Raw genomic sequence first — 285,403 nt, forward strand, 5'->3', positions numbered from 1 at the left:
GTAAGCACAAGTTGAATGAAACGGCAGAGCACAAATTTTCCCTGCACTCTTGTGTACGTAAATCTGGCCTGGTGTTCTACTGTGGTACCTACAGTAGAGAAAGAGATTAGTTATTTTTCTTGCTTTCCTGTGGATTGGTCTGTGGCATGAATAGTGTATCCTCAGTTTTACAGCATCAAAAGTAAATCCACTTCATTGAAAGTGATGTTTCCTCATCTTTGGAAGTTTTTTTCCTTTCCGTCCTGCTGCTCTTATGCTCTTTTCTTTTCTCCTTTTCTTACAAGTAAATGGCTCCTTTATTTTTCCATGCAGCTGTGACAATGTACAAGCAAACTACAACCTGATTGTCTGCAGCTTGATTGGCTGAATAATAAAAATTGCACACAGGGAACCATATTAATTAGAAACGTTTGATTAATTAGAACTTCCTTAATCAAGGAAATGTTGTCAGGACGTAGTTTTCACATTATTTTGTTGCTCGGCTCTATTTATATCCATTATATTTTTGTGGACTCACTGGTGACACACAAATACACACACACACACACACACACACACACACACACACACACACACACACACACACACACACACACACACTGCTTTAGCCTCCTAAGATTTGGCCAATACCTCAAGTTAGGAAGCCCGGGAAGAGTCAGATATTTTACCCAGAGTGTGGTTCAGCCTCTCCAAGTGTTGGTTTTGCCCAGAGGTCTGTGACGGATGTGGTGATGTCTGTGCCCCAAATCTCCAGGACTCTGTCCCCTTTGATATTTCTTGACTCCGGGGCTCGTTTAAGCACATTGACAGAGAAGTCAAGGTCACTCCCACTCTGTCGCTGGAGCCTCATGAATATTATGATTAATCAGAGTCTTTTGGCCCGAATTAATAACAAACCCAGCATTGTTGTGCTGAGATTCAAGGCTAGCTTTTGAGGAGCTGGGAATGTTCCCCTCCCCAACACCTCCCCTTCCTATTTTAACCACATGCCCACCCAACACTCCCTGATGACACAAAAAACAACCTGTAAATGTAGCACTGCCTTTTAGCTATCTAATGTTAAATGCGACACAACAAGTAGTAAGATGCATCAGGTCCTTAGTCCATCAAAAAGCAAATGGTGAAAATACAGTCTGTACTTGAAATAAACAATCTATTACCTCCTCGCTCCTCATTCTAATATTCTAATTGTTGTAATTTTCAAAATGCCAGAAAGATAGTGCAGAGTTTTAGGTTGTATGAAATTCAGCAGCATCTTTAATATCATATGTGGCACATAAACACAAATTGGATATATCCACTAGTTTAGAAACATTGTACTGTCTTTGGTGGTTGTAAATAAATAATAATAATAATAATAATAATAATAATAAATGCCATGGCCTCTTCCACATCTGAAATGTGCAAATAGTGGTATTTATTGTTTTTTAATATGCTGCGATTCAGTAGATAAACTGGCATCTGATGAAAATGTTTGTGTGATCAGTTAATATCAATTTTTAATTAGAGTACTAAATACAGGCTAATTTCACATACAGTCCCAGTTGAAATTATTGGCAACCTTGAATTTTGACTACAGAATTTAGAATATTTTCAGGAGTAAATCCAAATGAACCAATTTTGTACAATCAGAATATTTTAATAAAATATCGAAGGTTACAGAACAAAAGAAAATTTAAAAAAGACAAAATTTGCACTTGTACCCGAGAGACGTCACTAATATTTGGTTGCAGAACCTTTGGAAACAATGACAGCCTCTAAATGTTTCTTGTAGCCATCTAGAAGCTTCTTGCACCTGTCTACTGGTAGTTTCTGCGACTCATCCTATGTGTTCAAGTTTTTTTAAGTTAGCAAGAGTCCTTTTTGCAATGGCAGATTTCAGCTCTCTCCAAAGGTTTTCAATGGGATTTAGGACAAGACTCATTGCTGACTAGTTGAAAACAGTCCATCTTTTCCTTTTCAACCATTCTATTGTGCTGCTGGATGTGTGCTTTGGGTCGTTGTCATGCTGAAAGACCCGAGACCTTTGCATGAAACCTAATTTCCTGACACTGGGTAACACATTTTGCTCTAAAATGCCTACTTGGTTTTCGGCGTATGGAGCGGGCTGAAACCACCACTCCAGATTGCTCCAGGCCAGCCTGAAGCTCTTTAGATGTCTTGCATGGAGTTTATGCCACAGTCCCCATCAACCTTCGCAGACTTCTCTCATTGAGTTTCTTCTTAGCACCACGTCCTGGAAGCATCTTAACAGTTTTATATGACTGTGAAACTTCTTGATAACATTATGAACTGTTGAAACAGGGATTTCAAGACCTTTGTCAATTGCCCCGTAGCCTTTGGAATTGTTATGTTTTTTGATAATAGCATTTCTGATGCTCTCAGACAGCTCTCCTGTCTTCAACATTGTGAGACCATTTTTATGCAGTAAAACCATCATTCATTGGTTAATTCAGTTCATGTGAACCCTGAAAATGAAGCACAGGTGAGTCCTTTTTTTTAATTCTTTTTGAGGAACTCTTAAATTCATCAAAATGGTGCCAATAATTGTGTCAAATGTACATTTTATATCTGTATTTTTTATTTCACTACATGAATTTTTTTTTTTGTTCTGTAACTTTGGACATTTAATTAAATATTATAATTATACAAAACTGGTTAATTTACATTTATGTTTGAAGATATTCTAAATTCTGTACTTAAAATCCACTGGTGCCAATAATTTCAAACAGGAGTGTAATGACTAGTGGCTCACCCATGGCACAGTTTAAACAAAGGCTACAACTGACGCAGTGAGGTGTTGATGTACCAAATGCTGAGATCATCTAGTAAGTAATTACATGTAAACCTTGGAAATGGAAGATATGACAGCTTGCTTTAATTCAGGCTTGATTTGTTTTACTTACTGTAAACCGAGTTGTCAGGGTCATTTAAGATGAAAAAACAGTGCAATGTTCTGTTGCAAGTTGGGAACCACTGTTGCTGCTAATTATAGCAGCTACACATATCACCGTCCCTGTACTGATGTTGCCTGTTGAGAAAGTCCTGTTCTCCAGTGGGAGGCCACCCCTCTTTATCTGTCACCGTGTTACTGGCGTGGAAACACGTGTCTCATTTGATGTTCTCCAGGCCTTCACTGACTTTTTATCTATTTATTTATTTATTTATTGCTTCAATTCTGCACATGGTCCTCTCAAATTGAGTTGTTCCTCCCACCAGTGCTCTCTGCTGAGGGTCTGACAGCTCCTGAGATGTCGAGGGAAAAGCTTGATGGGCAGCAGACAGACACACAAACAGTAGACAGCATTAAGCTACTCAGAAGGTCACCATCACAAATTGTTCAAATAGTTCACATGTAGGCTATTGCCGTAGATAGGAAAGTTGGAAAACTGTGGACAAATATTGACTTCATGTGTGGCTCAAGACTTTGTTTTAAGAAGGTTTAAATGTGTAGGGAGATTGGTGCATTGTTATCCTTAGCCTCATCATCCATTAGTATTAGTTTTCTCTGTTCTGTAGACTGTTTTAGGTATTAAACTTTGATGATATATAGTTAATCTAAAAATAAAAAGCTTCTGTTGCACACCTACTATACATGTCTCGGGTTCTGCGGAAATGCAGACCTTTACCTCTAATCTTAGATTGTTTCCAGTACTGTCCCTCAGTGCGGGAAAAGAAAATGGAATACTTAAAAAAAAACAGCTTTATCGCAAATGCTGACCTTTAATTACAAAACCTTTGCAACGGGAGACCTTAGCTTTTACTTAAGTTGACATTTATAAATAGCGAAATGTCCCCGTGAATTGCTTTTTGTTGAAGTGTGTATTGTTGAGCGAGATAGCATCAGTCCATTTGTCAAATATTGTTACTGTTGGCTCAGGGGGTTGGCAGGGTGTGTACAGAGGACAATGTATAGCTGGTCTGAACTGTCCATGTATGTAGAGGACAGACTTGTTAGCAAAGGGCCTCTCCTATCAGTCACAGTAGCGATGGAAAGTCGAGATAAAGATGGTACTCCACCCTGCTACTATGTTTGTGTGCCCAAGACAAGAAATCGATACAGCTGGGTTTCAAAGACTGTTTTACAGTCAGGGCAGCTCTCAGCTTAAATGTTTGTCTGTTTTATTCAATGACATTTATCTGCAAACTATTACCCGCAGGGAGCAGAGAAAAAACATGAAACAAATAAACTAGTCGTCGACCCATCCTGGCATTGTTTGCACTTACAAATGTAAAGCGGTGGAAATTTTTCTTTATACAGTGTCCAAGCAAATTCTGCCACAGCTAAGATCCAAGCCGTTATATTACAGCCTCGGATGAAATATTATTGCTCTAGCTGGATTGTTTTATTTCTGATCTTTCTGTCCACCCATCATCACAGGGATATGGACGCATCTGAGGGGACATGTGCCTTCCATTGCCTCTCCCCTGATGAAAGAGGATTTCCCATCTGATATGCAGTAAAGGTTATCTGGATTGCAGTCATGTTTCTGTATAACATGCACTGCCAAGCAAAAACAGGAAAACATTTCTCCGCCAGAACTCATTTCGGCTTTGCTTTTCATTATTACCACCGTGAACATACTGCATTTATGTGACTATAATTCTCTTTTCAGTGAGCACAACACTACTCTGATGCCTTTTGGTATGAAAGGAAAACAAAATCTCTTGGTGATTCCAAGAAAACCTTAAGGGTACTCTTTTAGCTTCCCCCTATGTAGCAAGTACTGTATAGAGGAACATTAGCCAGAGAGAAATGCTAATAATCAGAAACCTGCACAAACCTTCAGATTATTTCCTTTTCACAACAGAATACTTCCACAGATTTACAAAGTGAGAGCAGAAAGAATATACTGTATAAAAATTTGAATAGGATAATGTTTCCTCCTATAAGCTAGTCTTATATTTTGCAAGACATCATGTGCTTTTGCCCTTATGCAGATTATTTTTGGATATTATTTGCTTCAATTTCTCAAGCAAAAGCTTTTGCTTCTGAAAGTAGGCCTCATTTGACGATTCAGTTTTCAAAAAAAGAAAAAAGAAAGGAGAAAATGGTGCCTGAGGCTGAGTAGAGCAGACAAACAACAGCTTCACATCACTCACCTGGATTCAAAAAGGACAGAAATAGCACAAAAGCACCCACTCTCACTTTGTAACTGCTCCGTTGTTTCCCTGTCTTTTGTTAAAGGCTACCTTAATGGCAGCCCATACAACCTGTGTCTCTTTTTCCAAAAGGCCCATTACAGCCAGAGGTCATTTTAAAATGTGAGACAGTCAGACAAAATTTGTTAAAAAAAAAAAATCAACTGACAGTTGCACGCTGACAGTTGTACAAATCTATCAAATATCACTGAAAAGTCTTAAATCCTCTGAGAGAAACTTGAGTGTGATTTTGGGCTATTCATTTAAATGACTTGACTGTTCAGGTGAAGGTATTCGAGGGATTCCATCATTAGAATAATTGGCACCCCAAATTTCTGTGTAAAGCTCTCTGTTCCGTTGTGTTGGTGGAGTTTCCTTCAAAAATTTTTTTACCCGAGAGTAAAAAGAAGAATTTCAAACTGTGGAGTTTCAGGTACTGTTGTTGGAAATCAGCTAACAAAAACACAACAAAATTCATCATTATCAGTAGTCATATTTAGGATCCCACAACACAAATATAATGCTGTGTGTCATCAGAGCATCACTCTTGTGGGACAGAGATTAAGCGGGAAGGGTTTAACCTGAAAAGAAAAAAAATCTTACAAAGGGAAGTTGTCAATGAGTTAGATTGGAGGCAAGAAGGGGATGTGACAGTCATTGAGAAGGGCAACAGAGTATCATACAGGAGACAATGTCACACTGTTGCGTGTTATAATGGAGGATGTTTAACTGGACTGCCAGAATTAATCATAAAATCCAGAACAACAGTTAGAAGCAAACCACGAGGATGATGGTATGGTGAAGAGAAACAGAATGTGAATTTAGCTTTAAGGTTTTTTTGGTCATTTATTTGTATTTTAGTTGATTTCAGCATTTTATTTCAACTCCATTCATTCCGATTAGGGCATTACAATTCTTAAACGCACAATATATAATTTTCTGCTGCAGTGGAGTATGAAAAAATTTGGGGAATGCGACAAGTGCTCTTAAATCACTCTTATGTACCACTTAAGAATCTGTTCATACCAGTGGTTCTTGCATGTGGCCAATTGTCGTAAGGAACTGTGGCCAGCAAAGCTTTACACTCATGGTGCAGATGCTGGCTGAATGTCCTGAACACTTTAAATTTGTGAATGGAACTGCCGTTCGTATTTCATGTTGTATTTTTTGGAACAAAATAGGTTCGTAAATCTGCAATATTTAAATCGGGATTTACATTGATTTTGTATGTATATGTTTAGATTATGTGTAGATTATAAATTAAAATTTCTTAAAGGATTTGATTTGTCTTAAAATAAGAAAAAAAATCTTAATTTCTTTGACAAATAATTTTGGATGAAAACCAGATTTGGCTCATGGACAACTATTCTCCAACCCCTAAGCTACTTTATAGCTATTTAAGAATTTATGGTGTTACTTGTTGCTTATGCATGTTCTGTCCATCTTTCTTTTTGCCATTCATTTGTACATTGAAATACATTAATTGTCTGTAAATACTTTAGCACCTCCTTCTTGACCAATCTTCTCTTTATATTATTTATATTATATTTGTGATTTCAACCAGACAGAACACATCAAAAAGGTTTGGTAGACAGGAGTATGTTTAATGTTATGGGCCATACCAGTCTTTTAGCAGATAAACCTTATAACCTGCCATCATATCTGGTATTAGCAAGATGGACTGTCAAAAGGATTTCAAGTTTTCAGACTGCAGTCTGTTGAATATCTTGAAAGCTGGTAGAAAAATCTATTGACTCACTGCTATTAGAGAGATTAATATACTGTCAGTAGGTAAAATATCCAAGCTTAAAAAGGCTGGGTTGAATGCACACTGACAGGGATGATTCTGTAATTAGCAACACTGCAACACCATGCAAAGTTAATCGAAGTTAAAATGTCAGTAAAACTGAATACAATTTTCCCTGTAAAAGATTGTCAATTTCAACCCAGTTTCAAGTTTCCCTCAGTTGATTTGTATACCATACTGCATGCTTTTTGATTTAATGAGCTTATATGCTAAAGTCTTTTAACACAAGTGAATTGTTTAATCAAATATATGGTTATAATATCTGTTCCATTCAACTCCATATCTGTGTCTGCAGAGACAGTTTATTCAGGTAAGGGCGATTATGAGCTGCTGAGAGCTTGAGATTCTGCTACTATTGCAGCTAAGGTAATCACTTGTTGTGACAGGGGCAAGGAAGCTACCTTTCCCTACAGGGGGCTGATTGATTGGGCAGTCAGGAACAGGGAAATGTCCTTCACAATGAGTAGGGAAGGAAAGCACGCCCAGGATACCCTAGAACTACAGCTTACGTGAGAATGAACTCTACTGGAAATGCTTCTGTCAAACGAGATGGGTGCAAGTGGTTCAGATCATAAAGTACTGTTTCCTGCTTGGACGGCGTTTTTTTTCATAGTCATCCAAAACTGCCAAATACGAGGCATTAGTATCAGAGTGTGTTTCTGCAAATTCAAACAGAGAGGAAGCTGCAGAGCAAATATTGGATGCACACTGATGTCAGTCCATATATTTTATCCATTTTATAATTTGTCACTCCTTGATTTAGCAAAATGAATTGCTTTATAGATTTCAACAATTACCTTAATTTCCATGACATAGAGAAGACAGTCATTGAGCAGCTTGAAGAAAAAGAAAATGAAATAATAAAATAATAAAAGCAAAGTACTATAGTACTATATCAGGTGACCTGTGATAATTTGCACTTGACCCTTTACTTTTCAAATGACATGGCAGATTGGCATGGAATAAAATTTATCAAGGATTTTCATAATTATTCAAACTACTACACACCCCCAGACTGTATTAGTTAAAAGTATGTTTGAAGTAGGGGCTACGCGTCTCTCCTCGTTGCAGTTGTTATTTGTGAAACATTAAAAAAATTCTATCTAATATAACCAACACAAACAGAAGAAATTCCCACACCAGCTCTCATAGAATCTTAACTTGCACTGATTGATCATTAAACCTTTTAGCATTTGACCTTTTTATTCTGTAGTTTTTCAGATATTTCAGTCCTTTTTCATTTTACAGTGCTAAAATGCTACAATTAAAACTCCCCTATACAGTGCTACTATTAAAAATCCGTGTCTTAATAGTAATTCGCCACTCTAAGCCTAAGTCTGTTATTTCTCTAAGCCTATCAATGAGCTTATCAATGGTCATACAGCATTGTATGACCATTAATTATTTTGTTAATTTTTTTTCACCAACAAGGAAAATGCAGACGCAGTATCCCTCTCGCACATGAAATTCTATCACCTCCTTGTACATTCATCCATTTCAGTGAGGACCCTGTTAAATATTTGTGCTGTGCCAAGTCATACAGAGCCATGGCACCATAGCCATTACCAATGAGGTAGGCCCCGCTTTTAAATGTTAATTGCAGTTCCTCACACTTTGTAATTACACACATTCTAAATGATGTGCTGTGAGCTCCACCGAAAGTGTTTCCATTTATTCTCAAAATGGTTTTAATGATCCACACAGTTACAATCCATACAGACATGTCATGGTCATATGCATGGATGTTTAATGTCACCTATACAACTTTAACCATTATTCAGTAATATTGGTAAGCTTACCACATTCGCTGATATTAGCTTGTTTTACATGTTTGCTTTTGTGGTCAGCATCTGAGTTCATTCATTAAGAGGTTATATAGTATGTATCAACATTTCCTGTGTGAGTGTTATGATATGGTTGTACAATGAAATAAGTACATTTTAGTCTGATAAAAGCTCTACTCAAGCAATGATAAGAAATTATCATTATTTTACAGTCAAAAGGAAACACTGGGTATTTTAAAAATCTTTAGATTGGTTGGTTGGTGAAGCTGCACACAATTCAGTGTAACAATGATACTGCAAGTTCGATACGAATCAGGCCCAGGGCTTTTGTCACATCATCTTACTATGTCTCTACCATCTGTCTCAACATCAAACTGTCCAACAGGGCAAATATGCCAAAAACAGAAAAGACCGCTCCACCTGGAAGAGCTTCATCGAAAATGTAGCATAGAATTGATCCAAATTTCTGATCCTATTTGGCTCATTGTTGATGAGCAATGTTGTTGAAATGGACATTAAAAGTGTTCTGATTGCAAAGCTAACACATTGAGACCCCAAGTCATTAAATGCTCTTAAAACTGAAAAAAACTCATTCTGTAGCTTTCTGGGTTATTTGTAATTTGCAGTTATTTTTTGTTATTTGTCAGGTATTCAGTATGTGATTGTATACTACCAGTCACCTTCTATCCTTTGCTGCGGAGCTGGTGCTACAGAATGACCTGTCTTGGCTCTGTCAGTGTTTTCATTAATGATAGGTACCCTCACCATTTCCTCCAACTCACAGTTACATTTAAAAAAAAAAAAAGCAGTGCAGTAAATCCCTATTTCACATCTGCAGTCTCATGCACGACATCTGAACATGTAAACAAATACAGTCCAAAGCCATTCATTTGTATTAAAACTAGGGTGGGATTTAGATAAACTGTAATGGAATTTATGATGGATCACAATGAAAAACAGAAAAAACTTATGTTTTGATTAGGTGTGGACTATGACAACATTTGTTTAGACTGAAAATGTAATTGTAATAGTCTGTTCACTATTGGAGGGCAAAGAATTATGTAGTGAGGATGCAACCACGGCTTAGTCTGCTTCATGCTGCATTCCCACTCATCAATTAAACTGCATCTACCTTATGAATAAGAATTATTGAAATGTTTAAAATGGCTGTTATTTCTCCTATCACGATACCGAAGTGCATGTTAGAACTGAAAACGTATCTGTGTGCAAATTCATCAGGGGTTTCCTTTCTGTCAGTGTTTTTACAGAGAAGAAGATTACTGTGCCAGTCAGCAGGGACTATGGCAGGGCACCTTTGTCATTCAACATGGCTGTAACTCCATGTACTTTAACATGAACTGGCAGAAAGGTCACACCAACCTGATCTTCAATTTAAGATGCCGTTCACAGTAATGCTTTGGCTCTCTCTGTTTTACTTGATGGGTACAGACAGCATCGCAGTTTGTTTATACTAGTTCCTGGAATTCATGTTTGACAAAGACTTACAAAAAGAAGTTGAAGCTTTTGAATAATAGGAGCAGGAGTAAAGGAGGAATTTTCAGCAGGGTGGGATGCTAAGGAGGGGTTGTGTGCTTGTCTGCCATTTAGCTGAGCAGTTTGCAACATCTCCAAACATCATACATCAGCTCTGAATGAGCTAGCTGAAGATCCCTTGCCTGAGGGAGATCACCACAGCATCACCAAAGTCAGCACTACAGAAACTGTCATACACTGACACCTTCTGTGATCTTTCCGATATTTCATGGAGACAGCTTTGATTGGACATGCTGCCTACCAGGTAGTACAGTCAAATATTCACTGCATGTATATTTATAGGGTGCACCCTCACTTGCTTTGTATCAGAGTGTGGAGTGCAAGGTAAGAATAATGAGGTTCATTACAGGATTCCACCCTCTTATCACTACATGTCCTTACCATGTCAGTGTGCTCTTCTTAAATCTTTAATAAGTAATTAACCTGGCTGAAATGTTAAAGTTGAAATGGCCTGAAATAGTAAACTCACAGCATCTTGCTTGATGCCTTGTTGCCTTGGAAACACTGGAGTGGAAGCTCAAAGCACTGGAAAGATAATGTTGGACAGCGCATCAGCTCAATGAGGGGAGAAAAAAATTAATTGGTTTTGAGATTCAACCATAACTGACCAACAGCAGCTTTTGTAAACATAAGATGGAAACTGAAATATTGAAAAAAGTTTTATAATCTGAACCCAACGGAAGTAAGCCTTCATGCCATGGACAGGAATATGCTGCCTTAGCCTGTGAAGGCTATTTGGAGCAGGAGCTTAAGCTTGACACAATGTGCCTATACAATGGGTGGATCTGAGGTCTTGGGGATCTGCGGAGGGAAACGCAGTCATAACAGAAATCCCCACTACAAAGAGAAGAGGTGAAAAGGCAGTTATTTAACCAGATGCCCCACTCAGCAGAGAGAGGATTAAAATGCACTACTGCTTATCTGGCATAAAGACTTTGACTTTAAAACTGCAGGTTCCTTCAAAAACATAGTGTGAAGGTCAGCCTTTTATTAGATGCCTTTTGTGTGCTAATGAGAATGCAGAAGGATTTATGTGTCATTCCTTTGTTCTTCTACTCACTTCAAGCTTTAATGTAGAAAATAAAGAGTTACAAGGCTATGGACAAGTGCTTTTTTGTTTTCCACTATTTTGTGTAAAAGTATATATCTTTTATAAAGTGGGTTCTGATTGCAAAGCAAACACGTTGAGAGCCCAAGTAACTGCCCAATGTTCAACTGAGCAATTCAGAGGATGGTATATCAATGTTGTGTTCAAGACTTCAGTTTACATGTTATATACAGTAAAAAAAAAATGAATAAAAACAAAGACATTGTTTTTCTGGGAAACTGTTTGTCTTTGTTTGATCATTTTTTGTGATTGTAGAAAAACTGACTGATTTTAGGGCACAGGTCCAGTGCAGCTTGGCATTTTACCCAGAACAGTGGCTTGGCTCATAACTGTTGTTATTCTGCCAGTACATCAGTTGATCTGTGCTGTAACACAGATTTTACATGTTTAAACACAGCTAGTGCATGTGTGTCCCACTGTATTTGTAAAAAGTACAATTAATAATGCTACAATTTCCTCATAAAGAATATATGCACAGTTCTCCATCACAGTGAATCTGAAGATTTCAATCAGCTGCTGTGTATGGTCAGGTGGGCAGTGTTGAAGAAAAGAACTCAAGGTCCTTTTCCAAAGTTTGCTTAGTGGGGTGTATTGGTATGAGTGATCTTACAGACAAAAAGAGTGGGTCTGGGAAGGTAAATTACCCAACATATTGGCAGGATGTAACATTTTATAAAGAAGATCAAAGGGTAGGAAGAGAACAGCATATCAAGCAAATCTAGTGATGAGTAATTTACAAAAACATTTGAGACAGGTGATCACAAAACTAATAACAATCACAATACTTAAACCAAACAAGACACATTCAAATTTATGTAAATCAAGGCTCCTAATACGCCGCTGGAATGACTTAGGGACCATTGTGAGTGTAAGAGGGTTAGGAGCGTTCTTACAGGAATAATAGTTGGTGTCAAGTTGGTCATAGCATAATTGTTCAGTTTGTAGTGCACTGGGACAGATACAGTGTTCGTGAGTGGAGTTGAAGAAGTGCATTAAATGGCATGTGTCACGACGAGTTACAGGCAAAGCCAACAGTGGAAGTCCTACCTTTTTACCATGTTGGATGAAGCCACACATTGCAGTTTTTAGGGGTTAGGCTATAAACAGCTAGTTTTTTTTTTTTTTCTATTTGGAGGTATGTGGTACCTTTAACTCCTTCTGTGGGGTATGTGTAATCCACTCTGTACTTTAGCCACATGTGGGTTTGCCACAGCTTCTTCTGGAACTTGAGTATCCATGTTGCTCTTCTGTTGTGGGTGTCCTGGAGCTTCTTCTATGACTCTAGTGCTTGCGTTGCTCCTCTGCAAATGAGGATGCATCCAACATTCTATAGTTGCAGAGGTGATGAGGAAGAGGACCCATGTGGTGAAGAGGCCTCTGGTGAATGGTGGAGGATGCGACTTCTAGCAGTGGAATGTGTGGATCCACATGGGATGACATTCAAACTTGACTGCTGTGTTGGTGGAGAGCAGGACATGGTGTTGTTTGCAGCAGCAGGGTTTCACAGCATTTCTTTTTACGGAACTCTTCGATGCAGACCTATTTTCCTGGTTGTATGTCGTGACACAGTTTGTCATTAAAAGACTGGACAGCCCTCCCTGACTGTGGATTAGTTTAACAGCAGAGGTTAGAGCAGAACAAAATGATAGCATTGACTCATCCATGGCATGGAGGTCCATACATAGATTGGAGGTTTCGTGCATAGAATGGAGGTTTCATGCATAGTATGGAATTATTTGGTTTAGTCATTGGTCTACCGGGTTGCTTCAAAGGTCGACGTGGAGGGGCATGTGTCAACATCATTGTTGGTAGAGTTTTTTTCCAGGATTATGTTTTTGACATATTAGGCATGTTCACAGTACTTTGTATGTAGGATGTAATTCCTAGAACGTACCAGTCTTTCAGTACTATCTGATACATCCCTCCTTTGCTTACATGTGAGGGGCCATGTGATGTGTGCCAGCTGTGGATACAAAGAGGTTGGAGCCACAATGCGGCCGTTGTTGTGGACCTACAGATTATTTACACATTTACATCCATGAGAATGGCACAACCTGTGCTCTTCCACATCAGCGCACTGTTGAATGATTGAATGACATCATTAGAGGAGCAAGATCGTTGACAGGTAAAAAGGGACAGAGCTTTACTTGGACAGGTCTGCCAATTTTGCGGCTGCTTTTGTTGCATTGTCATCTGAAGCATTTCCTCTGGAGACAGGATCATCTGATTTGGTGTGAAATGACATGCATCTAACAGTTCACCAATCAATTTGCTATGTTTAACAGGTGTTCCTTGTGGTAATGAACCTTCAGTTTGCCCATATCATACAGAAGTAATGCAAGCACCAAAAAGCACACCTACAGTCTGTGTAGATGGTGAAAGTTTTACCTTCTGCTATTCAACAGGCTCTCATCAGTACATATAGCCCAGCTAGTTGGGCAGAGCTGGAGGGTGGCAGGGTGGCACTTATAACACAATAATTGAAAAGGTATCACAAATCGCATACCCTGAGTGTGGCACTCCATTTTCTTTATAAATCCATCAGTGTAGAAAATAAGATCATAATTAGTACGAGGAGTTTCTGAAAGGTCAGGACGTTGTCTAGATAAACATGCAATAAAATCCATATAATAATGGGGATCACCATCATCTTCTGTAGGATTAATGATAGAACATCTTTTAAGTCTTATGTGTAGAGCAGCAAATCTACATTACACATTTTGCCTCTCTAGTCCCTGTCACATATTGGTGTGCCTCCCTGGTAATCAAGGTGGGTGCATCATATGGCACTCTAATTATGAGTGGAGACCCTAAGAATATATCAGCGGTTGTACTGACTGCAAGCACAGCTGCAGCTACAGCCTTTAGGCATGGTGGAAATTATTTTCCTATAAGATCTAGTTTAGAGGAAAAATAAGCAACTGGTTTGTAAGAAGAGTTATGTTGTTGAGTGAGTGCAGATTGCACAAATCCACATTTGTCATTCACAAAGAGTGTGCATGAATCGTTATAATCTGGGAGACATCGCTTGAATGGTTCCAATGGCTCACCAACTACCCCACTGAGCCCCCTAGCGGATTGCAAGGCACCAAAAAGCGTAAGATGTAGCAGTCCTACTTCATGTCCCTCTCTGACTCCTCAGGTCAATGGCGCAATACTTCCATCATTCACCCCTCTCAGTGAGAGCAAGGCATAAAAACTACTGTCTGGTAGCCATCGTACTACATGTGCACTGGACCTAATTCCCACCAACTTCCTCCAAGCCATATCTCACACCATTCTGCCTGCTATCACACTTGTTAAATGCTTCACTGGCTTCGGGAACATTAACATCCACAATCAAACAGGCTTGTGTAACACCTCTGCTCAAAAAGCCCTCACTCAACCCTACTCAACTATCAAGAACAATCGACTGGTTTTGTTACTTCCATTCTTATCTAAGGCTATCGAAAGGGCAGTTTTCAAACAGGTCTCACAATCAATCAGGCTTTATGAGCGGCCACTCCACTGAAACAGCTCTGTTATCTGTGCCTTAAGGTTACCCCTAAATTCATACTTGTTGTGGCCCAGATTTTCAGTAGTGCACACACCTTTGCTATGAGCTAGGGTCACTGGTTAGGGCACACAGTGATGGTCTTGGTGACAGTGACATTCTCCACATCCTCGTGGCTTTGTAAGCCATTTGGATGTTAGTGCAGACCAGCTCTGTACTGTTCTAATCTCTAATTGGGAATTCCACATGTCGGTAAAATTTAAGCAAAACAGTTGTCAGGTTCGCCTTGTTTAAGTTTCCTGGAATGAAAAAAGTTCATCTGGGATGTCCATTTGTGCATTGTTCACAATGCTGTAGAGCTCCTTGGTATTTACACCAAGAGGGATGTAGACTGCTATGACTACAACAATAGCCAACCCCCTCGGTAGGTAACGTGGCTGGCACTTCATGCTTAGCATTTCCAGCACTGCCGAAAAGTGGCTTGACACTGCGAATGTATTTAAAAACCATTCCTCATTAAAATACATACACAGTCCCCATACCACAGGTCTTACTGCAGGATGAGGTATCTCTGTCAGCCCAGAGGCTAGTCAGCCCTCCAGCTGTATGGACTTCTTAGGAATGAGTTTGAGGAGCCGTGTCTCAGTGAAAATGAAAATGAACCAGTCCTTGATCTTCCACTATGTCATTCCTAGGTTTTTTAGGTGGTCCAGTTTATTCTTCAGTTTGCGGATGTTGCAGGCCGGCCTGCAGCGCTTGTAGCTTTGCATCTTGTCCATGGGGACACCCTGTTGGTTGGTATTGATGATACAGGAGCTGTACTGCATAGCAAGCAAAGGCTCATTAGCTTTCCTCGCAACACTGCATCTAGTAGTAGTTTGTGGGTCAAACCAATGTTCAAGAGAGTCTGAAAATCCCAAATGGGCCCATAGTGCACACCAGTCCTGTTTAGACCAATAAATAGCATACAATAGCAGACTGAGTGAATGTATGGCAACATGATTCAGGAACAGAGTAAATATATGTCTGTTATTTTTTAACTGGCTAAATATATATTTTCTATTGTGCATTCCAAAAATCCTAAACATCCAGCAGCATCTGTTTTTCACCTGTCCCCTTTTGATATGACTTGGTATAGCCATTATTGAACCTGGTGACACTGGGAACAATGCAATATGAAACCTGTAGCATCCTTCTAACATAACCCCTCGCTCTCATGTCACTGAGGGTAGCAAGCTCTTTATGCTTCAGTTCCATGTGACAGTCAACAGTTACACTCATCACCTGCATTAGACGCCTGTATGATCCTATTATTTTCTACCCATAGCACAGAGTCAGGAGTGGCTAAGTTAATCGCCCTTAAATCAGTAAATCCTGCATTTCTATTAACAGCTGATTTTGCCTTTTGTCAAAACTATCATGTCTAACAGTACTCATCAAGTACCAGCAAAAACTAATTCTACTAATAATATTTTAATTAAATTTTCTCAACAAAACTGTAAGTGCTTGTAATACTAGATAATACAGTATTAACCCACAGTGATACAGTGTAATAACTTGTCAAAAAGCCATAAAACATGTTCCTATAAATGCTGGATGTAATCACCTTGTTAAGCCGATTTATTGCAGGATTGTGTATTAGAAAGTCATATTATTAAATGTTGATTACTGTTTTGTAAGTATGATCATTTTAAAAGTTTATTTATGTTTAACATTTGAATCAATTATAAAATTGACGATTAATGTAATAAATCCAGATATTACAGGAAGGAATGACTTATATTAAAAACTATATCATAATATGTTAATAAAAAAGAAATCTAACCTTCCTAAAATAAAGGATGACTGAGTTTAGATTAAGGTCATAGAATGAAGTGGAAACTATGAACTTTAAAGTTTTGAGTCACTTTTTCAGAGTAACTCTAAATGGGTTTTTCATGTTTTAAGGTTTATGTTGTTGCCTTGATTTTAAAAACATCTTTAAAAATTGTGATGTTTCAACAAGCAGCCAGCTATGAATGTAGAATACATGGAAAATAATATTTAGTTGCATTTTGGAGATACAAAAAAGATTTTTTTTTTTTTTTTAAACAATATTTTATATTTCAGAAACTGTGTCTGTGGTCTGTTTCAGTCTTAAATGAATCCTTTGGCACTTTTCTCAGTTTCTTAGCACACTTCAAAGCCACCAGGTTTTCGGGTAACATAAGTATTCTGCTCACATGCACAATGGCCTGTAAGTGATGGACATTGAATTAGGGGAGAGGTTTATGCTGAAGGTATAGCCACAGAACACATTAATCTTTTATTTCCTGTCGATAAGGTGGCACAACTAATGATGAGGGAAAGATTAAGCAACGGTAAACACAGCATTTTGTACAGTATATGGACGGCACAAGGTTGACAAGGCCACAAAACTGTTGGTGGAATTATTTGTTGGTGCAGGTTACTGTTATTTATAGACAATTGAAAAACATTATTGGAGCACACCTTGTATTCTGTTACTGGGCCAAAGAAATCTAGATTCAAGGTTCAAATAATATATATAATTAAAGTCTTTACTTACATTCTGTGTTTAAATTCAACAGTGCTCACAAGTCATTACACCCGGTGTTCCTGTATCAGTGGATCTTTCACAACACTATCAAATACGCGTGGTCACACATTTTCAATCTGTGGTATGCACAGACTCCTTAAGGGGCCAGGGTGAAAAAAACCACAAAACAAGGTCAAAACTTAGTATATGGCTGCACCGTGTCAGGTCAGTGTCTGAAACTGAGGACATAGTTGAAAACTGTTGTGGAACTGCTGTACACAACTATTTTAAATGGAAAGTAGCTAAAAAAGAGTCACTTAATTTTGCTATATGATGTAATACGCTAATTAGCATATGCATGATGCCATCACGTCGTTTTTGCATTCTGTCTAGTGTCAGCTGGTTTCTGCCCTATATCTGTTTGCTTCTCTTCTACTCTGTGTTCACATATATAGTAATTTTATCCAGCTGAATTCCCAATAAAGTGGTTCTCATTTGCATTTTTTTCTGTTTCTGTTGTCAGACAATGGGACAAGTATTAAATAGTGACTAAAATGTGGCCCATTAAGACTAAATGTCAACCAGCAGTCACTTCCAAACCATTTCCAAACTGCTGTTCTGCAATCCTAAAATCCTGATTTTATAACCGTGACGTCATCTGACAAAATCACCACACACATAAGTTAAAGACAACGGCTGTGCTGTGGTTTTGGCTATATTTATTTGTAAAAAGATCACTCAAAGAGAAACTTAGAAGCTCATTCACATCTGTGTCAGCTGCTTTGCAGTCAATTAATGAGACAAGAGACAGGTTTGCCTGTGGAGCAAAAGCCCAACCTCGCTCTCACGGGGCAATACTGGCAACTTTCGTCTACAGAAAGAAGCTAAGGTTTGTCGCTATGTGCTTCTGTGAAAAAAGTTGCTAAAATGGTGCGAAAAGTCAGTAAATCTAGTAACAAGGACGCTAAGGTACCAACACTGCCTATAGATGCCACCCTGATGACATAATGGAAATTGTTCTTGCCAATTAATTTTGAAAGAGAACAGCCAATGGGGAAACTCCATGGCCGGGCGACCTTTGGTGTAACTTCAGCACTCAGTCACGTGGCATTCGGCTGACTAATGGTTCAGTCCAGCCAAAAAAGCTGTGGAAGGGTTAGGTTAGGGTCATTTGGCCCACATGACTTCCCTTCTGCTGTGATGTTAGGGTAAAAATTAAGCATCCCATCAGGGCACAGGCATATGCTAGCTGAATGAAGGTTTTAAAAGGTCTCTCTGGTACACAGAACACCAAGAGCAGGAGCAATCGCAGTCATGCCAGTAATGCCATAATGCTTTTGAATGAAAATCAACATAGTCTTGGCACAAGACACCCTTTTGTTAAAGCACAAGTGTAAGCCCTTGAGCATAATCAGAGTTCAGTAGAACATTTCTTGCAGAGGACTGTGTTGAGTGGAAATCCACTCAATGTGTTCTTGTTTGCTACTAAATAGCAGATTAACCCCAGAGGCTTAAACTAGCCTGCAGCTGGTGTGGAGTGGTGGAATAAGGTGTCTGCAGGGACCCTACTTTCTGTCTTTATTTATTTCTTTTTGTTCCAATCTGAATTAACACAAAGAGGGATTTTACACAAAAGGTCAGTTATGCTCATGTTATCGGGGGAAAAACAGACAAAGGTGGATGAGGCTTAAGGAAAGAGACAGTTTTATATCACAACAAGGTTAATTTTATCAGCCCAGGTTGATTTTGACAAGTTCATACTGCTGATTAAGAGATACTTAAGTGTTTAATGTGAAGTCAGAAACACTTTTATATTCCTAAAGGAATAGTTTAACAATTTGGGAAATACAATATTTCACTTTCTTGCAGAGAGTTGCATGAGAAGATTGATACCACTTTAATATCTGTTTGGTAAATATGAAGCTACAGAGAACATTCGGTTAGCTTAGCTTAGAACAAAGACCGGAAACGGGGAAACTTGGTTCTTTACAAAGATAACAAGCACCTTTAAAGCTCAATCATTAACTTGTTATCTTTTCTTTATTTAATCCAAACACAAACAAAGTATTAACATGATATGGTACGGTATTATGTGGATTATATGTTGCAGTATTACTTCACTGGGAGCCCATAACATAGGTTTTAGTACACTATGCAGCTGTTTCCCCATTTTGAGACATTGTGCTAAATGAAACTGCCCAGCAGCTGGCTGTAAGATTGATATTAACCGTACTAATAAATGAGTGGTATCGATCTTCTCATCTAACTCTCCGCAAGAAAACGCATTTCCCACAATGGGGGGGGGGTTATGCCCAAAGCCAGACCTCTCAGAGTCGAGCATGTAGTTAGGAGCACTCTTGTGAAAAATGCATATTGCAAATGTACATAGCAGTTTGTTGCTATTGAGGGACCTCCTTCAATCTGAAACCACTGTCGATCCATATGAGAGTCTGAAGGGAAAGATTGCAGTCTAGTGGTGCTTCTACAGCTGTCAAAAGTCCAACCATTGTACCAAAATTGAAAAATAATAAGTATGGGGTTAGCAAAAAATAGCGTAAACTCCTTTGAATGATGAGTCTCGATTAGAATATATTTGAAAATGAATGTGGCTTCATAGACACAGTTGACTCTATGTCAGCATTGGCTTTGAAGGTTCGAGATGATTTCAAACAGTAGTTGGCGTGTTGAGCCATTTTCAACCCATGAAATGCCAATTTCTATAACTTTGGAAAGAAGTGTCAACATCAACACCAGCATTGACGTGTTTTATCACAGTACCGTCAAAAAACATGTTTAAGTGTCCAGTACCTCCTTTATGATGGTTAAAGTACTCTTCTTGATTACACAGTGATGTCTTTGAAACGGTCAAAACCAGCCTCACGTTGCCCTAAAAATCTAACTGAGATTCATTAGGATCGGTACACTGACTGCTGTCAATGTCAGCCTCAGGGCAAGTCACTTATTTATAAACATGTTTACAATAGGTTAAGTGTAAGAGTCAGTGTGTGAGTACATACAGTATACTTTTTTTATAGAGATCAATGTTGAATGCCCTTAGGTTACTGTAAAGTTTACCTCACGGCTTTGGGAGGCTCTCTGTAAACATTGTGGGATAATTGCCTGAATATGACATGGCTCATTGCAACATCTGAAACAGGTTTTTCAACATCAATTTATTCTTTGTCATAAAGCCAGAGCTCTTTTTTCTTTTTAACAAAATCATTTTTCATTTGTTATTCTTCTGATAGGTCTTCCTTCATATAGTCCTTTTTGCTAGAAATGTGCTGCCTAAAATGAGAGCTCCAGAGTCCTGCAATGTGTCTTAGTAGAGTACAAAGCATATGGGGGAGTATTAAAGGCCTTCTGAGGTTGGGGAGAAAATTGGCCATTTGTCTGGCACATTCAGCCCATTCTCCCATTACCTGTACAGACCCCTTACAAGCTACAAGTGCAATAACTCCTCATGATCTATGACTGATGTGGCAACCAGTGAGGCATGTGAGTCCCGTGCAGGAATGTTAGGTTTATGCTTATGTATACATTTCCAATGTGGGTTTTAAAGCTTAGTTTATTTTCTCTCTTAAAGTTCAGTTTGTAGAAGGTATTCCTGCCTGATCCCCAAATGACTTAAATTTTTAATGTGAGTGTTTTTCACTGTACTGTGGTCTTACCTCATGAGATTATAAAGCCAATGACATATTCAAAACCCCAGAACTCATTCCTTCTGCTCAACAGTTTCCATCCCCTTTCAAGTCTTTGACACAGAAGGGGAGCTCATGCAGAAAGGATTTGTCCCATCCAAGTATTGTACCTGCTGTAAATGATAGATTTAGAGAGAGGCATAAAAACTGCAAAATAATAATCTCTTTGACGTAAGACATGACAAGTGAATAGACATAAAAAAAGAAACCAAGCACACAGAAAATTGGATTTTCAAGAGTGCCTTGTCTCGCAAAAAATGACCGGTCAGTGGGTGTTAGTGAGGCAGACTGGCTTTCATTAGCGTGGTCATTTGGCATCAGTGAACCATGAAGATGGTTAAGTGATATTATGTTAACCTCCTGTTTTACATCTAGAGTCGAGATTAAATGTAATTAGGTGGCTTTTGTACTTCCCACATATTCTTCTGGATAATTGATGACTGACTGAAGTCTTTCACTCACTGTCTGCACTATTGTTCTGATCTCAGCCCCTTGCTATCTGCCATTTTCCCAGTGATTGACCAAGCCCACAGACATCAGCTGGTTTGCTAAGGCTTTGACTTTCACTGTGGCCAATTTAAAAGGGGAAATAGTATGTTCCGTTTAGCAATTTATGATATCTCTGTCCTATTTTTAGCCCAGGTGTGGCTGAAAAAAATGTGATGAATGCTGAATGTAGCTATGCTGGTGAAAATCATCAAAAACATACAGAAAAAAATGAGCCAAACATTGAAGCACTATACCCCATGTACAGGTATGTTTGACCTTTAGAATATAATTAATGGATCTGATTCTGAATATGGTGGCCTTTTTAGTAGAAACATTTACTGTGGCATCAAGAAGTAGTTTTACTAGAAAGTATGTATTATAGTGGATGTGCACTGCGGTGGTGGTCCAAATCTCAAAAATCTTCACATGATACTGTAATGGACATATTTGAACAATTGCTTCTTCTGGGAGGTTAATGGCTAAATACTCACTAGGCTGTAACAGTCAGAGTTTCAGTAACATGTTAGTTGAGTCATCTGAAGAGGTTGTTGAGTTTTTAATCCCAGAGAGGCAGACATTTGAAGATTATGTGAAAACTACAAATCATGCAGCATCATTCATTATAATACTCCAAGAGGTTTATCATCTTGACCGTAAATTTACACACACAAACACACACACACACACACAAACTTGTATTTCTATCTTTGTGAGGACATGCTTTGATATAATGCATTCCCTACCTCCTTACCCTAACCTTAACCATCACAACTAAATACCTAACCCTAACCCTAACCTATACCTGATTCTAACCTGAACCCTAAGTCCAGGACTTAACCCTCAACGACTGGCCAAAATGTCCTCACTTTCCCAAAATGTCCTTTCTCCATAATATATATAACTCAAACTGGTCCCCACAAAGACAGAAGTAAAGGTATATACACTCACACACACACACACACACAGTGCAAAGAGAGCTACAGAACTTAGTCATGTTTCATTGTGAGACAAGTAAAATAAAAGTTGTAAATTGCGCAATTCCCAAATTAAATCTTAATGCTCTAAAGCTGTAATTCACAGAAGAGACTTATAATCACATTAACACAATATAACCAGAGGTGTTTGTGGCCCATTTAAACTATAAAGGTGTCAGACTGGGGCCAGTTGTTCTTTTCAAAGGGCCAGTTAAATTAACCCTGGAACCAGAAGCGTTCAGTTTAGCTGCAGTGTGGCATGAGAAACATTGGTGAGAAAATCAGGTCATGTAAACTGGGACATTGTAGCTTGCTGATATCAAGTTAACCTTTTCAACTTTGAGGAACATGGTGGTGAAAAATAAACCATATTTAATTATAGTGAACCACTGGATGATATTTAGACAACAGATTTACCTACTTATGTGCTACTCACATTATAAATAAACAATACACATATCATACAGACACATGGCTTGCACACATCTCTCACAGTATCTACTTCCCTAATGTCCAGTAGTAAATGCAATATTGCAAAGCTTCTTATAAAATATTAAGATTATACTGCATTTTGGATAACTAATTCCTGGCTCCCATGAGAAAACAGCACTGCATTTTAGGGACTTCGGAAGGGATCAGGACTTAAAGGAGCAGAACCACTACTGAATATAACACCAAAAATACTATAACATTATAAGGGAAAAGCTTAGAACTATTACAATTTAGTAAATTTAAGTCAAGGACCCTCTGTTCACCAGGCACTGCAGTTGTCTGACCAGTGTGTCTTTTTGTGTCCACACACATTTTTAAGATGCGATTGGCTCGTGCTCAAGTATCTTTCTGGTTTATTAGTTTAAATTGTGTTTCATTGTAGTCTCAAATTATTGTAAGAAAAGTTGCAAAAGTTGTCTGGTTTTCAGGTGTGTCAGGCAGCTGCCTGCTTTTATAATAGCAGCTAATTCCACGCTGCCCATTGTCCAAACTCCAACAAGGCATCAATTTAGCTTTTTAGGTCCTGTCCAATTGGTTGTTTGAGTTTCCACTGTAACACACGGTAAACTAAGTGTGATCCAGAAGGCATGAAGAGATCAGTCTGTCAGTGATTTAAGTTATGTTGATAAAATAAGTCTGAGATTGTCATCTAATCCAGGAAGGAGTTATATTTTGTCAGTGGTATGGGTTTAGGCAAAATGTGTTTGTTAATTGTGTTTGAATTTTGCAGTGGAGGAAGTCATTAGGTAACCAGTGGAGGTAATGTTAGCTGAACTGAAGTTGTGTTTGTTAAATTCTGATAAGATGAAGTCCTTAACAGCCACCTTTGTCTACTGCTGTATTTAAGTCAAGCTGAATCATAATTACAAACTTCCAGCCGAGAAAATCTGCTAGTTTCCTGTTACAATTACTGTTCAAGTGGGTTACGAGTGCATTTTCCAATATCCCTACCCTAGACCATATTCTGAGCTCTTTATTATTTTGACCATAGTCATGCAGGTTGATTGTAGTTCCTGTAACATTTCCTTTCAAATCTTGGCTTTATCCTCTGGAAATGTTCTATTCTGCTTTTTCCATTAATGTATGATGCCTTTGCTTCTCTTTCTTCTCATCCTGAAGCACAGATGCATTTTTAAAACCTGTTTAGTTGGTTCAGGTTCTTGAACGTGACCTCAGTGTCGACACAGTTTTAAGGAACAGAGTACAAACAGCATTTCGGCAGCTACTGGCTAATCTTTCCCCCAACATTTCAGCCCTGCTGGATCATGATGATGATGATGATGGTGATGATGAGAGTAGCTTTTGGGCTAGAGAGGCAGATGGGCCCTCATCCTCCCTCCTGCCCGCTGCTGGTCTGACCTTCACATCCCCTTGAAAGCATGATACCTGTGAATACCCTGAATATGGCCCCGCCAGACTGCACTGGCCCACGACCCCTCACTGTGCAGGTGAGTGTTGAGGCAGTAGAGTGGACATGATTGACTCTCACTGCAAACCCTGTCAGAGAGCTGCGTTCCAACAGAGGAAGACAGAGTGATAGAGCGAATGGGAGATGAGAGAAAAAAGAAAGAGCCCGCCCTGCATTCTCTGGCTAATTAAGTGTTATTATCCGGCACAACAGGAGGTACCTGAGAAATAATTGGCCACAGCGACAGCTAAATGTTCCAATCTGGAGGTGAAGGCAAAAGCATTGTAAAAGGTCACATGCCATTATGCATAATGCTGATCTTATTAGTGCTGCAGTTTGTCAAAAGACCTACCATTAATTCACAGGCAAAATACTTTCCAGATTAAAAATATTCCACTTTCCTTTGATTTAAGACCATTCTTGTTTAGGTGAGAAAATTCGATTTTTATTCTGTGATTTCTGACCTGTTAATAAAAGAGACATTCCCTTCAATTCTGGCTTTTATATCCACTTATCTGGTAAGGATTTTTTCTCTTTTGTAGTGCTAATACCAAAGTAAAAAGAAAAAATATATTAACTAAAGCATATAGAGATCAGCCATCAAATTATAAAACGTATATCCCCACTAATGCATTCAATTTTATTAATTTCCTCTTTCTAACACACCTGATCTACTGAAGCAGCGATAACCAACAGTGTGCCACTGTCTGCCGAGAGTCTATGTTCTATTCTAACAATATTACTGTGTCAGCTGTGTTTCACTGATTAACACCTATAACAAGAGGGGAGGCACTAATCAGTTTCAGTAATATTAAGGTTAGCTTTGGATTGCTTGATTTAAATTTTTTTTACCTTTAGGCTTTGAAAAAAAAGGTTAGAGCTATAGGTTATCTTGATTAACAGCAATATAGTACTAGTTTAAAAAGCTTCTTGATGGAATATATATAGCTCAAGTTAAAAGCCTGCAGCTGTTTATTTCGTTTAGTTTTCATGCTAGAATGGCTGCCTACAGCTGTCCAGCTGTGTGGTAAAATTTTGTTGCAATAAATGTCAACAAAGCAGAACACATAAATGTCAGACCAGCCAACTGAACAAAATCCTACAATCCTATTTTGACCCACATCAGCAATGAATAAATATGTAGAAACCATTAAGAATTGATTAATATTAATATTTTTATTATTTTATAAAAATTACCATTGAATCCATTTAATTTAATGAATATTAAAAAAATCACAGTAAAAGAAAGAAAACTCACTATTTCAGATTGTGAAGCAGCTTCCAGAGGGAAAAAAAAAACGCTGCTTATTTTTCATTGTTGAAACTGCTTAAAATGTCCAATGTTTACATTCTGCGTGAGCGTGGTGTTCTGGGCTGGCTGTGTGGCAGCTCAGCCCCTGACTCATCTCAGAACTTAGCAGGAACTCCAGTTCTTTCTGCTATTCTTCTAGAGTTCTATCCTTTTCTTTGTGTTTGTATATTCAGGAATAGTGCCATTTTTCTGCTCACGTTTAAACATTTTCAACCCCCACTGACTTGACTTTTGCCCCAGCTCACACCACCTGGGGCAAATTTGGGTCAACTCACTTTTCTGTATTGACTTAATATGTAATCACACTGCCTCTAAAAGTCACTTTGCCTTCTGTCAGAGGACACATTTTTAGTTCAGTGAAAAGTCAGTGTGGAGAGTGTGGAGGTCAGGAAGACAAAGGGAACAAAGACTTCAATAATGAAAATACAGCTCTGATAAGGCTGTATGAGAGGGAGCAGTAAACTGTGTGGAGGATAATGAGATAAAACTCCACCTGCTTACATGGAGCATTGTTTCCAATGAATCCCTCCTGTGTGTGAAGGGAATCTGAATCCAGCACAGGAATGGTGGACTACATAGAGGGTTAAATACTGAATGTAAATACACGTAATGCCTATTGCCATTGTAAAAAAAAAAAAAAAAGGATTGTTACTTTAAGCATGTTAAGGGAACACATCATGAAAACGCACACGTATGAGCCCCTATGAATCCTGTGTTTTTTTAAATTCCAGTTTAGCTGGAAACACTGTAGTTTACTCTATTTTTAATTGTATAATGGACCTCAAAATGTCACTTCTGTAGCCACAAAATAAGGAGTGGACATGATCAGTAGATATTGTGGAGGTACATTTGTCTCTCTGTTATAATGAAGGGTCTGGAGTGTTGTTGAAGGTTCTTACTATTGACGCATCAAAGCAGGGTATGTGCAGGCCTCACATTCTCCTTACCGCATACTGTTTGCGATTGCCTTTATTGAAAATCAAACATTTAACCTTAGAAACTAGCCCACCCTTGTAAATAGCGTAGTCCACATTCACTTCTTCACTGAGCTACACAGACATATTTTCATATCAAAAACATAGGTCTAAACTGGATATTTAAGAGAAATAACCCGAGCATGAGAGCTATGAGGCAATCTCTTTGATGCTGAAGCTCGATAAATGTAACGTTGGTCAGTGGTCTGCCATGGTTTGTAGACATTTGTATACCCTTACTGTCACTGGGGAGCTTTAAGCAATACCAGAGCAGTATTTTTATTATTTTAACCAAACTCTGATCAGAGTAAACAATACTATATAACAAGTAGGGACTGTATTATATGGATTATGGAAACATTTATCCCAGAGTTATTATTATTTATTTTTTGTGTACCTTATTCCATAGCCCCGGGTGTAAAGCTTGCTCATCCATCCCTATAATCCTTTATCCACAGCAGTTTGGCAGTGGCCAGCCATGATCCACCTTCGAACCCGACTAGTGCCTGCATTCAAAATCTACTGGCTCACAGTCCACAAAGAAATGTTCTTACTATGTCTGACTGAAGACCTACAACTGTCATTAACCAGTACTTTCTCTAAGTTGTCATACAAAAGTCATAGACCTTTTCAGTGCAGGCATTTAGACTTGAGTGCTTCGTCATAGTACGAAAATTTACTAATAACATTAACAATGACTCAGTTCTATTCAAGTGTCCTAGTAAGTCATGACAGAGTGACAGCGAGGCAGCATGCACAATACCAGGACCCTGAAACTGAAGTAGCTAAATGGAATTCAGCCATCATTAGTTTTATTATTTAAACATCTGACTTTCCTGTTGTGACATGTCTAAATGTCTTTTGTGAAAAACACTGGAAACAATGGAAACATCTGTTTTGTAAACAGCTAATTTACACAAGTGATGACCAATGTGCTGACATAACAACAAATATGGATTAGTTAATTGGGTAATTAGGTTCTAATAACCAAACAATTAGCAATGATTTGCCAAAGAATATTTTGAGAAAAACAAACACCCAGTACGTCATCACCACAAAATGATAATGCATCCAACGTGACTAAAATATACAGTTTGTGCATAGTAAAAATAAAATTGCATCCAGTAAAGTTAAAATGTTCCCTAATGAGGAAAAATAGGAAAGAAGTCCCCGTGAGACTGCAGTGTGAGATGCTTGTTCCTGCTGTGAGCAAGTGTAACATGAATTCATCAGCAACTAGTGGCACAGTATGCTGTTATTTCACAGTGCTTTGATGAACTGAAGGAGCCATGGCAATACTTTTAATACAAAGGATTATTGCTTTCTTTATCTTTGCTCCACAGAACAAAACAAGAATCGATGTGCATTCATAAACTGACTGAACAATATGAGGTGTTGTCAGATAACTGAACATCATGCTGTGAATAGCTAGATTTCTGTTATGAACAACTGACCTAGAGTAGGGTGTTGTTCGAAGAAATAATAAACAGTACCCATCTCCAGAGTTTGCACAGAGCAGATGGCTGATGCGAAAGCTTATCTAATAGTGTAAATTTGATCTGTCTCTATTTGCAATCGTAAGAATTCCATTATCGGGTGACTATTTTGCAATATTTATGCTTCTCACCCCTCGTTGCCCTTGCTATAATTGCCCCTCTCTGGCCCCACCAAGCTTCTTTGTCAGCCAATCATTCACATGATGCAAATGACCAGGTGCCACGTCCTCTGTCCCTGAGATATCATGCCTGAAGACTGATGTATTGATTGGGCAAGATTGATCTGGGCAGAGATGATACAGCAACATTACATGATTTATTCAGGTTCTAACATCTTGCGTCAGGACTACCCTCTGGGATTTGACTGTCCAGGCCCAGCACACTTTCATCATCCATCCAAGTATCACACCCTGCTTACACACTACGGCTTCAGTTTCTCCGGATGCAAGAGGCAGTGAAAGTCCTCACTTAGTAGTGAGACTGACTGTTCAAATAAATCCCTACACAGTTTGAAAAGTGGTGCTTTTTATATTTATTAGGTTGAGGATAGAGGACTTTTTTCCTTTCTGCTTCCCACTTTACTAAACAGCAACATGATTTGTATTCTATGAATGGAAAAATTTAAAGCAATCAAACGAGCAGTTTTCCATCTCTCAAAAACAAAAGTTAAGTTATTCATATGTTAGTTGAAAAAAATATTTCTTAATGCATCAGACATAGTCTCCACATGCACATGCTGTACTTTGAATACTTATGCCATTTGTTTACAAAATCTCACAAACCTAATGAACATAAAATCATGGTCAAACTGTCTCCCAGTGGTAAGCAGAGAATCTGCTCAGCCATCAGCGGGGCAGTGGAGCAGGCTGTTCTGCACAGCCGACAGTAAATAGTTTGAGGTTCACACTCAAAAAAACACAAAAAAGAAAAAAGAAAAAGACAGCTATATGACACCAAAGGCTCTTTAGTCAACTTTGTGAGCAGCTGACACAAGTGTAAACATTTTAGGCTATGATCTTCAACAGTGTACAAGGATACGGCTTTTATGTCCCGCCTCTTAATCTGCTCCTAGTTACCCTGCACAAAACAGCAAACACATTTTTAATCCACATGTTAAATTTACATCGACACTACACATATATTAATGGTTGAAATAAAAACAGGCTCCTTCCAAAACATAAAAGCCACTCCAGTTGTTACACATTCAGTTTACTTATCATGAGCAGTACTTGTCAGCCCCCTACAAAGTTTTCCAAACTTTCGAGTCGCATAATGGGCTGTTGTGTTTTTGGAGCTTTCCCCGTGCTGGAGAATAAAAGTCAGGTTATCTGCATCATTTACTTCAATTTTGACCATTCTTTTTAAAATCTGTTTTGTCAGTCCCCTAACTTCACGGGAGTATAATACTAAAATGCTTTATCCCTTGAACTTCATGTACAAGGGACCTGTCCCTGAGCTCACAAACCCCGCAGCATGTTCCATGACTTTGCTTTGCAAAATGATATGAAGATTACAATAAAGAAACAAAATTAAGCTCCAGAATTAATGAATTAATGTACAATATAGAGAGTACATTGACTCTAAAATTATATCAAAGGTCAAATTTTGAGAAAGAATACAACATGAACAAGGTAGGTATCATTTTAGGACCTTCCTGAATTCACCTCATAGCCCAGCAGGGACCTTAAATACATAACTAGCCTACAATTGTATATGTTTACTCCACTGGAGAAGTGAAATATGTAAGATTATTTTAAAAAAGAAACAACAACCTTTTTCTAACAGTGTATACACAGTTTATCTCATTTATAAATCAGTGTCTCAAGTTTAAGCAATGATTTTTCAATATTATTCTTTTTATTTTATCAGTTTATTTCACAGGGATAATGCTCACAGAAAAAAGAACTGTAAATTAGAAAACTGTAAACTTGTTTTCTCTGGCTAGATGTTAAAAAGGCATCCTAAAAGGAGAATTATCTTATCTTAACTAGCTTGCAAAGTTAGGATGTTGTCTATTTCCAACAATGATATCAGTACCTAAATCTATGATTGCTACTAGTATGCACTCAAAGACCTTATTTCTCTTGCAGTCTTCTGGTTATTTTTTCCCAACCACAGTTATTTATGTCATCGTTTATAAAATTTCACAGGCGTAATGAACGAGAAGTCTCCCAGTGGTGAGTGTAGAATTTGTTCAGGCTTCAGTGGGCCAGTGGCGCAGGCTGTTTAAAACAGTTAGCAGGGGATCTAGCCCTGTTGTTCGGGGAGGCTGGAGGGCAGGTGAGCTTCCATCAGAGTCAAAGATGGGCCGGGCCTATGATGCGTGTGGCATGTTGTTGGTGCAGCTGATGGGGAGGGGAGGGGGGTCAGCGGTACCTCCCAGGCTTCCCATTCCATCCCCCCATCCCATCTGTCCTGTGCTGACTGACTGTGAACAGAATAACAAGTCAGCATCTGTCCGGTAATGAGATCCAACACTTGGCATCAAGATATCAAATGCTAACAGTTAGATCATGATAACATTATAGCCTCGTCGGTTCAGAAAAAGAGTTACATGGCGAAGCTAATATATTTTTGAAAAACATGCAGCCAGCAAAGATCTATACAATCCTTTTTCCCATTGCATTCTGGCATACAGTGTCATTATCTTTAGACGGTCACAAGTGCTCTGGGGAGAAAGCTTAGCTTTTTTTTCTGATGAGAAGATTGTTACCACTCTTATGTCTGTGCATAAAGTACAAAGAGAGACGAGAGGATATGCAATTAGCTTAGCGTAGCGCAAAGACTGTAACTGAGGGGAAACACCTAGCCTAGCTGCTGCTATGTCTAACAACAACTCTAAAGCTCATTAATCAACAGGTTGTATCCTATTTTTTTAATTTAAACAAACAGAAATGTAAAAACAACAATTTGTGGTTTGGGGTGAGGGTGGTGGGGGGTTCCTCAAGCATTTCATGATGAGCAGCAGTTTATCCATCTGCTAGTGTCTTTGACCACAGCACAGGTTGCAAGGGAAAACAAATTTCACAGCCTCATGTCTGACTACAAGACAAAAACAAATCTGTGTATGTTGTCAAAGTCAGTTCATCTCTGTGTGGTATGATTCTATAGGTTTCTAATAGTCTTCAGGTTTGTACCCAGCTTCAGCTGACTCAGTCTAAAATAGTTAAAGCAGTTGTTTTCCCTCATCCTCCTGCAGCCTGCTCAGAAAACCTGACACCATGAACTCTGAAAAGAGGACTGAGTGTGTTTTTGTTTGTGCTTTTTTTTTTTATTTGTCAAGAGGCTGTTAGAAAGTAAGCTCATTTATTATTTACTATAAACTACATATATTGTAGATGTTTCGCATGAATGGTTTCTTGGTCAGAAAAGATTCAGCTGGTGACATTTAGCTTTTGTTTCACTAGCTTATGGAAAAGAAAAGTTTTCTTTCATTTTTCATGCGGGGGTCAGTTCAGAGAACCAAAAAATGCACTTAAGAAGGAGGAAGCAAAGGCTCACCTCAGTTACCTGCTTTTGCTACGGTGACCTTCAGCTATAGAGGCAGATCCCTACTACTTTGCAAGCTGATTATGGGGTGCCTTTTGTCTACAGCTAACTTTAACTGTTTCAGCATTACGATGAATATTTTTACGTTTATCCCCATTTCTTTTGTTGTCATGAGAGTAGTCAGTCATTCAGGAGAAATCATTTACATTCATCTGGTGACAGAAAAAAAGTCACGTTAATGCCAAATTCAGTGGCCTCTTCCTGTTCTGACACCAAAGACTTATGGCATATGTGCAATTCTTTCACCTCCAGTCAATGACACAATTGTTTAACTTGTTTCTCTGTTTCACATATAAATATTGAGGGTGTGTGTCTAATATGTTGCTTTGCTTCATAGCGTAGCGTGCTGAATGTGGACTTGAATCCTCAAGGCTATAAAAAAATCACTGAACCCTGCTCTTTGCACTCATGTGCAAACCATGGCAATTCCTCAGTCCACTGCACAAGCATCCCATATTTTTTCTCTTCCCTTTGGGCAGTGTGTTCTTACATATACAGTAAAATGAGTACCCATATGGTCCTTCAGAAGATAGTACAACCTTAATGATGAGCGCTCTCATTAGGCAGTGGAACGTCAGACTTTCATCTGCTATTACAACTAAGTAGCAGAATTTGTGCTCGCAAAGGCTGAACTAAGCTACTGAACCACACCATGTCCAATCTCAGCATTAATTCAAGCTGATATGTTACCTAGCAAGCTACACCAGTCATTTCAGCGTTTTCATACAGATGAAAGCTGCAGTAAAACTCTAGTGTTCTGAATTTTCAGTAAAGTGGTGAGTGAATGCCTCCAAATTCCCCCTTGCAGTTTCACAGTAGAATAACCTTAATCCAAAATCACAAATGAACAGACATTTATACTGTGTGGGTTCATATGAGAACAGCTTTGCTTTACTTTGATCATTCTTTCTCACGGTGTAAGTAGACATGCAATTTCAGCAGACCTTATCATTTGATATAAACAAAATTTCAAGCTTAAATAATTAGTTAAATTTTGAGATACAATGCATACACACTATACATACTAACACAATGTACACACCAATAGTACACAATGCAACAGACAGTACAGTACCTTGAAATAGGTAGTTGAGAGATGTTAGTTACAGACATTGATTGTATAAAGGACAGTGCTATGTGGTGCATGTGAAGAAGAGGGGACAAAGCTTTTTCTGAAGCAAGCCCTCTGCTGCCCGATTGTCCAGTTATTTTCTGCTGGAGGGGAGGAGAATAAAGCAGCAGTAGAGCAGGTGGTCAGAGTCTGTTACAACTGTGAATGCTGTCAGTGGTGGGGCACAGGAGGTAAGTTTAAAAGATTAGGAGCAGGGAGACTGAACATTTTGGCAGCTGTATGTGAAATTTTGGGGACCATGTTCAGTTTGTGATGACAAATCGGAACAAGCATGGTGAAAAAGGAAATAGTTCCATATGAGAGGACCAAAACAGTAGTTACATATACCGTGACTTGCTTGAACTGTCTGTGATATGACCGTGACATGATATAGAGTCCTTTGAAATGCGACCTTGCAGTTTTACATTGAGAGGGGCTTTCACCATCAGTGAAAGTCAGATCTTTGTGGGATTTTGTATGGACAAGTCATGACCATCAAACAGACCAGTGTGGGGTACAGGATGGTGTTAGGAAAGTGGTGTGGTGCTACCATGTCATTTGTGCAGATCACAGCAGCCTGATAATATAAATGGGCTTTAGGGGGCATGGATGTCATCCTCTGTGAATTCACTTTTCTGCTCACATGGAGATTAAGATAGCTTTTTGCTTGTGCAATTGCTCTCTATCATTTCTTGTTTATGCCACATCATGGTGTGGATATTTTTTTTTTTGTGAACAAGAGAAAAACTGTTTGCTTGTAGCTCAAGGCAGCAAGGCTCGGAAACTGCAGAAATTTCCATCACAACATAATTATACTGAATAGACCTCAGTGTACAAAGCTCTGGCCATGAAATAGACTGAGCAGGTAAATCCAAGCAAAAGCTATGATGATGATTTTAATGAAAATATTACATCAATTTTAGTGATGAAAGGAGGTGCATATAGTATAGAGGATACAGTTTAAACGGAGGTTTATAAACCCAATAGTAAATCCTATGACTGGCAAAAGTGGACACAACTAGATATGACATGGGGCTACAGAAAAAATACTACAACGAGAGGTTTTATGAAAACAGGCATTAGTAACTTGATTGATACAAGTACCCTTCAGTACACTTCCTCATTAAATTGTAACAGTTCAACCAAAATTGTCCTCTCATTGAACTGAGATTTCTCATCTTTGCTCAGGGTAAAAAAAGAGCAAATATCAGCCCGCTGTCTTCAGCCTCTACAATTTCACACCTTCAAATATGAAACATTGAGAAAAACAAGAAATACAATATTTTGTGGCTTTTATGCAAATTTGACATTTCCCCTGCCAGCTCCACAGAGCCAGGTTCTCTGTTGACCACAGGTTCCTGCCTGTGTTATTGCTGAGGTAGCTGCAGCTCTTTTGCATTGAGCCTTCATTATTTGTTATCAACAAATTAATACCTGTCAAATACAAGTTACACACATGCAAGCCTTAAAGTTGAGCTGCTTTGTGTACCACATCTATCGGAAGTGTATGTCAATCACTGGTTCCTGTAGTGGAATCTATCTATCACTGTATAGGCATATCTTGTAGCTGCATCATTATTTTTTTCACTCAGCTCTATTATAAAAGGTTTGAGGCAAAGATACAGCATAGTAATAAAATACAAAATACCAATTTCACTGTGTCTTAAGAGCACAAGTTTATATGACTTTAAATGCATGACTGGCATCAGAGCATTAGCAAAAAATAAATACAAACCAATCGATAAAAAAAACCTTAATTAATTGATATTAGACTGCTGCCAGTTTTAATTTTATTTGTCATTTATATTCAGAGTATGAACGTCAGTGTTCAGCCATCTGATAATTTACAATATCCTTGCCAGCAACTCTTTAATGGCATTTGACCATAGTCTAAATTCCATCCTGTCCACATATTTCCCAGCAATTTATCATAACCTTGTGTCCAAGGTGAAGGATGCAGTTTACTGTTAAACTAATTTAGGTTCATTAAATTGCCTTCTACCACAAAATCATGTCTTCATGGACAGAGCTAGACCCTTTTAAACCCATCAGTTTACTTTGGTATAACATATCAAGAGGCCATTCTATGTCCGAGTCTGGGAAAAAAATCTAAATTTAAAACTCAGTGAAGGCAAGAAAAACGTCCAAGAAAAACCTATTAGGAAAACAATCCAACAGAAGAAATCCAGATGAAGTCGATTCTTAGAAGCCATGACAATAAAAATCAGCAGCATCTAGTCAAAGACCAGTGTCTTAGAAACTTTATTCATGGACTATTATTGCTTTCAATTTGCTCTCGTGCCCAAGAACAATTGTTTGTTTGTTTCAATGTAAACATTTGTACAAAAGACACATTCGTGTGATGACATAAGTACATTTGATTTTGGGACTCCTTCGTGGGTTTAATCAACATTGTTCTCGGTTGGTGTGCTCGCTCGCAGAGTGAGAAGCTGTGTTATTTAAGACTAGTAAAAAATGGAAATTGTTTTCACTCCCACCGTTTTCACATTCACAAACATACATCAAAATGTTGCCACAAGCCTCCTTTCTCTCAAAATGTAAAAATGTAACCCACAGCAAATACAGCTTTGACCCTTAATTGATAGATGTGGAGAGTAATGTCAGACTGTTATGCATTGCCACAGAAACTGAAGGCTGAATCCATCTTCACTTTCCCTCTTGTAACTTGAAGTTTCTCCTTTAATTTAAACATTGTGAACACATTTCATATATCATCGTGTTTAGATACCTTTGCCTCCTCTCAAAGAATTTAAAAGTAATAGTTCCCAGTACAGTCGCTGTCTGAACTAATACTGTCATTTTCTGTGTTTCCCCCACAACTTTCTGACAACACAAGATTATCCAGGTCTCACAAGTTTATGATGTTTCGGCTATTTCGTCTCTTCTCTTCAGGAAATTGTAGGCTTGTGCAAAGCAGGTTTTCTGGCTGATGCTGTAGTTCAGCTGTCAGTTTTCTCTTGATGGTAAAAGGAGGGGTTCAAACCACCGTGTAGCCATAATGATTGGAGTTTAATAAAGATCATATGACCACTGCCCATTAGTAGGAAACTGGTGTCACAGTTGGAGCTGCTTAATTAGGGATTTTTAGGCTCCATGATATACACCGAAGTAGTCTCTAGACCCTCAAGTCATCTTCAGAACAATTTGCCTTTTCCATTATTATTTTTTGACTGCTATAAATTACTTTTGCTTACAAACAAGGGTAAATAAAATGCTGTATTGATTTGATCCATGTTTCAACATGTACCGTATCTCGCAGTTAGACCTGTTAAAAACACAAACCTGTTGGCAAGAGACTGGCATAATAGTCTGTTTCCACTACAGGAACCAAACACTGGTTGCTACTAATATGTTCAGGGTGAGGGGTAGACATTTCTAACAATTTTTACTGCTGTTAAAACCAAAGTTGTGTGTTGTCCGGTTTCGACTAGCCTGACAGTATGATATAGAGAGTGTGCATGAATGAGAGAAAGTGTGTGTGGGGGGGGGGGCAGAGAGAGCTTGCGAGTGAATAAGAAAAAAACGACACAACAAAAAAGAACAAAACGACTCTGTGATGTTGTTTTATTGATTGTGGAAATTGTATGTCAAACAAAGCTGTCATTTATGAATCCATTATTGACTATGGCAGTGGATACAGTAGTAACACATCGCCCTAACTTTTATGTTCCTGGTTTAGATCCTGAGGTGAATACCTGGGGCTTCTACTGTGTTACCTGGAATTGATTGGTTAAAAAGGCAACAGTTTGTCAAAAATATATAGAAAGACTATCTTATTGCCTAAATTAGGGTCAGCCTGAGTCCTCCCTTGAGGTTTTTCACTTTATCAGCTCCAGTGAAAGTAAATATAATGTAATGTAATATTCCTTTTTTAATCTCAATAGTTTTCCGTTTATTGCCAAATATCTTTAAATTTTAACCGTTGTAGTTTCCATTGTTTGTTCAGCTCTGTCCTGTGGGGTTTTTACTCAATAATTCAATTACTTAAATCTGGCTTAAAATATATTGAATTTTATATGTGAAAATATCTACAAACAAATAAAACCAATTAATGATAATTCATTCCTTTTGGTTATGATGGGCACATGTCTGCTCTAAACCAAGCCTCTTAAATTTTGGACAGTGAGCTTACAATGTCTTAAACTGTCACACTGCAGTTTACGTCAAAGCATCAACTAACCACAGAGATGTCTAATAGATGGAGCTTTTGGATGTGATGATAAAACCTTCAGCCTGTTGTCTCAGGGAGGACAATATTTGTCCACATCACTGTATCAAGCTGTTATTCATACAGTTTATGGTTGTCTTGGATGTGACCTGCTAATGTATTTAAATGCTCCTGCAAAATGAGACATTATTCACAGTATCAAAAATAACTTGAAGGTCAGCAATGTTGAATCCATTGTTTCTCATTTTTAGGGCATCAAACACAACACAGGCCCGGGGTTTGGAGTGTAATTGGCTCTGACAAACAAATATAATGCACCCCGCTCCTTGAATGGTTTTCATGTGCCAGATGTGCCTGCATGTTTTTTTATTCACATTTGGTATTTAGTCATGGCGTGGACTGTGAGATTTCATTCCCTCTGTGAGACTGTAAATAAGCCCAGGATCCTCAGGGAGTGACTACATAAAACACTCTGTGGTTAGCAGACCTCAGTGCCCACCAGAGGCTTAGCTAAACCATGGACGCTTCACTTCTATCAAGTAAAGGCAATATCCTAGATATCTCTGTTTATCTAACCTAAGAACACACCATCAAAAAACAATCCTGCTGTAAAAAAAGTATAAAAAGCAGATGTCTGAGGGACTGCCATGAAAAAAAGACATAAAGAAAAAAGGCAGAGATGGGGAATATTTGTCTTTACATTATTTTGTAACTGAAAGAGAGGGTGTTATTAAACCAGCCTCATTTAGATCTGATTATTCTTAACATTTGGTGTTCAGTTATAACAAAAATTGTCCTTTACTTACAGCAAAAATTATTAACTTTCACAAGTCATCAGCATTATCAAGAGAGATGTTAAGGAGGACAAGAAAAAGCAGATTTCTTTTGTATCTTTATTTGTTCTGCAGTTTATGAGTAATTTCGCATTTCTGAAGCTCTCTCGGATTTGTTTGGCAAATGTGTTTCGAGCAGTTGAATTCACTTTTAAATATGCCTTTTCTCTAGAGGTCCCAGCCCCTTGTGATGTGACCAGCATGACTAATTCCATTTAAAGGGGAATAACATGCATTAGGGTTCTCACTTTTCTGCCTCGCATTTGCATAATTTTGTTTGGCAACTTGGAAAAGGGCCATTAACAGCATTAAGATACACACTGTAAAGGGTAGGGACAGAGGCGGATCAATACTTTATTTCAACATCTTCAGCAGCATTGGGGTCCAGATCAGGAGGCACTCGCTAATTCAAATTCGTGCAGGAGTCTTGTGATGCTACCATTAATTCCTGATAAGAGAACACCGTTGTGCTGCCTCTTTTAATCTCTGACAGACACGTTCGCTAGATCAATAGTCTTTTACGTTTTTGTTGCAAAGACAAGATTGATTGCCAGGAGTTGCCTCGTGCTAAATTCCACTTCTCACACTCCTCATTACTGTTTCAATTAGCTGCTCTCTAGAGACGTTATTGGGGGTGGCATTAAAAAGATGTGACCCACTGCAGTTTACATCAAACACTGGATGTTTGGCAGAAAAACCTGTGACACCAACTTTATTCAGGTCAAGAAGTGAAAGCGCCGTCCAAACAAGTGGCTCCTGCAGGAGGGGGGCTGTTTGTAGGAAGCATGTGGATGACCGGGGGAAGTTGTGACTCGCGCCAGTGAGGAGGAAATAATCACAATGTTACCTCCTCATGAATTATTAAGTACCCTGTGCCTATTTTAGCCTGACTGAAAATGCTGCATTTTCATCTGTGGGTCTGAGGCAGAGTGGAAGGGTAGGTTTTTTTGACAGCTGTATTACTGCTGATAAGCGAGAATGTGTGAGCTGATCAAATAGTGAGACAAGCGTTCAGAGCAGTAGCAGCACAGCAGCAGCAGCGCTCTAGTCACTAGCAGCCGTGGCGGCAGGAGCAGCAGCAGCAGCAGCACTATCAGTCACAGCACAGGCAGCAGCAGCAGCAGCAACAAACTCTCTCCTTTCTTTTTCTCTTCTTTGTGGAGTTGTTTCCTGCTCGGAGGACAAAAGCCAAGGAAGTAGGAGGGAAGTATCCAGGGCTGATAGCTGCCATCAAAAACAAAACCAAAACGCAGACCTGGCTGCCCCCATGCCTATCGAATTTGTTTGCAAAATCAAATTTGCAGAGGAGGATGAGAAGCAGAACAGCAAGCAGGATGGGGACAAGGAGAGCCTGATCGAGGAGAGCTGCACGCCTCCGGCCAAGGACTTGGCTGGGTTTGCTAACTCCTGCTCCCTTCATGGGATTAACCACATCTTTGTCTCTGGTCGCCTGGGCATCCGGCAGACTCTCTGGGCTCTTGCCTTTTTGACATCGCTGGCGCTGTTTCTGTACCAAGCAGCTAAGTGTGCCATCTCTTACCTGGAGCACCCTCATGTCACAGCTCTGAATGAGGAGGCAACCCCTGAGATGGTTTTCCCCGCTGTGACCATCTGCAACATCAACCGCTTTCGCTTCTCTGCGCTCACTGATGCCGACATCTACCACCTGGCAAACTTGACAGGTCTGCCTCCCAAAAACAGGGATGGGCACAAACCCACTGATTTAATGTATCCTGCCCCTGACATGCAGGACATCTTCAACAGGACAGGACATCAGTTAGAAGAGATGCTCATGAGCTGCAATTTCAGTGGACAGAACTGCTCAGTTGAGGACTTCTCTGTGGTGAGTGAAAAAGTTTCTCAAAGTTCTGCCTTCACCCGACTCTTATCATATTACATTTCTTCATCATGATTTATTGGCTCCATCAAAACTTTTTTGATAAGACAAGTCTCTAAAAGTAACATTTTCACATTTTAAACATTCTGAGGAATCCTACATGCATAACTTTACAGGACCTATCTTATTTCTACAGAACTACCGATGAGCACGAGAGTAAAATGAACACTTGAAGGCGAGAGGAATTGAAATTCTCTTTCTGCTTGTACTCATCTCTAGGGGCCATTAGGTTCCCACGATTCATTTCTGCGTGCAAGATTCATGGCTTTGGCTGAGTCATTGAGCTGTATCTCTTCTCACTAAGTTCTAAGCAGCAACAGTGTTTCTCTCCAGCCGTGGTTCAGCCCATACCAGAATCTATTATGTCAAAGAACAAAGGCTGCTCCCGAAGAAGAAAAACAGAGAGCTGTCGTATGTGGTTGTATACTTTTCCAAAGCAAACCGTGCTTTAATGCTGCCTCCAACTCCAGTAGCGTAGAGTGCATGGCAACAAAATTGCCACTGAGAACAACCGAGTCTCTTTTCCATCTCTCCGTGTCGCTCCCCCTCTCTCTTTCTGACATTGCAGAGCAGCTGCCTCTCTCTCTCTCTCTCTGAGCTCTTGTACCTTTCAGGAGGGAAGGAGTAATGCCTCTTCAACGTTGTATTTCAATCTCACTGCTGTTAAGATTAAATATTTAAAGACAGACATACATGATTTTTGCATTAGCCAGATTGCCTAAAAGGAATGAAACAATTTCCATGAGAGGGAAAGTGTGTGTGTGTGTGTGTGCGTGAGAGAGAGAGAGACAGAGAGGGATCAGGTGAAAGAGGGAGAGTTTGTGCCTGTGTTCTGTGCACTATTTATTAAAGGCACTGTCCTTGCAGGAGATGGATTTCCCCATCTCTCCTGCAGGAATAGGAATATGCAATTGCTTTAGTGATGATAAAGTGCGAGTGTCAAGTCTTAATAGGGTATGTTGAACATTGATACGCTCACCTTCCTGAGACCTAAAGATTCTGTTTTATCGTAGGGATGGCACTACATTACCTCTGATGTGCCAAATTACACCAAAGAAATAATGACATTTCACTGCTTCTCGTTTGGCTTTTCTAACAGTGTACCGAGGTATTTATTTTTCTTTGTTGTCTTTTAAGGCAGCCTCTCACATGGAGAAACTACCTGTGACATTAGAATGAATCCCTCCCTAAGAAATTTTTCTTAGTTCTATCAGGCAAAAGGAAATGTCACGCTCCTAAAGGGAAACAGAAAAGTTTGGCGATATTCAGTCTGAAGCAACCAAATGGTTCTAGAAGTTTATAATGTGCTTCTAGCACGTTCGACGGCAATGTCCTCTGACACTTTGATACTAGTCCTTCCTGAATACATCAAGTAGCAGACAATTCTGATATCCAGGAAACGTTTGTCCATTGTCAGTCGCTGAAACGTCCCGTAGCGCTGTTTGGACACTGGGTGACTTCATCACAGATTAAGATTCTGTTGAAAGTTCCCTAAGATGTTGTTTTGTCTCTGTCGGCTGTGTGATCTGCATTCTCGGGGGCTGCCAGTTAGATTTGTTACGGGCTACTTGCTGCCTCCACGCACGACAAATCACCTACTCTGAGTCCTGATGGGGAACACTACTGGGAGTGCATAGGGAAGAAGGACTGGGAGTTGTGGGAACGGGCAGGAGAGCAAAATGGAAAAGTCACAGTACAACTGAAACTCAGTCGCATGGACCTCTGTTCGTGTTTGCGTAAGTGTGTGTTTTTTAACTCCAGGTTGCACATCATTTGTTACAGTAAGAAAGCCATTATTACGGGTGATGTGCTATTAATCACATTCAAGCATGTGCAAACCCACATACACACACAAACAAAGGTCTCCTGCGCTCATAGGTCATTATTCTTCCTCTCATAGGGTCATCCTTCAGGATCGGCTTCTTGTAATGTGTTTTCGATTGATCATTCTGGGAGCTCCAGATGTTTTATTTTGGTAAAAACTACGTGAATGGGGGGCTCTTGGGAAAATTGCATGATGCAATATTATTGCGATATTAGTGACACAATAGATTTTCTGTAAACAGACCAATTTCTGTGCAATAGTTTGCATTTTGCTGTATTCCCCTCTTAATTAATTGTTTATGATTTAATTAATCATCGCATTTGAATGAGAAATTTTAGTCGAAACTCAGTGTCTCATACGTGTGCTTTAAATACTTAATTCTTAAGAAATATATATTTTACTTTACTTGCATTTTAAATTACTAGTCTTCTCTTTCTCTGCATTCAATCACTGCTCAAAAGACTTACATAAATACAAGTCTCATGGCCAAAACAAAATGTCTGGCTACTCTAAATTACGGTAGGAAAATACATAACCACGTAGCAGTGAAATTTGTTTTCCTCTTTCCAGCATAGTGGACCAGCGTGATTATTTGACGTAGGCAAGAAGGCCATTTATTATAATTAAAGATTACATTATTGACTTGGATTAATCACATGAGATAAAGCTGATTCAACAAGCCATGAATAAATAGATTAATATTTTTCTCCCAGTCTAACTCTGAATAATTGTTCATCTATTGTGTGGTGCTGTTGCAGAGATGAGCAGTGAGCCCTTTGGCTTTTTTTAAACAGAGCTCTGAATTGGTTTGCTCTGACTCTCTGCTGTGTTTGCTGCTGCATTATCAGATTTTGCTCTCAGCAAGGACAGATCCCTTCTGCATATATTCATGGAGATAACTAAACAGCTATAGGGTGGCATGCGGGGTGATCTATAAAAACCTGGGTTAACAGGGACAACACTGAAGAGCTCTCCGTCTGAAATCTGTCATTATACTGGCTGAAGACAGACCTATTGTGTGTTTTATAGATAACTGAATGTTTAATAGTATAAGCCACAGATGATGTTCTGCTCCCCTTTCCTGGCTTTCATGGCGGGATGAAATCCCAAACCACATTAATTTAAATCAATACTGTAAAGAAATGGCACAAAAGAGACATTATTGTGAGTTTATTTCAATAAATATATATTGCCCTTGTGATATTCACAGGGGGGGGGGCGAGCAAAGGAAAAATATTGCAATCACACAGACATAAGTTACCAAAACTACAACATGTGTGGTACGGTTTCCAGCTTTATTTCTACTGGGAAACAAGTTTTAAATTTTGCTGGCATGTTGAAGCAGGCTCAAGGGCACAAGGTGCAAGGTCACACCATTTGTCAGTCTCTTACTCACACCTGCTGTGGTGTGTTAGATGTGGTTTTCGAGCCGATGCTTCTGTAAAAAGATACATGATTGTGGTCGTCCCTGCCATAGTCCCTGCGAAAAACTCAGATGCACGTGCTTTCACTATCAGTTTTATATGTGTGGGTGTGTGTGTGCTGTGTACATGTGCAGATGACTCTGAGAGTGACATCCACTTCCCTAGTGAGTCCAAAGCCAGCACATCCCTTAACATTGCACCTACCCACACACACACTCACACACACACACACACACACACTCACACACACGTCTCACCCAGCTACCCGCCTTCCCCTGGTGGAGAGCGAGGAGTGTGGGAGCGTGAAAGTGCCTGGCTATCTGGACTGGCGTCATCTCCAACAGCCTGTCAATTAGCCATCTACAGTTCCACTGTTGTGGGTGTCTCTGCAGCTTAGCATGCTGCCTGGTATCTGATCCACACACCCACCCCTGGAGGCCAGTGCTGAGCATTATGACCCCCCCCCAACCCTAAACAAACAAATACTCACTGTCTTTTGGACAGTGCTGCTGCTTTCACAACCCACTTCAGTCCCACTCCACTCTTTCTCCTCCTCCTCCTCCTCCAGCGTTTCAGGGGAAGATGAATTACAGTGCAATTGGTCGGCTGCTCCTCCTGATATGCATCACCACTGTCTAATCAGATGAAACCCACCTGTGACCAGCCACTGGATAACACCAATATGCATAGAGTTTATATTTGTGAGGATTTACCTTTTCTATCACTCCCTGAGCCGCTCACAGTGCCGTGGTTTGGAGCTTTGGGTTTGATGAGGAGAATCTGTGGCTACGGGGTGGCTTTTACCTCAGCGATAAAGGCTTCCGATGTCGTGGTACCGCTAAACCCCCTCCTCTAACCCCTGGGAGTCTTTTACTCACACAGACATTTGTCTCTTTGCGACAAGTCATACACCAAGCTGTTGGTAGTGTTAATGTGGCTGCGCACACACACTCACACAAACACACACGTACACACAAACATGTGTATTTAGAGTGTGTATAGTGTAGATAGAATGCTTCCCCTTACAAACACACACAGGTTTCATCACAGATTGAGAGAGCTGGCTTGCAAGATTGATCATGACTCCTGACTGGGTGCCCCTCCCTCTCAGGACGATCAATACTTCCTTCAGTCAGATTGCTTCCCTGCCCTTCCTACTCCAAGCCTGGTGTGACTAATTATCCTGTGCCTGTGTTTTGGGCCCAGTCTCAGTTGCATTTGTTAATGCCGCCAGAGTCGGTGAAGAATTTGATCTTTAGAACAAGATATCTGTTTGTTTTAGCGTATATACAGCCCAAATCAATCAATATACAGTCTACCTTTTCCCTAAAGGGCGCTGAAATTATCAAGCAATACGAGATGACTCACTGCTTAGCCTGTGTGGGGATGGGGGGGAATGAGAGTTTTGATAAAGTGAAGTGAAATTTAAAGTCGGATCCAAAAGTCAAAATAGAGTTTTTTCATATGGAGTTGATCGATGTCCCTTTAATGTTAGAATGTTATATGTTCCGCAAAACAGCTCTGTCTGAATAATGGAGATTGCATCATTAGGCCTGATTATATTATTCAGAAATTTGAAAAATTCAAAGATGAATTATTTCTTGCAAATGAAAAGCATGTGTCTACATGTTGCAGGATTGTGGGGGCAATGGCACTCGATTTCCATATTGCACATGTTAATACATTTTTGCGGCATTTTCAAGTTGGGTCTCTCCATACACCAGTTTGAAATCAGTTTCAGTTGCAGCTACTCTGCTTCAGTGACCCCCATCAAACAAATACATATACATCTAGAACCACTGCCCACAATAACAGTTTCCTTCCAAATGACTGTTTTAAAAAGGACTCATTAACCCGTGGATTTAGGAAAAGACTTTGATCTCTGTTTGGGTAAAGCTAATAAAGGATGTTTGTGGTGAGTGTGCATTTTTCTTTAAAAAAAATATAGCTGACTCAAACTTCATTTTGGTTAATGAAGTATTCCTGCACTCCTGTACCTCCAACATAATAGGTCTTTTATTTCTTACAGTTTACAGTGATGATGAAGAGCATTCACCATGCAGATAACTATGATTAGCAAAGCCTTTGGCCAAACATACTTTAAATGCACACTTTAATTCTAGCTGCCAGTGTGAGCTTTTATTTTGTCATGTTTCCCAGCCTCTGAATACATTAGTGGAAATTCCTCTGAAAAATTAACCAAGCTCGCTTTTAGGCCACTGCCACATAATGGGTTCGTGCTTCTTCATTCCTCTCGCTCGCAAGGTTTAATTGCTTTGCGGGAGATAGCACATGCAGGACGTGGACAAAGAAACAGAGACACTTTACAATGTAATTCAGTTCTACACAGTGGTGTACAGGTCAGAATAATCCAATTTGTTTATTAAAATAAAAACAACAATAAAGTATTTTCAGAATAATGATCAAAACTGAAATGCTACAGTGGTAAAATTGACTGATACAAAGAAAAGTCCTTGTGTTTTCTTCTGTTTATTATTCTTTATTGAAATACCAATGTCTGACTGCACAGAAGTGTCTCACAGAAGGAGTGTACATTTGAGATTATGGACTTGAGCCATCAAATTAGGGGTTTCAAATAAGTGAACAATGTGTGGGATCATTTTGAGAGCAAACCAGAAAGCATGAAACTTACGGAAAGTGCTTTAATGTTTCTTGCAGCCATTTGTGAATTTGAACTAAAAGGGAACACAAAAAAGAAAATCTCAAAACACACCCCAACTGTTGCAATAAGGATGTGTTTGATGGCATTTCTTATAAGGGAAGAAATGCCAAAAAGATAACTAGCAATACCAGAGTTAACACGAATGAGAGAAAAGCCGTTGGCCAACAATGTAAGGTCATGTTTCAATAAAGCTGCCATGGTCCGAGCAGTCTGCAGAATGTAAGCAAGAAAAGCAGCAGTGGTGTCTTTATATGATAAATCAGGGATGTCTACCAGATTATGTGAAACTGTCAAAGATATACTGAGACAAGCCTGACCAAAAATTCATTCAGTAATGCCCAGTGATTCGCCGGTTTATTGTTACTACAAAATTTAGGTCAAATTAAAGTAGAATATATTTCTAAATAAAAGTCAATTGAAATAAGCCAGAGAAACTCAAATAGAAATGGTAAAAAGACTTTGTCAGAGATGTGTTAAATGGCCTCTTTGGATATTTCTGAATAGTTCCATTGCAATAGCATCAAGAACACCTCACAATTTATTGTTTGTTGTACTTTTTGTGTGCAGCCCCTGTATATCTGATATTTTAAATAGATTTGAAGAGTAGAAATCATGGCCAGTGCGACTTGGTTGAAAATGTCAGTCGGCTACAATTCAGCCGATGGAAATAGCATACAGCACAAATGTCATACTGAATATTTACCCCTGGCATAGTCTGAACATGAGAGCCTCGTCTGTCCGCATGGCTGGACACTTGGCCTTTATTCTGAATTACGTCTAATGTCACACACTTGGCCATGGCCCTTACTGCTTTTTCAAGTTTGTAACCACACACATTTCACATAATGTTGTCTCAACAAACATGCTTTTCTGTCTCCTCTTCCCTCTCTGGGCACATCACTGTTGGCTACAGTTAATGCAAATAAGGTTTGGACCATAGTACATGAACACTAAGGAGTCATGACAGGTGTGATATTTTGTCTGAATCTATATGGTTTTGTGGTGTAAACCACCTGAACAGGCCTTCTTCATGATGATGTTTGGCATACCTTGTAGCTTCCTCTCGGGAGATGCATGCAATGATTTGTCAAATGGCTTCCAGGTTGGGTCAGCAGCAAATGCACCGAATGCATTTTTTTCTCCTGCGTAATGTTCATACCGACTGAAAATCCCTGACATTCTATATTATTTAATAATGTACAGCAAGCTTATGGAACAATACGCTGTGATAGAAAATGCTGAATAATTCAAGCTAATGCCTTTCTAATGTCAATAGGTCCTACTGGCCATATTCAAGGCCATTTGCTGTGGAGGGACCCTGGTTATGTCTTTATACTGTTTTGTAAAGCTTAGAGGAATCAATGGTGGATTAAAAATTTCCATCAAAATTGAATTTTGGTCGCCTTTTTACTATTGCTGTTCAAGAGCTACTACACTGCTGCAGTTAATACTTTGCATCAGTCAGAGCTACTTTAATCACAAAATGATCAACAAAATTAGAAGAATTTATCCCAACCAAGGCATCCTTGTAGTTCAGTTGGTTGCAGTTCTTTTAGGAGTGAATGGTTTGAGAAAATATGTCAATTGCAATTCAAACTGGGATTATTTTCAATAACGTAAACTACAGATCTGTATTTGTGGTCTACATAGCATTAAACAAGTTAAATTTATACCAAACACTATTACAAATGTTCCTGTTTTTCCCCATATGGATAGAATCAGATGAAACACTATAGCAACTTTTGTTGAGATCCTCACAAGCTTCTTTTTTTTAACCAGTCGTTCAGAGAATAGTCAACTTCTAAGTAAACTTTACTAATGATCTGTCAAAAAAAAAAAAGCTCAAAATGTTCAAATATACTCATAACATTCCAAAGTGGCATTATATTTATTGATAACAGCTGCATAGTTGTCCCGTATGGTAATGACAAACTGCTGGTAAGTCACATTTGACAATGTTTTGATATGGGCTGGCAAACACACTGCTCTGCACCTGCTTGAACTAACATTAGCATCACAGACTGACAGGAGAAGCTGTTTCACAGCTCTGAAGTCTGAAGGTCCTGATTCAAAGCTTTTAAGTCGATGTAACACAGATATTATGTGCTCAAAATTTTAACTGGGAGATTCCAACAACTCTTTTTGTTCTGTCTTTTACACTCGACAACTCCACTTAACTGCTAGCTACTGAACTAAAATTGATGTGAGGCCGTCACCTGCATTTTTGTATGTGTTTATGTATCTTTTTTTGAACAGCAAATAAACACAGCCCACTAATTTTTTTATCAATATTATACATTTAATTTGACAAAGGCATTTCTGGCAAATAGTAATCACTACAGACACGAGCATCCAGAGAGTGTATTAACCGGACAGCAGCCAAGATTTCTGCTTTGTGGTTTGACTAACTCTCAGAACTAACGTTAATCAGCTACAGCTGAGTAAACTTTCTAGCACCAGTTACCATGTAAACACCGGGGAAAACAATGGTCAGCAGCTTGAATTGTCACTTGTTACAACTTGTGAAGATAATTAATTACTTAAGTTATGATTACAATGCCGGTCCGAAAGTTGTTGTCTTTCAAATCTTGATTTCGATACAAAAAAAATCAACCATTCAACTCTCTATAATGTAAGTGCAACGTTGGTTCATCCCATTCTTCTCAGTTGGTCTCTCTTCTCTCTCTACTTTGTGTCTATCTTTACACTAATGAATTTGTTTTTTGCTGTATTTTTTTGAAGACTTAAATTTGCACCTTCACACTTCACAAATTGAAACAGCCCTGAAATACAGAGCGTAACATTTTCTACACACATATAGTACATATTCTAATACCTTCACTGCAGTGTAAATTCACCTTTTTCCTCAACATACACCAACCTCCCATTCGCCAGCTTTTTCCTTCCTCTCAGAAGTGTTATGGTCACGTCTTGTTTGGAAAACATGTGGACAGTAAATCTTTCACCTGATGTTGGCAGCTTTGTCACCAAGCTCTGTCCATGCTGACAAAACACTTGACCTTCAGGAGCAGCAAAATGTCATCTGATTTAGCACACCCAGTTCGACTTGCCACCACTCATTTTGTCATCCGAGCATTTAATTTTGGTTAGGAAGTGTCAGAGCAAATGCATTACAGTGTAATGAGCTTGTGTGAAGGAGAAGAATCATGCACATCAGGATTTCTGATGTCATTTGGACATGACATTTACAAAGCTGTTACTGTAAATCTGTGTCTCTGCTTCTATGTAATTGTAAAGAATATGAAAACAGATGAAAATCCATTGCATGGTATTCTTTAGCTTTGATACCAATTTGTTGGTGAAATAAAAGTGAAATGTCTAGGTCTCTTTTGCGCTGCATAACAGAGATACTACATTACAAATTTCTGAAGCGGTATTCATGCTGAAAACCATGATTTTATCCAAAATGACAGTGAGGGAAACCATGACGCACTGAGGTCTTGAAACATTAACGATGATATTGTGGATTGCTTGATCATTATACATGTACAATGCTATGTTTAATTTATCTTCAGAAAACACACAGCCATTTCCGCTCCTCTGTTTTTTTGTTAATTTATAATTCTCCTTCAGTTAGCACAGTAGCTTTTTGTCCAGTGTAACATCTGTCAAGCTGTATTTACCTACATTCCTTATGTCCCCTCCTCACGTGATCCCCAAGTCACTGTTAGGCTTGTTTGTTTAAACAAGCGTGTAACTGTAGTCATGTGCCCCAATGGTGTTGTCAAGATTAATTCCGTGTTTTCCTAATGCATGCTAATGAGAAAGTTGTGTGCATCTGATTGTCAATAATGTGAAATACGGCCCTGCTCCCTAAATGCTGGCTCCGTTCAATAACCTATTAAAGGTGAATCACAGATAACTTGGCACACATCAGGAAAGCAATCTGAAATTTGTGCTGACATTGATCCAGCAGGAAGGAGACCTATTGCTCCGATTAACACTGTTGCCCCAGGAGAGCAGTACCTTGGCCATTAATAGCCCACTGTCCTAGATTTTACTTAGAACATATAAAATGCTTTTATTTATGAGACACATAGGGGTACAGCATCATGGACACTGTAGAATGGTACCAATTTTTTTTCTATCTATATCTTTGAGCAGTGTTTGTGATCACAGAGTGTTTCAATTCCAGGTAATATTCTAGCCAATGCTATTTTGAATCTCCTAATGTAACATAGCTCACAGGGTGTACTATGTTGCAATGATTATTCTGGCACACACAGATAAATCCAAACTGTGCACTTATAATAGCAGCCGGTGTTGCACCTTAAGATGTTTGTATGTGCTGAGAAATTTGTTCTTATAGTCACAATGTCAGTTCACCTCAAAATGTAAAGCTAAAAATTGAAGTTATTACTATAAAAGTAGTGTAAAACATTACTGTAAAGTAAAGGCATTTTCTAGTCAGTGTCATGTAAGTCTGTACATTGTGGTATGCAGAGCCCCATGCAAGCACATCTTTTCATGTTTTTTTTCTTAACCACCTACCAAATAGTAAGGTGATAACTTACTCCTCTCTTTTTGAAGATACTGTGAGTGTATCCTGAGATTTTCAGCTTTTTCCATCCTTGTCACTCAACGTGTGCTAAATCACCCGCATTTTCTGAGTAATCTGTATCTAAGTATCTTGTCTCTCTTTCTTGTTGTTGATTTCTCAGCAACATTTCAAGACCTTGAAGATGTGGCGTTTGAGGTGAAGTAAGCGGGTTTGTATTGGTAGTTTCTTGCACTTTAGGGTGTCATTTTGAACCAGCTAATGGTTGTCTTGACACATTTTAAACAGTGCACAAGGACATTTAGAAAATGCTTTTGGCCCTTTCTAAGTGTGTCAATTATTTGAATACCAGATGTCTACGTGCTGCTGTAGTTTAATGCCAACTCATGGGAGGCTTCTATAATTAGACCCACTCAAACTGTGATTGTCTGATCTAACAACAAAATGAAAAGCATATAACATGCATCATGGCTGGAAAAGACAAATAGCTCATCCGTTAAACAACCCCTGAGGAACTTGTAGAGAGAAAATGACAGATCTTTTCAAAATTGTGGTCTCATCCATTTAATTATAAGGACTGTGATAAGGGCATCTCCTTAGAATAAATATGAGCAGTGATGAGGTATGGCATTGCTGTTTATCCTTGTCCTTGACATTCACTTTGAGAATAAGGAAAGGGGGTAATGGCATCCTTCTAAACAGATCTTGAAAGTCTACGTAAAGGGATAAATGTCAGTGGGCATCACTCACAAATCACTTTGTTTTTTCTTCTTCTCTGACCTTCGCTTTGTCTACTCTAAAGAGAATTAGCACGATATTTAATAAATAATTGGCATGTATACTGGGACGAAAGTGAACCCCAGAGACAGATTGAATATGTCTTCCATTAAAGCATGCCCTTAAACTGACAATTAATTAGTGCGTTTAGGTAATGATAAATAATTAATTAGTTTGACATTGAGGGACTTCTGGGACAGTGTGACAACTGGATACATCGGCAAGCTTCAACATAAGCCAGATAAGCTTGAGACTGCAGCCCATGCCACATAAATCCATTGTGTATTTGAATATCAGTGTAATCTAATTGGTGTCATCATATCTCTCTTGCCAAGAGCTTCGCCTAAGGATACCATTTGGCTGCTCCAGTGGAAGTGTACTATGAACAGATCAATAGATGTAGTGGGCATGATTATGTCACGATTATACACTGCCTTGTAAAGCCCGGAGAAAGGTGATTTGAAGAGAGCTACCACACCTCTTGGCACAATTCCTTAGGCTGAAAAAGCTCAGTGGGAAGCAGAGCGGTCAGTGAGACTGGCTGCAGCCCTGCTTTAGGACCAGCTGGCTCGAGAGCAGAATTAGAGCCTCCCACTTGTTTCCACCTGCCGTATGCTGCTCAAGTGTTCCAAATCAAGCCATTATTTGCTTCATTTCCTTGCTGTCTAACTCAGCTTGCCAATAAGTCAGCTGCTGGCCCCTTTAGCATGAAATCTCCCTGTTTAGAAAAATATCCAAAAGATATCTAACGGTGACAGGGAAGAATCACATTATTATTATTATTCAACCAGTGCATTCCAGATAATTAGTATAGAGAATGAATTTTTACCAGCTTATCAATAAGAGCAAAGTGTCAACATGAATTGTACTTGCCAAATGTCCTTTCGAATACGACCAAAACAAAGCTGGTTTTCATTCGTACGTCTCTGAATAATTGAACTTACCACTTTTAGTTCAGTTATGATGTGGAAAATAAATCAGAACTGATCCTCACAGAGCTTATGATGCTGCTCGGAAGAGGTCACCTTTAACCGTGCCTCTTTCTAATGCAGGTTATGCAAGACTGTGGCCTGATCTCATCAGACATCGCCTGTGTACAGAGTAGATGCCACTGAATAAATAAAACCCTCGCCCTTCCAAACACCAGCGTAAGATGCCAGGATTAGCATCTCATTAGACAGTTCTTGCGCTGGTGGTTCGTGGACAAAAGAGTGAGAAATGGAGCAAAAGAGGGACTGTGTTAGGTCCTTTTCCTGTGTGTGGAAGAGATTTATGTTTTTGCAGTCCCTGGAGAGTTTCTTTTATAAATGTAGAGAGTCCAGCCTTATTTTCATAAGGCTTTTTTGTGGATACTGCAAGCTTGTTATGAGGCATAATCACCTGGTCTGTTACACAAGCTGCATCATTACAGAATACTGTGGCAGAGATGTTAGTTGGAGGTACAAACAATTTCACAGAAGCAAATTCAGCCTTGTGATTCTTTAAAAGTGCAAGATAATTGCCGAAATCCTTGCACCCAGGAAGACAGTGTAATCTAGAGAATACGTGCACTGAAAAACTTGGTGACAGTTTGCTTCTGAGATAAATTGGCCTCAGCGAAAGTGTCTCCTGCTGGTGGCCAGTCTGTGTTATCTGTGCCGTGAACATGCAATTTCCCCTTGATTGTGCTCCCGGCGGATAAGTAAACACATTCAGCAGAGCAGTAAACTACAAAAGACAAGAGCCCAAATGACAGTAGTAATAATCTGCCTGAAAAGACAAATTCGAACCCTAATTAACAGACATTCTGAAGATTTTAGATATTCACATTGCCAGTTTGCAGTAAATATGTGGTCCTCTGTGGAGTATCTATTTGTTAAGATAAAACCGCAATGTCAGTTTGTTCTTCCTGCACATCTCCAAAATACAAAGCAAAAAACCTTTCATCTTTCCAAACCTTTTTATCCATGATTTCCTAGATGTCTCTGGGAGAAGTGCTATACCTGACCGATATGAATGAAATATGAAACACCTGGATTGCCTGGACAGCCCATACTATCCCACACCACCACTTCAATTTAGCCACTCAAACAGCACTATGCAGCACTGGGTGGCTAGGTTAATTTTGCAGACTTTCATGGAACAAAGTTTAAAAAGAAGGTTAATGTTGGTATCTTAATGCCATTCTCAGGTGTGCTGTATGGCAAGTTGAGCTAGAGCGTTGTCTTGCTCATATGGATTGTGAAGCATATATTTCCATATCAAAGGCAAAATAATATCCCTAGCGTATAGCTGCCCCAAATGGAGGCTGCAGACTGGATTTTGATTGAAATGGCGGTGTTGTGCTCACCTCTGGCTGTTGATACTCCCACAATCTCTTCCCAGCTCTGATCGCCGTTCCTTGTTTGTGTGCGACACTATCATAAAAATCTTGATGTCACTATGAGCAGTGTAAGAAATCATACTCTGAATTTTACTGAAGTTAAAATGTCATGCCTTGCTCTGTCATCATGACAAGTAGGCAGTGTCTGAAATTAACTTTTTTAGTTCACTGCCAAGGGCTGTAAACTTAAAAATTACCTGCCAAGAATACCACCCCTTATCAGCCAAAATAGTTTTTTTTTCATAGAAATATGTTACCCTACACATTCTCAGCCTTTTTTGATAGAATCAAGTACTGCATGTACATGAGTTTTACTCATTCATTTGTCTACTCACTTATTTTGACATAATCGTCTAATTTGGCAGACTCATAACATACAGTAACCACTGTGGAACAGGGAGATGACATTAATTTAATTTATTAACTAACCAGACAGTTGTACTTGATGGTTGACTGAACAGTTTGGCTTCCAGTTGTTTTGAAATGTCTCATGAGTTGATTTCACTGGAAGAAATATCCCTCTCCTCCTGCTGAAAGGTTAGAAAGGGTTTTGTTCAGGCACACAGCGCACAGTCTATTAAAGGATTTTGAAGCTGATGCAGATGGGCAAACATGGCATAAATGTAAGCAAAAACACAAAAAGTAACTGTAGCAGCAATGGGCTATATGCATAATTTTGTGCTGTGTCATTTAAGAATTAAAGGGCATAAATACTTTTAACAGTAATAAAATACAGAAACCTTTCGAATCATACAAATATATTTTGACATTATTTTCATGTTAATATATTGGTAGCAAAGAGAGAAATATAAGGCACAGAGCAGAGTTTTTTGAAGGCGAAAGATACAGCTAAACTGTGACCTGCTAAACTTTAATTTGTTTTTTTTTGTTTGTTTGTTTTGTTTGTCGTTTTGTTTTTCTTAACAAGAAAATAGGTTCTGAGATAATGTGAACACCACATCATCTATTCTGCCTACAGTAAAGGAGGCACCAGCTGTGACTTATCTGTTTGGTTCCTTTAGTGTGGAACAACGACAGAGAGTGATACATTGCTGTTCTTGAGTCATGTCCAGTGTCACTTTGACATATTGGACACTAAGTGAGCTAATCATAAAGTCATTCATTGGACAGTTTAGTGACTTGTCGACCACCATCCACAGCACCTGAAGGGGGAAATCAAAACAAGGTTTGTTTTGTGAGTGACAGCAAGTCTGTGCTCTATGCTTTTATTCATTTTCGGTGGTGGTCACCACTGAGCTCACAAGGAAATGGTTGGTTATAAGTGTTATTAATGGGGGCCGCAAATGGACTTCATCTGTCAGGAATAATGACAAACATACGAAGCTTGCAACTTTGACATGGAGCACTGCAGTTTGTATCCCTACCGTCAGTTATGGATAAATCCAACCAAACCTTAACAATAGCAGTGGCAGATCAGAAAGAGTCATATGAATCATTTTCTTAATTATCATTTTAAGGAATACAGATTATGTAGTTAAGTAGTCCAACCAAATACCCTGACCTAAGACTTCTGGGGGTTCTTAGCTACTTCATGTAAACATAGTGTATGTTGTGTAAGCAAAGACTACAAGGCATTCATGAGGCAAAGTCAACAAGATAACAGAAAAGCTAATTGAACCATATCACCAGTACTCTAATCCTTTCTACCATCTTTGGTCTTTTCCTCTTACAGCATTTGTCCTGTATTCTGTCTGCTGTCAAGGAGACAAATGTATATATCTTGTTTATAATGTGAATTATGTTTTTAATGAGTAGCACTAATTAACTAGTCTATCATCCTGCCAGGACTGCATTGTTATAACAGTTGAGATTAGTGTTACTATTGTAACCAGAAACAGGTTTTTGGTAAAACGGAAACTGAATTTGAGCTTCCTTAAAATTGTCTTTGTAGGAAAGGCCTGAAGAGGCAGAACCAACTACTTACAGTATTGTTGTGTATATGGTGGATAGACTCATGAATGAACAGACCCACCCATGTGTAAAACTGGATACACAGTTATAATTGCCATCTCAGATAGAAATCAAGGAACTTTCCAACTTCCTACTTGTAACTATGCCACTAAACTACTTTTACTAGCTAATATCTCAGAGATGTGGAGATGATGATGGAGTTCTTTGCTTGTTTTCGTGGTTAGCATTATTAAAGATCATTTTAGCTGGGAAATGTATTATTGTTATAATATAAAAAGAAAGGTAAAAGACATGATCATGTGATGAAAAAGTAGTGGGAGGCACTATCATTCACTCCTGAGGCCAGTCATGTAATTTCTTTTTTAGATTCACAGGCACAGAGAAAAATGATCAAACAGAGCAGAACTGAAACCGAAAAGCTATAGTGGCTCAGCGCCACCAGCTAGAGAAAAAACATAGGTTTAAATGCTACGGCTTTGTGCAGACTGAATAATGGAAACCTACTCAGAACCATTGTTTTGCTTTGATATAACTGGCGGACAGTGTGTGGAGGCCAGCAGGGAACAAGTAAGAGAACAGAGCAGAGGAATTCAAACATTACTTTCTTTATTACCAGACAGTAAAATATCCACCCGTTTTAGGCCCATTATTGTCTCTTTCTGTTACAAAAAAAAAAGGTGTAACAAAGATGTTTAAAAATGTTATTCCAAAAGAAATGTCACTGGACATGTTTTCTGTATTTGACTTTAATTAATTTGTAATTTGAAGAATTTGATGTTTTATCATAAATCAGAACTGGTACAAATAAAGACTTTACATTTAACTGATAAGCTCCATCACTGATCTAGTGACATGGAATATTTCACTAAAATTAAAAATATCGATGTCTGTATTTGCCTAAAGGACCATGAAAATATGATATCGGTCAAAATTTAAATATTTTGCATCCTAAGAAATTTTGCCATTATTTTTTTTTGGGTGGGAATTGTACCCTGAATTAATTCCTTAAAATTTTTCAACCTCATTATATTGCAGAATTCCCACTTCATCAATTCGATCATGAGAAAATGCATATGTTGTGTGTATCACTGTAAATGTAGGTACTCTGTTCGCTTTGTAAGACGTGTTTCAAGCAATCTTAACATCTTCTAGTAACTCCTCCTGTGAAATATTGATAAATGTGTCTGGGAACTACTATTCACACAGTCTCCCGATGCTGGAAAGTTAAGATCATTTGATCACCCACCTCAGAGACATCCACAGCAGTGATTTACTCCCTGTATTTTATTTTATATTTTATCCAGCCGATCATCTATCTCAGCCTGGCACATTGAGCCTGGATTTGCCCTCTGTATTCAGTCTTCCAGATTACAACAGGTTCAGCAGCCTGTCCACCACCCACCATTCAACTGAAGCCTTTTGTGGGGCCTCTGGGACGTGGCTCGGCACCGATGATCCTGAGATGTTACTGGAGGTTTAATCCCCACACTGTGAGAAATGAGGTTCTCCTGCTCTCCCTCTTACTCCTGTAACTTTGATCAACCCCTAATGTGATTAGGCACTGACCCTGACATGACTGGCCCAAGAACTTGTAAAAGAAGAAGGGGACGTATGATCTGACCAGTAAACCAGGAGAAGAAAGGAATTATTCTGAAAGTGTCTTTCCTCTGTTGCTGCTATGCCTTGTGGGTAATAAAGGTTTCATGTATTCGTTTTACCCCTGCAAAAATTGCAATCTATAATGACCTGACATTTCTCTTTTAAAACTAGCCAAAAGGCTCATGATTTGAATGTTAACCAAGGTTCTACTTGACGTTAAGGTGCAGTCTATTGGGAGGAAGCTTCTTTTGAATTCTAGGCTCCTTTCATTTAAGTCTTGGTATATTGATGTAAATCTTCCACTGCCTGTATTACAGTGCAAAATGGTTGTGTACACATTCTGTCATTGCAGTACAGCTGCGTAAATAACACTCACAACATATTCTAGTTATTCACATGAGACTGGGCCTGCACTATACCCCTCACAGATACCTGTTCAGAATCATGCGCTGAGCCTGTTTATTGTGTTGTGTACTGGACCGCTCCCATATGTGCTGCACATTATTCTTGCCTTCAACTCGCTGATGATGCGTGAGATGAAACGCAGTGCCTTAACTTCAGAGGCCAAATGTGTCAAGTCTTGATATATAAACTTTGGACTTTATCAGCCATAGTGCAGAAAGTCATGCAGATTAGAGTGAGAGGGAGTGGATATTTGATTATTTTTACCTTCTGTTCAGTTCCCCCGCACCTTGCAAGCAGTTGCTTGAGGATACTTAAAATGCCTTTTGGAATTCTGTTATATATAAATATGGCTTTATGCTTAATTTTCAGGTATCTGCATTTTGTCTGCTGATACAGAGGCTGGCCACAGCCCCGTAAACCTCACTTGTAAGGAGTTCACAGTGATTTAAGGCTATGTTTTCTCTGTATAACACCCCAAGATTTCCCAAACAGTATATGATGATTCCAAGGATATACTTTACATTTATATCATGTTTTTATTAAGTATTTCAGTCAGATACTAGCTTGAAGATCCACCTACATATTGTGTATTCCTTGCTTGCTTTGCCAACCCAAAAGGGACAATGTCAAAGAAGAGACAGAATGTGAAAGATGTCCCATACAATTGGCAGTGAGATGGAGAAAGATGCTGCACCACAAGGGATCCTTTGCCATTAGTCTAGAATGAGGGAGCTGGTGTAGAATTGAAATGGGCTGATTTACAGACATGATGTTGCTTTGGATCACGAAAAATGTGTGGAATCATTCACATTGTTGATTTCATTCAGCATTTTGACCAAATACCAAAAAAGGAAACAGAGGCTTGAGATTGTTTAGCAGATTTTTTAAATGTGGATTGGATTCTAACAAAGCCACATAAAACCAAAACATAATGGTTATAACATTTTATAAAGTTTAAGTCACAGTTAGCAAAATGTGACTCTAACATCAAGGGTATACTTAGTTCAATTTAAATCTTACAACGTTTTTTCTATGACTTATGTATACAGTATACTGACTTATAACAGCAACCAATTTAACCATTGCAATAACACAATAACCGGTATCTTGTACAACCACTGCATCCTTCCTGTCCCGTCGAGTTATAGCACCCTTAAATTGTCACAGATAACATTTTCAAAATAGGGATGTGCAAGCTTCCTATTTATAGGTTAAAAAAAAAAAAACAGCGTTACAATAAATCGCTCATTTGTATTGATCAACTACTCTGCAACCTCGGCAGATACTGTAATGGTTATTTTTGTACTAGGGCTATAGAATTCCTGTGAAATTGACTATTTAACAACAAGTTATCTTTAATATGTAAAAGAAAGCCTTAGTTTGTGGCGGTTGATTAGGAGTGAGGCTAAATAGGTTATCCGGATTTTACATTTTATTGTAAATGAAAAAAGATCAAAACATCTACACATTTATCTCCTTTGCAATTTAGTGCAAAGGAGATAAGTGTGCTTTATTCATTGCTGTTTTTTGCATCCACCACTTTCCTATTTGTTGGTAGTGTCCAGTAGTGTTGGGAATGTCATTTTTTGTGAATAAAAGAAACTGTCCTCCTGTAAAAAAAAAAAAAAACAAGCCACAAGTCTGTGGAACCAGCTTATTACGTTTTATTGTTAGGCAACCTCAGGTGGCCATTGGGACTTGTTTTAGCCCACACCACAACCGAAAAACCAAAATTAACCAAAACATGACCCTTCCACAACCTTAACCACATGTTAATTATTGTTACCATGACAATGAAGGTCCGGTACGCTTGCCGCTGGTATGCTCCAACAGGTCATATTATTGTTACAATAAAGGTCTGGTATGCCTGCTGGTGGTATGCTCCTATGGGTCATATCCGAGGGTAGGGATAAGCTATCTATAAGGTCATTTAAATTGAAAGACTTGTTGAAATAACACAGGTTTGAACTGTTGCTCAAACTAGCTCAGTTGACCTACAATCTGCAGTCAACAATTTTAGCAATTAAAAAATTACATTTTCAGACAGGATTTTAAAGGTGAGAATAGCACATCAGTGCAAAATCCATCTATCCATCCATGAGCTACACCGCTTTTCCTTTTGAGGGTTGGTGGAGAGCTGCAGCCAATCCCAGCTGACATTGGGAGAGAGGTGGGGTACACCCTGGACAGGTCACCAGTCTATTAGGGCTGACAGTTAGAGACAAACGACCAGTCATGCTCACATTCACAACTACGGGCAATTTAGAGTTGCCAATTAACCTAACCTGCGAGTTTTTGTACTGTGGGAGGAAGCCGGAGTACCCCAGTGAAACCCACCGAGGCACGGGGAGGACATGCAAACTCCACACAAAAAGGCCCCGGCAATACCAGGGTTCAAACCCAGAACCCTTTTGCTATGAGGTGACAGTGCTAACCACTGCACCACGATGCGGCCAACATCAAAACAAAATAAAGAGCACAAATTATCCTCAAAAATCAATTTCGTTCATTTTTACAAAAGCTTGGAAAGGGTCCCTTTTTACCAACAGCTCTTACCATGCTACAACAGAGTGATCGCTAGGCACTGGCAGCCCAAAGACACTGCCTGCCTCACTGCATTTGGAGTCCCTCCATATTCAACACTGTCTTTCGAGACCATGTAGGGCTAAAGAGGAACATAAACTAACACAAATGACTTTGTGGGGGGCCTTGATAGATTGGGCAATAAATATACCATTTAAGGAAGGTTCATTTATTTGCCTCGCCTATCTTGCGATTGTTTTTTGTTGTAAGGACCATGGATGGAGTCAATTATAATGAATATCAGCAGTTCAGTCTAAGTATCTCTCTTGCTAAGAGCTCATTGTGCTGTAGTGTTTTTGCAGTGCACTTCCCAGAGTTCACTTGTCAACTGTTTACTATGTGCAGAGACTATTTATTTAGCATTTTCTGTATTGCTTCCTTGATGGAAACGGTTCTACCACCATTCAATAAACAGAGAAGCTTATGGCACATTTCAAACCTTCACTTAAGCTTATGCGCACAACCTGAGGCTCATCTGCCAGGCATTAACATTTGGTGATTGAATCACTTTGAACATGAATTTTCCTCAATTTGTATATTCCATAAGATAAATATAAAAAGTACATTTAATGTATGGACCCTGGGGACTGGAGGTAAACAGCTTTGGTGTCGAACAGGACCTTTGCATAGTATTCGGGTTCTTTGTCTCAATAATATTGAAGTTAGTGATTAAGTAATACAAAGGGACTATATGAAATCCAAAAATAATTACTGGTAGTTTGTTGTAAGTCAGCTACAGTTAGGTACAAAAGTATTTTGGACAGTGACATACTTTTTGTAATTTTGCCTGTGCACATCACCACAATGGATTTAAAACAAAGCCATCAAGATGTGATTGAAGTGTAGACTTTCAGCTTTAATTCAATGGGTTTAACGAAAATATTGCATTATGGCACATTATCATTACGAATATCAGCCTTTTTTATAAATAGACCCCTCATCTTCAGGGGCTCAGAAGTATTTGGACAGCTGACAATTGATCAGTTTAATGGCCAGTTGTGGCCTGTTCACTCATTATTCCATGACAAATGAAGCAGATAAAAGGTCTGGAGTTGATTCCAAGTGTTGAATTTACATTTGGTAGCTGTTCATGGAAACTCTGAATACATGGTCCAAAGAGGTTTCGATGCAAATTTCATTAGGTTGAAAAAACAAAACACACCTATCCAGCACATAGCAGAAAAGTTATGGGCCAAATCGACAATTTGGCACATTCTTAAAAAAAAGGAATGCACTTGTGAGCTCAGCAACATCAAAAGACCTGGAAGACCACAGACAACAACTAAAGTGGATGAATGCAGAATTCTGTCCTTGGCGAAGAAAAACCCAAAAGATCTAACCCAGTCAAGAACACTGTCGAGGAGGTATGCGTATTATTATCAAAGTCTACAAGCAAGAGATGCCTTCATGAATGTAAATACAGAGGGTTTCCCACAAGGTGCAAACCACTGGTAACGCTCAAGAACAGAAAGGCCAGATTAGACCTTGCCAGCAAACCTCAAAAAAAAGCCTGCCCGGTTCTGGAACAAGATTCTTTGGACAAATGAAACTAAGATGAACTTTTACCAGAATGATGAGAAGAGAAGAGTATGGAGACCATACATTCCCATGACATTACACTGCCTCCACCATGTTTGATAGATGATTTGGTGCATGTATGGCTGCCAATGGAACTGGGCCACTGGTGTTTATTGATGATGTGACTGCTGATACAAGTAGCAGGATGAACTCTGAAGTGTATAGGGCTAAACTATCTGCTCAAATTCAGCCAAAGGCTGCAAAACTGACAATGCTTCACAGTACAGATGGATAATGACCCAAAACATACTTTGAAAGCAACCCAAGAGCTTCTCAAAGAAAAAAAATTGAATATTCTTCAATGGACAAGTCAGTCACCTGACCGTAACCCAACTGAGCATGTTTTTCACCTACTGAAGACAAAACTGAGGGCAGAAAGACCCACAAACAAGCAGCAACTGAAGGCGGCTGTAGTAAAGGCCTGGCAAAGCATCTAAAGAAAGGAAACTCAGCATTTGGTGATGTCCATAGGTCCCAGACTTCAGGCAGTCATTGACTGTAATAGTTTTCATCCAAGTATTCAAAATAATCTTTATATTTATAGTTATCTTGGTTTGTCCAGTTACTTTTGAGGATCTGAAAATGAGGGACTATGTATAAAAAAGGCTGTAATTTATAAACGGTTAATGCAATATTTTTGTAACTACTTGAATTAAGCTGAAAGTCTGCATGTCAATCATATCTTGATGGCCTCGTTTCAAATCCATTGTGGTGGTGTACAGAGGCAAAGTTACAAAAAGCGTGTCAGTGTCCAAATACTTATGTAATACTTTGTATGTTAAAATAGTTTCTGATCATAAAAGAAAGGTTATATTTTGAGTAAACGCACTCTTGTTTTGCATGAAGGATAGATCCCTGGCCTGTGTGTGAGTCAAATGTCAGTCCATCAGTCAAAGATGGAAAGGAGCAAAAAGGGCAAGTTATTTTTAAGAGATGGTAGCAAATTATTGTATTAGGTAATATCATATTTGTCTTTATTTATTATGTTAATTGAGTTGAGTGCTGGTCCAGTGTTTACATTAAGAACCAGTGATTTCTCATGCATGTCATCTGTAAATCCGGGGCCACGGATGTACAGATAACGATCACTGGATTACTTTGATATTGATGGAAACTTAAAAGTGTGATGAAGAAAGTTCAGAAGTTTTAAGGTGCATTTTTTTCCTATGATTTCTAAACCTATATAAACGCTTAATCGCAAAGGATATCGGAGAGATATGATATCCCCAGAAAGTGTAAGTGACACTGAAAATAGAAATATGAGTATCATGTCTTTGTCTTCAGATTTGACTGAGTTATGACACTCAAAGAGAATACGATTTTTGAGGAAAAGTGCGACAATCAGGTGCTAAGGGTCTCCATGGGCCTTGAGGTGTGTGTCACAGTCACTGCTGCAGCTCCAACTGCTGACTGTGTTGATATGTGAGCCAAATCAATGCACTAAACTACAATAACTAACTTCCTGTCATTTTCAGCATGCAGATGTCCCTTTCCTCCCTCTAAACATGTTCACGTCTTCACGACCCTCCACATCCCCCTAGCAACTTTCTTGTGCCCCTGTGGGGTTGCACACCTCACATTTTGAAAAACACTGCATTATAGTATTCCCATATTCAAAACAAATAGAACAAAAATTAAAAGACAGTTAGGTTGCATTAGTTTGACTAAAAAAATAGTAGCTTGTTGATTATTAACCACATGGGATCTTGAGCTTAGCTCGTATGGTGTCAGTCATCTCTTTACTCTGCACACACTTCTATCTCAACCCTCTTACTGCTTTCCTGCAATGTTTTTACTTTTCACATTGGAGCTCCAGCCTCAAAAATGAAAGCTTCCCACTCCACCCAGAATAGAAAACATGTGGTTTACATCCTACACAGAGTGGGCCAGACTTCCCACCTTCTCCTGTGTTGGCTTTTTGTTACTCCTGTTCTTCAACATTACAAACACACACATACCTGCTGTCCTTTCAGCTGCATCATGGACTAGTGTATCAACAGAGACCTCGAAGTAGATCTAAGGCAGTGTCCTCTCGAAGGGGAGTCAATCAAAGCCTCCCAGCAGTGAACCATTTCTCCAGGCCTAGTTGATCATTTTCCCTCTAATATCCCCAGTCCCAGCAGCTCAGAGGCTGATCAATGTTGTTGAAAACAGAAAACTGTCCGTTCTGTCTTGGAGTGGTGGGGGAAGTGAAGAACACACAGAGTTTATGACTTTGTAAATGGAAGCTGGGGTAGACTTTGTGACACCCATGGTTTCCCCCCTCAAACGCATTCCCCGTCATCCTCATCACAAACGAATTAGCAATTCAGAGCGTGGCCCTGGGGTCTCCGAGTGTTTATGTGGATGCCCAGTGTGATGAAGGTTCACATTTGTTTCCTGTCACTGACCTGTCACTCACTTCGCCATTACAGCTCGAGGCAACCCTGATTTTAACTTCAAATAGTTGGAAAGACGTTAGCTGTGACCAAAGAGGGAAGGACAGAATGAAAGAAAACAGAAAAGAGGAGAAATGTTTACCACCCCTTACTCTCCCTCTAATCATCCATACACACACACACACACAAACACACACACACACACACACACACACACACACACACAAACTAACTAAACAGATGTTATACCATCAAAGCTTTCAAGGAGAAATGCCCTTCACTAAAGTGGTGAGCTGGCACACTGCATCTCACAGTAATTACATGGTCAGAGATGGGCTCCCTGTTCTTTAACATTATTATATGGGATCAATATTCCTAATTTGCACTTCTAAAGGAGCCTAAAGTTATGTCAGATTTTCAGATTATATTTTCCAATGATGGGATCAATTAGCTGTTTGAAGTGTTGTCTTACTTGTGCTACAGTAATTCTCACCCTTGCAGCCTGGTAATTTCGGCCGGAGGGTATACCACAGTCTTTTAAAATGTAACTTAGAGTAACTTCTCATCGACTTTGAGCTACAAGATGTGGTTTAGCCCCAAAGCACACACCTCGCATTTTGTAATGTAGATTAGCAGCACAGCGCATTACATTTAAATGGCATTTAATGCTGTACATCACGCTGATCCAAAAACCAACAGCAGGTGTTAAATGAGATTCAGTGCGAGGAATGGTAGTGGGTTGATGAAGGGAAAAATAACGCTTTGTGTTCTGCAGAGGGGCATTTTAAATTCAGTATTCACAAAAATACCGTATGCCTTTGGTGTTACAGTATCTGCCAGATGTATGTTGCACATTAGCCAGAAGAGGGGTTTTAGCTTATATGACGGTCAAATGTTCTGTCTTAAATTTTTCATGCATTTAATGCTACAATGAATGGTAAAGCTACCCTTTGGAGTTTTTGTTTTCATCCATGTTTGCTTGCTAGCAATCTTCTATGGGTTCATTGCTATGTCTCTTGGCACATTATCACCACCACCTGTCAATCAGTGGAATAACAGGAAATCATCGCCAGGACTGTGTATCACGTCACCCAGGCGGTCCTTGTAAAAGGTGCATGAGATGCAAACTAAATATTTCTCTGTTATGCTACTGGTGGTCTAAAACTCCACTAGGTACCTCTAAACCAGCAATATTTTGGCCACTTGACTGCAACAGAAGCAGATTTAAACACAACACTGACATTTTTGCTCACGTACACATCAAGCAGATAACATTAGCATTAATCTTGAATACTAATGCCTATTATTCACTGACCTTTTCGTCCCATTTTCCTTTCTACCATCTCCAGACAGAAATATCTGGCTCTTTAACTGCTAAATGCTCCATTGTGCTAACCAGTTAACCAACTTTGTCTGTCTGCGGTTTGGTGCTGGGCAGTTAATGTACAGTCAGTTTTTAGAAAACAGCTGCCTGCTGCGCTAAAAACGACACACTGAGAGTGGGGAGAGTGAACCAAAACAGTTACAGTAAAACCAAAACAATGAGCTAAAAGGCGCTAAAGCACTCCATAGACCTGAAGAGAACTGCAGCGTCAAGAGATAATTCTCTGTGGGTATGTGAGCAACACATTTCACATACAAGTGGTTAGGTTTCTTTTTTTTAATGTTAAATTATTGATTAGAGCAGCTTTATGAATCAATCTGTCCTGATTCCTAAAAATAAACAAGCATCCTCAACAAAAACTTCTGTTAAGCAAGATCAATTCCTTGTAAGAATATAAGCTTTGTTGAACAGGTTGCTTTGCAGTTTTCCACATTTTTTGTGTCATTTACCCTGTCTTCAACAGTTGTTTTGTGGAACTGTCAATAACTCAATAAAAAGTATTCTAGGACAATGTCTAACCTACATCTTACATTTTGGTGTTCAAAGATTTTAAACTATTCTTACCAATTGTAATGAACGGTAGTAATTCTTTTGCTTGGGTTTCTTAGCAAAGTTTGTCTGATAAATGAAAAGGAACCCCACGGAGAATTTTTCTTATAATGCATACCAACTACAGTCTCTAAGGTTGTACTTATTTTAACATGGATTTGTATATGAATGGTATTCAATACATATAAAGTGTGGTAAAACATAATTATGTTTCCTGCATAAAACAGGGTAATCAACTTGTATTTCCTACCACATTTTGTTCACCAGTTCCAGCAGTAGGATGACAGCTCATTGTAGCTGAACAGTCTTATTAAATTCAATAGTGGTCATGTCAGCTCAGGTTTTATATATGTGGTGTTTGTCCATTGCTGACCCTAATTATTTAAATTTAGCATTAATCCTCAGAATCCAGGGGATTGTGATGCTGAATTAGGGTCAACCAGAGGTTAATGATGGTCAGAATTATCTAGGTGGTTCTCAACACAGTCTTTTCAAATACCTGCATTTAATATGGCTGCTCTGTGATTATAGCTTGTAGACACACTTTTGCCCATCTTCTGGATGTCCTGGTTTGTTCATGTTTGTAGATTAGGGACCAGTTTTAACCTTGACTTTATTGAAATATTGGTTGTATATTTAGGCCCAATGTCAAATGGTTCTTTTGTTTGACTTTTTGTGGTTGTCCAACGTTATCAACCATACAAGTAGCCCATCCCACAGAGCTGTTTAATAGTAACAATCCCAGCAGGTTAAGTGTCAAGGTTTGACTGCTTTTTATTTCTGTCGAAAGACTGAGTGTGTCTGGTCTTTCAGTATGCTCTAGCCTAATCAATAAGAACTTGGGTGGCCACTTACATGTTCTGCGTGAAAGCATTCACTCAGGTACAGTTCCTTGCAAACAAAGCACCAAAGAAATTGAGTGAAATGAGTAGTGAAAAAACAATTGAGCTATGTAGGTGAAAAAGTGTTGAGAATACAAATTCAATACTTCTTGAAAGCTTTTGATGAGATTTTGACGTGAATTTTTCTTCAGGCTAAACAATCTTTGCACATCAATAACTCCAAGTGTTACTGGAAGGTAAATAGGTTTGTGGAGTGCTCCTTATACAATATTATTCTAAATAATCAGAGCAGCTATGTTTCCACATTCTGTTGTCAGGGAAAGTGGCTGGTTGTCTCTTCTTCCTCAGCAGTAAACTCTCTGGTGTCAGGATGCACCTGCATGTTCGTCAAATTACCACAATGACGATGATAATGGGGAAGTTTTTCTTACTATGTTATGCATATAAATATTCCCAGGCTGCCTTAGCTTAAATGACACAACTAATTAAAGTAACCCACCATTATCTATCATTATCTTTCATGTTTGTACTTACCATCCATCTTGTTTGCACTTCTTGTTGTTTTGTTGTTTCAGCCCTGCACTCCTAGTGTTGTTGGGGGTTGATTAAAACAATCCTTAAATGGCTCAAATATTCAGACAAAAAATGGATTTTGCATCATCAAATGTTATTGTAATTTGTAAGTGAATCATTTTCTTTTCCTATCCCTAACATATTGACATTTTTGAAAAACTTTCAGTATACTAGGTCATTGCACAGACTGCACTCATCATTCTCAGAATGAGTGAAGGAGGCTGAAGCCTCACCTGTTTCTGAACCTAATGAGATCAGGCATCCTGACAGGAAGGGCTTTAACTTAATTAATAACATTTCATGGCTTAGCCGGCATACATGTAGTGTTAGATTCCCTACAGCTCTGATCAGGTCTAACATGACGGCCCTGGTAGCCCGTGACTTGGCATAAGCAGTATCTAAGGAGGAGTGCATGCGGCCCTTGGGTGCACTTGATTTGGTCATCAACATAATGAGGTAATTTCAAACAGATTGCCACTGAGACAGATAATAGGCACATCATCAGTGTGCCAGCCTGACCTTTGCTAACAAAGTATATAACTGTCTTGCATGTTTTCAGGGCAGTATTGTTTTAAATCTTTGTATCAAGTGGTGAAGTTTCCAGATTGTTTTTACTGATCTTTTCTTTTGGAAATTATGTCAACTAATATATATATTTTGATTGGTAAGTCCTTTCCAGAGATGTCATTTGATTATTACTATATTATTTTGCAGTAAATTGCAATAATAGTGCAGTATTCCATCCAATTGTTCATCCAAAAGTTAAAACCAAAGTTTTCCATTTCCAAATTGATTGACAGGTCTTTTAATAAAAGGACTAACACTACACAAGAACTAAATCTATATTCTTTCGAATTTCTCATGTACTTAACATTTTAAAATGCCTATGTTTTCAGTTATGTTTAGCTGAGAAACACACAAAATGCAATAGGGATGGAATTATTAAAATGCAGTTATTTAAGTTTTTTTTTTAAATTTAAATTCTGTAAGTAAAACCATTTAATTATATACAGAAATATGAAACTTTATTGTGACATAATTTGCTATTTAATGTTTTCAAATGGCTCTGAGAAAATCGTATCAATATGCAGGAAAGGTTCAGTATAACGGACAAATAAATAATTTTAGAACTTATTAATTAAAACTGAATTCAGCACCAAAATTAATCAAAATTTTATGGCTATCCATCGAAAATGTGTCAAGATATTTCAGTCCATAGAAAAGTGGTGGATCCACCTACCAAATTAACTTAAAAAATAAGGAATTTTTAGTGGATTTATTTCATTTTCACTGAGAATATTTTGTATTCATTTAAACTGCTTCCATGTTCAGCATAGTGATGGATGCACCTCAGACTGAAGATGCAGCACATTAAAACAGTGCAACTGGTAGTGCTGTTTTTTTTTTTACTCTGTACAAATTGACAGCCTCAAATAGAAACTCTGATCTGACTGATGTCCTCATCTTACTGTGCCGCTCAATGAGAGACGCACACTCTGTCTCTGGTCAGTGAAAAATTGTGGAGTGCTTTTGGGTAGATATGCCAACTTGTATGCAGTGTCAAGTGTCGGCAGGGCTTAGGCTGATCTATGGAGCTGGGGGCTTTCATTTTTAGGATCCTTGTGATTTTATTTATTTATTTTTGTTTGCGTTACCCCATCTGCGCTTTGTTTTGCTTTTGCTTTTTTCTTTTGCTGATGAGAACACAGGGCTTTCACAACCTGTGCTTCTGTATTAAGAGGCAAAATGTCACTCTGAGACATCCCAACAGTGTTACTAAATGGATGACTTAAGTACAGTTTTTAATTGATCTGCCAATAAAATAGCTCATTGTGGCCTATTGGCTCTGTGGTTAATCTCAGCATTGACTTCAGTCTTTTGAGAAAAACAATCAGTATCATATTATCTTGTAAAAGAATTTTAACATTGACAGTTTAACTAATAGAAACGCCTCAAGAAATCTAATAATACAGCATAATAGTCCACGTGCATCACAGGTCATTGTTATCAACGTCCCATAGTCATCATAGACAAATGCTCACTGTTGCTGGCAACAGACATTCGAGAGATGGAGAACAGCAGTGTGATGAAGAATGTATTTTCCCTACTCTTCAACCAACCAAACCTCTGAGTTTTTTGTTAGCATTCTTTGCCTAATTAAACCCTTTAGTACGTAAATTTTCAAAAGATGTAAACAGGGGATTTCCATTATGGCTTCTTTTGTATAAATATGATTTGATATGTGTTTTGCATACAAATCCTAAATGTTGTTAAACATTATGTTACTTTGGAGAGGTAATTACCTGCCGTCTTTTTTCCACAGAGGTAGTGAATTATCTCATATTTCTTATCAGTACATGGACTTGGAAAAAAATGTTTTATGATGTTTTTAAAATAAGTGTGTTTCTTAGATTAATGCCTCACCCACCTCTTGTCGACAGTACAGTAGATCACATCATGGAGAGAAGCACTGCAGATTAAAAATGTCAATTTCAAACATCACACCCGGCTCTGTGACATACAGCCCAGGGTTTGGAATGCACACAGGAATCTAAACAAGGACTCTTCACTTGAATGTCACAGAGAAAACACCTGCTAGAGCAAAATTCATGTGCACGCGCATAAACTCTGAACGTGACTGTCCTGACTCCTCGTGACATGACTATACTCTCTAATCTCCGCTAGGGTTCACACTTTGTGCTACGTGCTTCGGCCTGAATAATGTTTCCCCATCTTCTGCCTTCTAAGCCTTTCTGGCCTTTGACTTGTTTACACAGATTAAAGATGTGATGTTGAAACATGTGCTGGATCAAACAGCGGCTCTGCCGAGGTGTAACAAATGTCAGCATGATGAAGGTGAGGACTCTAATGCTGTATTATCTCTGCTACATTGTTTAGTGGATACATGAGGGGAAGCAGGTGTGATGAATGTCCAGCAGAGACAGACACACATTTCTGTCTTTCTCCACCAGTCTTTGGAGAAGGGGAAGGGGGCAATATATTTAGCCAGGGGGATTGGGGGATGGGGGTAGGGTCGAGCAATCCAATCTGAAGATGTTTGTTGGTTGACGGGGTGGAAGCAGTGAATGGACATGGCACAGTTTGGCCCTGAGAGATTTCTGTCTGACACTGTCAGGGAGGATAGACAAGAGCGGGTCGAGGACAAAATGGGAAGGTCAGCACAGGACAGGCAGGTGTCACCTGATGTTTTGTGGGTTAACAGCCTCCGAATCATGTTGCCATCAGCTCAGCCCACAACAGAAACATCTATGAAACAAGGCTGAATTCCTTCCTCTTCTCTGCATGCCTCTGATATTACACAACTTTTTCTTACAAATCGGGTCTTTTCTATATTTAGTTCATGTACATTTAATATAAAACATAATTCTATAAAATCAAGACACCAAATAATAATAACAATTTAACAATTCATCAGGTTATCATGAAGTAATGTAAGTTAGTTGACCAAAAAATGACCCAGGTATTAAATTCACAAGTTCAATACAAGTCCTCAAGTCAAGTGCTACAAACCAAACAATAAAATAAATTGTTAATCAGCCTTCCAAAAAAACACATATGAGCATTTTCTAATCTGATGCCCAAAGATCGTGGTTTATGGTTCATAAAAAGGTGAACATTAATTACAGTTAGGCTACTTGAGGGGGCGCAAGCTCTGGGCTCCTGCTTCTAAACCGAACTGGCTACTCACTCATCCACCGCCTCAGTCTCCACGGCCTCATTTTCTGCCAGGCTACATATAGGACACACTAATTCCTCCATTGGCACTGAATGTTGGCATTGGGCAATTATGAACATAATTCCTGTGGATACTAAGAATAACATCAATAAAGCCTGTGACTTTGACTCAGGAAACTGCTGTTTGTTTCCAATTTCCTACCATCATTTTCCAACTGTAACCAAGTAGTTTTTTTAACCAAAAACTATGACGTTTCTTTTGTGAGATATTTGTTTTCTTGCTTATAGTCTCAGCTGGTTGCCTAGCAACCTCACAGGGATGCATTAAAACGTCTAAAAATGATTAGACCTAATTATATATTGAGTTTTGTACTTACATTATCCTGAAAGTTTCCAGCAGTTTGGAAACCTAGAGAGAGCCATATTTTAATCACGGTCCATTTCATTTGGTTGCCTGTCAATGGCGTCATATCCCCCTTTATGTTTTTAACTATATATTTTAACCAGATGACGGAATTTAATTATTGGATGTCTGGATCTTAAGATATCAGACAAACAAGCTGAGCAAACGTTAGCTGCAGCTCTTAGCCTCTCTGGGACGATTTTTAACATGCAACTGCTTTATTCAGTTTTTTTACTGGTTTTAATCACCTCGTCCATTTGTTTTGGAGAGGAGGAAACCTCTTCAGATAATTTGGGTTCCTCAAAAAACGTCCTGAACTATTAACACTGAAGGATAACTAACCAGGAGAAGCTGACTGCGATGGCGGCAATGGTGGTGAAGACAACAACTCCCATGATCCCACACTACTTCAAGACGTCATAAAACTCTGTCTTTTGTCATGTTTTGATTGAGAAACACCTAGTGGCAGAAAATTACATATTTTGCATTGAACTTTAACCAAGGGATTATATAACACTCTCTTAATCATAGTTTATATGCCAGGTGCAGACATTGTAGAAAGAAAGAGTTTTGAAAATATTGGTACTGGACATAAAAAATGCTGTCACTGAACATATCCCAGTTTTGCAAAATCATCCAATTATCAGTGTCCTTGTCTGGCGATAGGTTTGGAGCCACTTCGAGGTTTTGTGGCTCTATAACAATGCCATGATACTTCCCCCTTTTCTCCAAACAGACAAGGGTCGTATTTCAAATACCAACTGGAGGTCCTTGTCAGGTAAAACAAACACTGGTTGTATCAGGCTTTTGAACAAATGAACTGATGACAAATGCTGGCTTTTTTTTCATGAGGACATCGTTATAAAAAAATAAATAGTAATTTCCACCAGTGAAATAATAGATTATACATTCCCTTAGTACACAGCAAATATTTTATGCCAGTAAAGAAGGGTTAAATTGCTGTTCATAATCTTCAGGTTTGGATAATGAATCACAAATATCAACAGTAAAAATCATTTTGGTGTCAGATTTCTGTGAGAAAAACAAGCTTTGGTTAAATATGTGACATAATTATAATATAGCACACTGACCTTTTCTCTGACCCTTTTTTAAAGGCTGCTCTGCTGACAGGCTCTAATTAACATTAGCCAGCTGACCGGTGTCTTCTGGGAAGCAGAGAACAATCCTGGCCAGGCTGTAGTCCTGTAAAACACAGCAAAAGGCCATCAGTTCATCTGTTCATCCCCCCCCCCACTCTTTTCTTGTCCTCTCACCACCCACCCCCTTCTCATCTCCCACTCCAGTGAAAAAGACAGCTGCAAAGATGCTAATTGATGCTTCTATTAGAGATGCTTTCTCTCTGTTTTTACATTTAATCCTTTCACTCCATGTTTTCAATACAGCTGACTGGCGGCTTTCAGTAAGCACTTAAGAACACGTAGGAAGTGGGCAAGTTCAAATAGGATCAGATGGCATAAACAACATGCTGATCATTTTTGATGATTTTAGAGCATGACAAGTAGTGGTGGCAGAAATGCAGACTTGGTATCCGCTACATGATCATTGTCAGGAATCATAATTAGAAAGTGTTTGGACAATGAATATCATACAACATTTCTTGTCAGTTTGGCAAGTAGTTATGGAGGTGTTTCTGGCACCTTTTGTTTTCTGTGTAAATCAACATACCAGCAACCATCTTGAGGCATGTCATCGTGTCACATCAAGAAACATCACTTTTTCTAAGCATCAGTGCTCCAGAAACACAATTTTATCACATTCATTCCCCAAATTTGAAAATACTGCACTGTACTGCAAGGAGGCACTGATTTTACAGCTAAGGTTCACAGTGCTCATCACGAGGATTACTAATCAGCCCATGAATACAGCAGTATAATGTCTTCTGTTGCCCTAGAGGGAGCTTCCTTAAGTCCGACAGTATGTTTCATTTCACATTCTTCTGTACAGACACTTGCTATTCTGAGTGCATAAGTGGATTCACATTGGCAATCATTCCAACATGGAGTACACTATGAATACCCGTATGGGGTACTGAAAATGGTCGCCATCCTGGCTATGTAGAGGAAGGGAAGGGACCACCAACCTGTTTTCAAATTTATGAAAATAGCCGCCGAGGAAGCTGCAGCTGCTTTGTCTTCACAAAGGGTTTTTTTTCCATAAGTATCACTATACTGTTTTGGTGCTGTATTTACTCAGGCTTCTGTTAACCCTTACTTAGGCTGTAATATCAATATCGATTCAGTGAATATTGCACTAAATATTTGCTGGTCTCTGAATTCCATCTGATGCACTGTGAGCTCTCTGGATCTTTTCACCTTAAATACATTTTCTCTTATCTCTCACACCAACAAAATTTTTGGACTTTTTCTTTCCTCTTTTTTTTTAATGGTAAGCAAGCATAAAAACTAAAAAATAAATCTAGAGCGATTTTTTTTTTTTTTTAATCTGTGATTAATTCTAATTTTTCAGTCAAGGTCAAAGCACTTCTGCAGCTCTGCATACCTTATCCCCTCACTCTGAGATAATTTCAGGTGGTGCGGGAATATCAAGTAAAAACAATTCCCCATACCCTCTTGCGATTTGTGTAGTGCCGACAAGTACTCCCTCCACACCTGCCATTTTTCACTGAAAAAATCAATCAGCTGCATCAGGGGGGCTCATTTCCATCATCACTTCATTGACTTTCTCCCGGGCCAAATTTTCTTTACAACTACCTAGTGATACAGCTGGAGGCCAGGGAGATCATTGTGCATCTTAATGAGCTAGTGTGTGCGTGCACATCTTTTTCCTTTAACCTTGTTAGCTGACATTTTGTCAAGAGGCTCACACGTTGCTGACAAAAGCATCCCTAGTAATGCTCTTGCTAGGTGAGGCGCGTACAGTACAGCTCTTTGCTTGATCTTTGCAGCTCAGAGGTGTGATCATCACACAAGCGGTCAGACGAACAAACCAGGTGGAACAGAAGCACCCTGCTGGGATTTAGTGTTGATTTAGCAATTTTATGAATTACTTTAATGGTCTTGCTCATGGCAGGATGGATAAAGCCGCAAAAGAATCTTGATTGTTTTGTATAAAATACTGCCGTGTGCAAATAAAGATTATTTTTATTATTTAGTTGGGTTGCACCAGTATCAGACCTATAATTCATAAAAGTCAGTCAGTGTTGTCAGAAATTATGGAGGTTCCTCCTGACATCAGATACAAAAACCCAGAAAAAATGACAGCGATTTTTATGCACCTATTGTATGTTCATATCCTAATATTGTCCTTTTGTAAATTAATTCAGCACGTAAAGGCCCAGTGTATCCCCTGCAGGTATATATACTTAACCTGTTCCCAGACACCCCCATTTTCGTGCACAAGTCCAAAAATCTTGTCTCGAAAATGAAAAGGTTACTGTTCTTCAACCCTTTTGAATACAGTTGTAACCCTAGTCTCCTTTGAAAGGTAAATCTTTAATTTAAACTTTAAAGTTCTATTACATTAATAATCATTACTATTACATCATCAAGTAAAGGTATTTTACCCTTTATGAAGCAGTAAGCACCAATTCATGCAATGAATTGTTAATAGCCCCAAAATATCAATATTATTTGATTTATAACCCTTGTAGACATCTTTAGTTTGATAATGTACAATAATCTGCAGAGCTTTATTGATCCAATCTTAAACCCAGTGTAGAACTGATAATACTATCCTGTTTGGCTGTAGCCATAGAGAGGATTGCTAGAGAAAGTATGTTCTATTAGTTTGTGAAAGGGATACAGTAGAAACATTTGACTATATGTCTGACAGCTTTTGTATTTGCAAGATTGTGTGGGGTAATTATGTTTGCACCTTGTTTGTTCTGGCAGTTACTGAGTCGCGGAAGCAGAGAAATACAACTGTCTGTCTATCCTGCAGCTGCAGTTGTCCAATAATCCCATCTTGACTCAGCTTCGTCCTTGTAGCCACTGAGGTATTCAATGCTTTTTGATGTTGACCTTACTCCCAGTATGTGTGATGTGATCCAACATGACATTCATGTATGTCCTGTGGACCACCGAATAGTTCTAAGTGCCGTGTGCCTTCAGAAGATGCCCAGCTCTATGGTTCTCTCCACTATCCTACAACGAATGAACCGATCGTCTCCAGTTTTCCAATTGGACCTTAGGATTTTGTACTGAGGCAGCAGGAGCACCAGTCAGGTAGGTGGACAAGTGTGAATGAATGTCACTGAAGAGAACAAACGTATGTCACAGATTTTTTTTTATTTTAACATTTACATCTGCTCAGTTGAAGAAAGGAACACTGAATAGCACCATAAGACAATGTGATCTCCAAAGGCACCGGAGTGTATTAAGCAATCTCAACATTTAAATATCCTGACCAGCGTGGCCGTAGCCTCACCCAGGGGATGTGAACTGCACCAATGGAAATCAATAAAGCCACTGGCTTTTCAAATGTGGCTTGATGAGATGTGTGAAGTTACCAAGAGAAAAGGAATACATTGACCCAAAGAATAAATTGATACAGGCTGAACAGAGAGATGTCACTCACTGGTATTGAATAATGTTTCTGGGGGGGTGGCTGTGAGCCAAACATGGGCTGAGTGACCTGTAGCGAACCATCGTCCAACCGCCGTTATGTCAAAAAGACCTGGTGCTAAATATTGCCGTAGGGGACTCCAGCCAAGAGCTCACACAGGGATGAAGCCCCAGAGGTAATCACAGACACATAACACCTGCAGGAACAAAAGACAAAGCATCAGGTCAGGAAACTGTGAAATGTTAGTATGTGATGTTACTAGCTGAGGTACAGATCTTAAATCGAAGTTATGTGGGTGTTGGATATGTTTTAGAAGGTTCCCCTTGAGAATCACAGTGAGAAATGTTCTTTGCCAAAGGAAAGGGAGAGAGAACATGTTTTCTTACTTCTTTTCTCGTAGATACACAGTTCAAATGTGAACAGCCTCCTTACCTCACCACATCATGATTTTAGCACAAATAACATTCTTGACATTCCAGAAAGATAAAAAAAATGTATTATATCCTTTCTTCATGTAAAACCAGGTATCTACATATACTGTGCAGTGCAGGGTAATCTATTTTTCAAATATATGTTTCCTAAAGACATGCTTGCATCAGATTTTGTAGTCTGAATTCCCAGTTGAAAATATTTTGAATGAAAGTAGGAGGACTAATTTGTATAATTACAATTCTTTGCTCTGATAAACCTTTTGTTATTGAAATGTAAATACACTGATGGATGATTACATTAGCAGTCACTCCTAATCATTAAAAACTGCCGTTATCAGCAGGTTGCAGGGCCTGAATCAGATAACACTTGATAAGAGCTAAAAGAGGGACTGATAGATTTCATTAGCTTATTGATAAACTAATAGCCATTGTGCTTTACTGCGTGTTATCAATATGAGCACATCAGTCGCTTCACAGTTAAGGTTCAAGAAAGAAATAATGACAGGCTTGTTGAAACAGTTTTGATAGAAAAATACAGAGGACCTTCATGAATAATGACACAAATGCTCTGTAAAGTTAAATGTATGGGTTGTTCAACTGGTTGAAGAGAATAAAGTCAAAAAGAAACTTAGAGAGTGTGTTAGCAGAACGCTGTGCATTTGGCAGACAGACAGCTGCTGTAGCAGCTCCCAGCAGCTTTCTGTAGAGTCTGCCTTTGAAAGCCAGGGATAAGTGGCCATTAAAATCTCATGATCACTTAATACACCTGTCATTAGCCATCAACAGTGCATTAACACTGCTAGCTGAGGCTTACCACAGAGGAAGAAATACAGTCTTCCCACAATTAAAAACTAAAAAAACGTCCCAAAATTCACCAATTTGTCTGGTAATTAGTACTCTTAGTTCTCTGTTCTCAGGAAAGAAAAATAAATTTGTATTGTCAGGACTTCCCACATAAAGTGAAAATCCACAATACGGTATTCTCATTCAGTCTGCTGAACATACAGTATCATCTTTACCAGTTAGCATTTGTGAATACACATCTGTCTTTATGCTCCAAAAAGGGCCGCAAAACTATTAAGCAAAACTTTTGAGCACTGATTTGTAGACACACAAAGGACGGGTGACTCGTAGTCCACAAACCTCCCCACTGCTACCAAATATATTCATTCAGACTAGACCTCTTCATACCGTATCATTAGGACTAGGTATGGAATTTTTTTAATTTTATGTTATTTATCTTTAAATTGAATAATTTATGTAATTTGTGTCATTTGTTACTGCCTTTCAGACCGAGTATCTACATTAGGACTTGTTCATGAAATGTTATCGTATGACCTTTTTGTGATCTGCCCCCTTAATCGTTAAGGTTTGGTTAAATTTATGAAAGTAGATCTACAAAGTAAACATTTGGGAAATATTGTGGTCATCGCAAAAGGTAGGGAAAGAGTATGTTTGTAAGTAGAAGATCAGACACTGCGCGGTGTTGATGCCTCATATTTGTAACACCCAGCCATCCACCTTGACAAATAAAAGACGTCTTGGATCTGTATGAAGACGGCTATGTCTGCTTTCTGATATTTTTAATCTCCCTTTCCACCTTTTCAAGTCTCCTGTCCAAAAAATCCTGATGACTCTGTTGTTGTCTTGTCAGGTGCAAAAATTGCATCTCACGCCATCATTACAGCTGAGTTTTAATCTGAGAGCAGTCTGGTTTGCCCAGTCTTCCCATTTTTGCAGAGGAAAGAGAAAAGCTAATGCACTATTTGAACATTTGGCCCCCAAATTTGTATCTGGAGCTTATAGTTCCTGGAACAGTTTGCTTCAAAATGGCTATTGATGGACACCGACAGCAGTAGAGGGGATTTTTCAAGACTGGACATATTTTCATTTAAACAAATCTCATTTTTATACCTGGCGACAGGTAATGCTTTCAGATTACCTGTCCGTCCCATTCTTGTGAATGTAATATCTCGGGAACTTTTCCATTTCTTCAAATTTGCCACAAATGTTCATTTGGACTCAAGGATGAAGTGATTAGAATTTGGTGGTCAAAGGTCAAAGGTCGAGGTCACTATGACCTCCCAACACACATTTTTGACCATAACTCAAGGATTCATACAGTTATAATGATAAAATATCCCACAAATGTCTAACAGGATAGGAAATGATGAAGTGATGACATTTTATATATAAAAGGTCAGTTTCACTGTGACATCATAATGTTCTGCAAAAACACTTTTTTGGCCATTATTCAACGCTATAAAATGAAGGGGAGATTATGCCCATAATTCACATTTTGTCGGCTGCTGAATTGGTGACACTAATCTTGGGCGCACACTTTAAAACTGTGAGGATTGTATATATCTTCTCAGCCTGGACAGACATGGATGTGAACTGTAACTTGACTGGTTGGTGGAGGAATACAACCGTGAATTGGTGATTCTAGTCATGAAAAGGCTCAGAGTCTCGGATCCTGCTAAATCTGCCTAACCAACATTTGTCTTTGTATCCAGACATTGTAGTTTGATACAAGTGGTAGGAACTTGTTTCTCCTGAGTCTGGCATTTGGATGAAGTTGTCTGTGTAAATAAATACAGTATTTACTGGGCTGTCCAAAATCTCAAACATTCTGATGCATAACTACTGTTTTTATTGCAGATTTGCTCTGTAATGACAACAAGCAGTTTCAGTCAAAACAGGGTTTTCTCACGTTTTTCTCTAAAAGAATAAACATAATGGACAATAGACCAATAGACTGGGACCTTGGCCAGTCAACGGAATGTTATCATTAATAGAGTCATTAAAAGAATAGGAAGCTGTATATGTATAAATGGATTTTCTGGTAATTGTTTTTGTAGCCTGAGGCTCAGATACGGATTTGTTTTGTTGCACTGTTTACTTCCTTCAGTATCATAGCTAAGAGTTGCCCATTTTCTGCATGAATATATTGTTTGAAAAGCATGGGTGCCAAGCCATTTTAATTAGGTCCAAAAGTCCAAAACAGGGCATCCTGCCAACATTTGTAACTCTTCCTCTTGTCGTGTCAGAAGTTGAGGTGCACAATTAGATTGTGTTAGAAAATGCCCATCCAACTGCCCACCCGACCTCTACCAAGTCTCTTAAAATTTTGCAGTGGTACAGTTGCTGTAAATACAAAATTGAAAAAAAAAAGCTTTGCATAAATTTCCAAGGGTTTCTGGCTGTGTTATTATTAAAGTTAACTTGACAAACACACCAGTTTTAATTTTGTTGCTAAATGATGTGTGTATTATGTGTGTGTGTGTGTGTGTGTGTGTGTGTGTGTGTGTGTGTGTGTGTGTGTGTGTGTGTGTGTGTGTGTGTGTGTGTGTGTGTGTGTGTGTGTGTGTGTGTGTGTGTGTATAAATATATATATAATTATTATCATTTCTATTATTATTATTATTTTTATTATTATTAATATATGTTGTGGCTGATGAGTGTAACTCACTCTAGTATATTTGCCTTTTTAAAACCACCACCACAAATTAAAATAAACCTTGATGTTGATTTTAATTTGTCTGGTCTGAAATTAGTCTGGAATTTTGGAAAATAATTCACTGGCAGCATCTGGCATTTGTGAGAATTACAATGACATATTTCTGAAAGTTAAAAAAATTTAGAATCAAGATGACGGTGAAAAAAATCTATAATAACAAAGTGGAAATAAAAAAATTAATTAAAAACCCAAAAGAACATGCACCACATAGCAGAACTTTATTTCATTTTTTACAATGACTTAATGCAGTGGGCATTTTAAGGAGATGGATATACAGGAACAGCCTGTAAGACGGAAAACCATGTGAATGAGGAAGTTACTTGTCTCCCTCTTTATGTTGATTTTTTATAATTAATGCTGTTTTGAATCAGTGAATACAGTAATACCCACTCCATTTCCAGCCATCAAGGCTTCCGTTTCTCCCATGGACTCCTCCAGGAAAGTTTGTGGGATCCTAGGCTGAACCCTCAACAGTGGTTGTAAAGTCAAGTGGAAGTCATCATCAAACGATTTGGAGATCTATGCTCTTCTTGTAGGCAGGTCAGTTGTTCTGTACTGTTAATAACAGTTGAGTTGAGGTTGCTGCAGGCCTATAGTACTAGCTGCCTTTGTGCATATTACACTGTTGCTAATTAGTGCCATGGGCATAAACTGCAGTGCGATGTGGTTTCCTGATGAATATAATATCCTAGTTTTAGTTTTTCCAAATGGACATGCCAGCTAAAATTTATGCCCATGCAGGATTTTTCTTGTTTCTTTGCAGCCTGAGGGTAGTTGACAGCTGTTTGGTTTGCTAACAGTCTTGTCAGATATTGGACCAATATGTTTGAGCATTTCTTCGCTGGTCTCTTCTCTCATCCCAGTTTCACCAAAACAAATATGGAAATGAATGCTGTCAGTACTGAGTCCCAGAGGATGTTGAACAGAATCAGCGGCATCTGAGTCTCTGTGGTCATCACAAAGCTGCATGGCAGGGTGTGCGCGAGGCACTGCGTGTGCCAGGGGTAGCATTGACACTTAATGTAGCTGCAGCTAGCTTGTCTTTCCTTTACCCCTTCATCCCCTTCACCCCCCCAACCCCAGCAACGGTACACAGCACTGACTGATGTCAGACAGTCAGGGATGCTGGATGCTGAAGGAGAGCACAACGGCAGCAGGCGGCAGAGATAAGCCCCCCCCCACACACACACACCTCCTCAGATTAAACAGCAGGATTAACCTCTCTACTCCACCACTGGCACTACGGTGTCTTTCACCCCCTTATCTATACCCACCTCCCCCTTTTCTCCTCCAACATTTGCCACCATACATTTGTACAGTTGTCATGATGTGGGAAATTGCTTTTTAACCCTATGTGGCTTTGCTCTGTCCTTGGCATTTGAAACAGAAGAAAATGGCCCAGGCCCTGCCAGGAAAAAAAAACTGAACTGTTTTCCCCAAAATGCTTTCTGGTCTTCTCCCAACTCAGACTGGAAATAGCATGTCTGCCGAAATTAAGAGAAAAGAAATCTCTGCTGAATATTTCACCAATTACAGCAATGTTGGTCATTTTGTCAGTTTTTCTACTTTCTTTCTTTGCACTTGCCAGATTTAATAACTTGAAGATTCAGTTGCAACGTTTGAGTTATTCATGTTCAAAGGAATAAGGGAAGCCAGAAGCATCAATAAATAGACCAACAGATAATGTCCTCAGCTTTGCCACCCTGAAGCAACACTACGGAAATGATTTGCAGATATTTATTTATTTAGTACTACTGTGTTCAAGGTTCCAAACATGCTTCTAACAATACATGTCCAGTTGTCAGGTTTCGTGGTTATTGGATAGCAATGAAAAGTTTATATGTTTAACGAGTCCAAGAAAATGGAATTGTATATATTTCCATAAATTGTATGATCCAACGTTGCCTCAGTCAGTAACCATTCAGAAGTGAATACATTTCGACTGTCTTTGCTCAAGTCTTATTTTGAAATTATATAAAAACTACATTTAAATACCCAACTTTTACAAAGAACGAAAAAAAAAAACAAATTTTTACAGTAGATCTGTTTTTATACTTATACATTTTCTAATCTATCAAATTTTTTTGTTTTGTTCAGGGTAGCCTCTAGGAGTAGGATTGAGTTATCTCTGTGCATTTTCCAAGCCAAATTAGATTAAATTAGAATTTTTCTGCCATTGGAGCGAACAGTTTCTAATAATAGTGCATGACTATTCACTGAAAAAATAATTCACTGTAAACGGTGAGGTGTATGTTTATATATGTAGAGCTGTGTTTATATAGAGGTCCTAGGTCAAAGGTCCTCCAAGGGTGCCTCATAGTTCTGAAAAGGAAGTTAATGCTTTGTGACTGAAACCATATGTTAGTGACAGTTTTTAGGAAAACAATTGCCTTATTTAAGAGTCGGTGGTCAAGACTGATTTTCAGAGTGGTTCATCGGCTGCACACCCTCTCACAAGCAGATCTGCAGATGCTTGACTTGACGCTGTACTTCCTTGTAATAAACCTTTATATGCAATCAAGACGGTGTCAGCGGAGTCTCCTTCATCCTCTTCATATCATCAACACCATCTAATAAACTACAACAGCACAACACGACATGTTAATTTTTTTGTGTTTGCACCTATAGCCTTGTGTTTGTCAGGAAACAACTAGAATGATTCATATCAAAGGTTTAGTTCTAGCCATCAGACGTCAGGCTAAAATGGAGGAAATGTAGATCCCGAGCTCTCCAAACCAGGTAATTAGCATAGCATCCCTCTGCCTTAGGTACCTATGATAAGGGGGCTAGTGACCAAGTGAGCTATGACATTCCATTGATCCAGAAAATTGCTGCAGAGCCAGCCTTGAAATTAGTTTAAATTGCTGAATCAAAAAATGTTATCCTGGATTCTGGCAAGGCCAGCGTAAACCTTATGCCTCTAATCCCTAGACTGATGTGAAAAGTTGTCAGGGATCGTGTTGCCCACTACCACGATTGATGGGGGAATTTGGATTCTGTGTGACAGAGAGAGACAAATGCAAGCAACTGGGATTTGACTTGGATGGCACTTATGGCTACCAGGGTCGTGACTTGGTTTCAAATCTGCAGGCTTTGGGAATTTCCAGTGCGACCTACCACTGGCTTTGTGCTTTTCAATTCAATTACACGCCAACTCTTTACTCCGTGACAATGTCGGATCTCAAGCTCTCTTAGATGTGAGTTGAGTCATAAATCTAAGCTTTGACGCACAGTTCAAGGATTGGGGGGAATAATTTACCATCAGTCAGGTGCCTCGTTTTATCCTCTTTGGATACTCTCAAAATATCTACAAATAGCAGCGTTGGAGTTGTAGATTGAAGGAAGGAGGGAGAAGGCAGGAATATGTCAACACTAAACACCCTTAATGTGGAGTAAGTTCTGGTAAGAGGATCATGGAGGCAAACACAGGGGTGCATTAATGTCAAATATATTCTGTTATAAGTATAATCACTGGTCTGTCCAGAAGCGGTGCTTGACCAAGAAAACCAGCAGTAGTGTTAGGAACTGTAGATCACTTTTTTGCTTTTTGGACAAGAAAATGAACACTGATTGCTCACAGTGACACAAATAGTAGCATGTCAAACTCAGAGGAAAGTTGTAATTTGAACTTGAAGAGCAGACCCACACATCTGATGGCACATTATACTTTTCACACGGTAATTAAACAAACAATAGGCACAGTCCTCTAAACCTGTTTGAGGTTACTGATTGGCTGCCGCATGCTACGCCTTGCCTAGGTGTGACTGCTTACTGAAAGATGATTTTAATACCAGTGCACAGCAGTCTGCCACTGGCAGAGCCGCAGATGATGTTTAAGCCAGTTCTTACAGTTATCCTCCCTCCACAAAACACCATTGCACCCCAATTCTTTACTTTTGTATTTATTTATTTGATATTTTGTTTGTTTGTACACCTGTACTGTTGTGGGTTTAGTTTCACATTCAAATTATTTCTTCCATCTTCAATACCAAAGTTGGAAAATATCAACAACCAAAGAAAACATAGGGTATTATATCTGCCAGTTTAATGGGACAGTCTTTGCATAACCCCTGTTTTCTAGGTTTGTTTATCACCTCCAACAATTTGAGCAAATGTAAAACTGGTCTTTTTTTAGTTGGTCTTTTTGCCTCATGTGGAAAAAAGTTAAACTCTAAGTGGGTGAAGCTTTAAGTATCGTACATAATCCCTCTTACTTCTGACAGGAATAAGAAACTTGCCCTGAAGACCACTCACCGGATTTTTAAGTTAGTGTGTGAAAATCCAGCAGGATAAGAGAATGCCCCACTGGATACACCAGGATTAGTAAATCTATTGATTTGTGTCATCGTGAGGAACATGCAGTATATTACAAACACATTAGAAGACAGTATCTCTCCACAGTAAAATGTGAGGCAAAGGGAACGGGCAAAGGTACTTCAAACAGCTGCTTAGTAGCTTTACTGATTTGCTGAATGGGTTTCTTCCCAACAGGTGTTAAGTGATGTGTTCTCATTAGAGCCCCAACATCAAAGCCACAGTCAAAAAAAACTCCTTGTATACTCGTAAGAAACATTATAAAGCTTCAGATCCCACAATTTGATGTAACTTCAAGAACAGCATATGGAGTGAAGAAGCTTGGCATTTCAGTGACCAGGAACTGGAGCCGTCATCGGTGCTTTGTCTGCTTAAAGTCTCTCACCAGGGAGTAAAAACCACAAGGTCTGACAGTGTGTTGACTCTGCAGTGCGTTGACACACTCCTGTATGTCACACCAGCACAGATGCTGAAGCAGAGCAAAAATAGCCCACCATGGCATGGTCAATGTCCAGCAAAGCTAAATAATTTCTATCCTGATCCCAGCATTTCCTACAGCTTGAAAGCCTTTGTAATGGGCACTATCACAGAACACACCAGCAGATTCTACTGTGAAAGTAAAAAAATTAAAAATTAAAAACAGAAGATACAGAATAATTTTTTTTATATTAACTTGTATATTTTCATAATTGTGAGAAAGACCGAAATAAAATCACGCACATAGCTATATGATGAGAGGTTGCTCTTCAGCCTGTTCATCAAAAAAATCATATCCCAGAATTAATACACAGCTTACATATCTCAGGCAGTTTCTCAGTGGCTTGTGATTGATTCGTAACACCACCGCTGCTAATCCTGAACACACACCTTGCAAGTAGACAAGCCCAAATGATAATGTTGAATAATACACAAAGTTATGATTGACATGCTGCTGCCACTCCAAGTCGAAGAAATAATATAGTATAGATTTACACACAGGAGAACACACAGTGAGATAAAAAAGAGACCAAAATCTCAACACTAACTGGCTTACATATTTTTTTTAAAAGGAAAAAAAAAAAAAAAAAGGCTAGGTCAGTTGTGTGAATCACAGACTAATTCAAAGTCTTTGTCAAAACGCTGGATCAGAGCTGCTCCTCAGCTGCTGAACCTGAACCATGTTGCTACCATAGTGGATGACCTGTAGTGGGTTGTTGATGTGATCACCAAACTGAATGAACTGAACCTATCACTACAAGGTAAAGAAATCCTATGAGGTTAATAGTTTTATAAGCAAGGTCAGACTGTGGGAGAGGAGATGTGAGGATGGAAATGTGTTACCCACGTTCGCAGACAGACAGAGCTCCCGTTGTGAAAATGGGGAAAACATGTCTCTCTCTTAGCTCAGTGCAAACTCATATTTGAGGGATATTGACAGCACATCTGTTAAACTGGACCAGGTGTGGAACCCTTTCGGTAGGACTGAGAGCAGCAGGCTGCCCACCAGACTGCAGGAACAGACGATGGATGTCTCCTCAGACTTTGGGCTAAAGATGAAACATACAGACAAGACACTGTCACAGTGTCCAGACCTCAACGAACGCTTATCCTGTGGATCTAAGTTCCTGTGTGAAGTGACTTCTTTAGCTTTGACCCACATCAAACTGAAGCAGAGGAATAGACTCTGTGTTGAGAAAAGCCTTATTAGCCTGTGGTCTGTACACTGTCAATCTTAGGTGTCTCTTTAAAGGAAGAGAAAGCCTGTTGGTGAATCTTTTTTTTTTTTTCTTCCATCGGTGTTAATTGTTTTAGTTTTGAAGTAAATTATTTTAGTAATTGCCGCTTTATTAATGTTATCAACAATGGTTCAAAGTAACTTACTGTTTTAATGTTTGGTGTTGACAAATGGAGCCTTACTGAATAGGAAATGACATCTGCAGGAGTACCAAATTGACTGAAAAGCAGGAATCTTTTTTGAACCACCTACTTTATCTGGCTTCATTAGATTTCACCCAGTGTTCCACCTTTAAAACATTTTTGAAACCTCGAAGGAAGAAAAATATTTCTATTGCAATTTTCTGATTTTATGTTGCTTTGAATAATCTATATGTTAATGGTTTGGTGGTCTGGGGTGTATGTCCCAGAAAGAAGACAAAAAACAGATGACCCCCAAGTTTGGAGTTGTAAGGTTGTGTTGGTTTTGAACCCTAGAGCTCATGTAGTAAAATGGCAGCTTGAATAGCTCAGGTGGCTGGACAGAGCCATCCAGCTACAACTCAGTGTAGGACATAATATTTATAACAATCGAGCACCTTAGTATCTTAGAGACCACTTTCGAAGGGTGAGCTAATGTGCTTGACTCATGCTTGCCAAGGTTCCTTTTGGGTTCAGTGCCACAGAGTCACCATTCTAGTTCAAATTTGTGTGTTATTTTTAGAATTTTTTTTTTTATTTCATTGGGAATGATGATTAATTGTGTTGTTATGCTGATACATTAGTCTAAATGACCAACTAACATCTTGTACGTTAGCATGATTGATGATTCTTCCCTTTCAATCTAAACTGCATTAAAACCACCAAATGAAATGTACATATCCATTTTCCATGCATGCAAATATGTAAAAGAACAAAGTAAGACCTAACGTTAAAGAAGCTGCATGTAAAACTGCTATTTTTGGAAGTTATGTGATGCTAAAGTGACTCTTTTTTTACACTGAACGTCTCCAAGCAACCACTTCACACAGTACTAATGTTAACTTGCTAAGACATTCCTTAATTTTTAAGAATGTACTAAGCCACTCTGAAACCACCTAACGGTTACAACGAACTACTTTACACATAAACCTAATTCAGGACTCCTGTGTTTTGGCTCTCTTTACATCAAGGAAAAACGATGGAAAATAAGTCTTCGACAGTTTTGTTTGATTTAATGTTCCTTTAATAATGTCAAAAAACTGAGCTAAAATCAGTTTCTTTTGATGTTTTATGTCCGTTGTGTTTTAAATTAGAAAACATACTTATCGCATAATTAAAAGGCAAAAAATGAAGTTACAGGAACGCAGTGTTTCAGAGATAAAGAAACAGATTGTAGCACATGATTTCCATTTGGTTGAAGCTGAGGCATTGTAGTTTGGTCCAGCAGCACCCCAGTGCATGTCCCAGTGGAAGGCAAATAAAAGTAAATAGTACACAGCTTTGAAGAAGCGCAAGAGAGCCATGCAAATAGGCAGAATATTTCATGTTGAAGCCAGTCATAATGACAAAAGGAAAAAAAAGCATACCTTTTAGTTTCATTCAGCAAAGCTGCTCCATCGTTAAATAGTTGCTGTGCCAGGGACCCCTGGGAAATTAAAAACATATTGTGCCACAATTTCCCTGTGACTCAGAAGATCCCTGGGGAGAGCAATTTTAAAATTTCTAATAAAGGAGACTTCAAATTACAGAGAAGGGACCTGGCATTAATTAAACTGGGGATTTCAGCAGGGTCAACTTCTCATATTTATCTGTTCAGACCCATGGTTTGGTCTTCTGTAAAGACTGTTTGGTGCATTGAGGTCACAACTCATGGGTAAAACAAACGTGTTTGCTCATAAGTATGATACAGAGATGATTTATGTGTTACAATAAACTAAAATCATAACGTGGTCAAAATGTGTTGCAGTGGGGGAAGGGGGCTCTGACAAAGTTCCATTATTTTTAGTCATGAAATTTCATCAAGGGGCTTTTAAAAAATGTGCCGTTTGCTCCTTAATTATCAGATTTTAATGTCACAATCTCATTTTTCAGATTAACCTTTTAAGAGTGTGTGCAGTGGAAGTCTGTTTGCCCTATAAATATGGCTTGCACTATATGACTCTAGCATTATTTCTGCTGTACCAGTCTACAAATGATCACTCACCAATTACCCACAGTTTCACATTAGTAAAAGCACCAGTAATTTACTGTCCTACCACTGCAGACTGCTGTGAATCTATTTTTATTTTGATACTAAACATACTTGGGCTAAATTGCAGACTGGTTTGCAGGCAGTACACAAAGGATATAGGATATAGTTTTTCTGTGTGTGTTGTATCACACTAATATTGCTGTATACCTCCTGTTTAACGGAATTCAAGTCAAGTTTTGTTTTTAAGTTTTTTTCCCACTGCTGGTAGAAACTAAAAACAAGAATGTCGTCCAGATTGCTGAAGTTTGAAGACGTACAATGAAGTGAAACCAGACAGATGAAGTTTGGTGCTGACATTTATGTTCCATGTGGATGATTTCAAGTGATTTTGGCGATGCACTTTCCTGTAGTTCCACTATTACATCAAAATTCCCCTTTACCTTCTAAAAACTTAAGGCCAGTTATTTTTTATTGAGTAATTTTCGCCTTCAAGGAATAAATCATAACACTTGTGGTGTTTCCTTCCACTGAACACTTCACTTAAAGACAATGCAAGGTCAAAGTCTCCAGTAGACTGCTAACATACACATATGTTCAGCAATTAGCTTTATCTTCGTCATTCCTCCGTTAATCTGTTTGTGTTTCCATTCAGGCTTAATGTCAAAAAGAGCATCGATAATGGACAATTCAGTTAAATTTTCAATGCTGCTTGATGTTTTTGATGTTTTTATATTAACAATGGAAATAATGACTATGTTTAACGTGGAAGGTGTCATTTCTTGTGTCAAACCCACTGAGTATTGTCACCCAGCTCTGCAGTTCCCGTCAGCTCTAGGGAGCATTTCAGCTTTTTTTGTTTTTTCATTTTGTTTTGTTGTTTTGTTTTTTTTGTTTTATGCCTTGCGACTTCACTGTTTTGGTTCATTTTCACCACTCTCATCAGCCTTGTCTCCAGGCTCAGCAGGCAGATTTTTTCAGTGAAAAAAGCTCTGATAAACTCACTATACATTACCTGCCTAGCACAAAACAACAGACCAAGTTAGCGACTAGCTGGTAAACATAGTGGAGCATTTAGCAGCTATAGAGCCAGATACTGACTGGGCAAGATAGCGCTGTTGTCACCTTGGTGTGTGTGTGTTTGTCTTGTTATTTGTCATTTCCTCTGGATGAAAAACATTTGCTCGCGGTATTTACAAAACAAGGATTTTGTCTGGGCTTTGTTTTACATCACTATTACAACTACTGATCCCAATCAGTATTTTCCTGTATTACCATGTTCCACCATAGTAACACAGTGTTGCCCCAGGTTTTATTGAGTCTGGTTTTATAGATTTCCTGATGAAGTATGTACCATGAATTTTGAAATCTAAAAACCTCATGCATCATTCATTTGGCTGACTAAATAATTGATAAAGAGTGAATCAAAACATTGGGTTTCCATGTATTTGAATGTTTGGAGATATTAGGTTGTAAATGCTGAGTAAAAACAGATATGTATTCCCAGATTTACCAGGCTGTCAGTTTTAAACCATAAGTGTCTTCTTGTGGAAACAAAACAATTTATAATTTGCGTCACTGCACTCAAAAGAATAACCAGAAAAGATGGACATGGCTACACACGCCTCAGTTATGGTTAAAGTTATGGATACAACCCATGGTTGTATGACTTTAATTACATTGTCCGTTTGGCAGAGCAGTAGCACATCAATCTTATCTGCAACAGTCCCAAACCTCAACAAAAACCTCTCAGCTGACACATGACCCACAGAAGAGCGGAAGATATTACGCTCTCTGTTTTGCCGTTACAAAGCGAAAACTTTTTTTATTTAATCATTTTTGAATCTCACCTTCACTTTCAGTCTTGTATTAATTCATCAGAGATCTGTAATATTAGACAATGATGAGAATCAAACTGTTTTTCACATCAAATTTTAGATCATAGATTTACATTATTTACATTTATAGATTAAGATTTACATAAGCAAATGAGCAAGATGAAACTTCACCCATCCACGTATGGAGCTTGACTGATTGCAGCAGTAAAATTACAGCAAATAAAAGTGATATGGATGTGACCGGTTTCACAGCCATAATATTCTTAAGTACACTTAAGATACAGTTGTATCACTATTATACCCGTCTTTGCAGAAAAAAAAAAGTTGCAATTTTCTATCACTAATTTGACAATAAAAAATATCTCGTATCCAGGCTCGCCTGTTTGTTTGTTTTGTTTAGCTTTACAGATTGGGCCTTAACAATGTTTGATCAAACTTAATTGAAGATAAAGCCAACTTTATCTCTAGTTCAACAAACAGCAGGGTAGAGCCAAGTAGGAGTGATGGATGGTCCCTCCTAGCTTCTCCTGTTGTTTGTTTCATCCCTCGCTGTGTTTAAAAATGACCCTTCAAAATGGTACCAAGGGTGGAAACTAGTATTCTCAGCTGTGCTGAAGGAGGACATGCTTGCTTGGGTAATCCTTTACCATGGCTTTTACAAGGGGCTTTCTTGGCACCAACCCTTCAAACATCAATATCGGGTGTATGCTACCCCCTTTGGGTAGGTTGAGTTGATGGCTTTCCATCCCTGTACGCGGGGCTTGCTGGCAGAGATGGAAGCGCCATGGGAATGCGCTGACATTGATTTCTTCATCCCAATGCACACGCTGATGTATTGACTGCCATGCCGATCAGTTAGAGACATTCTGTTTGCTACTGTTTGGTGGAGCTGAAAAACAGTGAACAGAATTTTATCAGACTGAGCCACTGAGTCCAAGACCATATTCATTTCATTTCACTGCAGCACTGTCTTCTTCTTTTTCTGTTTCTTTCAGGAAAAAATTCTACTTATGACTGTTTTTGTCTGTGAAATGTTGCCGGAGTCAGTTTAGAAAAGAAGTCTTGACTTACTGTTCAAGCCATGATGACAACCAATGTGATTATGCTGAGGGGTGTCTGAGCGCAAACAGTAAGGCCTGCTCTTCTCTGTTGCCCTTACTGTCATTCACTTGTAGTCAGCTGCTCATCTTTAAAATGTCTAGGAAGGGTAAAGATATGCATTGAGTGCTTTGTTTACAGTCGTTTGGGTCTTTCCTCATCCATCAGATTGAAAAGTCTCTAATGCATGGGACTTTGAAATCATAATTAAGTCATCTCAATGGTGTCATTGCTCACTAATGACAAGTCATGCACAGCACAGAATTCAGAGGCTGCAGGATGTTAAGACATCTGATGTCTTCAGCGGCATATTTTGCAGCTTGTTGTCACAGCGTGGCTAAAATAAACATGTTCTGTTTCTGACATCTGTCAAAATGAATTATAGATCTTGAGAAGAGTTGCAGAAGTTACAATTCTTCTTCTTGGTATACAGCTTTGTTTTTTGTTATAATAAATTGTGCGTTTTTTAGTACATGGTTGGAACTGGATTCGTGCAACATGTGCTCTAGAGGCAGAATAACAGAGGAAAACACACTGCAGCTGCTTCCCCACCTTCAGGTAATGGAGCTGATTGTGTGTGTGAGTGTGTGTATGTGTGTTGGTGGTGGTTGAGGGTGGGGGGTGGGGAGGTGCAAATGACCTTGTAGCAAGTAAAATAATCATGCATACTTGATGATCTAATATCAAAGTGCAATAGATAAATTAATTGTATGTCTTCACTCACGATCCTAAATCTATTAAAGCCTTGAAATTCAAATAGTTTGTGTACCACCTGAAATGCAGTGATTCCTAGAGGTGACAGATATGTAAATTATTGGCATTCTATTGGTAGCATCCAGGTGGGCTTTGTGTCTCTTAAATGCAATGAAATTGCTCTGAATTGTGTTAATGAAACCCAGCCACAATCTGAGCAGAGCGGGACAAGGTCATAGTCGAGGCTACCAGCTTTGAAATTGATATGACGCAGATTCATCCACTTTGAGTAAATGTGTTTAAAAAAAAAAAGTCTTTTGATATTTTTGTATTACAGATGTTGAAGCCGAAGTTACCAGTGACACGGGGGAAAAATAAATATATTCATCTCCTTACTTATAGAAGAAATACAGTGTAAATACCTTCATCTGCATAACAGATGACAAATAAAATTGTTTATCTGTTTATATTGACAAAAAAGGATTTATCTGTTGTTTTAGGGATTAAAAAATTGGTCATGCAATTGGGGGTGACTGTGTCTGAGAGCCGCAAGGCAGCCCCTTTCTCATTGGGTTACATGTTCTTTATTCATTAATATATATCAATTAGCTAAGGATCGTAGTAAATGCTAAATCTGCCACATTCATTGTAAAAACAAGACTACTGACTACTGAGATTTTAGGATAAAGTATAATATCTAGGGTTGGGTGTGCAAAGATGTGACGCGGAAAGATGTAAGAAATACAACCTTTGTGTTTTCTGAGTGTTTAGACGTAACGTTTATAATATGTAGTTGTAGTTGTAGCAGTTGAATCATCATCAGTGTTTCAATCAGTGTTAACCACTGTTACCATCGGGTGTAACTTGTTTTCATGTTAATATTTGCCAATTAGCACAAAGCACCGATGAGGCTAACGGGAATATTAATTTTGAAGGTATTTGGTCATCGGCAAAAGTACAGTAGGATCACCAACGTCATTAAGATTCATCCTCTGGGGATGTTGAATGTCTGTATAAAATTTCCTTGCAATCCATCCAGAAGTTCTTGAGATATTTCTGTGTGGACGAAAGCGGTGAACCAACAGACTAAATCCACTGACACAGTGTACCTAGGTTTCATGATTTCTTGTATTAAATATGCAGATATTTACATGCATTTAACTTCTGTGTGTGATTTGGACTATGGTGTCATATTGTCACATGAAAGTTAAGGTCACAGGACAGTCAGGTGAGAATATGGCCCTGTGACCACCCTGTGTGTCATTGAATGTAGCATTTCTGCTGGTCTTTGTCTCTGACAGTGAGTAAGGTGTTTCAGTAATGAGGCACACAATGGTGACAACCAATCTTGTCCTTCACCACACTTTAGTCGAGTGTACAGTGGCACAGACTCACTCTGAGGCTTTGGCTGTAAATAACAACAAAAAACATCAGTGTGAGTAAATTCCAAGGAGATCAAATGCACTTTGACAGTCAGGGCTGTAACCACAGGAAGCCTTCCAATATTTTGAGGCCCTATCACAAGCAAGTTCTTTAACTGACAATCAGAGCCCAGGCGACAGGCCTGGGATTGTCACGACTCTGGGATATACAGAGTCCAACATCAACGCTTTTTAAACCACACTGAGCTCTGTGGCCTCTGATGCAGGATATCAAAAATGCCTGTTATTTTCATATAAAATTCATAATTAGAAGTAAGGCAGCTATGTCGTCAACTACTAAAGGTTTCTAATGCGGGTGCAATAACCTTTCTAGCAAGGTATGAAATTTTTTGAAAACTGTTTTATAAAACCTTTCAATGGACCTTGAACAGCATACATATGTGGCAAATATAAAGGAATTGACAGATTATTGTAGAAAATGTGGAACATTAAAAAAATAAAGAAATTGACCGTAGGCTTGTCCTTGAAGTTTGGGAGCTTCAGATGCTTCCTGGAATGCATCCTGTGGTCTCATGATCCCCAGTTGGCAGAACTGGAGTCCACATGCCAAACATCTGGGCAGGTGGCATTCAGCCACTAGGCTAATAGCAGGCCCGATATCTGGCCTGTCTTTGATGTGCAGACAGGGATTACTGAGGTCCTCTGCTCTCACTCTTAACAACCTGGTATTAAGGGGGCATCAAATCATCTATAATCTTTATCGACCTCCATTGGCAAACAGTAGGCGTTGCAACCATAGTGACAGATGAGCCTCAGGCACAGAGAGAGAGCGGCAGACAAGTAAACTAACCAAAGAGAGAGAAATTTCGAGTGGAGAAGTCATAAATACTGCAATAGGTATACTGCAGGGTAATATTAGTGCTTTGTTTGAATGGGTGTTTAGTCTTCATAACTGAAATGTGTAACCGGTCGCTCATTTGTACGACAATGCAAGGATGTGTGTGTTATGTACATATGTGTGTATGCGGGTGGGTGGTCGAATGGGCTAGTGGAGTTTTTGTTTCAGAATAGCATAAGCTCCAGAAAGTGAGTTTATAATGGCAGAAATGTCACCACCTCAAATGTAATCATTAATTCACTGAAATGAATCATCCACTCTATCAGTCCCCTGCAGATACACTCTGCAGAAATATGGTCATTTTGTCCTGTAAAATGTTTCTTACTGTGACTTTGATCAGAGTCAGTCAAGGACAGGATCAGTTGTCTGGGGTTTTCAATTCTTGTTCGATCTGCCAGTCTTTTGTTGCATTGCTGCATTATCTCCTTTTCTAACTAAATCATTTGAGAGGATTGTGATTAGAGGCCAAATTAAACTTGGTGTGTTTAGGTGGGCAGCTTAAACCTCTGTGTATGCAAGACTTCTTTGGGCTCTGGCTTTAGATCCAGCTTAGTCTAATGGACTGTGAGATCTGTTTTTGACTCAAAACAAGCTCTTTCGCATGAGCAAAGACACTAATCAGACTTGTTTACTTGGATGATTTATGTAGCATTAAAAACAGGAATCCCCATGCTAATAAATGTTACACGGTTGAGAGGCAAATATTGTTTCACTGTTGCACTCTCCAGAAGGTGAAGGTTTGGATAAGCGAGTCAGTAAGTTGGTAAGTTAGTGCACTTATTGCACCATCTTGTGAATAAAGCAAAGTGTTGCATGTCATTAGGAGTCCCAGGACAATTGACATGTTACAATGGGGAATAAGAGGAGGAAAAAAAACCTTTATATATTATTATCTCGTGCACCAGCCACATTTTCCAAGATCATTTGAACTGCAAGCAATTGTATATGTAGGTACAAGTGCTCAGTTATGAATAAATTGTCATAAAATGACAAGAGCTAGCAGCCTGATATTTATTTGCATCTGTATCTCTCTCATGTCCCTGAAGGGACACCATATTTTATATTGATGATTCATGTCAAGAGATAGTAGATCCTGCTTTTCCTCTCTGGAAGTTTCATCAACCCTAACATGTAGCTTCAATCCAACAGATATCATTTCCCCAGAGTTCCCTGGGAAAGAAAAACAACAAAGCAGGTGTCTTGGTTATGATGAATACTAAATAAGAGGTTGGCCAGGGATCTGTGGTGGCGTTTCTTCATTGACAGTTGGGTGGGAGTGTTTGTGTTTTGGGGTGGGTGCCAGAGTCTGAGAGCAGCAGAGAGTGGTATGAGATTGAGAGTTTAGGAAATGAAATCTAGTGTTAATGACAGAGGTACCTTAATTAAACCTGAATATTTAAATGACTGCATAAAAACAAAGTTGACAGTAAGACAAATGCCTAAGTTGGGACTGTTTGTTGGAGCAGTGCCCAGGGCAGATTTCTCCTGGGCTATACCAGTGTCTTTCATATAGAATGACTGATCAGAACTGTGGGCAGAACGAGGTGAAGCAGAAAAGTAAAGTACACTTTGCTCATACATAGCAGGCAATATGCTCCTTTGGTATCTTGAGAGCAGCATTATACCTTACATTCAGCATGACTGTACTGTACTCTCCTCTTCTGGGCCATGAACCCAAGTTCTGTAGTGAAATAAATAGCTTGAAATTCTTCCTAAACCAACATGGGCCAAAAAATAACCATAGGCACTCTAAGGGTTTGATGAGGAGGATAATGAATGACTCAACCAACCAGGTTGGCTTATTTTAACATAGAGAAAGGGATTTCCCCCGTCGATAACAATTAATAGGTTATGTCTGTTTGACTTTTAAGGTCAAGAATTTCTTTCCATTTTTGTTGGACCTAGGCACAAGCTCTACCTGCTGGAAGTTATTCATCTCGATTACATATAAAAGTTGATTAAGGACCTGTCTCCCCGTGGCGATCCAAAAGAATTATCCCCATTATGACTGTAGTTTCCAATCACATTTATAAAACAGCACCTTTATGGGCCCATGGCTGTGATGTTAGTGCACACTCGAAGGATGCTTTCACATCTCTGAGAGTGCTGAATGTAGTGGACTATTTTATTTGTGTGCTGTATTGTGCTGGAGAGCCTGTCCATTTTCAACCTATTTTTCGAGAGCATCTCTCACAGCTCCATTAGCTGAGTATGCTTGGATATGTGGGGAAAAAGGGACAGAAAAAAAATGGGAATACTAACATTTGAAGAGAGAGATTTGCTGAGTGCACTGTTCTGACTTTGGTGCTCCACTTATTTTTGATACTCTGTTGGAGGAAACCATAAAGAGGGCAGAAAGAGGAGAGAAAAGATGAGTCAGAACTCCTACACTAATGACTGAAACAAGCCTTGCAGGTTTACATCCAAGCTCATCATTTTAACGTATGGTATTTAGTCAAATGGGAAAACAAAACATAAAGGCATACTACTTAAAATGTTCAAGTTAGTTCCTCACCTTGTAGTGTAAACCTACCTCAGACTTTAGTCATGCGAACAGAATCAAAAAAGGTTATATTTTCTTCTTATTAATCAGAAGGTTTGCTAGGAACATACATTATATCCAGCATTCATTTACATGTGTTATGACAGTTTGAGGAAATCACCCTTATTTATTAAACATGTTACTCTACCCAACATCAGAGGAGTAAGACAAACCATGGTACCACCTCACTGATTACACAGTATTTACCTCACTTGAATGACTGTATTAAACTAACAATGAGATCTTGGCTCTCAGTTGTGTAATGAAGGTTCAAAATTGATACACAATCACTGTAATGTGTTGAATGGCAATCCATAGCTGCGTCCCCAGTGCCGTGTTCAGGGACCCGACATTGAGATGGTGGTTAATGGTGCAAAACTTGTGTGCTTCACATTCCAGTCTACATGTCTGAGTTTCTCCTCTCTTTATTCAGACTGTTATTCCCTCTTTATATCTGAAGGGGGGTCAGGGAGGTTATGATGTTTGCCAGATTTGTATGTACTCCCCACTTTATGTATGTAGAGATTTCAAACATTGACCAACAATAAAAGTAATCTGCCTGACATTTGATTAAGGATTATTTATGTATTATCCAGCTTAACTGTGATGCATGAGAAGATGAAAGATTTAGCAACGACTTCTTATCACTTTGTGTCAGTTTTTCAGACATGTTCGCTGAGTTAACACATCAATATCATTTTTCTTTCCTAATCTTGAGCTAAACAATGCTTAGAATCTCTGCAGCCTTGCTTTTAGCCTTGTTGATGACTTCTGAAGATTCCTGACGGTTTTGTCCCAGTAGAGGGATGATTTTAAAAGTCATTTTTGTGAGTGTGTTTCAGATAAGTAAAGAAAATACAGGGAGGTACCACATGTCTAATGCAATGAAATAGCCCTGTAACACATCCTATCTTCGTGAAGCTTATTGTATGCAGTAAAATGTGTTACTGACCTTGTGCCTGCACTTAAAGGCTAGGTTCACTCTGTAAATTTAGTTTTTCTTTTTTTAGGCTCATTTCTCACATTTTTTGTTCCTCTCTGTTCAGAAGGAACCCTAAGATGAAGACATCGCATCCTTTTTGTGTGTACCTTGTAATGCCTGTTGGCAGCAACTGTTTTGACTGAACTGAGGTGTCTCCGTTAGTGCTTTTCAAGACAGCTATCTGGTTTTCTTTTGTTATGTCGGTGGCTTGTCCTCCACTGCAGGTTGGGCAAAAATGATGACACTGTCTCAGATGCATTATGTAAGATTTATGTATTGTCATGGTAACGCTGATTTATTTATTTGTTTGGTTGTTTAACATGGGAATTTCAGCATCAAAATACAAACTGCATCACCTATCCATATAGTACAGATTAAGATTAAACAAAATGAGGCTCCATGTTGCTATTTGCTGTTTGACCATTTGAAAACATCAGCACATCTGTGGGAGGGAAGTCAAATGTGAAATGAGACTGCAGTGTGAATGTGTCTTTATGGCAGGAGACCTAGGAGTGTTTTCTGTCATACTGTTCACTCATGCTCACGGCTTGTGTTGGAGTAACATTATTAACATTATTATGGCCATTTTTCTACCCTGTGTATGTGTCATAACTAGTTATTTCATCTCATACTACGTTTTTCTTAAAACAAGAAATCATATCTACCAATGAGATAAGACAATTCCATGTTCTCACAGAATTGTCCCTTATACAAGAATGAAGAAAGAGGGACGGTCTTGAAACAAGACAGAATAATCAATGCACTAGAATTAAGAAGACCTTGGATTCTGGAAAATTATTGAAACGAAATAAATGGTTGATGAATAACTATATTCTCTATCTTTGTCTAGTTTTAATAATTTGATAATAGACTAAATAACTGGGGGAAAGAGAGATTTTTGCAGTGCAGTACTCTGACTGGCAGCCCTGTGGTATATACTGTTGGTCCTGAGAAAACATTCAGAAATACCATGTAAATATTCAGTTTACGTTGCAGTGGGATCCGAGTCTTTCTGCTGGGAGTTTGTAATGAAGCCATTAAATCAAGGAACGCTCTGTCTCAACCTTAAACCTGCATGAGCCATCCTTAATGGTTTTCAACTGCCAATCAGTGCTCTGGCATATTCTAACACCTTCCATAAATGAATTCAAATCCTCCTTTCTCATACTCGGAAAGCTACTCGATGACACGCAGCCTGTCTGGAAATGGATTCCGCCAGGAGAAGCACTGAAGTGATTCCTGCAGGTTATTTAAAGAGAAAAGTGCCTTGTGACTGTCAGATCTTAGCCATAAAGAGGGTGTTTAAGGGTTTACCCCAGCAGGGTTTATGAATTACATGGTAAGATTTGGGTCTGTTAATGCATTTAGCATGGAGAGACAGAGAATGAAGCAATGCACTTTGGAAGAGAAAAATACTTGAATGAATTGACATTTAACACGGTTATGTTATAATTGGTGAGAGACAGTGTATGCACATTACATGAAGTCAACCGTCTTTCCATGTAGATGAGGGCCTCATCTTAATGCATTTATACTTTCACTGTAAAGTCTAGTCAAGTTGAGCAAGCTTTATTTATGTAGCTCGAAATCACGGATTTGTCTTTGAGGGCTTTACAGTTTGAACATAGGACACCCTCTATCCTTTGACCCTTGATGTGAATAAGGAAAAATTCCACAAAAAAAAACCTTTTGGTATAAAAACCTTTAGAAGAAAACCAGCATCCCTCCTCCAGGACGGATAGACATCCAATAGATGTTATATACAGTACACAAAGTAGACAGAAGTAGCAGTAGCGGTGCCGTATTAACAAGGACAGGGGCAGCAGGCTAAAATAGTGAGTCCCATTCTTTCCTCCATCTTTGCGTTACGGTGCAGTGTATGTACATACACATACACTGCATACAGCAGACTGCACATGGAAGCTTCATTATATTTTCCCAAGAGACCCAGAAACCAACCATTACTCTTATTCTGAAATATTGTCCTTCTCTCAGCTGCATCAATAATCATCAATAATCAAGGTGTTAGAACTACATTTTGACACGGGGCACCTCTAAAAGACAAGGGATGCAGAGGAGGTAGAAATGCTAGACTTACCTCAAACTGGCATGAACAGATTTTCTGGACATTTGTTCCTCTGTGTTCAACAGCTAGTCACCAACTGTATCCAGTATCATGCACTGGGTATTTTGGAGGGTTTTTTCACTGGTAACAGCTGCTTGCTGAGGCCAAGAACAATGCTGTGAGATCCGTGAGCTTGAACAAAATGGTATGGTTGCGGGCCATAAAAGCAAAATAATACGCTTTTTTCATAAAAAACACTTTGACATGTCATAGTACAAAAGGCACAGTTGTAAATAATTAAACGATTGCTTTGGTTTCAGGGCAACTGCAACTGTGACTAAGTGACTCCTATCACACAAGAGTAGTCATGTGATCCATTGTTGATATAAAGATAGGGATTATAGCTGGTTTAAGGACCTGCTTGTTTTCAGTTTGCATTGTGTTCTATTGGTGCATACATTATTACCAAACAAATTAACATTTAATCAAGATAATTGCTACATAGTGTACCCAGCGCATTTGGAGCCCCTGAGGTTTTGGGGCCCCGCAGCAGTTTCTTTGCCAGGTTGGAAATTCAGCCTTGAGTAGTAAACTTACAATAAAGAGAAAAACAATAATAATATGTAATAAATACAATTTGCACATAAAAGAACAGCATAATATCAGAACATACTGTATAATATTATGTTCTGATATTCTATGTATAATATTAAGTAAATATTAAGTGTAATAAATTAGAGGGTTTCAGCTTTGTGAAAGTGTTTGTGCACAGATCTAATTGACAGAATAATGCAGAACTGGAGAATATGTTTGGATGTCATTTCCAATACCAACTAAAAGTCTGTCACACAGAATGGTATCGTTGCAGAGCTCCATATGACAACAAAGTGAACAATGCTGCATTAAGTGCCATAATAATTAGCTCTTGTATACAGCTTGAGACACTTGGGAGGAGTACAATACCTCTTTTCATTTGGTTTGTAACTGCCATGCTGCTGCTCTGTTTCAGCTTGTCAACAGCAGTGCCAAGTCCCCACTTGTGAATTGCCCAAGTCAGTTCCTTCGCTAAATTTGGTGCACGATGTAACAAGAGAAAAATGCTCCATTGGTCATATTGAAGATGCAGAAAGTGAGGTGTGTGTGTGTGTGTGTGTGTGTGTGTGTGTGTGTGTGTGTGTGTGTGTGTGTGTGTGTGTGTGTGTGTGTGTGTTGTTTTCGGTTTTTTTGGGGGGGGCCGGGGCAGAAGCTTAAAAAAAACAGTGGAAGCTCTGCCAACAACGTTTTCCTGGGTGAGATGATGGGAAAATGTCCCTTTGTCTGGGGACATTATTTGTGAACACACCAACGTCCTCCAGAGCCCAAGTTTTGGAGCGGAACCCGTGCTCTTGGTCTGGGTGTTCTGAGCATTTCTAAAGTGAAATCCTCTTCCGCCTCTGTTGCCTGCTTCATCAGATAAAGTCTGCCTGCCGAGCTTAAGTGTGTCAATGAACGGGGAAGGGAGGATCAATGATAAGTGCAGCTTACCTTCTCAACTGCTCCACACCAGCCAAATAGAGATTAAACTATTTCAACCTAATAGCACATGTCAGTCAAAAGTCACACTTGAATACTTGTATCCCCCTCTCCTCTCTCCCCCGCCCCCACCTCTGCCACCTCCCATTTTCTAATCACAATCACTGGAAAGATGCTGCAATTTAAAAAAAAAAAAAAAGGCAAAGTGGCGATCAGAAGTAACCATGAAGACCCCTTTGTACCATATCAGAGCTTGAGCTGAGATCTGTAATTGTGTCAGCCATTTCTCTGAATCCTCAAGTAAGACTCACTTTGAAGGTTACCATTTGTGATGCATTCAAAAACACATACGTAGACACACACTCAGTATAAACATGCATGCACACACTCCCAGATCAAAGGCCCCAAGGTCTATTATTCCATAAAATACAGCTGTCTGTCTAAACAGCAGCTTTTGTAAACAGTGCTCATTTCTTGCTCTAATCACTGTTGTGGACATTGCAAAATTGCCCACTGTTCCAGGGAATTACTTGACTAAACCCCACAACCGTGGCTTTGATTTGTTGTTCAACAATCTCAGATGTGAATACACCCTGTGGTCTGTAAATGAGAGCTTGTGTTGTTACACCAGTGTCCCTTATTTAGACATCACAGTGCTCATTAGGTGGATCAAGCTGGTATCAAAGTCAGAACACAGACTTCAATGTTTTGGCGAATGCTGCGACCGTCACTGTGTCGCTTTAATGTCTGCAGTCAATTCAGCTCAATTGTCATTTCACCGTTATTTTTCCAGCGCCTTGTCTGTTGACCTCTCCTGCCATGTGATTCCCTCGGCTTTAGTACCTTCATCACTGTCCCCTTTTATTTGATGTTTGGAAAACTGAATCCAATAGGTTACTTCTTTTTTTCACACTACGGTTGTTCAAGGGATCAGAATGTGCAGCAGGGCTCACAACTGTGATGCAGTTTGGCAAAGACAAAACTAACCCTTGTACCTTGGGCTGTTGTGTAAACTTCCCTAAATCCAATGAAAAGCAGAGCAGAGCTGCTAACGTAGCCTTAATTCTTTATCTGTAACCCCACAAACTAATGTGGTTAAGTAATGATACACTATAGTCCTTGGCAGTAGCATTACAGTAACAGTCACTGTAGGTACTAAGCTAGTCAGCTTGAAATGCGTCTGACTGCAACTTTCGTTAAGAAGGTCAATTTAATCCGTTCCTTACACTGTAGCTCTTGTTGTTTTTCTTTTTGGAAAGGCTAAAAAAAAAAGAATACACTACCCGCAACTCTCTATAAATGCAGAGTAGCAGTCTTGCCAGACCCCGACTGCACCTGCCATGCCTGGTTACAGTTGCTAAGCTATGACTGGACCCTCACTGCGGTCACCAGTGGAGGGGTTTAGCTAGCACTCTATGAAATGGTTTAAAATAGGCGGTTTGTGTGTTTTTCACAACATACTAGTGATGGAATCAAACCTTAATCAGGATTAGAAACATTAACAAATCAGAATGAGGTTTTTTTTCCATTAGTCTGTGTATAAGAAGACTTTTCAGTTAATTTGGGAGTTCTGGCAAGTTCCCATCCTGCGTTTAGTCTGGTTGTGGGACTCCAGTTGGATCCCAGATTGTGCCTATAAAACTCAGAGGAGAGAACAGATAAATGGATATTTTCTGTAGTGCAGCAGTTTAGAGGAGAGACATAAACAAAGGGATGATGTGTCCCCCACAGAGACAGCTCCTCTGATAGGTGGTGATGTGATAGCTCATTTAAAGGAGCCTCTCTAGTCTTTTGTTTTCTTTTCAAAGAAGATTAAAGAATCTCCTATGCCATTTGATATTTCAGTGGGATGGTACTACCATTGAGCAGCATTGTACCGAGTTTGTTCGGTGGACGCTGGGAATTCATTCAAATACAGCTTATCAAAGTCCATGCGGGACTGAGCTAGCAGACTGCATCCAGAGGTTTGTGGGTAATTTTCAGCAACTTGCAGAGACTCTTCTTCTTTATTTATGTTTTGTTCCATATCTCTGCCGTCAATTCAATGCACGGCTAGTACAAGCTTGTCACATGCAGCATGTGGACTTTGTCATGTTTATGGTGATGTTCATGATATGAATCTATTCTCTTCCAGGTTTACACCAGATATGGGAAATGCTACACTTTTAATGGCAACAAGACCACATCCAGGAAAACCAAGCAGGGTGGAATGGGAAATGGGCTGGAGATCATGCTGGATATACAGCAAGATGAGTATCTGCCGATCTGGAGAGAGACAAGTAAGCCTCAAAACTATTTGTCCATTGTAATCCTATCTTATTCTACAGCATGAGATACCTCTGCTGGGGTTTAAATAAAAAATAACCTGCATCCATTTCGCTGGGTCACGTACTGTAAATAATGCAGTTTTTGATTGCATTCCTGCAACTTGAAAAATGTGATTTGTAAAATGAAATTCTGAACATAATATACCACTTCAGATTTGTGGTTGCATTGTTGTTGTCACATAATATTAATCCCTACTGTCTCATTTTTTAATCATGACTGGAATATGGTATGCAGTTAGTGTCAAACTGAGTCCAAGTTGTCAGGTGAGGCAGCAATCTGAAATTTCCTTGTACCTTCCCTTTGCAACTCTCTGTGCTCGTGTTCTGTTTCATCCTTGAAGATGAGACGTCCCTGGAGGCCGGCATCCGAGTTCAGATCCACAGTCAAGACGAGCCTCCCTACATCCACCAGCTGGGCTTCGGTGTCTCTCCGGGCTTCCAGACCTTTGTTTCATGTCAGGAGCAGAGGGTAGGTGTTCTTCATCACAGTACACCAGCCCTGCTTCCCCTCCCCCTCCACCAGATACTGTTCTCCCTGAAACTGCTGGCCCCTGGTGGTGGAGACTGGGGTCTAATAAATCTCTGTGTGCTTAGCTGACCTACCTGCCCCAGCCCTGGGGGAACTGCCGCTCCACCAGTAAAGAGAAGTTCCCTGGATACGACACGTACAGCATCAGTGCGTGTCGCCTGCTCTGCGAGACCAACGAGGTCCTGCGAGTTTGCAACTGCAGGATGGTGCATATGCCTGGTAAGATCAGCCCCTACCTTATATTTACATAGAGCCCCCCCCAAAAAAATTTAATTTGTGCGCATGAATCACAACTGCGCTCAAGTTAGAAATTCATGTCAAGTTACTATAACATCAGGTAGTTAAAACAGAGGAACAGTGAAGCACAGTAACTAAATGTCTATGAGGTAGGAACTTAAAAACTGATGAACACAGATCCTTTTCATGTTTTGTGGCAACTTCAAGGTTATGAAATAGGATATTCACAGTAACAAGTAGTACTGTACTAGTATTTTCAAGTACGGTATTTCCCACTGTTTTGGTCAAGCGTAATTGACAAAGCAGTCAGCCAGGCCAGTATTTGCATCATATTAGCTGACCCACTGAGCAAAACAAGCGATAATTTTTGGCCCACTTGTAAAATTCCAGCACAGGTATAATCTGGGCTGCCACATGCCTGACCTTGATGCTTGATATCTGGAGTGGGATGCTCGGCAGTGCTGCCAGTTCTCTGGCCAGTAACACGTCCGGTTAAAGCCTCAATCAGTTTTGGATCCTGTGGCTAGTCGATCTCAACTGTTTTGGAATTGCTCTGTTGTGCTCCTCTGGCCTTATTTAATTTTTTTTATCATTGATTGATATTATTGGTCTGTTTGTTTTCATGTTTAGCTTCTACTGGTTGATGGTTTGCAAACATCACTGAGGACTGTTGCATCCTTACATGATAATAGATTACCTGGAACACACATCTAATTTAAAGTTAGTCTTTATTTAACCTGATTTTCATGTGGCATAAAACAAATCGTAATCCGTTGAAGTTTCATGAATCAGGTTTCAATTTCATCTTTGAGAGAATGAAAAAAAGAAAGAGTTTAGCGTAAGCAATTACTGATAGTATCTGACATCAAAAAAATCTAACTGCATGCGTGGAGTGGATCACAATCTCACTTAAATACAGACTGACAAACCCCAATTATATCAGAGATAAATATATAGTTGAGTTACGGTGAGTGAGCAGCGGCATGGACGTGTGATATTATGTGCGCTATAGAATGCCAACAATCAAGCAGAGAAAAATAGAGGACTTGGAAGACATGACACAAATTTATGTGTGTCAGGTAGATAATCTTTCTATGAGGACACTTGTCACTGTAATTCCATCATTAACTCGGTTTCTCCGTTCAGCTTGTGGACATGCTGTTAGAGGTGAGTCCGACAAACATAAAGCAAGACGTTTGGGCTTACTCAGTGTGTGCGTCATCATGGCCAGAGTACATGAAGTCAAAGAGTTGAATCACTAGATGCATCTGTTTGACTGACGTGTCTAACAGGTCGGCATGCTTGGAGCGGTAGCATTTGAAGTTAAGGCAGCAAACCTACAATGTATGCATGAATCATTTCTATTCCATATTTACCCGGTGCACCCTACATTTGTAGCTCTATTTAGCACAGCTCAATTCATGTATTTATATATATAAATATATATATGAGGATTTATATGAATAAAGACGACAGTATGAGATATTTGATTTGAAGAACAAACAAGTTTTAATATGAATTTAACCCTGCACTGCAGTGAGCGAACTAATGCATTATTGAGTTTGGACAAAGAAAATCTCTTTGCCAGGCTATAATATATAAATAATGTGGTTCTCAGGTTACACATTTACATATCAGTCTCACATTTCATACTTCCATTTGCAGGCTGTATTGGCCGGAGCAAATTGGTGATCTGATCTGTAGAGGGAAAACACAGCTAATCATTTGATCTTGACAGGCTCTGAGGTGGGCAGGTTTCTAATCAGTTTGTATGCTCCACAGGGTGACAGTGCCTACCTCACTACAAGATTGTGATTGTGTTACCGTGACCTAGTGAGCTCATTGGCCATTAACTCCTATATCAATGGATGGAAACCTTTTACTGCTTATACTGCAAACCCTGCTAGCCCGGGTATCAGATCCAAAGCTATAAAAAGTCCTCTGTCTCACCAATCAGCTGTCTGGAGAAATTGCACCTCTTTCAGAAATATTCTTTATTGCAACAATATTTCAAATGAATGAGACGAGTGGGAAACTTTAGAATTAATACTTAGTAAGGACTGTTCCCAGAGCAGAGATATGTAGAGGGCAGCAGAACTACTTTGCCTTCTGTTATGATGTATTACATCAGATACGATATTTATTATATCAGAAACAATAAATGTGGAAGCTTTTCCAGGCCATTTGCCTGTTGCGGCTTTGGAAGACGGCTTCAGTCACGTAGCTGGTAGCTTGCATTAGTTCACTGCACTTATCAATAGTGAACAAAATTTACTGTTGTGTATTAAATGCACCAAAAATCATTCCACTGGTTCAAGAAAGCGCTTGGTTCCAAAGCTCGCCAAGGGAGCATGGGGCCAACTTGTGAATTGAAAATCTTTTTACAGCCTCGATGTGACAACCCAGTGTTGTGTCAATGAAAAGTAAGAGACCTGTGCCTTACACTATTTACAGTGTCTGTTTTTTTTCTCCAGCAGTCCTCTGTAGCCACAGCAGCAGTGTTAGATGGCTGTTACAGATTTGTGTTGGTCAGATTTATTCAGTATAAATTTGCTTTTGAGGAAACAGCACACATGTATGCAGTCCATTTCTCTATTGTAGTCACTTACATAATCCAGCAACTGTATATAGTCTTCTTGACATGCCAGCAAATTGTCGTCAGCATGTGTTTACATAATCCCACAATTGTTTACAGTCTGTTGCCTCGAGTTTTTCAGACTTTTATTGTCTTTTTATAGTTTCGCCGTTTGTTTGTGTTTCAGTCACAGTATCATATTGTTGTTTACGTTGTTGTTATTACCTCCATCCAGTAGATTATGTTTTCGGCGCCATATGTGAATGTTGGCTAGCCAGTTATCACAAGAATGACCTCTCAAATTTCTAAAATTACTTTTCAACTTGGGCCAAGGAAGAAGTGACTAGATTTGGGGGTGGGTTGCACCACTATGTGGCCATTAATAAAGCTTTTTATGTTTTCGCACATAACTCCTGCACTGTGAGGCGTAGAAGCAAAACTGTGTTTTCTTGGATTCTTTGGTACAAGATTAATATTTTAGTGTTCCAGCCTATTTCTATATTTGGATGACCACCCAAAAAAAACCACTATTAAGTTGTTCTTGCTCTTGATATGTAGACAGCATACACACTGTGCAGCCTTTGCCTCCACACTCAAAATATTTAAATATAAAATACAAAAGGAATATTAATGACTTTTTTAATCAATCAATAATGTTTAATGAGGAATCATTTGGTGTCAAATGTATAACCACAAAATCATATAGAAAAACAGAATAAGTCTAACTCTGGTCAGAAGCGTCTAAATGTGTGCAGACTCACTTCTCATGTCATTGGACATTATTTCACTGTGTATGAATTAACATTTCTTAGTGACTGGGAAGGAGTCTTCCACTAAACATTAACCCCAGGAACATTTCACAAACAACAAAACACACCTCTGCCAGTTAATTGTGCTGCTGATGAATACCTTGCATTAATGGCCCGAGCAATATGTTTGTTGGCGAGGAAGTGACTCATTGATTGGTTTTTAAAGACTTTCTAAATATGCCTCACGGGTGGAGCCGCCATGCTCCATTTCTCAGTGCAATCAAGGACAGACGTCCAAAATGGTCCAGGCTCTATGGATGGAAGTCATCCTCTGTGTGCCTGCCTTCATTTGGAGATGAACGATAAGCTGTGGAGTGTTGTTCACAGCCACGGTTCCTCATTGCAGCAGACACAGGTCACTGATCATTTTGTTTCTGATTGATCAGACTCATTTTCTGTTTTTCTCTCCAGGAACTGCAGATATCTGCCCACCCAGTAAAATCAACTGTGTTGACAAAGCACTCGGTAAGAAACAATCTTCCTTCCTTTCTTTTCTCATTACAATAGATTCCCCCAAAGGGAAATGGAAACACAATCAGTAAATATGATAAGGATTTTTTTTTCTGTAATACAAATACCTGGTGGTAGACTGGATATTTTGAAATGACTTTTCCTCATTGTGATTTAGTCACTTTAGAGCTTGATGGCTGTGCTGCCACCATTGTTGAACTGTTAATATTTAACCAGCACCATTCCCGCATATCTGCTACCCCCACCCCCTCTCAGCCTTGACTCCAACCTCATTCTCCTCCACCAGACATTGTGACTGAACAAAGGTGCCTTGGTTTTCAAAGGCATTACAGTTGCAGTAAAAAAAGCCATTTTTTATGGTCATGGCATACATATAAGTACAATTATCATCTCTCAGCCAAGCCAAATAAGCCAGAAATTTAATTATGTCTCTCTTCACTGAATTCAAACCCAATTTAAAATATGGCTGAATGAAATCTTAGATATATCTTACAAGAATGGGTCATATCCATGTGGGTCGTATTACTGAATCAAATAGTGTTAATAAATTCTACTCCCATGAAAGGTAATAAATTAAAATGTGATTTATATATTTATATTGTAAAGGTGTTTTGCTCTGACATCAGACAAAGAATATATGCCACTGTGCCCCTGCATACAAACAACCTAATTGTTAGAGTTATAAAATACATAAATCATCGAATTATAATTACTGCTTTCATTGTTCCCTCTGCCCATTTTGGTTTGGACTGAATGCATTTATAATTCGAAAAGAGAGAGTGGGAAAAGCTATTTACTCTCCTGTGTACTTAGTGTTACTTTAGAGTTATGATAATGAATTTGTGTTTCTTATTGTGTGAGCAGTTCATGCCTGCATGTTAATTGGGTGTAAGCCCAGGCAGGATTTTCCCTACCATTATAAGACTTAAGGCCAAATATTACTTCTGCCCTGAATTGACCCTGTAGGCACCCTACACCTTAGCCTACAGCGTAGCATGATGTGCACCTCCCTAGAAATTTAACTGAATGTTGTAGAGATGCAGACCACAACAACCGTGATTGGCTCGTTTGGTAGCATGTCCTGTCCCCTACTCTCAGTGGCTCAGCTCTATGGTCATACACACCATCTCCTCCGACATCTTCAAGGTCAACCAACCAACTCTGACATGATCCGCCATTGTTTGAAGTATACACACACAGTCGTGTAGAAGCCCCCACACCAACTGGCATTTTGGTGGTGTAATTGCAGAGCAACGCAGACACACCAGCGCACAAGTATAAATGTTCACAACAGCGTAGGCCACTTGTGTAGGCTACGGTGTAGGCTCTGTGTCAATCCTATGCAGAAATATAAACCAGGCTTTAGGCACAGCACTTAAGCATTTTTGCACAGCCCTACACCAAATGAACAGGACAATTAGCTGAAAGTCCTCTGTGGCTCTGGAGAGACAAAATACTGTATTGGCCTAAATGTATGACAATATTTCTTTTCTGAAACTTAGGTTTAAAAAAGAGGGGGTAGTCTTATACTTCAGGAGTAGACAATTAAGTGTTCAGACATTACAACAGATTCTCTTTTTGAATGGAGAGAGCACCTGTGTAACCATGGTCTTTTAAAGAGTGTTGCATTATGGGTTATTTGTACCTTTATTATGTTACTAGGCTACAAAGTGTTTCTGAGTCCTTATATAGTGAGTCTTTCAGCGAGAATCAGCCTTAAAAGTGTTTGGTTCGTCCAGTTTAACCTGCAGGAGTTTCTGAAGGCTGGTGTGACATCTTCTGCTGCCACAGAGGAAATTAATTCATGACAAGTGAAAACGACTTCTTAGCGTCTCCCGACATCTTTACTGCAGATTTGAACAAGGGAGAAAATCTGTCAAACAGCGAACAATTACATCTGTCACAGAGGATGAGCTCAAAAAGACTGAGGTCTGAGAAATGTTAACTGTCAGAAAAAATAATTATGCGAGAGGAAGGAGAGAGAGAGAGAGGAATCCACACACTATAGTAACTCAGTCAGCTGACTAGTGGCCACTGAGAAAATGAGCTGTGTTCTGGTAAGCAGCCAAACACTGTCACATTGTCAGTTATGGGAGGATGACAAAATTGCAGTTCAAATCCCTTCACTATAAGTCTTGTTTTAACAATGTTATTTTTTACGGCGCAGAGTGCAATCACTCAGAAAAATATGAAGGATTACTGTAGGGCATAAAGCTCACTTCATCAGTGAGCAGATTTGTTTTGGTTTTCTTCTTGTTAATGTCTGAAATACTGCGAAAAACAATCTGTGTTGTGTTTTTATAAATATTTAATTGATAATGGTCCAAAATGATGTGTATTTTCACAATTTACCCCCACCCCAGGGAAAACCCTGGCAGTGACTATTTGCAGAGCCCTCAGTGGCACTTGCTGCACCTCATCATTTATGAATGCTGTAGCTGAATTACTGTAAACAACATTGCTATAGTTGTTGTCTATTAACTTATAGGGTTAGTCTTAAAGTCTATAAATCCTGACATTAACCGAGGTTTCATTGCACATTTTGTCCATGAAATTATTTTGTAAACTGTTTATTCCTGATTTAAATGCTATAATTAATTTGTTACATCATAATTATCAATACAACTGGGAGAAACACTTAACTACTAGTAATTTTCTTACCCTGGAAGTGATAGAATTTAATGATGCTGAGCTCTGGCACAAAATATTGCCTGTCTGCTTCTTCTCACTGAAAATACATATTTTAGCCTTCAAAAACCCATACTACAAAAGCCACACAGATGAATGAACCCACTGTACACCACCTGCCCAGCACCAAACAGCACACAGACAAAGTTAGTGACTAGCTGCTGATCAGAGTGGAGCCTTTAGCAACGGTAGATATTTTTCTCAAAAGGTAGTAGAGACCAAAACAGATCTCAGAGAAGGTGAATATTGGACTTATATTTGCCAGGTGGTCAGAGACACGACTCCAAATTAATGCTGATGCTGCTCCATATCTTCTGGATGTGTAAATGGAAGACCGCTTGGTAACAAGTTTGCCATTACAACGTCATAAGGAATGCAGGGGTTAAAGTGGGATTTGGTAGTCGGGTGTATTGGGGGGGTATGTAGCACGCTCTCATGCGCACCCAGGCACACAGAAAGGGCCGGTAAGACCTTATGGATTTTTTGACGGTCCACCAGCCCACCGATGCAGCAGCCCATCGGGATTTCTCCCGGTATGCCAGACGGTTATATTCATTTTCATTATTAATTATGAAACATTGCTCAAAGCAGCAGGTGGCACTAAGCGACACTTCAATAATGCCACAGCAGCTCCTCTCATAAAAAAACAGACAGTTTAATGAGCCAAGGCTTCAGCCGATACTGCCACTACTGTAAATGCTGTGTGTAATCGTTCTGCTTACTTGGTGCATAAATTGAGAACTGCTCATAGTAATCTTGCTGACATCAGAGAATTGATTTGGATTATCCAGATATTGGGTTTGCAGACTTGCTTTAAAAGTCTTGAGATCTTTGATACAGTTCAGGAAACGTCCTGAGGACAGCCCCTATACCCAGCATGATCTGACCGGATCCACTTGAAGTGTGTATGGAACAGCTCACCAATGTGTAGAAAAATGCACAGACGGTCAAGTTAAGTCCTTTTAAATCCTAATCAGTCAAGGATAAATTTATCTGTCAGATATTATGCAACCATCTCATTTCAATCTATTTATAGCTACAGCTAACGGCTTCAGGTAAAGTAAAAGGTCGTCGACTCAACTGATTTTAAATATGCAGGAATTGATTGTTTGGACTATTGGGTGCAGCAGGTATCAGGATGTAAATGCAACACTTACATATTTTGACCTTCCAAAGCTGACACGTTGAGGAGAAAAGAGCAAATTCCTTTTGCTTATAATTAAACAACAATGTTGGAGCTTTAAATTCAGTTAAATCGTAATGAATTATTGCTGTTTAACATGAATTTCCTGTAACTATGTTGACTACTGATTCTTATAGTATCCGATTATCTGATCATGTTACTGAATGCAGTTTATTGATTAAACTGATGTGTGGATGCACTTTGGATAAAACGGCATCTGGATATTTAAGTGTGTCATAGCTGATTTGATTTGATTTGACTGAAAAGAAAGAAAGACAGACAGACCACTTGCTCCCACAGACGACGCTTGTAAGCTCCGGTTCCAGATCACACCTGAGCCCCTCCCGTTAGAGGACACGGCACAGGTACTCTGGAAAAACCGAGCCACCGCACTGACGTGCGAAGGCCGAACCGTGCATCGAACAAGACTTGAGCCCCCAGGCCACTACACGAGCATGAAGCTCAGCGGCGCCACCTGGTGCTAAGGCCTCCACCGACAGCCATGTGTCGGTGGGGTGATGGTCTTGGCTGCCGCCCCTGACAGTCCAAATCCTGGCGTCCATCTGACCACCAGAGCTTTCCACACCTTCTCTGTGGGAGTTTGGAAGTTAGACTGATGGCAGCCATGGGTCCTTTTTACAATCTCGCGGCTACAAAGTTCATTACATCGTGACGATTTAATTGGTAGAGCCTTTGCCTGACAATCCATCAATGATGTTTAAACGACGTCATCTAAATAAATATGTAAATATATGTTTACAGCTTGTTCTGCTGCCCCCAAATGGCCAAAAAACACTCCTATTCCTATAGAACACACTCCCTATTCTTCACACCTGTTTCTTTGCTGCAGGTGGAGGTTGTTTTTGCCTCTAGATTCTGTGTGGTGTCAAGTATGTTTCTCCAGTAGAGCGGTTGCCAACACATCAGCACGGAAACTGACCGAGTCAATATCTGTTAAACCACTGTTTCACTTGTGTTGCAGCACAGCTACAGAAGAACAGTGGGGATACCTGTCCATGCGAGACGCCCTGTAATCTCACCCGCTACGGTAAAGAGCTCTCCATGGTCAAAATCCCCAGCAAGGGCTCGGCTCGCTATCTCTCCAGGAAATACGACAAGTCAGAGGACTACATCAGGTATGACAAGGAACCTTCAGCAAGAATAAACTGACTAATGAGGATTGATGAGGTGCTCATAAAAAGGACCATAAACCATGACCTCCAATCAGTGATCAAAAACAGACAACCATAAATATGAACCAAAATCTAATGTATTTTCATACAAGCATTAATTAATATTTTGTCTGGTAATGGGAATCTGATTGTCAGGCACCAGCATATACTGCATGCATAATTTCTCATTTATTCTTAAAATGGTAAATATTTTGTACTGTGTAATAAGATTCTGAGATTTATTAGAGAGACTGTCTGACAGTCCATTGACCACAAAATAAAACACCTTGACAACTAATTTTAACTCCATCAAATTTCCTGTGATTTTGGTGACCCTATGACAGATTTTTAGTACAACCATTATGCCAGAATTTACCCCTGAAAGACACTGACTGCATAACAGACTGACTTCAAAACTAATGTCCATTTTTCATTAAATTGGGATCATAAACATCCAACACAAGGCTATTTATGATCTCCACTGGATGAATCATAATGTTTTAGCCGACCTTGTGACCTTTTCTAGTGCCACTGTCAAAGAAAAATTTCTACATTAAATAATAAAAACCAGATCTAATAAATAGATTAATGCAAAAATGATCCCCAGAGGATGAACTGTTTTAATTTTGTATACTCCTGTAAACCAAAATGTCAACGTTGCTGACACAATATCTCATAATCTAATCTAATCTAGTCCATCATATTGTCAGGTGTAATGAACATTGGAACTTCTACCACTAGCAGGGCCTTAACTTTTAATCCTGTAATATTACATACATTATAAATATATAAATACATTTTGATTATAATGAATTCAGTGCACTAACAATGTGCTTATAGTCTCATTCCTGTCAGTGCCTAATCATCGGGATGTGGTATAACGTAAACACGCCTAAACCAAAGAGCTCATGATGCCTCACAACGCTTAATATTGCCAGACTTTCCAAATCCTGGAGAGATCAGAGACATGGTAGTGACGGAGCATGCTGTCAGTGCTTGTTCTGCTCATCTCAGTCAAACCCTGAACCCAGCTCATTATCTCACGGTCGTTGGTTAGATCTTTGTATAGCGCTGTAGGCCTGATAATCCCATTATGACAATTTACAGTGAGCGTAAAGATGACTTGCTATGGCATTTCTTTTTTTTTTTCCAAAACTTCTTACATTTGTAGCAAATTAGAAAAACATCACAAGTGTGATTCACTTTGTTTTCTATGCCATTTACTCCACTTGTTTTTGCAGAGACAACTTCCTGGTCTTAGATATCTTCTTTGAAGCTCTGAACTATGAAACAATTGAGCAAAAGAAAGCCTACGATGTTGCAGGTTTATTAGGTAAGATTTCTGTCACATTTTTCTCTATTTTCTGAACATCCGATAGACTTGCTGGTGCAGAGGGAAGGGTGTTGTTATAGTAGCAGCACTCACTCTTCATTGTCATTAACAGCAAACAGAGCCGCTTTGGCACTGTGTCCATTGTGATTTTCCTTAACTACTCTTTCTTTTCAGGTGACATTGGTGGACAGATGGGCTTATTCATTGGAGCCAGCATCCTGACAATTTTAGAAATACTGGATTATATCTATGAGGTACAGTGTCTGTGGGAGCCCCCACACATCAGCAAATCCCAATATGAACACAGACCTACAGTAGCTGTGGTACAATCAGTAATAATTAATAGCTATTGTCCTGCACTGTCCTGTCACAACCAACAGCCACTGCTTACAAAACACCTTAGTGCACCATAGTTTATAGTAATTTTCCTCAAAATTGACTGTCTTTTTTATTTTGAAAATGTTAACCAACCGGTGTGTGAGCGTGTTAGCATGTATCAGTGTTCTTCCCAGACATAATCATCTGAAAATCTAACAATGCCAGTGTTATCACATATTATGCATGTGAGAAGTTTCATTTCCAGGCAGGAGAAACTAATATCCGGTCAGGCCTGTGCTGAGGACATGCTACTAACACTGTTCATGAAACGAACTCCTGCCTCAGCTGTATCCCTTTTAAACTATCTAGCCAGCGGCCTGCTGACTGCCAAACATGTATGAATAAAGCAAAGTCAGAGGGAGGAGCTTTAATTCAGACATCATGGTAAATAAACTCTTCACTCTGCTGTGTTTCTTGTCTCCCTCCCTCATCTCTGCTCTTTCACCCTCCGTGCTGCTGTGCTCTGGGTGAAACCAGGTGATCAAGCACCGGCTACAACGTCTGCTGAGGCCGCAGAAAGAGGAGAAGAAGGACAAGCAGCAGACCAGCACTGTTGCAACAGTGGATCTGGAGGAAATGAAAGCAAAAGTACAGTACATACTGTACCCCTAAAAAAATTCCACCTGCACTGTTTTCATGCCACGTGTACAACTTTTCCTGCAGCATTGTAACTGCATCAGAAAACAACAGGGGAAAAAAAATTAATATTTTTCCACTCTTGAAATAATGAGTGTAATGGTCCTAATTAATCTCCCCAGGGGCATTGTATTGTGCAACATAATCTCGCAGATGGTTATTTCTGAATATTTGACGTCCTGTCTCACATCTAAGCATAACTGTGTCTCAGTTCGCTACTAAGAACTAAAACTATGACAGGGTCTTCATGTTTAAAGAAGTCAGTCAGTGAAACCAAAAAGACTATCTGTTTTATTACCATTCAATTATTACAGTCCTGATTAAGTTTGGATGCTGTAAGACTTTGGCTAGCATCCAATTTCACTTTTCAGTCTAGTAGTAGACTCCCTATTATTTAAAAAAAAAAACCCGGTATTTATACGAAAATCCATTAACAAATCACTGAAAATTCATTCAAGCTTACCTGGAAGTGGGTGAGGAAGGAGTTCGCCTCTCTGTTAATGTAAAACATATACATGCAGTACTTAAAAGTCATTTACACTCAGCTACTATCTACATAGCTAGCTGCTGGCACCTTTCTCTCAAAAACCACAGCCAAAGCCGCATCTCGGGCCAAGTGTAAGTGTTGCATACACTGGCTTACACAGTGTATTTAGCAGACTTACCCCTGTTCCCAGTCTTTTTGATAAGCTAGGCACGCCACATCCCGACTCCAGCTCTGTACCTAATGCACGGGCATGAAGTTGATAGTGATCTTCTCATCTGACTCTCAGAAAGATAGGGAACGGGTATACTGTTCCAAAATGTTGGAATATTCATTCAAATAAAACCTTTAACTATTTTGAGTCAAATGACATCATCTTCTTCTTCCAACAGGAGCCAAATGACGTGACACGGAGTCACCCAGAGGGGGCCTACGCCAACACGATTCTCCCCAACCACCACCACCCTCACCACCATCGCACTGGACACCACGGGGTGTTTGAGGACTTCGCCTGCTAGAGCCAACCGTCCTAGTCCTGGTGACAACAAAAGATATGAGCTGTCTGTGTTGAGATTAATCACAGACCCTTGGCATTTCCGTCGTTCCTTTGCTGTCACCAGTGAAAAGCTACAGCCAAAGTCAAACACCAAACTTGTGCTGCTAACAAACCACTTGTATGTGCAGTATGTAGGCACAAATTGGACACAGCTTTTTCTTTTCTCTCCCTCTCTCTCTCGCCCTCTCTCTCTCTCCCTCTCTCTCTGTCTCTCTCTCTCTCTCTCTCTCTCTCTCTGGATGGGACCCCTCTCAGCGTTGTCCTGCTTCACGTGAGAAGTCAGGCAATTTGTGATTTCAGGACCAATTTTTGGTACATGATCACTTCAAGGGAACAAGTGGAGGACTGCATGTCACCTTGATCCAGTTTATACTCCAAAAGAGTAAAAATAGAATTTATTTATTCAGTTAACATCTCTGATTTTTGTCTGTCTGTATCCCTCCACTTATCTCTCCCCAAATTATTCCTCCCATCTCATGGAAAACACACTGTACCATATCAAACCCTTACACATTATAAATTATGTAATTATTTAAAGAGATACTATGATCTATATGTTCTATATTGTATACAGAATGACGATTCTTGAGTCAGCGAATCTTATCCGTGTTACATCCATCTACAGTATGAGGGAAAATATTTAGAATGAAATGTGTGACCTTGGCTTAGAAGTGCTAGCAGCATCTTTCCACATGATACACTTTGTCTGGTTGCGGTTGAGGTGTTAGAGAGTAGCACTGTACTTGTACATAAAGTCCAACTTTAAAATGAGGAAGTTCTAAAAGTTCTGCTTTAATTGTTGTTGTTTATATTCAGTTAATATATAACTTAGGTAATATTAATTTTAGTTATTTATACATTTTTGAAAAGACTTTTATATGAAAATAGCAATCACGATTGTAGCAGTTACTGTACACTTACAATCTGCAGATATGTTAGACTGCCACGCATCAATACATTTGTCGGGGTAACAAAGGTGGACTGTATGGATCGTGACTATTATCTTCATCATTTCCATTCACATGTCTTGCTTTTTACCAAACTGTTTAGTTGTTACTTAAACATTTTCCAAGTCAGCATATAAATCCTTTGCATATGGATGAGGAATGGATGATGTTTTTGCAGTTATGACATGGTTGTACTTCAATTATTCTTACTTATTTGATTCATTTCTGCCCACCATCCACTCTTCACTTTGGTTAGCATCATAAATTTAACCTGACATAAGCAATAAGAGACAGAATTAAATTTTTTGCAAAGTCATCTCCTTCAGCTGTGGGCCAGAATCACCGTAAAAGTGGAGCAGCTATTTACAGTGTAGACCTGGCATCAGTGTGTGTGTGTGTGTGTGTGTGTGTGTGTGTGTGTGTGTGTGTGTGTGTGTGTGTGTTTGTTTGCATGAGCACTTTAACATTTTGCACACATGACTGAGCACATTAGACTGACGCGGCTCAGCTGAGCTGATCCATGAAAAGAGGGGTTTTTAGAATCAGAGTAGATAGCAAGAAAGCTTGGCAAGTTTTATTGCAGTATTAAGGTTTTTATCTAATAAATCCACTTCCACAGCTGCAAAGAGGAGTGTAATGTAAACATTGTTCTAGAGGCTGAAATATTCTTATTGGTTTACTTAAACCTAATTAAGGTGGGACAAGGACACCACAAAATTTAAGAGCACAAGATTGGAAAGTGGGAATAAAAATGTAACCCTTACATTAATACATTTGTAGTAATATTTGTTATCATGATGGAGGGAAAGCTTGCTCTCTGGCAGCCTTTTTCCACTGCATGAACTTAACAACCTGTAACACTGGGATTCACATACCCAGATCTTTAAAAAACATCTGAGGATTTGGTTCAAGGTTCTTCCTTGCGTGAATCTTTACAAATTTGGATTTACATTGTTTAAAAGGCAACAGCAGGACCAACACTATACTACCAGCATGTCATATAATGTAAACTAGATCATTTTCATGGAAGGAGAGTTACATAAATAGTTGTGAGACGGACAATAATGGAATAAGCGGTGCAGATATTGATACTAGGACCAGCACAAGCCAGTCTGTGGCCCAAAATGGCACCTAGCACTTTGAACCACTTCATAGTTTTTTGTTGTACTGCTCCATGTAGATGCTGTAGTAAAATGGCGGTTGCTGTTGTTGTGTTTGTTGTAGCTATCCTTGTGATGTGACAACAAATCAGATTGATCGATTTTAGTCGGCAGCACTTCCAACAAAGCCTAAAAGTACCTGGAATTTACTTTAAGCTTCACCTCCTGGACAATGCTGTAATTTAGCTCCAGGAGACCTTCTGCGAAACAGGCGAGGAACACGGGAAACAAAAGCAGAACCTTTGACAATGGCTACATGACATGTTTCGTTAAGTTTGTGCAGTGGAATGGGCTGTAGATTGGGTTACCCAACAATTGGCTAGTACTGATGTTCTAAGACTAGCTGGACAATCTAACTAACTTAGCATGACCTGACACCTGTATTTATGTAAGTAGCAAGAGTTAATTGGGCATCATAATATAGTTTCCTCTTTTCAAAACCGTTTTGTCTTCATCACTGGACTTCAATCTAACGCTACTTATGGTATGGTCAGACTTGCCTTGTCTTATGCAAGTACAGTATATGCTTAGCTCAGTTCATCTTCACTGAGAACCGTGAGAAAGAAGTATTCAGAATGATGTTTGATGAGCTCTGACCTGCACAATGTTAAACACGTTGTTCTATTATTGCGTTATAATTTCTGTTGTTTTCACGTCATTCATTTATGTATTGGACTATGTTAAGACAAGTGCAGCATAACTGCGAACTCAGCCTGATTCACATTCAGTTGTCACATGGGACTACATGTGCTAAATCACAAGACAAATGCTTTTATCTCGGCTGAGATGTTCATAGCATGCAGGCAGCTAATTTGCGGTTCAGGCTCGTATGTGTGAAAACAGACCTCACGTGTCTTGTCTAGGTGCACAGTGTGAACAAAAATTGTTGGATTAAATTTTACAGTTAGTGCACAAAAGGTGGCAGACAATCCATCAACATTTGTCTGGGAAATTTATGAAATACTTTACATCACAGGATATCATGTTTACAAATGACGACAATCATTGTTTCTGTTAATTTGATCAGTGCATTCTGTTGCCACAATATCGCTATACATCACTTTTGCTCACAGTGAGATTCCACAGTCCTCCATCTGCCAAATCCCCTCCTCCTGTCAAGTAATCATGGGCTATACATGGCTGTTTAATATTCATAATCATGTGTCACTTTGACATTTTCAAAAGGTTCCCAATCACAGTCTCTGATGGCATCCTGTGCAGGCTGTGCATAACAATCTTCTCCTCTGTCATCAATAATTGTAGCTATCCTCAGACAAGTCACACAGGGGCTGGTGTGTTGAGATGAATACAGGGCTGAATTATCCTGTAGAGTTATGTTTGAATGGTGTAGCCTGGAGTCGATGCAGAAAGATTTTTTATACTCGAGATGCTGTGTTTAGCTGCACTGTAAAACACAACCGGGTTAATTCTGTATCCAAAAGCATTTAAAAACACAGATAAGTGGATTACAGAGAGTTGATGTTACAACAGCAGTCTGTGTGAGGTGTCACAGGACTGAGCGGTGGGCAGCAGGTCTGTACTGTAGCAGATGGGACAACTTCCCTACTTGATAACATGTAGTTCACATTCCTGAGATTCCTCAAGCCTCTGCTCTAATCTCCCTTCATGCACAGCTCTTTAAGTCTACCCTTTTTATAGTTCCATGACATTCAGCCTGTGTGTGCTTATTACATTCTCCATAAAAATCAATTTAATCCAACCAGCCACCAATGTTAAGTTTTGAATATCTGCTATTTTGTCCTTTTTTTTTTTTCCAGCCGAATATTTGTTAGCTGAGGCCTGAAATTCATCTGAGAAGACAAAAATACAAGTGCAGGGTGATGCAAGCAGCTGTCAGGAATTCATACGAAGAAATTTCATCCCATATCTGACAGAACTGGAAATGGACCATCACTGCAGTAACAAGGAACACTTACATTTTGTACAGAAGTGTGACCCTGTGATTATTTCCTCTGTTAGAACACATTTTATAAATGTTAAATATGGAAAATACAATGACTATTAAAGTTTAGATAAAAACCAGTGCTTCCTTAATCCAGAGCCTAGTTCACTTTGTAACTCCATGTGGTCTATTTTTTCTTTACAATACAGTCAAAATGTATTTCGTTTTTTCCACCAATTTTAAAAACCTTTCCATCTCATAGTAACAGAGATTACTTGCAAGGCCACAAGGAGACTGAAGGCATCTCAAAGGTGAGTTTTGGGAAGACAATGTGGCACAAATCATACAGGGTATTTGAAGAAGTATCGTTATCTACTTTAAATAAGTGATTTATTAACCACTATTGTTATTGTCTAGAAAATTGTGTAATTCTAAACTAAATTTTCTAGCAGGAGTTACTAGAAGACTTGAAACAACTGTGTCTCCGTGTGGGAGGAGAAAGTCCTGGGATTGAATGTAAAACGAAGTACAAAATAATGACTGACAATTAACTCCCAGCTGCTCTGTAGTTATGTGGTTTTACAGCATGCCTCGGGGTAGTGCATATGGACCCCTGAAATAACTAAAGCTGTAATTAAGGTTTCAACATTTTCCCTGTTTTTACCCAGCCCCAAACATCAGGAATACCTTGGGTCTCGCATGAGAAGAAATGTTTACAGCAGTCCTACTGAGCACATGCTGCCAACTTGAATGAGATGACTGTATCGTTTGTAATCAAAATGGGATTTTTAAATGTTCAGTAACGCTGCTCACCTCAGCAACCAGCAGCCAGAACTGGTCTAAGACCTTTGCCAGACAGTAAACATGCTCTTCTGCTGACACCTAAAGGACAAACTGGATTTTGTAGCTGCAGTACAAAAACTACTCTTCTTCTTACCTTAAAAAAAATAAAATAAAGGCAACAAATACAAGAATTTTTTTATATTCAAATATTCTTTATTTAAAAATTACAATATTTCACAGTTCATTGGAATTTAGAGAGAACACAATTAAATGTACCGAGCATTAATTCAAATATATTGCTTTGGTTTTGATAGTACCCATATTCGTAAAATAATGTAAACCAATGGGTCCAAACATTAATGGAAATTAAAAACTGGAGCCTAGGTATTGCCTACTTTTTGAAATTATTTAATTGATTCAAAGTGAAGAGGAAATACACACATTTTTAATTGTCTTCATGGTTAAAATAAATGATTTTCAAAGCGCAAAACCGATACAAAAGTAAGATACAGCATATTTTTGTGTCATCAAAACAATAAAATATCAATTGCTGTGTAAATAAAGCTAAAAAAAAAAAGGCTTAAAAATAGTGTCTATAAAATTTTTATACATGTACAGAGAATGTCATGAAAGTCTCTGTTAGTGCAGAAGTATTTAGAATCTGCATAATTTATAGAGAAATGACAGATAAATAAGTTATGGACAAAATACTTGGAGACTTTGCTCAGCAATGGTGGCTGTGTTAACAACACAGGGTGATTAATCTGCTCCATTAATTTTAGGCTTCTCACGTCTCCAGAAGGCAAAGAAGATGCAGATCACCACAACAACTTCATATTGTAATCTCAGCCCTCCATCTTTCACAGTGGTTTTTGGAAGATTCAATTTCCAATTCTGCACATAATTATCATCATACTCTTAAAAAGAATCAAGGTGAACATTCATACTACGTCAGCTGGAGTACTGTCATGGTGAAAGACTGCTCTCGTCAAGGAAGAGATGCGTTATAAAATGAATGCAAACGCGTCAGCAACAACTGACCGTGGTCTGTGTTCACATGGCAGAAAATAAAGAAAACACTGTTCAGGATCACCACTGTGGATGTAGTGTTTCCAACGTATACTTTAAATCCAATTAAAGTTAAATAAAAGGACTCGCCTTAATCTTTATGTATTTAAATTTGATGACAAAAAGTGTCTAGTGTCAGCAAAATACATTAAAGGTCCTGTCAAAGAGATTACAGTGTATTTACTTAGAAATAAACAGAAAGTATGAGTTTTAATTTATGTAATGTCATGGACAGTATTGTGATATACACATCGCTGTACTTGCAGCAAATTTCTTTGACATTAAAAGTCCTGTCCTCCATCAGACATCTGTCCGGTTGTGTTATTTGTAATATTGCACATTATAATATACTAATAACAGTCTGGTGTCAAGTACCGCTAGCTCCACCACCACTCAGCAATGTGGAGAAAGCCTCCCATTGGATTGTGCTGCAACTGAGAGAAAGCAGCCAGCTCCATAAATGGAGGACAAATTGTTAAGAGTACAGTCAAAAACACTTTGGAACAGTTAAATGTTCTAGTGTCTAAAAGTTGTCTACACTTGGAGACATTGAAAAATCTTTCATACATTCTTAATTTCAGCCATTTCTAAACTAAATTCTGTTTTAAAAGTACCACTTACTTCAATGAGGACTCTTGAAAAAAAAATATCATCTTGGCAGTAACTTCAGACATTTACCAAGGCAATTTTTTCCCCCATTATTCATAATTTGCCTTTGCCTCTTCATTAAAAAATAGTTTTTACAATATCAAAAAGTTTCAAGGAGAAAAATTAAACTCAAATACACACTGCTGGCCGACTAGGATGACCTCTGAGGACCAACAGTAGACACTTTCCAGGAACCCCCTCCATGCTTTGAAGCTTATATACAGTACAACTTGTGAACGACTGGGATCGTGATATTTCGTGGTCACCAATAAAAAATGTAAAGTTAACCAACAACCCATTCAATTCTCATAGCTATGTAACTGGCAGTTAAAGAATAACTCCGACCCATTCAAAACTTTTACCAATGTTGGAATAATACGCAAATTCTAATGGAAAATATCAGTTGTGCAACACCTGAAGGAGTAATACGATAACTTCAAAACAGCCAGCATATGAAAAGTGTCAAGGCACATATACAAAGATGCCCTTTTGAAAATGCTTAAATCAGTAAATATCAAAAGCTCAATGTTTCAATGCCTTTATGTGAAAGGGCAAACAAACTGTGGTGCAATACACTAATGTTTATGTATTACAGCTATAAATCAAAGCGTCATCTAAAAATATCTTTACTATTAAATTAAATCAAACAACATTCCATAACTGTGAAGACACTGCTGCTAGTACTTCTGATCCCACTCACAAGCAACAACCCACTAAAGCTTTTTGCCATTTTGAACTCATTGTATTAGTTCACTTGGTTTAATCCCCCCACACCCATGCAAAACCATGAGCAGCTGTACTCAGCACACTGGTTCAACCAAGCCTATTTTATGCAAAATCCTAAAGAGCAAGGTATTTATTCCAGGAGCTGGTAAACCAAACCAAGGATATAATCCCAGTCAATATTGGAATGTCACCGGACACGTGGCGAGGAAGACAACTGATGGATTGCCTGTGTAGCCCTATGTCTGCTGGAGATTTGCTAGACACCTCAGCCATAAACACTGGAATAGCCAACAGTACCTCAACGCTCTGCTGCCTTGAGTTTCTGCCATCTAGTGGTCAAAAATTGCTTAACACAACTTTTAAAATCGTAAGAGTAGCAAAAGCATTTGGTTCTAGGTACTCATCTGTATGGACAAGTATTGTAAACATTTATTTAAAAAAAAGTTTCATCAGGAATGTACTGCATTCACTTTTCCAAACTAGCTAAAAACTCTAACAAACCAAATAACCCTTTATGCACACTGCAAGATGGAGAATGTCAGGGTCACATTCAGTATGTAATGACATTTCCAAACATGGGTAGTATTTAGGGCAAAGGTAAGAGTTAACTTATAGGTTGTACTATATGCATTTCTCATGTTCACCCCAAATTCTAGCTTGCATCAAGACGCCATTACAACAAACACACAGCTTTTAGCACCCATTTAAACAAGTGCAGGAGCAGACATTTCACCGGTATTTTCAAGTGCTGTTTCCTTGTTCTTGCTCAAACAGCAGCATGGCGAGCTGGGACCGAGAACCAAGACCATCCAAGTTACTCTGAACACATCTATGGTAGATGTCCTCACTGAGTCGTGGGTTGCAGGCTTGGTAGCGGTACTGCTGGTGCAATGCTGGCTCTACTGCCCTGAATACATGCAGACCCGAATACTTTACGAACATATCGTAGATGTCCATTGTCTCTAGAATCTCCTCATTCTCTTGGACGTCCGCCACCATTCGTGTGCGCGTTGCCATGTAGTCTGAGTTGTAAAAACATGATTCTTCAAATGACCTGCGGTCAAAATGGCCGGCATCCTTGACCAGATCGACTGTGGCTGGATGTGGCTGGTTGTGATAGGCCACATCAGGGTTGTAATCCTGAAAATGGATGGGGAAGAACACCTGCCAGTTGTTTATGGAATTCATGCGACAGCGGTTGAGAAATTCTGAATTGATATTTGTGTTGACACTAGCCAAAAAGAACAGCGTGTCAACTGGGTGCTTCTTGGAGATGATGTCCATGAACTTGATCTGGGATGGTGTTTCCGTCTTGACACTTATCCATGGGATTTTCACTGTGGGGTATTTGCGTTCATATGCATTAATCTGACTCTTCACACTGGCAAATATATCATTCTGGTTAACCTGCTGTGCCTCCACTGGGTCATAAATAAACAAGAATGTTAAGATAGCATTTTCACTCGTCTCAAAGGCATTTGAGGCAAAGACTTCAAGGAAATGGTTGATGTAACTCCGATCCGTCAGAGTAAGAGGTATAATGATGTGAACCCTTGTAGCTTCGGTGACATAGGGCATGGGAATTATCTCCATTTGGCTCAAAGGTCGCACCAGATGAACCCTCTTAGTGATGGAACGGCTGTGACCTTTCTGGTTAACCACCTCCAGCTGAAGGTCCAAGGTGTACTCCATGCCCCTTATGGGGTCGAAGCGCCTGTAGCCGTTAATCAGCTGCTGCTTCTTCAGGTGTAAGACGGGCTTGTACTTTTTGTTCAGCTCTCCTACTGCCATGTCAATGACATCAGCCACATCCATGCGGTCAATCCCACGCAGCTCACACTTGGGAGAGCCATCAATGCATGAATATATCTCTTCCTCTGTAAAGTATTCCCACTTCAAAACTTCAAACCGAGATTTGGGCTCAAAAGGTGGATTGATCCCCACTGGCCACTGGGCACTTCGGTTGCCTTCAAAAGCAACCACACTCACATTCTTAATTTCAGCCTGTAGAAACATAAGAAGTGTTCAGACCTATACAATTACAACTCTGCCATTGACACAACTAATACAGCACTGAAACTGTGATATTCTGGACCTCCAATACTGAAGGCAAGGAGCAAAGAGAGGCCAGGTTTTTATTTCTGACTGAAACTGGTGATTTGTGACATTCGAAGATCAGTTTACCTGCAGTTTAGCAATCTCATCGTAAGTCTTCTGGAGTTCAATCTCAGTGAAGTATCTGTGCAGCCGGTACATCTGTTCAGGGTCAGACACTGGATGGACCGTCAGAGCTTTCTTGAAATGTTCACTCTGCTCCTTACTTGGATCAGAGTTTTTTCCCAACTCATAATGCTGGTACTGAAGTCCCTGAGAAGAAACAGAGAGGTCTTTTCATGAGGCGTCTTAAATCTGGCATGACAAAAACATGCCTCATGTTATTCCAAGCTTAGTTTTTAGGCTGCACTACTTCCATTCAAACAGACATTACATACGGGCTATCCAGGCAACATCTTGGGCTCATGTCCACTGGTTGAAACAAGCTTGTTTCAACCATACTTGCAAAGTGAAGTGAAGACGGCAATTCGTTTTGTAAGAACAGAATACTATTGTTTTACAACTACAGATTTTTATCGTCAGAGTTTTGATCATTTTGAAAATTTGTTCTGGGAGTATTATGTTTAAGAGATGCTTTAAATTAATAAATTTCAATTAATTGTAATACAAATGACTGACTCTGGCACGAGAATCCCACTTAAAGACACAGTCATTTAGGCTGAAAACTGAGTAACCACCTAAGGAGCTTGAGTGATTAAAATAAGTGAATCCAATCTGATCAAGCTATTAAAAGAACAAGGAATGGAGACACTGTAACTGAGCAGTAGGACCACTCTTGCAAATGTTTGCTAAAGGCTTACAGCCTATCATGGTACACTTAGTGAAGCATTATCTGAGCCTAATTGTCATCAATGTTATCTCTGAACAGAAAAATTGATGTCTGGCTCTGTGTGGCTCCCATACCAGGCCTTTTAACTTCCCCCTGCTTTTTCTCCCTTATCTAAGGGGCTCTGCTGGAGCTCTTCTGGCTCAGGGAACTTTAGTTAGTCATGCAAGTCACTCTCAACTTTGAAACAAGATGGTTTCCTGCTCTGGGTCATTGCCAAGGAGGAGAAAATGGAAGCAAAATACATCTCTCATAACATCTACGAAATAAGTCAAAAACAAAATCTAGACCTGTGTGTACAATGTATAAATAATAAAGTCACATTTTGTGATAGTTTTCTGTAACAATGTATTTTCATGTGTTGAAAAGGACTACAAACTCTAGCATGAAGGAAGCGAACTGTGCTAAATGCAGCAAACAGTCACCTCTAAGGGCACTGGGACAGACCAAGGCTCCAAAGAGCTTGTTTGACCTTCAATGCTAATGACATTACAGGAGCACAGCATGTTGACCCACAGGGGATTTTCACACCATTGAACCTAAGCAAGGCTAAACTCAGCTGTGCTCTGCTCAACTGTTTACCTATTCCACGTTGCTGCTGGAGCCATGGAAAAAAAAATGAAAGGCTAAAGGGTATTAGCGATCTACTCTGTAATATAAATACCACCTCTGTGCTAGCATGGTAATTACAGTTTTATATAGCTGTCCGTCAATTTTAAGTGCTGTCCCAGAGGCAACGCATGATTTCTGCCGTGACAGTTTGTTTTTCTGTTCAGAAGGAGAACCCCTGCTGTAACCTGTCACACAGCTGTTCTGAATGACAGTCTTCTTTATAGCTCCTCATTCATTTTAACTATGAATAGCATCCTTTTCATTCTTTCAAGCATGAAACATTAAGAAGCCAAGAAACAGCTTTAGAAATGGAAAAAAAAAAATGTAGAATGAAGAATAAAATGAAGAATACACTCATCCTACCTCATATTCACTGACACAGTTTGTGTTGGTGTAATCAATGATGCATCTCCCAAGCCACTCATCAGGCCTGGCACTCAGGATGTCATTCCTGCAGTTTTCCAAGAAAGGCTGGAGTCGCAGGAGCAAGGTACGTGACAGGAGGTACCCGAACCCTCCGTAGCAGTACTTCCCTTCCATCTCCCCACCTATGAACTCCTCAGGACTGCCCATGTAAAGCTCTCGATCCATACTCAGGTGATCCACCAGGGCTTTGATCCTATCAGCTTCTGTGTAGGTGTCATCTTGGACAAAGTAGAACCAGTCGTATTCATTGATGTAATGGTCTAAAATGTATCTGATGGTCTGAAACATGTTCCATATCAGTCTCTCATCTCCATGAGAGACGACAAACATGCCGTGAGGGACTTTGCGGTTGCGCATGCCAGTGAAGAAGATTACGGAGTCCAGGTGATGGCTAATGGTGCGATTGACAGCTACGCCCATGGTGTTAATGGTGTTTTTGGATGTCAGGACCCCAACAAACAGACGCTCTCGCATCCCCAACTCTGTGCTTATGTATTTAGCCCTGAAAAAGACATCAAACAGCAACTGAATAAATAGTGCTTTGAATAAAAATGCACTAAAAAACTAGAAGTCCAACTTTGACCAACACCGAGTAATGCTCCAACTTACTGTCACACCAAAAGACATTATTTTGAGCCTTTTGTTGCTGTAACTTTAAGATTTAGTTTATTAACTGAACCTAAAATCAATGGTAATACTAATGACTGAAAAAAGTAGTTTACAAATTGCAGAAATTCTGGATCCAAGCTAAATCTGGTTTTGTCCACCAAATTTAATGGAAACTGTTGACATTTTTAAATATGCTCACAGATACACAGACTAACAAGTAACACCATAAATTCATTGGAAAGGTGATCATGCAACAACTTGCACTTTGATTCATCAATGCAACCACTACTATATACTGCATTAGTTATGCCTCTTGTTAGAGCTGCAAATATTAGCAGATTGAATAAAAACTAATCGGCAACTATTTTGGTAAACGACTAATCATTTCATAATTTTTCATGCAAAAGTGCAAAGATGTCTTGCATTTCTCTTCATACTCGATAGTAAATGAAATATATTTGGGTTTGGGAAAGTTGGTTGAACCAAACAAATTTTAACACATCAGTTTGGGCTCTGGATAGTTGTTATTGGCATTTTTACTAATTTTTGACATTCCATTAACAAACAAATGAATCAATTAATCAAGAAAGCAATTGTCAGATGAATCGATCACGAAAATATAGTTAGTTTCAGCTCTACCTCATATTGTACAAACTGCTGCATGGCACAGGTTGCCTATGAAAGCTGGGGGCTTTTGACGCTTTCTCCTCTAACCTCAGCAGAACTTTTCTACAGGGACAAGACTCTTTCTCAGAAAAGCAACGAAATGCAACCACTTTGCGTGTGAGGGCTAACATTCAAACAAGGAGGCTATCCAGGAAATCTTGGAAACGTGCGCCTGTTTGCAAAGAAAACATTACGGCAGATATCCTTCAGCATGGAGACACGGCGCAAGATATGTAGTTAATCTTGGCTCTATGGCAGGGGGATGTTAGCAGGTAGAAACCAGCAGAGGAAGACTTTCTGCGTTAATTTTATCTGCGCCAATAACATCATGGAGAGGAAAGAAACTTCTGTATCATACTGGGTTATGCCTGCCATTAAGTTTTGTTTTATTAGCTGTCTTTATTACGCTGATATTTTTAAAAAATCTCACAGCCACATGACAACCAGTGGCACCTGTACACCTGGTATCACGACTAACGCCGTGACTGATTTCACTCATCATTTTCTGGAGGCGAGCTACACTGCGGCCTGCTGTACTGTAACGTATAATGCTGTGGCCTGTATTCATAACAAACAGAAGTCGTATACAGTCAGCCTACTTACAGAAAGTGTGCGCCAGTTAAAGTGAACAAGCATACAAAGCTCACCTGAAAACTTTCTTCGGGGCACTCTGTTGGACTTGTTTGTATGGGACTATTCTTGGTTCAAAATCCTCCTCGGACTCCACATCGTTGAGGGTCGAAATGGAGTTGGGCTTTCGGGCTCCTTTGAGCAGTCCATCCTGACCCAAAGTCACATCCTCACCCTCCTTACCGTCTAGATAACACGCTTCTTCCGTCCAGTTCACACTCAGTAAACTCAACGTGAACCCCAAAGAAATACCGATTACCACCGGGCCGACCGACCGCAGGACAGAAATAAACGCAGAAAATCTCATCTTGTGCGTCGGCTCCGCTCTCCCACAGTACAGAGTGCGAAGAAGAAGCCCCTGGGCCGGGACTGGTCAACAATACATCAAGTCTGAGGCGAAGCAGTCGTATCCACGTTCCACTTAAGGAAAAGATGTAGCTTCTTCCTTAAAATTTACGCAGGATTCTTACGTGTCAGTATAACGGCTACCTGGCTCCTCCCCTGCCAGACGTTAGCGTAGGAGGAGGGTCTAGTTCCAGGCTGTGTGGATGAATACAGGTTGCGCAGAGCGGAGGGATATTCGACGAGACTTAAGACGGGGAAATGTGAACTGGAACGCAACCAAAGTGCCCGTGTCCCTCTGATTATTTATGCTGTCATATTTACTGAATTGTAACAGGCATGGTGAAAGATGAAGGCATTGTAACAGGCAATGCTTTTTTTTTCTTTTTCTAAGAAGAAAATAACGGCATAGAAACTAACAAACCATATAAGTTATTATGCCATCAAACGTGTAAGTAACATATCTGCAATCACCTACAATTTTTAGGTATTTGTACTTTACTTGAGTATTTCCATTTCATGGCACTTTATACATATACTCCACTTCAGTTCAGAGGGAAATATTGTACTTTTTACCCCTCTATACTTATTTGCCACTTTTAGTTACTGGTGACTTTAAAAATTAAGATTTTACATACAAATCATACATGCTTATACACTATGAGACATTTTTTCACACTCTCCAACAGTACATAAAATACTGAGCTCCCCCTTGACTAACTAACAGTAACATTACACTTTAATACATCAGTAATAATAATCTATATAATATAATATATAAAGGTTTAACACTCATAGGGGCCATTTTTCTACATTGAGCATATTTTTGTATACGTACGTCCTTTTACTTAAGTAACATTTTCAGTGCCAGGCTTTGAATTTAGAATGTTTACAATGTGTTTTTGTTACTCGTTCTTTAGTAAAGGATGTGACTACTTTCTCCACCACTGGAGAAAAGTACCTTAATGCCTTTCGTGGATGAACACAGGAGCACCTTCATTAACATTCACCAACACCACAGCAGACTCTTTCACCCACCGGCCTCAGCCTGTCCAATAACTCCCCACTAACTGCTGGGCACTGACACGGGAAACAAAACAAGAATTATTATGATGCACTGTCGTCATAAACCTTAAACTCAGTCCTCTGCTGTTGACTCCTATTCCTATTTGCAATTGTTTTATCATTTGCATTATAATGCACCCCTCAATACCGTTCATGCCATTTTTATAGTGACACTGACGCACCTTTAACTCTTATCATAGTAATACTCTAACATAGTAGCATCTTTCTGTGCATTGCTTTTTTCATTCCTCATAACTTCAAACTATTACCCTTCACTTTCTGGCACTGTCAACAGTAATTTGCACCTCATTTGTTCTACATATATATTCAGTGTATTTTTATTTCTATTATATTTCACTATGTATTGTATGTGTATGTTTAGATAAAATAGAACTTTATTCATCCTGAAGTAAATGGGTGTGCCTAAGAAGCTCAGAAGACATAGTGCTTATAGATAGTTTATTTACGAATATATATCTACACATACATGGTAAAATGAAATTAAAAATACAAAAATAAACTGGAATAAAACGTAGATGTAGAACAAAGGAGACGCAAATGTTATGTAATTTCAATTTCCCAGTCTGTATCATAAGTCTCTCCCTGCAGCTGCTCCATTTGCATTTTAGTGATGACCGACTCTCAGCTCATCCATCTGTCTCACGCTGTTCTATATCAGGCTCTGATAGAGGCATAAACGTTTTTGGTCCGCTTTGTATACTGGCGGCCTCTGATCTCACACAGCTCACTAAGACCTCCAACCTCTCAATGAGCCCCTAAACCACACAGACTGAGCAACATTAACAGCAGAATAAGAGAAGTCCTCGTTATGCATTTACTGGTCTCCAAATTGGTACATTTGCAGAGTTGGCGTGTATTAATACAGTCTTCCCTTTTCAGTCAGATTCATTAATTGAAGTACATGTGATTGGCAGCTCAAACAAGATCAAAAGAGATGAATCAATATGGTCTTTGTGCTGGTGAGATCGTGCAAGGTACTACAAGCTGGTGAGGTACTTTCTTTGTATGCTATGCATGGAGTCACAGCTGTGCACATGTGGTTTTTGATCATGCGTTAATTGACAAAGAACCTCTAAAATACACATACTGTAATTTTCTAAAAGGAAAGAGGCTTATCTGACTGTATTAAGCCAAATTTAAGTGATTAAACTTTTTTCTTCACCTCTCACCTCAATACACCTACCTCAATTTATCTGAATTTGGATCATTTTAGGGGTTATTCAGATTGCTAAAACACGATCAAGGGGGTCATGGATGAGCAAATAACCCATGTCTTACAGTCATTTACATTTGCTTACATACATTACTGAATACATAATTTTAATCAGTTTGAAGAGATGTATTTTAAATTTGATGATAAATAGTATTTTGACTTGGTCATTGTGAAACAAATTCTCTTTTATGTTCTGTATTCTGGATACGGTATGTATTAATTTGGGGTGTCTTGGTATGGTTAATAATTGGTATAGCACACAGAAAAAATTTAATTCATTTAATCATTCTTTTATTCACAGTACTGCACATGCATCCCATGTATAACCTGCAAAGTCCTTGCTCTTGAAGCCGGAAAGCGCATTCAACTTCACAAGACAATCGTTTTCTTAATTAGAAGTTGAAATGAATTCTATTCATTCATTCATTCTGATAGGAAGTCGGTGTCTCCCACATTTATCATTAACCTATGAATGCACCAGCTTAGGTGTCCTTATAGCTGCCTGAGGAAAAACTGTAAATGTCAATAGCGGCAGCGACGCTTTTGCCCTTCAATGCCAGAGTTAGTCGTCACACGCTGAGTTTCAGTGCTTCGGAGCCTGCACACGTTTTCATGCTGTAGTTAGGATTTATCACGTCTGTTGTCTTTGCTCGGTTTTTTAGACGCCGTTAGCGTATCTGCGGTAATGGAGTGTCGTGTGTTGTCCATTCAGAGTCATGTTGTCAGGGGATACGTTGGGAACAAGTCGGCAACATTCCCGCTGCAGGTAAGAACCGGAACCTTCACGTGACTGAATAAAACGACTCAGCTCGGGTATCAGGACAGAGAAAAACAACTAAAAGCTGGTAAAGAAAACAATGTGGAAAATAAGTTCGACTTGAATTAATTGTAACGTAAGAAAAAGCAGCCTTTCCTGCCCTGCCGAAACATCATAGGCCGTTTTCCAAATTTTACTTTTAATCAGCTGGCTTTATACACGATGGCTGTGAAATAAGAATGCTCAAATATCACCAAACTCAATTTTTAAAAAAAAAAAGAAGAAATGTTGTTATAAACCAGTGCAAAAGGCACTTTTCAGTTACAAATTTCAGCATGGTTAAGAGTCAGGTTGCTTATTAATATTTCCACACTGTATAGGGTAGCTACAGGTAGCAAACAGTGCAAACATATTCTGAAAGTTGTAGGTTTTGTTGAAATGTCGTTGCTTGTCGCATTAAATTTAGTTTACCAGAGGAAAGTGTAAGATTATGAAAAGGCTTTTTAGTTGCATAGGCTACACGTTCAATTATGGCTGGCAGTTTTCAAAAGCACACTGAATTTTACATTGCCAATTCTACAATTCTACATTGGATCTAAATTGCCACTTTAGGCAGCTGTTGGTTTTTTTTGTTGTTTTTTTTTTCGTTTCCATATGAATCAAATTCTTGGTACTTACAACAAGCATGAGTTAGTAATTTCATTACAGAGGTCATCGTGTGTGTGTGTGTGTGTGTGTGTGTGTTTGTGTGTGTGTGTGTGTGTGTGTGTGTGTGTGTGTGTGTGTGTGTGTGTGTGTGTGTGTGTATTTTCATTCAAGTTATTTAGTCATATAGTCGTTTTTGCTTTGTGCCATGGAATTGATAGACTTTCAACATGTGTGTTGCATGACCTTGCAGAGACGGCAATAAATACTGACATGATAGTCTGTTTTATGGTTCTTATCTCAAACCGGTTTAATAACTCTACAGGGTTTGTTTTTTTTCATATTGTCCAAAGAAGTGGTTGTTTTGTGCGCAGGAGAAAGTATTCAAAAACTAAAGCATTATACACTCACCTAGCACTTTATGAGGAACATCTCTACTACTGCTTACTCATGCAGTTATCCACTCAGCCAATCATGTGGCTGCAGTGCAGTGCATAATGTGCAGATACAGGTCAGGAGCTTCAGTTAATGTTCACATCAAACATCAGAATGGGGGGAAAAAAATCAGATTTAAGTGACTCAAAGCCTCAAACGAAAAACACGAAAGTTGAAGGAGAATCTTAATGCAGACAAGTTATCCTACCGTTTTTAAATGATATGTCGTGTTAGTTGTTGAGCTGTGACATGCAAACTGCTGCTAGCAAAGTTTACACTCTGTTTTAACGAAATGCAGCCACAACAATGACTTCTTTGACATGGTGTCAATTAGTTTGAAGTCAAAGTCTGAGTAAACGTTCAGTAACCATTAAATAAGTCAGAGCTAGCATTCTCCATTGGCTTTCACAGGTAGCCTGTCCCACCCACTGCAAAAAGTAATAGATAATTCTGGAAGACTATTGACTGGAGCTTTTTTCCTTACGAAACTAAGGCCAGCGATTGTCCGACCAATGAGAATTTGGTCAGATGAGAGCATATCGACCAACCAATCGCACAGTCAACCGGGAGACTACAACCCTAGTGGCATAATTTTTGGACCCTTGGTAGAAGGCTATTGTCTCCTGGGATTTTCACAAACAACAGTGCCCAGAGTTTACTCAGAATGGTGCCAAAAACAAAAAACTTCTACTGAGCAGCAGTTTTGTGGACAGAGACGCCTTGTTAATGAGAGAAGTCAGAGGATTTACCATCTTCTAATGGCTACTTCCAGCATGACAATGCACATGTCACAAAGCAAAAGTCGTCTCAAACTGCTTCAGTGAACATGACAGTGAGTTCAGTGGACTTCAGTGGACTGCCCCGTCACCAGCTCTGAATCCAGTAAAACCTTTTGGATGTGGTAGAACGGGAGATTGGCAGCATGGATGTGCAGCTGACAAATCTGCAAAAAATATGAGAATCTCAAAGAAATGTTTCCAACATCTTGTTGAAACCAGATGAATTGAGACTTTTTTGAGAGCAAAAGGCCCTACCCAGTATTAGTATGCTGTTCCTAATAAAGTGCTTGATGAATGTATAACAGTGTTGAAAGAAAATGTAATTTATGTGAAATGGGCTAAAACATGCAAACAGAACAAAAAATTAAATTGAATGAAACGGCTCTCGCAGTCGTTCACCATACTGTTCCCACAGTATAATGAAATTCAAAAGCTCATTTAGACTTGGTCTCGTACTGACGTCATTGTTCTCTGTTTTAACAGCTGCTTCATTGTTCTTTTCTCAGGTGCTGGGTTTTGAAGTGGACTCTATCAACTCTGTCCAGTTCTCCAATCACACAGGTTAGCTGATTGATTTTTAAATTTCCCTGTGTGAGAAAACCAAGTCATTTTATTCAGTTTCACAAAGTAGATTGACCCATTTTCCAACTCCCCTGAAAGACTGGTCATATTTACTAAAAAAGGGGGACAACAACTGCTGTATCAATTTACCATGAATTCTCAGCTGTTGGTGGTAATGCACTGTGAAAGTACCAACCAGCAACAGAGCAGAAGAAAAATACTATTAGCCCAAAGCAGGTTTGAAAATCTGCTTTGACAGTTATCACAAATACTATAGATACACATTTAACATAATGATAGGCTTAAATGATACACACAATTTCTCTGAGTGGGAAACAATGAAAGCCAACAAAGCAGTTTGTTTACAGGAAGACTCCATTGTGTAGCTTTAATGAGGTGACTTAGGTGTTGGGGCAAAAGTGTGATGTTAATCACTGTCCTAGTACTTCGCTTTGTTCTTATAAAAACCTTACGATGAACTCTGCATGCCTTATCTGACTCTGTGAAATACAGTCACTGTGGTCATCAGTCTGGTTTAGAGAAGGGGACTAAGGTACTGTATTTACTTCAGAGAATTAATGTTTTCTAAAAACATTTTCTCTATTTTCAGTTTATGAACCAAAGAGTGTTAACTCCAAACTTATACTTCAATGGATGTGCTCTTTTTGTTGTGTAATATATATATAAGTCAGGGATGTGTGTGATTAGATGACTAAACGATTAAATGTTGCTGCTCTCGCTAATCGGCACAAGAAATACTAGTTGGTTAAACTAAATATTAATATTTTATTAATGCACAACTATGGTTAACTGTTGCATCTAAGATGTTAAGCAGCCGCCCAACACTAGCTGGGGGCTGCAGCCATGGCAGACGGCAGCCCCCCCCCCCCATGCTAGTGCCTGGATGTTGTAAACCGGCAAGGTGGAAAGTGGGACAGATGATATCTCATGAAACCAGGGCAATTTGGCAGAATGTTGATCTGGACGATGAAAAATAAGTTTGTTTGTAGGTTTTGTCAGAATAAACTGGCATGTAACCACTCGACCGGAGCAATGCGTGACCTCGTTCAGCACAGGCATGTGGATTTACCCAGCAAGGAAATAAGGCTGCTGTTGCTAGCACTGCTAACGTTAGCCACGCTAGGCAAACCAATAATGACATCCAGTGTTTCCCATTAATTACGTAAACTGTGGCGGCCCACCAGTCTCATTTGTCCCGCCACAGTTTCATAATGAGCCGAAAATATATTCACACTTAATAATAACATAAAAGATCTCTAACGTAACGTTTTGTGCCTTCACTTTATTGTAGAGCTGTGCACAGCGCATTGATTCGTTTAGCCCCTCCTTGACCCGCCTCTCTCTCTCACTAATACATGTACAACAGAGCTTGTGTCATAGTTGGACTGGCCACCAGGAGAAATCCCAGGCCAGCGGACCGTCGGGAGTACCCAGAGTTCCCCCACCACCCCTGACTAGTCAAATAGTCTTAATTTAAATTCCTGTTTAATTGACAGGGGAATTAGTCGTTAGGAACATCCAAAATATATACTGTATTATACATGGTTAAATCTGTATTTCTGTTTTATTACATTTCATAAAAATCATTTAGCATTTGTATTTTGTGTAGATCTGAAAATTCATGGACAGCAATTCTAAACGTTTGCCAAAACTTTAGTTAATATAAGTAATTCCTGTTAATGTTGCAAATTTCTTGTCAGGAAATTGATGAAAAAAATATTAAGTAGCAATTCTATCATCATCCCACAGATATACTGTGTTATAATCAATTTGTTGAGCTGGCCTGCAAAAATTTAAGGAATTACAGAAAAAAACAACATGAAACTTGATTTCTTAAGTTGAAACTTGTTGGTTCAACGGGCGGAGATGATAGGATTATTATCTGGGGTTCATGTGCCAAAGTATGTGAAGAATGTTCTTTAACCACAGGGGCAGGAGACATTTGCACAGAAAGCACTTGAATCAACATAAACATCTGCCTCTATGACTGAGGAGACTGGCCAGTATGGACAAAATGACACAACTGTCTAGACTGTACTCTTACTTCTAGGTTATACTAGTATGTGTAAACAACATCAATATTCAGTAACTTTTACTTACAGTGAAGACATTAATATACACTTTCCCTTCTAACCATAGCACATGCCCCTACTTCGCTGCGAGCTTGCTGTTAAGTCCTCATCGCAGGAGATGCTCTCACTGGCTCAGGATCAAGTTTTGGCTCCACGTGATCTCCGTTTCTTTTGCAGTATGAACAGCTTTTGAGGGGTTATTCTAGGTTAATAGTGAAAAGGGGACAAAGAAAGGGGGGAAGCTGGCAGCCAGAATACAAGCATCCCATTCAGTCAGTGTGGAGGCCCCATTTGGTCCTGGATACCACACAGTGGAGAGGGACCTCAGCAGAGGGAGAGGGGGGATGGGAAGACACAGCAAGGAGGGGAATGTTTTCTTATTAGATTTAAACACAGCTGGGTTAAAACAATGTAATAGTGTTTGTATTGGTTTATGTAGTACAAAAAGTTTTTGTCATGTTCCCTCACTTACCCTCAAAGTCTGAAAACATCTTCATTTTTGTGTTCAAAATTGAAAGTCAAAAAATATCTTTGATATGTCTGGAAAAATTAGATAAATTTGTCCCAGTCGCAGCAGAGTGTGAAAATATTTTTTTTTAGTTGACACTTATACACATTTTCAGGGTTTTTTTTCTTTATTTGTGTGTTTAATGAAATCCAAACAGCATTAAGAACTTCAAAATGTCCTGCTTGAATCCTAGGCTACGCCCACTGGAAGGGACAAGTACTGACAGCAGAGGAGCTGAATGTGCTATATGAGGGTATCAAGCTCAATAAGGTGAACCAGTATGACTACATTCTCACAGGTGAGTCAAAGGGTGTCCTTGTAGACTAGGGTAAAGAATTGTAGAAGAGAGGATGCTCTAACTTGATGGCAACAATCAGGAGCTGCTATTCTTTATGACCACTATGTTTTGCACTGTAGTGAAAGAGATACTAAATTCCTCCAAGAGCAGCTTGAATGGACAGGAATTCAATGCAGCCACAATGCAGCAATAGATTTTGAGTGTGGGGCTGTGTGTTTCCCTATAGTTTTTGATGTGTTCACACCAGAATGTGTGGCTACATTTCTCTTACTCCATTAAATGACTAATTTTCATAAAATATCAACATTGTCTTCTATGGGGTGAAATTACACTTTGATTTTCCATGTGTTGGTGACCAAACCACTCCCCATCATGGATTAATTAGACCAAAAAAATCATGAAAACTCTATTGGATTTCTGGATTTTGCTTCATGACGATAGAGATGGCATTGGAATATCTTTTAAGAAATGCAACAAACGCAACAATGTACTGTAAAGTCAGTTCAACAGACTTTCGGTTTTACTGATTTTTTTTTTTTTTTTTTTTATTGTTGTTATATTTTCTTCCCCAAGGGTACAGCAGGGACACGTCCTTCCTGGAAATGGTGGTTGACATTATTCAGGAGCTAAAGAAAGCTAATCCCAGCCTGGTATATGGTGAGTGTAAGATTGAGTATTTAAATTTAAAAAGAAGAATTTTTTTTAATTGATTTAGTTCCAAATCTTAATTGAGTTTTCTTTTCCACAGTTTGTGATCCTGTTATGGGAGACCACGGTGCTATGGTAAACCCCCTACAGTGAATTCCCTTTGTTTTTCTTCCACATCATACAACTATTGAGGATTTATAACACTAGGATCTTATCGGTCTTTTGATGCACACCATTCAAAAAGCTTTCAAAGCTTGTAAAATGCCACATGTAAAATTTATTGTATGTGATATTCAGTCTATGAAATAAATTCTAGCAATGCTGTATTTACTGTCTGTTTCAGTACGTTCCAGAGGGCCTGCTGCCAGTCTACAAGGACAAAGTAGTGCCTTTGGCCGACATCCTCACCCCCAACCAGTTTGAAGCAGAGTGAGTGCACCTGTGACCGTCACGATTAAAGAAAATAAAGAATAAACAATGCAAAATAGTTTTTAAAAAAAATCCTTAAAGGCCAGCCTGTAAAGTGTATTAAGGTATGGTGCTAATCTGGCATTATTAGATAACATGTTTGTCATACTTTTCTGTCATTGGTACAATGACAATTGGTACTGTCTGTTTTTTCTACAGGCTATTAACTGGGAGGAAAATTAACACAGAGGAAGATGCTGTTGAGGTGAGAATCATAAGCATTTCCATTTTTGCTGTATTTGGATTTTGGTTTGTGACACCAAGAAGTACAAAGATTAATTAATTGGGACCCTGTGTATTCTCCAGGTGATGGACTTGCTTCATAAAATGGGTCCAGAAACTGTGGTCCTTACTAGTACAGACCTACCTTCAAAACATGGGGACCAGTTCCTGGTGGCCCTTGGAAGCCAAAAAATAGGTAAAGTCCCAGACCAACTTTCTCCAGATAGAGCTCTTTCTTACAGCTGTTGAGGAGACATTTTGTGGGAGAACATTTGGGTGCATGCTTGATGCCAGTCTTTGGGTAAACAGAACAAACTTGTGTTATTGTGATTAATGGGGGTGGGATGTTCATTTAGCTTAATACCACATATAAAGTTCAACCACATAAAAAGCCATGTACATAGACATATTACTTTTATTATTATTATTATTATTTATTATTATTACAGTTTTAGCTATTGTCCCTGCCATTTTTGATCTTACCCCCTTTTCTGTCCTCCTCAATGTAGTGAAACCAGATGGGACCAACTCCAGTCAGAAAATTTGCATGGACATCCCCAAAGTCGATGCTGTATTTGTGGGAACAGGAGACCTGTTTGCTGCCATGTTGCTAGCCTGGACTCACCATCACCCCAAGGACCTGAAGGTCAGCAACACAGTTATCTTTTCCTTCAAAAAAACTGAGGGAATCGCATCTTAATTGCTATACTGCGTAATGAATAAATGCCAGCTCGATGTAACCTAGTCTCCCTTCTGTTTTTCACAGGCTGCCTGTGAAAAGACTGTGTCAGTGATGCACCACGTCATTAAGAGGACGATTACTTACGCCAATGGTAGATTGCTGTCTCTCTAATTCATATCGTTTTTATTATTATTATTATTAGTGTTGACCAGACATAAAGGGACACTCTTTGCTCCCTTTTGCTGTAAATACTGTTTTAACACAATCAGTAGTCATTTGTCAGCCGCTATTGTGCATTACGTAGTGGCCCCTAGTATTACCTAAAAGAAATGATGGTCAAGACACATCTCAGTTGATTGTAATACTCTTCATTCTTTGCCATCCCACAGATTTGGTTTTGCTATCGAAGGTATTGAGTACAAATAAATTACATTTACAAGGAGGTAAACAAGTAATGTCATAACTGTTTTCTTACAACTGCAAAAATCCACAAGATGATTAAAAGCCTTAGCATTCACCTCACTGAGGCTAGAATAATCCTTTGACTTCTAAGTTGACCAGTAAACCAAAGTCCAAAAACCTGGTGTTTTACTTCAACTGCTCTCCCTCTGTTCTTTCCCTCAGAGATGGCTGGCCCCGGGAACAGGCCCAGTCCTGCACAATTGGAGCTGAGGATGGTTCAGAGCAAAGTCGACATTGAGAATCCTGCCATTGTAGTGGAAGCTAAGGTTTTACAAAAGTCTTCACACTGAAGGCAGTAATGTTTCCATGAACATTCACATCTTGCAGGTATAAATCAGTTTCAAATCGGGGCGGTCCACTAGACACATGTAGGATTTTCACATCAAAGACTGTCACATGTCACTGCCTTACAGAATCTCTGAGGGGGTACAACTATGTTTTCATGAGAGGGGTCAGTAGGATTTGTTGTACGTACATTCTGCTTACAAACACACTGGAATCACTGCCATGTGTCTCTACTATGGCCAGTGTAGACATCATCTACCCTTCAAAAGATAAAAAGACATTAGCCAACAAAGATAGCGTGAGTGTACTTGAATCGTACTTACTATGGTGACAATTATTTCTTGCTATAAAACCTTTCATCTTGATTAAAGCCGATTAGAAAATACACAAAACCAGTGATGCGTGCATGACCATGCCTCTACTTGTTTTGGCTATGATAGTAAGTCAGCTCTCGTCACATGTACTTGAAGTGTGTTGCTCACAAGGCATTATAAGCACATCAGTATACTATCTATAATATTATCAAAAACAAAATATGTTAGGCTAGATTTAACACCTAATGCAAAAGGAAAGGGGTTATGCAAATATGACGATGTCAGATTCACAGAGCATTTTATTGCATTGTGACTTTTCTGAAATGATTATAATATAAAGCTATGAATGCATGCAGTGTGCTTACAGTGCACTTGGGTGTTTTATAATGCACTTCAAGTAAAAGTAGCCAACCTTATACATTCGGATTGGATGCATTACAAGTGCTGAGATATGTATTGTAACTCCCATGTTATGCACATAGTATGTAGTCTATACAGTTTCATTACCTCAATTTATTTGACTTTGTTTTGTTTTAGAGAAATTGTAACTTTACTGATAATCATGATAATGGTTGATGTCTAAAATTGTTCTTTTTAAAAAATGGTTTGAAAATGTTTTTCACCATCTTTTTTAATTATGCAATGCTTTCTTGAACTAGCAGATGAGTAACATGTTAGATTCATGTCTTAAACATCTCAAATTGAGGTATTTGCACAGATAATCTTTCATATATTTACTAATGATCATTGTTTTCATTTCTGACAATTGTCACATCTCAAGAAAAGAGTTGGTTATGAGAGACCATGTATAATGTATAATACCCTTAACAGGGTTAGGAAGAAAAAACATTGGTTTTGAATGTTTTTGTGTACCAATGTAATAGTTGATCCTCATACATAATGTTAGAAATTCAAGTGCCAAACCTTGAGCTGCTGGGCTGATATTGATCAATATAAGAACAGAAATGATAAACCATCAATCTTTTACTGAAACTGTGTTTTGATGTTATTTTTGTTGCAGACTTAGTGCTTTTAATTTGAAAAGAGTAAAGAAATAAAAGCATAAGGAATTATAGACCATCTTCAACTGGGATCATACACACCAGCTGGGACTCCAGTAAACATGTTGACGTTCAGACCCATGAGTATTCAGTAGTTATTACTACATTATTACATGAGTAAAGAGTACATAAACACCTGTCAAAGTATTCAAACTGCCTCTGTGGTACTTCCACTACATTAGTTGTCTACAGGACCACATTTTATCATGATAAAATGTGGTGCTGACTATATTGTGTGATTAAGGACAGGTGAGACAACAGTAATCCACAGTATGAATAGCCAGCATTAAACCAAATAACCAGAAGGGCTAACATGTCCGCCCGCCTCCAACCTAAGTACACTAAACAAAGTTAAGAGGATGTCTTATTTGTGGCCAGTATCTACAAGGCAATGTGAGTGAGAAAGTTTGTTGTGAAACAGAAGGGATGGATTTGCTATAGTGAGTGGTTCATTTCTTATCCTTATAGTTCAGAAAGATAAAATGCCATATGTTATCCACAGACATGCCAGATTTGTTACACAAAAGCCCCTGGGGGTTCATGTGTACAACAGGATTCTGTTCCCATAGCTCATCTCAAAACTAACCTAAGCTGCAGCAATGCACATCGACCAGCAGAGGGCTAAAGAGATCTGAAGTTCATCAAACATGCACACCTTCTCACAGAATGAAAGGGCTTTATTGACATGGCACTGGTGTGTAAGGTTTAGATTCAGAAGAAAACGGGTCTGGTTAAAAAAAAAAAAAAAAGGGAAAAAAGTGAATGCCCCGTGCACCACTTCACATGTAAAGTCAAGAAAAAAATATGCGATTAAAGGCTAAATGTTTTAGAATAAGTTGATTCACCGTAGATGTACCACAACAGAACAAACTCTGCCACAGGTCATTGGTGACCGTCAGTATATATTCAATAGAGGCTACCGTGTTGCAGATAATGCAAAATTGATACCTGTGGATTCCATGCTATTTATATTGCACATGTTTTGGATACTGTAGATGCAATTTCTCTTTTTGAGATTGAGGGATACTTTCCATTACATGAATGAAATTTAAATCTGAGAGAAATTCTCAGTGCTCTATAAACTGATGTAAGCTATCTGGTCACAGAAAACCAGTAATATGGGGCGAGATACCTAGCCTATTTCGGTAAATATACTTTTTCTACTTTTACCTGTAATTGAACTAGCAGTACTAGATCGGGGGCTGCAAAGGCCCGTTAAAAAATAAAATACAGATTTTGTATTTTATTTATTTATGAGAATGAATGAGGGGCCGGACCGGATGTAGAGCATGCTACCTTCAGATGGGCTTTGAGGAAATGTGGGTCTTTAACCGACAAACAATAGCGCTCTTGCAAATCGCATTACCTCAAGTCATTTTTATTGCTTTTCGGGAAACGGACGGAGTCATCGGGGCTCAGTTATAGAGGTATTTCACGCCCCCGAAGGCCAGAAAGCGGCGAAAAAGAATAGCATAACCTACTGACTCCTAAGTGAATCATTTTCAGGTAAGCCCAGAGTATCGTTACTGACAGTGACCGCTAACGTTAGCTGGCTAACTAGCATAGCATAACGTTAGCAAGCGGCACAGGTCAGTTGACTACTTAAAAATGATGTATGTGGGGAAATTTGGTACTAATCGGCAACTGAACAGTACAACTAGCCGACTTCATTCTCCTGCTCGGATACAATTATTGCTATAGCTGCATTGGTTTTGCTAAGTTAGCATGCTAGCGTGTGCCGTTAGCAGCTTGCTCTGTCCTTCTAGTGCTGCTCCGTTGAGTTCCACACCAACGTCATGTTTAGGCTGGTGTCAGCTAGCGTAAACTTAAATGCCGTTTCCAGTAGCAGTGGGCAGACAGGCTGGTCAATCTTCTTTTCTCACGTATAAGATGTAGAATGATGTGAGTTTGCAACTTTTGAGTTCACCAGGCAGCTAGCTTACGACACGTGTGTCAAAAGATAAGCCCAGTCACTGGACGTGCTGGCTACTCGGTTTTTGAGCCTTTAGTAGCTCGCCATACCGCACTGATTCATGTAATCCACTTGTGCATTTTAATTCAGAGGCCACAAGGTTGCAAAACTAAGCCGGGTAGATACCGAAGTTGCAAACAGTAAGGCGTGCCACACTTGGTGGCAAAGCGTCACAGGGTATTTCTTAATTATTTATTTTTTAAACTGCTTTTGCAATGTAAACCTTCTGTGCCCCGCTGCACGTCATGTACGCCAGCTGGCTCTGAGTTGACCTGCGTCGTACCACACACACGCCAGACGTAAGGTTACTAGAGTTCATTCAAGTCTGCGGCTCTCTAAGCCAGTGCTAACCTTAGGCTTGAACCTCAGTTTTAACCGGCGAGACAAGCAGTACGAGACAGGCGAGTACTGTTACCGTAATCATTCCTAATATTTTGCTAGCCGAATTATGATTGTTGATGATTTTTTTTTTTTTATGTTTGCCAGTGATCACAATAATGCTATGACTATTCATGCTTTAGGCAAGAGGCAGCAGTGGTCCCACATTACTGCCCACATAGTTAGGTTAGACTAGAGCCTTATATGGCTAGTCGATTGGTTGAGCATTTGGACTGATTGACAAAGCAGTAATGAGTATTAAATGGAAATATGTATATTGGCTCATTGGTTGCATACGGGTATTGTAGAACCACATGTTAGATGTGTCTGAAAGCATAAGACCTTGACGGGGAGATGTGTAGACTGCTGCATGTTGGGCATCAGCAGTGATAAATGATTATTTGCAAGAAGTCATCAGTGATTATTATAGTGTGTGTATGTGTATTGTTTGGGTTATCTGATAAATCACTAAAACGAGTAGCCAGTGATCTAAATTGCAATCTGTTAATTTGCTCTTGAGATAATTATCACTTGACTGTCTAATGTATTCAGCATTGGTGATAATGACGATTTCTTCCTGCTGACCACAGGGACTCCTCATGGCCATTCCTCAATTAATCGGATAAAATGTGTAGCAAACACTAATAATGACCGTATATGGTGCAGTAAGTTGGACAACTAGAAACATCTAAACATTTCAGATTTCAGTCCGGTAAGAAATCTTTCTAGCCAACAACAGATCAACTATTCACTTTAAATACATACCCAGTTTTATTTTGCAGTTATTCAGTTTCTCTTCAAGAAAAACCCCTGTCAGTCTTATTTCATTGTAGTTTCTTTTTGCAGGAGGGCTACTACACTTTTGGCCTCAGAAACAGAAATGATTGCTTAGTAAGACATGCATTGAGGAATGAATTGTTGGCTAAATTGAAGCATTTACCTCAAATCTTCTCAGCTTGTATATTTGAGTCACGCATGTCATACAAATGCATGTTTGGTATAAAGTCCAATGACATGTCTGTTTACACACAGTGAACTATTCAACTCCTTTATCTGTTAATCAAGCCAAAGTATTGCCCTCCTAGGACTTTGAGACATACATATGGAGATAAGCCTTTATCTGACCAGTTCCATCTTTGACTGTAATCCCAACCTAGCAATGTGTAATTTTATGACCCTCTTAACCGGATTGTCACAAAAATGATTAATGGCAAAGTAACTTTGACCACTCATACTCAACCTAGAGGTTCAATATTCAAGCAGCCCGGCAGTTTCACCTCTTATCTCTTACCTCCTCCTGCTTTCAGTCCGATTTTTTTTTTTTAACCTGGGAAAGTGCAAGTTAAATCTCTCCTGTTGTTGTATCATTCTCCATGTTAGTTTTTGCTTTCTGGCCCATGTAGGCTTGTTCATAATGAAAGGAGTTGAATTCACTTTAGGTATTGTTTAATCTGCCAAGTGTAACACCAAGAGTTTTTTTGTTTTGTTTTTTTTTTTTGCAGTAAATGTAGTAATTGATGTGGCTTTAAAATGTCGTTGCTTAACATACAACTGCATAACTGAAGTTCCTACTGAGTGTTTTGCAGTACACTGGTGCTATGTGCAGGATTTAGGACACTTCGTGCTTTGAAACATGAATGACCTTCATTGTCCAGCCATCACAATGTATTTTTATCTCTATTTATGTTTGGCTTTAATGCCCAATAGCAAGCCCTCAGGACTGTTCTCTAACCTTTGACCTAATTGCTTCAGTAAATGCTTGACAGTTTATTTCTGCGTCTCTCTGCCAGCTTGTGTGAACCACATTTGACATTAGACCTGTGCAAGAACCCAAAGGCTTTTGTTGGCTTGCCCACTAGCCCTGTTTGTCATATTTGTGTGGCTGAGTTATATAGATCTTTTGTAAATAATTTTTAGTACCTGAGGTACTGGCAGGAAGACACAGGGAGGGTGGATGGAGGATAAACATCTGATTTCCAGGCATCAGGTTAATTCATTCTTATTTACACTTGACCAAAGAGAAACAAAGCACAGCTTGGCAACGCACAAGAGGTGGCTGTTTAAAGAAACTATTGATCCTGTCTTTGAGATCATCACGGCTGTCTAATGCTACATGTTATTAACAGGTGGCCAATGGCAAGGTGAGGCAAGAAGTTCTACGTTATGATTGGTTCCTTTAGTTTAACAGATGCCATTCTGCAAACACCACCTTGGTTGGGCAAAGCCCTGCTTTCTTCTTTGTTAATGTTAATGAAATGTGACACATCCAGGGTGCCCATAGCCTGCTAATCAGGACTAATCTGATCTACTGGATTAGAGGATGAGAATGCATGTAAGACACTGCTTGCAGTACATGTGTGCCTCCCTCCTTCCAGACGTGAGCCATCTTTCAGTCTGTCTAGCATTCATTAGTGGGCTCCAGTAAGAATCCACTTTGGCTTTTAGGAGTTTTGGTGTGTTTTTTTTTTGCACTTGCTCTCAATGGAGATCCACTCTTTTTGGTAGTTTTTCTGGTGATAGGAAATTATTTGGTCTTCAGTAAACATTTGCAGTTCTTCCAGAAAGATCTAGGATCTGGCTGTGTTCTTGCTGTCATCATCATAATCTCTGTCTTTCGTTCTCTGGGATTATCATGGCCATGAAGTAGGACAGCCTGTGACTATCCGCTGCTCTCTGCAGGCCTTTCTTTATGTTTTCATTCTGGCTTTGATTTGGTGAGATACCAGGAGCCAAAATGCTGAACCAGAGTGCTGTGATGATCTTCACTGGAATTTGTGGGGCGTTGGTGCTCATGGCAATGGCCTACTATGTCTACTGGTAAGTTAAAGGCGGGACAAATGGTTAGGCCTGTAGCCACAGCAGGCTAGAATGGGTCCTACTAGATTAACTACAACTTGTAAAAAAGATAGAAGTCGGCAGAGCGCTCTAGGGCATAACACTGCTTTTCACTGTGGCAAGTGGAGTGCGTACCTAATCAAGCCAAATGAAATTTTTAGAATTAAAAACTTTGACAGAGGTGTTGTACCTGCCAAGATGTAGCTGAACTTTGCCAATGTTTAGCTGGCATCTGTTAAAGTAGATTTCAGCAGTCCTTTCTCATATGAGAGGCTGTGAGCAAGTCATGTTTACTTGTTGGCACAGAAGCTATATTCAGGTGATTCAATGCAGAAGCACCTGTCCAGCCTTAAGCAGCTTTAACACAGTCAGCATCTTTAATCTTTCCTCCAGGCTGAGAGGGGTCACAGGTGGGCCCTGAAACCTCAGGGAGGTGTACCTCAACTGGCTGTTTTCAAAGTCAAACCCAATATTTATTACTCTGGACAACTTCTATTCTATGTGTATATTTTTTCTGGACAAATATGGTCTTTACAAGAGAATATCTGAAGTTTGGTTAAACCAACACACTACAGGAAAAGTTGATTTTGTCTGATTGGTGAGATGATGTGATGAATTCATGGTGCTTTTAAACTCAATATTAGTGATATTCTGATTGGCTCTGGAGAGGGGGGTCAACTGTAAACATTTTGTTAAAATAGTTTTTTACTGGGTACTCTCACTACTGAACTACTAACCCAAATAGCTGGAATGGATCACTGATCCGATCAATTACATTTGGTCTGGGCTATTTACCTTTTGGTATAGAGAAATATTTACCTAGGCATGGTTATTTGGTTGTTTGTCTTAGTACCTTGTAGTAGTCAATTTATTTTCTGTGACAAAGGATTAAAAACAAGTAAATAGCTTTTTGCATTGTTTTAGAAGATACATATCCATCCCCATCTGGCCTTAGAAAAGCAGGCTGATATTATCAGCCGATATTTTCTTATCGCGGATAAGTCACTGTGGTTGTGTCCGTTGGCCAATTTGAAAAAAAAAAATGGAGTACAGAAATGTCAAAGATTTGTTTGAGAATATTTTTAAGTAGTTTCAGCGTTAAATATTTTGTTAGCTTGCAAGTTTTCAACTGTCCCACTAAGCGCACATGTTGGATACAACTGTACAATATGTTTATTTTATGCATTTGGGTATTGTAACAGCTTAAAAAATAAAGTATTCTAACCCTTAGTATGTTTAAGATACTTGAAGGGTAAAGCTATCATGTAAAGGGAATTTAAATTTTAATGTAAGCATTGTACATACACCCCTTACCCTAAAATGCAAACAAATCAATGTATAAATCAAGTTTCTTTAAATGAATTTATAAATCACATTGTTCAACTAGAAAGTCTTTATTTCATTGAAAGTTAACTTGAAGAATAAGGGATGAACACAAGAATGTACTCATGAATATGCAGAAAAACATGTATGAACTGGGTTGGACTAACATTATCCCAAGACCTTGGTTGGCCACTTAATACCAATTCTCAATGCAAATATATTGAGTGGTACTGCTTATTTGCATTTTGCAAAGTGAAGTTACATTTAGAGGTGGCATGAATACACACAGTCCGTGGTAAAGACCCATTTTACTCTTTGACTCAAGGCCTCCATTTCAACTTCAATGAAAACTTGTGGTTATTCCAAGTTGTATGGCTCCATGAGTGCTCATTGATGAGAGCAAATAGAAGAGTGTGGAGGAAATTTATAACAAAGTTCATGGCATGTTTTTCTCAACTCTCACACAGTGTTGCCGCTTGTTGTCACAGCAAAAGCTGGCCAGGGAACTTCTCCATGGCCTGCTTGTGGCTAAACAATGCAGACTGAAATTTGAAGGTCTTTGCTGTCTCTAGCAAGTCCCAAGTCTGCGAGTTGATTTTGATGCAGTACTGATGTGAACTGAAACCAGCAGCTGACCGGAAAAAGAAAATATTCAAAAATAAGTTAAAAAGTTTAGTCCTAAAATAATTTTTGTTCTTCCAAATCTGGTGAGTATTTTTAGATTAAATCTGCATATGTAGCAAATGTAAACACAAATACATAGGAATTGACAATCACCATGAATAACTTGATGAAACTTTATCACAGCCATTTTTTTTTTTTGTCACCCAAAACTCATCAAAATCAGGCAAAAACAAGAGTGACACAGTAGCTTACAGTATTAAGTCACAAACACAACAAGTGTGTTTACCTTCTGGCCATTGCTGGTTAATCCTACCCCAATGATACAATGTAGGAACCAAGACTGACAATAAGCAGGAAATTTGTTAAGCACTTCAGAAACAAAATACCAAGAGTTACACCATTTGAAGTTGTGGGGTCAATGTGAGAATTTTTAAAGATTCCCCTTTCTGATCTACTAATGAATCTGACAACCTGGGGCAAAGTCTATACAGTAGATTATGTAATTTTAATGATAAGCAGTGTTACTATAGACAAATGCCAAAGAACTATGAAGTTCAATGACTTTCTAGGAACTGATTGTGAAATATTTCCCCCGCTACCCATTCTAGACTTTTGTGTTGTCTATAACACAATCACCTTCTTCCATTACACATTTACCAAGTTGATGTACTGAGTATTTAATACACCCTTCCCTCTTTGATCCTTTCGTGCTGTAGCTTATCACCCTTTCCAAAAATGTTACAGGAGCCATAAGTGAAATCTGCAATAGTGTAACCTTCCCTCTGTTAGGCGCACTCTCCCGGTAGGAACAAAGGTCACATCTCTAACATAATGCAGAGACAACTGTGGATGTTTGGACTGATAATCAGACCCATCAGGTGACACATGACACACATGCATACGTGACAGTATTTCAACACTTGAGCGTGTCCTAATGCCAGAGATTTTGAAACATTGTTATGTTCTTTGATCCAAGAGATTGAGCTGAAGTTCTGTGGATGTGCATGTAAGATTTCCTTCCCTTCACACCAGGGCCACTTTGTTATTCGGTGTATTTTGTTGCAGTGGTGTAAGAAGAATTGATTGCACTTGACAAGACTTGTTGCCTACCCACAATGAACTGGCCTTGTGTCAACTATGTGGCTTAATTTTAGGTTGGTTGGTTTGCCCTTCACTGAGATAGTTCTTAATGGAATATAATACAGTAAAAGTGGCTGTAAATTTATTTAGGTTGCGTGAAAATTACAGTAAGGCTTCTTAGATTTATGGTGGTTTATAATTTGTTAGGACAGTTAAAGTGCCTCAGGTAACTGTTGAACTATTGGGATTTCATCCACTGTTATCCGCATATTTATTTGAGGAGGATGGCAACTGGATATCTGCTCTTACACTGGACATTTAGAGTTATTTTTTCGTTTTATGAAGTTGCACTTGTTAAACAAATATGTAATAATATTTGAAGAAACAAGGGAGTAGTCATCACAGACACCCTGTGAACAAGACAGTGTCTGCGGTTGAAGACCATTATGTCAGAGTGACGCACAGGCACAGTGTTTCTGTCTCTCCTTTGTTGTCTAGCTTGCAGGCTGTTGTTCTAAAGAGCAAACACCAGAAGGCCTCTTTTTACTGATTTGCTGACACAGTTACAGCAGTGAATGCAGGTGACTGTACATATGTTGATGGTGCTAGCACTGCACAGTTAATGGTATTACAGTCAGGAGCAAACAACTTTTAGCTTCCACAATAAATTGAGCCTCTAAGTAAAATATTTATGCATTGCTCTTAAATTCTTGTTGTGGTGAATCAAGTCGAGCGCTCCTTAATCACAGGTAAATTGTCTGATAAGCCACAGGTGATTGCCTTAAGCAGTTTTAGAGTGGACTCTGAAAGGGTCCACTTGGTTTAATGATATTTAGATTTGTTTTATCTATTTAATTAAATTGTATTTAAAATCTTTTAAGAACAAATTCAATTACATTTTTAGCATATAAATATAAGATTTTAGCAATATACTGTTATGTCAATAGTTGATGCTGTCCTTAAAAACCAGAGAAAGTTATAATGTTCAACAAAGCAGGTGAAGCCCCGTCGACCACAGCTCTCTACACAGTTCTGTAAGGGCAGATTAGAAATGTTTCTCAGAATGGCTTTAAACTGGCTTGACCTACACTTTAATGGGCTTTGGTGCAGCTGTGAGAACAGTACATTCAAGGCCAGTTCGCCTGTGGTCATCCTGATGGGTGCTTAATGAGAGTAATTGTCACTTCTTGCAAAAATGCTTGATCTTTTTGTCAGTGGTCTTATGATGATAGTGGTTAGACAAGCAGAGTGTGTCTTGCCAGTACGTCATGTAATGTGAAATGTTCTTTTAACAAAACAGCATCTAGTGGGTACCTAGTGGGTGCCTAGTGGGTACAGCACACAAACGCACACGTTTTGTCTGTGGCAGGTGCCTGCATAATACAGATCCATCTTTTTTCCATCCACTCATTCTGTATACGTGTTTCTGTTCAGCCTGTCCCGGCATGCTTTGCCTAAACATGCACACACCCTAGATTGGTCCCTAGTCTATTGTAGAGTTCATAGTCAGACACACACAGCCACATCTGCACCGAGAGGCAATTAAATATTTCCAGTTCACCTGTTGGAGGAAACTGGAGCAGCCACAGGAAACTCACACAGGCCCAGACACAACCTCAAACTCCACACTGGTAACATGTCTGTCATGGTGGGCAGCGTAACTAGCAGCATACGGTGCAGTTCCCTGCACCTTGGAATGCAACTATTCATTACATTTTCAAGATCAATTAATCAATTTAATCAGTCCAAGGTGATGACTTCATATTGCTCATTCAGTCTGAGCTAGAGTCCAAAAGCCAAAGATTTTAATTTAAATTGACATAAAACTGAGAAAAGCTGCAGAATTTCACCTTTTGAGATGCTATAATGACCACATGTACACCCTGAAGCTGAACTATGTAGGTTTTTTTGTTTTACTCTGCATCTTGTAGAATAACTTGCAGTGACAAATCTATAGCAGTTTGAACCACTGAGCCACTGTGTTGCTGAGGTCAATATCAGGACAGCCACAAAAATAAAACTATGCTCTTTGTTAAAGTAACTTGATTTGTAGACACAGCTGTAGCCTCTACAATGCGTGTACTCCAGTATTAGCTATCCTGTCGCAGTATTTACCTTTTGGTTCATGTTTAACTGGCCACCCACACTAAGAATGATGGAGGCTATTTCTGTTCTTTAGCTAATACAATTCAAACTGTTTGATCAAACAAGCACAGCTTTCATTATTAAATTCTACTGTCATGACACTGAACTGTAGCCTTTTATGTTTTGTCACTTCTGACCTCACTGTTAGCTCAACCTCTGTTCTCCTGTCTTTCCCAGGTCTGTAATATTGGCTGAAGGACCGTGTAAACGCGGCTTGTAAAAGGATCCCACCGTGGTAAGAAACACGGTTTTTGAATTTCTGAAAGCATTTTCGCCAGCAGAATAACAGACTTAAAACAGGCCACATCCTTTTGTCTACGCTGTTCCATGAGACTCTTGTTTACCCCCCTGTCCTCCCATTATTCTCCCCTCCTCTCTCATGCTCTTTCGTTCTCTGTCCACATCTCCCACTGTTGTTCTCATTTCTGTGGCACTGCCTCCGCTGTTTCTTCCCCCTCTCAGGTTGGTTGTAGTGTATAGAGAGGAGCCTACTCAGCTCTCCAGGCTCCTCAGTCATGGCTCTGCTGGCCTACCTGAAGAGCCTGTTTGTCCTGCAGTTGCTGATGGGCTTTGTGTTTGTGGTGAGCGGCCTCATCATAAACTTCATCCAGCTCTGCACCTGCATCCTCTGGCCGATCAACAAACAGCTCTACCGCAGAATCAACTGCCGGCTCTCCTACTCCCTCTGGAGTCGTGAGTAGATGATACCTGCTATGTTCTTCCTATTAAATGTATTTTTCTTTACTGCAAACACCAAGTTTTATGACTTATTTAGCTGCTTCATCCTCCACGATGTCACCAGGACCCATCTAACTTTATCTGTCTGCCATTTGATGCTGGCCAGATAGTGTACAGTGTGTTTATCAGAGCTTTTTGCTGCAATTTTCTCCCTGCAAGGGTTAATGAGATCAGCCGAGGCTCAACTAGGCATTACATTTGCATCAAAGTAATGATCTTAAAAAAAAGCTTAAACAGCATACAGCTGCAGAGTTTGCTGATAATTCTGAGTATGAAACATTAATCACTGTTATATTATTCAACAAAACCGGGAGAAAACCTGACATGTATTGAAGGGAAAATGCTTTGGCTCAGTAATTTAAAGTGTAGATCTTATTTTAGATAGCATTAAGTGATCAAATGTTCTCGGTACCTTCCTAATTCACATTATATGTTGTCATCTCTATGCAGAGCTGGTGATGCTGCTGGAGTGGTGGTCGGGCACAGAATGCACCCTATACACCGACCAGGCTACGGTGGATAAGTTTGGCAAAGAGCATGTCATCATCATCCTCAACCACAACTTTGAAATCGACTTCCTCTGTGGCTGGACCATGTGTGAAAGATTTGGCATCTTAGGGGTTAGTAATGTAGCAAAAATATGACTCAATCATTTTTCTGCCTCAACAAAGACTAAACACACATCTATATGTCTTTGTATAAATGTTTGTCCACATCAAATGCTTCGCTAAATGATTTCAGTCCATATTGTGAGAAATCCATGCTTCATTATTAAGAAACGTAACCTGTCCTTCCTCTCTAGAGTTCAAAAGTGCTAGCCAAGCATGAGCTGCTGAAGGTTCCTCTGATTGGCTGGACCTGGTACTTCCTAGAAATAGTCTTCTGCAAAAGAAAGTGGGAGGAGGACCGAAAGACTGTCTTCAAAGGACTGGACAGGCTCAAAGACTACCCTGAATATATGTGGGTAGGTACACGTCAGATATGCTGTGTTTGTCTTTCTTCTGACATTGTGTATGAGTTTAAGTGTAAAAAAGAAAAGGCAGTTAGCAGTTTATTTAGATTTATTTTAATGCTTCTACACATCCATTTGCATGAATACCATATTAGGTATTTTAGAAGTCAGTCAACTCTTGCCCAGTTGCACAATCAGGTTTCTGAAATATCATTTCAACATTAACTTCTTTAAAAAAGAGACATGTGGTCACACGTACATCGCTTCAGGGAAGTGGAGGTATGACTGTTCAATTTAGGATTGTAAATGCACTTAATGTGGATTAGGTGGTTTATTTGTTTAAAGGACAATTCCAGTTTCTTGGGTGTCACTTTCTTGGTTTTATCAGTAAAACTTTAAGTCACCCCATTTATCATGTATAAGCATGTATATAGACGTTTAATAAATAGTTTATAACACATTGAAGTGTAGAAGAAAGCAGATGCAGTATAAAGACATTTTCAAGTGTTTATTACTGTACAGTATTTGTCAGCAATTAAAACTTCACCTATGAAGACATATTATATATTATATCTGTAGTTTACTATATTGTCATTTATTGTCTGTCTATATTGCAGCATCCAATTACAGGTGCCCACAAGAGGAGTTATGATTGTTGACCAATACATTAATAAAAACTTAGCATATGGTTAAAACTGCATTATAGTGTGTTAAATCCATTTATTCAGTGTTTAAATAATGCCCTTAATAAACAGCAAATAAGGGGAAAAGTAAGTGTAAAGTAAGTAACAATTAAAGTAAGTGTTACTGTTTATGTCGCCACTGTTGCTAGTTATGCTAGCATTGTACCCCCTAAGTCAATTATTGGGAACTCAGAGCAGTTTGATGTCTCTAAATAGAAGCCCTTAAGGGCATCAGATCAATTTATTTGGAAGTAAAATCAAATATGAGTGCACTCATAAATTGAATAAGTAGAAAATGTGCTCAGTAGAGCACAGACCTCCATCAAGGCTAATGTCATACATACATACACCAGACTTCATAGAGAAAAACTCAAATTCATAGTGAAAGATACGGATCCCTTCAACAAGTTCGGTGCAAATCAGTTCAGTAGTTTTTGTATAGTTCTGCTGAATAATAAACTAACAAACCAAGAAACAAACAGACACAAAAACAAATTATTACTTCCTTGGCGGAGTTAATAATCCCTCACTTCAAAGGAAAACTGTCAACACAACTACAGCAAGTAAAGTAGGCCTGAGGTCAAGGACAAAGTCTGCCTGCAAACTATTTATAATGAGCAGTTTTGTTACTTCCGATAGAAACAATCTCAGCAACTAAAAAAAATAATATCTAAGTTGTGATAAACTGGAATTATTCTTCAGTTATTTGATGTCAGTTCTTTTGTTTTCATAGAGAAAAAGCACTCTACCCTTTCAAAATACAAGGAAATCCAGATGCTGCACTTTGACACAGTTTCTCTTACCTAGATTGGTCCCTGCAGTGGTACACAAATCAAGTTCTCTGTGTGCACCAGCTGCATTTGAAATCTCTCAGCAGGAGGTTGTTTATTTTTTCTGTGAAACTTCATGAACTGGACTTTCCACTGAGCATGAACAGTGCGAGGAGGCTTTCACCCTGCTTGGTGGCGCAAAAGATCTCCTTTCTGATTAAATAAACAGAAAATGCTTTTACATTCAAGCCATATTACCTGGTGGCAGCAGTTCCCGTTGTTTGTTGTAGATCTTTGAAGAAGGTGGAACGCACCCTGTGCTACAGATTTTCCCAGTGAGTCGATCAGTTTGCCAGCTGAGATTAGGCAGATCAGCAGTTGATCTAATTACCCCTTAAGTCACGCATCAGGTCACTGGCATAGCTTTTTGTGGTCAGATAAACAAACTAAACAGTCTTTGGTAGAGCTGTCGTCCACCTGCCTGCATTAGTACCAGTGAGATAAGATAGTGACTTTATTTTAGTGTTACATTGAGGTTAACCTCGTCTGTAATTCAACCAAGCAGAAAACAGGGTAGTGGACGGGACAAGATGAAAGGAGGTCACCTCAAGTCTGTGTGAGTCTTTTTTCTTTTTTTTTAATAGGTGTGTGTGTATATTAACAAAGCTCCTCTCCTTTCACAGTTTCTTCTGTATTGCGAGGGCACCCGTTTTACAGAGAAGAAACACCAAATCAGTATGCAGGTTGCAGAGAGTAAAGGCCTGCCCAAGCTCAAATACCACCTACTACCCCGAACCAAAGGATTCACCACAACACTGCAGTGTCTTAAGGGCACAGGTGGTGTATACAAATACACGCACACAAAGTTCATTATGTTCAAAACGCACACGTTTTGTTCTTAATCTGATTCTTTTTTTTCTGTCTTACAGTAACTGCTGTATATGATGTGACTCTCAACTTCAAAGACAACCAAACTCCCACTCTGCTGGGCATCGTCAACGGCAAGAAATACAAAGCTGACATGAGCGTAAGGTGAGTGCCGCGATACCCTCCATTTACGCCTGAATCACCAGTTATTGTAATAATGATGCATTATACTGCCAGCTGTACTGAGTCTCTTCAAGTGGAAGCTGATGAATGTGTTTTAAACCTTTTGGCCTCTTTCCAATTGCATTTTTGTCCTATAATAATGAAGGAGACAGTGTGAGTGCTCAGAATGTTGGCTAGTTTCCCAGCACGATTATGGTGACTCTAATGGGCAGGGCACTCCTACTGAGTAAAGAACTGGTCAGGAAATGAAACAGCAGGGAAAAGCATGTCTTTTGTCTGGACAGCATAACTGATTTAGAAAGATAGTGTTTTGCGATTATACTCAAATAAACCTAGGAAAAAGGAGAATACTGGAAGATACTCTCTAGCATTGTGGAAACATGGTTGAGAAGACCAGAATCAGTTAAACAATGGACTTGGAGACTGAAATCACTCAGCATAAAAATAGATGATCTTTGATACAAAATTGAAGTGAGTTTTAGGTGAGGGAGTCCTCTGCTGGTGAGAAACTGCCATAACACACCACATGTGATGCAGTGTATGATTATGAAACATTTTCTGTTGCGCTCTGAGAGGTCTAGAGGGAAGTGGAGAGTGCCCGTGTGTTTGTGTCATCTTGAGGACACTGGTCACGAAATGAATCTTACATTGTCCATCAATTTGCAGGTTATTTCTCGGTTTACAAAGAAAGCTTGTAGGTTCAGGTTGTAGTGCCTGTCAATAATGTAAGAATACTTTTTATGTTTAAAACACCAATGGCGGTTTGGGTGTGTGCTGTTTAGAGATTCATTTTTTCCCACTGGAATCATGAGCATGGGCATAAGCAGGAGAAATAAAAAAGGAAAAAATTAGGAAAGTCAAGTTTTGTTCCAGGAGTAAGATTTATTTTATAACCTAAATCATCAGGTTTCAACGCAGAGCCACACTTCCCCTGACGTTGTTCTTGCAGAGGTCACTCACCTTCAGCTCTCTGTGCATAATTTAAATTACCTGCTTCTGTATTTCCACAGAATCCACCTCATCTAAATTTTTCATGTTTGCATCGTTTCTTTGCTGTTTCCACACACATTGCAGCATAAATTAGCAAGTCAGATTGTTTGTGATGGACGTCCGTTTCTGTTTTGTTTCTTAATTTGCATCCTCAGGGGATTTAGTTGGTTGCTTAGAGACGTCGCTCTAACCATAGACAACCTCCGTCCAGTGTGTTGTCCTCTGTATTTTTCTCAGTTGTTCATTACATGCCAATTTCTGACCATCAAGGCTAAAATTGTAAATGACACTGGAACCAAATGTGTATACAGTTCTATGTAATTACTTACTCTTTCCCATCCAGGCGGTTCTCTGTGGAGGATATACCAGATGATGAGGAGGAGTGTGCCAGCTGGCTGCACAAGCTCTACCAGGAGAAGGTAAAACTGAGAAAAGCTGACATTAAAGGCACAATACATGATCAGACTCTAAACAGGACCCATCACAAAAATGTAAACACCTGTCACTCCTGTATTGATTGACGGGTATTTTTGTAGATCAGCTAACATGTGACAAGTTGTACATGTTGTCTAGTGCTGTAAAGTGTTTGTAAGATTTTTTTTCTCTTATCTCCGAAACAAATTGTTTCAGAATAATATGTAAACACACAAGCACAGAAATTTCACCAACACCAAAATTCCCACATGTTTTGACTAACAAGTCAAATTCTAATAGACTCCATTAAGCCAAGGAAACACCCACTCAGACACTTTAACACACTAGTTGCCTTGTAATTGGTATTTAAGTTATGTTAGACCATTTATTACTGGATTTGAAGCATAATTTCTTATAGTCTGTACAGTATGTATAATGTCAATATAAAGGTGGTTACTGGTTTTTTTTTTTGGGCAAATTAAGTGAGGGCATACATGATTACTTAATAAAGTGCAAACCAAGTCTTCCTCCTGTCCCTCTCAGGATGCCTTACAGGAATTCTACAGCAAAGAAGGCAAGTTCCCCGGACCCACAGTAATCCCACATCGCCGACCATGGACGCTGCTGAACTTCCTGTTTTGGGCCAGCCTGCTGCTTTCACCCCTCATCAACTTTGCTTGTGGAGTGGTTGTCAGTGGCTCCCCTCTCCTCATCATTGGCTTCATCATATTCCTCATCATAGGTAGGTAAACAGTACATCTTTTTCCCGTTAGGGGGATTGACCAGGAGACCGTAGCTTTTGGTGACTTCACCTGGGGAAAAAAGGAAATAAAAATTGTGGCTCTGGAATTTGCTGAAGGCTCAGTGTCTTCTAACATTTGAATTGCTGTCCTCATTCACTCCACTTCTTCTTGTTTTGCCTTTGTTCTCTCCCCAGCCTCCATAGCTATCCGTCGCCTCATAGGGGTCACCGAGGTGAAGAAAACAGGCTCCAGTTACGGCGACCAGGAGGCCAAGAAACAAAACTAAAGTGTGTCACCCCGCCCCTCCCATGTACGGCTGTATCTGTGTGGTTGCCCTGCGGTGTCTTACCCGTACCCGACTCCATTCTCCTCCTACTGTTGAGTCAGTTGGTTGGCCGGGGAGGAGAACCAGCTGTGAAAACATAATAGACACCAGAGTTAGAAATACTAATGGCACTAGAGTGAGAGAGAGCATGGAATGTCTGGGGGTTCAAGCTCTCTGGTGTAACACAAAACAAAAGGAGGGGGAGATGCATTACTGTATTCCCCTGCATCTTTCTTGATCCAGCAAGTCCCCATCCCGGCCCCATTAAATCCCGAAAACACCCGAGGTCAAGCTCCTAACCTGTCTGAGGTCACATGGACAGCCAGTCCGCCCATTTTCTGCTCTGCACTACGTACCCCCACTTCCTGTCACAGGGAGTGGGGGCGTGCTCATTCTTTTTGCCCACATAACACAAACCGTTCCGTAACTGATTTTTTTTTTTTTTTTTTAATTTAATTTTTTTTAAAATCATCTTATCTTAACCTCCATCCAGGGGCAGTGCGTTACTGAAACAGCAATCTGTAATATGCATGACGCGTCTCTCCCTTTTTTCACTAAGTGGGACTTGTAATGGGAACCGGTGCTTTAAGGCCCAGTCTGGTTTCCTCAATCTTAAGGGTCAATTCACCCAAATCTCAAAGAAATTTAACCATTTAACCTCTACGTATCTAGCATTGCAGATAGTTTTGGTTTTTATACGCTTTTATACTGAGATTTCCACTACCATACCAAAAAAGGGAGGTGAAAAAAATTTTGTTCATGATGCTCAAATCATTGTAACGTATATTTGAAAACCTTAACAGCAGAGCGTCTTTCCAGAAATAGTGTCTGAGTAACTCGGGTAACTACCAACAGTTTTCATCAGAAACTATGTTTCGAATGTAAAAAATTGCGAAAACATCACTGACATGGAGTAGTGGGCAGATTGGTTCTATGAAGACACATTACTCTTGAGTTTTTCAAATCCCATTTTCAATCTTTTGAGAACCGCCAGTGACATCCACCTCCATTGTACTAGGTTATGAGTCTCAGAGCACAGATCTCAAAAGGTAAATCCCGCATCATCTCCAGGGCTAGATATCACAAGGGTGAAGTGGGGAAAATCCTTTTTTTACTTTAATCACATGATCTTGGTGAATTGACCCATTAACACCCTGGTTTGGAGATGATGGTGTCTGTTAAACTACAACAAGGGCTCTGAATGTGAAAACTGTCCTTATCAAGGATACCTACCATCTGTTACAGGTCTCGTTCGTAGCCCGCAGCACCAACACCCACAGATTCATTCGAAAACATTTCAATTCTCTTTCCAATCTGTTTCTATTTTCACTGGATTTACACAGATGTGAAGTTGCACACGTTATTCATTTTTCAACATAACTGGACCATTTCTGACCCCCTAAATGTGATGTTAATTCAGACAGCAATCCCAGTCTGAACACTGAAGTAGTAGAACATACCAAACCCCCTCTGATGCCAGTTAAAATGCAGCTCACACTGCTCGGGGTTCATGTGTTGAATGACAGTGGACCCAGATTCCAGAAAACAGTCACCAACTGTCGTCACGTAGCCTCACGGCTGTTAGAATATGATTTTGCTCTCCTGCTATAGACCGTAGTAGTGATGTTTTAACCTTTGCCTTAAATCAAGCTTGCTCAGGCAAGGGATTGCTTATTCGCCAGCCCTTTAAAACAGCACCCCCCACTCTTACCTCTCTTGTGTTTGAGTACTCACCCTCTCTTCCTCCCATTACAGCAGTGCACGGTGGAGTAGCGCACATTCATTTGGTTTGATCACCAAAATGTATGAATAATTGCAAACCACTGTCAGTCTTTAAAATGGAAAGCTAGGAAGGTGTTGGTTTGTCAAAGGCGTCTTTGGAACTGTGTAGAGCGCCATTAGTTAAAGAAGCTGTTTACACTCCATGTGCAGGGCAGCTTTGTTTCTCTGGATGTCAGCACAGCGACACTTAGCCATTGTTGGTGCACTTTCTGTTTCGCACATTTCACGGTTTTAGAATCGGTCACCCCAGAGTTGGTTGTTTTTAAATGTCTCTCAAATTAAACGTTTGCTGCTGCAGTACATGAGTGGATCTCTTCTGGTGTGACGAGCCACATTTCGTGGTCCCCAAATACAAACAATGGTAGCAAGACACGGAGGGGATATTTTGTGTCCTGCTCTCTCCTCCCCTCTGCCCTCCCGTGCCACATGTGGTATTAATCTTAGATTTTGTTTTGTCTGTTTCAAATTTTTCGGGATCATCACTCCTCAGCAGCGATATGTTGTGCACTTCCTGTAGAGTTTTCTCAACCCAGACGGATTTCATGCAAGCCTTAATAGACAGTGCTGCTTAATTTTTGTGTGAAAATGTAGAATCTAACTGAGCCCCTGTTGTAGTGAAGGAACAATGTGTGAAAAATGTCCTCCAGTATAGCAAGCAGGTTGCTGGAATTAGTTGTCAAGTGACTTGTTCTGAAGTTTTAACATAAAGAAATAAAATGAACTGAGAACGGATAAAGTCATGTTCTTAATTAATCCACATTTTTTACACAAAGATGCTTGGAGTTGCATTACCTCCAGATATTTGTTAAAAGCTTTAGGATTTTTAGCTTGTTATCTTTTTCTTCAAGGGATCTGTTTCTCCTTACATCCCAACACGCGGCATCAAATAAAAATGCACTCCAATCCATCCATTCATTCAGTAAAAAACATTTTCCGAAGCAGAAAGAATTCAAACGTACGACCCAGTATTTAGAAAAACTTTTTACACTGGATGTTTTTTATTCAGTAAAAGAAATAAAACTAACTTGTGGTTGCTTTTTTTTCCTTTTCTGAATTCTCTACCAGAACCCAATAACAGTACAAATTGACACCACTTTATGAATTTTCTAAATCTCAGAGATAATTCCGTTAGTGGCACCTCTTTCGTCAGCTTTTGTTTCGTTTTCTAACGCTATTTTTATGTTTTCTTCAATTAAAACACTTGAGAATATTAAAGGATTTAACCACAAAGCAACTCTTACTCTTTCGACTTTTTTGAATTTGTGTGAGTTTCTCTGTTTGCACTGCAGCTTGGATAAAAGAAATGTATCACAGCGCAAAAACTTGCAGGGGTAGCTGAATCCACGCAAAACATGTTTTCCTCCTCGCATGCTTTTTCTCCTTCATTAACAGCCATTTTCACAGAGGCACACTGGCATCCATCCTCCTCCTTTCATCATGACACAGCCACTATTTTCCGTGAAGATACAGCATAAAGTCACACAGGCGTGACAATATGTAGAGACTGTAAACTGAAAATATGTACATAAAGGTAAATGATGAATGTTACGTTCACTTTTCGAAAGTGTAGAGGTGTACTTAGCTGCTGTTTGGCAGTAGACCTTTTGAATCACACAAACCAATTTTCCATCAGATGCCCACAGGACATCTTGAATATACAGTCACAAGAACGTGACAGGGTGTGGAGAGACTGTATCAATGTGTACATAATGTAAATGATGACTATGACGTTCAGTTTTAGAAATGGCCGAGATGCTCTTCTGTTCTTTTGCAATAGCCGTTTTGACTGCCAGGGCCATGCGTTCAGGCTACAACCAAATGTACCAGTGATGAAAAGCTACGGCAGAGCAAGATTTAAACTGAGCTGGCCTCATGGGTGCAGTTTACAAAATTCCCTGCAAAGGTTATTATACTTGACACTGTCTCACCTATCAGGTCTGGAGCTGTAAATACCTTCAGCGATGCCTCTCTTCGAATTCAAGCCACAGACAGAAGGCTGTAGTCACAGATGATGCTGACAAAGCATTTTTCAGACTTTGTAATTAATTATGGTTTCTTACAATAGTCATTACTTTTGCATGATGTGCGTTATTGCACAGTCACTGAATCGAGTTAATTCTGACTCAGGGACTCTTTTAAAGACTGGCAATGCAACAGCTGTGGCATTAACTCTGAATTTGAATCTGAATAAAAAGGCTTTCTGAGGAAGCTGAAAGAGTGTGATTCTTGCTTTTGTTAACGTTATAGATCATGTTCAAATATCTTGACTTGATTTCTTCAGAGTTCCTGAAAACGTGGTTTCAAACTGTAAGTTTCTCTTTTCAACGTTTAATAATCATGATAAAAAAGCAACAATCAAAGTTGTTGAGTAATTGTGTTGTAAAAGTTAACTTAGACAAAAGTTTAACTGGTTCAGTCCCAGGCCAGAAACAATCTTTTTCCTACTTCCTTTGTTTTTCAGAACAACCAGGACCATTTGTGAACAAGTATGTATTTTATGTGAATAGTTACATTCAAGGCTTATAACGGATTGGGCCTGCATGTAGAATTTAGTTTCACAAAGAAAAAAATGTGTACAAAATGAATGTTATTTGAATTGTGAAGGTGTCAGATATAATAGCTCGTTACAGAAGAGTAACCCAACCAACCAGTGACATCTGTGAGGTTTTTGGTGAAACTGCCAGGAACTATGAGTTTACAAAGTCTCACAACTAATAAATAACAGGTGGAAATTGACGAAGTGCAACAACAAAGATCTATTTAAAGCAACTGCTACTTAAACCTTGTCACTGACCTTTCTGACCTCATAGGGGCCAAGGCTCAACACCTAGAAGGTGAATAGTTGACTAAAGTATCATAAGCAATAAATAACATGCGCAGCTTTTTAGTGAATTCTGTACAGCGTAATTTCCCATTAGGGAGAATGGGTCCCGACAAAAAGTGATCCTCAAATTATTCCTGGATCACTATGAAAACACACAAACAGGGGTTACAACCAAGAATAATAGTTCATTTTGTTCATAGGTTCCAGGGCTCTTGACATGCTGCCCACTGCCCCCTTCACACCAGTGAGAAGAACACAGAAAAGACACGGATACATAAAGCTGTGTGAAAGGTAACCTAAACTGTTTGGCAGAAAATAGTGTGTTAATACCGCTCATCATAAGAGGTTGACTGAGAAAACATTGATTTAAAATACTGTCATACCATCTTTAAACTAAAATTTCAACAGAATGAAAGATGGAAGAAAGGGGTTTAATGGACCGCAGAGCACAAACATGGAAAGGTGTGCTTTTCAAATCCATTTGCTCACAGTTTCTGGGTATAACTAGCAGCATTTGTAGTCTTTTGATAGTTATATGACAGAATCAGGAGTTTAAGGCTTTCAAAGAAGGGCAAACCACAACACACACTTGACAAAACAATCTCATCAAAAGGTCCTTTCAGCAGTCGTTCTGGAGCTTTCAACCGTATCACATGATCTTCATCAGCAGATGTTGTTTCCCCAGTTGTCATGAAAATTTTCATGGTAAAATTCACACTTTTCTCTGCACTTGAAAGACTTGTTGTCCATGTTGGCTTAAAAGTTAAGACTGAAAATGTTCTCCTCCTAAATGGACCTTCGGGCAGGAATTTTTTTGCCAGCTACCGTTTCCATGATCAAGAATAAACTTTCAATCTCAAGCATACAGATCCTCAGACGTTAATTGCGAAATATTTTCCCTTCAAAAATAACCAGCTTTTTTTAAATTCCAAAATAAATTTTTCAACATAATTTCTATGTACAGGATGTGAATTATGGCAGGTCTATGATATGATGAACTGTTTTTACTGCTGATGAGTAGTCTTGTCTCCTTCCAGGGAGAAAACACTGTCTTCAGGAGCTGAGGACTGTCTTACTGGGACACGACTGGCTGGAGAAAAGTTTGACAGGAAACACCATCTTCGGTGGACAGACGTCTGACGTCAGCAGAGACGTGAAGATGTGTGTTGCTCTTGATGATGGGTGTAAAGTCATTGTGGTCAACACCCCTGAAAGGTGGATCCACTACTCTGTCCGAGGTGAGTGCGAACATACCCATCAGCTCTCACAGAGGCAGGGAGTGGACAGTGGAGGGACTTCTTGAGCTGTTAAATGACACCCTGTGGAGACACACAATAATAAAATTCACCAGGTATGAGAGACTGAGAGGATTGTCCGTAGAGGACAACACTGCAAGACACATATTTCTCACGACCGTTGGGAAGAGGTGTGGACAGAGATAACTACCTTTTAGACACACGCATTTGGGGAGAGGATGATGACACTCAGGTTTCAGAAGCGTTGGAGAAGATCGACGCATTGCTGGAAGGAAATATAAAGGCAGGTGGAGTCGGTTATGTGACTACAAATGGAGAATTCTTCAGAATAACTGAGAGGGAAAGGAAAGAGGTAAGAGAAAAGAGGAAAGAGAGGGTCACTCTGAGGTGAATGAATGTGCAGACGGCCATAAGTACATACAGATGGGTAAGTATCAGTTACAGAAGCATGAATCCAAATGAATGACGATGTTGCTCCGTATCTGCTGGATGGTTGACGGACGGTTCACAACATCATCTTAAAAAGGCTGTATGTCAGCCTTGTGTCCACAGGTTGTCTCCACTGCCCCCAAGTGGCCAAAAACCCAGTCATTGCAGGCTTAAATTAACTTTGTGTAGTAAAAACAAGACTACTCTCTAACGAAAACAATTTCATGGTTCCGCCACGTAATCAACAACCAAAGTGTCTTAGAAAAAAGGCTGGTGCCTTTTGAAAGAGTTTGGGAACGCATAACGTGTCCCTAGCGACTGACTGTATGTCATTCTCATTTTTCAAATGCACCCCAACATACGATTCTTTTTAAGATGAAAATGGATTCCACAGAAATATTGTTGCCTAAATCCTGAATTGTTTTTTTTTTCCTTTTCTAGAGGAGCTTTTTCAAGTCAAATTAAGGTTATCTTAGCTTAGACATAGTGTATTTTTGACATTGTATATGTAAGGGCTGTCCTCTGATATATGGTGAAACTAAAATATTCTATCAATTATTTCACATTGAGGCACAAACAAAATAAAAAAATGCTGTCCCATCTTATCCATAACTACTACAACAGTTAGCAGGTTACATTTGCTGTAGTTACCACAGCTAAATAGCTAATGTAATAGCGAGATACATACTTCCATAAAGTTTAAGCCAAAGAATTTAACAACAAAATAAAAAAACAGAAAAATGACAGTGTTTTCACTCAATTTTCATTAAACTATAAGTGGTATACTGCCTCTCCTTGTTTGCTGTTTGAACATTAAGGTTAGTGGATCATCAAGTCTTCAGAATCTTATTTTCTCTCATTCAATGATTGGCAAACAACCTATGGTGCATTTCTACTACATCACTAGCTAGGGTCGCTATTGTCTCATAAAAAAAAAACACAAAAAAAGAACATCCACGATCCTTGGTATCATGCGTCCTCGACACTTGAGGTATGCTGTCTTGTGTAGACCTGCAGCCAGCATCTCTCGCTGATTCTGGCTAAGACTAGACTTCTGGTCAGGTTGGAGTGGAGCTAAACTTGTCACGAAACTTGATAAACCAATAAAAATAATAAAGTTCTAACTTGTCCCGCGCAACCAGGTGCAACAGAACTATAGGATGGTCAGACCCACATCCCATTGCCTGTCTAATCAGGCAATATGTTGAAAACCCCTCTTTGGGTGAACCATGAGTGTACCTTTAATTAGAAGACACTCTACTCATAACCGCTAAGTTTGAATTATAATGTAAAATGTAGATGTCAGACTTACTGTAGAAACATGTCTCTCTTTCTTTTTAATTATAGAGTGCTATAGTATTTTTATGAATAAAAGACAAATATTTGTATCGAGCTCAATATGCATTTTAATGAACATTTAACATGTCACAATGGGAAAAGCACAGGCGTAAATAATAAAATGAATGATGGCCGAATACCATTTAGCTGCTTCGGGTTCAGGTTCCCGGTCCAGGTTGTTCACGCTGTCATCTTACTGGGACACATAATTAGTAACACCTGTGCTTTTCCTACCTGGACAAGCCGAAATATCTGAGGCCTACGTTACGTCACCATTAGCTTGCTGTCCTCTTGGCGTGCTAATAACACAGTAGCTAACTCTGGCCTCTTATTGTTAGCACCCTTGTAAGTCATTTTCATATTACTGGTTGAAACTTGTTGTAGCTAGCTGGACTGAGTTGTGAAAATACTTTATATTGGTAGATTCAGTGCTTGAAGTGGAGTTAGGTATTTCAGCTGCTTGCCCTCTAACGGAGAACTTCTAGTCTTTGCAGCAAGTTATTTAGTTATACAAACTATATATATTATAGTATATATATATTATTATATACTAACAAAGTATATAAGTATCCACACACAGGATTATAGCTCCCAAAGCTTTATTGGAGTGAAAAAAAGGATCGTTTTAACCCTTCCAGGTGCATATCAGGCAAATGATTCCAGGCTTCCAATATGTTACTAACTATATAAAACTGATATTTACCAATGTTTACAACATGGTACATTGTTGGTTGATGTTTAACAAATTCTGTAAAGTTAAACTCTTTGTCAGTCATCATATATTGAACTCTCTTTAATCATTCTACAGACATTTTCAGGGAAACCTTAAACCAGAGATCATGAAATATTCTTGAGCAAAAACTATGGATTTTTCTTTGTCACATTAATTAGAATTGGAGAATTATTCTATCAATGGAGGAGGGCACTTTCTTCCAACACGAACTAAGCACAGAATTCTGTTTCTTATTTTGGTCAGTTTAAATCCATATATTAGAGGATTCATAAGTGGAGGAATAAGGAGAAATTCTATAGCGATGAAGTTTTGAAGGCTTTGAGGTAAATCTGCGGAGCCAAATCGCATGTACATCAAATCAAAAACTATTACAACAAGGAATGTAATCAAAGAAATTAAATGGGGCACACATGTCTGCATAAACTTGACCCTGTCATCTTTGGACTTCACACAATTTTTAATAAGATGCATGTAAGTCCAAAAAATGAAAAAGCCATGAGACACATAGATGAAAATGATTGCATATGAAATAATATTATTTGAAATGGTGTCAGTTTCAAAGCAAGCAAGTTTAACAATTATCCAGTTCACACAAAAGAGTTTCTGCATCTTTGAACCACATAACTTTAGTCTTGACGTTAGTAGAACATTGATGGCGAAAATACAGAAAGGTGTTAGCCAGGAGAAACATACCAGCTGAGAGAGCCTCCTGTTAGACATAACAGAGTGGTAGTGCAGCGGTCGACATATAGCCAGATACCTGTCATAGGCCATAACTGCTAGAATGGACAAATCACAGCAAGCAAATGAGTACATGATAAAAGCCTGTAAAAGGCATCCTTCATATGAGATTTCTTGAGAAGACGTCAGTAGATCTAAAAGGAATTTGGGATAGAAACCTGTGGCCCCATAAAGTCCATTAATGCAAAAACTGCACAATAAAATGTACATAGGTTCATGCAGGTTCTCATCTAGGATAATGATAGTGATGAGAGAGATATTGAAAAACAAAATCACACAGTAATACAGTAAAGTGAGTGGGAAGAGTGTTAATCTGTAATGAATTGTCTCGTTTAACCCTGACAGAATGAAAATTCTTACAATCGAAGCATTACCCATGGTCAGAGAACCAATTCTCACACCTCTCCCTTCAAATGCTACTTTGCTTGTGTCACAGCATCAGTGGTTGCAGAGTCAGGGGGTTAAAGTGTGCTGTAGTTACGTCCCTAACAAATTCTCTTCTCTCTTTACACCACCTATTAATACCAACTTTGGTTAAACACCTGTGGGAACAAAAGAGTAGGTTGGTCCATTAAATCAAGCGTAGACCTATCATCACAAAGAAAAAAAACCATGATAACAATAATGTTAATTACAGTTATAGAAACAAAAAATTATGTTTATATTCTGTCTTACTTATCCAAATGCATTGTGTGTAACCTTGAGGTCTAACAAATCTGTTGAATACATTTCATTACTCAAAACATTTACAAAAGGGTTTTTTTATTTTAATGTTTTAAATTCAGCATTGTTTTCATGTTTACTAGCTAGCAGTCTTCTTCATGAGTGTGAAGGAAACAAACAAAGCAGGGACCCACTATTAGAAAAACAGCTCCATAGTGCTAAGGGAGATCTAAAATTTAAATTCAAATGTAAATTTAGATCAAAAAATTTAAAAATTAATAACCACAATTAACAGAAAAACACAACTGGACATTATAATATGAAATACTTCAAAACTGATCCAATATTTGTGCCACAATTGTGCACGATGCATACCTGAAGGAATTAATTTGTACAAGTGGCAGGTAGACGAGGGCAACAGTAAAGCACAACATCAATTATTTTTGTTAGTTTTGTTTTGTTTACTGGGTACTATACTGGGTATACCTCTGAGTCAACTAATGTGTTCTGATGCGCACCCGGCTCTGCCTATGGATTGTGTCACAGTGATCTTGGGTAATGTAGCAGGGTGTCAGGTGTGAAAATGATAACACTCCACAGCAGAATGATTTGACATGTCCTGATGTTCCTTGGTCTGTTTCTCACTGGTAAAGGACCAGCGTATTGACTGTTCGCATGGCTTGTCCTTCTGGTGAGGGGAAAAACCAATGCTCACTGTTAATTCACCCAGAATGATGTGCTGATGAAAAAAGGGGATTCCTCATGGGGAGCACTCTGTCAGTCAATCTATATATCAAGTTATTGTCCCTTCCAGGTTTTGTAGTACAGCAGTGCAGTTTTACAATAATGAGTCTGGTCATTTAGGCGTCAGTAAAATTATTGACTGAGTGGGCCCATTGCCTCCGTCTAAACCTGGCACTTCTTACCTGTTAACAGTTGTGAGCCAGGGCACAAGGTGGTCTGTAGTGCATGCTCTGTCGCAGTTGTTTTCTATCTTCCATGTTCCCAAAGTCGCTCAGTCTGATCAGTGGGCAAATTTTTCATCTGAAAACTTGCACTTTAAACAAAATTTGGTAACATGCAGAGAGCCAAGGTACCTTGGGTGGGACGTTATGACCCCTGCCTGCAGCTTCAGGATACTCCTTCATCACAGTGGAGAGGTATCTGAAGCTCACCCACGAGGCTAGAACCTTCAGAACCTTCCTGCACCTGACGTAATATGTGATGAAGGCAGAGGGACTGAATGGGCCCAGTATTAAACATACTCTGCATAGTCCTAGCTCTATGCAGCTTAACAAGCAGACCATCCACAATCCTGCAGTTTCTGCTGGGGCAGGTGGCCTTACCAAGAATTGAGCTGGAGAGAGGTGGAAGGAAACCAGTGGAGAGCGAGGGCATGATCCACTGGAGGGAGTGAAACACAAGCAACCTGCTTCCTACCACCCATATTTGAGAATATTTATATTATATATGTATATTTGGTGCACATCCACATGCTCCTCAGATCCAAGAGGGGGATGCTGTGAGGTTTGACCTCTTCAAAACAGCAGGCTAACTAGTCACTACTTGCCATTTGCTTCCCATAGAATAATCAATTGTCCTCAGAGGAGAGCACTGTTTCCACATCCTCAACTTCCAAATCTTCTTCCTCCTCCAACACTAAAGTGGGGGCAGGAACAGAGGTAATATGAGGCCAGTCTGCTGAAGGCCCAAGAATGGGGGAAGGCAGAGGGACACGCCAGGGCCCTGAACACGGCCCCTTTTCTTTTCTCGCTCTGGTCATTTTGCCAGTTTTTGTCTTAAGCACTTCAGAAAGAGAGGAACCTGTTTGTGTTGCTCTAAAAAAGTGGCAACGGGCATCTCTGGTACCCGCATTATAAAACAATCCTTGCATGACTGTGGGTTTGCCCTGGAAAATACTGCATGATTATGTCCCAAACCGAAGACACGCTTGTCATCAGAACCATCTTTTAATGGCATAGAAATGCCACAACCCATGTAAGAGTGTCCGTGCTGGCTTGCCATACTTGACTGCTTAGACATATTGTACTAGCATTGAGATTAGTGGGGGCTGGGAATAGCAGCACCCCTGAAAGTATTCTCACTTGCCTTCTTTCTACTAGCCTTGTGGGAGTTAGCTTATACAACTGGCAAAAAACTCTGTCAAGTTTGTTTGGCGCGTTGACTAGCGTTCTGCGAGATGCATGTCTTTAATAGGAGAAAGAGAGGAGAGACCTAGCCAACTAGGTCTTCACTAAACATGGACTACCACTACCATACAAGCAATACGCTTCAGTAGCATGTCTGCTGTTTCACTTCAGAGACAGAGAAATGCTAGAGGGCCACACCTATGTTGTGCACAGACACAATTTAAACTTACTCATGGTTCCTCATTATCCGCAATTTATTTTTCAAATATTTATTCTTTGTGTTGCTGTTTTCCTTGCTTTTATCATACACCCTGCAGGTTATTTGTTTTAAGAAACTAATACTGTTTATGGCAATACACTTAATGGAGATTTAAAGATGGATGGCTTCCCTTTTCCTATATGGAGGCTACTGGTTCACATTTTAGCAGGGAGAGACTTTTTGTTATGAGTATAACATTCATTATTGCCTGATAACATCTCCTCTCCAAATTAATCAAAGCAAGCAATCCATAACGATAGAGTTGTTTTTTTTCAATATGTTTAAGTTTCCATGTCATGCTTATATGAACTGGTAATGGAATTAGGATAGGGTTTCATCCTTATGTTAACCCTCCCACTGTCCTCATATTCAGTATAGACCCTGTGTCCTCCAGGTCAAAGTGTCCCACCTTCACTAAACCCCCAATTGGCACATGTAGGATAGTAAGCAAGTGCAAAGCCTTTGCAGATATATTTCTTGCACCTGCAGCACATGTTATGTCTTTTGCAGTCCTTCTTTGGCGGGCAGATGTGACACCTCTTCCTCTTACTTGCCCCACCCGGGGCAGTGGCGGGGCCAGTGGGTGCTAGAGCAGCTGGATCCTCAGGTTGATCACAAGATCTAGCCCTCTGAATAGATTTCACAACCGCTGCAGATGCTTCTGTGCGGGGGAGATGCTCCCTTCTTTGGATGAGTGGAGTTAAAAGTGCCTCATTTCCCAGCTGCATCAGGAACACCCTCCTCTTGTTGCGCTTACGAGGAATCTAGCTAGGGTTGATCTCTCTCCATATCACAAAGGCACTGTAGGAGGAAACAACAATGATGTTGTGGAAGATGACCAGGGGCCAGAGGGCAGTCATCCTTCTGCAGCTGTACGTTCTGATCACCTTATCTAGGTTGTCCACTCCCCCTTTGTTGCGGTTGTAGACTAGGATGATGACAGGCTTCTTGTCCTTGAGATCGCTAACGTCAGCCTCTGTGTGCAGTGTGCTCAGAAGCACAACATTCTTGTTTTTCTTTGGGAGGTAGGAAACTAGAGTGGTGGTGGGCGTTAAGGCAAACCTTGACGAGAAGAGCTCTCTTTCCGCTCACGCTTGTTCTTTAGACCGTGCCAACCGTGGCGACTTTCCTCTTCAGGAGCTGCTGTCCGAGTTCGTAGGAGGTGAAGAAATTGTCACATGTGACATTGTGGCCCCTCCGTCCCTCTGTGATATCGAGCACAACCTGCATCCCCTGGTTCTTCTCTGGGCCTCCACTGGTCGGCTTCCCGCTGTAGATTTGCATCTTCCAAGCGTAGCTGGATTTGGCGTCGCAGGCCACCCATGACTTGATCCCGTATTTTGCCGGCTTGCTGGGCACTGCTGGAAAGGACAATGACCTTTGGACGGAAGAGATTATTTATTTTATTTATTATTTAACGTCATCGGTAGTAGTTATTAGTATCAGTGTCATAGACGTCAGTAGTGGAAAATCACTTGAAAACACATTACCTCTGAGCGGAACCAGTTGCTCATCCACTGTCATGTCAGGCCTTGGGTTGTAGAGGTATGGCAGCCGCTCCACCCACATGTCCCAGACCTTTCTTATGGCTGGCAGTTTGGCCGTCACACGTCTCGCAGGTCTTGACTCACGGTCATCAAATCGTAGTAGTCTTGAGTAAGTGTGAAAGAGTTTGAGTGGCATCGTGGCGTGGAAAATGGCCCCTCCCGCTCTCTGCATCCCATAGACTAGCTGCAGCCTCACCTTGGGACCTGTATACACCTGCTAGGATTAGCAGCCCTATGTAGGTGCGCAGGTCAGTCTCATCCATCCTTTGCCAGTTGTCTCCGCATTTTCGAAAGCCCTCCAGTTTTGTAATCTCCAGGATGATTTTTTCTATGTAATCTCCAGGATGATGAACAGATGGAATGTTGAAGCAATGTCATGGGAATGGGAAACGGCATATCCTGTGGGTCCTGGGGTAGTCTCCATGACCTTATGTTCTGCCATTCTGCCCTGTTTGTGATATGCCACTGAAGACCATTTGATTTTGCCATTTTTTCAGAGGAAAGTCTGTCTTTCGGCGTGAGGGATTCCTCCTCCTCCTTCTTCTTCTAAGGATGCATCATGCTCTGGGTTGTATTCCTCCCCATCTTCTTCTGACACATCCTCCGCATCGTCTTCTACTGAATCGGAGTTGTATTGCTGGACATCTGAAAAAATCTGTTCTAGGACCTGCTTGGCAGTGAAATGTGCAGTCATGGCTTCAGCACGTCAGAGAAGACCATAGTCTTGACATGTACCAAAGACAATATTAGTATCTTTGTTTTGTTTTTTTTTTTGGGGGGGGGTCATACAGCTTTACATGGAAATATCAATGAAGGCAACATTTCATTTCATTTTTTTTGTAATCTTAGGATCAGTCCAGAAAAAAAAGGCAACAAATCCCTAAGTTGAATAATATCAAGGTAGGGAACGGGTCATTGTTACCCAAGGACAGCAGGTGGGATGAGAGTTGTTTGAACACGGGGGAATGGGTCACTGTGACCCGAGGACAAGAGGTGTTCGAACACGGGAGAACGGGTCACTGTGACCCGAGGACCAGAGGTGTTCGACCATGGAGGGACTGGTCACTGTGACCCCAAGAAAGTGGGTGGGATGAGAGTTGTTTGAACACGGGAAATGGGTCATTGTGACCCGAGGACAGCGGGAGGGTTAAAATCGTTTAAACTAATTTTTTCTCTCATTAATCTATTCTCAATACCCCATAATGACAAAGCCAAAACAGAATTTTAGAAATTTTTGCAAATTTATTAAAAGGAAAAACTGCGATATCACATTAACATAAGTATTCAGACCTTCTACTCAGTATTTAGTTGAAGCAAATGTTGCAGAGATTACATCCTCAAGTCTTGGGTATGATGCGACATGCTTTGCACGCCTGGATTTGGTGGTTTTCTGCCATTCTTCTCTGCAGATCCTCTAAAGCTCTGTCATGTTGGATAGGTACTGTCGTTGGACAGCCATTTTCAGGTCTCTCCAGAGATGTGCGCTTGGGTTCAAGCCAGGGCTCTGGCTGGGCCACTCAAGGACATTCACAGAGTTGTCTCTAAGCCACTCCTGCATTGTCTTGGCTATGTGCTTAGGGTCATTGTCCTGCTAGAAGGTGAACCTTCAGCCCAGTCTGAGGTCCTGAGCACTCTGGACCAGGTTTTCATTAATGATATCTCTGCACTTTGCTCCGTTCGGCATAACCTAAACCCTGACCAGTCTCCCTGTCCCTACCACTAAAAACCACCCCCACATTATGATGCTGCCATCACCATGCTTCACCCTTGAGATGGTATTGGGCAGGTGATGAGTGGTGCCTGGTTTTCTCCAGACATGACGCTTAGAACTGAGGCCAAACAGCTCAATTTTGGTTTCATCAGATGAGAGAATCTTGTTTCACATAGTCTGAGAGTCATTTGGTGCTTTTTTGAAAACTCAAAGCGGCTTTCATATGTCTTTCACTGAGGGGAGGTTTCCATCTGGCCACTCTGCCATAAAACCCAGATCGGTGGACTGCTGCAGTGATGGTTGTCCTTCTGGAAGTTTCTCCAATCTCCACACAGGATCTATGGAGCTCAGACAGAGTGACCATCAGGTTCTTGGTCACCTCTCTGACCAAGACCCTTATCCCATGAATCCTCAGTCCATTTATGAATTATGGGGGCCACTGTGCTCTTGGGAATCTTCAATGCAGCAGATATTTTCTTGTAGCCTTCCCCAGATCTGTGCCTCGACGCAGTCCTCTCTCTGAGCTCTGCAGGCAGTTTCTTTAACAGTATGGCTTGGTTTTTGCTCTGATATGTATTGTCAGCTGTGAGACCTTATATAGACAGGTGTGTCCCTTTCCAAATGATGTCCAATCAATTGAATTTACCACAGGTGGCCACCAATCAAGGTGTAGAAACATTTCAAAGATGATCAAGAAAAATGGGAGGCACCTGGGCTAAAGTTCAAGTCTCATAGCAAATGGTCTAAATACTTATTTCAATGTGATATTTCAGTTTTTTCTTTTTAATAAATCTGCAAAAATTTCTAAAATTCTGATTTTAGCATAAGGCTGCAACATAACAAAATGTAAAAAATGTGAAGCTGTCTGAATACTGTCTGAATGCACTGTATCTAATTTATGACACAGCTCATAACAGTCAAACCTGACATGCACATGGATTTGCGGGGAGTAACTAGGGGTATTGAATAAATAGGATGGTGATTACCTCTTTTTATCCCACATAAATATAATCTGAATGAATTTCTAAGAAACAAGAATTCTGTTACGAATTTTGGTAAGTCTTAACCCATAAACCAGAGGATTCATAATTGGAGGAATTAAAAGAAATTCTATTGCCATGAAGTTCTGAAGGCTCAGTGATGACATTCGCGAACCAAACCGTGTGTACATTAAATCAAACAACACAGCAAAGCTAAAATTAAATAAAGAGACTAAATGTGGCACACATGTTTGCATGAATTTCTTCCTGCTCTCTTTAGATGTTTGGCATATTTTGACCAAATTCATATAAGACCAAACGAGAAAGAAAAAATGGACAACATAAATAGATATGTTGAAATATGCAACACTAGTATTAACTATAGAAGTAGAGCAAGCTAGTTTACTAATCAGTGCATTTGAACAGTAAAGTTTAGGTATGTGTGAGCCACATAGCTTTGTCTGAAAAATTGTCATTGTGTTATTCAACATGCAAACAAGAGGTAAGAGCCAAGAGAAGGCCACTAACGTAGATATTCGTTGTCTAGTCATAACAGAACGGTACATTAGTGGTTGACATAAAGCCACATATCTGTCATAAGCCATAACAGCTAGAATTGATAAGTCACTTCCAGATGATGAGTGTATCACAAAACTCTGCAGAAGGCATCCAGCATAAGAGATGATATGAGAGCGAGACAGAAGATCCATGAGGAATTTTGGGTAAAAGCCTACTGTCCCATAAAGTCCATTAATACACAGATTACAGAGGAAGATATACATAGGCTCATGAAGTTTTCGGTCGACAATAATGGTTATGATGAGAGTAACATTTACTATCCAAATTACTGAGTAACACAGTAGAGTCAGAGCAAAGAGAACGATTCTGTGTTGCACTGTGTAATTCAATCCTGAAAGTACAAAAAATGTTAGTACAGAAACATTATCCATTAAACTCTGTCAGCTGGCACAATTTCATTCATTCAAATCTCGTTTCATATAAAACCTTTGTAACCTCAACATTTGCGGATCATAAGGTGTCACTTCAGAGAAACATCTGTGACACACATGTTCCTGAGTTACTGGTGCAGCAGTGAACATCATGTGCCTGTGTCTCTGACCCGACCAGTGTTGGGTCTTCTGTTTAAATCATCTCTCTCTGATGACTCAACACCGGCTGGGAATTCAAGCAGTAGCGCTGGAGAGAAGTAACTAAAAGATGCTTTGTGTCAAGTCATAGTAATATGTCAACATATAGTCAAATACAGCTAATCGAGAAATGCCAGTTCTGATACAGAACAAATGCAGTGGTAGATGTGAAAAACTTTTAAATTGAGTTAAGGCTGTCAACAAATATTCTAAGTTCAATTATATGATTGAAACATAAAAAAACAACAGACATTCGATTGCGAAAATTAATATTCAATGGTAAAAAAAAAAAAGCGGATGTCTGCTTCATGCATTTTCGTGTGGGCCTGGCCCGCTGCACTGAATGCGTTGCATGATGGACAGGAGTCACAGGTCGCTTTCACTGACTAAAATATAGTCAAGCTGATGTAATGATGACAGAGTTCACAAGCCAACTCGGCTGCAGAGAGAGTGAGTTGTACTCCAATTAATCTAAATAGCTCCGCCTGGAAATCCTTTGGATTTTGGTCAGTACACGGCAAAATAGTTGAACAAAATAATGTCGATAAATCACTCATTTTTTCTTTAACTATCAGTTAATAAGTCACTGCTAATAGTAGCGTCATTTCAGTAATGTTTTAGTAAATGTGATGAAGCCTTAAACTTCTGTTCTACCATAATATACAGTACCTGCACAGCAGTGAATATGTTAGAATGTTCATGAAAGTTAGTTTCTTATTTGAAAATATTACCTGGTTTGCAAACTATTTCAGTCTAGACTGTGTCATAGATTGTATATTTGTGATGTTCTCACTTTTTTGAACTTGTGATTTGACACACTGAGCTGCTGTTAACTACGTTAACTTTTATTTTGTGAGACCCTAGTGAGAGAACCTCAGACAGACCTTAATGGTTTAAAAGAAAATTGTTCAAAGACAACATAATATGAATATGGTACAGTGTAATATAGTATAGTATAGTACAGGATTTTGTGACTTTTTAAGTAATATTCTCAGACAGAGAGTGTTTGTGGGAGAGTTTTTTAAAGATGAAAACATCCTGAAAATGTTTTTTTCTTTTTGCTGGTAAAATTCTTACCATAGACTGGAGGGTTCAGAAGTGTAGGGTTCACAACTTAGACCACAGAGGAACATGGTTATGCATACACACAGGAAAAAAATATGTATTTGAAGATAATGCAGTTAAAGTGAATTACTTAATCAGTATCTTCTAAACAGGGTGGATGTGTTGCCAGTTGTGCCGCTTTCATGTCCTTTTGACCTTTTGCAAAGTACCCACTGTAGTTTCAGTTGCACTAATCGCAATGTTTGCGTCAACTTATAATCAATGAAAATATTAATTGTTGATTTTTGTGAGTTTAAACTAATAAATTATTTGTAGACTGACAGCTGGGGGTGATTGAATGACTGTTGATTGAACACATTGTCATGTCCATGAAACCAGTTTGAGATTACTTTTTCTTTGTGACATGGTGCATTATCATGCTGGAAGTAACCATTAGAAAAATGGTAAATTGTGACCATAAATGGATGCACATGGTCAGCTACAATACTCAGATAGGCTGTGGCATTCAAACCATGATTGACTGATATTAAAGGTGTGCCAACACAACATTCCCCATACCACTACACCATTACCACCACCCTGGGCTGTTGACACAAGGCATGCTGGGTCCATTGATTCACGCTGTTGATGTCAAATTCTGAAACAATTCTGTCTGCAGAACTGCCGCTCACTAGATTTTTTTTTTTGTTTTTGGCATCATTCTGAGTAAAAACTCTAGAGACTGTTGTGTGTGAAAATCCCAGGAGATCAGCAGCTCAGAAATACCCAGACCAGCCTGTGGCAAGATTGTTGGTGCCGGTCTGGCACCAACAATCATGCCACGGTCAAAGTCAATGAGATCACATTTTTTTCCCCATTCTGATGTTTGATGTGAACATTAACTAAAGCTCCGGACCTGCATGATTTGATAAATTGCACTGCTGCCACCTGATTGGCAGATTGGATAATTGCATGAATGAGCAGGTGCACAGGTGCATGTCTTGTATTATTTTCAAAATTAAGCAAAGCAATGATGTAGAATACTTATTCCTTCTTACTCGGCCTTAAGTCCTGAAATTTTGTGAGATGTAGATAAGGCCACTTAAAGTAAAGCAGTAAGTCATGGGTGGAGCCCTAAAAAAAAAATGTAGTCGGTCATCGAAAGTAGTGGTACCGGAAAGTATTGTTTATTGCTGTATCATTTATTCACGCATAACAAATACATTATTCAACCAGAAAATGAATACAGGTGACTGGTTTTAATGTTGTGGTTGATCGGTGTATCTTTACAAAAAAGGTTTATAGTTGCCTCACATGTAACCAAAACTGTTTACACTGGCTAAGGACTGGTAACCTTCACCTGTGACAAAAATTTAAAACAGCGTGTTCAGTTGATATATGTTCATATTGTTATTTCATCCAGTCTATGGATGTGCACATTGCATATCCTGCATTTGAGTATTAGAATTAATTTCTTTCAGTATTAAGCAGGTGACCAGAACACTCACAGTCAATGTATTTGTGGAACAGTGACATCTTGTGTGCTGTAATGACTTATTCTGATTAAACTTGATTTCTATTCTCCTTTAGCTATATAATTAGAGTTAATTAAGATGACAGAACGTTATTTTTAGTGTTACCACACTATTCATAGGTTCTGCTCACTTTTGTGTTCCCATAGTTTGTGCTAATAGAATCATAATGTGGGTCTAACTGATTATTGCTTACACCTTAATAAGCCAAGAATCGCAGTATCATCACATATTTTCACAATGTAATTTTGGGGTGTTTAGCTGACATCTGTTTGTGTATAGTGTGAAGAAAACTGGGGAGCTCACACTCCCTTGTGGAGCCCCTGTGCTAATAGATTTAGAGTCAGATTTTGCCTTATTGTACTTTACATGTTGGACTCTGTTGGTTAAAAAAGCAAAATTCCATTTGATAATAAAAGAATTTACATTCATTTTTTTTTTTTACTTTTCCAGTAGTAAATGAGTCTGAAAAGTAGTAAAAGCTGAATTAAAATCAATGAAAAGTAAGCTTGCATATGCCTTAGTGTCCTTCATGTGTTTAAGAACCAAGTTTTGGATACTACTGACTGCAGCATCTGTGCTCCTTCCATGTCTATAAGCAAACTGCCAAGGATATAACTCTGGGTTTACCTCATTTTTCAGTAAAAAAAACCCCAATAGATTTCTCATAACATTTCATCACAATTGAGTTCTGTGTTCATTGTTCTCAACTGTGCAAGCCTTATTCGGAACTGGAGTGATAACAGTTTTTTTCCATAGCGCAGGAACATTAAGTGAGTCCAGCGAGTGCTGAAAAAAGTGGACACCAAGCTGGAGTTAGCTCTTTACCTCAGGTTTTTAGGAGGCGGGCAGAAATCCCATCCGGTCCACTGGATTTCTTAGCGCAAAACTGATAGAAAACAGGGACTGTACCTTAAAGCTGTCCAACTCAGGCCTTATGCTTGGGTCGTCCTTAAGAGAGTCTAAAACAATCTTGCAGCTGTTGGAAAGATCAAGGGTTTGGAACCTCAGGTAAAAGTCATTCAGGTCATTTGCTTTCTGTAGGTCATCAGTAGAAGAAATATGTCTTTCACTTGGCTCCATATTGGTGATGGCTTTCGTTGAATCCCAAAGTTCTTTACAGATTACAGTGGTGAAAATGATGTCCAATAATGTCCCTCTGTTGTCTTCTGGCCTCTTTAAACAGTTGGTTAAGCTCTTTTTGTATTGTTTTTAGCCCAACCCAGTCCTTATTTCTAAATGCAACCCCTTTCCTACTATTACTATTTGAATCTGGCGTCACGGGCATTTTTGATGTTTCTGTTGCACTTATCTAGAGCTCTATCATCCCGTGTTTCGCACTTAACATAATGTTCAAACCCAGGCAGTGACAGTTGAAGTTTAAAGTGGTTAAAATCCCCCAAAATGAAGACAGGCGCCTGGTGTATGCTGTAATTGTTAATTGACAATGCTCTTGCTGCATTACCATTGGTAGGGACATAAACAGCACAAACAGCAACACTACCAAATGCCCTTGGACCATGAGACTTATTCATGAGACAACGGTGTAGACGTTTAGCTAAAATTGGCCTATGTTACTTAAATGTAGATAAACTGAACGTTTGTCACAGTAGTCTTATTGTATTGCTTGAGAAGGAGGCCAATTCCAAGCTCACTGAACAGGACACAAGCTGCATTGAAATCGACTTGTGACAGTTTTTCCTTGAGTTTTAGTGGTTTTGAAATCAATTTATAAGCCTCATATCTAAGCCCTGTCTTGTAATTGACCAAGCAGCAGTTGCAATAGCAACAGACATGCACACAAAAATACACACACACACACACACACACACACACACACACACACACACACACACACACACACACACACACACACACACACACACACACACACACAAAGACGTTCTGTTTATATAGCAATGTCATGATGACAAAATTCAATAGTAATATTACTTTAGTTCTAGGGTTAGTTTTCCCTATATCCTCATTATAAAACCGAATGTAAATCCACATTTAAAGTGGCAATCTGGAAGATTACAGTCCTGGTTGATTTTGTGACACTTAAGGTACGGTTACGGTAGGTAACATCAAATGCTGCTTAATACTACAGGGGGGCAGCAAAACAAACTACTGTCGTTTTAATAAAGTAGTCAGGCAATAACTGGCCTTTCTCCATCATTCCGTGAGTAACGGTGATCTGATTTTATGCTGCATGTGGCATGAGTCTGCAAACAGCAGGGCACAGTGAAAGGAGCTGGTTCCCTTGCTGAGAAGTTGGAGGTGTGCAGCCTGTCGCCTGCAGCTCTTCATCTTACAGCTCACTGTGGCTGCTCCTTGTTGTTCCATTATGAACAATAGTGGTGTGTGCTAAGCTCACTGACAAACACGTTAGTCCTGTCCTGTGTCCCGTGACAACTTCATAGTAAAAGTCAATGCGTGTTTCGTCAGTTAAATGCTTTTAATGCGACGCTGCAGCGGTAGGAAATGTTCAATCTGCATCAGCAGTAATTTAATACAGCCTTTTTGCTGTGAGTGTCACCATAGACACCCAGTTCGTAATACAGCAAATATATAAATATTGCAATACTTTCATCAGTGGGCCATAGGCTTAATCACCATTGTGTTACCTCATTCGGCAATAGATAGTGACTTAACAGACATTTATTTAAATAAAAAATCTTTAAGATTGCCACTTTAAAGCAAATATTTAAAAATGACTTCTCCAGGGTGCATGCCCCCCTTTGCATCTTTGTCACCTTTTTCAGCCGGGATGAGTTCGCATCCCTGATAATTACAGAATGATTTGTTGCATCAACCTTCTTTATTTCCACACACACAAATTCTATTTTAACAATACATGTAGAGTGAATTAAATTGATTTTTAGGTGCTTCTTTTCAGTCATAAAGCAGTTTTTTCACAAAAACACGTCACTACATGAAAGCTATTTTCTTTATGAGTGCTATCATTCATGTTCTATATTCATGTCTTTTTTTTCCCGTGCCCCCACAAAAATAGATGGGAGAATTAAATTAAAAAATTGGTCACAAAAAGAGATTTTTGTGTGTGCCTCTAGTGTCTTGGCAAGCCTGTAAACAGGACTATTAATCTCAGTGAGAAAGTTCCCGATTAAACAATGTCATTATTAATCATACATTTAAAATATAACAAGCCAAGAGCGTGCGACATGTACATCCCTCTTACAGTTTTTTTTTATTTCTGTTATAGTAAAGGTTACAATTATAGTTAACAATTATGCCTGTTCAAAAATTTTTTGAACTATTGTTTTTGAGTTTAACATTCTTAAAATGTGTTTTCTAACTTTCTAACAAAGGCCACATATGAGAGGATTCAGAACTGGAGGAATAACAACAAACTCATTCCTTTCCTTTCATGTCCCTGACAATCAGTAGACAACAAGGGGAAGCTTCAAATATCAAAAAATCGGTTTACTAGATGGAGTCTTATGAGTGAGATACGTTATTTGTGGGTAACATACAATTTATCAGTAGTTTTAAAAAATTACAATTCACATCAATCTGAACTGAAAACTAAGCTAACTGATTTACTCACAACACAAAACATTCACTTGATGAGTCTAGATTCTGGTAATGTTCTGCGAGAATTCTTCTTAGTTTGGGGTTTTAAGCATAACATCCTGAAAATGTGTCTTCTAATTTCTGGTAATTTCAGGCCATAAATGAGAGGATTCAGAACTGGCGGTATAATAAGAAATTCTACTGACAAAATTACAGCCAGAAATGGATTTATCTCTTCAAGTTTTTGTCGGCTCAAGGCAGTATCACTAAATGAAGTGAAGGAGTACATCACAAATGAAATAACATGTGGAAGGCATCTCTGTGATACTTTTTCCCTGACTTCTGCTGACTTTTTCCAACAAGCAACGACAATCCTCAGATAAGTATATATGATAAAAGCAAAGGGGAGGAAGGCTACAGTTATGGCCCCCAACATAGCGACAACATTGTTAACAGCAGTGGTATCACATGACAGTTTTACAATATTCCAGCTGGCACAGTATATTTTCTGTATATTGTTACCACATAGAGGAAGCCTGACAACCGTAATTATGGTTACTGTAAGGTTACAGGTTGGACATACCCAAGCAAAGGTTGCCAATATATAGACAGTTTTAGAGGTCATCTTTCTGTGATAGTGTAAAGGATGACATACAGCAACACATCTATCATATGCCATGATGCTGAGAATGGCCACTTCATAGGAACCATATGTGTAAATAACATAGATCTGAGTGAAACAAGCTGGACGTGAGATAAAATGAGAATCAGACAGAAGGTCCATCAGGAATCTGGGGAAGAAACCAGCAGAACCATACAGAGAGTTGAACGACAAAAATGCAACGAAAATATACATGGGCTCATGTAACGTTTTTTCTCGTGCTATCACCAGTATTATGAGAAGATTAGCAGAAACAATAAAGCTGTAGAGCAGGAGGCAAAAGACAAAGGCTGGGTAGCGGTAGTGCCCAATGTTCACAAACATGGTGAGGTTAAAGTAAAAGGAAACAGTACCGTTTTCCATTCCAATCACACTAAATCAGCGACAAAGAACTCAGTAGTTTGGCCTTTGTTGTTAGACAAACTCTCATTCCTGTCTTGAGAAATCAGTGATCTGCTCTGTCAGAGTCTGGGAGAAGGAAAATTAAAGCAGTTGTGCGATAAAGTGCTAACCAACTTAAATATAGGCACTGAAACATAATGTCATATAACACTGGTCATACCTTCAAGAAGCTTCACTCTACTAACTGAACTAAGAGTCAATTGCCTTGAGGTCTGTTCTACATTTGGCTCCTCTTAGAGCTGAAGATGGACCACAAGTGTCGGTAATCAGGAGGAGTTAAGAGCATTTTATGTTGTCTCACTCTGAACGTCATCACAGTTTTTCCACTCTGGAGAATTCTGACAGTACCATTATCACTTTGATATTTTCATTTATTACTTAACGTAATGAATCCTAAGTTTTCTAATTAGCTGAAGAAATACTAGTTTCTTACGATATCCAAGATCTATGGAATTTCTTGCCTATTAATTAAAAAAAACTAGGAAACGTTACACAATGGTAATACATACATTGTACAGTTAGGTATATAAGTGTTTGGATAGTGACACTATCCATCGTGGTGCTGACACTGTACAACACCACAATGGATTTGAAATGAAGCCATCACGATATGATTAAAGTGTAGACTTTCATCTTTAATTGAAGAGGTTTAACAAAAATATTGCATTAACCATTTAGGAATTACAGCTATTTTTATGCATAGTCCCTCATTTTCAGAGGCCCAAAAGTAATTGGACAAACCAACACAATTATGAAAAGGATTCGTTTCAATACTTGGATGAAAATCCTTTGCAGTCAATGGCTGCCTGAAGTCTGGAACCCATGGACATCACCAAATGCTGAGTTTCCTCCCTTGAGATGCTTTGCCAGGCCTTTACTGCATGGGAACATATTGTTGTAACTCATGTTTGAATGAGGAAACGGTGTGCGGAGAAGGGATAAATTGAGGCATATGGCTCATTTACATGATTTGATTAAGTTCTACTTCATGCTTGTGTTGAGACATGCCAAGATTCTGCTGTTATTGAGCACGGTGAATGATATTGTGCCAGTTCACAACCTCAGTACATAGCACGGGGAGTCCACTTCTGCCCAAGACCAACTTATCTCGTTATAGTGTGAAACATTTAATGTTATAATGTGATAAGTTTGGATGTCGTAATACTGTGAAAATATCTTGGTATACCATGAACATATCTTGTTGTAACATGAAAAACATCTTGTTATAATGCTGCCGCATCATTGTGAGCATTTTAGCATTGTAACATTAGCATTTAGCTCAAACATTGTGCCTAAGTATAGCCTCAGCTGCTAGCATGTCTGTGGACCCTTGTCCACAGACATGCTTGTTCTTGGATTTTACGTTTTAAATCATATGAATCATATGACCCGGTATTTAATCAATTGCAGGGAAAACACGAGACTACATGTTGTTGTGGAAAACTTATTCATCAAACACAACATCAGTACTGATGTTTCCGCAAAATGTGGAGGACATTTTTGGCAAGATTCAGTTAGCCATCTGTCCGTTACAGTCTCTGCCCTAAGCTTGATTTGTAGTTCTGCGTTAAGGGGCTATGACGTAGTAACAGAGCCCACCAATGGCTATATAGCCCTTGTCGAGGCTACAGCAGCTAAAGAGATACCACGTAGAGACTGAAAGACTCGGTCGTCTCCTTCGCAAAGCCATCTTATCTACAAACCTTCTACTCACTGTGATCACCACTCTGCCACAGTGAATGAACATAAACAAAGGCTGAAATAGAAGTTACCTGGATGTAACTGCAGTTATACAAGTATGTGTGCAAGCAATTAATGGTTGAATTAATGTCGACATTGTGAGGCTGTAGCTTATAGCGGCATTGTACTTAATGCATTATACATACAGGATTGGTGCAAATAATTGCTTCTGGGTTTTGTGGTTTGCACTCAGTGATCAGCCAGACCAAAGATAATAACAATGAAAATTGTTCAACTGAATTTACTGAACAGTATTAAAGGAAAATAAAATGAAAATATGGTGGTTTAATGTATTTATTTCTGGTTTCAGCCAGTAAGTAAGATTGAAGGTTTACTAGCTGGAGCGCATGTATGTATTAATTAGAGCCCAGATTGGCTCTCCAGAGTGGTGTTGTTCTTTTAATTGCTCTCAGAGGAGAGTGGAGTTAGTGACCTGTTGACCACCTCTACCATAATAACTGCATGTACTCTATTTAAGTCCTTAAAAACAACAACTACAGTATCCCCCTCTGACACATTCATTATTGAAGTGAAGCTCTTTGACAGCTTTTGGTGTCAACAGGTAAATTCAGTGTTGTTAGATTGTGACTCATTTGGATTGTGTTTTCGCTAATTATACAAAGTGTCAAAATGCTTTTTTGTCGCGGGCCTTCCCATGAGGCCAGTGTACATTCACCAGTGGATCATAATTAGCTGGCTGTAGCCAACCCCGTTCCCTGAGGCCTGTTGTTTTCCATTGAGGCACACCAGGGAGGCCACGGTAATGATACCCACAGCAGCCTTTCGTTAGAGTATGGTGATGATATACAAGTCAGTCTGGAGTCTGGAAATCATATCATCTGTATTTCATAACTGTGATTGTAAATTACTGTCCATTCATCCCTCTGAGGCATCATGCTCACGCACACACACACACACACACACACACACACACACACACACACACACACACACACACACACATACACACATACACAAGCAGACACACAGACACATCAAAACAATACCTTTCATCAGTGTTAGCATGCATTTACTGTGTACTTTAATTCCACAAACTAAAAGGTCACAAAATAGCACATATCATCTTATGTTCACCATCTTATCAGACAAAAATATTTTATGTAGTCTGAACCCAGCATAATACATATGCCACTGTAGTTGTAGGCGAATATTTCTCTCCAGAGACATTTACAATGGGTAGACACAATAACAGGAAATCCCGCACAATACCAAGCAGTCCAATGCAAAGGCAATGATGTGTAATAATGTGCAATTACGGTTGACACTGTGTCAGAGATGTACTGGCTCAGTTGTAGGGTCATTTTTGAGGCCACGAGTGGTTGGGGCTGAACCTCATCCTAGCCCAGCCTGGACAGGTTGACAGTTTATCAAAGGGCTGACACACAGTCACACCTCTGGCCAATTTTTCCACTTCACCTAACCTGCATTTGTTTGGGCTTTGTGTTAAGGGGATTACTAAAACTCAAAGCACCAGCAACATGCAGGATAGAGCGTACTGAACAGTGAGTGTCAGAGTAAATCTACTTCATCTGGATCATAGTAGTACCACATGTGATAGCATCAAATGTGTAAAAAGTATGTCAAAAAGAGGTGGGATTAAAATGTGACACATCTCAACCTCATTTCATCTAGTTTGTTTACTAGAAATATATGAAACTGACATCAGTTAATCACTCTTAAAAATCTCCCATGTACCAGTTTGATTTATATATTTACTTAGAGTGTAAAAAAAAACAAAAAAAACCCAATATTAGTATTGCTTATTTCGAGGTATTTCTTTTCTCCAAAACCAAACTGTTAAAGTGATAAAACAGTATTTAGAAGGAGGATGCAAAAGCGGTGAAAAGATTCAAATATTCATTGTTGGCCAATTATATGTCCCATCTATGTCAGCCACAATGGGTTGGCCGGTGTGTTTGTGTTGCACATAACTGAGTTGGGGTTTTACGACGGATAGACTCCCTCTCTTCTACTGCAGCTGTGTTATTGGATGGTGGCTCAAAGGTAAAAAAACAAAAAAACAAAAAACCCAACAACAAAGTAAAAAAGAAAGAATAAGAAAGAGTCAGTATGTAATGCTATATTATTGGAGATTTTCTTAACTGAAATATACTCATGAAACAAAAGAGTTTACGAATGAAACTGATGTTATTCATAACTAAAAGTACATTTCATCAGAATTGTTGAAATGATTAAGAGAAAAAACTTAGGTAGAATCACATATTAAATTACATTTTAAACTGACTACATTAAATTTCCATATTAACATAGTTTATGAGTTTATGACACCCTTATAAGCCTGATTAAAGATCAGGTTGATCCATCTTTCACGCAAAATATGAAGCACACATAGGCCTGATTTACATCAATCATTTCAAGTTCCTGATCATCAGATTAAATTCAGATGCAACTTTATTCTCTTGCTTTTATTTATCTACATACATACATCTCTGTTTGCCAGATTATCCTATTGAGGTTCCAATTTAGCAGCCTGAGAAACTTGAACTTTGAAGCATCCGTGCCCTATTAAGCATCGGCACACCAGCCTTTCTTCCCTTTTTCACCATGATTGAGTATGGACCACTTCACCATATTAGGTGGCGCAGAGCATATCAATGTCTGCTCACAAGTTTTGTGCCATTTGTCGTACGCCACGAGGACTGCTTTTGGGGCCTTGTCCACTCCCAACACACCAGGAGGCAGCAGTGCCTTGCCAACACCATCACAGCCACAGCAGGACTAGGACGAGGTAGACGACCGCCGTGTCTATGAAGAGGAAGACGCAGCCACCATTTTGGAAGGGAGAAAGTCAGTCAGCCGCAGCTGCGTTGGCAGCATGTTGATCAAGCCAGGTTCTCAGGAGCATGCAGCAGCTCTCCTACAACGGGAATCATCAAGATTCTCCATTTTACCAGGGTGGTGAGGTGGCTTTATAACTGTATTTACTGGGTGATGCTCCAGTATTCTTTTTTTGGTTGGCTCGCAACAGCGGGGCCAGCCTCATAAACACGAATGTCCGCTAGTCCGTGAGTGAGTGAGTGAGTGACTGAGTGATAAAGTTACACCATTGGTCAGCCTGCCAAGTCTTGGTTTCTCAGTGCCCTATGTGGTTCCCCCTTCATTGGCTGTTGCTCTTTCAAAATGAACTGGTGCAGTTCTACTGCATCATCAGGGGGCGTTTACAGGCAAGGTGTTGCCAACCTAGCACCTTTGTGGCTAGATTTACCAACTTTTCACACCACTTCAGTGCCTTTATTCAAAAAATCTACCGACTTTTTGGACAAACCTTAGTTACTTTTCATAGAAGAGCATTGCCAGTAATCCCCCTGCGAGTGCAAGGTCAGGCTTTCTCTTAACAGGGACACTCTCTATACCTCTTATTCAACTGACCGCAAGTTAGCTGACACAGATGTGAATGACTTTCTGACTTATGTGCATGGTGGTTTTGCCAGACGATGTCACGTTTATAAAATCAGAATTTTAGTAGTGCGGAGCAGCAGCTTGGAAATGGCTTGGAAGTGACTGCTGGGTAACATGTAGTCTTAATAGTCACTATTTCATACTTGTTCCATTTTCTGACAACAGAAGCAAGAAAACATGTAAATGAGAACAGCTTTATTGGGAATTTGGCTGGATAAAATTACTGTATATGTGAACACAGAGAGTAGGAGATAACTAAACAGATAAAGGGCAGCCCAGCCATATACTGAGTTTTGACCTAGACTTGTTACACCTTTAAGAGGGTAAGCACATTGCCACACTGAGGATTGACCATAGTCTAGCCCCTAGTCCTCTTTTGGAGGCACTGCTTGCCAACACCCATATATTTCATTGCTCTCTGCTGACACTGCACCGGAAAATTATGCAGTGGAAGCAGTGTCCTTTCCTCGCTTTGGGGCCAGTGTGTGCTTCCCCCCACAGCATTATAGAGGGATATATCCTAACAATCTGCATGTGCTTCCCTCGCGCTGAGGCACACAGGGTTTTTTATTTTTCTTGGAATTTATGCAATCAGGTGACTGTATGAAATGTATAAATATGATATCCCCATAACACCTCACCACAGGAAATAACTTAAGTTTGCCATTTGGAATGCACTTCCATACATGTCACACTGAACCGTATCAGACAGGGACGAGAATGTTGACCCATATAGACAACAGGCTGAGCCAGCCAATACAGTGTCTTCGACTGTATGTGGAATTTTGCGCTATAAATGCACGTCTGTCAAAGGAATAATTAGCGATGCTGTTGCAGCTGCTTCAGAGCACGGAGTCACGATCAAGGCAGGAATGGTCATGTTATGTGACGGGGGGGGGGGTGTGAACCAACGTGGGGGTGAACCAAGGGCTACTGCGCATGATGAATCTAGTGTTGGTTAACAAGGTTGAAATTGAACTTTACCCGCGACAAACAACGCAGGCTGCACATTCCCACTGTAAGCTGGAGCAATGTCGCCCTTTGGAGATCACTTTGCCGCCTCCACGGGGGGTGGCATCTGGAGAGTATTTCCCACTATTCTGGGGCCGGAGACTCTGTCAGCTCAGCGTAGGGGTCACGTGACCAGTTGTCTGGTCACATCAGCTTTCTTCAGCTCACTGAAATACAGAAGGTTCTGCTCCATTTCGCTTCTCTCAGGTGTGCGACAAACTCTTCATGCTGAAGACGGACAACACCACAGTGGCGGCCTATCTGAACAGGCAGGATTGATTGAGGTTCCCCAGCCAAGTAGGATGTCTGAGGGGCATTTGAAGAAAAGTGGAACCTCCACCTTGATATAATTGAGGTTAACCTGGCAGTGATTCTGTGTACTTAGAATTGATCTACAAGCAGGGGAAATGCTCAGTGCCCTCTCTCGTTCCCCCTGAGAATCAGCGACATTCCCAGACGGTTTGCAGATGGGCTCACCCATCTGAGTTGCCGCTCTATGCTTTCTCTCCCCTGAGGATGATGATGCATTTGCTCCACAGGATCAGAGCACCCAGACACCGTTTGGTTCCCAGATCTGATTGTGGACGGCTGGCCTCTGTGTCCTGTTGCTGAGCTCATAAGGGAGCTCAGGGTGCTGAGGTGGAGCCTCGATAGGGTAAACCAACAGCAAATCTGATGAAGGGCGTTAAGGTGTTACACCATACCCATGGCGGACATGTGCGTAATCTCTGAAGCTATGCCATAAGCTTCACTGTAGCTGACCTTTCCTCAAAAATTTAACTATACGTCAGGGTTCAGGCGGTGACAGTGATACCATGTACCATCTGCCAGACCACAAGGACTGTGAGTGGTCAGTATTGGCTGCTTGTGTTTTTTTCCTACAAGTCTCTGATGCTAGTAGACATTGATCAGAGTGAATACAACATGAAGCACGCTGAAAAAAGGCTCCTTTATCATCTCCTTTACAGTAAGACACATTTAGCAAAGCTATTTTGAGTGCAAACCTTCTGCTCATTGCGAACACTTCTATCAAAGTGAATGAAGCAATGTAAATACAGTGACCGCACAGAAGCGTCCCATATTCAATAATGTAACAAGGCAGGTCTTTAGTGTTTCAGTGGTAAAGTCACATGGTGATTAAAGTCTACAAGTTAGATTTCCAAAACAGGCTTCCCATTAATTCCTGCGTAATTCATGTAAAACCAGATTATGCTTGACCACATTTTTGCGATGCACTGTTTTCAGTTGCTGTAACTTGAAATGTTGGTGTATAACTGAGCTACAGAACGTTAGCTTGTCCCAATCAAGCTAACTGTAGCTTTGTTTGCCTCAGCAACAACAGCCAACAATTAAATCTGGTGCATGGCAAAGCCTAGTTCATTAATACATTCATTTTCTATGGGACACATTGAGATAACAAAGTTATAACACATCTAACACACAATACTAAAATGTGTCTCTGTAAGTAACCGGATGTGACATGTTTTTGAAAGTGCACATCATACCTAAGCTCATACATGACTGGCTGCCGGTTTGGTTATGCATATTTGGGACTCTGAGAAAAGGGTTCATATACTTTGATATGCTTCAGTCTGCTTTATAACTTTATTATATACGATTTTTAAAAAGAACGAACCTATGCCGTTCGAGGGTTTAAGGACAGAGGGTATTTTAAAATGTTTTAACTCAAAACTCAATCAATATCTAGGATACATAACATTAAAAAGCCATTTAGCTGAGGTAATAAGATATATATTATTAATATATTAAGATATTATGACAGTTCACAACAGTTCTTCTATGAGAGAGCAACATAACAGCTTAGAGGTCATTATCACCACAAAAGCCTGACAGAGCTAAAGTTCAAGTCTAGAGAAACACAACGCAACCTTGTGCTTAGTTATAATAGGGTGACACTTGGTTGGTGATATACTGTATCAGACCTGGAGTCTCAAACCTTTGACCTGCCATCATATCCAAATATGTGATTCTACTTCAAATTTTTGTTTTTTTTTTATCAGTCTACACTCATTACCCCATAATGACAAAGCAAAAAAAGAATTTTAGACATATTGCAAGTGTATTAAAAAGGGAAAACTGAAATATCACATTAACATAAGTATTCAGACCCTTTGCTAAGACACTTTAAATTTAGTTCAGGTGCCTCCCATTTCTCTTGATCATCTTGATGTTTCTACACCTTGATTGGAGTCCACCTTTGGTAAATTCAATTGATTGGACATTATTTGGGAAGGCACACACAGAGATGTCATCTGTCCCACTCTCCGCCTTGCTGGTTTACAACATCTGTTAGGGCTGGAGCCCCAGCTAGTGGCTGCGTAACATCTTAGGACAGTTAACCAGCATTGTACATTAATTCTTAAAATAAATTTTATATATATATATACTTAGTTAGATAAGTATTCGGACAGTGATACATTTTTGTAATTTTTTCACCACAATTGATTTGAAACAAAGCCATCATAAAGTGACTGAAGTGTAGACTTTCAGCTTTAATTCAAGGGGTTTAACAAAAATATTACATTAACCGTTGAGGAATTACAGCCATTTTTGTACAGTCCCACATTTTTAGAGGTTCAGTTTCAGTTTAAACCTTTGACCTGCCATCCTGCACAAAGACATCATTCTAATTTGAGTTTCTGTCAGGATCAGCCCATAAATAACAGTGTTGAGTAGAGGAGGGATCATGAGAAACTGGATGGCCATGAAATTCTTTACATTCTGTGGCACAGATGCTGATCCATACCTTGAGTATATTATATCGAAAAGCAAAGCAGCTGTGACATTAAGCAAACACAATAAATATGGCTCACATGTCTGTGTAAACTTTCTCCTGTCCTCTTTTGATGTTAAAACTGACTTTACCAGCTGTGCATATGAACTTAAAATGAAGAGGTCATGCCCTATATAGAAAGACATAAAGATCAGTCCAACTATGTAGTTTGCTGTTGTTGAACTGCAATCAAGGTTAACAAATGACCAGTTTTCACAGTAATGTTTCTGTATGTGTGAGCCACATAATTACAACCATTACCTCAGAGCAGAGAGGTACAAGCCAGGACAAACTAACTAACACAGCAGTCTTTCGCACAGACATAAGAGATTGATACTCTAGTGGTCGACATATGGCCACAAATCTGTCATAGGCCATTAGGGCTAAAACAGAACAGTCAACCATTACATAGGAATATGTACCAAAGACTTGAGAAAGGCATCCTGCATATGATTTTACATGAATATCAGACAAAAGATTAGAAACAAATTAAGGATATAAACCTGCAGTCCCATAAAGTCCATTGATTCAGAAGTTACACAAACAAATATACATGGGTGCATGTAGGTTTTGATCCAATATTATGCTTAAAATGAGAGACACAATTACCAAAATGGCACAATAACTAAATAAAGTGAGAGAGAAAAGCGTGGCTCTGTAGTTGACTGTTTGAAGCCAGACAGTGAAAATACAACTATACTAGACGTATCACTCATTTGAAGGAATCCTCCAACACCAAACTGTCAAACTGATAAACAGTATTTAGAGGACAGTATGCAATGCATTGAAGAAGTTACAATGCTCATTGTTTGTCAGTATATGTCCAACTATTTTTATTTGTGATTTTAACAAAGTTTAACAACAATTAAGTTATCAGTACACAAAAAACTATAGCTCCCATGAAAATGTACCAGTGCAGCAGGGTGGGTATTTACGTCCTCATACTTGGTTATATAATGTTCAATACCACTCTCTTCTAATGTGATCTTGAGGCAGATGGAAATGTCGTGAATTTTGCAGATATTCGGTTATAAATCTAAGTATTGGACAAAATGAAATTTTGGCCAGATGATGGTACTAAATCAGGAAATGAGAGACCCTGAATATGTGTACCAAATTTCACAGCTGTCCATGGGCATAGTTGTGGAGATATTTCAATTTAAAAAAGTTAAGTGTCAACCTCATGGAGGTGCTATAGGAAATGCCACCACTTTTTCATTTCCTAATGCTATAGGAGATGTCAAAGGGTCACACGGCTAAATCTGTGGATAAAGGTCAGGCTGTTTGCTGACTTTGTAAAATGCGACTCCCTGACAGTAATATAAGCTTGTCACTCAGGTGAGGCAGTGATACCACCGCAAATGAACAGAAAAACATCAGTTTACAATGTAGAGCTGACGACAACTCCGTAAACATGATTAACCCATATGCTGGCCAGCATATTTCTGTGCACTTCTTATAGTGAGTAGAGAATTTAAAGCCTTGATGTTAGAAGAGAGTCCCTCAGCTCAATTACAGGTGTTCCTCTGGCTGGCAGTTCAAAGGTTAGAAATAATAATAATAATAGAAGTTCAATATTTTCTAATATTAGAAAGGTAAAAGAGACTACAACTGTAAGTGATCCTAATCTTGATTCCTTAAGTGTTTCGACATCTTACATGAACATGAGATTTATTCCTTGTTTGTGGCAGTAAACATAATTTTTCTTATATCAACCATGGGTCAAACAACTACAGTACATGTAACATGACAGGAATTTAGTATGACATCATTATATACAGTGAGTGTCTTTCAGCACCCCCAAACACCTATCTCATTCCGATGTACCCGACCTTCTTTTTTATTCAGGCCTGTACCTCTGTCATATAAACTTTATTCATATTTTAATATATTTTAATAATGGGCCAGATGGCTACGTGCAGTCTGGCAACAGAAAATTATCATCCAACTCTCCAGTCTCCCTCCACCTTGCTGAGTTTTGTAGCATCTCAGTTGGCAACCAGCTGGTGAACATAGTGGACATCCGCAGCTATAGAACCTGATATTTTTCTCTGGAGTTGGTGAAAGTCCAACCGTGGCTCAAAGGACTGTGAATAGATATGACACGAGTGTTGGACAATATATGAAAAAGGAATTTGGGGTAAAAGGCTGCAGTCCCACAAAGACTATTGCTGCACAGATTACACAGGAAGATGTCCATGGGTTCCTGAAGTTTTGCTTCCTAAATGATAGTTACAGTAAGAGCACTATTTACTATCAAGATCACACAGTAACACGATAAGGTAAAAGAAAAAAGACTGACTCTGTGCTTTGTTGTTGTGTCACTCAATCCTGATTAAGAAAATGCACTTAAAATTGTTGCATTGATAACTGTTTACCTATTTGTCCGATTAACATCGCTCTATCTTTTATCTTCTATATTGTCCCTGGCTATAATTTGCTCAAGTAGCAATATGAAAAGAGCAGTATTAAAATGTTGAGACACGATGGTTAGAGTAATTCACCAATTGTCCTGCAAACAGCGGAACTTCTTTTTTTCTTTCTTTCTGATAGTGTATGATTTACAAAAAAAGTAATTCAGCTTACATATGGGAAAATCTGTTTAAAGGCTCTTCATTCAGGGAGAACAGATACAGTAGAGAGTGTGCCATTGCCATGGATGGATTATGAGACAATGAGCCCACAAACATGTAGTTAAAAGCCCCCCAACCTTCCTTGTCACTTTGCGTCTCTTTGTGGTCATTTTATGTCTCTTGTGGTCATTTTGCGTGTCTTTGTGGATGGTATGTTTCTCTTCAGGGACATTTTGCAGGTGAAGCCCACGGGGCCCCACGGCCCTTTGGGCCCCCAGGCCTGTGCCGGGTAGGTCAGTTCAGTAATCCATTCATGGCCATTGCCAAACCAACAGTACATCTCAATCTACCACAGGACTAACTGCATTTTGCATTGTCCACCAGCTACCCATGTCCACCGAATCTACAGCGAAGCGTGCACAACACTCCCATGTTCTTTGATATCTTTGCCGCTTTAATTGGTTGAAGCAAACCCACATAAACTATTCCAAATCTCCAATTCAAGTTTTGCTTGTATGTTTTTCTTCCATTATACATTCTTCAGCCATCTGAGAGATATACAGAATAAATACAGTTTTCATGGGCAGCAACATGTACAGACACTTTCAGGGCCCCTTTTTTCAAAAACAGAAAGGGCATCTCTCTGGTCGTCAGGAGCACTGACCTGGGCAGCGCTAATTGTAAACATAATATGGGCAGAAGTTTTCATGGCTATGGTAGTCAGAGCCCTGTCAAAGCCTTAGCAGGGAGAACGGGAAGGTACAAACAAATATGTTCATTTTCCCAATGACACAGATACAGGCAACATGTGAGGAGTAAATGTTTTGTTTTACCATTTGAAAGGAACATTCGCAGATAAGACAAAGGGGGGTCTGGGGTTGCCTTCGCTGCTCACACCACTGCAGGACACATCATTTTAACTACATGATTGCTTACATTCAAGGCTGAAAATATTACAGTAGCTAAAGGCCTGGCTGATCTCAATTCAAGGATTTGTGAGGGGTCAGCTGCTGAAACCAGGGTGCAGGTGCAATGGGACCTACATTAGAGCAACATGTATTCAGGTAATAAGGAGCCCCTCACATCTATGACATGGCATAAAATGCACTTCCTGTATAAAATGTGCTAACACAGTTAGTTCAAGGGTCCCGTGAATGGACAGACTATACAATAAACATAAGATCGGAAGGTGAAACTCCTCCATTATGAACCCTTTTGAAATTGTGTGTCAGTTCACCGAAGCTAAATTTTTCTGAAACCTATTTTGCCTCCACTGAATCCAATGATTGTGCCAACTTGAGTGAAATGAATTGTTTTTGTCAGAAAAGTATTTTACTGTTATAAATGCTGGTATGACAGAGCCAAAATATTAATTTTGGTTGTTTCATCATCAGTGTTGATCTAGGATTTAATAAGGGCTGTGACTGCAGCTCGTCTGAATTGGCACAGCGACAGCCTCTGGAAACATGTTTTCTTTCATGCAAAGACTAAATGTTAACTTTCTCTTCCTCTGAGTTCAGGCTACTATTTTACTAATACTTAGTAAATTTATGACGGATAGTGAACAGACTCCTGGGCCCCTCATTTCAAAAAAGCTGATCATTGTGCAAATAGAAGGGCAAATATTTTGTTTCTGGCCTGCCATTTTTTATCCAAATATGCAGTGTTTTTAAATTCTAAATGTAGACACCTGATATCCAGTGCTGAATCATCAGCCCCACAGAAAACATCGGTATTCTGTGTGTTTGGGCCTTTTTCATCCAGTATCTAACACTAGTGACCCTCTCCCAGTTTAAAGGGAGTTCACACACAGTCACATCTGCATGGAGACCACTGGTCTCAGAGCATAACATCAACAATAAATTGATGTCCTGGGGATACAAAGGTACAGCGGACTAATGAACCTCAGGCTTAATCACCATGTTTACTGTGTATTTCTGTGGCTCTGTGACATTGCATCACAATAGCTGAGAGTTACATCAGCTAACCTTTATTATCTCATCAATAGCAAGCAAATCTCATGTGTATGGACTAAACACATCAGGCTGCCTCAGAGGAAATGTGTTGGTTGATGACCCTCAGTGTCTCGAGCCACTGTTTAGCCAAGTTAAACTTCCAGGGAAGTGTTTGTGTGTCACATTAACACTGCACGGAATAAGGAATGGTGCCTTACAGTGTAACCTGTATGCATCATGCTATCATTTACACTATAGTAACTAGTAATTGAACTATTTATGTCAGATTTTTCATTCAAATAAGTGAGCCAGTCATTATCATACTTTAAGATACGTGTTTTTTTTGTTTCTACATCTCAGACTGGAATGGCACGAGGCTGGAAAGTAACCAACTACATTTTCTCAAGTGCCGATTATACATCGGGCACAGTCAGGTGTGGTACTCAGCCTGTGAAAACACTCGTATAATGTCATCCGTGGTTCTGGAGGCAGCTTTCCAAAATGTGACGAAATAAACCTGATGGCGTCACATGATCGGGGTACTTGTGCTTGGCCTTGGAGACGATTGTAAGCCTGTGTTACATACTGGGGGTAGAGAGTTTGAATTTTTACCAGGCAGAGAGGTTCTTAAAAAAGACATTGTGCTATTGGAAAATATAGGATCAAGGTTTTTGGAGCTGAACCCATTACAGAGACTAAAAGTCAGAATATCTGTGCTACATTCATTTTGACAATTCACTTTTTAATCTGTCTCTTATAATGTTATGTGAAAGCAATACAAAGTAAAGTATAGATCCAACAACCTTGTTCTTATTTTTGTCACTTTGGCTACTATTCTGTTGATAATAATAAAATTATTCTTACCAAGTGAACTGCTGAGATATGAGAAGGTTTTGGCACTAAGAAACTTTTGCTTAGTTACTAGGTATCGTATTTGGTCCTCTATGAGGTTACAGTAATGCAACACATTGGTTCTTGTATTAGGGCAGTGATTTACAGTACAGGCAGTAAACACTACACGGTGGCCCTGAAGTGCAAAACACAAAAAGTCGGACTTATAAGGCCTTGCTCACAGTCACTTCACCATCCTAAAGGTATTACAAGGGGTTGAGGTTGAAGCTCAGATCAGTGCGGTCTACTAAAACACTGGAAAAACCATTTCTTTTTGGACCTTGATTATAAATAAGCAGGTATATAGATCATTTCTTCTTATTGGTTGCATTTCTTTTTGTCCTTCTTTTGTTACTTTGTTTGATGACATGTTTTTGATTCTATTTGCTTCAACTTTCTCATTTGCTTGTGTTTGTTTCGTCGTACTGCTCCTACACTCCTTTCCTACCGCTTTCACTGCTACCTCATCCTCTTCCTTTTGACTTTTTTCTTTCCCTTCACCAATGGCTGTGATCAGCACTTATTTGCTGTTTTAGTCTTTTTTTTTCTGTATAAACATTTCCAGCAGGCTTTGGCTCCAACTTCTACTGCCCACAGACAAAAACAGATTAAAAAAAGGAAGAATGGAATCCATTGAGAGGAATATTGTTTAATATATGTTCCCCTTAGTGGGTGAACATGAGACATTCAAGCATCCGCGTGGCTGTCAGAGGTTTATAAAGTCTTGCGTGCAGCATTTTCTATATCTGTTCTAGAAAACCTAAATCCCTCTGCATCTTTGACCTTTGTCAACATCCTCACATGACCAACTGCAAATTCCACTTCTTTACTCCCATTCTTTCATCTAACTTTTAGCACTTTCTTAGTTTTTCAGCTGCCCTTCCCCTCCTTTGAATTGACTCCCTCCTCTCACCATAGTGTCGTAAAATACCATGACCCCACGGAGAGGCCTGACCACCAAGTCCCATCACGTCCAATAGTCCTTAAATCCAAATTTAAATATAGGAAATCTCAGTTTTCTAGTGACAGTTCAGCTCTGAACTTCTATCCACTGCTCAAGAAATGTTTGTGAGAGAAGTTTGAATTTCCCATCTGGTTCCCGTCATCTGCGGAAATGTGATGGCATACATTGAAACCCGTGATGCGTTTGTCATTTTATTTGTGCGGCTGGATTTGCAAAAATGCAATTCTACATACTTAAAACTAGGCTAATGGTAAAACAATAAAAGAAAAGTTCCCCGATTGTAAACTCATAATGTAACCCGCAAAAAAATTTAATGTTTTTGTTTTTGAAAGAAGTTTTTTGGCACGTATTAACCTGGCCCGCCAATGAAGCCTAACTGTTTTGTTCGGTTGGGACAAGCAGCAGCTTCTCTCTGGGATCTTGAATCATTTGTTAATCAAATAATGTACAAATAATAATAATAATAATGATATTAATACTAATAATTGAAATAATTGATGTTACATTCCTTAATGCCCATAATCTATTTAGCTTTGTTATTTTGTGCTGTCGCACAAATCAATGTTGTTGAGATTTTGGTCAGTCAATTAAAAAAAAACTTTGGACAAACTTAAGAAAATTCTGAATAAAAAAAAAAAAGAAAAAATTCAAATAGATAAGGTTATGCTGTGATTTGGCTTTGTTTTTTAAAAACATCCCGAGTCAAGACCAGCGGCTCAGGGTGTTTGCCTGCCTGACAGCAGAATATTGGACTGGGGCTTTATTCAAAAGAACATCAGCTAGACCTGCTCTATATGAAAAGCGCCCTAAGAAAACTTCTGTTATGTTATGTGTGGCGCCATATAAATAAAATTATGTGTATAATTATATAACTACATAAATAAAATTCAAGTGAACTGGGATTGTGTCCTTTGTGCTGTATTTCAGCATAAGGCTGTTGTATCTCTCCATATGTGGGGCCAACAGAGTTCTTATCGTGGTCAAGGACAGAAGGTCGCACGAGCTGATCTGTATTTTACTTTCTAATTCATGGTGAATGAAATAGGTGTCAGCACATCACTGTAACCTTGTTTGCACTCACAGATGCTTTCAGATACCCATGAAGGGGCTCTTCCATTGCGCCCCATGCACCGGATAAAACGTATGTTATTTTATCTGTGTATGTCTTCAGCTGCCAACCAGTGATCATCCCCTTTATGTAGGATTTAACCAACCGAAGATAAGACAATTGTGTAAAAGATTTCTGTTTCACAGAAAATGAATCCTTAGGAGTGGCATCTCTGCCATGTGGGGAAATAACATGGCTTTTGTCTCCAGCATGTGGTTTTAACTGTCTGGACAAAAAGAATCTAGGAGTTCCAAACATCATATATTTACATTACGTTTCCTTGATTTGTTTCTATCATGTGTGACTTTTTTTTTTTTACTTAACTTCTGAAGCTGCAGATATTTTGCATTAATAATAAACCCCTCCCAATTTCTCCCCATCTTTTTTTAATTTCTCTAGGATCTACCAAAGACAACAAAATCTTACAATCACAGACCACAATGAATGAATGGCAGTATCATCCTAGAAACTTTAAATGGAGGAAAAAATAACCTTCAAACCTACTATGATTTTTTTTTAAATGAACATTGTGATCAGAATGAATCAAAAGGCCACTTTCTCTTTGTATTTGCTGTTAATCTGAGTAATGCTCAAATTCTCCTCTCGACTATTAACAGTCTTATCAGTGTCTGAAGCACTGATAACACATTTGAGACGTTGGCTGAAATGCTGATAAAGGATTCAAATAATCTGTTAACCTGATGTTGCTCCACTTGTGCTTGAAAAGCTCCTCAAACTGCCACTTACTATTATTGTTGTACAGTGTCCACTGCGGGGCTTTTCCACCACAAGTACATTTTAAACAGCCATCTGTCTTGATCATCTGAAACATGGAGTTTCACCTGTGATATTTGTGAATCGAAAAACATTATGATGACAAAACACTCAACTAATATAGTGACAAAATGCTTTTGATAGGATTGCACCATACGCCACACTAAATGCACTTAGGGCCATCTGTTTAAAATGAAGAGACTGTAACCCCCAAAAGAAACACACACACACACACACAAACAAAACAAATAAAGTCAAGAACCATGGTGTGGTGCCTTTAACTTGAGAAAATCGATTATGATTTATGGTGACTGAGTGAGGACTAAAGCAAATCATTTTTATCTTCTTGACCAAGCGAATTTATCAAATCGTAGAACAGGAAAGGGAAAAGTGTTTGACAGAACAAGGGCAACAAACTGAATGATATGAAGTTCATACGATCTATTGTAAAGTCAGAGCAGGCCTGTTAACAGCAGGTACAGACCACTGTATGTATTTCTGGTTGTGGCCACCAGAGGTGAGTTTTTCTCCATTTCATTGTTACACCTCTGCCGTGTGTGCTCAAAACCTGCAAATGCATTGACGCAGTGATCACAACTTCAACTCATTCCACACAGTTGTCCTCACTTTTCACAAAAACCCTCACAAAGACAGCAGAGGGACTGCGTGCAGATTTCTAACTGTACATCTTCTGCTCTCAGTGCTCTTCAGCTTCTTCCTAATGTCGTGAAATCTGTTTGCACTGTCAGTTCGGGACAAAACTTGTCTGTAACCGTTAAAAACCAAGACGTAAACGCAAATACCTGCTTATTATCCTGGCGCTTCTACCAAGGTTGGATTTGTCACACAAAGCTTTTTATATCCGTTGTGTCAGGGTGAATATTACAGCTGGAGTGCTGGGAATAAAAATCTATGTGCTGGTATAAATGATGGGAAAGATATTTTACTTTCACCGTGTATCACCACTAACTGATCACAGCTGTGAACCTTTCATTTGTTGTCCCACGTTAAAAAGAGTTTTATTGTTCGCCAACATCACTTTCTTCTTACACAAATGCCATGATGTGATTTTGATTGTATGAAGAGTTTTTAGAATACAACACAATTCGGGGCAGGCACTTTAGAATCTACTGTGTCTGACAATATGTTCAAATAATGGAAAAAACTGTAAAATATAGTAAATGTGACAGAGTGGTTCATGTAGAGTTAATGTTATCTAAAAAAGCATCAGGCCAGCAGACTGCTGCATGTGGTAGCTGTAGCACACGGAGGTCAGTCTCAAAACATTTAAATTTAAAAAAAACATCACATTTCTCTGACTTTATCTGGTTGTAGTCATCATCATCCAACAAGCTGCTTGCTGGATTAGTTGCCAGACAGCTGATACACATGTGATGATCACTGCAGTTCCTATTTACAACAGCATGTGGTGCTGTGGCATTTTAATTATACACAACTGGATCAGAAGTGAAGGTTAGGTATTCATACAGTCTGTACGGGGAGCAGAGTATTAGCGTTGGTAAATAGCTTGAAATCTAATTAGTATTAACAATGTGCATTGAGTGAAGATTTTTCTTTGCCACTTTCAAAGAGGTGCTGCTTCCTCATTGGATTTGTCCATCAGTCTTGTTCTGCTTCTGTAAAAAAAATATAGGCAGGAAAAGAGAACTTCTACGTGTGCAGAGTGAATTAGTTCTATCTTCAGTCCTGCTCTTTTCCCCCTGGTCAGCATCGACACAGATTTCTCCTCTTCTTTCGTGTAGTTGTATGTGTCTGTCTTTAGAGGACGCTGCAGGATCACAAACTAATCCAATATGTCCAGACATCGCATGGGTTTTTTTTTTTTTTTTTCTTTATGGAGGAAAACTGAAGGGCTGTTGTCAGAAAGCTGTGTTGCTCTGACGGTGGGGCAGTTTTGGGGAACGACACAGACAGGCACTGCTATCAGCACCAAATAAAGCGAAACATAAGCACCAAGGTGAACATTTTACTTAATAACTTGTTCTTGTGTAATTAAAGCCGTATCGCTATACACAGTGCTAACACAAAACAAAGGGTATAAATTTGTGACATTTCTAGGATTGTAAGAATTGTGTTGTGCGCTCATTGGCCACATTCCCTGCTTCAACGCCTCACAATATATTGCCTGTGTGTCATTGCTAATGTCTCAACAATCACACGTCCTGTCCATGAATGAGAAGTATTTTTTCTAGCATGCCTTAACATTTAGGTCGCAAGTGAAAGTAATAAAGGCCCAACTTGGCTTAGGTGGTCAAAAAACACTTACAGGGGCGGTCTTAAGTTTGATATGCAGTTGAACTCCTGCTTATGCACTGCTGCATTATTCAACAGCAAATAACACACATACGCTGACAAAACAACATTACAAACCTTATCGCTTTTATTCAAACTGTACACGTACAACAGGCTTATCTCGATTAAAAAAACAAGTAAAAAAGACAAAAATGAGTATCCCCATAAATACAATATGCCTTTAAAAAAAACAATCTGTGTTTACTTGGTTGGTTGCATATGCTCAGATAAAAATACACACAAACACACTCATATTCCTTCTGAAAACTTAGTACAACACAAATGGGTCAGTCTGGTATCATTGACACTGGCAGATCTCAGCTCATAAAATATTTTTGCCTTGTTAGGTAGAAGCACGATGGATGAGAGATGATTGTTGGGGAGCGCTCAAACCTGCATACTAATTTTAACCAGGGTTTGAGGTATGTAGTACATTCACAAGGGAAATGTGACATTTCTTGCATACAAACTGCTTTACCAGTATACTATAAAGATTGTTACATAGTGTGTTTTTCTAGTATTAGTATGTGTGGATTTGGGACACAGCTTTAGAGATTAAATTAAAGGACCAGAGCACCGGGTCTATAAGGTCGTGCCGTTGTGAGTTTTTCCTCAATGCTACAGGATGTTTACATCATTTACATCATCATGTGGTGTATCTAGAGAAAACGTGCTATACAACAAGAAACAAAAGCTTCTGGCAATCATATCCTGCCTTCAAGTTGACTCAAACACAGTCTCCTTCTGACTTTGTGAGAAATAAACTGATTTTCTGATTCAGTTCAAATGGCTATTATAATGCATTTAACAGTGGATTATCAATGGGACTAAATCACTGCTGGTTACTTTTTTCCTCACTTGAATTACTAGTCTTGAGTTTTCACAGATATTTCAAAAGCTAATTAGGGTCCAAAAAAATAAATGAGCCTCCTCAGTCCTGAAATACACCTTTGGGTAGTGTTATTTGCTGGTAAGAGCATTTAGTTGACAGGTTTCCCACTATTCTATTGAAGGGTTTCCAGTCATTTTTAAAAATATTTTTATGAACTTGTTAACTAGCCGAGGTCGTGCGAATGTTCGATGTTCGATTTCATCAATAAACAGAATCACTTTACTTTTAATAACCTGTTATATTATCTCCACTAATTCTATCCCAGATAAAACACCCCACCTTTGCTAAGCAGTCTGTCTCCACTACACTCTTTCCAAATAAAAAATATTCCCTCATGGTTGTGAGCTCTGACTTCCTTCTTACTGTTTCCATGATCTAGAAGATCAAACATAAGTCTGTTTTCTAGATGGAGAGAAAATAAATGCCATCTCTCTGAGTTTTGTGCTTGCACAACGTAGACACTAAAATAATGACTCATTAAAAACTCTAAAATGTTCAGTCGAAAACCATTTAACACTTCAAATGAAATTATACAAGAGTAAGGCAGATCCAGTAACAGTGGGCAGAAAACAGGTGTGAATGTGTACAGTCATCTTTATCCAGGATAAAAAAACATAAAAATGCTGAGCAATCATTTCCACTCCCATGGATTAAATCTGGATCCTTGAAATCGTGCCTTGGATGCCTTAAAAGCTTTAAAAGTCTTTTTGATGGGAGATCCAACAGTTGGGAGACCACACACAGCGACAAACAATGAGCTGTTGTGTCTCCATGACAGAGTGTGGAGGCCCGGTGTGCGTGCGTGTGTGTGTGTGTGTGTCTGTCTGTGTGTGTGTGTGTGTGTGTGTGTGTGGTCTCTAGAACGGTTAGATCCAGATCATCCTGTGGTGTATCAGTCATTTTTAACACTTGTAACCTTTAGGATAGCTGTGCAAACCAATAGATAACTTCATTCACCTTCGGAGTGAACATTCAATGCAGGAGCAAATATTCATCAGTCTGAAAAATTAAAGAAAAAAAAAGTGAAAAAATTAAAAATCGAGTTTTGATTTCTGGGCAGCCACTTGGCACATAATGGCAGAGTTGATGCAATATTCCTCAGATTCAAACGGGGGAGATTGTACTCTGCAATATTGAACACAGTATTAAAGCATTTCAGTCTTTAGCTAAAAGCAGAGTATGCTAACTTAAAATTTACAGGTAGAGTCCCAGCTTCCCTAATTAATGAAATCGCAGTCAGAGTGTGTGGCTGCTGTAGGGATCAAACGTATGACCTTTTGTCCACCGGCGTGGACAGAATGCCACGCTACGTGACCCGTCAGTCTTTTCTGTTGTGGTGTTTTCCACTGAGAAACTCTCACCAGAGTAGACAGGGAGTACATTCAAATTGTAATATTAAGGATATAATCAATAATAAGTAGGGAATTTCATATTTAAAGTAACTTCACCAGTCTGGCATTACAGTTCAGGGACCAGTGTGGCCATTTACACCAGTTTATTATCCAAAAGATGCGAAAGCCAGACAGTGGGCTGTCTGATGATGGCAAAAAAAGACGCCAAAAAAGAGATATATTGTAAGTTCATCCAACTTCTACTGAATATAGATCAAAGTTTGGTTGTGTCCAAAAACCTGAACTGCGGCCACAACCTAAAAACACAAAAAGCTGATCAAAAAATGAATGCCAAATGCCAAAAGAGCATTTTTTTGTTTTTTAAAGAAAGCTATTTGACCTGTTTTTCGTGGTTATTAGATCCAGAACTCCCTGGCTTAGTGACTCTTGATCCTCCAACTTTATACCGTCGTCTCTCCGTGATTACCGTTGCTAAGGCGCTTGTAAAACCTCCGCCACGATTGAAGAGTCTTCCCGGACCAGACCCAGAAACCTGAGGTGATCCCGACTATCATGGTCATCAGGTATTTGATCATGAACACGGTGAAGTCCGGGGTCATGGGGGCGAAGTTGTGGACCGGACAGGGTACGGCGAAGCGCTTGCAGGTCTGCATGTGCCAGGTCCGCTCCCAGTGCTCCCTGAAGGCCTGCTCGTAGAAGTAACAGGCGATCACTATGGTGGCCGGTACCGTGTAGAGCACACTGAACACACCGATTCGCACCATCAACTTCTCCAGCTTCTCGGTCTTGGTGCCATCGTGCTTCATGATGGTGCGGATCCGGAACAGGGAGACGAAGCCGGCCAGGAGGAAGGACGTACCGATGAACAGGTAGACGAATAGCGGGGCCAGTACGAAGCCGCGGAGGGCGTCCACGTTGAAGATCCCCACGAAGCACACCCCGGTCAGGACGTCACCGTCGACCTGGCCCATGGCGAGGATGGTGATGGTTTTGATGGCCGGGACAGCCCACGCAGCCAGGTGGAAGTACTGGGAGTTGGCCTCAATCGCCTCATGGCCCCATTTCATCCCGGCAGAGAGGAACCAAGTCAGGGACAAAATCACCCACCAGATGGAGCTGGCCATGCCAAAAAAGTACAGCACCATGAAGAGTATGGTGCAGCCCTCCTTTTTAGTCCCTTGGGCCACCATCCTGTAGGTCTCGTCCTTGAATTTATCCACGCAAACTACCTTGTCCTCCAGGAAAAACCCTGCAGCGTAGGCAACTGCCACCATAAAATAACAGCCGGACAAGAAGATGATGGGCCTCTCGGGGTATCTGAACCGCCGCATGTCCACTAAGTAGGTGAGCACTGTGAATAAGGTGCTCACGCAGCACAGGATAGACCAGATGCCAACCCACAGCCGGCCGAATTTCAACTCGTCCTCTCGGAAATACATAATCCCGTTGGGTTTAGTGGGTTCGCACGGGGCCCCGCAGTCGTTGACCCCCATGAAGCGATAACCCAGATAGGGAGGCACCTGCAGCTGCAGAGGGCAGGAGAACTGGTCGTGCTGGGGCACGCGTGGGTTCTGCCGGTCAATGTTTGGGGGAAGGGTCATCGGTTCGTGTGCAAAGGGCGAAGACGAGGAGGCCGGGCTGCCGGGTTCGGATGCGTTCTGGCCCACGCAGATCTCGCCGGCTCCGTGGACGGGGAAAGCCTCGCAGCGGAGCCGCTCCGGCCACTGGAAGCCGAATTTATTCATCAGGGCTTCACATCCCTGCCGTGCACGCTCACACAGGGACCGACAAGGGGGGATGGCCTGCTCCAGCACGGTGCAGACCGGCGCATACATGGAGCACAGGAAGAACTTCAGATCTGCAGAGCACTGAACCTTGACCAGTGGGTAGAACTGGTGCACCTCAAGTCCGGCGTCCTCCTGGTTCGTGTGGCCCAGGAGGTTCGGCATGATGGTCTGGTTGTAGGCGATGTCGGTGCAGAGCGGGATGGAGATGGGCTGGCAAAACCCGTGTTCTGGGACGGATATACCACCCTCACTGTTGTAATGCTGAGCAGAAGTGGGTGAGAAGGACAGCCCGCACACCAGCCACATGATCCGCAGCAAAACGGAGTCAGTGGTGGACCTGGCCGCCGCCATAGTTGAGGAGGAGGGGGGAGGGAAGGAAAAACTTTGATCCAAGTAAGACGATTTAAAAACGAGTGAAAAACCAAAAAGTGTACAGCAACTGTCCCAATACTTAGCTTGTAGTCAAAGGAATTCGACTTGAATTAGCCGTGGTCGACTTTTTCTTGTATTTAAGAAGATAAATCCAAATGAAACGTTCGTCGTGTCATGACTTCTTGATGGTCTTTGTAAGTGACTCCAAGCAGTCCACTCTCACTCCCCACCCGGTTAAAATAAAACTCAAAGTCCCGTTTTCTTGAAATAATGCAAACTCAAATCACTCCGGTGCGTTTAACAAAGAAGCGTTGTTACTATGGCGCAAGACAAGAAACGCGTAAAACATAAAAGACTTGTATTTCCACAGTTTTTCGACTTGACTCCGTGCGGCGCGTCGGTTCACATGCTGAGCGGTTGGAAGTCCAGAGGCTCGCTCTCCTCACTCCGTGCAGATTCCACCGGTTTCCAGGCGCCCCCTCCATTCACAAGACCCCCCCACCCCCCTCCCGAGAGAACGCAGGGCGCCTTGAAACCGGTGCCGCGTCTCAGCCAATCCTAGCGTTTGTTTTCCTACCGGACTCGTTCTTGATTGGCTTTTACTCTCCACCGAAGGAAAATATGTTACAGTAATTACATTACACCAGAGATCTTGCAAACATTTTAATTTATTTATTTTATTTAATTTTTTTGTTTAGGTTCTCAAAAAAATTCACCTATAGTTTCGTTTGTGTAGAGCACGTAAATTTCATAGATGGCACAAAAAAATGTATTAGCTTTCTTTTCTTGCTTTTATGAAAAAGAAAGTAAGCATGTAAATCCCAATCAGCAGGATAACATCAACTTAACACATTGGTCAACTGTCAAATTCTGTCTTTATCGAATACTTCTCCTCCTTGCTTTGACTGTACTACTTATGAACGAATGTTAACATTTTTCTAAACACAACTGAAAGCACACTCATCAAATGTATTTAAAGTAACAAATCTGCTCACGTAAAATGTACTCAAAGAAAAATTCAGTGTGTTATTTTTGTCAAGACGAGAACAGCACAAAGCCTTTAGATTCTTATACGAAACAAAGGGGAATTATATATAAAGTGCAGGAACACAGTCCCCTAGTTCCAGACCTCTGAATTACTGCCCACATTTCATAGTTTTCAGCGATTAAAATACTTAATGAGGTGAAATGAAGTGACAATTTAGTCTGATTACCAGGCTACAAACACAGTGAAGTCAGATTGCCCATCTTTGCAAACCAAGTGTTCAGTTTCTAATGCCTGTAACGCTAAATATACTTGTTGTAATAGAACAGCAGGATAAAGCACATTTTTCCATTACACAATTTTACTTTCCCATTTAATCATGCTTCATCTTCTACATAAGCAATCTGACACCCTTTAATACACGGTGTCCTTTGTTCATGACAGAAAGTTGTGTTTAAGTCTGTTTAGTTTTATGCTTTTTCTCACCTACGCTATTTTAGTGTGCAGCTGTGAAGTTGAATTCTCTCCGTCTCCTCACAGAATCTCTACATGCACAGCCACTCACTGCGTGTGGGACAATCTAAACACACTGCAGCACAGTGAGCAAACGGTGACAAAAATGCCCCAAATGGGTTCCAGCACCAGCACAACAAGTACCTGTTACGGTTCACCTCTTAAAGGGCTTCATTGCAAACAGTCAGATGCAGCTCCTGAATCAATCTATATAACCATGGGAGTAAAGAGCAACAACAGTCAAAGCAGCAATCATTTGCACAGACCACCGAGTGCGGGAGGTGTAGGCAGTTCCTGGTGGTCGCGCTGAATTTGGTGTGTTTCCACCCTGAGTGGGATAAAGAGGGTGGGGGGAGGTTGGGGTGGGGGAAGGGACAGGAAGAAGAGAGAAGGTCAAAGAGGGCAGGGGGGAGAAAGAGAAGGAGACAGGGCAGGAAGAGAAGCTGAACCAAAAGGAAAAGTCGGTAGAGTTCCCTGCAGTAAGTTGGCCTGTAATAAAGTGGGTGAGTTAGAGTAAAATAGGCCGGTAGACCAGTATAGATTTCTGAACAAACACAGAAAGATATTCATCTAGAAACTGCAGATAAAATGTCATTCTTAGTCCTCAAGGATCTTTGTGCTGCCTGTGAGACAGCTGACCACAGTACCACTAAAAAAACTGGAAAAGTGGGTTGGACCTTCTCAGACCATCCTCCAGGACAGAGACTACTTTTGTCTGATTCAGTAACTTAGCATATCAAAATGACGCGCTCATTTCCTGAATCTTAACCTTACATGCTTCCCCTGGGCCAAATTATGCAACTTAATAAAATGAATGAAAACTGAACACACCGTGCAGATTCTCTGGGTTTTTCATTCGCATACATTCGTCATAGAGTTTAAAATGTCACAGCTCATCTATTAACTCCCTAAAGCATTATGGACCACAGAACACACCTGGCTGTCTGTTACCCACTCAGGTTATCCTGTAGCGGTGTACTTACCATTCCCAGAGTCCATTTAATCCCTGTGCTCCAGATAGCTGGAACAAACCTGGCTCCAACTTCAAAACCAGGTTAAAATGTCTTCTGTTCCCCACTGCATTTGGCTGAATCTTACATACTCATTATCCACCTCGTGTGTGCATGCTGAATTCTTTTATTTTATTTCTCTTTTTTATGTTTGACTTTAAAAAATCAATTTTTTATCATTTTACTTTGTGTTTTTAACATCTTATGCATTTATTATTTAAGGTCTTTTATGTCAACCATTTTTAATTGCCTTTTGTATATGGAATGTACTGTATCTGTCGCTTTGCATTTTGCTATCATAGCTGAAAATGCAAAGCGACATGCCGAGGCCAGTTTATTTTGTATGTGGGGATGTAAGTGTAACTCGTCTATTTGCATAAAATTTGTTAGTCCTGTGATCAGGGTGTAGCCCACCTCTGGGATAGGATCCAGCCTCTCCAACAACCCTGAGCAGGGTTGGCTGGATTGCAAATTGCTAATAAGGGAAATTAGAGGGTGATCTTTGGGTTCTCTAATTTCTTAGATAAAATCGGTCTAAACCCTTACTGGCATGTTGCAGCAGAATAAGGTCATTGGTAACTGTTACCACCTATCTGCCCGACCTGTGTTTCTAATATAATCAATGCACACTGACCTCAGTTTCTTTACACCTGGCATAGAAAAACAGATTGTATTGATGAGCAAAAGAGGAGGAGGTTGGTCCACCAGAAACGTATTCAATGTGACTTCTGGTTGTGAACGGTTTGTTCTCTTTTTAGACAAGCTTTTCCAGGATGCTAAATGACCAGACCTCATCGGGGCTTGGAGTTGTTCAGATATACATGGCTGCTGTGGGGGTCAAATCTATGGTCTCTGTTTTAAAATATGCTAAGAAAAAGCCTTATGATTCAATGGAGATATGAGCTGAAAGACACAAACTCTAAGGCTACTGCTGGGAGCTTCAGACAGCTCAATTATTGGTCTGAGAGATGAATACATTTTGCAGGTCAAAGCTGATTGGATTATAGGTTTCAGCAGTTTGGTTGAGCCTTGGTATAAGATCTGTTGGAGCGCTGTGTAATAATTAAGGACTCCAGCAATTAAAGTTATTGATTGAGAACGTTATTGTACTGTGATTTCCCAGGAGAGTATTTGTCAAACACCATCTAATCAGAGTCACAGCTCACAGACACTGTGATGTTATACACTAAAATGATTGGATCGATGGAAGCATGGGTTTCCCTTTTGCAGTACACTTTGTAAATACTGGTACTTTTGAAGAGGGTTGCAGTATGGAAAAGCATTTCCAGAAAATCATAAATACCACACACATTGCTCTAATTAATATCATTGATTTTCCAAAATCTATGCACATCAAAGTATTGTAAAAGTAGGCAATATTCCATGTAAAACACACATCAACATATATAAACTAATGTTTTGAGCAATTAACTTTGTTCTGCTGTTATGCATTGTGTGTGACCAAGTTTTTCATATTTGTTGAACCAACATTCCCATGTCTAATTTTGTTTGCTTTAAATTCCAGTTTGCTCAAAATCCTTAACTTGATCACCAAAAATGTGTAACAACACAGTCTGCATATGCTGAAAGATGATAAACAATAAAACTGATTTATTGCCCAGACCTGCTGATGCTGACATGTTAAACGCTCATCTCATCACACGACATTGTTTTCCAAATGCAATCAACAGCTCAAGCTGGGATGGTTAACAAGACTGCAAAAAATTTCACCGAGCTCCAACTGGGAGGTCTGTGCATAAAAACTTCATGTGAATTTGTGATTTACATGATTTATAGATTTGAGAAATACCTAAGAGCTCAACTGCAGAAAAAACTGATTTCACTTAGGAGCCTAATGATTTTGGGTGAAGGCCACAGACCGCTAATCGGAGACCGCTGACTTGAAAGATAAGTGATGATAATTTGAGGCTGTCATACATGTATTTTGTTGGAGTTTGATGGTAAAACCTCTTGAACAAGTCTGGCCATAGCTGTCTGTGTTGTGGATGCTGTCTCGCCAGTATAGACACACAGATTTGTACACAGTTTACAAATGGTTGTAGCGACATGATCTCTCCCTCCCTGCCTCTCTCACTCACTCACGCACACGCACTTCACACACTCCTTGTTCCTGTCTGTGGTGTAAAACACAGCAGTTAGTAGGTACACCAGGTCAAATGGACGGATTTCACCATGTTCAACTGTAGCTGTTTGTTTGTGTGTGGGAGTATGTTTGTGGATAGTGTTTGCTGTGGTCAAGCAGATGTGGGCAGTCCAGCAGCTTTTCCAGACAGTCAGTCACTGTCTGCTGCAGCTGGACATCTGCTGGAGAGAAAAAAAAAAAAAGTTACACAAACAACAACTAGATTTACGGTAGACCAAGGTGGAATAAACACAACAAAAAAGGATCTGGATGGTTTGGACTGTGCTTGCTCAGTTCGAGGATAGCCAGAAGCGTGACCACCATGCAAAGTATTTGAGCTAGCATGTGAAACCCAATACTGAACAACTATTTAGATGTGGAGCTGAGGTGGAAAAAAAACACAAGCCTTTTAGTTTGGTCTGAGGAGGTTTTCAAATTTGAGGACGACTTACAGGACATGTTGGCTGACCAAGTTGGTCTAACCAGAATGTTAAGTGTTTCTGAGGAGTGAGCTAAAGTTTAATACACCGTGCTAGTGTATTTTCATGCTTTAGCCCATTTGAATCTGTGATTATCTATGTTATGCGGTGATTCTGTAAGTTATGTGAATTTATTTTTGGACTTGTAGTTGTATTTGAAATTGTCCAGACTACAATACAGATCTGGTTTATACTAGCTTGTTTTTTTTTTCTTTTCTTTTTTTCCTTTTTTTTTTAAGTCCATGTAGCCGGGGCAAATTTACATGAGACAACGTTAAAACTTCATCATCATTTAACTACATGTATCCATCCACTGATAACATGTAGTTTGTATTACTACTGATCATTTTCCAAAGCATATACCATAATGATTTTTGACTTACATGTTGACAATCAACATAATAACATGAAAATCAACTTGTGAGTGGGTGTTCTGGTGGCCAAGGGGTTCATCACAGTAAACATCATCCCTGGTTTTATTTAAAGTAAAGCTATGTTTTTCTTGTGAAGTAACAAGTGTGGATTTATAAGAAAAATCTGCAGGTGTGGTGCAGATACTTCAATGAAAAATCCAAAAACATATTCAGCAGTTTTTTGGGCCTATATACCCCACTGTGTCATTGTAAACCCACTAAGCCTCATACAGATACTCTTAAATTGTTTACTGTGTTATTAGAGTTTTCAGCTGCACTTTGTCACATCAAATGCAAGTAAGGACGTGAGGGTGGACATTTTGAAATTCTTACTTTGATCTTTTCTGCTTTAACTCCGGCTTCATGAGATTAGATGATGATGATGAGTGGCGGATGTTGAATACTGCAGCTTTAAACCAGCTGTAAAAGGTGCAAAAAGACAGATTCTACTCTATTCTGTTTACTATACATTGCTTCATTGAGCTGTCTCTACCCTAGTTTCCTTGTGTGTGTGTGTGTGTGTGTGTGTGTGTGTGTGTGTGTGTGTGTGTGTGTGTGTGTGTGTGTGTGTGTGTGTGTGTGTGTGTGTGTTATGGGTTGGTATATATATAGCATTATAGAGGTATGTGTGAGACACTGGCCTGAATGGGGGGAGGGGAGATCAACCTTAAGAAGTCAGCAGAGAGAGAGCGAGAGAGAGAGAGAGGAATGCAGGCAGCTGGTTTGTGTCTGTCAGTGCAACACAGAGAGCCTACAGTACTGGACTACTCATACACGCACACACACATAGCACAGTGATGAAAGAACGATTTATTTGGACCAACAGAGTGTGTGTTCGGTCCAGTGGCAAGGAGCAGGAAGCCCACTGGCTGATGTTACAACTACTTGGACAAAAAGTCTATATGTGAGTGTGTTACCAGAAAAATCAATGCAGCACATCACAACAAAATGTTGGAAGGAATAGAAATCAAATGCAGTCAGAGTTAGGAGGGTGTTGGTAAGCCTTGTTGTGTTTATGCTACTGACACAGATCATTGGATTGCTCAGACATCTGAAACCAGTTATCAAAATAAATATATAAGTATTGAGGTAGTGGCAGTGTTTTTCATTGTTTCATTCTCTGTACTCCAGCGCATTGGATTTAAATTGAATTGGTGGCTATGGGGCTGAAGTGCTAATTTTCAGCTTTAAATGTGTTATTATTAAGAACATTTGCAATTTCTTGTTACTTATCGACCCACATTTGTGATAAACTAATACTGGCCAGGCTGATTCATCAGTCAGGTTCTATGAAGCAATAAACACAAATGTAGAAATATGTAAGAATGTATAAATAAGATAAAAAAATATTTTTAAAAAGATGATTGAATGTATAAAAGTACAGAAGAGCACCAAGTATGACAATTTAAACATTCATATACATTCACATGCGAGTTTATTAGGTACACCTAGCTAAGACCTGAGGGTTTAAAACTGTCACCTAGCCTGCAGGTCTGTGCTCTGTTACTGATACTGTCAGCCAGATGGCAGAGAGGTAAACTGTTTGTGCACTGGGTGGCAAGATCATCATGCGGGCCCTCCACACAGACAACGTGTGTGGTATGTGTCCTAAATGGCAGGAACGTCTCTGCCAATGGTCTACTCTGCTGTTCTCAGAAATCTCTGGAGAGACTTGTGGTTGTGACCAAAGAGCTGCTAAACCAGACATGCAACCCGTCAGATGTTCTCAATAATGTGTCCATAAAAGCCTGGGAGGATAGTCGGGTCCAAGTCAAACTTCTTCAGTCTCCTAAGGAAGAAGACGTGGGCAGTTTGAACCACAGCTTCTGTGTGAACAGTCCAGTAGAGGTCAGCCAGTGATTTGCACTGCACACCAAGATACACGAAACTCCTGACCCTCTCTGCAGGGTTGTGGTTGCCTCCTGCAGCTTCCTATAGTCTACTATCGTCTCTTAGGTCTTGTTGATGTTGAAGTATAGGCTCTTGTCATCACACCCACCCACTAGGTCTTAAACAACAGTCCTAGTCCAAGTCACTCACTCTCAGTGATGAGGTCAGTGAGGAGGAGGTGGGGTTGCCAGTTCTCACTACCCACGGCCTTTTCGTCAGGAAGTCAAGGAGCCAGCTGCAGACGGAGGTATCAAGTCCCAGGTCAGTGTTCTCAGTTTAGACCAAACGTCAGCATTAATTAATCTCTGGTATTTGGCTGGGGAGTGACTATACATTTATTTTGATAAAGTGTCATTAATGCACTTTGTGATGAAACCTCTGACAGAATCGCTGTTACATGCTGATGTTGCCATTAGATGACTCCCTAAACATCTGCCAATCTATCATCTCAAAACAGTCACGGAGAGTGATAACTGCATGTCGTTTGTCGCTTAACACTGGAGAGTTATGTAGAATTGGTTTCACCAGTTTGAGTCTTTGTTTGGAGGCTTGGAGCAGCAGAATGGAGATATGATCTGCTTTCCCAAAGGCAAGGCGGGGGAAGGCTGTACAGCAGTGGTCCAAGGTGCATTCACCTCCAAGAGGTATGTTAAAATGCCAGCCCTGCTAAAATTGAAAGCTGCCTCAACATGGGCGTTCTCAAAGCCGTTGATACTATCATACAGTTAATCCATGGTGTTAGCTTTGTCTGCTTGTGGTGGAATGTAAACTACAGTTAGTGTTACAGAGCTGAACTCTTGAGGGAGGTGGAAGGGTCTTACCTTTCACGTTATGAACTATTACCTCCACTTAGCAGTGTGGTGCTAATATTGCTACATAAGAACCCCTTCTGCACCCCATCTTGAGTTAATTATCAAACAGAGTTGTGTCATGACGGTAAACATGGAATCCAGTTGTTTAAACAGCAGATTTGTGCAATGTTAGATCAATCAGTTATATCGTGTTGGAATTTAATCCAAGGGCTCAATGTTTCAAATCTGTCTAAGGACTGAGCCTTAGCCAGGATCACACTTGGAAGAGGTGGTTAAAGTCAATTTTCTGTGTTCTGCATAGAGGTGTCAACAAATGGGATTTGTGGCTGGTACTTGTGATGTAATTTGTAATGTAAAAGTCTAGTCTGAGTGACTGAGTGTCTGTCAATCATACTGTATAAGCGTCAGTTCAAATAGACAGAAGCCATATAAATACATACACAAAACGCGCAAGTAGTTTGGGTAAATTTGTTAGAGGACCGTCATGGAAACCTCTGCCGATATTAGACTGCAAGTAACCATAGCAACAACTGATACCTTACATGACCATTCAAATAGACTGGGTTTAACAGACTGAGTTAAACAACACAGTAAATCTGTCATTTTCTTGACAACACACAATAGTCCTCTATTTCCCATCCCCCACACCACACACGCACACACACACACACACACACACACACACAAAAGTCTTGGGGGTGATGTGCTAATTGATGCAAAATAGTGGAGGAGGTGAGGCCACAATGGCTGCCCTGCTAAGCTTTACTCAGAGCTTTTTTTGCTTGCATGGTTTGTATTTAGTAAACTATATGTATTCCAAAGGTGTGTCTTTGGTCAAGAATGGAAAAGAGATTGAAATAAGGAAAGCAGAGGAGGGGGAGGAAAAGAAATTTAAAAAAATGAAGCATAGGAGCAGAAGGAGGAGGAAGGAAAAGTGGAGAAGGAAGAACATGGGGGGGCCCCATGGGTTTCAGGTTAGACACACAGCTGTGGTCATTGCCTTTCACTGCAGGGGACTCTCTCTCTCTCCCCCTCTCACACACTCACACACACATACACACTCTACTGTGATCATTACTCTCTGTAGGAGCTTGACCTGAGCCAGATGGTTACTGCTCTCTCTTTTTATGAGTCTCTTTTTCTGTCATGTCCACACTAAGCCATCGTTTTTCACACCTAAGAAACACTGCTTTTCAGATAGGTTCTCCAGAGTGGATGCTTTTCAAAACATCAGTCTTGCATTGTAGTGTGAATGAGGCAAACAATGCCAAATCAATGATGAATCAATAGAATTCCTTTACAGGGAGTTGTGTATTAAGAAGGCAAATCTATGTTGCCTCAAACTCTTTGTGATCGCTCATTTAATGCTTATGGAGATCACACAGTGTTGGTTTGTTATTAAACTGTCTCTAAGTTTATATAGTAAAATAAACAAAAAAATGTCTCAGTTGTGGATCAATTCCAAAAAGAATAACAGATAAGGCCATGAAAAGCGGGACATGGAAAATTTTGAAGAAGCAGCACTCGTTCAGTGTGAAGCATGAAACACCAATCTTAAGGGACCCTTTTAAAACATTTCTGCAAAACAATGATCAGGGCAAGAGATGGGGCTTTTAAATCAGGAGACACTTCAGCCTACAGTGCATTTTCACTCTCTCTCTATACTTATGCACAGTCCCTGCATGCCTCAAATCCACCATCGTGCCCGTTCCCAAAAAACGATGGTATCCTGTCCCAATGACTGTCCCTTCTCATTTCAAAATGCTTTGAATGACTGGTACTCACCAACATCAAAGACACTGTCCCGGCTGATCTAGACCAACAACGTTTGCCTACCAGGAAAACAGATCGACTGAGGACACCATATGTGTGGCTCTCATTACAGCATCTCTCACCTAGAGAGACACAACACCTATCTATTTCAGAATGCTCTTTGTTGACTACAGCTCGGCGTTTAATACCGTCATATCGAAAAAGCTGGTCGACAAACTCCACACACTAGGACTAACTCCCTCCATATGCAGTTGAAATTGGATTCCCTCATCAACCGCCCCCAAAAAGTTAAGACTGGGCAAGGACACATCCTCCAATCTCACGCTGAGCACTGGCATCCCCCAGGGCTGTGTGTTGAGCCCCTTCCTTTATGCACTCTTCACGCATGACTGCCATCCACAACTCCAGCATTTATGTTAAGTTTGCAGATGATACAATAGTCATCAGGTTCATATCAGGCAATGACGAAGATATACTTACAGTATATTGCTTATATTCAATTTATTTATACTGGGTAAATTTATACAACGCAACACTTGAGGTTGACGCAATTGCAATTTTGTTGTGCTTGCACAATGGCAATAAAGTTCTTGAATCTTGAATGTTGAATGATTGCTGCAGAGTCTATTATACATTTATATAAAAAATGAATGCAATAGAAGAAAAAGTTTTGGTTCTGACTCTCACCTCATCAGGTTCTTTTTCAGGATGATACAGATCTCCACAGTGGCTGACGCTGTCTCCCCTCCTGCCCCTCCACTTCCTCTGTGGCTCATCTGTGCACATCTAAACGGTGCAGTTCAATCTTTTTCTCTCTTCTTCATTACTCCAAGTTCCAAAACAAGGTACTGAACCGTTTATCTTAATCCTCACTGTTGACTTGTATTGTTTTAATGAAAGAAATGTGAAACCCAAATACCTAAATGAAATATGATGTATTTACACATCTAAAACAAATAGAAAGAGAAATAAATGTAACCTTTTTCACTTCCTGTGTGACAAATCAGAAATTTTTTGTACCACGTGATCCTAATTTTGGTGGAGCTGTCATTTTCTGTGTGAATATATGTCCTGATGGGCCTGATGAAGACCTTGATGATCAAATATTGCATTATTAAATTTATAGGAACCTGCAATATTTAGTGCATGGGTTACATTTCTACTTTCCATAGTGCTGCTTTTTTTCCTGCGTCTGTACCTAACTGCAGTTGGATGTGCACACTTGTATGCAGGACCCCGCGTTCATTACTGCAAGTGAAGAAGGAAGAAAAAAAGCATATTTTTTTCAACATATTTAATCAGTCATCCATATGACATACAGTTTAGTTAATTTTACCCTAGTTATAATATAATTTTGTTAAATCAAGCTGGATATAGTTTTACAGCTAGTATGACACAGTTGGGTTTATTCATCAAAATCCACAAGTGAGTCATTTCAGCAGTTTTAAAGTGTTCAGATCAGTAAAGGTCTAAATGAACCTATTTAATACTGAAGTTCTTCATTGTCTCTGATTGTGATATTTATTGCATATATATGTTGTTTGTCATAAGGTCAAACTTACATCCAAGGGAGCTTGCTTATGTGTTTGTGTGTGTGCACAGATCATGCCAAATTACCCAGTGCCTAAAATATTTTTTTTATCAAGCTTCAGACATGTGTTTTCAATGTTCTTTAAATACATTGCCTAAACACACACACACACACACACACACACACACACACACACACACACACACACGCACAGTATTCCAGTGCCAGATAGTTAAAATTAACCCCCTCCCTTGATGTCATGGAGACAAAGTAAAATGTTTCTTTCTTTCTTTTGGATCAGACTACATATGATCAACAAATTGATAAACTGATTTAAAAAAAAAAAACAGTTCTGCAAAGCTGACTATTAATACCAAGAACATTAAATTTCATCTTACACGTTACACAAGTCAACTTTAGAAGATGCACCGTCGAGAAAACACCAGTGCATCAGTGATTTTTGTTTGACTTAAAATATGATATTTTTGTTTTTGTGTCTGCTGATTGGATATGAGCTGGCTTTTTGCTAGATTTTTGTTTCTTTGTTTTGTTTTGTTTTTTAGCCTGGAGGCAGCTTGAGTGTCTTCCCAACAAAAGATGGAATAAAGAATAAAGACTTGAAGAGAGTTTCAAAAATTACTATTATGGCTCATCTTTGTGTCTGTAGGTAATTATTTAATTCAACAACTCACTGCATGCCATTTCAGTCAGTTTCTCAAAAGTACCTCCAGTATTAAACAAATTTTACTCACAAGAGCTCACAAGTTCAAAGTCTTTATCAATACAAGATGCTACGTCGGAATTATGAGAAAAAAATGCCAAATTTTATTTCCTTTTTGTGGATGAAGTAATATGCTTTTGAAGAGAAACATTGGCAGCGGCTGTTTAAAAATGCTCTCAGTAAATGTCACTCAGGATTTGCAGATACAACCACATATCAATAGCAAGTGTATTGACTTTACAAATTTGCATGAATCATGAATTTTTTGACTGATTTTTCTGTACAGTTGCATACATAGCTCTGTGTGTGCACGTGTGTGTGTTACTTACTCCTCACGACACTGTGGTCAAGCAAACCAGCCTCTTAGACTTGCTGTGTCTCTGTGGCCTGGCTGCAACCCCGTATGGTTTTACCCACACACACACACACACACACAGTGCCCCTGTAGTCTCATAAATCCAGGTTGTGGTGTTTCCAGCAGCAGTAGAACTTTATAGGGGTTTGGACAGGGGACTATTGGCTGCTTAGGTCACGACATGGGGTTACCAAGTGAGTGTGCACATGAGTGTGCATGTGTAAGTGTGGGTTATGTATGATTTTGATTGAACTGCTTCCAACACAGATGATATTTGCAAGAACAGCTTGTACTCAGTAGCTTGTTGCATGATCATGCAGCCCCCATCTTTATTTAAAGGAGTACACCAGGGTTTTCCATATTTAAAGCCCTTTGCTACAAATACTATATACTATATGTTACATTACTTCCTACCCTTTTTGAAGACCTGCCATGTGTTTTCTCTGTCTCCTAGTTCATCATAGTATCCTTTCTTTTCTATACAGTTTGAGAATTACCGTGACTTAAACTTGATTGGGAAAAAGGCAAATTTTTCTCATAGTTACCTACATGTTGTATAGTATAGTAACAGTTGTCTGCACAGGCTCATTTTCAAGTCTGCTGATGGGATGGATTCAAGTCTTGGTGAGAACTGTTGGTGACATCTGTTATAAACCATTTTAATGTAAGAAGCTTCCAAATTCACATTATCATTTTGAAGTCCATGTTTGAATATAGCTTCTTTTTTTTTGTTTCCTGACACCAAGGCAAAAAATTGCAAATCTCGTGTGCAAACACTTCTGTTGTTCTTATAGCACATTTTTGCTGATTCCTGTGATCAACCGTACTGGTGAAAAATATATTACTATAGTCAATCAACTATAAATGGATTTACAGTAATTCAATATGATGCTGATGGTTTGAAGATAAAGCATGAAAACATAACTTCATGTGTCTTGAAGTATGATAGAATATGAGCTGCACTTTAACAACACTGTTTGTTGAGATGTTTGTGTGATGAAAGCTGAGTATTAGATTAGCAAGAAAAAGGAGCACAAGCACACAAAAGACCCCAAAAGCTGCTGCCAACAGCTGTGATCCTTTAATGTCTCATGTTCAGCTCCAAGAAGGCAAAAATATTAGTCTCTCTTTCTCTCCCGGCATTCGCTGCCCTTTTTCCTTTTTTTAATTTTATTTTCCTGTTTTACTGCAGGCAGTAAAAGTTGGAGCCAAAACCTGCTGGACACTTTTATATAGAAAACACTAAAACAGCAAACAAGAGCTGATCACGAACATGGTTGAAAGGAAGGGAAAGGAAAGGAAAGAAAGAAAAGGAAAAATTAGGAGATAGCAGTGGATATATATATATATAAATGTGTGTGTGTGTGTGTGTGTGTGTGTGTGTGTGTGTGTGTGTGTGTGTGTGTGTGTGTGTGTGTGCTTGTATATCTATATATATTGATACACACGTGTATACATATACTTCCTTTTATACATATGCATGTATAAAGTATATACATGTATACAGTATGTATATTTATGTCCATACATATCTATGTACATAACTAAACATCACATTAGCTGTTTAGGAATTACATTCATTTTTATGCATACTCCTTAATTTTCAGCGGCTCAAAAGTAATTGGACAAACCAACATAATTATAAATATAAGGGCTTTATTTAATATTTGACTGAAAATCCTTTACAGTCAGTGACTTTCTGAAGTCTGGAACCCATGGACATCACCAAATGCTGAGTTTCTTCCCTTGAGATGCTTCACCAGGCTTTTACTCCAGCCGACTTCAGTTTCTGCTTGTTTGTTGGTCTCTCTGTTTGTCCCGAAGCCACTCCAGTGTTGTCTTGACTGTTTGCTTTGGGTCATTGATGTTCTGACAGGTGAACTATTGCCCCAGTCTCAGGTCTGGAGCAGGTTTTCCTCAAGGACCTCCTTGTATTTGGCTGCATTCCCTGAATTCTGACCAGTCTCCTTATCCTTGCCACTGAAAAGCCCCCTCCATAGATGATGCTGCCACCACCATGCTCCCCCATAGGAATGGTATTAACCAGGCGATGATCAGTGCCTGGTGTTCTGCCCAAACAGTTCCTTTTTTGCCTCACACAACACAGAATATTTTTTACCATGCGCTCAGAGTCCTTTAATTGTTATGGCAAACTCCAAGCTGGCTGTCATTTGACTTTTACTCAAAGTGGTTTCCATCTAACTGCTCCACCATTAAGTGATGCTGAGATGGTCATTTTTCCAGCAGGTTCTCCCATCTCTGCAGAGGATACTAGTCTCTGCAGAGACTGGTAACCTCTCTGACCAAAGTCATTCATGCCCAGTTACTCAGTTTGGCTGGACGGCCAACTCTAGGAAGAGTTCTGGTGGTTCCAAACTTCTTCCATTTTACAGTTACTGAGGCCACTGCTCTTGGGAACTACTCAAAGCTTTAGGAATGGTTTTATACCGTTGCTCTGATCTATGCCTCACCACAATTTTACTATAGAGGTCTACAAAGAGCTTTTTGGACTTCATGGCTGTGAAATGTGGACCTTATATACACAAGTTCTTTGCTAAACTATGTTAAACCAATTCAGTTTTCCACAGGTATACTCCAATCGAGAAAATGAAAAGCAAACAGGAGGCACCTGATGGTGGTTTTTGAGTGCCACAGCAAAGGGTCTGAATACTTTTGTAAATGACAGATTTCAGTTTTTGATTTTTTTAAAAATCGCAACAAATTCTATAAAGATGTTTTCACTTTGTCATTATGGTTCATTGAATGTAGATTGGTGGGCAAATTAAAATTAAATCTACTACACAATAAAGTATGCAAAAACTGAAGGGGTCTGAATACTTTTTGAAGCTACTGTATATACTGTATATCTACAGTCGGATGACAAAATAAAGGAAAAACCTGAGAAATGAATGGATGGACAGGATGAAAACGCCCCCATCCATAGGGCAAGGGGTCACAGAGGGTTTTGATGAGTATGAAAACAATGTAAATCATAGGCTATGGCCTTCTCTGGAAGAATGGTGTCAATCCTTCCAGAAGCTCTTCTGGCTGCACATGATGGCCCTACACCTTACTAAGACACTTTATGGTTTTCCTTTTAATTTGTCTTGGAAAATATATATTATAAAAAAAAATAAAAAAATATATATGTATATATATATATATATATATATATATATATAAAGTATTTATATTGTTCCACATCAAATACATATGGTAAATGGAATGCACTTATATAACGCTTTTCTAGTCTTACTGACCTCTCAAAGCGCTTTACACTACTGCCACATCCACCTCTTCACACACACATTCATACAGCGCTTTCTATACACACACACATTAGCACACCGATGATACATCGGAGGCAGTGTATGTATTAGGACATTTTTGTGATTTGTGACATGATATGACTCAAGAAAAAAGGAAAAGCTTGACTTTAAAATACCATCAATTCTGCCAGCACTACTTCTTCTCTCTCGTCATGTGATCGCAAACTAACTCCATGATTATTCTTGTTTCTGAAGGCAGTTTTTTATGACTTTGGCTGTTTGTGTGGACTCGTTGTCATGCTGCAGAAGACGCGCCCCTGATGGTATTGCGTGATGGATACTAAAATCTAAACATCCACAGTGCCTAAAAACTGTATATAAGCCATTTTCCTTTTGAGAGGTGTGTTAAAGTTAACATTGCTACATTTTTAGTACAGTAAAAGTCGTTTAAAGTATCACATAAAAATAAAAGCAGCAAAGATCCTCCAGCACTTGAAATAAAGTGAGACTGGAACCTCTCTCCAGAACTATGGCATCTCTGACAATTTGCCGCCGCAGCAGCAACAGGTGTGACACCGCCGTACTGTTTGTCCCTGCCCGGATGCCATCAGAGTGCTGCCTAACAACACAAAACTGTCAGCGACAACTTCTGCTTTCATTGCGCTGCACTGATTTGAATACATAAAAAATATCTTAGCTCAGTGTTTCTGCCGTGACAGTTACACACAGTTGTCCGGATTCATTCACAATTGCCGCATCACGCATCTCTGCGACTTTCTCCCGACTTCTAACTGGCAGTTGGTAAGTTTAGTTAGCCTGTTTAGCAGCGGTAGCATAGAGCTAGCCAACTTCAGTTTATTAGCTTTATCATCACATACAGCGACAATACAAGACATCTGTGTTTCATTTCAAAAGTGCCGTTTTTCAATATGTCGACAATGGCATACGCAGCAAGAAAGTCACAGTTGTTTCTCTTTTCACTGGGTGATAGAAGACTGCTTGTCTGTCATGTTAGCTAATCTGTCAGTCTGTGTTAATGTAAAAAGCTTTGGAATCTTTAATTTATGGGCTACGTGATTATGCGACGTGTGTTTCCACACATACAGAAATACATCAGTAATATATCAGTGACATAGTGTATGGCTGAGCTTTTTACATAATTTCAGAACGTGTTGCAACACGACAATATCAAACTGCAAAACTTTTAGCAGTTTTGCCGCATCGTCTCATTTTCCACGACCCTATCTGTATTATAACGAAATGTAAAGTTAATGACAGTAATAAAGTGACTAAATATTCAAGTTGATGGGTTACTAATGTCAACCACGTTGTAGAGTTCAGTCTGGATTTTCGCAGTGTACTAAAATGAAGTGAAAGCAGATCTTTCCGGGACGGCTGAAGATCAATGTAATGTATCACTATGGTCCTCCAAAATTGCATTTACGTACGCAAACGTGATGAAGAACATAATTCTGATGCTGACCGAGAGGAGAACCAACTTAAATAAATAATTTTAGACTTTATTGTACACGGCAGACTTAATACCAAGTCAAGTAATGAAGTGTATATTTACTGTGATGGTTTGACAACCAGATGTTATAACAAGCACCTGAGGCCAGATGAACCAAAGAGGCGTCGAAACAGGACAGGGGATTCACTTGTTTCCTGCAAACGGATGTGTTGTTCGGAGTGAACAGAAGACAAAGAGTTTTGAAAAAATGTTAACAAAGATGCCTTCACTGTCCAGTGGAATGTAGAGTCTGAAGTGATGGAGAAGAGAGAGGAGAGGTACACACACACACACACACACACACACACACACACACACACACACACACACACACACACACACACACACCCCTTTGAGCTGTTCCTGTCCTGTTTATATCTCCCCGGTAACCTGTTTCCACTGTAAACATGTTGAATATGAAACCAAGATGGCCATTCAGTTAGTATCAGCCTCAAAAATCCACTATTAGTCAGGCTTCTCTAAATAGTTTAAACTTCATGTAAAACCAATTCTCTGGATATGTCATCTTTGCTAACTTGCTTTTATATAAGTAGGCTAAGCTTCATGATGGGCTGTCGCTTTTAGCTGCAGCAAAATCTGACCCATATCAGAAGAGTGTCTGGCAGATATAGTAACTGTGCGTTGCAGTTCTGCAGTATACTTGTGTTTGGTTCAGTATGAGCATTGTCCACACTCTTGCTGATCAGTCATTTATAGTTCTCCTCCCTTAAAACATGCCTCCATTTAAGGGTGTCACTAAATAACAACTAGTGACTGACAACAAAGCTCAATACTAGAAATGTAAGGTGGTTTCTGAGCCTTGTTGGTGGTAACCATGTTCAGACTTGGTGCTGGTTTTCAGCTGGTTTGGGTTTGGATAGAGTGTGTTCAGGTTGAGATCTAGTCTAGTCTAAATTCAAGGCCCAATTCAGACCATAATAGTAATCCATTTCTGTGTTGTATTATAGCCCTGCATATGAGCAGGACCCCGCACCTCCAGAGCGAGGACTTCTCAACATCTGGCAGTCAGCGGGCCCCAGTGAGCAGCTCTGTCCAGAGAGAGTGCTGCTTTCCAGGCCTGTTCTGCAGGCCAGCCTGGGAGAACATCATGGACTCCTGCTGACACAGGGTGAGTGTGTATTTGTAGAGAAGTAGGGCTTGGCGACAGTTCAGTGCTATCACATGAGGACTCACATTATCATATTGTGATTAAAAACTCTCATATCAAGATATATTTTTTCGTGGTTTCCATTTCTAAATATACTAGTTGCATGATTCCAAAAGATGGCATCAGATCTTGAATAGGCTAAATTTTTTGAACTAAAAATTTTGGTCCACTAAAACAGTATGGTCCCCTGAAACAATGTGGTGAATATGTATTGTAGTTTTTTTAACAGGTCGTGTTGAATTATTTAGTGAATATTGTAACATGGCGACATTAAGACACAGTGATGTTGTAACAAATATAATGATATTTTGTCCTTATTTCCTCATCTGTATTGGAAAGGGCGACTTTCCTTCTGTCTGTATTTATTGAAACCAGGTTGATGCTGTGGAGCCGGCCTCTGGTGGTTATATTATGATGTCTTCAACAATAAAAGTCAACCTGTAATTTTCTAAACAACACACACTTTTCTACCTAGAGCCACTAGTTTTAACTGCAGTAGAAACATTTTATTGTCCAAATGAGCCATTTATACCCAGTTTTTGTTGTCTTATAGGTGGTCAGGTGTATTCATTTGGAGAGCTGTTGTGGAGGGATCTGAGCATCCCGGCGTCTGCTCCGGTGCTGGAGGTGTCTCTGCTGGGGAAGACAGTGGTCCGTGTGGCTGCCGGCGGCTTCCACTGCGGAGCGCTGAGCGAGCAGGGCACCATCTACATGTGGGGGGAGAACACTGCAGGACAGTGTGGGCTGACTGACAGAGGTGCAGTCACAAACATTACAGGTTGGTCAACACCTTCCTAACACCTCACTTCTAGTTTTCTCTTTCTGTACTAAAAATGTAACTTTTCCTTGCACTTGTTTGGTTATTATGAAATTTGTTCATCAGTTAGTTAATATGTCATTCAGGGCTGTATAGTGCTGTATCAAAGTGTTGTGGTGCCCTGTAGCTACAGTATGTTAAGTATGTTGTGTCAGGGCACCATAAGCTATCTAAAAGCCACAACTGTGATTGGTCCAGTCAGGCTGCTCTGTGTTTTCTCCTAAAGGTTTCTGGTGTTGCTTAAGCTTGTTAATGGTACAGTAGATTATAAAAGCATCTAAAACAGGTTTCTCTAGTTTTGGTGTACAAGTCCCTCAAGCAGTATTTAGACCTTGTGTGTGTGTGACGCATGTCTCGTATCAGTTTCAGAACCATGCCCGGTCAGTGTTGTTGACAGTGAGGTCGTTCCTCCAGCGGTGGTTCGGGTTGTGGATCTGGCCTGTGGACGGGAGCACAGCCTGGCTCTGTCGTCCCAGAACGAGCTGTGGGCCTGGGGCAGTGGCTGCCAGCTCGGCCTGGTCACAAACACTTTCCCTGTGTGGAGACCACAAAAGGTCAGTTTGTGTAGGATCAATGAATTTCAGCATTCAAGACGCCGTCAGATGTCAAAAAGTCTGGCTGAAAACTTTTGACTCAACCCTATCATGGATATTGGAAAAAATATATATTTTTAAAATTTTATTTTATTTTATTTTGTTTGAATTGTATTTATACAGTTTGTTTGGCATGCTGTCAGCTCTGTTAAATATTGAATGGTCTGACACTGAACGTCTGTACTGTTCGATAGTGTATTGATGTTTTTGTATGTGTGCATTTGAGCACTTGACAAAATAGTATATTTCAGCCTAATCATCACATTTGTATTATTTTCCATCTGTGATCCAGGTGGAGCACTTGGCTGGCAGACACGTAATTCAGGTAGTTTCCGTTCCTGATATCTTCACTGCCACATTGCAATTACAAAAATACTATGTTCTACCTCCAGAAATACCAGCTCTATTAATTTCCTGCAGGTGGCTTGTGGTGCCTACCACAGCCTGGCCCTGGTTCGCAGTTTAGCTCCTCAGAACTACAATACCAGGAACCCCCCTGAGAAATGGGAGCGGGGCCAGTCACCTCACTACTCGGTGACAGAGAGGGAGGAGCCGTTTACAGTTGATGATGCTCACTACTGTCCACTGGGGGTGGAGCTGACTGAAGTCTTGACAGGCGAGGTAAATTTACTCCAAGAAGAAGAAATTAAACAAATCTGCTGATGAATAATACATTCAAAAAAGGGATATGATGACAACAAGAAATTAGAGCAAAACTTGTCCCTACACATTATATCCAGCCTCAACAACCAGAAAGATGAACAATTACAGAATCTAGGGGCTATAAGAATGCCGTAGGTTGACTGTTAAACCAGCCAGAGGTTTTTCAGCAGCTACGACACTACATCATACTGTTCCTTCCTGCTGGTATCTATGCTCTTTTAAGAGGTTCAGCTGTTTCCGCACTGGTTGATGCCCCTGTCTGGTTTGCATTTCCAGACCTCTCCCGGGAGAAGAGGCCCCAGACGAAGGCTCCAACCTGGGGGAAGGTCAGCTGGCAGCAGCTCTGGCCCTGGAGCCAGTTCATGCCCATTTCCTAAGGACCGCAAATTTACCACTAAACAGTACAGTATTATATAACTTATGGGTCTCTCTTTTATTCCATGATTTTTACGTCTTGGCATTTAATGTCTTTCACTCGGTTTTCTCTGCTCTCTCTCTTTCCCTTCCATTACAAAACTTCAGGGAGAATCTCCCAGTTAGCGCCAATCTCAAGCCCGATGGGCACGCTGACCATCTAACTCAGACAGACAGCAGCCCCAAGTCCCACCCACTGTCAGGCTGGGGGGCCAATAAGAACTCCGTTTTCCCTGACGAGATGGAGCTCCAGAACCTCCTCCAGAAACTCTCTGGTCACTCATTAGAGACGCAACACACCACTGGCCCAGGGGATACTGACTCACTGAGCAGTCACACTTCAGGTTTGTTATGTATCTGTTCCTTTATCATTGGTTCATTAGTTAGTTTCTGAAGTGAGACCATTTTTTTATTCTTTCATTATTTCCGAATTCATCTCTTTATGCCTTTCTTTTTTTTGATCAGAAATATGTTGATGTGTTGATTCTTTCTCCCAAGTTTGGTTATTCATCCATAGCTGTTTGCTTCTTTCTTTGTCATTGTTTTTGTTCCATCGTGTACATCTTCCTAAGTTTGCTTTTTTGAATCTTCATTTATTCATTATTTTGTTTCATCGTTTGGTTTTTTTACTTTGATCTGTGTAACTTTGTCTTCCTCTCCCTCCATCTTTCTTTCCAGATGACAGCTGTGTATCTTCAACTCCTTCAGTGGATCTGTTCACCTCTAGTTACAAAGACGAATTGCCAATTAAGAGTCAAACCCACAAGTATGACCAAGTTTGGTTGACAGCGAAGCACTTTGTCTGCTCAATAATGTTTAAAAAAAAACTGTCAGTTGCCATTTTGGTGGATCTTCTTTTAATTCAGCTGATTCCACTTCACTTCTATGTTAAATCACTGTGCATACAATGAAAAAGAGAAGAGTATTCAAGGGAGTGAGGGAATAGAGGAATTTTAGCAATGCAGATACACACCCTGAATTTTGGTGCTTTATCTACACACAGAAAAGACTCTCACCTACAGTGTATTTGCAGCCTGATCTTCTTTCCTACAGTAACAGTGGAGTGTCTGGGCCATACTCCTCCTCCCCTGTGTGTTTGGAAGAAGTTCAGCTTTGTCTGGAGGCGGAGAACAAGGCACTGCAGGAGCAGAAGAGCTCTAGTCTTACAAATATAAACCAGAAGGGGAAAACAGCAATAAACAGGAGACGCTCACTGCCTGGAACGCCCACCCATGGTAGGAATGGTAGGGAGTGAACAACTTGACTACACTTTTGGGGAATATGCTTATTTACTTTCTTGCCAATAGTAAGATAAGAGGGTTGATATCCTGAGCTTTAAAAATGGAACCAGGAGACCCTTAGCTTAGCTTCCATTAAAGACTGGAAGAAGCCGTTCACCAAGAAATATTTAAAGCATGTTACTCCCTGTAAAACCATAAATTGTGGTTTTTACATATTTGTTACAACATGCTAAATAGTAAGCTAATTAAAATATATAAAATAACTTTAAAGGGGCCGGTAGGAGTATTTTTTTTTAACTTTGGACAGAACAAAGCCCACTGCCTCAGGTCTAAGCTAAGTGTTTCCTGGCTCTAATTTAAAATTAAGCGTTCAGATCTAAGAGACATATCGATTTTCTCGTCAAACTCTCATCAGGAAAGAATATAAGCATATTTTCTGAAATGTTTAACTGTTCCTTTAAATTGAGGCTGTCGCCTCCGAGCTGGAAGTCACAGCCACAACAACAAGAAAACAGGCAGAAATTCAAACAACAGCAAAACCAAATACTCAGAAACTCGGTGAATTTTAGCGTCATATTGACTGTGCAGGCTTTATGGATGCTAATTCTGATTTTGTCCATAGTTCTACAGTTTCACATCAATTTATGTTGTTACATTAAAATTCAGAATGTACCACCTCACACTGTACAAATCCACTGATCATACATTATCTGGTACAAGCAGCATCACTGAAAAACATTCCTCTGTGGAGGTACAGCCTTGCTAACAAGGAAGAAGAATATAAATGTTGTCTCCAGCAGAAATATAAAGTGCAATTTTTTGCCTGTGTTTGCCTTTCACTTTGGTGCACTGAACAACAGTGAGTTCTCCAGGACATGTTATCCGCTCAGATCAACTGATAAATAAGTCAAGATCACAGCGTGTGCATGATCACATGATAAAGTTGTTGTTATCTAGACATAACAATATTTGCTTTCTTGAGATAACATTATAATTAACTACTTATCAGGAGAAAATTTTCATGTGACTACACATGAAAAATTAGAAAGTCCTTTATACACAATATAACTTGGATTGCTTAAGCCAAATGAGAGGAATATTGTGACGTTTTGACCCTTATCATAACCATTTTAAGTCTCTTTGTTTAGCAACTGGAGAATGTATGAAGTGTATAAATACAAGGACACAGTTTGACCCTCATGGAAATTGGTGATTATCAGAAGCGAAACTTATTTCCTGGTTTGCCAGGATTTCCAGGAGTCAGAATGAAACTGTTACCAGTCAACACACAACTGAAAAACATCCAGCATGTAGTCTTTTTTCAGCTTTATAAGTCACCAAAATATTTTTGTATTTATTAAAAATTTAAAATTAACTTCTGTTTATGAGTACGGCTGAACGGAAGTGTTTATAAGAACTTGGACAGAGTGGATCTCCTTCTTTCCTCTGTTGTTGCCGTTGCTATGATTTCCTGCTCTGTGCCTACTGACCTCACCTCGACTACTTCACGCAGCTCACCGTTGGCTATTTTGGAAATACAAGGATTTACAAGTTGGCTCTAGGGGAGTTCACTGAGTCATTAGGGTGTGTTCATACCAAACCTGTTGGGTGCGGTTCACATGTGTTTGCCCATGTGGTACAGTTTATTTAGTCTAGTGAGAAAATTTTGGTTTGAACTCTGTTGCAGTTTGTGGTGACAATGCAACACTTAGCAGGTACAGAGTTGCATTATACATGTTAAATGTGACACTGTTGTTAGTTATAACAGATAAAGTGCATTTGTAGTCTGGGCAGATGATCTCATGTAACTAGTATGTGCTGGTTCACTTATTTGAAACATGTTTAACAGGATTTTACCACTGGATCATGTGTTTTTCTGTCAGGGTCTCCACGGCGACGGCGGCATTGTGCCTGCAGGCCATCCTCTGCCGGTCGGACCCAGGCCGCAGCACCAGAGGAGACAGGAGACGGGTTGCCATCTCTAGAGACAGAAGTGTGGAGCTGGGGCCGCGGGTCTGAGGGGCAACTAGGCCACGGAGATCAGCTTGCTAGGTCTGAACAATCAAACACACACTTTAAATATATTCTGCTTTGTATAATGTTCTCATACAGCAAAACAGAAGACCATTATAAAAGAGAATAATTAGACATAAAATGTTGCTATCATTTTCTACTGGCTCACTGTGAAAACTTTATAGCAATTATAGTCATGTTGAACACTTTGGATAAATCACTTAATAAAAGATGCTGAATAGACTTTAAATGTATGTAAACTGTATTTTTCTAATGGTGAATGTATTTTGGCTAAACTCTCCTCATTTCATAATGAGAATCACAGTGTAATAGTCTGTTGGTAATACATGCATTTAAAAAGGCCTTTACCCGAACCTTAAACTTCTGCAAACTTATTATAAGGACATAAAATAGTGTTTGTAAATGTCTCAAAAGCATTTTATTATATAATACATATATATTAAAAAGATATTAAGTATTATAATAATGTCATTTTGTGATTAAAATAATGAAATAAATGACGTAAAATGTACTTTGACTTGTTAAGTCACAAGATTGTGTGTGTGTGTGTGTGTGTGTGTGTGTGTGTGTGTGTGTGTGTGTGTGTGTGCGTGTGCGTGTGTGTGTGTGTGTGTGTGCGTGTGCGTGTGTGTGTGTCCAGACTCCAGCCTCTGTGTATTAAGTCTTTGAAAGGCGAAGAAGTAATCAAAGTTGCCGCAGGATCACACCATTCAATGGCCCTCAGTGCTCAGTGCCAGGTAACAGATGCACCGCGCATGCACGCAAAATTGTACTTCTTTACATGAAGACTTCCATTGATATAACAAAAGGTTTTCATTTTCAAGTTCTTGAAGTCAAAATGGTCCTCACAAACATAGGAGTACACAAGCATACCCATACTCTCACAAACTATAATTGTCCTTATAATTGTGTGTGTTTCAGGTGTACTCGTGGGGCAGCAACATGTGTGGACAGCTCGGTCATGTCAACAGCCCTGTCACTGTTCCTCATAAGGCGAAGGTACAGCAATCTGTCAGGCAGTCATGTCTGCCTCAGTTTATTTGTTTCACTTTTAGCCATATATTCACTCAAATACACATTTCTACATTCAATATTTATTGACATTAGTTCAGTCATTCTTACTCTCAATCAAATCAAATCCTCATGGCTTAATATGCAGTAACATATGGCTGAAATGTTTAAATCAACATATCAGCACCAACATTTGGGAGGTATCGATGATACCGTAAAACATTCTCAAAAACATACATATATTAATGCAACAAGCCTGTAAATGTCCTAATAGCACACTATATTTTGTCTCTGGCGGGGCGCCGTAGCTGTCCAATGGTCTCCGGGTCTGGGACGTGTCGGCCGGTCAGAGCCACTCCCTCCTCCTGGCGGACGGAGAATGTGTCCAGCCGATCCTGTTATACTGTGGCCAGCATCAAGAGCCAACGTCAGCGCAGAGTCAAAGGTCATGCCGGAGGTTACCCAACAGGGTGGAGAGTTATACAGTCAGACCCACCCTGCTGCCTTTGTGCATGGAGGTTTGTGGATGGGCCTTTAAACAAATACACAAAACTCAACAAGGATACAATAAAGTTACCATCCTTCAACAGGACTGAAAATGAGGAAGATGATGGGTCTAACTGAACCACTGGGGATCATTTATTTGGATTATACATGTTGGAAATAGCAGTTCGCTATGGTTAAAGTGCACAAAGATGTGCTCATAGGAAACCAAAGTGATTATAAATATTTAGGTGCACAGTGGTGAAGTGTTTTGAATCCATGTCTTGAAATATTGGGTGCTATTTGTTGGTGTATAATGTCAAATTATGTGGTGGGTGGTTTGGAACTAAGAAACAAGCCTTGTGCAGTTTTTAATGATGACAAAAACAAAGAAATATTTAAGCATTTGTCATGCTAACGTTACTGCATTCTTAAAACAGGCAGGGATGGACGTTCAACCCACATTCCTCACCTTAATTCTATCAACACCAAAGTCTCACCTAACTCATCCTATCTGTAAACTCAATGTGATCTTAACAAAGACGTGATTATGCTGTTCATGTATGAATGACACCAGTTTCCTCTGTGTCTGTGTGTGTAGATGGGTTATATTAGCAGTGTGTGCTGTGGTGGTCAGAGCTGCGCAGTGTTGGCAGACCAGAACGTCATGGGCTTCATCGCAGCTATCCACGAGCTGGCTTCCAGGGAGAGACACTTCTATTGCTGGTTGAGCAACGTCAGGAAACTCCTCCTCACCCCACTACGTAACAGAGGTTAGGCTGTCTCTGTGCTGGCTCTTTCTTTGTTGATTAGCACAAGTTTCTGTGGTGTATCCACTTTGCATCTCCACCTCTGACCCCCTTAATCTTGGTGGTTTTGAATATGGAAATATGCATTTGTTAAATGTAGAGGAAAACTTGAAAAAGTGGCAAATGCAAAGAACTGTGTGCAAAATACAGCAAATGATCTGTGAAATAATGCATGCATGATTTGTATTTGTCCTCTCCTCCACAGAGGGTGTGTGCCCGTCATTAGGTAAGCCGTGCACTCATCTCTTCTTCTCTCTCTGTGAGAGTTTTGTGCGTCTGAGCGTCCTGATCGGTCGACACTCCACATCACTCAGCTACTTCCTGCATGATGTGCAGGGCCGTGATGTCACGTCCCTTCCACTGCTGACGCACACTGAACACTTCCTGGACATTTATAAAGAGTAAGTTCCACCTTTTTGTCCCATTATAAAAAATTCACATTGTATTTTTCCCAGAATACGACAAGTTCAGTTCAGTACTGCTGCTTTAAGGCCCCTTCGGTAAAAGGAGACCCCACATACTAGTATCTATACTGTATTTGACTTCATCGATTTAGTTTGAATACAAAGCTTGACTTATGTAAGTCAAGTATTCTTGTCCACACAGTAGGCAAACTTTGAACATTTTAATAGAATTAGGAAAATCTCTTACATGGGTTTAAGACACAAACCAGGAAGGTGGCTTCCAGAGCAAATAAAGTTAAAGCTTACAAAGTTGAGGATAGATAGTGCAAGGGCAGGGTGTAAAAAAAATACTTTCACAATGTCAACAAAAGTAAGAACTCATCTGATGTGAGCTGGAAGGTACAAGTTGTTTTCACCAAGGAGTTCATTTGATATTCTTCTACTTTGTCTAGTACATTAATTAAAATGAAATTCCCTGATAAAATGTCTCTCTCTCTCCAGGTATTGCTCTGCACTAGGTAACTTCCAGGTGATGGGTGGATTCCAGTCACTCCATAAACTCTCTATGTAAGCTCCCTTATTCTTTCTTCATGTTTTCGCTTGAGAAGTCCTGCTCGCTTCCTAAACGCAGACTCCTCATTCACATTAATTAGACTTGTGAGTGCCACAGCAGAGAGCTTTTCTTTGTGTGTTTGTGTCTAAACATGGCCTTAATGTTACCAGGAAAAGATACACTTTTGATGTTGATGACCATGCTCATGCTCATGCTGAATTAAAGTTACTCTGAATTTTTTCCCCGAAAACAAACCATAAGCGAAACACCCTGTGCAACAAGAAAGAGTTACTAGACAGCAGGTTTTTCATAAAGCAAATGGATTCGATTCCATTAAGTGAAGACAGACATATATTTAGTAGATGAAAAGACTGAGGATAATAAAGTCCTAAGAGCATCCTATTTCTCTTTTTTCTCTCTCTGTATATTTCTGTCCAGTGAGTGTTTGGGTTCTCAGCAGACCATGCTCACTCAGCTGTGTGTTTCCGATCAGTCTGCCAGTGGTGATGTTGATCTGGTTTCATTGTTGTACTGGCCTCTGCAGCAGCTCCACCAATATAGCCGAGCCCTGCTCAAACTAGCAGCCTGCTATGATGTGGTGAGGATGAAACTCTCTGCTCTCACTTCACACTTCTTCTTTCTCTATGCTTTTTTACTCTTTTTTTTTTTTCACTCAGACATTTGTTGGATCATCCTTTTTCTCCTCTCTTTCACTTTCTTCTTTCATCTTTCTGTGTTTCCCATGATTGCATAACTTTGGATATATTCTAAGTTGTTACTGTCACTGTATTGGCTGTAAAATGCCCAAACAGCCACACTTCTGTATGTTCAAATATACAGTAAAAAAATTAAACTGTCTGTCTCTCTACCACAGTTAACTATAGAGTATCAGTCCCTCCATCAGGGCTGTAGTCAGTATGAGTCGCTGTCTTTGTCCCTGTTGAGGAGGAAGAAGGAGGCTGAAACTACATTTCTCTTCTGGAAGAGTCACTCTGGAAAAAATACTGTGAGCACAACTCTGAGTTTTGTTATTATAACCTGCAATCTCTCTTCTTGTCTGTACTGTTTTGGTGAGAAAACCCACATTTTACATTCCCCAACTTTGATGCATATAAACCAGCTACTTTGAGAGAGAGCATGCTGGCTTATGTGTGCTGTCTTATTGGCAACTGTTCTTTACAGCTCAGGGACACTCACAAGATAGAGGAACAGTATGATTTACCAAATACAGCTCTCTCTATTGGAAACACTGTATCCCAAAAACGACAACTTTTGCGAAACACAAGTGAAAGGTCTTAAAAATGGGAGAACTGCAGCTGACAGATAATCAGTCAAAAAGCTAATCAATCTGACTATTAAATTACAAATGTGGAAGTGTTTATTGTCGTCATTGACTGGTTTCCCAAAGTATAAAACAGTCTGCAATTTCTGGTAAATTGTCATACGCAGTTGTTTTCGACAGTTTGACAGATATTAATAAGGAGCTACACATGTGCGTTTGTTCTTCAGGAGGTTCTGCGTCTCCCGCAGCGTCGTGTAGTGTGTGAAAGCAGCGGCAACAGATCTCTGACCCTGCAGAACGCCGGGCGGTTCTCCAACCACTGGTTCATACTCTTCAACGATGCACTGGTGCACACACAGGTACACACAGACAACAAGGCAAACACAGAAAATCTGTCCAAAAAACACAGCCAAACGATGGTGTTTTTCTTTTATTTGTAGGTATCGTAAATCCATGATGGACAGCATGAATTCTCTACAGACTGTAGTTGATATGTAAATACGATTTGCTAACAATGCCTACAGCAGGATGGGATGGACCTGTCTGTCCAACTTTTTAAATTTATTAAAATTGTCTTACGGTGAATCAACAACCTCCACTGCTTAAACATCAGCGAAAATCCACAGGATCTTTGGCGGCCTTGTTCAGATCAGACAAAGCTTCCACTGGATCTGTGTGTGTTTGTTCTGTCTTCCCGGTGCTTCTGGACATCTACCATGTTTTGCAGATGAAGTTTAAATTTGTACATTTTGTCTTTCATTCACTCAGGGTGCCATTCCCTCTCAGAGCTTTGTAAGTATTTCTGACACCAGTTTGCCCAACTTCACCTCCAACCAGCCAGTTTAACCAACCTGAGCTTTGTGCTGCAGCAGCATAGGTGGGCTGGTCTCTGTTCAGTGCTCACACTTGAGAGGTTCACATGGTATTAGTAAGCAAATAAATGAATATTAACACAGTTCTTTATGTAATGTTAAAGGGGCTTTTTACTCCTTTTTGCACTTCTTTGCACATCCAGATAGTTTTAGTTTGATTTGCAGAGGTCTAAAGACACTAGTTAAACAATCAGATGCCAGATTATTTGATAGACCTAGTTACAGTACAACAGCCCTGCAATAAACGCTACCTTCATGGAGGGTATAATGTTGAGTTTTTGTAGAAATGTTTTGTTAAAACCCTCAGTACTGTGTTAGTCTGAGGTGTTTCTCGTTTATATCAGTGATGGTAGACTATCTGAATAAATATCTAATAAATTTGTAACCCTTAGCATTGCAGATGTGATCCTGTGTTGAAATTTATTTATTTTATGCATGTTGTTCTGATGGCTGACTCTGACCAAAACTGACACCGACACCATACAGGCTGCTCTGTGTGTATGTGTGTGTGTGTGTGTGTGTGTGTGTGTGTGTGTGTGTGTGTGTACTTGGGTTTAGATGGGTTTGCAACCGTAGCGTTAGTCAGTTGGTGGTGAAAATAAATGCGATCATGGTCATGAGAGCTCGTGGGCCGAAAAGATGCTGGTGAAAGGACCCACTGCTGCGTTCTAGCTTTCAAAAGCATCTAATCCAAGAGACGTCCACATCACTGGCAATAAACAAGAAGAAATTACATTCACCGATTAGCCCAGATAACAACTCCGTCATTCATGGAGGATAACAAATTTACTTTTGCTTTGTCCTGCGCATCTCTTTCTCTCTACTTTTTGTTTGTTTCAGTATAAAACAGTTCACTGTTGAACCTTATCTAAGGTTTAATAGTTTGCCTGCCTTTCTGTTTGGTGTGGGGTGGTGTGTTAATAGACAGAAGTGGTGAAACCTTTCCTGTTTCTCTCTCCCTTTTTTTGTTTTGGGTTAATATCCTGTGTTGTGTATTAGATCTTTGACATAGTTGATACCTTTTTAAATTAATTTTTAAATGCATATTTCCCTCTTAATTTATTAATTAAGCTTTGTTAAGCTAAACCAGATAAAATTAAATTAAACTGAAAGGAGTATATCATAGGTTTTGCTTGTTTTTGTGCATTATCAAAAAATCATATGCATTTTACGTTGTTGTAAATCATTCTCTTACACACACTAAGTTTTTAGGTTTCCTGCCTTCATGGAAGCCTTGTTTGTAGTTAATTTCAGGTTATACTGGATACTGAAATAAGTCAGCAAGTTGAAAAAGTGAATGTATGCTGGGGGAAATAATAGCAATCATTTAGTTTGGTGTAGTAGTATTCTGTTCTGTTTTAGTTTCATTTAGTTTTAGTGTTAAAACAAAAGTGGTGTTGAAACATGAATAAAATAACACAAAGGTCAAAACTCAGTGGAAGAAGTGGTGCAAAATGACAGCTCATTCATCTCGATCAAGATTCCTCATGTGCACATACTGTATAGTAAAACGGAGAGTACATTCACAATGTTTTGTGGAACTTCCCTAATTGACCAGAATATCAAAACTACAGTGAGACACACTCGCACATACATGTAATTTGTGAAGACTTTAGTTTTGTAATCTCAGATAGCATGATGTTGGCTAATGCAAGAATTGTCAAGACCCACATATGCAGAAAGATAACAGTAAAATGCCTTAAGCAGTGCTCTCCCTCTGTCTGTCCCTCCCTCCAGTTCTCCACACATCACATCTATCCTCTGACTTGTCTGTGGGTGAAACCAGTTACTGAAAACAGCAGCGGACTGTGAGTTTGAACGTCAAACATAACATAACTGATGCAAAAAATGAACAGAAGACATCTCACTCACCCCACCCGTACAGTAATGTAATGCTATAGTGCCAGCTGGGTTTGCAGATACGGCAACCACCTGTAGGTCTGAACGGATCTTTTTGGATTCTGGTTATTGAGTTTACTGAGGCTGAAGCTGGCCAAACAAGCAGCAAATACAACAGCACAACTTTGCAACTTTAAGGCATAATATCCAAGCAATGGAACAATTATTACCGGAGGCACGTTTTGGCGGATGTGAAATTGGTTCTTAAAAGCCAAACTTCTTCTCCTAATTGACTTTTTATTGACCCACTTTTTTTCTACGCCATCATCTATTGGCAAACCGATTAAATGCATTTCAGGCACATCCACACTGATGGACTTGCAGCCTCGGTGGTTGCTTGCTCTGTTGCAGCTACCTGTGTTTTCTCTGGAACTCCATGAAATATAGCGTTGAAGGATTGAAGATACTAACCTACTTGAAACTAAGTTGTCCTCCAATTTTGCCAGGTTTTTAAAGTATTCCCCAAATTATTAGAATATATTCCATCATTTTGCTGTCTGTGTTATCAACGCTGATTAAATTCATTTAGTTTTACTTTGTTTTTTTTCTCATCGTATTAAAACACTTTATTTAGCAAATATGTTGAACACTTCTACATAGATCAAGTTAATTACTGTCCTTGTCTTATGTGTCTAAAGCTATGCCATCAAAATTACATGCCCAGAGGAGAGTTTCACCCTGGTCGCCTCAACGCCACAGGAGAAGGTACATTTATGTTTACAAGCTTATTAAACACACGCTTATGGTAGCTTGGTTTTCATCCAAGGAGTTTTATATTCTCTCTATCTCTCCCTATAGAACAAGTGGCTACGATCTCTTAACCAGGCAGTGGATCAGGTGCTGGGTGGTGGAGGTAAGGGGTCATCTCCAGGGATGACGGCGATGTCTCGTACAGCCTCCTACACGTTTACTGGAGAGGGACGGTTTAAAGACGCCCAGTACACCGGGGGCTGGCTGGCAGGACGAGTTCATGGCAGGTTAGAGAGCTTGTTTTATTTGTTTGTGTGTGTGTGTGTGCGTGCGTGCGTGCGTGCGTGCGTGCGTGCGTGCGTGCGTGCGTGTCCGTGTGTCCGTTCGCCTATTTCATCACCGTCACTGCAGCACGAGTGTGTACAGAATAATGTTTGCTTATGGGTGTGTTCATGTTCAAAAGTATTTTAAACTATGTGCATTGCTTTTTGGCAGTCCCTTTAAACTTCCAGATATTAGAGGGTCCTTGAATGCACCACAAAGGAGAGTATTGAAAATGTTCCAAGCTCATACCTATAGTATAGTACCACACAACAATAAAATCAGTATTAATTAGTTAAAACATGCAGAACCACTGGTGGTAAGATAGTTCTAGGATGGAGGCATTAGTTCAGTCCTCAAACATCAAATCAGTAGAGATTTGTGGGGGCGAGAGATAGTGAGTGTGAAAGAATGAGCAGTCAATGTATCTGCAGGGGATGAGTTCAGAGTGGACTGAGATCCAAACAGACCATTTCCAGTATTTTTCTTTGCAGACTTTGATAGAATGAAGGCTTAAGTTGACTCTACCTGGTAGTAGCTAATTAAATGGCCACTGAAGGTAAAACTGGCCATGTGCAAATAGTATATGCAAATGGTAAAATATAATTGCTTTTACAGAGGAACCATGAAGTGGCCAGATGGACGAACATACACTGGGAACTTAAAGAGTGGACTAGAGGATGGGTCAGTACAGTAACCTGGTGTAGTACTAAAGAGCTGGTTAAAATGTTACTCATGTCCAATATGAATCACATCTCAGCCCTTTAGGGGATTTTTGATCAGAACATGAAATATTTATGAACTTGCAGAAACAGAAAATAATGTTGGTAGCCAGCCTAAATTTTCCATTCTTGTTGTGTTTTAAACATCTAGTTTGCAGACTCCCTGAAACCAAATGCTGATTTTTGCTATTTACAATTAACTGGCAAAAATTAAACTGTTGCTGCAACATTCTTGTAAAATTGTTATTTTTCTTTCCAGCTATGGGGAGTGTATAATACCTAACAAAGTGCTGAATAAACCAGAAAGCTACCACGGACACTGGAGAGATGGCAAGATCCATGGTTTCGGGAAGTACAAGTCAGTACACTGTTTTCTCTTGACTTTTTAGTAAGGTAGAGAGCAGCATATGACAACTGAGCTGTAAGTAACTTGTACATACCTAAGGCACAGGGGACATGTCTTCATCACCAAAGTCATATCAGAATCGTCAAGGTCATCTCTGGTGTAGTAGAAGTAGTAGCAGAACTTGACACCAAGTCACAAATGTAAAGGGAAATATTCAGTCTTATTCAGTCTTTAGTCATCAAGTCTGTCTCAGCAATGACTCGGATCCCAAGTCACCAAAACTGGGGCCTGGGTACCTCTTCATGGCAGTTTGTTTTGAATCAGTGGCCTGCGTGCATCTCTCTTCACGTGAGCATACAGAGGGCCTCTCTCTGTGTAGTGGTATTCATGCCTCTGTGCGTCCTACCTAGGTATGCCAGTGGCGAGGTGTACGAGGGCTGTTTCTGTGACGGGCAGCGGCATGGTTACGGTATGCTGAGCTCTGGTAAACAGGTCAGGACTTCCTCCAGCGTTTTCATTGGCCAGTGGGTCCAGGACAGGAAGACAGGATATGGAGTCTATGATGACATCACCAGGTCTGATCAATTCCTCTGCTTCAAACCCAAGAAAACTTCCCATTTAACATTTAAAAGTTGGAAATCCACATTTACTAGTAGTACACACTCCCTCATGAAAAACTCAGGTTTCCTTTAGGTGTCTTGTCTTAGCCTGAAAACCCCGGAGACTGAATTGTATTCTTGTTTTCCTGTAATAATAAGAAACTCTCAGGTTGATTTTGTATGGTTCTGCCACATTGGTCTCCAGTGACATCTTGAGAATGTCAGCTCCTAAAGAAAAAAATGGCTTTACAATTTTAGAAACATCTGATCTTGAAAAATGTATTTGTGGACAGATGAACAATTAGCAGCATTTGTTTTTATGATCAACTATAGTTTAGGTTGTCAGTCCAAAGTATTTCATGGGTATTATACTTTTGTTTCTGTAAATGCACCGTTTCCCGAATAGTAATTTCTTATATTTGTTATTCTGACCGTACTGAAAATGTGCAGTGAATGAATTTATATTTCATTTGCAAAGACACAGCACTGACATTAGTTCCCGATCTCGTTTGCTATTCTCAGAGGTGAGAAGTATATGGGACTGTGGCAGGATGACCAGTGGCACGGCAGCGCTGTGGTTGTCACCCAGTACGGTGTGTACTATGAAGGGACCTTCAAAGAGAACAGGATGAGTGTACGTTCACCCTGAAGTATGCACTCATGTATTCTATCATGTCCTCACATAATTGGATAGACATAGATCCTGCTGTAGGTCCAACGTCTGAGGAAGTACAGACGTGAGCGTCCTTTGTTAATGAGGTAGTCTGCGTGAGTTGTCATTTTGAGAGGATTATTAATGTGTGAACCAAGGGATTTGACAGACTCTGTTCTAGTGATAGGTTGCTCATTGACACATACGGAGGTTTAGTATTTGAAGGGAGAGGTCAAGGACCGTTTCCTTGGGTTTGGCTGAGCTTATCAGAAACACACAGACAAGGTCCTGCATGTTACATAATGACCATGGGCTTCATTCTTAATACTTTTTTTTGTTTAAATTTTTCTTTGTTTTATGTGTGCCTACTGAGACAGAACAACCACTGGTCTCAAACAAGCAACCTTGGGGCTTGGACTTTTGGAAATGTATATTTAATTGACATTTCTACTAAAAAAATCTGAATAATACATGAAGATTAGATTAAAAATGGAAAAAAAAACCCTCACAAAACTAACTCAAAAACTAACTTTCTAACTAATCTATGATGACAATCATTGCAACACTCTAATCCTAATCATTGCACATCTGGAAAATGACTGTATAAAGTTTGATGCAGTGTGTATTTTTATCAGGGTCCAGGGCTGTTGGTGTCAGATGATGACACAGCTTTCCATGGGGAGTTTTCTGATGACTGGAATGTCAACGGGAAGGTATAAAGAATGTGTGTCTCCTTTCATCTGTGTGCTCTCGTTCTATGTCTGTCATGCTCTCGAACAATTTGTGTCCATGAAGGTATTCTGTTGATGTCTTATGGTCTTTACAATTTTGCAATGTCACTAGGTTTCCTTGTTTAGGGCTACAGGGGTAATTGGAAGATGAATTACTTTTCATTTCTGCATACTTAATTCCGACTTAGAATTTGACAGTTGTTAGTGAAGTTATAGCAAAATAATTAAATGTCACCAGCATGAAGCCCTAGTCATTGAATAGAATTTCATACACACCAACTACTCCTCCTCCCTTCTTCTTCAGGGTGTTTTGTCCCTGGCTAACGGTGATTGTCTAGAAGGCCTGTTCAGTGGAGAGTGGAGCACTGGGCTGAAAGTGGTTGGAACGTACACCAAACCAGCTGCTGATGAACCTGAGAACAGGGACAGAAACAGACTGTTGTGAGTCCTACTTCATACTATTTTAAACTTGGAATTAACCGGTATCCTGAATTGATTTCAACAGAACGCACTTCTGTTGAACAGCCAGTTCTGAAGTCTGCAGGCTTTTGTGTGCTCAGACTGTCGGCTGTTATCGGAAACATGACAGGATATTTAAGTATGCGATAGAGTTTGTTTCATCTAGAATTTTATGTTCTTTTCTTGTATTTTAAAAATGTTAAAATGTGTGCATGTGCAGCAGGTTGGGTCAGTATGTGGTGCCTGCAGGTCAGAGGTGGAGCTGTGTGTTTAATGAATGTTGGAGTCGACTGGGCTGTGATGCAGCAGGGAGAGGAGAGAGGACCACAGCCTGGGAGAACATCGCTGTCACTATAACAACTGCACAGCGACACAGGTAGAAATAACACACAGCGCACACACACAGAAGCAAATGTAAGTGTTACTATACTGTATATTTCTGAAATTCATTGTTGCATATTAAAATAAGTGAATTTGTGTGTCTGTGTGTGTTTTTGTGTATGAAGCCCAGACCTCAGTAGGTCTCAGAGCAAAGTATTGGAGTGTTTGGAGTTTATTCCCCAGCATGGAGAGCCTGTCACCACGGCAAACTATGACAACATAAGAAGATATCTCATCAAGGTACAAATGAAGTCTCCAAAACTTCCCGATTGATATTTCATTAAAGTCTATAACAGTATCTATGTTTAGAAATATAATCTGCTGGTCGGACCCAAGGAACCAAAGAGCATTAGAGGGAGTTGTATGTCATCTTTTTTTTCCCTTCAATTTTTTTTTTTTTTTAAAATCCTTAAACTGAGCTAGAATTGTACAATCTTGTCTGTGAAACACATCACCGGGACACAGCATTGCTGTGGAATGAGAGGAACGGACCTTTCACCTTATTAGTACATTTTTAAATTAAAAATCAAAATGTCCTGTACAGTGAAAACCTTCTGGTGTGTGAGGGGAATTTTTTTATGGCTTTTGCTGTTAGACAGCTGCAGGACATGTTTATTAACAGTCACTGAAAACAGTAACATTAGGTTTGTTAGAGGTTAGAAGTTGACATGAAATGCTGACTCAGCAACAAGACTGCCGTCTGTTACTTTATCCATGTTTTCGTCACTGGTATAATACTTGACATAGAATACTTGATATTGACATACTACTTTAGGTATTTATGTCTTTGTGTGCTTGTATGTCAGGCCTGTGAGACCCCCATCCACCCTCTGGGCTGGCTGGTGGAGACGTTGGTGACCGTCTACAGGATGACTTACGTTGGCGTCGGATCCAACCGCAGGCTGCTCAGGCAGGCGGTCCAGGAGGTCCAGGCTTACCTCACACAGTACTACAGCATCGTCAGGTAGATTCAAGTCCTGAAGTTTTTTTTTGTTTCTTTTGTTTTGTTTTTCCTTGTTTACATTTCAGTCTTCAGTTAGACCCTCTGTTTTCTGGAGGGTATCTGGATATAAAGCAAGAGACACTGAATATAAAAGAGAAACTCACCTGGCTCAGTTGTGAACAGAGGGCTGTAGTCTTCTTACCAGCTTGTGCTATTTCATTTTTGTTAAGGAAGGTTGGTGGGAGGCAAAGTAGATAATGACTAACTGTACTTTTCATGAAATGACTCAAGTTTCAGACAAAAAAAAGGGGGAGAACACACGTGGTTTGAATTAAAATTGAAAATCATATGTTAAAGTAAAAAATTTACATAAATAAACCAAAGTCATGTGAAAAATCAGTGAAATCAGCAATGTAGGCTGGTGCATGAATGAGTGAAGGATGTTGTGCTGAAAACTAACAAAGTGAACCAAACAGAGAATTAGAGCAGGCCAGCTTTAAAGGCTTCCCAGACTAGGTGAACCACCTCTCACTGTTGACCTCGACTCTGCTCGGCTCTTTCCTCAAAAAGGAGGAGAAAAACCAACAAGCGTGGTTTCCATTCTGCTAATTCATTCTTCCTCCTGCCCGAAGAAACTGCAATCGTTATTGATGTTCCGTAGCTCTGAGGAGAGGAGGTGTGAGGATGATTGGTCAGCTGATCTGATGGGACAGTAAGAGGAGTGGCTGGGCTGCTGTGGAAACAGCTTTGCCCTGATATTAATAACATCATATGCTTTGTAATACTGTGGTCAAAACGGCTGTAGAAACAGGAATGGCAGTATTAACAGTGATATGACATTCATGGTTATTTATAAAATACAAAATATTAGAATGAGAAAAATGAAAAGCTTGATTTATTTTTTCATTCGTACGCCAAAAGGCTTTTCTTTTCTTCCTCTTTTCTTCTTCTCTATTCCAAGTTTATCGTGGCTCATTCAGAAAAAAAAAAATTTACAGCTACAGATCAGCACAGCCACACAGTCACCGTTATTACTATTAGTCCTATAATATCATCCTGAACCTGAGAAGGATGTCAGACCCTGTACCTGTGGTCTTTCACAAACTGATGAGGCTCCAGATTGTTTCAGAATATTTACAACTGTTTTTATTGGTCCTTCAGATCTCTTCTGTTCATTCAGTAATAAACAAAGTTTCTTATGATTTTGTGACACCCTGGGGCTCCATAGATCTATATTAAGTTCTGGGGGAGCAGTCAACAGACACCAGGTGTTTTTCTTTTTGTTACTTTTACTTATTTGCACACATTTGAAAGTTGGCATGCCTAGCGTCATTAGTAGCTGCTGACTCTTCAAAATGACAATGGAGGTAGCAGGGATGTCTCGTTTGGTGAGTACACTTCCTCCATCCTCACATCTCTTCCTCACATCTCTCTCTCGCATCGCCCGCGGGTAGGAACTGAGACCTGAGGTAGAGATGCGAGTGAGGGAAGCAAGGGCCTCACGTTAGTGAAATGGAAAGCCCCCCAAGTACACCAAGCCAAGCAGTGGGGGTCGTGACACAGTGGACACGATGGCTACATTTGTAGCGAGGCGCTGCTGTGTGTGCCCTCAGAGTTGGTGTTAATATTGTCAGTGTACCGAACTGACACTGATATTTCAGTGCATAACTGATCATTTCCAAGCAAAAAAAAATGCCAGCACTGCATTGCTGTCATGATATAGAAAACCAGAGGCATTCAAGAACAAGGAGGAAATTCAAAAGAAAATGAAATAAAAATGTCTTACACAATTTATCTCATATATGTATAGTCCAGCATAAAAAAAACGTCACATTACTAAGTAACATACATTTTTGCCTGCAGGTTTCTGTTTCCAGGGTTACCAGATGATGGCGGCGTCATCCCAGACCCCCCTGCCTCTCCATCCAAAAGCAGACATAACTCTAACACAGCAGAGCAAAGGTGAGCGTCAACACATACACACACACACACACACACACACATATATATATGAAAATAGACTGAAAGGTAGTGCTTGTTATCTGAGCACATACAATGGTTCGCTTACAAGATGACATTATCCACACAAGACCCAGCCAGATAGCGTTTCCTGGTCAGCTCATCCATCTATGTGACACTGAAATAGACCAGCTGTACGTTATAAACCTTCATCTCCCTTTCTCTCCTCCACCTTTGTTCTCCAGTGTTGTGGTGGTGAGCTGCTCCTCTCTGCTCCTCCCTCTGCTGCTCCCTCAACTCTACCCTCCTCTCTTTACCCTGTACTGCCTGCAGGAGGAGCAGCAGGAGGCCCAGTACTGGGAGCGCATCCTCCGACTCAACAGACAGCCCGACCAGTCACTGCTCAGCTTCCTGGGAGTGCAGGAGTGAGTTTGCGCATGCAATACAAACACACACATAAATGAATTTCTTCGTAAAGCCAGAGAGAAGCTGTCTCTACATATTGTTACGTTTACTCTTCCGGTTACTGGTAACTTTTATCTCAGATACACAGGAAGTTTCCTTTCAGGGAAACATAACATTTGTTTGAGCTTGTCAGACTATGTTCATTTAAAAATGATTTTCGTTTCTTGTAGCAGTCAAAATATTTTTTCACTTTTAGAAAGTTCTGGCCAGTGTGGATGTCAATTCTGGGGGAGAAAAAGCAGGTCAGAGACTAACTGTCTGTTTTCTCTTCGTGTACCTTTTCTCATCAACTGTACTCATGTCCAGTCATTTCGTTCACCAGCTTTCAGTCCATCTATCTATGACTTTCACACATTATAAATTTCCTCTGAGCCCAGCTTAAAGCTAAGATGTGCTGTATTTTTTGACAGTTGCATCTGCTGAAATGTTCTTTTTAAGACTTTTTCTCTGCTTCTATCTCAGATTGTGTCCAGCAGTAAAGATGCCTGCTTTGTTTCTGCTGTGGAGACACTCCAGCAAATCAGGTTTAAGATCTCAGCTCATACCCAACTTAACACAGCAGAATTTCTTTGTGGTGTTGGACAAACTTACAAATAACAACATAACATACATTTTTTGCAAATCCAAGTATCCCCTGACTTAATGTGACATGACGTGGCAGATTATTCCAACACTAATCATACAGCACAACTCAGAGCATTAACAAAATTTCAAGTTCATAGATTATCATGTAAATTAATGAGTTCTATAATAAAATATTTATCATTCCGCACATGCAGCACCACCTTCACTCCGTCAGACAAACTCCTGGTCATCCAGAAAACATTTGAGGAGCTGACCCAGGAAGTAAAACCTATGCTGGAAGGGGATTTCTTGTGGTGCATGGATGACCTGCTCCCCCTCTTCCTCTATGTGGTTATCAGGGCTAGGTGTGTTATCTCACACACAAAAACACACACGCTTTGTTAGCAGATGTAGAAATTGATGTCTAATTGTCTCACTCTTGCTGTCAGCTGTTGGTGGTATTGTCACGTTTTCGTGTTCATGGTCGTACAGTTTCATTACTATCTATTTATATATTAGTGACCAATTCTAAGAGGACCATTGCTGTTATCATTCAGTTATATCTCAGTGCAGCGAATTTTTAGCTAGAAAAAAAAAAAAGTTCATTTAGAAGCTTAAAACTAGATTGATCCCAGCAAAAAGCTGTTTTGCACGACACACGTAAAACGCATACAGTTTGGTGAATGTCAGTTACACATCTTGACTAAGTAGCTTTGGTGTCATGACACGTGTTGTGTTTCAAACACAGAGTGGTGAGCAGAGGCTGCAGGCTGGTGCCTGACATGTTGTGTTTTAACTGCTCTGCTCTGCAGGATCAGGAACCTGGGAGCTGAGGTCAGTCTGATAGAGGATCTGATGGATCCCAACATTCAGCATGGAGAGATGGGACTGATGTTCACAACACTGAAGGTGGGGGACCCCCCAAAACACACACACACACACACACACACACACAGACAGACAATGTAAGCATGATAGAATTTTGAAAATAAATCACACCTTAAGCAAGTCATTCACTTTTCATTTATTTACTTGCCCACTGACACATGCATTCATCGTGTATTTCTCATTTCACCAGTAAATTCTATTGGCATGGTCTGTGAGTCCAGAATATAGGTATTCTCCAAACAGCCTGATTGTCTGTTTCTGTGTCTTTTGATACAGATCTGGATGCAGATTCAAATAATTTTTGAATTAATTAATTTAATTATTTAAATGAGAAATTTTGGACAATTTGCATGACGATGTGTGTGTGCTCTCTTAGTGCATTGTAATTTTTCAATTTATTCCTACACGCTAGTTGATTCACTAAGTAACTAATTCATTAATCGATTTACTATGTTATTCAGTTATCTATTCATTTATCCAATAATTCACTTGTTTATTGTTTGTTTTTGTTTTTGTTTTTTTGTTGTTGTTTTTTTAATGGTTTATCTAGTCGACCCGACCTTACACTCATATATCTGTTCATTTCAGTGCAGGTCTTTAAACATGTCCACATGTCTCTGCTGTAGGCGTGCTATATCCAGATTCAGCACGAGTCAACTACGTAGGAGCGGAGAGGACGCCGCCCCACAGTCAGCGGGACGGGGAAACTGTAGTGTTGACACAGTGCTGCACACACAGGAGCTGCCAGAACAAACCAGTCAAACACCAGTATTCCACTGGTGGCCACTGGGAAGCTGCACTGAGGCTGCATAGACAGAGAGCAGAGGGAGAGGAGAGTGTTACGCCTTCACCCTCTGTCAACACACAGGAAATTATACCTGACACCTCGTTCACTGTTGATCCTTTTGGTATGTTGCAGTACTCCAGAGTTCTCTGTCTTCTATTGAAGACAATATTCAAGACAGCAACACACCGCCCTCTTGTGGACATGTTAGAAAAACTGCATTATCATCTTCATAACATGGTAATATGTCCCTGTCAGGTGTTTTATTGTATATCTTTCCTGTCTCATCTGCTTTTTATTAGCACTTGTAAACACTCCATGCAAAGGGAACTAACCTAAGTCTGAAACATGACCACATTTTAAGAGGAAAATCACAAGCTAATAGTGAAATAATAATGTAAATGTTTCTAATGGCTTAGTAGTGGCTGTAGAAGATTAACAGTGCAGTTACCACAGTAAATACACTGTTGAAAACATCCAAATTTAATTAAGCCTACCTATAGTTACCCATTAAATTTGTGTATATTAGTTGACTGAATGTGATAACTACTGATTTGTTAAAAATGAGCAGTTGAGGTTGCTGATGGTCAAGACAAACTGACAGAAGCTTGTTATACTGTTAGTTGGTGGTGGTTTTGTAGAACCAAAAATATCTTCCTGCACTTAGGCATGTTTTTAGCACTTGTAGCATTTTACATAGTGACGGGAACACTGCGTTTTCATTACTTTTCACTGGTCTCAGAGCATCTACGTGAAACACAGATGGAGTTTAATTTAGCAGTCAAGCTGGCCTCCTGAGCAGAGATCAGACCTTTGGCTCAGAGGTAGGCAGCTGCAGCAGCTCAAGAGCACACTGGACAAGAGATTTGGCTTTTCTAACGAAATGAACTTTGCAAAGTGTCTGCGTTATATTCTCTACATGAAAGAAGAGAAAAACTGCTGCAGGCACTTAATGTCTCAGTTGTGGATTGATATTTCTTCCTCAGAAGCCAAACCAAAATAACTAGGTCAGAAAGCTGTAGGTAATAGAACGGGAAATTTTTCATTTCCCTTGGAACAGTATGTTCCTGCAAATGTATTTTAAATGCAAATAATTTACTTTGCTTGCACGGAAATCACAAATCCTCCTTTTTTTGGAACATGTCCTCTCACTCTTCAAAGTGTTATAAGACTGTTATATCTTTTGAAAGCAGGAGAGGTAGTTCAAAACATCACACTAAACAGACCTCCAGTTTTCCGAGACTGTTTAAATTATTTTTTACTTATTTATTTTTTTAAAGACATCTACCTTCCTCCAACCCGATTCCAACCTGTGCGTGCTCCCACAGGTAGAAACAAACCATGAAGCTTTTTGTCTCAGGTCTCGATTTCTGATTTTCATAACTAATAATACAGTAAACTGGCCAGTAGGACATTAATATGTCACTACAGAGGGAAATGATTTGTACTTGAGTTAATATAACTAATGAGGGAACACAGAGTAGCCAAGCATAAGAGAAATATTCTTTCCTCTACTGGTATTCATTCAGTTTTGTTCTATGGAGCGCACACAAGTGTGGGTGTGGGTGTGTGTGTGTGTGTGTGTGTGCGTGTGTTTGGTGTGTGAGTGAATGAGCATATTATGAACAAATCTGACAAGGAATAGTTTTAACAGTTTCCAGTTTAGATCAACCAGGAAAGTGTTTGTTGTAAAAAAGTAATATACAGGTTATATACAGTATATGTAGATTATCTCCATCTAGGATGTTATGTTGTACACAGGACGTGAAAAAAAACAAAACTTGTCGACAGATTTCAATGAAATGGGGTGGAAAGTTAGCCCCTAAAAAGGAATGACTACTTGATTGTGCACCCAGTCATTTTTAAAGGAATGCATTGTGAGATAGGACATTACAAAAAATGTTCAACATGTTATCAACTACTGCACTTACGTAAGTGGAAAGAATGTGTCAAATGTATGTCAGGATTGTCTATCACTGTGTATATTTCAATGCAGATCCAGACTGAAATTGTCTATTTTTATAGCTCATATGCTAGCCTACAAAAAAATGCAAAATCAAATGTATTGATCCTCTGAATCGATCTGTATGTGTTATAAAGCCCTATAGGGACATCAAAATAATTTTGTATTTTTAATTCACTTGCATTGAGGTCCCATTTTTAAGTCTCAGAATCGTCATAAGCTCAGCCAATAGTGTTGTCATGTGTATTTGAGTACATCCTTTTGTTTATGGTTTTTTTTAAGCATGAAGGACCCTCAAATCAGTTATAAATGAATTATGATACTTCACTTATTCAGTATTAGATATATCCATTATAAATGGATTTAAGTTATATTATAAGCTAGCTATACCACTTAATCTTTCGAGGGTCACGGGGCAGCTGGAGCCAATCCCAGCTGACGGTGGGTGAGAGGCGGGGTACACCCTGGACGGGTTGCAAGTGTATCACAGGGCTGATACTTAGAGACAAACAACTATTTACGCTCACATTCACACCTACGGGCAATTTAGAGTCGCCAATTAACCTGCACGTCTCTGGACTGTGGGAGGAAACCCACTTGGCACGGGGAGAATATGCAAACTCCTCACAGAAAGGCCCCGGAAGAACTGGGGTTTGAACCCAGAATCTTCATGCTGTGAGGTGACAGTGCTAACCACTGCACCAACCGTGCCAAACCTTATAAAGAAACAATACATATTCTAAATTTCCCACAACCTTCTCGGCACAATCAGGTCTCCCCCATGGAGTCACAGTCATATATATTGTTTAAGATACAGACCCAGTGGCATAAAATGATATTATCCTTTGGAATAGCTACCAAACTTTATTTCCTACATTTTAGATAGCCATAGGGTTGAGACAAAGTCAGTACAGCAGAAAAATCAGGTTTGAAATCTGCTTCAGTTAAAATTTTTTATTTTTTTTTTTTTTTGGGGGGTTATATTATTGTCTCATGTCACGATGCAGTTTGAACTTGGTACATTGTTTCTGAAATGAAGTGCATCCTATCAAAATAATGCAAAAAAAAAACTTAAGTTATGATTTGTAAAATGGTCAGTAGTAATATGATGTGCGTGTAGTGTGTAATTAACAGGCTAAAACATGTTATGATCCTGTAAAACCTTAATTTCTTGGAGGTTTCAGACTAAGAGGCTGTAAACTGATTGAATTTATGATTTGAATTTATAATTTTTCTAACTAATTCTACTTTTGTAATTTCATACATTTGTATGAAGTGATGATCAGGGGAACTGATTGTAGACTGTCAATTAGTTTTGATGGATAAATTCATTAAAATAGGAAATGAATAAATGTCTCTACTCAAAAAAGGGCAATAAATTTGGATTAATTCTGAAAAATGTCTCTGGATGAAAATTATTTCTTTTCTTTTTTTTTTTTTTAATGCTTGGCTTCAGGAGTACACTGCAACAGTGACCAGTGTTCAAAAGAGAAAAAAAGTATCCAAATGTCCATGTAAACTACTCGGACCATTACTGGGGCCTTTCTCACCGCAGACATTATGATTTGTCTTATTAGGACACTGGCTCTGTACTATTCAAGAGTGAAACTGAATTTTTTTTATGTACACATGTGCTTTTGCTCCTGTGACATGTCAAGTGACTTCTGTGAGAAAGGCATATCCAAATCTCCACTGTCCATCTATGACCTCAGTATGTTGCAAACGATATCCCCCAAAATGTGGCCATATGCGGTCATGTCTGCCCTGACCAATGCGAAGTCCACCAAAGGTGCATTCAGTTGTAATCAGGAGAACTCAAGTTTGATTATTGGCTCGCCTCACATTCAGATGCTGTTGTTCATTGTCGAACTGAAATTAAAATTCGTTTTTGAAAAGAAATTAATAGTATATCTTAGTGTTATTTGGCTTGAAAGATGTATTTATTATGTAAAAATTCTCAATAACAAAAGCAAATTTGGTCTCCAATTGATTATATAGCTACTGTTTCTATTGCTGCAGTATCAACTGCAAAATAACTTTCAATTTAGAAACTTCACTCTAGTAGTCTGGGATTAGAAATGATTTTGCTTTAGAAATTATTATTTCACAAATGGGGAAACATGGAGTAGTACTATGAGTGGGATGAGGCACTTGGAGCAAGTGTTGCACTTGCATCTTTATCATTGTCTGTCAATAAATTCTTACCATTTATTTTGTGTGTATAATTGTACATGGACGACTTTTTTAATGTTTATTTTTGTTCTGTTGTTTTGCATGTGCTCAGTTTGAAAGTGCTGGTCTGCATCATAAGCTCCACTTGGGTATTTGTTCCCTTTTTGAAGAAGTCTTAAGTGTAACTGAAAGGTGAGGTTGTTATTTCAATGCACATACTGGTTTGCAACCGTGCCCCTGCCTTCTCTTCAAATGCTGCCACTGTGTACTTTTGACATTAGGGCTCCCCCAGTGATTCTTCTTTGTGCAGATGGGTTTCGTACTTGCCCATATAGACTTGAGTCATTTGACGGTGTTGTCCTGTGGACGCAGGGTGGCTGGATGGTAACGTCACATCTGGTTTGGATTTTACAGAGGCGATACATTATCATTTGAGATGATCACAATTAAAATAGAAATGGTGCTTGTTGTACCAAAATAGTATGCTGATAGAGGAGGAATAAACTGGCTTTACAAGTAATGGGTGGTTGTTGTTTGAAAGCCTTTCTTTGACATCCTTCATGTTTATCCTTGCTTAGTACATCGGTGCACTCTCACCCAGCGTGCATGGTCAGTTTGATACCGATTTTACGTTACAGTCTACATGTCTACGCTTGTAACTTCTCATCACAGGCTGTCGTCTCCGTGTGGGCGTGTGTTGTTGTGAGCAGTTCAACCACAGGCATTTTCCTTCTAAATGTGTTTCATTTGAAAGATTTTTAAGAGCCTGAGTTTCCATTCTACACAGAGATTTTATAGGCTGATTGTACTATTGTTAGCCTCAATATATTTAAGCCATAAAATAAATAAACGAATGACTTCTTATTCGCCAGCAGAAGTATTTAGCACTGGGTCCTTCATGTTGGGAAATAATTTTTACAGGTGTTATAACTGAACAGTTAGCTGGGTAAGATTTTTAAACATCCAGACTTTATTTTCGGTGTCTGGTAAACATTTTTGGGGTCAAGGGACATGGTCTCATGACTTCAGTATTTCTAAAATCCTGGTTCTATGATTATTAAAACTAAGAGGTGCAAGGGGTGGAAGAGGAGCATTTCTTTACTTTAGGAGACACAAAGGAAACTATTTTTTCTTCCTGATGACTCCATTACTTTTAAGAAAATTTTATATTCAGAACATAAAACAGCTTGAATGGGGCCCAAGCCAGTCAATAACAAACATATATATATATATATATAGAGAGAGAGAGAGAGAGAGATGTAGTACCACTTTCGCCCACCATGTCAAAGTGGCAGCAAAGCTCGGAGGACGAGCCGACCAACAGTGACGTCAGCAGGATGTAAATGCAGTGCCTCGCGGCCTGATCGGTCTTTTACCTCTCCCGTGCTGTTAGGGCGGCAGGCCTTCTCTCTGTCTCTGGAAGATTTAACACCGAAACAGCAAAATGATCATCTACAGGTGCATCATCAGCGGTAAGTAGTCATTTCTTCTGTACTCTTTCATGTTGATCAGATAGTGTCTCAGTCGCGGCAGCTATTGTGGCTGTGTTATCCTGTTACTGTGTGGAGAGTTGGCCAGGCTAGCTAGCTAACTCGTGTTTTCCGATGCTAGCGCTAGCCAGATGCCCCCCCCCCCCACCATCCCCCGACAAGAAACTAAACTGAGAACTTTTTGACGATAACCAGAGTCTGCCGAGTGTTAGCCACCCTGCCGGCTAGCCACGGATGCTGAGGCCGGGCCGAGTTTTAGCTCCGGCCCCGTTTCAGCTGCTGGCAAGTTGGCTAAAAGTGGGAAAGTGTGACTACCCCTGCCTCGAGTCATAATGGGAACCCTCGGCGGGGTGATGTGATACGGGACGGTGGTCCAGGACATAAATGCAGCGTCAGTCATTATACAGAAACGTGGTGCATGTGGCCTTTCGGCATCACGTAGCGACTAGCTGCAGTTTTATTTATGGGTAGACGCCTTGCTGCCAGATTTTTCTAGAGTTAACATTAGCATGGCTGCTTCGAAAATGTGTGGAAGATTTTTCTACCCAACTCAGTGAATCAATAAAACAAGTTCCATATGGTAATTGATTTCTACTGTCCAGTGTACATGTACTTTGTAGTTTTACAGGGCATCCAGAGGGTAGCCTGGAGATGTGCTGTGTGTTCGGAAGTGTTATAACAGTGTCTCCTTCTCCAGGTGATGAGATGTTCTCAGACGCCTTCAAAGTCAAAGAATCTGAAAGCGGTTTCTTCTACGAAGTTGAAGGAAAGGTGAGTCAGTGGTACACAGTGTAGCTGAAACGGTTAGTCGATTAAGCCGTGAGGCGACCATCGGAAAAATGCAGTTTGTGATAACCGATCAATCGTAACATTTCTTTTTCCAGCTGAAATAGAGGGGGGCGGCAAATATTTTGATTCCAGCTTCTCAAATGAGAAAATGTCCTGCTTTTCTATCCGATCTGTCGTCGTAAACTAAATAATTTTAGATGTTTGCACTTTTGGTCCACCAAAACAAGACATTTGAAGACGCCTCGTTCAGCTCTGAAGTTGTGAGCATTTTTTTTAATGATTCATCGACAGAATTATCTCCAGATATGCATTTATGGTCGATCTAGGGAGGGTTTCTTTCAACATGCTTAACCTAAAGTAAGACCAAGCGAAAAGGACATTTCACCAGTTCATCCCGTTTAACAATCTGCTCTCTCTTCTGTATATTAGGGCATTTGTGGGCTAATGACGTAATGTCATTGGCACACGTCCGTTCAGACAACGATAAGGTGATTCAACAAGTTTAATCAACCTTTAGACAATTTCCAATTACTTGCGAGAGGAGCACGTTGACATACAGCACCTGGAAAACCAGTTGCTTGATGTTGATGATTACAATTGTTCAATGGGTGGACTTGAAAAATCAATTAACTCATATATCATGATTCTTTTAAAAACAAAATATTAAATCGCCATGCTGATTCCTGCATCGATATTTATATATTTACACCGGCAAGTGTAGCAATAGCTAGCAGCTAACAGGTAGCCTGGGAGTTGGCCGGTTAACCTTTAGCATCAGCGCATGAACCGGAGAGCTTCTAAATTGTTCAAAAGGCGGCGGGAGGTCTCCAATTTCCCACTCAAGGTGAATAATCCTCATTAAATGGCGCCGCTGACTGTTAATGGTTTTGAATTTAATATAACTTGGTTAACTAACAGACGGAAGACTTCTATATTGGCCTACAGCCCACTGACCTCTTCAGTGGTATTCCTAATGACAGTTTTCGTGAGCAGTGCTTTGAGACAGAGCCAGGGGGTTTATAGCAATGGTGCAGCTGAAATAAAACTTAAACAGACTGACTGAGATGGGGATTGTTTGGAAATACGACTTCATGATATACATGGTCTCTAGAAACGTATCATTCAACTTTTTGCCATGGTCCAGTGTTTAAAAAAGTAAACAAGTTGCAATATATCTTAATATTGAATCGCAATACTTTGCAGAATCATAGTACATATCAAATCAACACTCATGTATGGTGATGGTATCAAATCGGGAAATAAGCATATCGTCCCAGCCCTACTATCCATGTCATACTAGTTACTCTTCATTCACCTGAGATTCAGGTTTAGAACTGTGAGTTATGTGATCAGTGTACCTTTGTGGCCGACTGTGCCTGTACTGACGGGTGAAAGGCACTGTTTTTACATGACATCACTGCAATCAGGATGGCACAGTGGGTGTGTCCTACACACAAGCCCTTTTTATAGCCTGTTCAAGGCGGGATTGTTGTGCCTTTATTCTGCCTCCCCATTCTGTATAAAAGGTATGAACATGGAAAATGGGGGGGCATAATCGTTTTGGCAGTAAGCCTGTAGCGAAGGTGCTCACAGAGCTGGAACAACATCTGTTTCAAAGGGGTTGCCAGCATGGCAGGACAAACGCTGACGCTGTTGTTACACTCCTCAATTCTGATTCCGGAAAACCGACACACTATTTAAAATCACAAACATGGGGGCGGCATTACGCAGGCTTTGTTTGGTTCTTTGTAAACAAGCAAAGCCGGCATAATGAGGGGTCCTCTTAATGGCAATTTATCGGGATCTCTACTTAACTACTTAGTCACAACCAGACTTTGACAACAAACGTATGCTCTGAAGTACTGAATATTACAATTAATAATTAAAGAAGTTGTGATTATGGGTGGATTCATGACAAAATACCTGGATTTGTGAAGCTCTGGCACGTCTCTTCTTAAACCATTTATTCTCACTGTTCTGTATCTGTTGAAAGGCTTCGCATTTTTAACTGGCCCTAGAATTTGGTACAGAATGCAGATTATTTTATCAATAACTTGATTGAAGGCCAAAATGACACCACTGGTTCTGCTAAATGTGCCCCGCCTTTACTTGGCTAAGAGCGTAAAGTGGACTGTGTTTTTGCATTTAAAGCAGATTTAATACTTGATTCAAGTGCCATGAAATACTATCAAACCCCGATATTTTTGGCATAAGAGCCCCCCCCCCATTTGAACATAACATAACCAAAATTACTTTGGTAGTGATGGCAGTCTCCAAATGTTTTGTTTACATTTGGTTTATAGATTAAATGTTACTACTGTTAATTTGGATTTAGTTTAATTACCAGAAAGGTTTTGCTTATTTGAACAAATGAAGTGATCTTAGTCCCCTCGCTGTTAAGCCAAAAGTCACAACAATGAACTGATTTTTCAGTGCTCGGTACAGTCATTTCTGTCCTCTCTGCTCCCCTGCATAATGAATCTAGACCGTCACCAGGACAGAAGGGTTTGATGATTCTTTATTTGGTGCCAACGCCTCTGCCGAAGAGTTGCCCGAGCTCAGTGAGTCATCCTCTGTTAGCGGAGTGGACATTATCCTCAACCACAAACTGCAGGAGACGGCCTTTGACAAGAAGCAGTACATGACCTACATTAAGGAATACATGAAGGCGTGAGTATCAGTGCTTTAATGGCTAAATGCAATTAGGAAGAGGTCCCCCCCGAGTTCGGTTGTCAGGAGAGAAAAGTTGAAATGGTGCATCCCCATCTGTACCTGTGTGGTATGTTGGATTTAAAACAGAAATACTGAAGGGTATCGCTCTGTTTGCATGTCCAGGCTTAAGGGCAAGCTGGAAGAGTCCAATCCAGATAGAGTGGAGGCCTTCATGGCTGGCATCACAGCAGAAGTTAAGAAGATCGTGGGAAACATCAAGAACTACCAGGTAGCTATGCAGAGTCGAGTAACACACCGTATTCACAAACCATTTTAACGCCAAAAAAAACTCGCAGTTAGCTGAGTTGGGAGAAGCTTATCAAAGTAACAGCATGTCAGTCTGGTTTAAGTTTCTGGTGAATAATTCACAAAGAATGTAACGCTCCAACCAGCTACTACATCTGTGAGAAGTTGGATATAATCCAGATGACTCCAAATTCACTAAAACCTACTCGCAATCAGTTGGCCGAGCCTGGTAATGCACCTCATTATGTCAAGTGCTTTCAGAAAAATATGACGCTGAGCTTTTCTGAATGTGGGTTTTTAGATGGCACTGGACAAATGTGAACAATCCATTTGTATCCACTTGTTTCAAAGTGGACGTGCACTCGGATCACTGGTGACTTAAAATGCCAATTGTTGTTAATGTTATAAAGCATCGCATTGAAAGCAGCACATTCTCATTCTATGAAATACACTGCACCAAACAGACATGTTACTGTATCTCAATTTGAGTCAGACTAAAATTTGAATTTTTTTAAATTACATACAAAGCATTTAATTAGTTAACAGACCATGTATACTTAGGATAATTTGAGTCAAATACACGCTCGCCAGTATTGTTAAAAAAAAAACAACTCCCCACCTTTATTGATTTCAGTTCTTTGACACAGACTGGTTCTTCGGCTGCCACATAACACGAAGGTTGCTCATGAGATACGATTTCTGCCTCTTTACTGTAGTGTAGTTAAAGGTGCACTCACTGACTTAATGAAGAGTCTCTTCAAGAGAGCATTTTTAGAAACTTCTAATGCCTTTTAGGACTCTTAGTGGTAGCCGATACTTTGAGAATACAACCCCTCATCAACACAGCGCAAAACAATAGACTAAAAAAATTAACACAAGTTTCATTTACTCTCTCTTGAATTTTTGCTGTGGTCCTATGACGTGTTGTCTTTATCTCCTCGCAGTTTTTCACAGGGGAGTCCATGAACCCAGATGGCATGGTGGGACTACTGGATTACCGTGAGGATGGCATCACACCATACATGCTTTTCTTCAAAGACGGTCTGCTGGTTGAGAAATGTGTAAGTACTCAACTGAGTCTGAGCTAACGTTAACTCGGCAGCTGGAGAGGATGATCTGGTATCTAAAAATACTGAGTAGAGGGTTAGCAAAAACTAGTCTAAACTCTTGTGAATGATGAGTCTTGTTCAGTGTTTATATAATGAGTGAGTTCGGTACGGTTGACTCTAAGTCAGCATTGGCCTTGCAAGGTTCAGGATGATTTTAAATCAATATATTGGGTGTTGATTAATTTTCAGCCCATGAAATGCTGATTTCAACATGACTGATTTCCAATGATTACAGTAATTGAAAAGGAAACGAATGTCTAAAATATCTCACTTCTCAGGTCATTTTAATATTTTGTAGCAGTCATCAGTTGTACTGTTTTTGTTTGTGCGGTTTTTATTTATTCTTTTGGGACCATTGAGCCCCTAGAAAACTACTACTGGGCCCATTGGGCAATCCTGACTCAAACACTACATTACACAACCGTTTTCACGCAATGAGCAGTACTAACAGTAAACTTTACCGGAACTCGAAGAGGTTATTTTTAGAGTACATAGTAAGTGGAGTAATTATTGTGAAGAGTTGCTTGGTAGAGTATGTTAATGTGTATTTGTCTTCTTTGCAGTAACTACCTGGAACTACATCTACTTTTCAACTGGCTGCTGCTTCCCGAATGGCCCCAAGAGCCGACTGCAGAGCACTATTTTGCATCATGCCTGAACAAAAACATTCTTGTACAATTTCTTAAATATTCACATTATGGTCCACAGTACCCCCAAGACTGGGTGAATCAAACATGACTGGTCACTGAATACAGTTTTTAACTTTTTCTTTTTGGCTTTCGCAGTGTCTGATTTTTGTCCCAGGATTGGCCCTTTTTTTGTGACAGAAAATAAAAGGCCGGACAGTAAGCAAAGCTCTGACTCTGGCTGAAAGAAGACGATTTTTCTTCTGTCTGCGTACTGTTTTAGCAATGATCCATACAGGTTGAACTCCTCAGACCTCTGTGTTCATGGTTGTATTAAATAAGATTCCATCTACTGAATTTGAAAATAAAATCTAGTACCACCACTTTCAGTTTTGCTGTATTTGTTTACACTCAAACAGGCAGCTTTTAGGTTGAATTTAGAATTAGTGGAGCCTTAAAATGTACATGTGACTACAGAACAGGGAAATTGACCTCTATCCTCTTCAGCAATGCCATCCTTATCACCATAGTGTGTTTTAAGCGCTGAGGACGCTCCAGCGGTTGCTCACAAGAAAATGGAGTCTACATCAAAGAGAATATAATAAATATATAATAAAATACAATATTGTAATTGTGATACCTTGGTAGAGACATGCCAAGATGAACTGATCACCAAAAGATTTAAAATTAAAAGATGAAACTCTCTTCTAGTTTAGAGAACTAATGCATTGCTATAGACCTACAGCAGCTACAAACAGCTAACTGGCTTACTTTAGAAGTGGTAGCGTAAGGTTAGAAATTCTTATCTATGTATTTGGAAAGGATTGGTTCAGGTAATAGATAAATGCATTAACCGTACTGGCGGCTGACCAGACAATTATCACAAGTCAATTAAAACGCATTAGGGTCATATGGGTCACCTCTGAAGGCACTGAAGTGAGAAAATAAGAAAAGTTGACAGTGATATATCAGTTGGGTTGACAGCAGGTGACACAGCCTGTACATATCCCCAATTCATTCATTCTTTTGGTAGGAAGGATGCTCGTCTTCAGTTCTCGCTGATAACGTGAGTTTTAATGTGTCGGCATCCATGTTTAATTGTAAAAGTAAATTTGCCTGTGTGCCGTTTCAAAACTTGGATACATGTTCCTGTATTGCCAGCATCTGATATATACTTTGTCAAAATTTGAGTTTCGAAAAAACTACAACTATATCTATAGTATCTATACAACTATACTATCATATTGTCTAGATGTGTGAGCCTCATGCTTCTGTCAATACATTCAATCAGCTTTGAAAAGGATTAATATTTACTTTTTTGTCAAATGATTTTTTTTTTTTTTAAATCGTTTTAACACCAAAAGTCTGCACCTAAACTGTAATTACAATCCAATCATCAAGTTTCAACATCTCACCTACTTTAAAGAAGAAAAGTGGGACATGGTGGGGATTGAACCCAGGACGTTGTGCATGCAAAACACGCCCTACCACTGCGCTACATCCCCTCCTGTATATGCCAAGGCTGCGTGTTGTTTAATTAAGTGTAACTTAGAGTAGTCTTCTGTACCCCCCACATAAAATCCTTTGTCAGGATAACACAGTCACACAACTACATATTAAGGTCGCTGCCTTTACATTGAAAGAAGACAGTCAGTCATAATGGAGATGCTGGGGATTGAACCCAGGACCTTGTACATGCAAAGCACACGCTCTACCACTGAGCTACATCCCCTCTGCTTCCTGTTGCAGGTGGAGTCAGTATTGAGCAACTGATGTTGTGTCTTTCACATAACCTGAGCATTGATGGATCTTTATTGTCAGTTAGCAGCATACAGATCCCGCAGCCGACAGGTTTCAGGTTCACACCATCCTTCGGCCTGGAAAAAGGTGGACAGCTCAGTTATTTTGTAAATAGAACGGGGAGGTGAATCCTCAAACAGGTAAGATTTACAGGACACAAATACACCATTACTCAGTATAGTTGCTATGGGTTGAGTAATGGCCCGAAATGGACACAAGAGGGAGCCATTTGCTTTTATGAGTGTGGAAACACAGTGATGGTAAGTAATGGCAGAGTATCCAGAAACAATGGGGGACAGCAGTGGCCTGGTGTTAGAAGGGGAGGATGAAGTAATCATTATCGAGGTGTCCGCCTGGTAGCCGACGGCACGAGACTGGGTGTGCGTTTTCCCACAATCCACGGTAGGTCCGAAAGTTATATTCAGACAAAAAAAGGCTGGAGTCCCCTGATGAAAGTTCAGGGCGTCAGCAGGAATCATAGGAAACATCCGCTGGACCATGAACCATTAACAGCTAATTTCCCAGTAGCTCTGGACCAAAAATGTTGGTAAGACAAAGAGAACAATCAACCAAACAAATAAATCAATCAACATGACTATCCTGTCGTCTACTTTAATTGCTCGTTGGTCTCCAGTGCAAAAGAACAAGCTGACAGACATGAGGCCTTGACATATTGACATCTTATAAAGTATGTCATTCAGCTTGGCCCTGACTGAGAAAGCACTAGTTTTCCTACACTTGGCCTGCAGCGTGGCAAAATACAGTGTTAGTAGCTCACTGTAGTACACGTGCACAGTACCAGTGATCAAGTCCTCTTGTTTCCACAAACACAGGACTGAACAGAATATATCCGCTTGATTTATGAGTGAGATGACTGACTGAGCTTAAATCCAATCTACAACTTTAATATAACACCAACTGCTACAATAAGCTACAAAAACTCAAGAGGGGGACTCCTGAGTCTCGTGGACAATCATCAGGACCAGCTGCACTGTTCTTGTCATGAAAAGCCGTGTTTGACGGCGGATGTAGGTAGTGCTGGTTCTGATCTATTCCACGTACGACAGGTGCCCCGGGTGCCACCAAAGCCTTGAGTGTGTTACCTAAACAGCCTGCTGTCCCACCTGCCTGAGTGTGATCACAGCTTAGCACCTGTGTCGTAACGAGAGCAGGTACTCATTATTAATGTGTGCTCCCACTACTCTCTCGATGTCATCGCCTGCATGTGTGTGACAAAAATAACGGGTGCGCACGCTTACTTCGCTGCTGGACCTCTGACATCCAAGGCTCTTTAAGTATATTCATGGCGGCTTAGTGTTGGTCTGACTGAGCAGAATATGAAGTCCGTTTTTAATCTAATACTCTACATTTCAATTTTAGCTTAGGAGTTTGTGGGTCATCGCTGGTGGTTTGATTCGATTTAATGGACTGATGAGGGAACATTGAGTTAGGTACTGACGCTGTATTTTCCTCTAAAATCTCAAGTTATCGCTCTCTGCAAAGAGATTAATTGAATATGCCGAGAGTAGAATTTTATTTGGGCAACTGACCGACTGACTGAATCTACTGCATCTCAATGGTGAGTACAAGAAGCTATTCTCTTTCATGATGTAGGTTAAGATGCATGTGTTATATGATTAAAATGTGATGTTCACGTGACACTAGCGCACACTCAAAAACTGTTAGTTAGTAGCCTGACACGAGACAGAGAAAAAGACAGATAACATCCACAGATACAGTTTTTATGTACAGTATCTACTTTTTTAAAGAAAGTTCTCATTCGGTTAAGCGGTCAACATGCAGCTATGTGACAGGCAGAATATGAACTACAGCTGATGTCTGGTGATGAAACAAATATCATTTCTTCATACATTTCCTCTGTTCAGTCTCAGTGTCCTGTGACCAAATGTCAAAACCAGAGGTTGTTCAGGGAAACACAGGAACTGCAGAGTACACCAAACCTGCTGCCTTTTGTTTTGGAAAGCCAGAGGCAGGAGAGACCTGGGAGGCTGTTATGGGTGGATGTGGAAACACGCATAGTGTGTGACCTTTAGGAGACAACCTGCAGCAGAACACACGGTCAGTGTATAAGCATGTGTATACCTAGATGCACTGTGTTATCCTGCCATACACTCATTCTATGATCGCACTAAACAAAGCTGATTTTTTGCAAATAAATATCAATACTAGACAATTTAAAGACAATGTTTACCCAAAATGTTTGTCCTATATTTGGGTTAACAAACTTTACTAACTAGTCGTTTAGGAGCTTTGATGCAGCCACCCTCTTCTCATGGTGCAACCAGGAATTAAACATGTGGCATTGCACTTATTTGCTACAACATTTGCTTCAGCATTTGCTGGAAATGCATTGATATATCATTCAGTAACATTTTTAGAGCCTTATAACCAAAAACGTGTTTTTACCGTCACTATTCTGACCGATGGGATTAAATGGGTTAAATTAAAGTGTCGGTTTTCAAAATATAAGTGAATTCTCTAACTGAGATATTGGGCTATATCTTTTCAATTCTGGCGTTAACTGTCATGGAGCTTCAGTAACACCAATGTCTCAAAAATCATTTTCAATCTTCCTAAATTTCCTCTTAATTTCCTCCTTAATTTCCTTGTCTGCATTCGTCAGATAGGGCCACTTTAGTAGCGACATATGGATGTTGTGCCATAACAGTTGGTATGGGAGAACAAAACTACACTAGTTTGAAATGATTAAACCTCATGTTTTAGGTTTTATGTGAATCAAATGAGGCATGCTAATATAACAAATAGACCTGTACTGCACATCCTGACATCTAGCTCATCTGCAGAGGTAGAGCTGAGGACCTGTCAGAGCTGCAGGTCAGCAGGTTCGGGTTGGCAGAGCTTCTAACACGCACACATTTTGGTCGTATGCCCATATCTCAGATGTGTTTGTCTGCAGAGAGGAAGAGAGAAAGTAAGGCGGAAGAGAGACAGACAGGGAGAGCACAGGGAGAATACAAAGCAGTTGAGAAGAAAGGAGGGGTCTCATCACGTTAACCCTCTTACTTCTCGGGCTGAAATCTTCCTATTAGCAAAAAGCTGCCGAAAACCAAGAGGGGAACGGTATGTGTGTGTAACCATCTAATAGAAAGATTCAAAACCAGGTGTAACTGTAATCCAGCAGTAGCTAATCCCTTGAATGAGACTAAAAAAACTGGATAGCCTCAACTAGATGTTAAAAAAGAAAACGAGGAAAGTCTGACATAGACATCTTCAAACATTAGCTGCTCCAAGTGGTAATGGAGGTTAACATGCTGGAGAATTTTCATCTAAAGGCAGAATCGTGAGCCAGTAAACCCCTTAAAACAGAAAGATTCAGCATTTATAGGGCTGGCCCGACCGTTACGGTCCAGCCACAAAAGTCCTCTCTCTGTTTCCGTTTCTTGCTGTCCCTCCTCCTGTCCTACAGATTCAGTAACAGGGAAGGAATGGAGGACGGGCTCGAAGGATGGGTCTGGGTCGCAGTTACCCGCTGTGACTAAATGGCTGGCTCGCTGGCCTGGCCCAGCCATCTGGCCTTCACCATTCATTCACCCATTAACACTTTCCGTCTTACCGAAGTAAGTATAGATTAATGTTTTGCCAGGGACATAAATTACGAGGCAAAAAGACTGAAAGGCCGTTTTCTTTCCACTGAACTCGCATATGAGTGTGCGTTTTTGAAACGTAGTCAAACGAGTGAAGCTGCCAATTACACCAGTTATGTCCACATATGTGCATCTGGGCATAAAACAGTAGAAATCAGTTTTACCATCTAGCTTGAATAGAAATATGTGGTTCTTTTTAATACCTTAATGTCTTGATCTGTCTTTTTTGTACCTTTTTTAATGACAAATGAATTTTAGAGAGGGGCCCAACAGAAATTGATCAAATGAGCTTATGCAGTATCCCCATTCAAACTGGACTAATATTTGTGAAGTTGGTTAATTAAACAGCATGCTCCTCCGTAATTAATATAAACAGAAATATCTCATTTCAGTTCCATCATCAATCTGAAACTACAAAGTTCGGAGCCAAATTCAGGGAGTCTATTGATTAGCTTCCTGTAAGTGCAAATACAGTGAGTGCAGAAAAGGAGACAGCACTGATGAGTTGTGACTGTATTATGGACCAACCTTTGCACAAGATATTTTGATATACATTACATTCAGATAGTTGACCGTGCAACAGGCGATTGTTGTAACTTTGCAAAACCGGCAATCTGACAATCACACTTGGGTTACACAGTGACTTACCAGATGAGCAGACGTCTAAAAAAATGATTCCAGGTTTCACCCTCTCCGTCAAGCTCTCCTCGCCTTTTCTCACAACTACGCCATCACAGTTCATGCACTGGAACGCCATGACTTTTTCTAAGGAGAGACTGTCTGAAAGTTGGGCCCGCATCCCAGTTTGTGCGATTCATTGCGTAAAGACTAAAAAGATATGCAGAACATACTGAGTTCTTGAAGAGGAAGATCAGCAAAGTAGTGTACTGTATCCAGCCAGGAGGAGGAAATGACAGCAGACATTTTGCCCTCCCTTGTGTCGCAATTCGAAACAGGTAGAAGCACTTTTGCCTGCAAACAAAACCTAGTCATAGTCACCTAGTCATATAACATGGTTTGTTTCAAGCAAACTGGACCCTCCACTCCTTACTGCACTTTACAAAGTGCTGTCCATGAAAGATAAATGATTCTTTGGCCAAACACACATCGTAATATTTCATCTGACGCCATGTTCCTTTAGATGTTTGACCCTTTTTTTTGCTCTTTTTTGAATTTGTGCATTAAAAGCTTCTCCTTTACAGGACAGTAATGAGCCCGAATACTGCAAAAACATTTTTACTCTTGGCTGAGATGGAAAAGTAGGCATATCATAAAAAAATGGCTTGGTGGTCAAAGATAGGGTCACATTTCAAACCTGTCTTAAAATAATACCCGTATGCCCCTATGTTATTGGTTGCTGTAGTTGTTCCTACGTTCTCGTTTGGTACAAAAATGTATCACATAGACAGCCAGAGTATCTTAGTCATAGTCGGTCATATCAGAGGTGGATAACACTGCTTTGCCAACATCACCAACATTTTTTAATGAAAAGACAGTCTTGGCCGAGTTATTTATCATTGTAACACTGATGTATATACAGATACATTCGGTTTGTTTTTGTCACATAAATGGGAAGATGACTGCTGTAAGGACACTTCTTGCAAAATTTTCCATCTGGGTGGATATAGTCTGTTATCTGGGCCTCCAGGCATAGTTTGAAATGCAAACTGGCCTTTCCTCACAGCGAGGCTAAGCTCTCAACCTTCACCAAGATTTTCAATTTATAGCAACTAAAATTTCACACCTTAATCCTGTTGGGACATTATGACTGTGCACAGAAAGCCTTCACGTTTTCCCTCTCTTAGCCCGATCCTGGTGTAAACATCACCATTAATCTGCTTGTGTGTCTTGTATTTCACACATCCTGTACATTATATATGTGTTGGTCTAAAGGAATGTGGGTTGGTGCCTGTGAAAGGTTTAGAGGAATGGGTAGGCACACAGACCCTAAACAGAGAGAGTGTGTGTGTGTGTGTGTGTGTGTGTGTGTGTGTGTGTGTGTGTGTGTGTGTGTGTGTGTGTGTGTGTGTGTGTGTGTGTGTGTTTATTTGAACAGTTCGGTTGGGTCTGGCCCCACACTGTGTTGGATGTGATTTTGTGCTGGATGCCGGTTTAATTCAGTTTACTTCAGACTGTGAGTCAACATTAAAAAAGATACAGTTTCAAGCATTCAAATCACATGCACACACATGCACACACATCACATCAAAATATACATACAAATTGTGAAAATACTGATAAATTATTAGCATCATCATTCTCAAAATGCACACACTTCTGTATCCATGTTTTTGTGCTGATCTCTGCCCAAACAAATATACATAAAATGAACAGGATCTGGGCACTTTGATATATAGGTAAAAAAAACTAATGTGATTTTAATGAAAATCAAATATCGGCTGGCAACTGTTGTCCACCATATATGATTGAGTTTTCGAAACAGCACTTGAAATTTCTCTGATTTAAAGATATTATCTTATTGACGGGGCACGATTGTCCCAGTTTTGCCATAGGGGTAGCCCACGCTGTCAGACTTTGAAAAGCTCCAACCTAGTCTATTATTTAGAGTTTAAGTTCAAGCTTTAATGTCATCTGAAAAGGAACCACCAGGAATCTATGCAATGAAATTCCTTTACCAAGGCGCTCTCAATTTAAAACTACAGATTCAAATTCAAAAAGTATACACTAAACAATATATAAGTACTTTGTATGTGCTGAGCGAACCGACTAAAGAATAATGTAACAATTAATGATAACGTCGAAGTTGCACTCAGTGTGGCCTTGACCTGGCACCACCTTGCAACACTGGGACACTTTGTCTTAATGCTTACACATCACTGTTTTCATAGGCAGAGGAAATGAGGGCTGTGTACAGAAGAGAAGGTCAGATGCACCACGGCAGCCACGTGACAGTGTGAATGCAGCTGGACCAAGACTTATCATTGTAGTATTTACCATGACTCTGCAGTGTGCCGAGGATAAGCATACGGATAAAGTAAGTAAGGCAGTCCTGTGTAACAATATCAAGAGGTGGCATTAGAGAAACATTAAACAAACACAAACACAGTGTCCCTTAGAAATTCCATTCATATACAACTACTCTGCATCGTCGTTAAATGTTTTAGAGGAAACGCAATGCTAAAGTTTTGTAAAATGCAATACAGTGCAACTAGTTTTCGCTACAGTATTTAATAGTTTATTAATTAATAGTTTGGTTTATGCAACCAAAACATTCGGTTGAGGTAAGGACAAGATCATGGTTTTTGGTATGTGTTTTTTTTTTAAAAGTAGATGATTTGATTTGAGGCATGAGACAGCAGACAAGTTTGTACATCAAACGGTCTAACTCAATGTCCTCCGAACACACACACACACACACACACACACACACACACACACACACACACACACACACACACACACACACACACACACACACACACACACACACATACGCACACACACACACACACACACACACACACACACACACACACACACACACACACACACACACACACACACACACACACACACACACACACACACACACACACACACACACACACACACACACACACACACACACACACACACACATACGCACACACACACACACACACACACACACACACACACACACACACACACACACACACACACACACACACACACACACACACACACACACACACACACACACACACACACACACACACACACACACACACACACACACACACACACATACGCACACACACACACACATACGCACACACACACACACACACACACACACACACACACACACACACACACACACACACACACACACACACACACACACACACACACACACACACACACACACACACACACACACACACACACATACGCACACACACACACACACACACACACACACACACACACACACACACACACACACACACACACACACACACACACACACACACACACACACACACACACACACACACACACACACACACACACACACACACACACACACACACACACACACACACACACACACACACACACACACACACACACACACACACACACACACACACACACACACACATACGCACACACACACACACACACACACACACACACACATACGCACACACACACACACACACACACACACACACATACGCACACACACACACACATACGCACACACACACACACACACACACACACACACATACGCACACACACACACACACACACACACACACACACACACACACACACACACACACACACACACACACACACACACACACACACACACACACACACACACACACACACACACACACACACATACGCACACACACACACACACACACACACACATACGCACACACACACACACACACACACACACACACACACACACACACACACACACATACGCACACACACACACACACACACACACACACACACACACACACACACACACACACACACACACACACACACACACACACATACGCACACACACACACACACACACACACACACATACGCACACACACACACACACACACACACACACACACACACACACACACACACACACACACACACACACACACACACACACACACACACACACACACACACACACACACACACACACACACACACACACACACACACACACACACACATACGCACACACACACACACACACACACACACACACACACACACACACATACGCACACACACACACACACACACACACACACACACACACACACACATACGCACACACACACACACACACATACACACACACACACACACACATACGCACACACACACACACACACACACACACACACACACACACACACACACACACACACACACACACACACACACACACACACACACACACACACACACACACACACACACACACACACACACACACACACACACACACATACACACACACACACACACACACACACACACACACACACACACACACACACACACACACACACACACACACACACACACACACACACACACACACACACACACACACACACACACACACACACACACACACACACACCACCAAGGCCTTATGAGCTACTGGGTAAGAGCCATGTTTGTATGCAGTGTCATCTACATGACAGTTTGCGGCCACAATAGCTTTTTGTGTGCCTGAGTGAAACCAAAGCACCTACACCTGACACCAGAGGGTAAATTTGGCCTGAGGTGGCCCAGGCAGAGCTCTGTGTGTGTGCCTGTGCAGGTAGGCTGCTGATTGTTGTTTTAGTAGGAAGGACATTGCTTTGATCAAACAAATCTTGTGACCACGAAGGTGGTTTTGCAGGTTTCAGCCCCATAACTGCTGAGCATTTTCAAAAGCATACTACGAGTTTTTAGAATCCTTTCCTACCCTCCGGCCAGCCAACAGTTTATTTTATTTTAACGGTGCTGTGAAAGAAAAATTTTAAACATGTCAAGGATGTTGTAGATGTACAAACAAAAAAACGGTCAAAGTAAAGACCTTTTCACATAGAGCACATCACAAATAAACAGAATTAAAAGGTTGGAAGATTTCGTGGTGAAATTCTTGCATCAAGAATATTTAAATCATTATGACACCGCAACAGGTGCCGGCACCTGTGCACCTTCACGGACCATAAGCATCTATCTATAAGAACAAATGTTCTCATTTAACTGCTAACTGGGTGCTAATATCTCTGCATTTTTTTTATGGGCTTTGTCAAAGAGCGCCAGCGCCTGTGAGACTTTACTTTAAGGTGATCTGCCACTGTTGTTCCATGTGTATTGCCCTCACACTGTTACCATGTGTAACTTCTCTTATTGTGACTGGCTGAACCAGCCTTACTGCAGGTGAACGTTTACACTACACTTCAATATACTGTCTTATGTGTGTTGTTGAATTCAGGGATAGGTTTTAAAAGGACATGCAAATGAACGGCCCCTAAAAATCTAGCTCTGTGAGAAAGGGACTCTTGACTCATCTTGCACAAGTTGTGGACACCGTTAAGTTGCTGGTGACATTTATTCTTTGTTCCAAGAACAAATAATAAGCAGATAGGAATACTGTCATGATGACAGTGGGAGGAGGAAGTAGGACAGGTCTTGTTGTAAAATGTTTGCTGTTCGGCATGTCTTGTACAGTCAGCCATATACTGTATAAATATTTGTGGGGTTTTTTTGGTTTTTAGTTAAAACATGGGTCAGAACAAAGCGGCTGACCATTCAAATCTGAAATTGCATCATTAATGGCACAAAAGCCTGAGGACATTTGTCACAGGCTTTGTCAGAAGGAAATTTCACCCGGATTGACAACCAACAAATGAAGTAGTTGGTTCATCACAAAGGGACAGGATCGCACCTGACTCCCCGAGACTTACTGTCCAACGGCTGATCATCAAAAGTCTGATTTCAGCCTTGAACAAACCAGGAACACTTCCCAGAGCAGTCCCCTCTTGCAGCTGCTGGACCACACGATGGTGATGTGATTAACAAAGAAAAAGAAAATATAGAAAACTTTCCAAACTAACTACTGTGTCTCTGCAGGAGCCAACATTAGAACTGGTGAGGAAAACTGATGTTGCAGTTTGTAACAACAAAATGTTGTTTTGTTACAGTAAACTGTGCATTTGTGTGTATTTGTACAGGATATTCTTTTGCTTCACACCCACCGTGAGTGGAGAGCATCTGTACAGAAAAGTACGGATGCTGTACATTTTGTCTCGTCTTGGCTCCAGCTGGGGAATTTCTGCAGTGTGACTCCTTTCATGCCCATGAAAGGCGTCAGCCGAGCAGCGGGCCAGCGCTCATGAATTAATTACATGACTCTTTCTGTCATGCAGAGGCTTGATGGGAAGCCACTTCTTCTAACATTCACGGAAATAAAAGGCCGTAAGAGGAGATGGAGTTCACATTCCTGAGCAGACCCACGCCCTCAAACATCACAATACCTACACCCCCAAGCTCGCAGCGCTCGGGTGACAACACACACACAAATAATCAAGCTGTTACCTCAGAGGTGCCACTGCTCCAAACGTGGCTGCTGATGAGGGTGTGCCACTCAGATGGATTTCTAGTTACACCATCTCTCTCCAGGAGGACTCTCTACTACATTGTTGCTTTACATCTGAACAGCATTATTTTTCTTTACTCGCCCAAAACTTGATTTAAAAAGAACAGAGTTTTTACACCGTGACTAAAAAAGAGCATCGGTAGTAAAACAATCTTTATTGCATTGAGGGTATCTTGAGCCAATTATACAGTGATGTATACTGTAGAGCATAAGATGTACGTCAATTATTTACCAATTTTGGACTTCTGAGCCCTGTTTTTTGGTTTCTCTTGAGGCGTATATGTTTGTACATAACAGGGATACCGTTGAAATTCCTCTAAATCAGCAGGTCACCTTTCGTTGACTTGTTTGTGGGTCGTATCTCACTGAGGGCATCCAGAGTGCTGCATTTGGTTGTAAAACTGAAGAGAGCCCGAGCCAAATGCAATTGCAATTATTACCTCCACACAGCGAGCCAATCGATGCATGAAGGTGCAAATGTCCGATTGTTTGGAAAGTTACAAAACTTATCCTATATAGAAAACTCATCATTTTTTCCTCCAGGCTGTCTCCTGTCCCTGTCCTTCAATCAAGTGGAGTCATGTAACTCAGGTTTACCGCAAATCTTGTTCCGGTTGCAACATTTTCATCTCGTTCAGGGACGTTTTGACCTGAATTTGTGCCACCTGTGCTTACTCAGCTTAGCGTCTGTCTTGCTGGTGACTTTGTATGCATTCATGCTGCCGGTAAATTGTTGTCCTCGTGCACCCAAACAGGAGGACAATGATGTCATCAGGACAAACACTATCCTCTGTGTTTCCACTGCCTGGCCAACATCCGAGACCCACCAGGCGAACTCGAGTTCAACACACACCCCTCTGAGGTTCTCCCCCCAGCGTCATCTGGGAAAATAAAAGAAATAGACTCCCAGGCTCTCACTCTTGTGTTTTGTTGTATTTCCCTTGGAACTGAATGTAAATTATTTTCCCAGGGAGTGTTGTTATGGCTGTGGTCACATGGTGTTAAGTGTTTACAAATCTTACTGACTGATGGCAGGGGAGAATAATGAGCCAGAGCAACACAATCCACATAGTATTTATCCAGTGGTTCTAGGAAGAGGCCTCTACCATGAACTCCTGAATGAAGCTGAAAGGTGAACATTCATTAAGTCTGTCTAGAGGACTCCCTAAAAAGACGTGTTCAGGGAAGACGCCTCAACAACTACTGACGAGATTTCCATGAAGTTCGCTGAGGATTCACTGGTGTTTCATGACTCATTCGGAGCTCGGGGGCAGATACAAAAATGTATTATTTAGGGCGACTAGCCACTTCTGCCCCTGGTATAAAACCACACTTGATCAGTAGATAGTGTGTAGCTGGCAGAGCAATATTGTAGTGGGAGGTGTGTTTGTGTGTGTGTGTGTGTGTGTGTGTGTGGAACACGCTGAAGCCCCTATGTTATGTTTCTTTCTTGTTCCCCATACCCAGGACAAATGTTTGGTTTTTGTACCCCCTACCAGTAAGGCTCTGAGCAACAAACTCAGTATGTCGTCCACTCCACCAATCACTTTTAAGTTGTGGAGATACTAGTTGGGCTCTTAGTCTTTGTAGGGTTTTTGTTGTTGCTGCTGTTGTTGTCGTTGTTTTTAGTTTGACTGTGCACCTGGTTACAGTCCAGCAACGGAGGCCTCCCAGTGCAATCCCCCCTTTCTACTGTTTGGTACCGTGTGTGTGTGCTCTTGTACTTTCAGTTTGTGAGGGCCAGTTAAGCTTTTACACGGGGGCAGGGATGATGTTTTTGGAAAGTAAAAGTTTTGGTCTTTCTTCACTTCTTTAAGAGGCTCCTTGTGGGCTAAGCCTTATTTTTCAGCATAAGGTTAGAATCAGGTTTAGGTAAATGTCAGGGTAGGGGATGGGGTTATGGTTAGCCTTTAGCTGTTATTGTTTTGGTTAAGGTTTTGGTTAGGGGCTAGGGAGGGTATTATGTCATTGAAAGCTCTTACAAGTATCCAGGTACAAACGTGTGAGACAGAGGGAATAAGAGATATTGTAAATTTCAGCTTAATGTAAAGAATAGTTATTACTCACTTACACACACATGAAGATGTCGAGAGTTTGTTCTCAATTAAAACAGAATAGAATAACAGTAGAATGTCTAAATAGAGGATCAGTCCCATATTTTCATGAGTCATTGCTTTTGGTTCTGTCGCCTAAATCAGGGAAGAAGAGCATCAGAGGACCTGTGTGTGTGTGTGTGTGTGTGTGTGTGTGTGTGTGTGTGTGTGTGTGTGTGTGTGTGTGTGTGTGTGTGTGTGTTGTGTTTGTGCGTGTTTGTGTGTGCGTGTGTATATGTGTGTGTGTGTGTGTGTGTGTGTATCTCCTTGGCTTGCCAATTGCTGACCCAGTTTCTCCTCTGTGGGTTGGCATCACCTGCGAGCAGCGCAGTGCACAGAGACTCATTCACAAAACTGCAAACACACAAAAAACCAAAAAGCGGCAACGTGATTGTGTTTGAATCTGCACATCCATACCATAGAAGCCTGTTGTGAGCATATTTATGTGTGTGTGTGTGTGTGTGTGTGTGTGTGTGTGTGTGTGTGTGTGTGTGTGTGTGTTTGTTGACCTTGGCTGTCTGAAAGAGGAGCTGAGCGCTCTTTAAACAGTTTTGGACTATTCTGCCGCAGGCGTGGGTCGCCAGGAGGAGGACATTTTCCAGCTTGTTTATCCAAAACAAACACACAGACACACAAAACACCCTCAATTTCTCATGATAAAAATAAGCATAAATCGGTGCTCTTTAGTGATGATGATCTGGTTTGACTTTTGTTGCAGCGTCTTGGGTCCTGTATGTCTTCTGAATACGAGCACAAATTTGCACAAACGCAAGCACGCAGTGAAAGAATATCTGTGCAGAATAATTACGTTATTACTGACTACAGTTTGTGTATGTGTGTGTGTGTGTGTGTGTGTGTGTTTGTGTGTGTGTGTGTGTGCGCGCTTTTGCATATTCATGATGGAATTCCTAGAAGAGAAGTATTCAAATGACGTAGAGAGAGTAATAAAAGTAATAAAAGGTCTTTTTATTTCACATTAAATCAGACCAAAATGCAAAATCAGACCCTCACGTTTCATCGAGGCCTCTCATCAGGGAGGATATTAACATGAAGGAGAAACCAGGTTGGGATGCTCATTATGTGATACAGCATGTGACATAATACACGCCACTGTTGCTAAGCCACAGTCTCAACACCTTGTGGCTTTTGTGACCGTCACTGGGGATTTTAACGATGGTAATCTGGACTCCACTCTGCCTACTTTCCAACAGTTTGTTGACTGCACCAGACGGAAAAATAGAACACTGGAACTTTTGTATGCAAATGTTAAAGATGCATGCGGTGCCACTGCCCTGACCCCCTTGGGAGATCAGACCACAACGTAACCCTGTTAACACCTCAGTATGCTTCTGCAGTTCAAAGGCTGCCTGTTTCTGCAAGGACTCTGAGGAGGTGGATTCAGGAGGCCAGCGAGGCTCTGCAGGAAATGTGGACAAGACCAAGGAGATGGTGGTCCACTTAAAGAGGCGGATTACTGCGCCCAAATCCATTATCATGATGGGTGAGAAGGTAGGATTTGTGGAGCACTACAGTTACTTGGGTGTCCACTTGAACAGCAGGCTGGACCGGAGTACCAACACCGACGTTGTGTATAGGAAGGGGATGAGCAGACCCTACTTTCTGAGGAAGCTCAGATCTTTCAATCAGCAAGATGCTGGAGATCTCCTCCCAGTCTGTGGTAGCAAGGGCCATCTAGTGTGCTGTGGTCTGCTGGGAGAGCAGCAGCTGTGCCAGCAGGATCAATCAACTCATTCACAAGGCCGGGACCATCATTGGTCAGAACCTGGAGACGTTAGAGTCGGCAAAGAGCAGGAGGCCACCGGACGAACTGCTCTCCATCACTTTACAGCATCTATCCATCTATCTGTCTATAAATAGAGTGAAACCTAATCTGAAATGTTCGATCCATTGGGGCTGCAGCATTGTACAGGCAAAGTGGAAGCCCAGGCCTGTATTTCCTCAGTGTAGTTTGTTTGTTCATTTATTTCAATACACTGAATAAAACTCATTTATAAATCACTTGTTTTAAGATTGTATCTCAGGTCAGTGAGGGCTGACAAGTTATAGCAGCTTATGTTAACACTCACCAAAAAATGACTCAAATGTATAGTCTGTGTCGAAATATGAGACCACAGATGTACAGTCATTGCTAGATTATCCACCGATAATAATCAGTGGCTTACTTAATTTAGATTTGTCCATATAATATATAATAAATATCACTGTTGTTGTCCCAATAGACTGACATTTACTTGTCACTGAGACACAAATCTGTTTATTGACCAAACAGACAGTTGAAGTGTTTGAATTCACTGGGTATTCGAGCCATAATCTAATTTTAAAATTTGATTACATTATTAGAAATCATTTAAGTTTCACTGTAAACTTCTATCAGGGGACAAATACCTTTGCTGGAGGACCAGATTTGAACATAGGCTCTGCCATATGTGTTTACATGAGGTTTGAATTAAAACAAATTATGGTTGAGAAAATCAGTATATGTATATCCTTTTTATTTGTTTTGATTCATGTACTCGTTTGCTCCAAATTGTAATTAACAAAAAAAAGGAATCAAGTTTGATTTATTTCTCTTCAGGGTTCGGACTGACGACATCAGTTCCGGTAATTTGTGTAGTGTGGAACAAAAAAAGCACTGAGTGTGTGGGAGCTTGACGGTGGCTCTCAGCAGGTGTTGAAATAACATGAATGAAAACGAAACGTTACATCGATTGGGAATCAGTGCTAACACTAGCAATCCACTTTGCGATTGAGATACACTTCACAGTACGATGAGTACTCCACAATGCTGAATTAATGGAAAAAGCCGGTTTAAATCACTAACTGCTGATAGTCTGACCTTAAAACCTTAAAAGCACAGAAACTTTGGGCTCTAGAATTAAAATAAAGTGGATTATAATGCTGGCTATTACCGGAGCACTACTGAGTCTGACAGCGATGAAACTCATAAGTTCACATATTAATGTCGGACTGTGTTTCAGAATTATGAAGCCCATCACTTTGCTGTGCATTTTTGCTGGCTTCTGCATGTACACTTTGGGCTTGTTCCCACGTGTGATTGCATGTGCATGTGAGATGTGTGTGTACATCTTTGCCTTCAAACACATACTGTAAGTGTGTAATGTGTGTGTGTGTGTGTGTGTGTGTGTGTGTGTGTGTGTGTGTGTGTGTGTGTGTGTGTGTGTGTGTGTGTGTGTGTGTGTGTGTGTTTGTGGGCCCTCTGCCCCTTGTTCTTGCGTTCTCTCGGGTTTTCAGGCATGCAGTCATTGTGCTTCTTTTGTCCGAAGCTTCTTTGTTTCCTAATGGTCGGTCAGTAAAACAACAGTGGTTAGCTGCTAAACCAGCGCACTGGTTTTGTGTCTCAACATGGCAGGACAATATGAAGCGAACTGGAGCTACATAACCACCAGAAGACCCAAACAAAGAAGTGGTGGGAGCCCTAACCTTCAGGACAAAGAGGAATGAGCAACCTTTCCATCACCAAAAAACCCAAACCCATCTCCTGCAGGGGCCATGTGATGGGTTTTCCCAAAGAGAGATGTTTTGGATTGGCAGGCCTTAACGACAGCTTAACTTTTAAACCATTCTTATAATCTATGTAGTTCAAATCCTCATGAATGGTGTGATTGTTGTATTCTTTTCTTTCTACTAGGTTATGCATTGTTACGATGCGCTGGCCCCTGTCTGTTGTCGCTTATCTTCATCTTGTAGCTTTCTAAGAGTTTGCGCCTCTTTCTGGGTGTGGTCTGTTGCACACCTATGTGGAATTATTTCAATGTCTTGGTAGTCTTGCATATAGGTGACTTTCTTTCAATTACTGCACACACTCTGAGGAAGGTCTCTGGCTGAAATATGTCACTTCAAAAAAAGAACCATTGTAAATTCACTGATAAAAAAACAACTTCATGCCCATCTGAGTGACACGACAGACAGTAAGTCACTTAATGCAATGAAGGATAATTGCACAGTAATGTATTGGAGCCCACCCTGTTCATGCCTGACATTAACATGCGTCTCTAATGACCATTTGTGATCAGATCTCACCTCCCTGCCCTATATGCAAATAAACCAATTCATCAATTCCGTTTGCATTGTTGCTGTTAATGGGCAGGAGGCAGCAATGCACTTCCCGTGCCTAGTCTGCTGGAAATTATAAGAAGATTATCAAAACAATACAGACTGGGTGTACTCCTCGGCGTGTTCCAGACAAACCTAATCGCCCAAGATGTTTGACACACTCGTATTATATCTCTATGAGCTTTTCGACATTTTTAGACGTCATAGACGAAGCCAGTAGTGATGGAAATTCCAGCTCCTCTTAGTGAGCCAGATCATTTGGCTCAGCCCAGCAAAAAGAGCAGGCTCTTTCAATTCCCAAACTGCTCTTCATCTTGTACCATTTCTGGCTGTTTTGACCAATCACTTACCATTTCTAACATACCACTATTTTACATCATGTTTAATATAAAAACATTAATGTTCCTCAAACTTTGCATGAAAAACATAGCAAGTTTGGTTCCACTTTTTGATCAGGCACCAGGCACCATGAGTTTAAAGGCTGCAATTAATAGCTTTATTAGTGGCTAATAACTCATTTACTAATGCTTTTTAGATCAGTTATAAACCATTAATAAGAACAACCTTTGGGTTGCCAGTTTGTGGAAAATCCTCCTCTGGCATGTCCACTGTTTCGCCACTTTGGAAATCTGGAACAAAAATCCATTTATAAACTGCTTATTAAAATTAACTATGCTCATACTGACCACAGAGCTCGAATTGTTGGTGTGTTCCACCTTTAACAACCTAATATCACAACCATGATCAGTCACCAGGAGAACATAGCACACACACACACACACACACACACACACACACACATTTCTGCACCTTCATCTTATGAGAAGCTGTTGTTGATTGATGGATGTGTCAGAGGAAGCGATACTAAATCTGAGTCATTGCGGTGTCTGTCATTGGCTGGATTATGTGTGAGGGCACTGTGAGAGCAGATTAACGAGAGAGTTGAACCATCAATGCCAGATCGAAGTCATATTTGAAAAGCTGAGTGCAAATCCAGGCCATCAAGGAAACGGTGGGTGGGTGCTCAAGGTGACTCCGCACTCTGGCATGAGCAAGTGTGCATGTCCATGCCCTAGTGTGTGGTGTTTTAATTCATGCATGTGTGTGTTTATGTATCAGTCTGGTTTCGGATGACACTCTTAGACCACAGGAACTTCCAGGTATCCAGGAAACCTTTTAGGAACTCAGGAACTTTACCTGCAGTTCACCCGCAGTAGTCTAGTTTCAGATTTGGTTCCTGGGCCGTAGTTTGAGGGTTTGCAGCACAAAACCCCACTGACTGGTCAGATCCCAGCTTCTTGGGTTTTCAATCTTCCTCTCCACCTCTACAGGTCTTCCTTTCTAACTTCCATTTTTACACCGTCAATGACTGTGTTGTCTCTTTGTTTGCATCTCAAACTAATTTCCCTAAATTTCATGGTTAATAGAAGTGTTTGGAAAACCAAAGAGGAAAGTGTGAAAGTGACTTTTAATTACTGTTTTAGTCTCTGAGTTAAAAAAGGACAGACACAGAGGGTCAGCCTTAAAGCATCTATCTGGCATTTATGGAAATACTTGTTTTGTCAAACCCACAACCAGAGGAGAAAATCGTTATAATTCCAATGCCTGGAAGCAGGGAGATATTACCGAAAAAACAAAGCCACTTTATTGACACATTAATGTATGAATAAATCTAAAAACGAGACCCTATGGTTGAAGAGGTTGGAGATACTCTATGTCCTGGTTAGGAAGAATGTAGACATTGCCTCGTGCAGAGTCTCCAGCAGCACACGTTTCAGTGCAGACGTGAACATCATCAGCAATTGAGCAGGTTAGTTCTGAGTAATTTGTATCAGTAAAATATTGCTGAGATAAAACATTAGGTTTCCATCAGGGGTAATAGGTGCGGGGGCAAAACGATTTTATTGAGTAAAAGAGAGGGCTAAGTATAGTCATTCATTCAGCTTTATCTCTGTTTTGTTGTTTTTAGAGCCAGTAATTTTCTCCTTCAGACATGCCTGGATTTCACTGAAACATTGGGTCCAGGCGGTGTTTTTGTTCAACACAGCAACTTTCCATAGGGGACACGTTGAGGTAGAAAACAAGGTCACCTTAATCAAATTCTTCTTTTCCACTCTGGAAAATTAGCACATTTCCAAAAATATAACAGTTAGACCCATAAGTATGTGGACAGTGACACAGTTTTTGTAATTTTGCCTCTGTACACCAATATGATGGATTTGAAATGAAGCCATCAAGATGTGATGTGAATGTGGATTTAACAAAAATATGACATGAACTGTTTAGGAATTACAACCGTTTCTATACATAGTCCCTCATTTTCAGAGTCTAAAGTAATTGGACACAATAAACTTTCATGGCCAGGTGTGACCTGTTCCCTCATTATTTCATGACAGATTAGGCAGATAAAAGGTCTGGAGTTGATTCCAAATGTTGAATCTTCATTTGCTAACTGTTCATGGGAACTCTCAAAATGTGTTCCAAAGAGGTGTTGATGCAAATGAAAGAGGCCATTATTAGGCTGAAAAACAAAACAAACCTACCAGACATATGGCAGAAACTTTAGGAATGGCCATATCCACAATTGGGTACATTCTTAAAAAGAAGAAATGCACTGGTGAGCTCAGCAACACCACATTTACAAAAATTGCATCACTGTCCAAATACGTATGGACCTAAGTGTATATGAAGGCATTAGCAGTCAAGCAAGAACTTCAGTTGCAATGATCACAATATTTTCCAAATTATTCAGTGTTTCAAAGGAAGAAAAACATGTTATTTTGCCAAGTCTCAAAGAGAAACAGTGGTTTCCAGTTGTTAAGCTCCTTTCACCCCATTGTTTTTTTTAATTGATTTTCAAAAATAAACAAACACACAATAAAATATGACAGCACCAAAATCAAAAATACCCAGCACATACTGAAGTTTTGCAATATGTAAATCACACATCACCTCCTGTCAAAAAGTGTGTCTGTATGTGTGTGTTTGTACAGTATGTGGTCCTGCGCAAAGCCGAACCTCCACATTGACCTATTTTCATTTAAACCAGAGCTATTTTCTATTTTGCTTTGCATTTTCACCCCCTCCTCATTACATACATACACGATTCATGTTCTTATTTCAGGACTTCCTGTGGCTTACTATGAAATCCTTCTTTTTGAGAAAGCGTATCGGTTAACGTTTACATTATGTTCTCTGATTCCTGTCTCTTCAAATTCTTGCCACTCTTTGCACCAGGTAATACATTACTCAGTTTACCAAAGCCACAGCAGCTGCTTTCAGCCAAAGTGATCTGCATATCACTGAACTAATCCCTCCTGTTTCTTTCCTCAACGCACTCTTTATAAGGTTACACTGTTGTATGAAGACAACAAAAGCCTTTCATCAGAAAGCAGACGTTGAAAAACTGATCAAAAAGCAAAGATTATGGCTTCAGAATATGTCACAGGGTAATGATGGACCTGATTTAAAAAATCATTATTATACAGACATAAAAACATTTGAAACGAGAATATAAACCCCTTAGACTAAATCATGGTTTAAACACTGAGACACAGGTTATAGAACACATTTACAAAACCTCTGACTATCCTTGTTTGATGTGAGAGTCCTGGTAGATGCTAACACTAACTTTTAACTGCTAATGCTGTATATAATGATCAGAAATGATTAAAACAAAAGGAGAACAAGAACCATTCTCTTTTTTAAATCCACTGAGAAGCACAGGGTTATTTGTTTTACAGTGTCGACAAAATACAACAGGACTAACAGACTACAACTACAATTATTTGACCTGAGCACAGCTTTATAAGAATACTTTGATATTTTGGGAAATATGCTTATTTGTTTCCTTGCTGCCTGTAAACTAAATATAAGGCTACAATCAGCAGCAGTAAGCTTAGCTTAGCATAAAGACTGGAAACAGGGGGAAACAAGCTCGCCTGGCTCTGTCCAAAGGCAACAAAATCTGCCTTCCAGTACTTGTAAAGCTCATCTCATTTGTTTCATTCACACAAAAGTTAAAGTGTAAAAAAAACAACTGTGGTTTTACAAGGTCATCTGCAGGATTATTTACAGACCTGGAGCTGTGATTTCCTGGAGTCCTGTTTTCACCGTGAATTCCTTGCGTCCAGTAGAGAAATAATCCCATGTTTGCCCGGGGCAAAATCAGCATTTAAAACGATTATTTCCACGGTTTCCATCCAAATGTAGCGTAAATTTTAACCAAATTTCACGAAAATCGGGAAGAGACAATGCTAACAGTGAAAGTAACTTAGTATTTCGTTTATGGTTGTTTCATGTATTAACTTGAGGAGCGTAACGGTCTCCTCAAGTTAATACAACACAAATCCGATGTTTTCGTCTCTTTAGTGGACATTAAAGTCACATGCTTCATGTACGTCATGATTCATTGGCTAAGTCTGTTTCCATTGCACTTTGTTGCATTTTGCCATTGTCAATACACCAGCTTCTCCACTTTAGCCAAGAGTGAGAACTTTTTTGCGTTATTTCAAGATTTTTTCTATAATTTTCTGTGTCCACTCACCCAAGCTAACACCTGCTGCAGTATTTTCTGCCAACCCAGCAAGCTGCACTAAACTTTAAGGTTTTATGAATTGTTTAAATGGGCTACTTAGTTATTGCGAAGGTGGGACATTGCATCGTAGACATCATCTTAAAAATAATGGTTAAAAATGACCAAACCTGGAAGATTTTTTTTAGCAGAAATCAAGGCCTGACCCATCTTGAGGATGATGAAATGATGCATGTTGCATGATGCCTATTTGGTTGCAGTTGATAGTAAATATTGTCATAGACATATATTTGACTGTGGAAGCCTTCTCAGCTGTTCCTTTTCGTGACAGCAGCACTGCGGGACTCAACACATCAATGTTTGCTGACATGAAATAGACTGAACATTGTTGGAAAGTGTATTATGTCAGGCTTGGACGTGTGTGAGTTACTGTGTATTGCATTACAGATGGAGCTCTGTCTGGCCCGGCAGCATCAAGGCCAGTGGAAGCGGATCGACTGGGAGTGAGGCGAGCAACTGAGCCTGGTGATCGAAAGAAAAGAAGGGGGGCTTGTTTGGGATGTAATGAGTTTCAACCTGGCGACCCACCTATGTATTTTCATACAGAGCTTATTTTGTTCGTGTCACACCCTCTAATGCAAACATCAAACATTTCCTTCCCTCCTGCACCGCTCCCCCCTTGTCTCTCCTTACCCGAATTCATCTCTCACGTTCCAGGTTTATTTTGCTAG

At 39.8% G+C, this 285,403-nt stretch overlaps 9 protein-coding genes, 1 non-coding gene and 1 pseudogene across 19 annotated transcripts; 5 read left to right on the plus strand and 6 right to left on the minus strand.

Annotated features, from left to right (window-relative positions):
* Positions 1-39,219: 39,219 nt before the first annotated feature.
* Positions 39,220-120,530, plus strand: asic4a (acid-sensing (proton-gated) ion channel family member 4a). The gene is made up of 10 exons (XM_040148696.1): positions 39,220-39,795; positions 103,178-103,322; positions 103,712-103,839; positions 103,965-104,118; positions 112,845-112,998; positions 114,276-114,367; positions 114,542-114,621; positions 115,223-115,333; positions 116,258-116,425; positions 120,307-120,530. Exons 1-9 carry the CDS (start codon positions 39,220-39,222, stop codon positions 116,381-116,383), a joined length of 1,566 nt encoding a protein of 521 aa, XP_040004630.1. The 3' UTR covers positions 116,384-116,425; positions 120,307-120,530.
* Positions 120,531-121,455: 925 nt separating this feature from the next.
* On the minus strand, positions 121,456-130,021 carry chpfa (chondroitin polymerizing factor a). The gene is made up of 4 exons (XM_040148973.1): positions 129,558-130,021; positions 127,573-128,137; positions 125,841-126,023; positions 121,456-125,660 (listed from the first exon to the last, which is right to left on the minus strand). The coding sequence occupies exons 1-4, from the start codon at positions 129,845-129,847 to the stop codon at positions 124,398-124,400; spliced, it is 2,301 nt and encodes a 766-aa protein (XP_040004907.1). The 5' UTR covers positions 129,848-130,021; the 3' UTR covers positions 121,456-124,397.
* A 2,667-nt stretch (positions 130,022-132,688) lies between these two features.
* On the plus strand, positions 132,689-141,973 carry LOC120802049 (pyridoxal kinase-like). 3 transcript variants are annotated; one of them, XM_040149505.1, is made up of 13 exons: positions 132,689-132,742; positions 132,844-132,947; positions 135,304-135,358; positions 137,519-137,627; positions 138,153-138,257; positions 138,831-138,914; positions 139,006-139,040; positions 139,249-139,334; positions 139,533-139,578; positions 139,680-139,791; positions 140,105-140,241; positions 140,362-140,428; positions 140,902-141,973. In XM_040149505.1, the coding sequence occupies exons 2-13, from the start codon at positions 132,898-132,900 to the stop codon at positions 141,027-141,029; spliced, it is 1,014 nt and encodes a 337-aa protein (XP_040005439.1). In that variant the 5' UTR covers positions 132,689-132,742; positions 132,844-132,897; the 3' UTR covers positions 141,030-141,973. The 3 variants fall into 3 exon arrangements, with proteins under 3 accessions (XP_040005439.1, XP_040005440.1, XP_040005441.1); XM_040149506.1 differs by lacking the exon at positions 137,519-137,627 and having other exon boundaries at positions 132,695-132,742; XM_040149507.1 differs by lacking the exons at positions 132,689-132,742; positions 132,844-132,947; positions 135,304-135,358 and adding an exon at positions 137,365-137,382.
* A 1,551-nt stretch (positions 141,974-143,524) lies between these two features.
* Positions 143,525-162,437, plus strand: agpat3 (1-acylglycerol-3-phosphate O-acyltransferase 3). 4 transcript variants are annotated; one of them, XM_040148278.1, is made up of 10 exons: positions 143,525-143,544; positions 152,934-152,991; positions 153,219-153,449; positions 153,945-154,114; positions 154,297-154,458; positions 156,583-156,736; positions 156,829-156,931; positions 158,283-158,358; positions 158,897-159,095; positions 159,291-162,437. In XM_040148278.1, the coding sequence occupies exons 3-10, from the start codon at positions 153,272-153,274 to the stop codon at positions 159,380-159,382; spliced, it is 1,134 nt and encodes a 377-aa protein (XP_040004212.1). In that variant the 5' UTR covers positions 143,525-143,544; positions 152,934-152,991; positions 153,219-153,271; the 3' UTR covers positions 159,383-162,437. The 4 variants fall into 4 exon arrangements, with proteins under 4 accessions (XP_040004212.1, XP_040004209.1, XP_040004210.1 ...); XM_040148275.1 differs by lacking the exon at positions 143,525-143,544 and adding an exon at positions 143,681-143,905; XM_040148276.1 differs by lacking the exon at positions 143,525-143,544 and adding an exon at positions 143,910-143,988.
* Positions 162,438-167,951: 5,514 nt separating this feature from the next.
* LOC120801632 (olfactory receptor 142-like) lies at positions 167,952-168,905 on the minus strand. The gene has a single exon (XM_040148790.1). It carries the CDS (start codon positions 168,900-168,902, stop codon positions 167,952-167,954), a length of 951 nt encoding a protein of 316 aa, XP_040004724.1. The 5' UTR covers positions 168,903-168,905.
* Positions 168,906-171,599: 2,694 nt separating this feature from the next.
* LOC120801073 (olfactory receptor 5F1-like) lies at positions 171,600-177,235 on the minus strand. The gene is made up of 3 exons (XM_040147595.1): positions 177,227-177,235; positions 175,888-176,790; positions 171,600-172,739 (listed from the first exon to the last, which is right to left on the minus strand). Exons 1-3 carry the CDS (start codon positions 177,233-177,235, stop codon positions 172,698-172,700), a joined length of 954 nt encoding a protein of 317 aa, XP_040003529.1. The 3' UTR covers positions 171,600-172,697.
* Positions 177,236-192,939: 15,704 nt separating this feature from the next.
* Positions 192,940-200,644, minus strand: LOC120801633 (annotated as a pseudogene).
* Positions 200,645-203,796: 3,152 nt separating this feature from the next.
* LOC120801303 (frizzled-7-A-like) lies at positions 203,797-208,609 on the minus strand. Its single transcript, XM_040148113.1, has 2 exons — positions 206,346-208,609; positions 203,797-205,613 (listed from the first exon to the last, which is right to left on the minus strand). The coding sequence occupies exon 1, from the start codon at positions 208,102-208,104 to the stop codon at positions 206,407-206,409; it is 1,698 nt and encodes a 565-aa protein (XP_040004047.1). The 5' UTR covers positions 208,105-208,609; the 3' UTR covers positions 203,797-205,613; positions 206,346-206,406.
* Positions 208,610-224,568: 15,959 nt separating this feature from the next.
* On the plus strand, positions 224,569-253,606 carry LOC120801268 (alsin-like). 5 transcript variants are annotated; one of them, XM_040148031.1, is made up of 41 exons: positions 224,569-224,820; positions 225,613-225,807; positions 226,498-226,658; positions 227,251-227,475; positions 227,878-228,068; positions 228,400-228,432; positions 228,528-228,728; positions 229,047-229,171; positions 229,293-229,528; positions 229,863-229,950; positions 230,238-230,428; positions 232,309-232,477; positions 233,100-233,196; positions 233,381-233,458; positions 233,779-233,988; positions 234,555-234,726; positions 234,968-235,163; positions 235,668-235,733; positions 236,158-236,317; positions 236,594-236,725; positions 237,229-237,360; positions 237,770-237,793; positions 239,611-239,681; positions 240,411-240,477; positions 240,571-240,749; positions 241,402-241,467; positions 241,765-241,863; positions 242,262-242,426; positions 242,973-243,084; positions 243,738-243,815; positions 244,138-244,274; positions 244,513-244,668; positions 244,799-244,913; positions 245,480-245,637; positions 247,480-247,578; positions 247,821-248,000; positions 248,237-248,282; positions 248,503-248,564; positions 248,820-248,969; positions 249,417-249,513; positions 250,119-253,606. In XM_040148031.1, exons 2-41 carry the CDS (start codon positions 225,788-225,790, stop codon positions 250,155-250,157), a joined length of 4,983 nt encoding a protein of 1,660 aa, XP_040003965.1. In that variant the 5' UTR covers positions 224,569-224,820; positions 225,613-225,787; the 3' UTR covers positions 250,158-253,606. The 5 variants fall into 5 exon arrangements, with proteins under 5 accessions (XP_040003965.1, XP_040003966.1, XP_040003967.1 ...); XM_040148032.1 differs by having other exon boundaries at positions 244,516-244,668; XM_040148033.1 differs by having other exon boundaries at positions 230,238-230,419.
* A 2,146-nt stretch (positions 253,607-255,752) lies between these two features.
* On the plus strand, positions 255,753-261,772 carry tpt1 (tumor protein, translationally-controlled 1). Its single transcript, XM_040149264.1, has 6 exons — positions 255,753-255,883; positions 256,599-256,672; positions 259,176-259,360; positions 259,526-259,631; positions 260,593-260,709; positions 261,321-261,772. Exons 1-6 carry the CDS (start codon positions 255,856-255,858, stop codon positions 261,321-261,323), a joined length of 513 nt encoding a protein of 170 aa, XP_040005198.1. The 5' UTR covers positions 255,753-255,855; the 3' UTR covers positions 261,324-261,772.
* A 1,271-nt stretch (positions 261,773-263,043) lies between these two features.
* On the minus strand, positions 263,044-263,115 carry trnaa-ugc. The gene has a single exon. It is a non-coding gene; the product is annotated as a tRNA-Ala (tRNA).
* Positions 263,116-285,403: the final 22,288 nt, after the last annotated feature.

The sequence above is a fragment of the Xiphias gladius genome, chromosome 16, assembly GCF_016859285.1.
Source record: "Xiphias gladius isolate SHS-SW01 ecotype Sanya breed wild chromosome 16, ASM1685928v1, whole genome shotgun sequence".
Lineage (NCBI taxonomy): Eukaryota > Metazoa > Chordata > Actinopteri > Istiophoriformes > Xiphiidae > Xiphias > Xiphias gladius.

What these genes read in the sequence shown, in the direction of transcription:
- LOC120801632 (XM_040148790.1), bottom strand. Translation starts at nt 168,902, where the DNA reads ATGGGTAATGCTTCGATTGTAAGAATTTTCATTCTGTCAGGGTTAAAC.
- agpat3 (XM_040148278.1), top strand. Translation starts at nt 153,272, where the DNA reads ATGGCTCTGCTGGCCTACCTGAAGAGCCTGTTTGTCCTGCAGTTGCTG. An exon ending in CTCCTACTCCCTCTGGAGTC is followed by an intron (nt 153,450 to 153,944) that starts GTGAGTAGATGA and finishes ATCTCTATGCAG; the next exon opens with AGCTGGTGATGCTGCTGGAG. An exon ending in ACTACCCTGAATATATGTGG is followed by an intron (nt 154,459 to 156,582) that starts GTAGGTACACGT and finishes CTCCTTTCACAG; the next exon opens with TTTCTTCTGTATTGCGAGGG.
- asic4a (XM_040148696.1), top strand. Translation starts at nt 39,220, where the DNA reads ATGCCTATCGAATTTGTTTGCAAAATCAAATTTGCAGAGGAGGATGAG. An exon ending in CAGTTGAGGACTTCTCTGTG is followed by an intron (nt 39,796 to 103,177) that starts GTGAGTGAAAAA and finishes ATTCTCTTCCAG; the next exon opens with GTTTACACCAGATATGGGAA. An exon ending in TTTCATGTCAGGAGCAGAGG is followed by an intron (nt 103,840 to 103,964) that starts GTAGGTGTTCTT and finishes CTGTGTGCTTAG; the next exon opens with CTGACCTACCTGCCCCAGCC.
- LOC120801303 (XM_040148113.1), bottom strand. Translation starts at nt 208,104, where the DNA reads ATGGCGGCGGCCAGGTCCACCACTGACTCCGTTTTGCTGCGGATCATG.
- LOC120802049 (XM_040149505.1), top strand. Translation starts at nt 132,898, where the DNA reads ATGTTGTCAGGGGATACGTTGGGAACAAGTCGGCAACATTCCCGCTGC. An exon ending in CCAGTTCTCCAATCACACAG is followed by an intron (nt 135,359 to 137,518) that starts GTTAGCTGATTG and finishes TTCTAACCATAG; the next exon opens with CACATGCCCCTACTTCGCTG. An exon ending in CCTTGGAAGCCAAAAAATAG is followed by an intron (nt 139,792 to 140,104) that starts GTAAAGTCCCAG and finishes TCCTCAATGTAG; the next exon opens with TGAAACCAGATGGGACCAAC.
- chpfa (XM_040148973.1), bottom strand. Translation starts at nt 129,847, where the DNA reads ATGAGATTTTCTGCGTTTATTTCTGTCCTGCGGTCGGTCGGCCCGGTG. An exon ending in ACTGTGTCAGTGAATATGAG is followed by an intron (nt 126,024 to 127,572) that starts GTAGGATGAGTG and finishes GTTTCTTCTCAG; the next exon opens with GGACTTCAGTACCAGCATTA. An exon ending in ATGAGATTGCTAAACTGCAG is followed by an intron (nt 125,661 to 125,840) that starts GTAAACTGATCT and finishes ATGTTTCTACAG; the next exon opens with GCTGAAATTAAGAATGTGAG.
- LOC120801268 (XM_040148031.1), top strand. Translation starts at nt 225,788, where the DNA reads ATGGAGAAGAGAGAGGAGAG. An exon ending in CACCCCACTACGTAACAGAG is followed by an intron (nt 234,727 to 234,967) that starts GTTAGGCTGTCT and finishes TCTCCTCCACAG; the next exon opens with AGGGTGTGTGCCCGTCATTA. An exon ending in TGATGTTCACAACACTGAAG is followed by an intron (nt 249,514 to 250,118) that starts GTGGGGGACCCC and finishes TCTCTGCTGTAG; the next exon opens with GCGTGCTATATCCAGATTCA.
- LOC120801073 (XM_040147595.1), bottom strand. An exon ending in AAATTCGTAACAGAATTCTT is followed by an intron (nt 172,740 to 175,887) that starts GTTTCTTAGAAA and finishes GAACTCGGACAG; the next exon opens with CAGCTCCTGAAGAGGAAAGT.
- tpt1 (XM_040149264.1), top strand. Translation starts at nt 255,856, where the DNA reads ATGATCATCTACAGGTGCATCATCAGCG. An exon ending in CTACAGGTGCATCATCAGCG is followed by an intron (nt 255,884 to 256,598) that starts GTAAGTAGTCAT and finishes CTCCTTCTCCAG; the next exon opens with GTGATGAGATGTTCTCAGAC. An exon ending in GAAACATCAAGAACTACCAG is followed by an intron (nt 259,632 to 260,592) that starts GTAGCTATGCAG and finishes ATCTCCTCGCAG; the next exon opens with TTTTTCACAGGGGAGTCCAT.